At 39.8% G+C, this 209,915-nt stretch overlaps 2 protein-coding genes across 9 annotated transcripts; both read left to right on the forward strand.

Moving 5' to 3' along the window:
- The first annotated feature begins 226 nt into the window (after positions 1 to 226).
- On the forward strand, positions 227 to 131,310 carry cep112 (centrosomal protein 112). 8 transcript variants are annotated; one of them, XM_058408572.1, is made up of 27 exons: positions 227 to 307; positions 711 to 816; positions 1,896 to 2,086; positions 3,036 to 3,184; positions 14,442 to 14,526; positions 15,634 to 15,705; positions 23,329 to 23,376; positions 23,482 to 23,556; positions 43,499 to 43,585; positions 49,122 to 49,221; positions 49,433 to 49,551; positions 51,415 to 51,558; positions 55,542 to 55,696; positions 56,291 to 56,420; positions 57,909 to 58,001; positions 58,235 to 58,294; positions 60,350 to 60,429; positions 70,536 to 70,671; positions 75,242 to 75,349; positions 80,401 to 80,583; positions 88,131 to 88,361; positions 102,394 to 102,456; positions 106,542 to 106,691; positions 119,886 to 119,975; positions 126,242 to 126,343; positions 128,891 to 128,955; positions 130,995 to 131,308. In XM_058408572.1, exons 2-27 carry the CDS (start codon positions 714 to 716, stop codon positions 130,996 to 130,998), a joined length of 2,823 nt encoding a protein of 940 aa, XP_058264555.1. In that variant the 5' UTR covers positions 227 to 307; positions 711 to 713; the 3' UTR covers positions 130,999 to 131,308. The 8 variants fall into 8 exon arrangements, with proteins under 8 accessions (XP_058264555.1, XP_058264565.1, XP_058264572.1 ...); XM_058408582.1 differs by lacking the exon at positions 227 to 307 and adding an exon at positions 315 to 417; XM_058408589.1 differs by lacking the exon at positions 227 to 307 and adding an exon at positions 415 to 553.
- Positions 131,311 to 145,287: 13,977 nt separating this feature from the next.
- On the forward strand, positions 145,288 to 159,559 carry axin2 (axin 2 (conductin, axil)). Its single transcript, XM_058408642.1, has 11 exons — positions 145,288 to 145,541; positions 146,896 to 147,785; positions 149,930 to 150,070; positions 152,305 to 152,407; positions 153,725 to 153,865; positions 154,131 to 154,558; positions 154,681 to 154,848; positions 154,934 to 155,146; positions 155,246 to 155,341; positions 155,757 to 155,915; positions 158,062 to 159,559. The coding sequence occupies exons 2-11, from the start codon at positions 146,989 to 146,991 to the stop codon at positions 158,186 to 158,188; spliced, it is 2,373 nt and encodes a 790-aa protein (XP_058264625.1). The 5' UTR covers positions 145,288 to 145,541; positions 146,896 to 146,988; the 3' UTR covers positions 158,189 to 159,559.
- The last annotated feature ends 50,356 nt before the right edge of the window (positions 159,560 to 209,915 follow it).

Genomic DNA, 209,915 nt, shown 5'->3' on the forward strand with positions numbered 1-209,915 from the left:
GGTATAAGAAATAATAAGGCAATGTGGGGAATTATTCTAAACACCAGAGAGTGTGATTATGAATAATATAATATAATATAATATAATATAATATAATATAATATAATATAATATAATATAATATAATATAATATAATATAATATAATATAGAATTATATAATTTTAATTTTAATATTTATGACTTTTGTTTGTTCCAGTGTTCTCCTGGCGGCCATTTTGTTGCGCGGTTACTGCGTGTGACTTCACACCGAGTTTGAACCGTTTGGCAGCTCTGATTTATAAACAACTTGTTGCTCTTTCATCTTGGTGAGAACTGATCCGCATGGTTTCTGTTTTGTTTTCAGCTCTAACATGGATGCAGAGTTCCAGACACACTCCGTGATCTCTGTGTACTTGTGTTAATAGTATATTATAGGGTAATGTATCCATATAGACTGCAGTGTTTTTACAGAAGCCGCTGGTTGGTAACGGGTGCAGAGTCAAGCGACTGGCTTCAGTTTAAATAGTTTAGATAGTAAAACTAGTTAGTTGTAACTTGGAAGAGAGAAACCAGTTTAGTAACCGATCTTACTTATTCCTGACTTTTGTTTAAAAAAAAAAAATCCATGCATTATCAGCTCTCGGATCATTTCCCTTTTAGTGCTCGTGCAAACTGTGTTTTCATACGTTTTCTTTATAAGGATGTTTTTCCTCCTGATTTTCTTTGCAGGACATGATGAGTAGTGAGGAGGACTCTCTGGAGAAACTGGACTCTGAATTTGACCACTACTTAGTTGACATGAAACCCTTCGTGCTCAGGCTTCCAGACAAATCAGGTCAGTTTCACAGCTGAACTGGAACCAGCTGTGTGTGTGTGTGTGTGTGTGTGTGTGTGTGTGTGAGAGTGTGAGATCTCCTAGGCCAAGACATTTCTATATCCACAATAACACATGCTAACACTGAGTGAGTGGGAGAAAACACCTTGACACCTTAGAAAGGATGGACAGACCGGTTTGAGCCGTCCGGGCAGATAGAGTAAATCATATAATCGCTCTTTACATCCACGGTGAGCAGAAAAGCATCTCAGATTCCACTCCTTTCAGCCAAGGAGAAGAATCTGAGACTAATCACCCGAACTGAAGATTGGGAGGAAAAAAAAAAAATTCACCTGGTCTTTTTTTCTAATCTTCATCTGTCCAGTTTGGGTGATTCAGTGCTTATGATAGTCTCAGATTCTTCTCCTTGGCTGAAAGGAGTGGGATCTGTTGTAGCTCATCCACCTCATCTCACCTTGGTTTGTTCACCGTTCTTTATAAATGTTAGAGACTGTTACATGTATTACAAAAATTCCAGTAGATCAGCAGTTTATGGTACATGTACATCAGGAAAAATTATTATTGAACTGTTAGTTCCAGTGAAGGGAACTCTTAATGCTTCAGCATACCAAGACATTTTGGACAATTTCATTCTGCCTACTTTGTGGGAACAGTTTGGGGATGACCCCTTCCTGTTCCAACATGACTGTACACCAGTGCACAAAGCAAGGTCCATAAAGACATGGATGAGGGAGTTTGGTGTGGAACTTTACTGGCCTGCACAGAGTCCTGACCTCAACCTGATAGAACACCTTTGGGGGTAAATTAGAGTGGAGACTGCGAGTCAGGCCAAAACTGGGACATGAATGACATGACACATGAATGACATGACGTGATCTGAGGGTAAAGTTGACAGTTTGACGATGTTAAAAGCAGACGTGTTTTATCTGTTATATTTCTTTTGAATGTGTGTTTTAGCATTGGGCCACATCACACCACCCCATCCTCCATTCATTTACTGGTTATTTCCATATTGTGTAATTGTGACAACCAAGTTGAATGTTGTTGTGTGATTTCACATGTCACTTCCTCCAAACCAGAGCGTCAGCGATGTGCCCTGTGGATTAAGAAGCTCTGTGATCCTGTTGCGTCCGGCTCGGGCCTGATGGGAAGAAAAAATCGCAACGCGTATGCCAGGCTTCTTCTGCACATGCTCAGAAAAGGAGTTCTTGAAGGACCGTTTACCTACAAGCCTGAAGCAGGAAGCCTCAAAACTTTACCAACATACATGGTAAATTATTTCCTAACAAGAAAGCACTCTTTCATTTTAGTTCAAATTTGTTTGTTTGAATGATTCCTCGTGTCAATCCAGTCCTGTGTGTGATTGCGACATGTAAATTTCCCATTGGGATGGATAAAGTATCTATCTATCTATCTATCTATCTATCTATCTATCTATCTATCTATCTATCTATCTATCTACCTACCTACCTACCTACCTACCTACCTACCTACCTACCTACCTACTCTTAATGCTTCAGCATACCAAGACAATCTGGACAATTCCATGCTCCCAACTTTGGGGGAACAGTTTGGGGATGACCCCTTCCTGTTCCAACATGACTGCGCACCAGTACACAAAGCCAGGTCCATAAAGACATGGATGAGCGAGTTTGGTGTGGAGGAACATGAGAGGAATGGTGTAAACTTTTGACCATTCCTCTAGAAGCGCATTTATGAGGTCAGGCACTGATGCTGGACGAGAAGGTCTGGCTCACAATCTCTGCTCTAATTCATCCCAAAGATGTTATATCAGGTTTAGGACAGAACTCTGTGAAGTTCTTCTACACCAAACTCACTCATCCATGTCTTTATGGACCTTGCTTTGTGCACTGGTGCGCAGTCATGTTGGAACAGGAAGGGACCATCCCCAAACTGTTCCCACAAAGTTGGGAGCATGAAATGTCTTGGTATGCTGAAGCATTAAGAGTTCTCTTCACTGAAATTAAGGGGCCAAGCCCAACCCCTGAAAAACAACACCTGAATTCAATGATGTGGAGGGGTGTCCCAAAACTTTCAGCAATATAGTGTATGTTGTTTTATGTAGCACCATGGTCCTGGAGAAACGTTGTATATGGTTGAAATGACAATAAAAGCTTCTTGACTTGAGTATTTCATCTGTGTAATTTGTTAGCGTTAAAAGCTTAAGTACTGATAAGAAATTTTGTTTCCCTCACCAGTCGGTGTACTACGACGAGCCGTTGGCATCCAGGTCTCAGGCACAGAGTGCCGCCCTGCTGCCAGACTGGGTTTCTGGTGAACTGGATCGTGATGACGCCTGGCCCCTCATGCTGAAGGACTCCTCTCCACCTCATCCAAACTCCAACAGGTATAGCTTTATTAACTACTCACAGCCTTGACTTCATTTAACCCTGGTGTGTTGCATACACTATACTTTGAATTTGGCCAAAAATGGCAAAATTGGAATAAGGTTGTAAATAACCTTATTGTGTGGAGCTGGACTTTCCAAAAAACACTCGGCCACCAATTTTTGATCTGCTACGATGTGATTTACTATATACAGATAAATCATTACTCATGGAGGCCAAAAATATTTTAGTTAGACTTCATTGTTATCACACCATTGAGGCTGAGAGTAATGCAAGTACAGTGTAAGAAGTTTAATAATCAAGGTAGACTGTTCCAAAACATCAGGCAATCGGTAAACAGTCCGTAGAGAAGAATACGAAAACCAGGAAGCAGAAACAAGTTAAGGGAAAAAAGGAGTGTCATGACAAACAGGTGTGTGTGTGAATAAATCTCAGGAGATGAGGAATCTACCGTATCATGATGTTGCTCCGTATCAGCCGTGTTTGTATGAAGCTGTGTGTTGTGGGTTGTTTAGTTCGACCTGATGATTGTGTAAAGCTTAAGGTTATGAATGCAGAAGCAGCACATTTTGCACTGTGTATTCTTAATCCACTGCAGCTAATCATACGAGAAACATCAGGCTGTGGGTGAAATTAACGGCTCTCGATTGTTTCATTTGATTGATTGCTCGAATTGGAAAGGTTCTATTTATGCTTCTGTTCTCAGTGACACTTTTTGTATTATAGTACTCAGCAAGAAACAGTGTAACTGCAATGAACCAATGAATGAATAAAAGGGAAGAGATTTAAATATAAGGTATTAACTAGAAATAAAATGCCAGTTATGACTTTTGATGTGTGTAATTGTATGCTGTAAAATATAAAATATTGCCGTATTCAGTACCAAAGCTGATTTTGTAGGTTCCCGAAACATAAAAGTGCAGGGATTCAGATCCCTAGTTATTTTTTTTTTCCATTTTTTAACTTTAAATATTTTCAAGGCATGGTGGCTTAGTGGGTACTGTGTTTGCACATTGTTGATGTCTTTTTTATTTTTTTCTGCTGGGTACTCCGATTTTTGTTCGCCAGTCCAAAGATATTTATATACGCTTGTAGGCTGATTGGCATTTCTAAATGGTCTGTAGTGTGCGATTGTGTGTGTGTTTGTATCATGCGATGGGCTGGCACCCTGTCCAGGATGTCCCCTGCCTTGTGCCCTGAGTCCACAGGGATAGTCTCCCTGCAACACTATGTAGGATAAACACTATCCAGCAACTTAATCACAATGCTGTGTGATAAAAGCACGCTGCAAACTAGTACACTTTAACCAATCTAAACGCTGATTTCCTATTCGGTGTCTAATTTTTATACCATCTCCCCAATATGCTTCCAATCCCCCTGTTTTGTTGAGATTTATTTATGTTTTGTTTTATTAAAAATAAACTTTTTTGGTTGTTTTTTCCCCCTGAATAAAGCCACTCGTATAAAATCATTGTAAAGTAGTAATTTTTTGTAATCTCTATTACATTTCTGCCTTATTCAAACCGTTTATCGATTGGCATCCTCTCCACATACCAAAGCTTTCATTCAGCAGTCTAAACTCATACGCAGCTGGATACTGCCCCAAGGAGGCAAAACTGCGTAACTGCAGCCTCTTCAGCCATGAAGCTGAAACTCCATCCAGGCAAAATGACATGCTCTTTGAACTCCAAAAATCCTATTAAATCAGCTGTTATGGCTGGCATGGAGCTGAAACTAACACAGCACACAGACCACTCAGCAAAATGGATGAGAGTATCGTCTCGTCTTTTGTGGCCTTAAAAAAAAAAAAAAAAAAAACAACTTTTGAAGCTTTCTCTCTGCCTGATCCTCTGGAGCCCTTTTTCTGCACACCACATCAAAAGGATGAGGAATATTTAGGCAAAGCGAGTCTAAACACTCATGACTGGTGGTTTCAGTTATTGCGTACGTCTTACCGAATAGTGTTTTCATGTTCTGCGCTTTAGCACATGCCGTGTCTAGATTTGACTTTGCATCAGTTTTGTGGTCGGTTGCCACAAAGCTTTAATACCATTCCTTGATGAAAGCCTTTCCTTAAACCTTCTTTTCATCCAAATTAGAGCTGTTCATAAGAAAGACGGAAAGCTACATGTAAACAGGGCTACAGACCACAGAGCTGTTGAGAATTTTGTTATAATCAAGAACATGGCTGCATATAGCTGCTATAACTTAGGGCTTAGGGACGTTCTTATAATTAAATGTAACAAATTATAAAAAGGATGGAATTTCATTGTTTTTAATTAAATAAATTGAATCATTGTCAAATTGTTGTGGTATAAAGGGACTGAATTATATTGCATGTGCTGTTAGAATCTAATAGAATATCAGGACCAAGGTGATGGGAATGATGGATTATTTTCCTATAATTGCATGCTGTGTCATGCTTTATTTCTTATTATTTGGTAGACAGAATGTCAGTGAGATACCTTCTCTAAAATTTCATAATAATCTTTCTACTGTAGTGCTGTTGGGAACTTCAGCCTTGGAAGGGTCAGTACGTGAATGCTACAGACATTCATCACCAAAAAAATTAGTGATTAATGAGTAGTATTAATGGTAGAGTCAAGTTAAACAGGACTTACCTACAAGAGAGTGGCAAATATAAATACATGCAATAATGAAAAGAAAGTCAGCTCAGATAACCGCACAGGATTAAACAACATGCTCACAGACCTGTTCTCATTTCATAGATGTATTCATAAATTACTTGTGCCCAAATCCAGTATATCCTTATACTGTAATTTAATAAATACTTAACATAAATCACTTTCATCTATAATGTCCTTTGTAGTTGAATCCATTTCAAGTGCTTCAGAATAAAATTTGCTTCCCAAATTCTACAAGTGGCACATGGTGCAAAGATCTCACTGTATAAATAAAATGAAATAAAATGTAAAACAGAATAGACTGTCACAATTTTAGGTTTAAAATATTTACATTCATAAAACCTCATTGAGCAGCGTTTATCCATAAATTCTGTGACGACTTGACGAGAACAAAAGACTTTTATTTATCTTGCCATGCGTTTAAGAGTGGGTCAGGTATTGGATTATAATGCAGACCTCAAGTGATCTTAATGATGCAATATTAAGATCATTAGACCCTTCATAGATGTTGAAAAGTCCCATGAAATCCATCAAAATGTATTATTATTATTATTATTATTATTATTATTATTATTATTATATTAATGCTTTTTCATTAAAAGATTGTGTGTGATTTTTTGCATACAGTTTTATACAGAAAGACGAACATATATCTGTTTTTTGTGATAAGAACCTGAAATTTCAGATGGCACAACCAGTTAAAGTCAAAGTTAAGTCACATATACATTACTGCAAAGTAAAATTCTTTCCTCGCATATACCATCCTTGGAGGGTTAGGGGTCAGAGCACAGGGTCAGCCATGATGCAGTGCCCTGGAGCAGAGGGTGTTGGGGGGGCCTTGCTCAAGGGCCTAACAGTGGCAGCTTGTTGGTGCTCTTCCAATCAACAGCCCAGAGCCTTAACCCTGCCACCTCCTTGAGAAAACGTGTATTTAAACAAAGAAATGAAAAGTGTGTTATTAGGTAACAAATTGTGAAGAATTTGACCTTGTGTATGAAATTTTATAAAATAAAGACAAAAATTTTTTTAATAGTAATAATAAAGAATTTGTAGTGTCTTGTGCAATGCAGACACAAGTGATGAAATCTAATATTTTTCATTAACATGTGATTGCACCACCTGCCATTTTCAACAGCTTAATTGTCACTGACCCATATATAAATTATTACAGAAATATGTCACTCTCCTATTTGCTCCTAATATCTTTAAAACAGGCTAGACTGATTTAGCCAAAAAAAGATTCACTACATGTAAAAAATGGTGGGTTTTTTTTTTGTGATGTCATCATCTGCCCGACTCTTTCTGATAGGAGGAGTCACGTTCTCAGCATTAAAAAGCTTGACCTTCCTACACAGCATTTGATCTGTTCCTTTTGAAGTAAGGGCTCTTAATCAGAGGAGAGAGAACCAAATATAGGGAGTGAGTTTTTGCATTTTTTTTGCCTAGCTGCACTTTGAAAGTGTGGACTTGTTGGGGGAGGGATTGAAGTCCAGGGTCTGATTTGGGTATGCTCATTAAAGGCGTTTAGATCACAGCCCGAGTCCTTGTGGAGCAGCTCTTTCATGTGTCCCTCTCGTTTAGATTAGATGAAAAGGGCCGAGCATGTCAGCTCTCTTGTGATGTGGCCGCATTTGATCGCTATCGGTGAGATGGAGATGAGGAAACACTTGCGTTTTCTTTTTTGTTTGCTTTTTTTTTAGTATGTATTTGTTTCTTAGGTGATGGGCGTGGCACTTGGTATTTCTTTTTTAAGCTAACTATTAGTTTTAGTTGCTGTAAAATATGAAATAGCTGTAACAAACTATCTACAGCACTACAGGTATAAACTATTTTAGTCAACCTGACATATAGACATTATCTGAAACCTGGCAACCTGAAAGAAGCCAGCTTGGGACATGTACAGTATATATACTCTAGAATGTGCGTCATTATGATACAAATACCAAATACACTTACTGAGTGCTCTATAAGGGAACGCCTATACACTTACACTCATTCATGCATCGTGATCAGCAGCTTGGAGTAATGTTCACATCAACCATCAGAATGGGGATAATAATGTGATCTCAGTGATTTTGACTGTGGCTTAATTGTTAGTGACAGATGAGCATGTTTGAGTATTTCTGTAACTGCTGATCTCCTGGGATTCTCACACACTTTAGAGGTCTTTAGAGGTTTGTCAGAAAAGAAAAACCGTCCAGTGAGCAGCAGGTCTGTGGACTGAAGTACATTATTGATGAGAGAAGTCCATAGCGAATGACCAGACTGGTTTGAGATGACCAAGAAGCTCCGGTAACTCAGATAACCACTCTGTACAGTTGTGGTGAGCAGAAACGTAGAAAGCAGAAAATCTTAACATGAACAGGACAGTGAGTTCACAGCTACTGGATCCAAATCCAACAAAAGCGCTTTGTGATGTGGTAGAGCAGCGTGAAAGTGCACCCGAAAAATCTGCAGGAATTGCACGGTGCAGTCATTTCAACATAAACCAGAACGCCAAAGAAGTGTTTCCAACATCTTGTGCAATCCTTAACATGAACATTGAAGCTGTTTTGAAAGCAACAGGAGGCCCTACCGTGTATTTGTTAAAAGCACTATACAAAAATAAAGCAGGTAGCATTGCTGCCATGCAACTTCAGGGTATGAATCTAAACTCAGGTGAGTGTCAGAGAGTTCTGCATGCTCTCCCTGTCTCCATCTGTGTTTTTTTGGGGTTCTCCGGCTTCCTCCAGAAAACTTGCTGATTGGTGGATGGGCTAAAATAAATTAGCCCCATGATCCTGGGATTGCTCTGGATCCACTTTGACCCTGATCGGCATAAAGCAGTTGCTGTAGGTGAATGTGAATTGATAATAAATGTCATTTTTTTAAAAAACCAGCAGTCAACTGGCTAAAATTGATTGTTTAAAAAGATATGACCTGAGACAACTAAGGTTAGTATATAGAGAGACAACCACAAAAATGCTTTCAACTCAGAGAGCTGTTTGGGGAAAACAAATATTGAAAAGGGCCGTTAAAGATTCTCAGAAAGTAAAGAATCTCAGGATGTATCATGTATGAAGAATTCATATCAGTGCATTTAAACACACACATCTTAAGATTACAGAAACCACCTTGCTCCCTGATATTCTGAGTAATGTTATCAGTAAATGACCTCAATTTCTATGTAGACAGTTTGTTCCATGGCCACCAGGCGGCGCTCCGTAATAACCTACATGTCCAAGGCTGTAAAATGGTCATGGGAAACGCTCCACCCGCAGTTAGCTGGAGGGTTAGGTCAGCCAGCCTGCCTTGGCAAAACCTCCACATTCATTTCAACCTCCTAATATGTCATGTTGCTTATGGACCATGTGCATGGCTTCTATGACATGCTGTGGTGTTTGGCGGAAAATCAGGGAGCCTGAGAAAAGAGAAAGGGAGTAAGAGAGAAGAGAACCAGGATGAAGAGCTAGCTGCCTGTTGCCTCAGCATGGCTATATAATAGGACTTTCTAAACATCGTTCTCAAAGTCAAATTTTACATTGTGTAAAACCTTAAGTTATCACACTCCTGCTCTCTGATCAGTTGTGTTATAATGTATATCATCCTTTTGTAAGATTTTCACTTTGGACACATGAAGTGTAACTCTCAAATTTTGAAACACTTTAAATGTCAACAAAATAAATGTTAAATGTTTCTTGTTATACTGGCATTTCCTGACCCAGACAAACTGATTAATTAATATGTAACCTAATTGTGACAGGCTTCAATGCCTTACACAGGGGATTTATAGGACAACAAACTCCACATGAATAGATTCAATATAAAAATAAGTGTAAACCTCACTGTGATGAAGTTATAGAGTCTTTGATATGGTTGAAACTGGTACTGAGATGAGTCTCCAGCATCAGTGCTGTCATGCTGCATTCACATTTACGACTCGCAGCGACTAGAGTGACCGGAGATCATTCGTTTTCAGTGACAGCTGGCCAGTGATGTGACAAAGCTGAGTGAAGTTTCACTTTATGCAAATATGGACTTGGTGCAGTAACTGCCAGTAGAGCGCTTGGGGTTCTGTGGCAGAGAGCTCACACTGCTTCTCCTTCATCTTGTAGGTTAGGACACATGTACATTATACCCAATGATAAACGCTATTGCTTTGACAACCAGTTGTATGACGGCTGACTGGCAGCATGCAGCAATAAAATCACTGTATGTGTGAACGTTGTGTAGTGTGTAATTTTGTTCAGGAGGTTTATTGTTATTGCTTTAGTGGTTATAGCACAAGTAATAACAGCTGAATTTTTATGCAGACGTTCCACAACGTTGAATGAAACGTATGACATATTGTTCTTTAATGAGTTAAAAAATTGTGAGCAAATTGCTGTAGAGTAAGGGGAGTAAAACATTTCAGTGTGTTCTGTTATTTTTGTGGTTTAATGGGTCAGACAATATATTGTTCAGGGCTTGCTCTCATCAGCACTCAGTGTGTTGTATAATTAAAGCTTTTTTTTTTTCTTTTTTTTTTTTACAATTTACAATGAAAACATTTGCAGTCATAACTAGAAGTATGAAAAAAGCAAGTTAAAGCAAGTGGTAAATAAATAAATAAATAAATAAAAGAAATCAGAATGCTCCACTAAATCCCAGTCGACCGAGAATGCTGTGCCTGATTAGTTTACATGTCGACTTAGAGGATAAAGCTTTACCTTTAACCCTCTTTCATTTTGGCCATCTGGGCCTGCATAAAGCACATGAAAACCCTTAACCAGACGCTAACCATTGGCAGCATTAAGAGACTTCAGATGCGTTCCAGGCTCTGGCTAAAGCATAGAGTGTCCGTGCTGGCCTTGCCTCCAGGTGTCAGACTTTTGAAGTGAGAGGGTGGAGGACTTAAATGCCCTGGGGAGCAAGAGCGGGGGTTGTGCATGGCTCCTCTCTGAGGGCTTGGAGACGTGGCCTGGGCCCAATCTCAACACCTGGAGGTCAGGAGGCTTTAATCAGTGGCACCTTGCCACTCCAGCGCAGACCCAAGCCCCTCTCAATGCTTTGATCTGATTCAATTATCTCTGTCCACCTGTTAACGGCTGGCCGCCAATCACAACGGCCTGCCCTCATCTGCTGCCTCAAAAGAGAGAGTGTGTATGTGTGTGTGTGTGTGTGTGTGTGTGCATATGGACAGCTCTCTAGAGATTAAACAGGGCTGTCTTTATTGACCTGTCATTCTATGTAAACAGCTGTAAGGTTGTCTTTACTCCTTTTGTGCGCGTTTGATGTGCTCTTAATTTTAATTCATGCTGCTCTTTTGGCTCTCCTTTTTATCTGCAGGCAAAAGATTACGTATGTAAATAAAACTAGACGTAATAATTATCATTTTATGTATCATGTGGATACAATAACGTTCTAGTAAATAAATCCTGAAATGTTGTCTTCTGGTTTTAATGCTGTAATACAGTTCTGCTGAATAAAAAGACATTAAAAGAAGAAGATTAGACAAGAACACATTGTCTATGTTTTATTAATGATAAAATTAATAGGAGAACATTTTCAGCAATCGCAAGCATATGCTGTATTGGTATTAACCCCTAAAAGCAAAAGCACAAGAGGTTATTTATGTTGTTCACCTTTTTCCATCAGTGATCACAATCATGTTCATGTGAAATCCAACATGGTGTAGAGCATAAACTTGCCATATCAAGTTAGCAGTCTACACATGTTGGCATAAAGTTTTGAAAGACTAAAGTGCTGCTGCATCGCTGTCTTTAGCTAGAACTGCCATCACTATCTGTGAATAGTGAGAATGGCATTGTGGATAATGTAGGAAACCAGTAACCAGTGAAAATGTCAATGTTGATTAAACACTCCTAAAGAGCACATGTTTAATTATGAAGATGAATATGCAGGTCATTCAAGGTGCATTGTCTTTGAGGAATGTATCATCAGCTCAGGAGTACACTCGTGTTGTCCTTGCTAACCAACAAACCTGCAGCAACCGTGTCGCTTTTTGGCGTAACTGTAACAGAACAGTGAACTGGTCAGAAGTAAATCCACAGTGAAATATGTGGACATGTTAACGTGTGTATCTGCTGACCAGTGTCCCAAGCAGTCAGCTGCAGGAGAGAGCAGGATGTGGCTCATGATTCTTTTATTGTTAGCAGTGCAGAAACACTTTGATGTGAATCTCAGCTGCTTCTGTGTGCGTCACTAAACTGGAAGGCTGGTTAACTCGGGAAGCATCAAAGTAAATAGAGCGTGGTGTGTGGCATCTGTATGCAAAATACACAGATGGATTTACAATAGCTGCGAGCCTGTTGCCTTGAAGGGTGGTGAGGAGAGATACATGTCAATGCACTGCAATATGTGATATCGAACTATTACATTTATCAACTTTTTTGTTCTGATCCAATACCAATGTAGGGACAGTATAATATTAATCCAGTATGCCTTCACAGTAGCTATGCTGTTTTTCTTTTGTCATGTGAATAATCTGAATTATAAATCGGTTACTCTGAATTTTTTGAGTATTTGTAATTTTCCTAATTGAGTGTTAATTTCTACATCCATGTGTTTTCATATCAATATAAAGTATATCACAGGTACCAAAAAAAAGCTCACTCTCAACTAGTTTTATTAATATGATCAGAACACTGTACCATTATATTTGTTCTATAACAGTGGCTTAATTACATGATAAGCAATAACACCACTAAGATTTAATATATTAGTACAGTATGTATAGTAAGTATAGAAACTTCATTATTTATTTCTGTAGTATTTGCCATAGTACATGCTGTATATATACTTATATAGCCAAAGGCATAATCTCTGCTCTTCTGGGAAGGCTTTCCACTAGATTTTAAAGCATGGCTGTGGGTGACTCTGATGTCTGGGGTGCAGTTCATCCCAAATGTGTTCACTGTTGCATTTTTTATACAGACTTAAGTGTTGCTAAATAACTCTGTGTGAATGTGAATATGAATGTATTACTACAAAATTGTTAAAATAATTATAGACAACAGAACTGAGGTGGACATATCACTGGCTTGGATGGCCAGATCTAGCAGGTTTTGTATCCAGGTGTGTTCATTGTGTATCTGTGTTCATTCTTGTTGCTGCCTGACTCCATTGACTAGAATACTCGACTTGACTATTAGACGAACTACACAATAAACTGTTCATATTTTTTAAATTTTCACAAACATTTCTGTTTATTTTGTTATGGTTTTACACCAATCAGGTATAACATTTTGAGCACTGACAGTGAAGTGAATATCACTGATTATCTCCTCATCATGGCACCTGTTAGTGGGTGGGATATATTAGGCAGCAAGTGAACATTTTGTCCTCAAAGTTGATGTGTTAGAAGCAGGAAAAATGGGCAAGTGTAAGGATTTGAGCGAATTTGATGAAATTGTGATGGCTAGATGAGTGGATCGGAGCATCTCCAAAACTGCAGCTGGATATGTGTTCCTGGTCTGCAGTGGTCAGTATCTATCAAAAGTGGTCCAAGGAAGGAACAGTGGTGAAACAGACAGGGTCATGGGCGGCCAAGGCTCATTGATGCACATGGAGAGTGAAGGCTGGCCCGTGTGATCCGATCCATCAGACGAGCTACTGTTGCTCAGATTGCTGAAGAAGTTAATGCTGGTTCTGATAGAAAGGTGTCAGAATACACAGTGCATGATGGGTCAGGGTTGTTTCGGCAGCAAAATGGGGACCAACACAATATTAGGCGGGTGGTTATAATGTTATGCCTAATCGGTGTATTCTTCATGTGTTCTAGTTTTCCCTAGGTAGGTCTGTTAACATCATGGATTTTAAGCAATATTTTTTGAATCGAACTCTTGCTAGTGTCATGGTAGCAAATGTGAATATGAATATATTTTTACAGTACTGTTATACTTATTAAAGACGACAGAACTGAGGTGAACGAATCACAAGCCTGGGTGCCCAGGTCTACCAGATTGTATTACCAGAACTACATTTCCCATCAGCCCCTGCATGTGACGCATCCTAATCACTTGTACCTGTGCCTCATTTTCTAAATTACTCTGTTTCAATGTCTTATTGTCAAGCATTTGTTGTTGTTGTTGTCAATGGTTTTGTGTCTTGCCATGGTTACGGTAGCCCTGCTCGTTTACATGCTTGGCCTTGTATTTTCTGTTCTTGAATTCACAGATTTTGTTGCTGTTTTGCACTTCATACATTAAAAAGCTGCGCTTGCAACCGTCACCTCACCTGGATCCTGACAGCTTGAACAACACACAGTCATGGTTAACAGCCAGACTAAAAAAAATCTCTTATATATGATGTGAGGACAGGACACCAAATCTCATCGCCAGTCACTTGCTGTCTTTTTGTTGACAGCACAGTGTGCGGCATTATAAACTTTCCGTATATATTTTTTAGCATTTCTGTTTGTGTGGTGAAAGTTAGAATATACTCGCTCTTTTTCATTGTGTTAGCTACCATTTTTTGTTAGCTACCATTACCATTTTTGTGTTAGCTACCAATTTTTGTTAGCCTAGTTTCTGATAAACCAGAAAAAAGTCAGTCAACATCACAAATGTTCATGGAATAAAATGGCTCAGAAAATGATAGAAAATAAAATGTTACTTTGTCTTGTTTGCAGAAGGAGAAATCTGTTCAGTCACAAGTCTCCAACCAGACCTTTATCGTCCAGTCCAGTCAAGCCCAATGCCAAAGAAGACAAGAGGGTGAGCAGCTTTTTTAATGATTCTGATTCAGCTCATAACATTTCCATGTACAGCTAAACTCTCGTTTCTTAAAAACGATTATCTTCAGTGGTAATTTAAGTCTATAAGTAGGGAATCCCAGATACTATTTTTGGTAGAGTTTTAGATACACTGATACTGAAATGAGTACTTAGTATTTAGCTCTGTTTATGTTGGATTCTGCTAGAGTTTTTTTGTTTGAAGATCTTATAGGCTCCCAAGTGGCGTAACAGAAGAATGTTCACCCTACCGTCTAGACACTGTGGAAGTGTGTGGATGCATGTGTGTATAGGGAAAGGGTGGGGTCGAGTCATGTGACCCAGTGGAGGCACTGCATGGAAAGGGGAAAGGCAGAAATATTGCGGGGTAGCCAAACATCTGGAGGGCAGGACGCCAGCACCTATATCCCCCTCTCAGTATCTCTTATACTTTTTTTCCAACACACACACACACACTTTCTTTGTCCTTCCTCCTCACTCCCATCTCTCTTCCAAAATGAAGAAAATATCATCTGACTAGGTCTCTGTTTATCTCTGTTCCTATAAAGAGTGCGATAAATTGATCTCCGTTCATCATGAAAAATGTTGTGGAACTGTAACACTTTGAGACCTGTCAAGAATTTAATAAGGAATATAACATGACAGGGTATGCCATTATAGGAAATGAATCCATGACAACAGTGACAAGGCCAGTGACAGAAATGGATAATATTCCTATAACAACATATTTTACTCCTCTTATACCACAGCAGTTTGCCAGTCATTGCAATTCTTTCTGACCTGGTTCTTTTTCACCATTAATATTCAGGTTTAATGTTGTGGAATGTTCGCAAGGCAGCCTGCCATGTTACTGAGAAACTGTAAATTAGATAATGATGGATTTAAGGAGATAATGATAAAATTGTATCTATTCCTTTTATTTATAATAATTAATATTGTTTATTTAAGAAGGGTTTCATACAGAATATATAATCATTACTTTTAATCTCAATAAAGGTTGTGTGTGTGTGTGTGTGTGTGTAAGTGTTAGATTTGGGAAAGTATAAATCGTTAATCTCAGTCTCCTTGTTTCTCCTCTTCTACCGTTCAGGATGAGCGAATAAGAAGACCCTCCTCTGATGACAGTGACTTAGAAGCCCGTCTCAACAGCTGGAACCTTGGGGTAACATGATATATACATGCACTCAACAAAAAATCGAATTAATAATTGCTCAATCGAACAACTGCTTATGATCTGATTCAGTTACCATATAGTCTATAATCTAATTTTGTGTTATTGTATATGATTAGATATTATCTAATCTTATTATTCAGTAAATATACTGCCTAGATATCTGTGAGTTTAGTAACGTTAATATATTTGCAAGTAAAAAGTGTTGAGTTGTCGCATGCAGGAGTACCATGATTGTCGTCTTAATTACTCCCTAAGTAAAAAGAGGATTTAAGAATGAACACTCTGATATCAACCGCAGGGGGGGTGGGTCTGTAATATCAGAGAGTTTAAAACACCCAAGCTCTGCCCACTGCTCTCCTTATCTCCTCTCATTGGTCAATAAGCTCTTTTTTCCTACCTGAACTTCCTGAGTGTGCTGTTACTTTCTGTCATGTTAAATTGAGAAAGTTTATGTGAAATGAACTCTATCAGTATGTCTATACTTAACAATATGCATTCAAGATACAACCAGAAATTTATTTTTTATTTTTTTTATGTTTATTTTAGGCTGATTTAATTTTTTTTTTGTTTGTTTTGTTTCTTGCTTCTTTTAGACAAAAAAAGTGACTTTTTTTAATGATTTTTGGCTGAACATGAAAAACAGGAATACATTCTGACAAGTAAAAAAAAAAAGATTAATAAGCCTATAATTACATGGCATAATGACATATGAGACTTTAGACATCATTTTAATGTATATCGTAGTTAGTAACTGATTTTAAAATTCTGTTCGCTCTCCTGTGCCAGTCAGCGTATACATATTCCAACAGCTGATCTTTCGGCTGCTTCCTATGTGCATGAGGGGTCGCCACAGCGATCCAAGGATTTATGCCGGATGCCCTTCCTGACGCAACCCTCCCATTTTTATCCGGACGTGGGAATGGCACTGCATCCAGGGCCGGGGTTTGGGCACTGGCTGGGAATTGAACCCGTACATATTCCAACAGAATGGTCTAAAAAAGTTTAGATGCACACTTTACATTACACCTCAAATTAATCAAACTAACAGCTTTTTCTTTTTTTCCCTTTAAAACCCTGTTCATACACACATTTCAGTTTCTCAGTTCTGTGACAGTACTACATGTTCTTCTCCGTTATACCACAGTGCTGTCGAATGCTCACATCTGGCTGGTCAGACGTTGTGCATTATCTTTGTAGAACAGCACCTTATTAATATTAATGCACTTGTTCTGATATTATTGTTTCTATAGTAAGAGCTCATACACAGGGATGTGTACAGCAGACATTCCATGTAACCTGAGAAATGGATTTTAAAACGTGTTGTTTATTAAAGTTCGTTTGATGCGAGACATTTATATAACGTTTATGGGAGGAGTCTCAAGTGTAAGCATTTGTAACAGTCACAGTGCTTTGTAAAGTTTATCAGCACAGGAAAGTCTTCAAGACAGAGGGGTTTTGAGAGAGATAGAGAGAGAGAGAAAGAAAGACAGACAGAAAGAAAAGAGTGACGCTGGTAAGGAAATGACCATTTATCACAGCTATAACATGACTGAGACCAGGTTCTATTTTGTCTATTGGATATTGCACAACATTAAATCTAACTAAACTATTAAAATGTGTGACGATTCACAAATTTAATAAATGAAACATATAATTATTGCCGTACTGCTGTGCTATTAGCAGAATTACACTGTGTGGCTATATGAAAATAATGCACACGTTTGGGGTTGCGGAACTCCGTTAGCGCATCACAATAAATCTGCCACCGATTGGTTTTGTTATTTTCTTATCACCACATGGTCTGTCATGTTATTCCTTACGTAGCAATTTGTGCCATAGTTTTGATTTGGGAGATCCCTGCCATTCTGCTGAACAAGATTTTACTACCAGAATGGCAGATACTGTAAGCAGTACTGAACAGGCAAGAGTTATACAATATTCGGTGTAAGATCGTGAGTGTGATATTACATTTATACAACAGTTCGATAAATAAGAAATTAATATTGAGTGATTGACATTTTGCAAGCAGTATGGCCAAATGTTCTGTTTATTTTTACTCCTCTAGCTGAATTAGATGTCACTTTTACTTTATAGCACATCTGCTTGCTGGCCAGCTATCTCACATTGATTTGTAAATTCCCATTATAAGTGCTTTGGGAAAAATCAGCATCCCTTCTTCTTTTCCAACCTTTTCTGAGGAGCTTTCCTATTGAATGCCGAAACTTTTATTCCTAGAAAGTATTGTTTGTGCGAAGATGTCACTAACACTATTGTAATAAATGATAGGTAAGAAAGAAGGAAGTGGAATTTTCTGTCACGTACACAGATGAGTGGAGTGATGCACATAGTGAAATATCCCATTGTGGTTCTAGGAAACATTGGCATCCTTGGAACACCACTCGAGCAATCAAATTAGTGGACCAGGACTAGCTGTTGTGTAAAAAATAATCGATATAAGCACAGGTGGGGTGCACAAAACAATACCAATCTCTTTTCAGCCTTTCCTTTTCTTTCTCTCTGTCTCTGCAGATCTTCTTTCCCTTTTTGTTCATTAATTTTTATTTTTTCGTGTTTGGTATTCACCTCCTGTATTCTAGAATGCTCCCTGGTTTGTTGCTATGAAAGATTGAGTGCATTATATTCACACACTGAATGTGTTTTGAAGGAAGCTGGCCTTCAGTGGGTTTGATGTGATGCTGATTGGTTAAGACATCAGCTTTCAGAGTTTGGCAGATCAAAGTGTGAAGCTTTGCAGGACTTTGCAGGACTTTTCTCTTAGTAGCCTTTGTGTTCGCTTTCTTTCTCTCTCGCAGCCTCTGTGAAAGCGTCTGACGCAATTCCATCAGCATGCCAAACTCAAAACATTCCTTACACAAAACATTGCTCCTTTTAAGTTCACGCTGGGCTTCTGTGACCCTGAAAGCACAAAGAAAATATGAAGGAATGTTGCTTACTTTATCTTATCAGAGCGATGGGCAGAGAGGAGTGCAGCTGGCACTCACAGGCCCATGCCAGAAAAATCACCATCCACCTGCAGCTCAGTCTTAATAAAATTCACCTATTTGCTTTATAGGATTTTGTCTAAAGTTTAAAGAGAGGGCAGAGCCGAGTTATTATTTTTGAAGACGTGCATGCATTAATATTCAAGATTTATACCACTGTAATTGCTGAGATTTTTAATCATGGCTTTCAATAGTACAATAACTTATCTTTACGTGTCTCTATCGATTTGTGGATGGAATATATGTCATATGTCATATAATGTTTTATATGCAACAGCTACCTAGCTTCTTAAAGTTGTTTAATACAAGGATAATTTGCTGTACAGGACAAAAATGTCCTCTCCTGTATGTCATGATTTATGTTACATGGTCAGATTTTGACATTGTAGGGCTGTAGGATTAGAGTCAGAGAAGTTTCCTGTATTGACTTGAACTTGTCTTGGACAAATTCAAGTTCATCATTTGTACTTGAAATCCCTTAAGACTCAGCCTTGACTTGATCTCAGCTAGTCTTGGTCTTGTTTCACCTTGACAAAAAACATACACTGAGCTGCAGCTCTGCAAGCAGAAAACCCTTATTGATGCTAAAGGTCAGAGGAGAATTCCCAGACTGTTTCAAGCTGACAGGAAGGCTATGGTTTCACAAATAAGCAATCTTTACACCTTTGGTGAGCGGAAAAGCATCACAGATCACCCAAATGTGACGGATGGATTGGTTTCAACACCAGGTTCCACTCCTGTTCCTGTAAGTCAGAAATGGGAATCTGATGCTACAGTGGACACAGGCTTACGCAAACTGGACAGGTGAAGACTGTCCATTCAACAACTGAAATGAACTGGGTGCTTCCACTCATAATCATGCCACAGCCGCTGAGTCACTGAGATCTCAGTTTCCCATTCTGATGTTTAATGATGACCTTGACCTGTATCTTGCATGAGTTTATGCTTTGCACTGTTTTCCAAAATTCAGCCATAGCAACATCTGATGGATTTTTCCAATCCTACATGGTTTAATGAAAATATTGGCTAAAATTAGATGTGCTGTGTTTGTTTTGGGCAGGGTCAAGGATTAGGAAAATATGAATGGATTTACAGATGTATAGTATTTTATCAAGGAGAGATGAGAGTTTTTTTATGCTGGTGTACACAATTGTGAGCTATATTGACTTTACAACTGAATTGCTGTTGCCAACTGTCTTACATCTGTATAGTTAAGCATACATTGTGCACGGCAAAACTGGTTGGGCTGACAAGCCTGGGCAATTTTTTAATCCCACTTTTTTTTAATCATCCCAGCGATGCATTTAACCCTGGAGTGTGGAGTGCTCCAGCATTTAGTTTGGAGGTGTGTCCTAACATAATAAATTCCATGTCCTTTCCACCCCCCGCCCCCCCTCTTTTTTTCTCAGCTGCCACATTATTTGTATTCTTTGTTTGATTTATAGAGACATTGAAAAGGCTTGCTATGTGCTTTAAGGTCAGACCTGTGTGAGTCTGTCAGATCCCACTGGAACCACTATGCTAGAAAATTCTGTTTGATCATTTGTCTGTTCAGATCTTAAATAATAATATACATTCCTGATAGTAAGCATTTTGTTTTCCAATGGTTTTCTTTACTTCTATTGTAGCAGTTGTGTACAATTTGTTCACATCCGCTTATAAGTGAATAATTTATTATGCACTGTGATTAGCTTGTATGTCCAAATGTCACTGATTCAGGTGAGTTGAGGTGAAATGACCCAGCAGGCAAACCACAAACATTTGAAGGGCTGCATTGATAAAGATACTAGATCTATAGCAGTATAATAATGGGCTCATTTACTCATACTGATAGAACATCCTAAACATAAAAACTCAGCACAAGTAATGGTACACCGCAGCAAGTTAATTAAGTTTCATTTCCATAGTACTTTTAACAATGGAGTTTGTCTCAAAGCAGCGTTACAGAAATCCTGATACCGATTTAAACTGATCTCTAATGAGCAAGCCAGAGGCGACCATGACAAGGAGAAATTTCCAGATATGACATGCGGAAGAGCCTTTGAGAGGTACCAGGGTGACACCAGATAGGAAGAATAGAAATCATTTCTCTTATATTGGGCTTTTCACACTGAGCTTGGTTATGGTTGTTCTAAACCCTGCTTTTAACCCCGGGTAGAAGAATATTTCACACTTGTAATTTAGAAGCAGGGTGAGCACTGCTTTTTGCCTGAGGTAATGCAACCCTACTCTAAAGCAATGCACCGTCTAGTACTGTACTGTCTAGTATCGCTAGACAAGGCTAGAAAGACCAGTTTTTTGCATTAATACAGTCTATGCCAAATAATTGAGTACTTATATCCCTGGGAAGTTTTACGTTGCTTAGGTCTTTATCTTGATAAGTGATGAAGCAGACAAAGAGTCATTGGCTTATGTAGTGGTTATCAGTTTTGGTGGTCTCTTGTTGCATAAGACACATATGTCTGCTAGGGAACTGTGCATTAGATATTAGATCTATAGGCTAAGTGTTTTATAATTTTTTTTTTTTTTTTGTACAGCACTATGCTGTATTTTTCTCAGTTTAGTCACAGTTTCCACATCTCCATTCATATTCCTGATTCTAGAAATATTGTCGCACATCAGTTCAAGCTGTTAAGCGTAATAAGTATAGTTTCTTACAACAGCTTAATAAGTATAGTTTCTTACAACAGCAGGTTTGCGTGTGCAGTGTAGTTGGAGGTGCAAGGTTCATATTTCTGCATTCTTCTAATACGTTACAGTTTCCATAGTAACAGTTTACACAGGGACTTGTATGGCGGACGCACCACAATATGCCTGATCATTGGTAAGGTGAACTCTTCTGTGAGGAGACGTTTATTTTACATTTGTGGAAGGAGTCTCCAGTGTTTGTGCGTTTTGAAGAAGTGAAGCTAAACAGACGTTTACACATACAGTGACTCGCAACAAAGCTTGAGCCTTAGTAGCAGTTGGTGACTAGATGTGCACGTGTCCAGCAACGTGACAAAGGTGAGACTTGTTTAACTTTATGCAAATATGGAGTGACTTGGTGCAGTGACTACAAATAAGAGGGAAGAAAGAAGAGTAGGGAAGAGTGGTTAAAGTGTTGGACTACTGATCAGAAGGTTGTGATTTTGAATCCCAGGACCACCAAGCTGCCAATGCTGGGTTTCTGAGCTGGGTTTCTGGGTTTTCTGGGTTGTCAAGGCTCTTAACCTTCAATTGCTTAGCTGTATAAAATGAAATGAATTAAGTTGCTCTGTATAAGGGCATCTTCCAAATGCAGATAGACTGCTTTGCCTTCGACATCTAGTATGATATGATGCATGTATGCACTAGTGAATGATCTATGTAAACACTCTCCTTCCAAAATGTTTCATTTTAGTGGCAAGAAAATAAAATTTGATTGCTAGTTGCACCACCCATTGATAAATGTTATAACTACGGCAATCAGTTGTAGGAACGCTGCTTAGCAACTCCATATTACATGAACTGGTGACTTGCGTGCGAACGTAGCATGGGATAGTCTTCAGGACAGATTGCTTTTGGCTTTATGGTTGCTTGATAACATGACAAGCCAAGGTTTTTTGGTTTATAGCTGTTTATAGCTGCTAAATGATAACAGGAAAAGGAAGTTGTTACCGGCGCCTCGCAACACCTCATCATATTCCTGCCTTGATCAGTTATGCAAACAGCTCTTGGTAAAAGACTCTTGTGTTTGGAGCCAGTGCATGCAGACAGTTTAGTCTGCCTCTCTCTCTTCCTCTCTTCCTCTCACTGTCTTTCATATTTGTGTGCAGGGAAAGATTTACAAGGTGGCCTGAAATACACAACTTGCAAATGTGTGTATTTCCGTGTGAAATGCGCATACTGGACGAAGGCTTTATACAAATCTCCCGTAAACTGATACGAATTAGTGTTTAACAGTGTGGGTGGTTTGTCAGCACCCCTGTCAGGTGGATACTCATCCAGTGTTGAATGTGTTGTTGTGTGGGCACACTAATTGAGATGGTCTGGACTGCGCAGCTTGTGAGCATGAGAGTTTCAGATTTTCTATGATTTTAAGACTCCTCCTTTTTTCTTCTTCTTTTTTTTTTTAAAGATTAGGAGGAATCTTTTGAAGTCTTCTTTTCACCCCTACCTTTATGTCCATGCCATTCCAGACAGCTTACTTTCGTTCTCTCTATCTGTCTGTCTCCTCCATGAGCAACGTTTGGCCGACTTTCAAAAGTCATCCAACCTCCTTCAGCCCTAGTCGTGTTCCTCACAGTGTAATCAAAGCACCCAGATGCTGTGATTCTGTTTGTGTGTGTTTATGTGGGCACTGTTGACAAAAGCCAAAACTAAGAGGGGGAAAAAATACAGTCCAAAAAAGAAACGGAAATGGTTTGAAAGCACACAATGCCTTGAAATGACCCTTGGTATTCTTCTGCATAAACACATGGAGTTTAGGGAAGAGAGTGTGTTTAAGTGGCGTCCTTTGAAGTCGGCCTACTTTGTTTATGATAGATAAATGGCGGTCGGAGCGGGAGGGGATGTGTGGAGGGAGCAGAAGCACCTTGCCAAAAAAGGAGGAGAGTTAAGGCCTTGTTGCATTGTTTTATTTTTGCAGATTGAAAACCCCAGGTATTTGCGCGAGAACCCTATTCCCCTGTCTCCGGTAAGTGCCAAGGCTTCTTAGTGGAGGGGGGAGGTGGAGAAGGGCAGGAAGTTGCTTTGATGATTTCCAATCTGCTCATCTCATCTCTCTCTCTTTCTTTAATAGATTTACCCAAAATCAAGCCTAAGAAAAAGTAGCGCCCTTACCGATGAGCATCCCGTTTACAAACCAGATAAGGAGGTAGGCACCAAGCTTTCATTCCTAAATTCCATAAATGTGTTGTCAAGCTCCAGAGGGAATCTCAGCTCCATTTACATTCCACTGAATTCTGTCACTGGGTGTGTTTACATGCACACTAATCCTGTGATCTGAGCCCAGATCATTTTCCGTCACTTGACAAATCTAAGATAACAAGCTGGATGTGCTAGTCATAATATAACTTGAAATGGGATAATTCTTTCTCTTAATCAATGAATCAGAGAACTGTCGTCTGTGCTTCTGTGTCAGTTGGAAAGGATTTGACAAGTAATGTAGCCATTGCTAATGACAATTTCCTAATGTGCAAAGCCTTGGGGAAGATATTGAAAGAGGTTTTTTTCCATATGCAAATGAACCAAAATCTGTTTGAGGACTTGCAATAACAAAGGAACAGTACAATTAAATAAAGACTTGTGTTGTGCCCTTGTTTTACACACCACACTCAGGATATTAGAGATATTACGTCAAGGCAGCAAAATCATAATTACTGGGGCAAGTTTGACCAACAGCATTGAAGAAAAGCAAAATCTGGCATATCGCCAACAAGCAAACTCAGTAATCCAAAAGTGAAAAATGAGCTCAGATTTCAGCATTGAGCCTAAATTTCATCATAGAGCATTTATTTATCTGCTGTCTTTCATTTTCTTCATTTGCACATCATTCATTTGTAGATCAGAATAGCATAACCTTGAACATTTGGTTCAATTAAACGTTATGTGTATAGCACTTTCAACATTGTCATAAAGCAGTTTTACAGAAATATATTCATTCAGGATATACTTGTCAGTGTATCTGTAATGATCAAGCCAGAGGCAAATATTGCAAAGAAAGAAACTCAGAGATACAGAAACCTTAAAAAACCTCCATGAGGGAGAAACCTTAAGAGGAAGCAGACTCAAAAGGGAACTCTTCCTTATCTCTGTGACACCTGAGAGTGTGATTGTAGATCATTCCCTTCTATAACTGTGTACTGTATGGCCAGTGCACTTAGTTTTAACCTGAAGTCTATATTTTTGAAGTTATCAACTGTTCACTAATGGAGTGCAAAACTGCTCATGGAAATTGCAGTCCAAAAGCTAGCATAGCCCTGAGCCATTGTAGCCTTATAATATATATTGTATACAACCATATAAACTCCCAAATTAAGATATATCAGTAAAGTAACTCGAGAGCAGACTCTTTAGCAGCCAGGAACTTATCTGTGATTCCAACTAACTAACAATGGACTAGATTAAAATGGATGTAAAGGTATATAGCTCATTACTTTAGTTGAACTTGTTGCCTGATTTATATTAGAGAATCTACCACCATACTGCTGGGAAATTTAATTGAATAGCTTACTCATAGTGATGATCATATTAAGAAATCTGATTATTGACTGAATCGTGTATATGTGAAGTTTTCCCATTATCAGATTATCAGGAATCAGATGTTTTACTACATGTATGCACATTTCCTGCTTCCACGGAATGTTCTACTTCAAGCCTGTCAAGGTTTGACAGCTGTTATGTTTCCCCAGCACTTAACTAAATGCATGATGATAGTCGATCCTTTTCCACACACCATGTGACAAGACCGAGTGCTTAAAAGAAGTTTGGCTGAATGTTCTCTTCGGGTTCTGCTTGTTTTTGAGACGCTGATCCCAAACGGCCTTTTAACAACCCTGTAAAAAAAAAATAAAAAGACAGTGTTATGATGACGCTACCTTACTTATATTTGCTTAAGCTGAAAAACCTATAGAGGCAACTTCTCTTTGATGTCAGGTCTCACTCGGGTACTGATAAATATAAACCCCACCCTACCCCCTGTCCCTGTCTTACGGGAAAAACAACCAAATATCAGAATGTACTGTCCTGTAAATCTATCTACAATTCCTGTTTAGAATAAATGATTTTGTGTATTGGAGATATGTGGATATGTTACTTCGTGGTTCAAAACAATAGTTGACTAGTCACCCATTTTGAAACAACCATTTTGGCACTCACTATTTTTATTTATACAGTTTGTGAAAGTACATAAATTGGTGCAATTGTGTAAAACAATAAATCTGTATCATTTTAAACAATTTTAATGATTCCTTAATTCTTAAAATTCACTTGGGGGAATCATTGATTCTGATACCGAGAGCATGCTGAACAGAAATCTCTTCTAGCTTAATGATGGATGGAGGTTACAAAGCCTACAACAGTGTAGGCAGCGTATAAGTATCCTCAAAACAAAACATGTGGATTAGTTTTTATTGAGCTAGCTGATAGTTTAACTCTGAACTGGTTGTGTGGGACTGGACAGCGATATGCAACCGTGGCTCTGAAAGTGCTCTTTCACCCTGCGTTGGTCACAATGGAGTTCACTTTACTGTATCACAAAAATGTTATTTAGATTTGATTTTGGACAACAGAAATAACTGGGGGAATAAATATTTATATCAAAAAAGGTTTTTTTTTTTTTTTTCCCAGAATAGTGCTGTGGAGATTACTGTAGAATTGGCTTCATTTAACAAAGAATATCTAGCCTTCTTATCTTGACCATCTGCCTGCATCTCTTTACTAGCCGCCTCACTGCTTTTTTTTGTTGTTGTTGTTGTTGCTTTTTTCCCACCAACTGTAAAACTACAGCACTGATAACTAATACAGTTTTGACTAATACAGTTTTTGTGATTACAGAAATGAACGCAAAATTAAGCAAACTCGGTAATATTTATTGGAGCTTGCAATTTTTCCACAGATTTGGGCTAAAACGTTGTGTGATGCCATCACACATGAGCACATGAACATGAGTACAGTTATTATAGAAAGTAATTACATATGTGTCTTCAGTGGCGGTAGTTTTAAAGAAGAATCCTGTGCTTGCAATTTCACCAATTGAAGTAGTTTTTTGGGAAACTCTGCAATTATTGTTGGCCTCAAAAATCAGAAAAAACACTCCTAAGGGACTGACTAGGCTGTGTAATTCCTACTGAAGCCTGGGCTTAAAGTGCAGTAATCTTAACTGCCCTGATTGACTGAAAAATTTGTCATCCAAAGTGTCTTTGGGCTATTCATACAATACATGCTAGCATGTACATCTCCATTCTTCTGTTCTTCAAAGCCCGTAAAACTGCACGCTCAAATTAGGAATGTGGCGCCTAGCACTAGCAAGTGCACATCCAGGAGTGGAAAGACAGAAGAAAAGCATCCTAGTAATTCTAGAAAGGTGAGTGAAAAGCTTCTCAGAAGCCACCAGGCTTTCATGAGGGGAAATGGTGCATGACTGGGCTTTTACTGTCTATGATTGAAATGGCAGCAGTGTATTGGGGTGAGAAGGAGGAGAGGGTAAAGTTATAGCGCTGCACACTGTTTCCTGCACTCATCTCTAGTCCCTCTCCTGCCAAAAGACCCCTCTAAAGACAGATTTATTCTGCTCCCCCTCCTGATTTCGTTCCAACATTTTTTCTCTCTTCAAGAAGGGAAAAAAAAAAAGCCCAGTTGGCTGAATCTTTCATTTTTTTCTCTTTGTCTCTCACATTCTCTCTCTCACTATAGCATTCTCTCTCAAGCACACCCACTATCTCACATTCTTTCTTTCTCACAACTTCTTTTTCTCTGACAGGGTTTAAAATGGGACAGGGACACACTGACTCCAGATAGAGCTAATACCTGTTGATTAAGGTTTTGTCTGTTATGATGAGATTTAAAATGTGTACGTCAGTAAACCACTTTATTAGGAACACATTTTCCGCAGGTCATTTCAACAATTATCAAATCAGCCAATGTTGTGGCAGCAGGTCAAGGGTTTGAGTTAAACATCAAATGTGATCTCTGTGATTTTTGACTGTGGCATGCTTGTTGATGCAAGATGGGCCTGGTTTGAGTAGTTCCGAAACTGCTGATCTCTCTGGATTTCCACATGAGTTTAGACAGAATGGTGCAAAAAAACAGAAACATCCTGTATGTGGAGGGTCTGTAGGCTGAAACACCTTGTTCTTGAGAGAGATCAGAGGAGAATGAACAGACTGCTCTGAGCTACAACAGCAGAAGGCCACATCAGGTTCCACTCCTTTCATCAGGAATCTCAGGCTGTCGTGAGTCACAGACTCACCCGAACTCGATAGCTGAAGACTGGGAAAAAGACCAGATGATTTTGTTTCTAATCTTCAGCTGTCCGGCTTGGGTTGCTTCAGATTCTTGTTCTTGGTTGACAAGAATAAAACCTGATGTGGTCTTCTGCTGTTGTAGCTCAACCACCTCGATGTTTGATATGCTGAGATGCTTTTCTGTTCACCATGGTTGTACAGAGCGATTATATGAATCTCTATATTATTCTTGACAGTTTGAACAAGTCTGGCCATTCTCCTCTTATCTCTATTGTAAACAAGGCTCATCAAAACACAGAACTGTCGCTCACTCAATGTATTTCACACCATTCTTTGTAAACTCTAGAGACTGTTGTGTAAACATTCCAGGAGATCAGCAGCTTCTAATATACTCAAACCTGTAGAGATCACAATTTTCCCATTTTTCTGAGATGAACATTAACTGAAGCTCCTGACCAGTATCTGCATGACTGTATGCCTTATGCTGCTGCCACATGATTGGAACTGCTTAAATGTTCCTTAGAAAGTGGATTGTGAGTATGTGGATATACGGGATATGCGAAGAAAGAATTTCACTGTGCTGTAATGTATATGTGACAAATAAAGGCTGTTTCATTTCATTTCATTTATATCTAAGTATATTTGATTAATAAAGTTAGTCTGTTACTGCATTATGCATTCAGATAGACAGCTAACTTGTATAAAAATTCTGATTTAAAGCACAAGGGTCAATAAACATCAAATATCAGGTGGCTATGGCCTATATGTAACAGTATGAATTATATATGTATATGTATATAACAATATGGGAAACTATACAGTTAAAGTTTGCTTGTGTCATGAACAATATTAAAACATAAAACAGGAATAACTGCATGTATTTCCTAATCAAATGTTCAGTATAGAAAATCTTGCTTCATGGAATAATGTTTCCCCCTTTTCTTATTCTTTCAACTAAAATTTCTGGCTTGCATGTAAACAGAACTGTTATATGGATTTGTACAACTTAATAGCTTTTTAACTAAGAGCATTTGTTTTTGTGCTTGGTTTAAAGCTGTATTGCTCACACCAGGCTATGTAGTTAGTGATCTTGCAACCTTGGCATGACTAAAGCTTAAAAACTGTCCAATCCTTAGTTAAATGTAAGTTGCCTTTCTAGACTCTACAATATTTACACATAAAGTAGTTTGTCAACTTCTCGAACCGTGGATTATTTACCAGATGTATGTAAGAGTTAACATGAGGGACGCAGTAAAGTCAGACTCTCAGGCAGCCTTGCAGCATGTGGATATGGTTACTGAACAAAATCTCTCTGCTGTCACGGATGGTGATGTTGTAAACAGTTTTGCGTGCATATTCTATTCTTCTATACATTTGGATTGTGGTTGTTTTTAGACACTTTCTGCTTAAGAAAATGACAATTAAGGACTTATTTTTAAGTGTGATTGTGCTAGTCAGTGAAAATAGGTATACACTACAAGATTCAAATGCAATTCAACTCTGTATTATCCTATTATATAACTATTACTGTACATGGCTTTATCTGCGCTCACCAGTGTGCAGTAGTTTATGTTTATTTAATTGAGGAAGCCAGCTTTTAAGAAGATCCTGTGATTAATGAATAATTGTGAAGCTCTAGCCTGCTAGGCAGCTGTGAGGAATAAGAAATGACGGGTTACGTTGCTGTAAGAAAGTAATAAACAACGGAGTGGTGGAGAGCTGTTACAACCCCAAAGTGGTATTTTTCAATAACAGCCTGATCCAAAGTGTTTTATCACTCTTATACCACAGCAATTACATTTTTTTTGTGTATATTCACTTTTAATGTTGTGGAACATTTGTGAATCATTACTTCCTGTTGTCAGTTACATTATAACTGCTATAGGCAATCGTTTTCTTACCAGCTTGTCTTTGTTTTTAGATTAAAAAGCACAGATTGCCACAATTTTCTGAGAAAGTCCTCCGTTATCTCCATGGTAGAAGACCTAAAGTTGCAGGTTTCACTCTGACACCTTTAATTTACCAAGTTAAATAAACATCTTACAAAAAAACTCAACACGTCTAAGATTACTGCAGTTTTTAAATCCATTTATGTGAAGCTTTTGTCATTCAAGTCCCATGTGTAAATGTTCTCTCGTGGGTTTGACTGCTGTGTTTGAGCTGTTTCCAAAGCCCTGGACTGCTGCCTGCACTGTGTGTGTCTGTCCAGCAGTGGGAGCCACTGAGCCACTTGTACACTTGTGTATGTGTAGACAGCCGTCTCCATCACTCACTTGGCAGCTTTTCATATCCAGCCTTTCTAAGACCCCCTCAGGCCACAGCACTGAAACATGAAAGCAGAAACACTGGCAGCAAACAGGCTGTGGCTTCAGGAATATATCTACTGTCTTCCTTAATAGAGTTAGCTAATGCATGTGCTTTATAAATAGGCTAAAAAGGCTTCATCCCTTAGTCATTCTGTTTGTACACACTAAACTGGAGCTTCTTATTAGTTAGCATTGCCCACCAGCAACTGCATGACAAATGTAATATTGAAGAAAAACTTCATGGAAAGCGTTCAATAAATAACAAGCACACTCTGGTAGTTTGGTTTGGTAAAAACCAGTGGTTTCATTTCGAATGTTCAACTTTTAGGGTAAGCAAGACTGCGAACTAGCAAAACTAAGATTAAGCATCCGTGAAATTTTACTTTGCTTATTAGGTGATATGTTTTGGCATTAGAAGAAGCCGCCTTTCAGTCATGTATACATTACAGTACAGTAAAAATGTCTTTCTTCACATATCCCAGCTTGCCAGCTGAGGTCAGAGCACAGGGTAATCCATGATACAACACCCCTGACGCAGATAGGGAAATGGGCCGTGATCAGCAACTCAGAGCCTTAACCATTGAACCACCACAAATTCAGACTTGTTGCTACACTTCTGATGGGATCAAATTATCTCCCAGTCAAAAAGTTATGATTCAGCAGGGATGTCTGAATTAAAGCGTTATGGAAAAACTACACTAATTTCAGTCTATACTGTATGATTAAAATAAATTTCATTTCTGACCACATCTCTTTACTCACACATTTGCTGCCAAATCACAGTATCATTGTGTTTTTATATTTTAATCCACAGCAATTCAGACTTTCTTGTAATACTTTTAATTTACTTTTTAGATAAGGATTGATGGCTAGTTCTTTTCCCACTTAATAGAATGTATAGAAATAGGTCGTGTCCCATATTTACACACCTACGATATTATGAAGCCAGCAAAGCACTCTCTGATGAACATTTCCAGCCAATTCTAATACACTGACTCTAAAGCTTTTGTAGCCGTTTGCATGGCAAATAGGACAAGACCACCATGAAAATTTTGTCTATGATCCTGACAGATTTTAAGGACCTAAAAATTATATGATCGTGACTTAAACAGACAGTAGTAGTTTTGGTTAAACCATCAATTTCTCAAGCAATATTAGACAGGTAATCTACAGAAAGGGCAGAAGAAATATCTTCTAAAACATATATCTAAAACACTTTCTACTTTTATACAAGTTATGCTTCAGAACGCACAAATGAGATGAGATGAACTCTCATGAACTATAAGACAAAAGAAACCATCCCAAGAATTCCACTTCCATTCAGAAGAACATAACTGCATCATGTTAATGAGCTGTGGACATACCAAACACCCGCCCCCCCTTTTTAAAAAAAATAATTATCTTTCTTTCACCATTTCCACCAGTACATCACTAGCTAATGTTTATATTACTTAGTTACTTGCAATGAAACTTATATAGTTTGTGCAAAAAATAAAAAAGCTAAATTATATATACAATTTTATAATAAAAAACAATGTGATTACCAGTTTGTCTCAGATCTGTTTTGCTGAAGAATATTGGTGCTTCGCTCCTTCCTTTTCTTATATTCGTGTCACTGTGCAAGTAGAGTTGAGTAGCATCAGCCATATTCCTGAACTTAGGCATGTCAACTATTTACAGAAAAAATAAAGATGACAAGCACTGTTGCAGGAAAACAATCAATGATAGGGAGGCAGCCAAGCTCAAAGTGCAGTTAGTATTATTATTAGATTACACCAATCAGGCATAACATTATGAGCACTTACAGGTGAAGTGAATAAGACTGATTATCTCCTCATCATGGCGCCTGTTAGCGGGTGGGATATATTAGGCAGCAAGTGAACATTTTGTCCTCAAAGTTGATGTGTTAGAAGCAGGAAAAATGGGCAAGTGTAAGGATTTGAGCGAGTTTGACAAGGGACAAATTGTGATGGTTAGACGACTAGATCAGAGCATCTCCAAAACTGCAGCTCTTGTGGGGTATTCCCGGTCTGCAGTGGTCAGTATCTATCAAAAGTGCTCCAAGGAAGGAACAGTGGTGAACCGGCAACAGGGTCATGGGCGGCCAAGGCTCATTGATGCATGTGGGGAGGGAAGGCTGGCCCGATCCAACAGACGAGCTACTGTTGCTCAGATGAAGGTTCTTATAGAAAGGTGTCAGAATACACAGTGCACGATGGTTCAGGGCTGTTTTGGCAGCAAAAGGGGGACCAACACAATATTGGGCAGGTGGTCATAATGTTATGTTTGGTTGGTGTATTTTCCTAATCCAACACCCCCCCCTTTTTAAATAACAATTCTTATAATGCACACACAGTACATTTCATTCATTTATAGCAACTGTAAACAGTGTTCCTTCATCAGTTTCTGTTTTTTTTCTATTTCTTGAAGGCAATTAGACAAAAAAGGCAGTTTATTATACAGATTATACAGATTATATGTTATACAGAAAAGGCCATCTGTCCTGAAGACTTTCCTGTATCAGAAAACTTAAAGGAACATCTGAACTCCTGAATGCTCCAAAGTGCTGACACTGGAGATTCCAAAATTGATAATTTCACCTCCTTGAACATGTTAATATGAACCTGATCATGCAGCCAAACAGCTGTCAGAGCCATACTGTAACAAAGTAATCACCAGAGCCAGAAAATAATTATCTTCTGACCAATCGTATTAGAGAATTCCACTGAACTCGGGTATAATAAATATTAATGAACACCAGAGCTCTTCTTCTAAATACTGTGGTGCGCTGAGAATAGCTTGTGACTTAAAGGACTGGGAAATTCACATTATTTTCAGAGTAAATATATATGGGATGTGTTTTACGCCTGAACGTAATATCAGCTTTAAAAAATGTGAATAATGATTGCTAATTTGCTGATATGAAACCTGGCCGTCTATGATTTTTGGATCGAGTCTGTGTTTTCATGGACCTTCTATGTGGATCATATGTCTAACTGTTTGATTTGCACTGAAACATACCATTGAGCTGCAGGACAATAAGCTTCTGGCTAAAGGCACTTCTGCACATTCATGGTGTAATTTATTTTAGCACATCAGTACAAACGTAACAGAAAGATTTCTTCTGTTTTATTTATATTATTTTTTAGTGTATAGCTGATGAGTGAAACATCAGCTTTTGGAAATGGAAATTATTTGAAATATTGAAATTATATATATATATATATATATATATATATATATATATATATATATATATATATATATATATATATACACTATATTGCCAAAAGTATTTGCTCACCCATCCAAATAATCAGAATCAGGTGTTCTAATCACTTCCATGGCCACAGGTGTATAAAATCAAGCACCTAGGCATGCAGACTGTTTTTACAAACATTTGTGAAAGAATGGGTCGCTCTCAGGAGCTCAGTGAATTCCAGCGTGGAACTGTGATAGGATGCCACCTGTGCAACAAATCCAGTCGTGAAATTTCCTCGCTCCTAAATATTCCACAGTCAACTGTCAGCTGTATTATAAGAACGTGGAAGTGTTTGGGAACGACAGCAACTCAGCCACGAAGTGGTAGGCCACGTAAACTGACGGAGCGGGGTCAGCGGATGCTGAGGCGCATAGTGCGAAGAGGTCACCAACTTTCTGCAGAGTCAATCGCTACAGACCTCCAAACTTCATGTGGCCTTCAGATTAGCTCAAGAACAGTGCGCAGAGAGCTTCATGGAATGGGTTTCCATGGCCGAGCAGCTGCATCCAAGCCATACATCACCAAGTGCAATGCAAAGCGTCGGATGCAGTGGTGTAAAGCATGCCGCCACTGGACTCTAGAGCAGTGGAGACGCGTTCTCTGGAGTGACGAATCGCGCTTCTCCATCTGGCAATCTGATGGACGAGTCTGGGTTTGGCGGTTGCCAGGAGAACGGTACTTGTCTGACTGCATTGTGCCAAGTGTAAAGTTTGGTGGAGGGGGATTATGGTGTGGGGTTGTTTTTCAGGAGCTGGGCTTGGCCCCTTAGTTCCAGTGAAAGGAACTCTGAATGCTTCAGCATACCAAGACATTTTGGACAATTCCATGCTCCCAACTTTGTGGGAACAGTTTGGAGCTGGCCCCTTCCTCTTCCAACATGACTGTGCACCAGTGCACAAAGCAAGGTCCATAAAGACATGGATGACAGAGTCTGGTGTGGAGGAACTTGACTTGCCTGCACAGAGTCCTGACCTCAACCCGATAGAACACCTTTGGGATGAATTAGAGTGGAGACTGAGAGCCAGGCCTTCTAGTCCTACATCAGTGTGTGACCTCACAAATGCGCTTCTGGAAGAATGGTCAAAAATTCCCATAAACACACTCCTAAACCTTGTGGACAGCCTTCCCAGAAGAGTTGAAGCTGTTATAGCTGCAAAGGGTGGACCGACGTCATATTGAACCCTATGGATTAGGAATGGGATGTCACTTAAGTTCATATGCGAGTCAAGGCAGGTGAGCGAATACTTTTGGCAATATAGTGTATATACACACACTGAACAGGCATAACATTATGACCACCTGCCTAATATTGTGTTGGTCCCCCTTTTGCTGCCAAAACAGCCCTGACCTGTCATGCACTGTATATTCTGATACCTGTCTATCCAAACCAGCATTAACTTCTTCAGCAACAGTATGTTGGATCGGTTCACACGGGCCAGCCTTCGCTCCCCATGTGTGTCATTGAACCTTGGCCACCCACGACTCTATCGCTGGTTCACCACTATTACTTCCTTTGACCACTTTTGATAGATACTGACCCCTGCAGACCAGGAACACCCCACACGAACTGCAGTTTTGGAGATGCTGTGATCCAGTCGTGTAGCAATCACAATTTGGCCCTTGTCAAACTCAATCAAATCCTTACACTTGCCCATTTTTCCTGCTTCTAACACATCAACTTTGAGGACAAAATGTCAAAATGACAAAATCTTGTTTCGCGCTGCTCATACTTTACCTGGGGTTAACAGTTTATTCTGGCTTCATCATAATCTGATGTTTCACACAAACCCTATCTTAATTTTCTTATTTGCATATTTGCTGCATCAACAGGCATGATTGGATAAATACAGCATGCAGCTGCTTGTCTCACACTTTCAGGTCAATTAGATTATTAGGCTTAATGTGTGGTTGAATTGAGAACGTGGTCTAAAATTGAAAAATAATAAAAAGGACAAAATAAATGTCCCCATATGAATGATTAGATGTTTTACATTGTAGAACTGTTTTTTTTTTTAATTCATTTAATCCATTTTTAATTAACCTTGTCCATCCTGTCTCTGTTTCTCTAAAGATCATTAAGTTTAAAATGTGTTATTGTTAATATTGTCATACTCTCTACTGCTGTTTATTTCTCATTAAGACTTCCTGTCTGCTCAGGAGATCAGATTTTTCAGTTGTTCACAGACATATTACACAATCTGCCCTGTGTTCGCCGTGGTGTGTAAGGGGAACGTAATTAGAGTTCTTTTTACTCAAGCCTGTCATGAATGGTGGAGATTTGCATACATTTTAAAAATACCAGAAGTCAAAAGTTTTGGCACAGCGAAAGTCTTTAACAAGTCTCCTTCAAGCCCTGAAGTGGTTGTGGAAAGTCATGAGCACCAGCATGCATGGTTTAAGGCACTTTGGAATGCTTAAGGGATGAGTGTGTGTGTGCATTTTTTTAATCTTTAAGCTAAAACTCACACTGACCTCAGAACTGACTCTGTGGTATTGCTTAAGAACAGATGCATTGTCTTTAATGAGGAAGCTGCTTATACTTGCCCTAAATTGCACTTTAACACTTCAGCTTGTAGAAATTAGATGATGGCAGCCGTGGCATGTCGAGAAGTGTTTTAATAGTTCTAGTATTAAGGTGCAGAAGGAATGCTGCATGCATTTGATAAGATTCATTGTGCATCATGTTCTGTTTACACATCGCTCATGTAACTGCCAAGACGCATCAGATGCTCTGTTCCACTGTTTATTCGTGTATTTCCACACAGCGGAGATGTCACATTCTGACTAGCACACGGTAAACCCAATCAGATGCTTTTTTTTCTTTTTTTTTTTTAACCATATAGTGTTTATCCAAACATAGACCTGTTACTAAGGATTTTTCTCTTCAAGCCGAATTGGAGTTTGAGACGTCAAGCTGAAAGTGTGCGTGTTTTGCAAATGCTCTCCCTGAGGAAATGCGTGAAAACACTCGGGGTTGGGGGGGGGGGGGAGCGAACAGCTGCTCGATGCTTTTCTGTCTTTTTCTCGCTCTCATCTTTCCTTCCTCCATCAAACTGCCTTCATCTCTCCTCCACCCCCAACCCATTCCGTCTCTCCTCTAAAAAAGTTGCGGCGTCTCGCCGAACGCGACCGAGGAGACGAGCAGTTGTCGCACGCCTCAACGACTGTAGGAAAAAGAGTTTTTCAATCCGCCATTGATGTAGTTTGACAAACTTTGCTTGAAAGGTGTCTTTTTGGAGGCGTTACAAACAACAACAACAACAAACAGCGGCGCACCGCCCACGTTAGCGTCTGCGCCAGCAGGAACTGTTTGAACGCTCGACTTCAGTCAGGAGCAATCTTCTCCACTGACGAGTCTCCTGTGGTCTCTCTGGTCGCACAAGATAAAAGACACAAGCAGAAATCAGAAAACATGCAAGGTTGCCTTCCAAGGCTTCTCGAAAGTAGGGCAGATTAAGGTGGCTAAGTGCAGGTTTCGCTAGAGCAGGTTCTCGTGAGAACCATGCAGCCTTTTTTTTTTTTTTCCTGCTCATCATCCTCTTAATCTCATATCATGGATGGTGTGTGTGTGTTTGAAGCCATGAGTGATTTAAGCTGTTAATGTGAATGTTATCTGGGTGTGTTTTGTGCCCGTGGCTGATGCATCTTTCTCACATGCAGTATGTAGTCAGGTTGAATCGCACACTAGTGTGTTTCCTCCTCACTGTAGATTGTTTGGGCTGGTGTGCACACAGCAGTCAGTGTAACACAGTGTAAATGAATTAAAAAGAGCAATCAGAAATGGAAAGTGGACTACTAAGTGTGAACGTGGCATCAGGAGGCTTTCAGATATGGAGTGTTTCCATCACTCAGTATGATGCAGTATGATGTGTGCTAGATATCTGGACCAAAGGAAAATGTTTGATAGACTAGTTATTCATACACAACTGACTGCGGTTATGTAAAAATAATCCATGCCGTGGTGCGAAGAGGAATGCCTTTACCACCTTGACGTGGACTAACAGTACAGGCTGGAGGGTGTTATGATTACACCACATCAAATACCCGATGAATACAATGTTGAGTTTAGTAATGAATAATGTAGTGTGTGTTTTAATAGTTTATAGTTAAGTTTTTATGTTGTACGTGTTCCTGTTTTCACTTACTTTATAGCCCTGATCAGTCAGCACCATCTGCTTTTCTCTCTCATTCTCTCTCGAAATCTCTAATTCTCTCTCTTTCTCTCTGTCACTCACTCACCCCCCCCCCTCTCTCTGTCTCACACCTCACACACTCCCTCTCCATCTCTCTCTCTCTCTCTCTCTCTCTCTCTCTTAAAAACATCAAAAAACAAAACAAAAAACACATCTTGTCACGTTACCTAAAAATTGGAAAGCGTATTCTCCTGAAAGCATTGTGAGTCTTACAACGCTCCTTCCTTAAATGTTAAATAAATGTCTCCAGACAAAACACTTCATCACATCAGCATAACATTAAAAGTCTCTGTGTATGATCTATTACTATACAAAAATAATGTTTCGAATGTATTACATGTGCATGTTAATATAAAGGTAAAAATTACGGATGAAGCTACTGTCTGAGCCGTGCTGTGATACAAAAACCCCACACACATTCTGAACAATCAGATTGGTTTTGTGTGTGTAATGTAACTGTGTTGTGGTATAATTAAAATAATTACATAATGTTCTTTCTCTTCCTCGATTGTCATTGGCCAAAAGGTGTTGATTTCCTGTGTATTATGTTGAAATATCTTAGAGATCATCACTGGATAATCCTGAACTCGGAATTCTCAAGGCTTTCAAGAGCACACTTGATTTTCAGTGCCAATTGGAAGCCACTAAATTATAAATACATCATTTATTTAAATTCAACTTTAGCCTATAAGGCACATGAAGGATACGTCTAATACACGTCTCATTTTCTCAAGTTATTCGGACAACAGGACAGATGACCTGTACAGAAATTCTTGTGTAAACAGGGTGTGTTTTTGTTGTAGTTCTAATTTTACTGTATTTAGTTATATTAAAGATGCATTAGGTAAGATCAGGTATCCAGTGTTTCCATCAACCATTGGTAACTAGATGTGGGCATGTCAAAAGTGAGAAAAGTTTACATTTTTGCAAATATGGGGCAACAACCAGTACAGCAACTACCAGTCGATGTGAAGACAGTAATGCAGCACACCTAGCATTCCACATCTGACAATAAATCAGCTTTCCTGCTGCTAAAATAAAACATTCTGTAGCGATATTTTGTATTTGTATGTACATTTTATCAGTGAATATATGCATCATATCATATATGAGATGAAGGCGAAGCATTGTGTGCTCTTTGACACAGATCACACGCACTCTACAATGTTTACTTCCATTGATAGTCGCTCCATATTTGCATAAATTTGATAATATTTATCAATATTCATAATATAATAAGGCATAAAAACGCCTACATTTAATCATCAATGGATGCTGTTACTCATGTCCCTGGAAGTCGACAGATCTTGATGAAAATGAATGCTGCCCCGTCGCTTTGTCACTAATGCACCTTTAAATGTAAATAATAAATAAGTAAATAAATATAGTAAATTAAAAAGAAAAAATGTTGGCAAATCACTGTGGAATAAGAGGATTTAGAGCAGTTATTGAAAAATAATCTACTTTGGAATTTTGTGGCATAACACCATAATTCTGTGGTTTACTTTTCTGTAACAGCACACCCTGTTTTGTTATTTTATCTGTTTATTTTTTTAATCACACTAGTGCAAATTTACAGTGATATCAGTCACAGAGTGGGTGAAAACCTTTCATCAATATTTATACTTTACACTTATTTTTAGATAAAGTAAACGCCAAAGAGAAATACAAAGGAGACCCTTAATGATCCTTAACGGTTTTGGAATTCCTTTGTGTCCTTTCATTGGATATCAGTGCCCTCTGCGCTGATCTGTGGTGTAAAAGGACAGTGGCAGATTACAGTGTAAGGTGACCTGGCACATTAGCAGCAAGCCCAAACGTCACTTAACACTCCCTGCCCTGTAATCGCTGTAATCTCTGCTATCATGGTGCCATATGTTTACTCCTCAGTGAACGCTCAGACCTTCACTGCCCTCTCAGCTGAGGAGGGATTTCCTGTTAGACAGTTGAAAAGGTGTGTGTGGATGGGTGAGAGTGTGTTATGAGTAACTAATAAGGTCAACTATCTTAATTAAATCATAATAGGGCATTATAACGAATAAATGACTATAATTATTTTGTAAAAGTAGCTTCACTCGTTCAGCAGCCCTCTCAGATAGCAGAACAATGTGAGCTTGTGATTGCAAAGGTGAAGATATTTGTGTGTCAGATGTTAATTGAACTTAATTAAATGACTCCCCATTATCAACCATTCGAGTACACTGTTTTGGATCGGACATGCTTTCTTTGCAAGGAAGATGATTATGTTTACTTTACCAGGCATAAACTAGGAGGAAAACGAAAGTAAGACTGTCTTTACCACAGTTCATATGCTGAGTATGCTCTATATTTTAGAATACAGAAACATTTTCATTCAACACTAGTGTTAAATGAATAAAAAGTCTTTCAGCATCGACAGATACTTTTGAAATTCTTGCTTGCTGATTGCTTGTTCAACCCTTATATGTAGCAGAGTATCTTTCTTCAATATGCTTATAGCCAGGTATTGTGTGAAAATCTACATTATAGTCTTCCAAGTATTTAAAGTAATAAGATCACTATACTCATACTGAGTATAGTCTCCCATTGCTCTTAAAACTGCCTCAGTACTTCTTAAAAGATGCAGGAAATGATGTTTCTGGGTTCCCTTTGGGCCTGATAATACCATTCATCACACTATTAACACCACCTCCACCAACCTGGATTGTTGACACAAGGCAGGTTCATGGATTTATGCTACTGGTGCCAAATTCTGATCCTACCATCTGTGAGCATCAGCAGAAATCAACATGCATCAGGCCAGGCTATGTTTTTTCCAGTCACCAGCTGTTTGGTTGGGTGAGTCTATGGCCACTGCAGCCTCAGCTTTCTGTTGTGCATTCTGGGATGCTTTTCTTCTTATCACAACTGTACCAAGTGGATATCTGAGTTACTGTAGCCTTTCTGTCAGCTCGAACCAGTCTGGCCATTTCTTGTTTGCTTCTATCATTTAACAATCATAGGATGCTTTTTCTTTATTGTAGACTCTAGAGACTATTGTGTCTGAAAATCCAAGGAGATCAGCAATTATCGATCACTATCTGATTACCAACAGCTAAGCCACATTCAAAATCACTGAGATCACATTGTTATCCCCAATTCTGATGGTTGATGTGAACATTACTCCAAGCTGTTGGCCTGTATCTTCATGATGTTATACAATACACTGCTGCCACATGATTGGCTGGTTACATAACTGCATGAAATGTATGTGGTTTACGTAGTCTAAGTGCATGTAGTTAATTAGATGTTTCTGTTCCCAATCACAATCTCGTCTATTACATATAACTGTTGTCTAACCATAGATGAGAATTACGGTGTAAATGCTGTAAACGCAACACAGCAAACTGAAAGCAAGTGAAAAGGATGATGTGTGAAGGAAAATCTGAATCTGCAAAATATCAACCTAAAATCCTGAATTAAGGCACATTCTGAGACACCTACACACTGAGACACATAATCATAATGTACTTTTAAAATGACAGCATGAGACATTTTCTGATTTTGGTTCCATAGTGTGTTTATGCTTCCATTGCACAGTTCACAGACCAGCAGTCGCGGCCTTGCTGCCTTCGTTGTCTCATAACTCAGTGACTCAAAAGGCATCGTTTCGGTATCAACAAAGGTATCAGTAAGGAAACGTATAAGGCTGTGTCATTGTGTTGCCAAGGAGGGGATAACCCTAAAATACAGTCGGAGAATAGAACAGATGTTCTGTATTAATGCTCCAGGGTCAGAATAATTGCAATTAGTTTATGTATATTTCTTCCTCTTTGCCAGGCTCATGCCATTTTACACACTGGCCTCTGCTCCCAAAATGCAGAACAGGATTATGGGATATACACAGCTCTTAAAAACTGGCTAGATGAAGGGATCTCTGATAAGAAGTCCTTCCTGTGCCTGAACACTCCCTAATTTCAGACACAGCCATTATCAACAAACACCCTAGAGCACCTTTGTAATACTTCCATATTGTGGTCTGTATTTGGTCTGCGTGGAATTTTTTCATGCAGCACGCTGATTAGTCTCCATTATGGTAAAAAATTTATATTGTTCACACGAATTGTTTGTCCTCAGCACTAATTATGTCGGTTACTTTAGAGCACACACCATTTGTTGTCAAAGAACAATGCAAGCTTTCATCTGTAAGTCTTGTCTGTTTTCGCCGATGCCATTCTGTGCCCTAGGGAAGATCTGATAAGGTAGTGGCTGTCCGATGAATGATCGGAGTCCCTTCAGCCTGGGGCAAGGGAGGCGCTTTTCAAAAGTGCCGCGCTTGCCAGATCAAACATGCCACATCAGGAATGCCTGGCGGCCGTGTTGTTGAGAGACGCGGCAGAAGGACGTACAAAGTGTGCGCCTCTGTGAGGGAGTGAGAAACAGCCCCACCCAGTTATGGTTAGCTAGAACCTGAATTAATGTGTATATTTATAAAAGTACAAGAGAGAGCACACGCCTCTGCACACAGACCTCTGTATGGGTTTGCCAACCTGAAAGACCTGAGCGAAGCTGTGTTGCAACTCGTCTCAGAAAGCCGTTGAACTTTTGATCCCAGAAATATTGAGCTGAATTACAAGGCCTGGCTGAGAGGAATTTAATCACTGCTGTCTTATGCACTTCTTCCCTCCCGCTCTGTTATTGACATCAGCGCCACAAACAGAACTAGCAGGCCGCTTTGCTTCCAAGTTGAAGCACGAAGAGTTTGGGCTTTAAACTGAAGTGAATTGAAATGCTAATGAACATTGATTTCTCACTTTGTGGCACTTCCACAGAGGTGGCTCGTTTTTTTCATCTACCTTTTCCTCGTCTGAGCAGAAGTGGTTCGAGCTTGGTGAACAGATGGTCTCCATTCTTTTGTTTGTTCTCTTAATAGCTTTTTGTGCCATGAAGCAACATTGTGACTGATTTGCACACTGACTTTGTTGAGATGACTTTCGCTGGAATAAATCCAAAATGAATGAGTATTTTTTTTTATTGAAACTTTGGGGTTACAAGCGAGTTACAAAACTTTAGCAGATATTTTAAGTTTGAGTTCCATAATATGAATAAGTAAATATTCAGGTAAACGGTTTTCATTTTCTCCAGGTTGTATGTCACTTGTCAAATAAAATCATTTTCCAGTGTAAAAGTGAACCAAATCTACTTACCGTCTTATGACAGGAGTGAGTTAAACAGTATTGTGCCTGAATCTTAAGTAAAATTGTGTAGTCAAAATTTTACTTGAATAAAAAATTTAACAAATGTTTATTGTTGCATTCAATTTGTAGGACAATCACCTGGAAACATTTCGCTTTCTACTCCATTCCTTCTAACTTACAGGGTAGGGACGGTCAGAAACACCTGGGTGCCGCTATGGAGTATTACATACACACACACACACACACACACGCTGAAATAACCCAAGAATGTCATGCAGTATTCTCATGAAATAAGGATGGCACACAGCAATCATTCCATCATTCCATCATTTTTTTTTTTTTGACACTTGAGTGGAAAAGCAGCACATCAGGCACAGACACTGTAGGACAAAATGGGGTTTATGAAAAGTAACCACAGGGATCTGTCATTTTTTTCAGCCTTTAGCAAAGTTATATTTAATATGGTAGTCTTAGATTTGTTAGCAATATTTAACGGGTCACTGGTTTTCCTCCAAACCTCAATCACTCAACAAATGAATGTGCTTATAAATAATAACACAGTCTGCTCTGTAAGTGGAAAGTTAGGAATAAAACAGCTCCAGTAAATGCAGTATAATGTTGTACATATTTACATAATGAGCTGAATAATAAGATATGTGAATTATGTTCATATAATTAATCTGTGCTGAGACAGACAGGGGAATAACTTTTTACGGTCACAGGCTGAGATGAAGTTTTGAGACCCTGTGCTATAGAGTACATATAAGGATGCTGCATGATGACCAGATCTCCTCTTTAAAGCACTTGATTACTAGAACTGTCAAATGAATCAAAATCTCTTTTATGTTGTTATCAATCTCAACAGTGTCAGCGGGAGAGTTTTATCAACTCTATAAATGGACTTAGATCCTGATCTTTTTTTTTTTCCTTCTCAGACTGAAATGAGGATCAAAGTTCTAGAGGCCAAATACCAAGAGGAGAAGCTGAAGCTCCAGCAGAGACATGATGCTGATGTTCAGAAGGTTTTTCACTATTAACTCTATTCCTTCATTCACTCTACTTTCCTCACACCTCTGGGTTGGTTTAACCACGTGACTAGAAAGTCTGTAAGTTCTCAGCCCTGGCTTCATTTTTTTTCGCCACCGCCCTGAGCATACCGTCACGGTTGAACAGCACCTTAAATACAAAACCTGTCCATGGCCAGTCCAATATAAGCAATGCACCAGAACTGTCTTAAAGGCTTATCTGATTGAAAGCATGAGTTTATTTGCATAACCACCTGGTGATGGAGCAGGGTGTAATTTTTTAATTGTCTTCTTTATGAATCATGCTGGTTTGTCTGTCACTGAGTAAACGATGAGGGAGTGAAGGCTGTGTGTGCTGAAAATGAGACGTACAACATGGGTGAAAGGTAATACCCCATGTAAAATTCCATGTCATTTTCTCTTAAAGATTCTACCAGTCAACAATCAGGTGTAATAATCCTACCCTGGAATTTAAAAAAATTTTCTCATAATTTATAAATAAGTAAATAAGTGGTTGGTTTATTCCTCTTATTCCTCAGCAATTTGCCAAGCATTGCAAGACAGATATCCCATACATTTTATCTGTTTTTAGGGGATAATGTATACAAAACAAGATTTTTGATTCACCATAGTAACAATGATACATGTTTTTTCTAAATTAATATAAACCTGTGATTTGAGTTTCAGCTAGCACTATTGTCAGAGCTGCGATTTCAGAAAAATTATTCGATTCCATCTGACCATTCAGACCAAGAATTCTTTGTCAAGAATATTTGTCTGAATAGGAAAAAGACAGGTGACTTTGGGCATCTCTCCCCTCACTCTCTCAGCCTGCTGAAAAGGTAGAATACAGGAGACGTTGATATTGCTTGAAATTTGTTCATGTAAATCCGTGATGGTGGCATTGTTGAGTAAACTGCTGTTAATAGAACATTTGAGTTAATCAGGAACATTTGAGTTAACAAGGAATTTGGTACCAGCTGTTGGTGACCCTCAAAAGTACAGACAAATAACTACACTGTACATTTAGTTTAGAGTCAACGCTATACAAAAAAAAATAAATAAATAAGGAGCACACTATACAGAGTATGTGACATCAGAAATGCATGTTAAGAGTGAAAGTGCAAAATAGTTTAAATAGCGTTAGTGTGCATTACATATGACTGCTGTTTGTGCAATACACAATATATATAGTACAGGGTGTGTGAATGGTGCAAGCAGCAATAGAGTGTGTAACATATGCAAATGAAGTCATGAGAGACTGCTTTTACAGAACAGTATATGTAGATGTAAAGTGGAGTGCTGGTGCTTTTAAACAGCAAGTTGCATATTATCAAGGTCAGCTTATAGCCATATTAAAATCATTGATTATTATTTTACAAAAGTTCACAGGCTATTTACAGAAAATATGCTCTTAATAATACCTTCACAACTTATCAGATGGTTGGTACACCACCCTACAGGCATTGACTGACGTAAAGGCAGAGGTTGTGAAAACAGTTGTCAAAAGCACGGTCAGATGATAAACAAATCTCTTGTGCTTCCGTAGTACAGAAGAAAACTCGTCCAGTGAAGCATTGACTGCAGAATTAACTTAATAACCACCATCCGTAATTAAAATGGTTAATTATAATAATTGGGTAATGACAATAACTGTATTTTATTTAAAGAGAAGCAGGCGAGGACTGCATACTGAAACCGCCTCAACAACGATTATCATTAACTCTCATACGTTGAAGGATGACAACTAACTACCTAACTTTGATGGTGTAACTGCTGCAAAAGTTAATCTTCAGCAAGTTCATCTTATTTATTGCTGAAAACAACAAAGCGAAAACATGAGCTCAGTGTCTCATACTGACAATGCGGACCATATGCCAGTAAGTGTTTATCTGTTTCAAAGTCCATATACCCCTCATAAACAGAAGAAGTCACAGACAGCTTGGCGTCTCCTCACACACACACAAAAAAAGATGCCCTAAAAGCCTGAAATGGCCCTGCCTAAAAGCAGCACATCACCCAAAACAGACGCGGGCTCTCGTCTCTCTCCTCTCGCCGTCAGGACTTTCCCATGTGCAGCTGAAATGCTCTCTCTTAAGGAGGCGATTAGAAAATTACATGTGTCCCTAAATGTTCCATGAACTTCTCTTTACCCTTCTCTCCCTCTGCCATTCTGTCTCCTCCAGAGGCTTTCATCTCTCAGGATGACAAGCTTAGCAGCAGAGAGTGCACTTCTGAGGACTAAAACAGGCCAAATAATCCACTGATGGCCACTGTGACTTTTTCCCCCTCCTCCTAGGGTGAAAATAATAACTTTTAGGGGATGCTTTTTTCCTGTTTAAATCACAAGTCAGTGTTTCAAGGACAGCACGTCTCACTGAAATGTACCCAGTTCGCTTTTTTGTCATACTCTTTCGTCCACTCTCTCTCTCTGTCCTCAGCTAACACCCTCCTTTATTAGTCTACATGAGAGTGAAAAGGGCTGTGAAGGCTGGACCCTAGAAAGCACATTTCAAATTAGAAGCTCCATTGCATTTCCCCCTTATTACTGGAAAAAAATCCCTTTGAAGACTGGTATGGTGTGATTTTTCCCTCCTTTGTGTAAAATCCTCAATAGCTCTCCATGGACACTGAGCACTAATTAGTCTCATGGTTCCTTATATTAAAATGATAATTAATAAAGATGTCAGTTGTCCTCGCGTTCCCTTCCTCGCTTAGCCGTACGACACAGAGAGGAGACGCTTTAGATCTGCATGTGTGTCTCCTTCATCAAAGCCCTTTGGGGAGGATGTCAATATTTGCTCAGGTGCATCTTTTCGCTACAAATGGCACACAAACATGCAGACAACATCAACATCGAGAGCTCCGTCTTATCCTTGCCAGTGGGTGTCTCTTGTTCACTCACCCCTCACTCTGGCAGCCTGCTGGGCTTCGATTACTGCCCACTCCTTCTTGCTTAAAAGCACGCTCAGCACGGCTGGGACTCCTCGACCCCTTGTGCATCCTGCAGGGAGCCACGCATCAGAAGAACAAATGGCCAAATCAAAATTAACAAATGGACCCCCCCCTATCGTATACCACCGCAGATGAAAGAAAATATCTTTGCTTGGAATTTTTTTCTGCATTGCTAACCCTAAACACTCGGGGCTTGTGCTAATCTCACATCCACTGTGGACCAGACTAGATTGTTTCAATAACACTTTCTTTTTCAGTACAATAACTATCAAGAAATAGATAAATAAGTAATTGATTAATATATTATGTAAGTATGTCTGGTGCCTATTATGCCAGTTGGATATTCAAGTCTATTAGAAAAAAATGTTACTATATAACTACTAGGTTTGTGTAGTTGTTCAGAAATTCCAGAGTAAATAAGTATCTCTTGCAACAAACATAAACATTTTCAGGACATGCACATCTCAGAAACTACACTGACCTAATAGTTCCTCATGAGCTCTTGGTTGCTGTTGTAGAAAGGACATTATTACATTTACATTATTTATCGTCCAGTGTCAACCAAATGAGGATATGTTCCCTTCTGAACCTGGTTCCTCTCAAGGTTTCTTCCTGATATCATCTCAGGGAGATTTTCCTTGCCACTGCCGCCACAGGCTTGCTCATTAGGGATAAAATAGTTTAATTTAAACTTAAATTTTTTTTCCTTTCTCTTTTTCTATAATTTTGTGACGCTGCTTTGAGACAATGTCCATTGTTAAAAGCGCTATACAAATAAATTGAATTTAATTAAATTAAATCTCTATGAAGAGGTTGAGGAAATGTCAGAAAATTCACAGACCAGGCTGGAAGTGCTGCCATTTCTTTTCAATTTCTTCTCCTTTTTCCCTTTCCTTTCCTTTCCTTTTTCATTTTCCTTGCTTGGATTATTTATATAGTTAGCGATAGCGTTCATGTTTAATTAGCAAATAAATAAATAAATACACATTCAAGTTTAGCCCATGCCTTTTTTTCTGTGGGAAAAAAATGTAATCTCTCTAATCTCTCTAATCTCTCTAATCATGGCATGGTTGTTGTTTTGAGTATTTCAAAGACTGGCCTGAGCTGACAGAAAGTGTATAGTGACTCAGATAATCACTGTTTACAACTGTGGTGAGCAGAAAAGTATTTCAGAACACACCAGACCTTGAGGTGGATGGACTACAACCTTGGACCTAACCTTCGACTGTCCAGTGTGGATGATTCTGGGCCAATGCCAGGATATCAGCAGTTTCTTATGCCCTCAAATCTGCCCATCTGCCACCAGTAACCATGACCCAGTCGATGATGACACAGCCATAGACATCACACCTTTTTCTTCATTCTGATGTTTAATGTGAACCTGAATCCCTTGACCTGTATCTGCATGATTGTCTGCTTAGATAATTACATAAATGTGCAGGTGTTTCTAATAATGTGGGTGGTGAGTGTGTATATAAGCATGACATCACTCTCAGCCTTTTAAACTTTCCGGTAATTATATTATTAGGGAGCGAAGCACCTGAGTTGTTTTCTTCCACTCCTTTGGGTAATGTTGAGTTTAAGCAGCTACTATGATGTTAATTTCCATATTTCCATATCGGATTTTCTCCCATTTTGAGTTTTAATGAAAATAAATGAAACAAAAATCAACAAGTTTGGTCAAATCATCACAACATTTGGAAAACCGCATCATTAGTCAAAACCCAAACACAAACTGTTTACTGCTATAAGTACTATTACCTATTTATTATCTACTCTGTTCAGCTGCACATGCATGCTGCATCTTAACGTCTTTATACCTGATATTTTTCACATTAGTTACTCTGCATGGTTCCTTACATGCTGAAATATGCTATTTGCTTATCATCAAATTATACATTAAGTATAATTATGTATTATTTTCTGCTGCAGCGCAGAAGTCAGTATGCACTTTACAATCTATTATCAAAGTATGTAACAATAATTACTTTAATAAATACCACCCACCTACCAATTATACACAACATGCTCACCAGTGAGTGAAATTGACCATCCACAAAGTTTAGCTTTCTCTGAAATGTGCAACATTAATCTTTGTACATAGATTAAGTGCATGTCAGAGTTTCACTAGAAAACAATACAGCTGTAATGTGCAGTATGAATATGATTGTGTGTAGTCACTTGAGAGCTTCCCCAGAGAAAATACTCGAAGACTCAGAAGTCCTTTTGTACTGATTTTGGCTTCTGATAAAGTTAAAGATAATGAATGTACAGAGAATTGCCAGGATGAAGAGACTCATTCTCTCTCCTTCTGCCCCAAACACACGCAAGTGCAGACTCAGACATCAGAAATGAATCATTTGAGAAACTATGGGACAAAGCTTCCAAGCTAAACATTTGTTGTAGAGTATTTGCCCTTGACAGATGATGATGATAATTATTTAACGATAATTCAGTCGAAGTAACTACAGGTCACCGCTGAAGAAAAATCCAATTTAAAAAAAGCATGAAACAAACCAATAACAGAATTTAAAGCTAGTAGTATTTGAAGCCACTCAGAGGTTAAATTATTTTCTAGATTTTACACCGTAAGAATGGAGAGATTGAGGAGTTGAAGAACTTGCACCGGTCCAAGCTGAAAGAAGCAGAGGAGACTGTGAGAGCACTGGAGAAAAAAGGTGAGAGGTGATACACACACGTGTACATTACTCATTCTTTTTCTCAAGAAGCGATAGTGAAAATAGCTGTGGAGTGTTAGCCCATCAGTTTAAAAAGAAGTAAGAATGTGTGTGAAAGAGTGTAGACAGAGCTTTGCCCTGCAGCCAGGTCTACTTTTTTTTATTTTGTTTCTCTCTTTCTGTTTCTCTCTGCTTCTTCTCTACCCCACAGTTCAAAGCTTGCTGCGTGAGTCCCAGGTCATCCGCCAGAGCAAAGACAAGCAGATCGCAGAGTTGAAGAAAATGTTGGATCAAAGTGCTGACTCTCAGAAAAACGAATGGGAGAAGAAGGTACGGCTGGGCTGAAATGTCTTCGATTTACACCGAAGCCTGTGGAGGAGCTTCTTTTTTTTTTTTTCCTTTTCCCTCATCGGCTTTACAGAGCTCAAGGCCTTCTCTTTAAGTTTCAGGTCGAAGAGAAGACATCCTCTGAGTTACTGTGTATTTACTGTGGAGGAAAAAACATTCTGTATGTTTTCCAGCTTCTCTTCTAGTGCTTGATGTTTGTGCACAAGTTTGTGATTGAAGTCTTTCTTCCTTTGGGCTTCTTTACTGTTCTGTTCAGTGGATGTACAGCTCATCCTGACCATTTGCAGGACAGCTGCAAAGTACACAGTTTGTCATTTCTACCACAAAATCGTGCAGCAGGTGGTGGGTTTAACATAACAGATTGCAATTTCCAAAACCACACAACACCACATCCACTTGTAACCTGTGGAAACCAACCAGGCAAAACAGGCTGAACTCTCTAGGTGGGAGCAATGGTCTATTCTGTCTCCTCCTGTCATTTACTCCAGTAGACATGCTGCTTGTCTGGCTTTATAAACACTTTTTAACACTCCCGTGGTTGGTAGTTGTTGTCTGATCGAGGAGAGCTGAGGTTGGTTGTGAAGAATTGGCACTTGACCATATTAAGTATGAATATACGTATTAATAAATAAATAAATCAACATATCAAATGAAAACATTTGTTAAGCAAAGGTTTGTCTGCCAGGGTTCTATTAACAAAAAATAATAGCCAGACATAAACCTCAGGCTGCTGATTTGATGTGAAAATTTAGTAAATATTTAACATTGAACAATTTTATTTTTATTTTTTTCAAATGATTCTATTGAAACAGTAACACTTGCACCAGCAGTCAAAATGTCATGGTAGCTCCTAAAGGCCACTGAGCTACATTTCCCATCAGCCCCAGCACATCAAATATCCCAAATATCATTTACACCTGATTAGCACCATTATATAAGATGCTGTTATATAATTAATAGAATTATTTGTCAGGCGTTTGTTGTTGTAAAGTGCCACAGTATCACCCATAGTCTTTGTTTTTTTCTATAGTTCTGTCCATAGTCTTCGCTTGTATCCATCTTGGCCTCTCAACAGAACTTTCCAGGATTTTGTTTGTGCTAGCAGACACCACCACTAGGCTTATGTGATGTGCACAATTGTAATTAAACTATTTAACTGTCCAGGACCGATAACCATAAATAAATAAAGGCAAATGAGCACCACTCCACCGTTTGTGTTTTAAGGAGAGTAGGAGAGGATGTATTATAATAATATTACCAGCTGTGCATTCAGGAACTGCATGTCAGCAGCAGCAATCACTAAAACTCAGCTGGATGGTGGCGTTTGGGGTGATTCTCTTAGCTAAATGGATCATACTTTGAGAGATTCTACATAATCTCCCATAAATGAATTCAAAATGCTTCCCATGTATCTTGACAGGAAGTGAGGGCTTCCCACAAGTCTAGTCAAGAATTCGTATGTTGATTGGCTCCAGTTTTTATTGGGGAGAAAACGCTTGGTCTTTTGCCATGTGTTTAAATGATATAGATTGCAGACTTCCTCTTCAAACTGCCTCTGCCTGAACCTTGCCATGTCTGCTAGTGTAATATAAAAATAATCACCAGTGGACAGTGTTTAAGGTTGATTTGTTGTATATATGCCACAAATGAACCACTACTGAAGATCGCTATTCTTTACTGTCTTGTAGAGAAGTGTCACTAGTTGTAACGTTAAGATGCTTAAAACCCCGGCAAGATGGCTAAGCAAATTGAAAAGAGGTTCACCTAGCAAAGGAACTAATGAGCTGTAGGATGCTGTGTGGTTTATGGACTTTGTCTAATCAGAATGTTTCTCTTCACTGAAAGCTGCACACCGTGATGGCTCAGATGGAGCAGGAGAAGTTTGAGCTGCAGAAGAAGCACACAGACAACATCCAGGAGCTGCTGGAGGACACCAACCAGCGTCTGGCTAAGATGGAGGCGGAGTATGGCACCCAGGCACGAGCCACTGTGAGTGACCTTTACCCACAGCACTGCGCATGTAGATTTAGGTCACTTTCACATTGGCATTTAGTCGGAAGGAGATGAGTTTGCATTAAAAATTAGTAATGTGAAAGTGCAAGCATGAACCCATTGACTTCCTGTAGGAGGTAGTTAGAATTCGGTTTTACTGGAATTGTGTTGCGATTCCCAGGAATGTTTTCTTTTTCAGGAAGTAAAGTAACCAGCACATGTCTTTTTGTTGATGACGACATCTTTAGTTTCTACAATATGCATTTACTATGAAATGCCATTTACAAGCTTCAAATGCGCATTGGGGCAAGTGCCGTTTACTGTGCTGCACATAATAGCGCCAAAATAAATAATTAGAAAAATATGATGAATCGTGTTGTGTTCTCCATGCATGTTTGTGATGATGTAAGATGAACGCAAATGCACCAGGGTTCAATGGAATCAAGTTAACCACTGCTTTGTGGTCACTGAAAACAATCACACTATGATTCAGACCACAGCAAACGTGCCCAGTGTGAAAACCAGCATAGATTATGTAGTTAAATTGTTCTACTTTTTTTCTTGCAGCTGTATTTCCTCACTTCTCACCTTGTTAATGTCTCTCGTGTACAAAAGTTTTCTGGAACAAAGAGCGTGTTGTATTTTAGTGATAAACAGAGGCATCGGTGGCCAGAGAAGAAAGGGAAGTCGGCTTTGAGTTATACTTTAATGAGATTTTGCACGTTCCGGATTCGACGTCCGTCGTACAGGTCAGGCCGCGGTCTGTCAGCGGGGTCGAATTTTAAGAGGCTTCAAAAAGCACGCCGTGCCCCGCAGAGCAAAGACTTCTCTTTAATAATTAAACTTAGCGGCTTTCCAACCATGAAAGAGTTCTCTGTCATTGGAAATTAGGTTCACCTATTCTGTTGGTTTAGGCTGCCCTTCTCAAACACACACACACACACACACGTCTCGCATGTCCTCATGTTGTGGTGGTGGTGTCGATTTTGTCAGGTGAGCTGAGTGAGCATGTGCTGTCCCCCGGTTCTATTTGATGTCTCAATGCGACCGGCTTTAAAAGACATTGTTTGTCTTATCTTCTTTCATCATTCCTTCCAGCAACCCTTCAAAGCAATGCAACATATTTCATATACGTGTCCACAAACGTGACTGATCGTGACTGATGAAAATGTTGCACTAAATGTATTTTCTTTAGGAATAGCAGGAAAGGAAGTGGGATGGGGATTAAGGAAGGGGGCATGGCCGGATTTACATAACACACATGATGACATATTATTATATCCATATTATTATATATATATCTATCTATCGGAAGCTGGGTACAACTCAGTTGTAAGTAGTAAGGTTTTTTTATGGGATTAATTACCTTTAAATAAGGTTCAGTTACTATTTAATAATGCCTTTCCTAAGATGGAGATGTTGGAGATGCCTTCTCTTTCTTGGAGAACCTGTAGCAGTTTTAAACACTTGTTACACTCAGTAAAGCTTTTACTGGCAGCCTGGAAGTATATGAAATGGGTTTGTTTAGGTGTAATTCAACAGTGTTACAGACTATGCCATGATATATAAAGTATAAAAATATAATATAAATGATAGATAAAGTATAAAGGTCATCACAGCACCAAGTGCCACAACAGAAACATGTTTGCCCTGCAGTCAAGAGATTGTGATCAAATCTCCACAGGAGTCAAGGAAGAAAAAATTGACTCTCTGGGATGGAAGGAAAGCATGCTCTCTCTCTCTCTCCCATTGATCACAGCAGCACTAGCCAATCCCAGGCATCTGTGAGCTCATGTATGCGGAAGAGGGTAGGAAATGTGGAAATTCACCTCTCTCAGAGGAAGCACAAGTTAGCCACAAGTTTACCAGTTGGAAGGTGTCATATAATGGGGAAAGCTGACTGGTGGGCGGAAATTGGCAGGATGACAAATTGGGGAGAAATTCAGGGGAAATATTCATTATTTGTAATGAAATTTGGTCTAAATTGTTCATTCCTATTCATTCTGCTGTGAGGCATCTTTATTGTACTGATTATTTATTTATTTAAACGAGTAGGTTTGATATAGCTATTCCTCCTTAGTTAACTACTGTCTGTGCTCGCACTTCTAGCCTGTAGCTGGATTTCTTATTCATTCCTCATCTCTCAGCATCAACCCTTCCAAAATCGGAATTCTTATAGGGAACATTTATATTAAAAACATCTGCTTTTCTCTCTCTCTCTCTCTTTTCAGGATGAAGGGCAGGCTCTAAATATTCACAAAATCATACAAAATGCACAACAGGCAGGCCACAGAGTATAGACCCTCCTCAAAACAAGCTGATCACAAGTCCTCATGCTGCTCCTGGCATTCACATAAAAGCTGCTCTGGAATAGAAAAACATGTACGCACAAAATGTAAGCAAGGCTCGAACAAAAAAAAAAAAAAACAAACCCCACAATCAAAAAATGAAAAGAAAAAAACCTTATGCATAACCTTATGATTAAAAAGAGTGTGTGTGACCAAAATGAACATGTCATGCCATACACTCATCTGAGTATTGTGTGTGAAGCAACCCACTGTCTGTTTTAGAGTGTGTTAATCCTCCGTTATCTTCGTGTTTGATAGAAGGAATAAATATATGCCACCCCCCTTCACACACGCTCTCGTCTTCCATCTGATCTGCTAGGCATTTCCTCATCTTTCATCTCTTCATTGACTGCTATATATGTATAGTTACTTCTTGTTACATCATTATTATTTATCATCATTTTAGCATTTCCAAGTTTTGCCAAGGATATTTGACAGTCAAAGGTTGGAATGGCAGTCTGCACGGTTCACTGAGACAGATATGTATATTAATTCCAGGCCTCCAGTCAGTTTTTTTTTCCTTTCTTTCTTTCTTTCTTTCTTTTTTCTTTCTCTCATATTCCTGAGGGTCAGACTTCGAACTTCCCAATAAATCACTAGTCACATGCGTCATGATTGAAACTTGTCGCTCTTTAGATCATGCCACGTTTCACGCCGGCAGCTAACAAAGGCTCATTTTTCCATTTCTTCGAAGTTGCCCTTGTCTGCGAAGCCACTCCTTTCAGCGCGGGCAACTTTCATCAGCATAGGCTGCGTATCTTAAATCAATATGCTGTCATCACCTACATCAACCTGCATTCCAGCTGCCATGTTGGGGACAGTGGCTTCCATTAAGGATGAGACCAGTAGAGAGTGTGTGTGTGTGTGTGTGTGTGTGTGTGTGTGTGAAAAGTTTCATTCCTTGATGTCTGGTTTTACTTGAGCCTCCACATGTGCAATCCAGGCAACATTTCGTATAAACCATGTCAGTATGATGCAAATCATGAGAAAATAAAGTGTTCATAGTGATGCCTGATCTCCTGTATGACTGGAGAAAGTTTTTGTTTGTTCTTGTTTTAAAGAAAATAGGGTTCTGTCCTGGATCTCCTCAATCTGTGCTCAATGAGTGTTTTTGCACCTGGAGAGCAAACTGACGGAGAACAGCAACACGTGAAGCCCTTATCAGACATGAAAACTTAATCATCTTAAAGGAAAAAAGGAATAACTTGAACATTTTATCTTTTATTTTGTTAACAATCTGTCTTATCGTCTCCCCTCTTCGACCACCCCCCCCATCCCCCCCCCCCATCAGTGATCTGATCATTTTATTAATATCCACATAGACCTCACGTTGATTGAATTTGAATGTTGGATCCAAAATCCAATTGAATTCACTTTTATTTGTTTAGCACTTTTAACAAAGGACATTTGTTGTATTCTTGTATAATTCGTAAATGACCCAGTGTTGCCTTTGTTTAAAATGTATTTTTATGATTCATTGATCATTTCTATGAAAGTCTTGCATGAGTGTAAACACCTTATACATGAAATATATCATTTCAATTCTGATGTTGTTGCTGTCAGTTTGTGCATAGGACAAGGTGAATAACGACTTTTATTATTCACTATGTGTCTGTGTGTGTGTTGGTGTAGGAGCAGACGGTGCGGGATCTGGAGGCCCGGGTGAAGCAGCTCTCAGTGGAGGTAGAGAACGGCAACTTGCTCAGGCAAAAGGTCACGCAGGAGAAAGCCGAGCTGGAGATCCACATTGCAGCCATCAGCGCTGAGCTCCAAGAGGCCAACTGCAGGTACAAACCTACACACACACACACACACAGAATATGTGTCCCTAGTCATCTGTGTTACCTAAATTTGGATACCGATCACAATTTGGCTCTGGTCAAAGTTGATCTAATACTGGGAACACCCCCACCTGCTGTATTGGAGATTCTCTGGGTCAGAGCATCTCAAATACAGCAGGTGGGGGTGTTCCCAGTATGCAGTGGTTAGTACTAACCAATAGTGCTCCAAGGAAGGACTACCGGTGAACCGGGTACAGGATCATGAGTGCTCATTCATGCAAGTGGGGAGTGAAGGCAAGACCATATATTCTCACCCCACAAAAGAGCTACTGTTTTGGTGGCACCTACACAATATTAGGCAGGTGCATTTAATGTTATGGCTGATTGATGTAACGTATTTAACATAAGGATAAATTTTAAGCATAAACAGTAACTTAACTTTAAACTTTATAATTTTTTGTATGTTTGTATCATTCTGAAAATCTGCTTTGAAACAATATCCACTGTTAAAAGTGCTATATAAATAAATTGAATTGAATTGAACATTGTGCATTCTGCTTGAATACTCAAAATATATGTGTGTGTGTGTGTGTTTTTTAGGAATATGACTCTGCAGAGGGAGAAGGATCTACAGAGTGAGGAGCATGAGGATGCAGTACAAAAGCTCCAGGCCAAACATGATGCAGACCTCAACCACTTTCAGCAGGAGCATGCACTGTCTGCCGCCAAGGTCTGACAAACACTTCACTTCACTCCCTCGCTGATTCACATTTTACACAGAGTTAAGACCAGTCAGGTTCTATGGTCGTTTTGACACGTGCAGCGTTTAGTCCTGGTTTAAACAGGTGAATGTTGTGCAGGGGCTGTTTGTGCAGGTGAATACATAGCACTCGCACTCGGGTGTGGACTAAAAACAGCTCTGTGATCATCTGAGCCAGGTGGTCCAGGTAAACTCTAGTGTGGTTTGAGCTGATTAAGGAGGAGATTAGATTCTGAATTGATTAAACATGCCATAGTGTTATGGACTGTGGTCAGTGTTTTTTTGTCATGGATTCAATGTGTAACACAGCACAGTTTAGTGGGTGAAATGTTTGGATTAAAAGGCAAAATTGGAAAAGCCATTATTATTATTATTATTATTATTATTATTAATAATAATAATAATAATAATAATAATAATATCATTATTTTATCAGTGTTTTTAATGCAGTGTGAACACCATTGAACAATACCATTATGGCCTTTAAAACCCTTGGCTCCCATTTTTCCAAGTTCACCATTTTTCATTTGTACCTGCCCACAAACTTTTCTAACAAATTTATTAAGTTGTACTTCCAAAAAATCTAAACAAACTGACCAGGCAGTTATTAAAGACAGCTGCACATCACATTATTGACTTTTTTCCGAAAGTTCTTACTTGCACTGAGATGAAAATAAAAACACTTCCTGCCTCGTGTTGATGCACTCCTATATTCTCAATCTATAAACTTTTTTTTATTTCACCTGAAGTGCTTTCCTACACATAAAAGAAAAAAACACTGAATGGTGTGAATGGCTGTAGCACAAACCGATCCTGGAACAACATCGAGAAGTAAAATGTAAAAGTGGATTCTGTACACAGAAGGTTTTGAAGTAATGATTTATGTAATCATTTATTTAACACCAACTCTCCATGTTGTTGTTGTTGTTGTTCTTTCGGTTGCTCCCTGTTCGGGGTCGCCACAGCGGATCATTTGGTCCACATGTTTCAATTTGGCACAGGTTTTACGCCGGATGCCCTTCCTGACGCAACCCTCCCATTTAATCCGGGCTTGGGACCGGCACTGAGAGTTAACTCTTCAGTGGCTGGATTAGCATCCTGCCCAGGAATCGAACCCGGGCCGTGCCAATGAGAGCACGGCATCCTGCCGCTGGACCACCAGGAGGCTTCAACACCACCTCTCCATGCTTGATGAAATGACATCTCTTGTTGCTGTATTTCTGACCAATGAATGAAAAAAGTTTCCTTAAAATAAGTGTGAAACCAAACAAAATCTGTTTTGTTCTGATTAAATACTTTGCAGCTCTTTTCTTTTATTCTGGTACTGAATATTATTATTATTAGTGGTGATGTTACAATCTACAAATATCTACAAAGCATTGACTGGGTCTGAAAGTTTAATACCTCAATAGAGGAAAGAATATGAATTGTCTGATTTAAATGTGGACTTGCTGTCAGGCGACTGAGGTGATCGAGGATCTGGAACAGATGGTGGCACGGCTCAAGCAGCAGCTGCGAGACAGCGAGCACCAAAGGCAAAAGCAGCTCAGGGTAAATGCTCACAACTTTATTATTGTCCATCAATTCTTATAAAATCAAGCCGAAACAAGGAGCTGATATGATCTACCTTTTATTTTCCTCAAATGCTTCTTGCTTTTTTTTTTTTTATGAGATATCAAATTTAATATCACATGTATGCATTTAACATTATCCTGTGTGGGGAAAAAAAAATTGTGTTAATGTTCTTTGATTCATGTGTTATGATTTTTTTTTTAATTGACCAGGAGCTAGAAAATAAGCTGCAGCATGAGATAATGGACCTGCAGCACACCAGTGACAAAAAGGTGATTTTTTTTTTTTTTTGTCTTTTAACAACTGGACAGAACTCCTTTCTGCTGGTATTAAATGTAGTGTTTTATATTGTTTTTCCACTGGATAGTGTTACAGACTCTTCTGTTATTGCACCTACAGTAGGTCAGGCTAAAATTGCAAGCCTACTAGTGAAGACTCATCAGTAATGACTTTTTTTATGAAAGCTGTCCTCATGCTCTACACACATGAATCCAAGAGCATTTTGACTGAATGCGTGTCGTGATAAGTTGTCTTGGCCTAAATCGGCCAACATTTAGAAAGATTGCAAGTTCCTCAGATATGACAGAGGTTGCATTTTGCTTTAATTTCGGCAATCACCAAATCCTAGAGGGACTGCGGAGGTGGTGGAATGAACTTTCCTTTAGATGTCCAGACAGCTGAGTCACTGGCAGACTTCAGACGACTTCTAAAGACCTACCTCTTCCTGAAATACTTAAACTAGCACTTTGATTAAAAAAATTTTTATGTGTGCTGTAAGCTTTTCTTATATTACCTCGCAAAAGAGTTCTTAGATTGATAGTATTTTTAATCCACAGCCTAGTAAACCACTATCACGATGTATTTATTGATAGAGACTTCAAAGCTCTTCAGTAAGTCGCTCTGCATAATAACGTCTGCCAAATGCCATAAATGTAAATGGTTACTGTTATTGCCCAAGTACTCTGAAAGCTAAGCTGGGAGATAGGGAAGGAGTTAAAAAAAATAGTTCAGGCCATTTATTGGTCAAACATAAACAGTCTCTCTCAGCATGTCTCTTCTCTAGAGATACAGCGTTTCTGACATTCTGCTCGAGTCTCTTTGTCTGTTCCCGAGTCAGTGTTCTGTGATATTTAGGAAGCAATGTCGAGTTTCATTAAACGTTTCTGACCTGTAAGAAAAAAATCCACCATATTACACATCTTTTACAGCTCTGTATACCAAATCAGATGTTGTCATACATGCAATAATACACACCCTTAAACTTTAGCCTTAGAAAACATCCTTAAGGGATGCACTCTATTACAAAATGAGTCTTTCTGGAGTTCCACTGAAGATTAAAATATTAACTCACTTGTGTTTGGAGTTGTACTCTGACATTAAAACAACTTTTCGCACTTGAAATGGTGGCGGTCTGTCCTTGTATCACACGTGAGAGATTATTAAAGCCTGATTAGTGTTTTTATTTTATGTCTCAGTATGTTGAGATGACAACATATGTTGTCAGTATTTTGAGATGCCGTCTTGAGATGACAACATGTAGTAAGCAGGAGAATTATGTATATAGCACCTTTACACTGGATTTCCTTTTGTTTCATCAAATTTGTTTACATCAAATGTGTTTTTTTTATTCTGGATGGATTGTATCATAAAGGCATACTAATCCATACGACTAGTTAAAACTGTTTAATGTAGTTATAGGCATGTTGTACTATTACATTTTAAACAAATATATACAGTAGGTTTTCTCTTTTTTTTACTATTTGTCCTCTAGACACTGATGGGGGGGGGGTGAAACTGAGTAAACTTCAGTATTTACAGAGCCAGGTTTTAAGGATCTATGGCTGATTATTGAGTACTGATTATCGTATGTTTAGAGTAACCTGTCGTAAATGGCAAGCATGACTGGATAATCTTCGGTTGTGTCCGGCCCCACTTTGAACATTTAACAGGCCCCCTTCAAAGCGTCATTTCTGTCATAAAAAAGTCCAAAATGAAAAGAAAGGAAGTCATCGTAATGAATTGGGCCATCACGATCAAGCGGCTATCACATTCTAAAGAGAGGCCACAACACCTGGACCACAGCCTAGCTTCAAAGTCTCAGCCAGGGTCATAAAGGCTGATGGTGAGGTGCACATCTGGATAGCCGGAGCGCTATACACCTGCAGGCACTCAGGCAGGGCTGAGCAGGACTTGACCTCTGATCTCCGGGAGATAGAGGAAGTGGAGGGCTGTGTAAAAGACAGAGCTGTAGCTGTATTGAGGTAAATTATGAGAGCTGATTGGATAAGGTGATTGATTGACGCCTGCACTGTCTCGTCCCGCCACAGGTGCAGTCTCTGCAGGCCGAGCTGGAGAAGGAACGTACTGAAGCCAGAAAAAAGAGCATGAAGCTGGAGGAAGCACTCAGGTGAGTGATACAAAGTGAAAATGCTGAACCGAAAAAGAAAAAGGGAGCTGGTTTTCTTTGACACATTTTGGAATTTATTTTAAGCCGGTGCTTGAGATATCAGGTCCAGATGTTCATAATAATCCATATTAAACTAATTGCAGTTACGTCTACAATGTCAAAGTTAATTGTTGCCATTAAAGTGGACCTTCGGTTAAGTAATTTGTAATATCTGGAAGCACTATTGAGGTAGAGCTACGTTACCATATATTGCAGTATGACCGAATTTGCAGTTAGCTAATCTAAATGAGGTTTCATATGCTGTCACTCTGTAATGGGAAAGGCCATCTCCTGACCCTGGCGTGTGGTCAGCCTATTCCATAACACAGGAATGCAGTTGCAGATGTAACAGCACACAGGCTTCCTGAGAAAATATCTCCAAACTTATTCACCAGAATATACGCCAACATTTTTTTTTTTTTTTTTACACAAGCTCTGCGTGTGTTTTACCCTTAGTAATGCAGGCAAGCTTATCACTTGAGCAAATGTGCAAAGCCCACATCCTACCCCAGAATCTCACAGCCCAGTTTTAAACAGTGACATAAGGCTTAGTTAATTGCCACCTATGAGCTCACTGTTTATTATTTGTGTGTTTGTTTGACCCCTGACTGTGGTATATCACACCTGACTGGCAGCAATGCGCTGCTCCTATTCAGGCCTACGTCATTAACCCCTAATGCCTTTCTAGTGACAACATCCAGATTAAGTTTCCCATGAACATGTGGTGTCTTTCTGTGAATTTGACAAGCTCGTGTTCAGTGGCATGTTTTCTGTTGTTAAGACTGTACTATAACGAATGATACCACATTATTCAGCTATATATTTAGATTCAGGGAATGTGATCAACTGAAAAAAGTGCTAGGAATTGAACAGTGAGTTGTGCTCCATTAAGCCCAGAGATCTCACGCTGCATGAGGTTCAGCCACCTGTCAGCTGACTTTCATAATGCATCCATGTCCCAGAACTGACCAAGCAATACAATGTTGTGTAGGATCTAACTGTAATGTATGCTGTCATATATGCACAGTGGTAGGTTTGTAAGGGTGTGTGTATTTTTCCTCATCATTCTCAGTCAGTCAGCAGTGCTGTGGAATTTTTCATTTCTTTTTTACTTAGCTGTCAGTTAGTTAGTCTGTTGGTTTTTATCGATGTGCTTGTTCTAATACGTGATCATAATGATAAAGCTGTACAGTTCAAGACAGAAAGTTAGCATTGTATACTTACATTGTAAAATTTTGCACGGTGTGACTGGGGTGGGGGGTGGGGTGGGGGGTATTGAGCCTAATTGATAAAGAAATCCAATGTTATTTCTGTTTGTTTGTTTGTTTATAATAAATATTCTAGCATTAACATGTTGCTAGTAGTAAAGCTTTTCTATTCTATGTAATTTTATTCAACATAGAAATCTAGAAAAATAGAAATTCAGGATATGATGTATACATTTTTCCTGCTGTTTACCAAGTCTACAAAGAGTGCAATTCTGAATCACAAATAAATTACGGTGAATAATTCAGCGGACACCAGGACAGAACAATGCAGAAGCCTGTTTTGTCTGGGTGCTAATTAAGCCATCGTCAGGCTAACGAGCGGCCAGGTTCTCTGCTCCACTACCTGGCTCTGACCAGCTTTAAAGTCGGTCCAGCACTTCAAAGCATCAGCGAAACACGTTCATCAAATGTGCATTGCCTGATAGCGAAGATGTGAGGACGAGCAGAGAAATTGAAATAGAACGAGCCCCACAGAGTGCCGTCTGCTTGCCACCTTCAACAGCAGGCCTGGCGTGTTGGAGCACATGTGTGCATATGTGCACTTTGCATGTCAAAGGAGTGCTATCCAGCTGTGCAGACGATGCAGTTATTTGTGTGCTTCAATCGATAGTGCAGTGGTATTTGTACGGGATCATCTATAGAGACAAATATACTAGTGTCTAGCGCACCTTCTGTGCTACACAAATATTCGATTACTAAATGTAATTTGTTAAAAATTATAACTTGTATTGTTTATTGTTTAGAAATGATCTAAATTTGTTCCACTGTCTTCCTGGATTTTGGTTGTTTGTTGTTTTTTCTAAATCATCTTTTCAAAATTCTTTTAATCGTCCCCTCTTCCCATGCAAATGCGATTTGGTGTGTCGGTTTGACTTGTGTGTTACCATAGCAACGGCACACTGAAGTACAAAGCTTGAATATAAAAACAAAGTTTCCATCTTTCATCCTCGTGAGTCTCTGATCATCAGAGGGAATGAGCATAGCAGCAAAAATGTTGTGTGCAAAGCAGAGTGACGACTGGCTTTGAATACTGAAACTAGATCTAGCTGCACATGATATTCCTATTAAAAACACACACTGAAATTGAGTGTTAACTTCTTTTTTTTAAGCTCTGGCTTTATTGTAGAAATCTGTGTGGCTGCAGTTATGAGAGAGACCCCTCCATCTCTGTTTTCCATCTTGTCAGAACCTCTGTCTTTAATTGTAACCATCTCAGATCTTTATGTTCACTGCCCTGTTCACCCGATGAGACCCAGGCCACTCAAAGCTACTTCCCCGTAATTCTTATGGATCGAGGCACGTTTTGCGCTTCTGCTTTGCTTTCATCACTTTTCAAAGAGTTCTGAAATGAACTAGAAGACTTTGGACCTGTGCTTGTTTAAGTTGACCTTTAGCACAGGTAAAGGGCAAGTGGAGCCTTGATCTGGCAACAGATGCTGGAGTAAATCTCCATCAGGACAACATGCTTGGCCCCAGTGTTTTGTCTGCAGATGTGAAATTTGCTCAGCTCGTAGGCTTATGGCCCTGGTAATGGGGGTAGGGCAAGGGCAGGAAGTCAAAATCTCAGAGGCCAGCATCAAACAACCTAATCACTCCAGTCCTGCTGGATTTCTCTGGGGGACTGGTCCTGAAATGCTGCTCCTTTCTTGCTTTTTTCCCCTAAGCCAGTCTTTGATTTCCTGGGTGAGACCTGACAAGTCCATTTATGTTGTAAAGTCTCTCTGATGACCAGAACATTTTGGATGGAAAAAACCTTCATGATTCTGATTAATACGCTGAACTTGTTTGGGTTTACTTCTTCTTTGAGTTTCCTTCTTTATCTCAGATATTTCCTGTGTGTTGCAATCCACAGTAAGGTAGAGGTGGCTTCTCAGCTTCAGATGTGCTGCATTTCCATTAAAAGCAGACTCCGGCTTAAGACCCGAGGCCTCATCTTTCCAGCTCATCCATCCATCCATCCATCTGTCCATCTAGCATTGCAGTGGAAGTACAAAGGTTTTTTTTTTATGTCTACTCTAGCCTTCTTTTTTTGATGTAGGGAGATGGTCAGAGTGTGGAAATCAATAAACCCAATGTGCGTTTGAAGCCACCTTATCTCAGTGCACATTCTTCAGCAAAGACTTTAGGTACAGATGGAACTAAAATGAATGTGGGACAAATGGAGGTCTGGCTTGATACGCAGACAGACGAAACTCTGTATGAGCTGTTGATACACACAGTAGCATGTGTTGTAAGATAAGTTTGCTTCGATTTTTTTTGATAGGCATTATTAATAAGGGTTGAAGAATGGGAGCCTTTGTCTTCTCTCCTCTTGAAGTTCCTATATTTTAAACACTGCTGTATTTTTTAATGCCATAGCCATTCGTAGCTGGTAGCCAGTGGACCAAAATTAACGATGCCTTTATTTGTCACATGTACATTACAATACAGTTTCTTTTCTTCACATATCCCAGCTTAGGTTTTTGGAGTCAGAGCACAGGGTCGGCTATGATGCACAGAGGGTTTAAGGGCCTTGCTCAAGCTTCCAACAGTGGCATTTTGGTGGTGGCGGGGATTGAACCCCCAACCTTCAAGCCCCAACTTCCAGTCGACATGCCAGAGCCTTAACCATCTGAACCACCACTGCCTTGTCAATACTGGCTGGTTGGTAGTGGTGGCATACTCATTTCCCCGACAATCACAGTGACCCTAGCCTATTGTGGGTGTCTCAGAGCTCATGTATGTGAAAGAGGGTAGAAATCTCATTCATCAGAGAGAGGAACTTCATATCTAGCTTCATGTCTCACCCAGCCTGGATATTTTTTGTGGTATGATAGGAGTGAGCTGGCTAGTGGTTGAGAATTGGCAGGTGAAGAAATGGATGAGGAGACTTGAAGAAATATGCTGTGATCTGTACTCTTCTTTTTTTTTTTTATTTTTTTTTTTTTTATTTTTATTTTTTTTTTTTAGGACAATTCAAACACGTTCCTTTGCATGTTATCATCAGTCATAAATGCCACTGATTTTCCCACAGGTATATAACTAAGCCTCATAAATGCAATTCTTTCTTGTATAACATAACTGTTGGCTGAATGTCACATCATTAATGTACCTTTACCTCTCCCTCATCTGTTTTCCCTTTGGTTGAATAACTTCTACTTCATTTCAACTTTGCATTGTTTATGAATTACGACCCGAATACATGTGTGGCTAATACAAGCCCGATGGTCCATACCATCTCCATAAATGGGTAATGAAACCAAAGTGTGCTGAAGGTTCAACTGGGGGGAAAAAAGCAGAGAATTTATCTCAACCCTGCTAGGAGAGAGCAGAGAGGCATGACCTGCTGCAGATCAGTGGAAAAGCAGACAGCTGTTTCTTGCTACAGACTGTGTGTCTCAAAAGAGCACCTCATACACAAATGCAGTCACGTTTTCTACCGTGTCCTGAGTATTTTATTATAACCTGAATTAAACTATACTCTCTGTTATATCACAGAGAGAAGCATGTGTTGTATTCTGGCGTATACAAACCGTATACTTTAACATCAGCCCCTCACTTTTTATTGAAGTTTTATGGTGTGAATCATTGCACAGTCAGCGGAATGACATCAGTCAAGACTTATTTTAGTGGTAAAATAATGTCTTACTGACACTGACAAAAAAAAAAAGTATTTTTTGGCTTGTAGAATTTTTACTTTTTAGTGCCACTGATCTTGAATGATCATCTTCATGAGCAATACAAAGGTACAATCTACTCTTGATGTTGATGCCACTTCATTCGTTCAGCTTCAGTAACCACAGTGTCACTGGGAATGCTGGAAATGCTACGAATGAGGTAGGAAATCACACTGGGCACCATGCACACATACATTCATTCACACCAAAGGCAATTAACTAAAGGCAATCCACCATATTTTTGAGAGTCCTATTTCTCATTTTCTTTTTTCAGTTCACAACATGGAGGCATGAGGAGAAAGAAAAGTAATAGCATTCTATTAAGTAGTACAGAGTAATCCCTTAGCTCATGTACTCTGGGATTTGGTCCCTCTCTACACACAGTGTAATATTAATGGTAGAATTGCGCATCAGCTGCCAAAGACACACTGCATGGTCTTTTCTTCCGCACTGGCCTGATTTTGTCTTTCAGATCCCAGCGCATTAAATCTTCAACAAACACCCTTGTGATCATCACAGACAGCTTCCATTTACCATATTTAGCTTCATTACTGTCTCTCTCTCTCTCTGTCTCTCTGTGCCTCTCTTTTTTTTTTCGTCCCGACTCTCTGTCGAACCTCAGACAGAATATTTGACCACAGTCGTGTGGTGTTAAGTCTCCGTTCTTCTCAACTGTGGCCGCTGTTATTTTTGAACGATTGCATATTTGCATGTCAGTCAAGGAGCCTGGGAGCTTGATGACTGCCTCTAACTGCAGCATTACTCACTCTCTTGGGAGAGAGGGATGGTGGAGAGGGTGGAGGGAAAGAAGAGAAAAGAGCGCTACTCTTTTAGGACGCTGAATATTTCAACTTTTCATTTTCTCGTCTCATTTCATGAGCTGCCTCTTTATTCTGGGCTTTGATCTGTTTCTGATTCGTTAGCATTCCACTCGAGCAAAATTCATGGCGTGCCTGGTCTGAGGCTTTTGGACTTGTGGAAAGGAGAAACCCACATGGGATGCATATGGCCATGTTTGTAGGTGTACTGAATTTATGGTGTCCATTACCTCAAGCACATGTACTTTGAAAGATCAGTCATAATTCTTTAAATGACTCTGATAACAATGACAATGAGATATATAGCGATAGACTTGTTTATTCCCTGATTCTTAACAACCATGTTTCCTGCCATTGATCAGAATGCCTGTTATGTATTTGCATTTGCCCTTTAAAAATGATGATTAGTACAGTGATGCTTTCGCTCCCAGATGTAGAAGCAACAGCATAAACAAGTTTGAGGGGAAAACTGAAACATCCCACCTCCGTTTCCATTTTTGGTCTTTCTTTCCCTTTTACAATGTGATCTATAACTACAGCCAACTTCTTTCTCAATCATTTGAGAAATTTGTCCTTCTTTGTTTATTTGTTCTATGTTTGATATCATTATGTCTTCATGGCTCATAGCCTCCTAAAAGCATTCCGTAGCCATAGACGTAAGGAATGTTCTAGAGTAGCGTTGCTTCTGGTGTTTTTACTCCTCGTACTTAACCAGTTCATCCTAGTCCATTCATCTTTAGTAATCACTTATCCCTATCAGGGTCATGGGCGATCTGGAGCCTATCCTGGGAACACTGGGTGGGAGGTGGGAATTTACCCAGGGTAAAATCCCAGCTAGTCCATCCCTGTGCACCATGCTTAAACATTCTCACTCTTTTTTACGCTAAGCCACCTACTGGCATGTATTTGGGAGGTGGGAAGAACCCGGAGAACCTGAAGATGAGGTGGCAGCACTACTTGCTGCTCTGCCATGCCGTCCTCAACCTAGTTCATGCTGAAGCGTTGAATAATGTGAGAAGGAATAACCCAAAATGTGTAGGATGGTGGTTCTCCAGGACCAAGAAACATTGTGCCTGAGGATCTAATCGAATGATATACTTTTGCACGATTATATTATTTCCTAACATTTGTTCGCTCTGTTGTTTCAGCCTCACCCGGGTAAGAATTTCTATCTGTGTGCTGTGTTGTCATGCATTTCAAGACATCTGTGTGGGTTGACAAGGCCACCGGGCTTTGCTATGCTTGCCACACACATAACCCATCCACACCCCCCACACACACTTCCGCCAAGAGTGCAAGTGACCAGGTCCATGTAGGAAATTGAAAGCCAGCTCTATGAAAATGAATGAGAGCCCGAGATCCACTGCTGTGTTTTCGAAGGCTCTCTAGTCATTTTCTCCCGCGGCAGGAGATGAGTTTCCTCTTCGGTTGCGCTCTGTTCTCCACAAGGGAGGCGTCTTGCGGTTTCAGACGGCTGGAAAACGGACCCTCCTGTCTGGCCTGTGGCTGGACGGAAGCTCCGTCACCCTTGCCTTAAGTCCTTCCCTTCTCACTCCTCCGCCCTCCACCGTTCCCCCTTGAGAAACCTTTTAAGAGCACGGGATGAGAAGGATTTCCTCTGGTCCAACGGCACGTCTTTAATTTGAGCCTCCTCTCCTGCCACTTCTCTGACCAAAAAAACCCCATCCAAGAGCCGAGGCCGAGCTGGCATTCCCCTTTCCCGCCCTCTGTTTCTTTATTCGTTCACCACCGTCCCTTGCTCTGCCCTCTCATCTCGCTCTCGCACTATGATGGATGGTGACAGACTGTCTGCTCCTCACTTCGCATCACATGCTGAAAAAAAACACACACAGTGCAAGTGGTGAAGGCAAAAAGTATCCTTATGATGCATTTCTGATCAAGAGACAACAGAAAGTTTGTCACATATTATGGATTATAGGATACGATTACGATATAAATAACACTTTAAGTCTGATTATAGGCCGTAATTTGTGTTAACATGTATTTATCCTGACCAGAGATTATCACCTTGTTGTATTTGAGGATGAGAATGCATATAATCAGTCCAGAGTTGTATCCGTCTCCTTATTTTTCCTTCTCACTCGGCCACCTCGTCTGTCTTTGCTCTGAGAGTCTCGGCGAACTATTTTCGTGGCTTTGTCCTTTTTTTCCGCATCTTTGCTTCACTTTAATCTCTGTTTCTCCAAAGCAGCCTGCTCCACATCAGAGATCCAGAGAAGGTCCTTTTGTGTCTGTGTCTGCCCTGTAGGTATTCATGTTGCAAGGCAGATTAATAATTACAGACTTACCGAATACACAACATTGCAGAGGGTGAAAAAAAAAGACCATTTCTGGACCGTTTGATGTCAAACATGAGAGGGACCAAAATTACACTGGGGGGAAAAGAAGAAGGCAGCTTTGGTGTGCATTTTCTCTCTCTTTGTTGACATTGTTTCCTGTTATTATTATGTCTGGCGTTATGGGGATGCGTAATAAAAAGAACGACAGTTACTAAAGCAGGACAGCTCCCACATTAGACATGCAGTAGGTGGTTGTTTGTCATTTAGCTTGACAGTGCTTGATGTGAAACACTTGTTTCCTTCTTTACTTTGGAAAATCTTCTGTGGAAGACTTTTTTTTTGTCCTTTTTTTTTTTTTTTTTTTTTAAATGTCCCGAATTGGTTGTTGGAGCACTTTTGACTGACTACGCAACCACAAGGTTTTTATGAATTGTTTCTGTGGAATGAGGACTATATTAAATGTTCTTTGAATCCCTTCATGTACACTGGTTTCTGTATGAAAAAAAACAAGCAAAAATAAGTTGTTGTTTTTTCTTTTCTTTTTAATTCCAACACATTCCACTGTAACGTCAAACAGCCAGACAAGTCTACCACATGTCGTAATATGTTGTGCCTTGCCATTGTTGTTGTTGACTCTACAGGATGTGGAGGTTAAAGGGTTTCATCACATGTTTGGTCTCACAGACTCCATCAAATCATCCTGTCATTTAAAAGTAATTACCACCGTAATTATGCTTACTTGCTAGAAAAAGAACAAGGAGCCTTTGGCACTGATGATGCGGTGCCTTGCGTAAGTTTCCCCCCTAAACCTGTTGCAGTTTGAAAAGGCCTTGTAAATAACACGCATCTAAATAGCTCATAATATTGAACTGGGGGAATATGTTGCAAATTTCTTTTCCAGGGGAAAATAAAGAAACACTTGGATTGAATAACTATTTACCCCTGTTGCTTTGAAACCCCTAAATCTGTTCTGCTTGCCATCAGATACCACACAATTATCTGAATGCCGTCTAGAGTGTCATGCGTGTCTTCTCAATATAAATGCACCTGTTTCTGGAAGACCCCAGAGTTTGTTAAAGATCATGGCAGCATCACAAAGACCAAGGAGCAGGTCCGGGACACTAAGTGAGTGGTTAATTTAGGGTTTGATTATGAAAAATGTTCCAAATTTTTGTACATCCTGTGCCGCTCCATTAAATACGCTATTTACAAATGGAATGAATAAGGCACAAGTTCGGCTACGCCTAGATGAGGCCAAAAGCCAGAGCCTGAATAAGGAGGTCATTAGTCAGAGAAGCAACCATGAGTCACTTCAATATTACAGGCTCTATTATGAGAATTAATGACATGTAATCCTAATTAAATCCATTTCAGTTCGCAAAGCGACAAAACGCAGAGAGGTTCAAGGGGCAGATACTTATGCTAGGCACGGTACACACAGCAGCTCTGAGAAGAGCTTGACAGGCGCTTTGCAGCTGTCAGTCTCATTCCGGGCTGAGCATTGTCTTGACTCTGACAGCTCTTTTTGCCTGCTGTCTCTCAGCATTATTGTCAGGATGCGGTGGAGAAACTGTTTGTTTTGTTAGCTTTGGTTCAGCTGCTCCTGTGGTTCTAAACACCTCCATGATCACTGAAGTTCTCTGTTCTCACTTACAAAAAGGCAGTGAGAACAGCGGTGAGTGACTGAGCGGCCAGGTGATGATAAGTAGGCGATACACAATGCATCTTTGTGCTCCCATCTTTGTCCATGTGGTTTTTCCATATTGTATGTCCCAGTTGTGTTTTGGGGAGGAGTACTGGGCACACTCCTAGTTCACCCAGAGGGAAAAAATATCAATATTCACAGGTGTATTTAGACGTGACACTGCTTTTTCTGACCAGTTGTGGAATCATTTGTATTGAGTATGTGTGTACTATAATATAACACTCTATACTATAATTATATTGATAATAATAGAATTTTATATGTGTATATTCACTGCATATGTGTGTGTGTGTGTGTGTCTGTGTATGCACTCTTTCCAGGGAGAAAGAGGATCACATTTGCCACCTTAGAGAGTCGCAGAGACAGCAGGTCCAGCAGGCAGAGAGCGCTTTAGAGAGCTTTAAGAAGCAGGTGGAGCTCAGCTCTGAAAAAGCCTATGCTGATATGAAGCAGCAGGTGAGCTCACACATTAATAATGCTCCAGCATTATGCCTTTGTTTTCAGCATTCTCACAGACACAGAGCTATACGCTTCTACGCGTGTTAGATGATGAAAGTGATCTTTGTATTTGTTTTAAGTTGTACAAGAAAGATAATACACTTATGCAACGTTTGCCTCTGCAGTTAGATTAATGGTTAGTTCAACAGTTTAATTGTTAGATAGCTTGCCAGCTAATATTAACCATCTTATTTAGCCAGGTAGCTGAAGAATTTGGAGCTATTCTGGGGATGTTTTGTTAGATATTAAGGAACGAAACATTCAAAGCCAGGCAAATTTGTCAAAAATGTACAACAACCTATTATATATAAGGAGAACTAGCTGCTAACACTGTTACCTTAGCTTTAACTGTTCAGACATGAGCAAAAAACTGCTAATTTCAAGTTGAAGAAAGTTGAGGAAATTCAAGTTGCCACAGCAGCCCAACTAGGAGGAGTAACATCACTGCAAATAATAATAATAATGTACTAAATATAAAATCTAAAAAAAAGTTCAATGTAAATGTTATCATTTGCTTGAGATGTCACTTAATATATGTGCAATATCCTTGCTATTTATATACAGTGTGTACATACTGTACACGTGCAGTGTCTGTAGAATGACAAATAACTGTTGAGTGTTTGTTTTTTATAGAGTTTTCATCTTTATTTATATAACAACTGGAATACTAGTTCACATCTAATAATTTATCGAAGCCCTCTCAGATTTTTTTTATTGTAGAGTATATTAACACTTTTCTTTAGTGATATAATTTCATTCCTCTTTCCCTAATTAATATGCTAATATACACTAATAGTCTCATTTTCATTGTTTTCTAATTCTATTAGTATTATTTTATAATAATAATAATAATAATGAAAGCAACATGATACAAGAAAGTGAAGAAACTTCGAACAAATCCAAAGTGTTTTAAAGGTTATTCCTAACACTATTTCTGATGAAGTTTGGCACACCTCTGGCATCTTCTCAGGCAGCCCCTTAAATCCAGAGGTGGACAAAGTACACTACTTCCTTGCTTGAGTGAAAGTACAGATACTACTGGTCAAACATTACTCCATTACATGTAAAAGTTATAAAGACAGATTTTTAAGTAAAAGTGCAGAAGTACTTGTTTTTAAAAGTACTTAAGTATAAAAAACGTCAACACGTCGTTTTATTATTGTTGCATTGTTGTATGCAATACTTACAGTACCTTTTGCAGCAACCTAGTGAATATACTGACCAGTTTGTAGTATTTGTGGAATTAAGAGCTTTTAGAATGTTACAAAACCTATAGAAATTAAACAACTGAATTGACAAAAAAGACAGGTATAATCATTTTTATTTTTTTTATTTAACAATCCTACCACCCCCAACAAAGAAGTACACATCTATGTGTATCCATTCTTGCACATTTGAATCAAGTGTTCTGTAAATGCAGACTGATTAGAAACAAAATCCAACCTGCTTTAAAACCCAGCTACACAACTGTATCTGTATACAGCTTTAACAAAGAGCGAAACAGAAAGACTTATTTGCCATCAAAACAAAAATTTCAAACCATTAGTTGTGGGCACTATTAGAGTGTGCATCGTTCTGCACTTTGAATTTCTACCAGAAGTAGTGGACCATCCAGGAATTTTTGGAGTTATCTTTTCGGCATACTACGATTTGGGGCATACTAATTCTATTTTCGAATACTATTTAGGATGGATAGTATGAGAATTTGGATGCAGAATATGTTTTTGCGTGGTAACTAACATCATTACCAATGCGCTGGTGGTGTATATGCAAAGCTGGGGCAATTAGGCAAACAAATACATAAAAAAAAACAAAAAAAAAACATTGGCCTTACCATACATGGCACAGGAAATATCCATTTCAAGCTTTTACCAGAAATTTAAAAGTGTACATACCTCAATTTGCTTCTGCAGGTTGGATGGAGATTTTTTGTAGGCTGTGATGTGGTTTGATTTCGGTAAACAAAGCAAACATTTAAAACGAAAAGAATCTTTACTCTTTTGGAACACTGGAACATACTGTCTAAGTATGGCCATGGATTCGCGCATGGTCTTATGGTCTGTCTTCGTCCATTTTGTCACCAATTGGTCAGAGTTCAAAGAACGACGGAAAACCACTGAACTTCACGACACGTGACGCTACAAGAGTGAAAAAAAATCATCCTCTGATTAACGTAACTACTTTCTACTCAATGACCTAGACAGAAATGTAGTGGAGTAAAAAGTACAATATTTGTCTTTCAAATGTAATGAAGTTAAAGTGACAAGTTTCCAGAAAAAAATAATACTCAAGTAAAGTACAGATACTCAAAAAGTGCAGTACTCAAGTGAATGTACTTCGTTACTGTCCACCTCTACTTAAAACTGCTTCATCTGTTTTGTTTCGTTTTTCCTTAAAGCTTCTAAATTTCTCAGTGGAAACTTGTTCATTTTAGAATTACAGTGCGTAGGATCTCCTGTGAGTTTTCTTTACAGTCTTGTAAGTGTAATGCAGTCAGACAGCGCTGTCTCAGAGCTGTTGGGTCAGAATTTGTGGGTAATCTGTACTGATGCATTATACGGCAGCTCAGATATGTCAAACATCATCAAACCCCAACCTCAGGCCTGAAAGAAGTTTGAGCAAATGGTGTCAGACAGCCAGTAAGGTGAAAGAATGTGAGAGTGCATGAGAGTAGTATATACAGGTCCCTCCAAAATTATTGGAATTCATTCTTACTTTCTTTCTTCTACTTTTCTCTCTCCTCCTGCTCCCTATTTATACTGAAGACAATAGGGTTTCATAGTTAAAAGATGAATGTAAACATGTATTTAGAGCATGGCGAGTGTGCCATGGTGAACATGGCAAGTTAAAGTCGGTATTGGAACAAAAAGCCTCAAAGTAAATGACACTTAATATTTGTTCCCCTGTCTCTCTCTGACACACGCTGGCATCACCAGACTTCTGCATTCTTCTTTTGTGATGCTTTTCCTGGCAAGAGGGACTGTATGTTATAAAAATATTATTCTATAAGAGGAAAAAGGATTCTGTTGTGGGTTTTATCTAATTTTATCTAGTTCAAAACAAACCTTTGTGATAGGCTGGGCAGCAAAATATAGCGCAGTTCAACAAAATTCTCATATATGAGATAACACATGAGAACATGGAAAATATATATAAATATATATATATAATTTGCACTCTACACCCAGTACCTTTTAACTGTAATTCAATAAATAAACAAACCAACAAACAAACCTATCAGTGCAGACATTTTACAATTATTTTTTATGTTTTGTGATAGATAAATAAATAGTGACAAATGCTCTGGTTCACAGACTTCTGTGTCTCCCCAGTGCTCACTTTGAGAACTATGGCTGTTTATCTTTTGGAGTTAGTAGGCAGCTAGTTGAGGAACACTAGGGTTACTAGTTCTTTCTGTAGGATATGAATATACAATTCATTAGTGTGTTCAAAAATGTAACTACTAGTACATAATAGTAGGTATGTGCTTTATGACACAAGTTAAATTTACTGACACTGCTGCGAAAAACCGATGGTGCATGCAAGTGTTTGATCGCACATTTAATTAGGCCACAACAGTCTGCAGGCCTTGTCACTGAGCTGCCACTGCTCACATCCTGCTCCCAGATGTTGTGACAGAGTACTACCGAGGCGCCCTTTTTCAACCTCCTCCTGCCACAGCTGCCACGTCCCTAGAGTGATAGTGCTTGGGGCTCCTCGAATTGTCACAACAGGCCGTATTTTTATATCAGGCTTTCACGTTACGAAACAGCTCCAAATTGATCTGTTTTCCAAGGACTGGAAAAAGCGACTCTGATGTTGTGCTGTGGAATTGTAAACACATTCTGGGTTCTGTAGCAATCAGAGTCCCAGTAAAAAGCATCTGTCTTGCATGTGTTCTGCACAAAACCAAATATCTAGTCAATTAAACAGCAACCGTAAAGTCAGAGACAGAAGATTTGGGGGTCAGACGTCTCAAAGTTTAGTGGCAGGCGGTGTGAGACAGAGGACAGCGTACCTCTAACTTTGCTACCAGTGATGCTTTCATAATTGTTATAAATCATCTTAAGATACCTAAAAGACACATGCGAAAAAATTGTAAAATTGCATCTCGGATCATATTTAGGCTTTGGGTTTTATTTATATGAATGACTAAGAAATTTGTTCAAACCCTAAATGCAAAATAAAGGCGCTGAGTAGATTTTCAGCTCAAACTTTCACTGATTTTGAATTTTTTATTATATATTTTTTGAATTGCCTACCTTTTGTAGGCCTATGTTTCACCGCTGCAGTATGAGGAAGCGAGATCCCTAAACTGTGATCATCAGTAACATTTTTATTCCATCCATACAGATACAGTATTATCAGAAATATTTCATTTTTTATTATTATTTTTAAGTCATCTTAAAGACATCTTGTTAATGTCATGTAGGCTTTGGTCTCAATTAGGACAGCTGACATATCACACTGTCATGTTAGATCAGTACTGCCATGTCCATCATTTGCCTGTTTTGTTTCTTGGTTCCAGATGGAAAAGGTAGACGCTGATCTGACTCGTTCTAAGTCACTGAGAGAGAAGCAAACAAAGGAGTTTGGCCACCAGCTAGAGGAGCTCCAGCAGAAATACGAGCAACAGGTTAGTCCTGGGAGAGAATGAGTTGAAAGTAGATGAGTTCCTGTAATCTTTGTTGTTTATACCTCCAGAGAAAAGAAAGTAAAAACCATTGGACTTATCTCGCAACCTGAAAACGTCAGCATTTTATAGATTACTTTCTCTGAAAGCCCATTGTGAGGAAGAACAGTGCTGTGTGGCCTTTTGACACTGGAGAAGATGCCATGTTATGTCTTTGATGCTCTGTTGCTGATTTTCAACTAGAAAGTTAAAAGTAAAGTAATCATTAAAATGCTGGCTACAGTTCATGTCAGTCAGAGTGCCCTTATTAACAGTACAAGACTTTCAGGTGTAAGTTCGATGTACGATTTTTTTATTTCCCTATCATACAGTTGAGGTCATAAGTTTACATATACGTTTTTAGAGAGGGCTGAGTTCTGCCCTGAATAAGTCGTTTTGCATAACAGATGCTTACACAAAATCCACAGAAGACAATAGTAACTGAATTTACACAAAATGTTTACTTCATTCTTAATACCGTGTGCTGTTATCTGGATGATTTTATGTTTTGTGAGGTGTTCATGTGTCCCTTGTTTGTCCTGAGCAGTTAAACTGGCAATTGTTCTTCTGAAAAATCCTCCAGTTCCTGCACATTCTTTGCATTTCCGGCATCGTCTGCATATTTGACATCTTTCCAGTAGCGACTATATGATGCTAAGATCCATCTTTTTACACTGAGGGACAAGTACACAACTATTACGAAAATATTCACTGATTCTCAAGAAGACAAAACAATACATTAAGAGTCGGGGGGGTGTAAAGTTATGGGCAGGATGATCAGTGTATATGGTTATTGAATTTTTCTTCTTCTGTGGAAATATGTAAATATCTTCTAAAGGGCAGTGCTAAATGAAAATAAGCTCTTTAAATAAAAGTTGACACCCCCCTGATTCGTAATGTATCATGTTGTCTTCCTTAGCATCGCTCATGTTTGAGTCTCTCAATTGTCCTGAGACACTCACTGTATACTTCAATACACCCTGAATTCCCGAATTCAAGTCTCATTTTCTTTCCAGTAAACCTACTTTCATATGATGATAAATTTGCTCTTACAATAATACCCCTCTAATTAAAAGTATGTTTGTAAGGCATATGCAACCTTTAATATGTCATTTAATGTCATGCCATGAAAAACAGAAGGAACAGTGGAACAGAAGGAGATTCGGTGCTGGATAATTCATCCAGCATTTCATTACAGATTTATCTGTGCATCTGAAATACTGTAGCTACGCAGAGTCACATACTGCATCTAAACGTTACTCAGGAAAATCAGCATACACTCCAGTAGACGATATGATCAAAATTGACTGTTTCTAAGAACTAATTTCCACATTTCCATATAGAAAATGCCTTGGAGCTTGCAGAAGTGAGGAAATTAGTTTTATTTAGATCAAAGTTTAAGAGTATGCACCTGATTATACAAACAAATCAAATGATTTATGAAGAATGATGTCTCCTTGGTCTGTTAGTCTTGCTGTCTGGATGCTTATCATGTCCTTATGTCAAAACATATATATACATATACACATATATACATTCTATAGTGACTAAAATTAAAATGTGAAAACCTTTAGATGAAAATCTACCTAGTGTGAAACGTGTTAGTGTTGCATATGTATATTTACGTTTGTTAATTTAGCAGATGGTTTTATCTAAAGCGACGTACAAATGAGGGAATACAAGCAAAGTGATGTATCAAGCAGAGGATGATAGAAGAGGTGGTACTATACAAGATATTTAACTGAGTGCTAGAGGAGCAATGTGCAAAGGTTTTCTAGTGTAAGTGCAGATTATTATTATTATTATTAATAATGGTGGTGTTATTTATTTATTTATTGAGTGGGAATTTTGAAGTTTGAAGAATTTTCATGGTTTAGTTGAGTGTTAATGGAAAAGCTGGATCTTTAGCAATTTAAAAAAAAAATGATGCTGGTGGATTCTGCTGTCCAGACTGTGGTCAATAGGTCATTCCACCATTGAGGGACGGTCAGTATATGTAGCTAATTCCAGCTTTGTCCCTCAGTACGTATCATGTGTGATAAATAAAGAAAAGCTTTTAAAACAGACACTACCTCCCTCTACGCCTCTTCTAATACACCATCCACTTTGCCATTTCTTCAAGAGTAACTGTCTCACATGCCGTGTCAATTACTTGAAATCGTTTTGAATCGTTTTGAGACGCTTTGCATCCGTGATATGCTGATAGAAAACAAAACGAACTTTGTAATGAATGTCGTCTGTGTGGGAGAGGAGGTTGTGAAGGTAGCATGCTCTTCAGTAATCACTCAGGCAATGCAATCTGAGTGGAGTTGTTTGTTTATTTGTGTGAAGCAGTGAGAAAAAAGATGTTAGAGCTGGAATGATGTAATGCTAGATGTTTTCTAGCATCTCCCTAGGTGGAAAAAAACAAGAAGGAGGAGAAACTGCTTCTGTAACTCATTAATTTGAAGCATCTTGTCACACGCTCTGCATCACGTTTATTATTCACCTTTTTATTTAGCAGGAGAAAGCCTTTGAAAACTGAACTAGATATGTAATGATGTAATGTTAGATATTTTCCAGGTGGAAAAAGAACGAGACAATCTATATTGTGTTAATGTGAAGCAGATTGTCAAGGGCTCTTTTTTTATTTAACAAGTAAAATGTGTTTAGAGTCATATTTGTTTCATTATATTTTCCAAAATATAATGTATTTTGTTGTCCTTAAAGACAGGCCAGTAGTATTGTTTTCATTTACTGGAATTTATTTATCTCAAAAACCTCAAGGGTTGATCAAGCATATTGTTTTTATTATTATAAAACATTAACAGTTATTCAGTGGAGTGAATCTGCTGACCCTTTTAAAGCCAACATGTGGGTGAGATGACAGAGCTCCCTAGAGATGTATTCTTAGTAAAAAAGCCATCTCTGAAAATATTCACTGGGTCATTCCTACCTTAAATGATAGCTGGGTGAAGCTGGTGTTTAGCTCTGCTGTAAGGTCAGGTTGAACCATTCATGTGGATACAAAAGGGACATTCCCAAACTTCCCTGTGGCATGCCTCAATGAGACTTTAAAACCAGCGGAGAAGTATAGAAGTGTCATTCCTTCATGACCTCCACCCTGCTGCAAAGTCACAGCCAGACCCTGAGAGGATGAAGCGGAGTTTCCATTCTGTCATAACTCTCAGTGACTAGTCCAATCTTTAGATATTTACTCGTTAGATCTCAAGCCATGGCACAAACATATACTTCATCCCAAAAGCTCATTAGCACACAAGCAGGGAAACACAAGCAGGGCTCACATTCTCTGTCTCACACACATTTCTGCATTTTGAAGCACAGAATAGACCTGGCCCTGAATGTCCTCCTTCTGCATGCCAAACCCCTGCTGAGAGCAGCCAGACTCTTCTCTTCTCCCAGTCCATGATCTTCCCCAGGGAGTCTCCTCGGCTGGGCCGCTGCCGCATTACCTCAGTGCTAATCACGTCTATCCTGCTGACAGCAGCCATTCAGTGCAGCCGCTTTAAGAGCTTGGCACTCGGCGGACTCCTCGCTGTGACGTTTACAATAAGGCGTCTGTGGTTTTCCCGACCCGTCTATTTCCGCTGTACGCTTTCTATTCGTCCTACGGTTAACATACTTCATGGCGGATCTCAATTTCATGACGATGTCTATTGGAATCGTCGCAAGAAAGCATTCTTGCACAGCTGGCATGTCATCGATACTCATTGATACTCTGACATCGAATTTAGAACACGCGACAGAAGACCACGCGGAACAGGATTTCAAGCTTGCTGCTTGATGCGTTATCTGATATACCTGCCTCATGGGGACAGAAGAGATGTTATGCACGGTATTATTGCCAAGAAAGAAGAAAACAAGAATCTGACCTGGTGATGCATCCTCCGGCCTTTACTCATTCCTTCGCCCAAGGCTTGTAGCACTGAGTCAGTGTGAAGTGTGTGTGTGTTTATCCATTGCTTTCTAACACTGAATAATATAATCCAGAAACTGACAAAAGCGAAAGTTTTTTTTTTTCTGTTGCTGAAATTGAAAAGCTGATGCCATGGGGCTGCATTGAGCGATTTCTTTGTGGCCTTCTCTCCGTCTTGCTGGGGGGAAACTCTGGCTCTTTGAGGCAGCCCCATTCATCACCTGCTCTCAATAGCAGCGCCGCAGTCTCCAGCTAGTGAGCAGGCCAGGTAGGGTGCCGGGATGCACAATGTGCTGGGGATTAGCATCAAAGCTGGGGGGACTGGGTCCTTCCCGTGCCGTCGGGGAGACAGGGCAGGACCGGCCAAGGTCATCGTACAGCCCCAATACCCCCACTGCTACCACCACCACCCTCCCCCAATTGATGAGGGGAGTAGGATTGGAGCCTGGGAACCTAAATCGGCGGCTTCTCAACAACCAGCACCGACTCACCACACAGCAGGTGGAGAACAGCGAGATAATGCAGCGGTCACTTTTGTGTCTTTTTTTTCCCTACACTGTTGGCAATCTCGCACTTTGAGGATTTGGACACTTTTCCTCGCCGTGAATGTTTCTAAACCAAATTTTTATGCTTGACATTAATCAGCTTTTGACACAGAGAAACCTCAAAGCTTTGGCCAGACAACCGGGGGTAAGTGGACACTATAGTCGGAACATACAGACAGAATGCATTTCTACACAGCTAGTTATAAATTAACAAGCTTTTAAAATATTTTTTAATTGTTGTTTTCCTGCATTTATGCATGCGTGTAGCTTATCATGATTCTAGAACTCTGGGGTTGGTTGCATGGGGCTCACATATGGCTTCTGAAACACTTCCAGACAAGTCTCTTTATAAGAAGTAGCAGCAGAAGAGGGTGGAGATAGCAGGACCTGTGAGGTAACAGTGATGCAAAAATTCGTCCCTGGTTCATGACATAGCGAAGCTAACACCAATTTTTCTCTCCCCCCCACACACTTTTTTTTCTGAGAGATGCGCAAGTTGTCATGACGACAGGGATGTACTGCTGATGAAGTCTCGCTCCTTGTTGTCCAATCAGATTATGGAGCTGAAACTGCAGCACGAGCAGGAGAGGACACACCTACTTCAGCAACACAATACTGAGAAGGACAGCCTGGTCCAGGATCATCAGCGGGAGATTGCTAGTCTGGAGAAGCAGGCGCGGTCCGCCATGGCCCAGCACCAAACACAGACCCAGGAATGGAGAAAGCGGGATGCACAGGTATGTGGTCTCTGCTTTTTCCCATATCAACATGTTCTCCATGTTTGGTTTGCTATTAACTATGCCATTTTCCTCCTTACTTTCGCTAGCTTTTTTTTCTGCTTCGCTAGCTAAGTATTCGCTTTCTCTTTTAAGAATCTTATACATAATTTTATAGAAAGTTAAGTGTCTGAAGGAGATTTTTAAAAATGCATTTTGAAATTTAGCATGACGCTTTTACCGCAAAAAACTTCAGCGCCATAAACGGTTTGAATAACTATTTGCAATGAAATTGGGCGGAAATGAAATATCATACAGAATCCACATGTTCCACAGCGTGTACAGTGTCCAGAGCGGGACTTAAAGAAAAAAATTTAAAAGAGCCCCAGGATCTGAAACCACAGGTTGCCATAAAAAAAGTGGGCAAACCTTTCAGTGCAATATAGCGCAGGCCTTTTGTTTTCCACCCTGGGTTGCATTTTCCATTCTTTTATTTCATCTGTTTGAGCTGGGTTGGCATGAGCTGGTGCATTGCAAACCACTGTGCACTGGCTGGGCGCATTCGCTGTTTCTCGCGCTGCTCTGCAGGTAGCCATCATCTCCACATAAGCAGAGGCTTATATTCTCATTATATCTCCCAGTACTATTTAGCATATATTAATGACAGTCTTGGAAAGGCTGTTAGAAACCTCTATTTTGTTTATCAGCGGGTTTCTCATGGTTACTCCGCCAAAGCCCGTTCTCCACTCCAGCCTGGCTAGCGCGGAGCCTCTGTGGGAAACCATTTGACAGCCGAACCCCCAGCTGGGGATGTATTCGGCTCTTCAAACCCAGAGATGAAATATAAATTGTCAGCATGGCTAAAGGACGTTTATTAGCTCCTTACAGGAGAGACGTCCAGCAGAGAAGCTTCTGTACAGCGTTCAGCAGACTGGATGAGAAAAGCTTGGGAAACGCTTCTAGATGAAACATTGCGCATTTCAGTGCCATTTCGGTCAAAGGCTAAGCCATGTAAAACCAGATTTTGTGATAAATGTCATGTTCATTGTCTGTACTGGACTGTTCCTGTTTTACCCGAGTTTTAAAAGAAAAGGGAACCTTCTTCTGATCAAATTAAAGTGTGTCAAACATAATGCACTTCTGTAGATAAAATACATTTTCATACATAGTCTTCTGTCTATGCAGCATCTCTATTCGCCCAACAAACATTTCTGTATTAGTGCTTCATCTTTAAATTGAGAACATTGACGAAACAAGAGCTTTTGTTTTCCGTCATAAACAAATGGCTTTTTTTTTATCCTTTTCCATGTTTCCACACGTAGCATAAAGCCATTCAGCCAGCACCTTATCAGTCATGTTGTTACCGAGTCGACTGTGGTGGTGTGGACAGGCCGCACAGGACGTGGATCCAGGGGAAGGAAATTGTCTGCTACAGCAAGAAGCTGCCAGTGGCTCAGATCCTCCATCACTCCCAGCCCACAGAATGCGCTGAGCAATTTGTCGGAGCTCAGGGGAGTAGGCTTTTGCGGTTTGGCTGAACCTGTCCCTCCATGCGATGATGTTATTTAGGTGAGATGTTTGAACCTCGACACCCTTCACCCTTCACAGTTATCCCCTCTCCGGTCTGGGTGTTGAGAAGCAAGCAGGGTTTCATTTTTCTTCCTGACGCTGTGACTTCCTCACCATCGACAAGCCTCTTTATCCTGACAGATTTACATTTTCTGTTTGAAGTGCCTTTTCCAGTTTTTGAGAGACCTAATAGATAATGGCAAACCCAAGCACAAAAATTTCAATCTTCTTACTATTTAAGTGCCAGAGTTTTCCTTCTTTTATGCTAGCAGAACAAAATTTGACATGAAAGGGATGCTGGTGGGTTTGAAAACTTTTCTCTATGTCCTGTTGCATTTCAACTGGTGTCCATCAAGCTTACTCAAGCTGCTAGATGAAGATACATTTTTCAGCTATTGCTGACAGGAAACTGGCTGCCTCAAAGCTGTCTGAGTGAGATAAGATGGCCTTCGTGACTACTTTTCTCTTCTCAAGAAGGCATATTTTCCTCTAAGAGTGTCTGAGAGATGGAATCCAGGCAAGAAGAGAAAAGATGGTGCTGACGATGGCTCCCACCAGCTACTTTATTGAGATGAGATGTTAAATTGGTGTCTGGCTGATCTCAGTATGAACATGATCAATGGCTAGATTGAAAAATATTGACTCAACAGCGTGAAAAAAAAATCCCCTTTTCACAGCTGCAACAGAAGTCGAGACCTAGCTTTCTTCCTGGAATCTTTCAAATTTGGAAAGCTGACAAAGAGAGCTCCTTCACATGCACTGAAGATGAGTCAGTCACACTCATCTCTTGATGTGGTCAGTACAGTTTGGATGTAAAAGGAAGTTCAGAAGAATAAATTATTCAGGAGCAGAGCTTTGTTGTTGAGTTTATGCCTAAGCTTGCCAACGTCCAGCAACAGTTACCTGGCCTAGATCTCTATGCTACTGAGATCTTAGAAAATTCACAACCTCATACAACAATATCATACAGCCATCAAAACAAGCCAGAGTAAAAAAAAAAAAAAAAGACAGTTCCATGCTAATACTGCGCTGAAGGATTTATTGATCTGTGTCTTGGTTTGCAGGCTTTGTTTAGATCGCTGAGGGAATGAGCTTATATCCTTGTCCTTGGGCTGAAGCTGGAGTATTCAGTTTCCTCTCAACCTGGAATTTCTGCTTTGGCACCCTCCAGGCTCCTAGTTTCCTCAGTCTTTTTGAAGATGAAAGGGGCGAGGCCGAGAGTCAGTTGGCAGCCCATCCAGGACAGTTCCCAATAAATAGTGTTGCCTGCAGCAAATACTGTGAGCTAATACACAACTGGCTCCAAAGAAGGTGTTTCCTTTACATGCATGTTTATGGCACACTGATATGAGGAATCTCTGTGCTTTATAATGATTATTTCATGAAGTGGAAATATTTCAATCACGTCTTATCATTTGCCTGATAGGTCATTTCGTGTCATGTTCTTTCGTATTTTTTTTTTCCTAGAGAATATTCTAGATTTGTCTAGCACATTTGCTCTAGGCATCTGCACCTTTCTTGGAAAAGAGACTTTAATTTGTATGAACAACAGATGTTGTTTTCGCTTACTATATTTCCTGTGTTTCACTCAGAATCATTTTTATAGCTTTTTTTTTTTTTTTTTTTTTTTTTTTTTTTTTTGGCCAGTCTGTCAATTTCCCACTTTTTCATCCTTGAGAAATTATTTCTACCATGGAGTTCAAACAGCATGGGGGAGAATCTGATCCTTGAAATATTGCACTGGGGACCACTCTCTGCAACCATGATTGGCAAATTAATGACACTGACAAATTTTCAAGAACTTCATTCCCAAAGAAGAGATTAAGCCAGAGTACATGACGGCGAGTGTGACGGAGGGAATCGGGCATGGTTTATTTTGATGTGTGAGAAAAAACAAACTCGTTAAGTAGGTTTGCTCGACATTAGATGAATAGCTTATATCCAGAGCCATGGATTAATATGTCATTCTTGCCACTTCCATCATACAAAAAAATAAATAAATAAATAACCCAACTCATTCAAGGAGAGCTTGGGAGAATATTCTAAGAGTCATACAGGATTGCACTACCATTTCTGAGATTCAGATTTACTGTTATTTATTAATATAGCTTTACTGCCTACAGGATAACAGAAATAGTTTTAGATTTTTAATATTAAATGTGATTATCCCTTCAAAGCCATGACCTGGCTGATTATTTCAATTATTGATCTGATCTTTAATTATTCAATTATTGATCATATAAGATTCAGCAACTGCAAGTATGAATTATTTGATAACTGCAGTAAAAATGAATGTGGTTCAGAGAGAGAGAGAAAGAGGGTGGAGTGTAAAGAGGGGGGAGCACTGTGGAATTCTTGAATCTGATTGTTCAGATGTGATGGTTAATTTTCTTTAACAGCTTGGCTCTGAAAGTAGTTTGGATCCAAGACAAAGAACAAATTTATATTAATGTACTCGTTCTAATACATTAGCATTTCGTCTAGTAACAACTAATTCACAGGGACTTGTATAGTGGATGCTCCATATGGTGAAGCTTGGAGACGTTTATTTAATATTTATGGAAAGAGACTCCTGTGTCAGCATATTGTACCTGAGGTACAGCTGTTCCTTTAGGTTTTCTGCCATAGGAATGTCTTCAGGAGAGTTTGTATTTTGGTGACAGACTGCTTTTTTGTTTAATGCGAACTTTAAGAGAGTGGAGAAAAACAGCATAAATAACAACAGGAACTACATTTGTTTTGTGGACATTCCACAACATTATATGGACAAAAACTATGGAGGTTTAAGTGCCAAATACATCTGATAGCTGTACCAGTGATATTTTGCTTACTTGTTTCCTGTTTGTTGCCTATTAAAAGTAAGCCTGATCATCCATGTTTATTCCTGGGCAATTATATTCCATGTGCAATTAGGAAATGGTGCCTGAAAATCAAGCATGTCTTCGCAGCCTTTTATCAGCTCTGGAAAACAGAAAACATTACTGGTTTCCTGCCTCGCCGACTTCCCTGGCTTCTTTCCCCAAGTCTGCCTTGTTCTGATCTTTGTACATGTTTAACCTGAGAGAGTTCTGGGTCCTTGGCACTCACTGTCCCTCTTTCCCTTTGATGAAAAGAGGGTTTAATTCCAGACCAGACATCACTTGCATCAGCCTGGCTTGGGAAACATGAAATGCAGCACATGGACCTGCTTGTTGAAAACATGCAAATGTGGCTCGGACTAATATTGAAGCGAAATGTCTTTACCCAGAGGGTAGCTGTGCTGGAAATAGATTTGAGAATCAGGCTGGACGACTATCCAAAGTTGGAAAAATTCTCTGTTATCTGGGAATACTGCTGTTCAGTGTCTCTCCTGTAGATGAGCAAGTCTCCTGTATATTTGTGCACTATACAACTAATAGAGAAATTTAGGTGCATGCTTTATAAAACAAAAAAAAGCTCTTTATTTTGAATCCAGCATAAACTGGAATACAATGCTGAACATTACCTCTATTTATCCTGCAATGGATGATTAGAAAGCTCCTTGTTACACAATATGTTGGATACTTGACCATCACACCTGTGTGTCCTTGTTAAATAAACATGGGTATTAATATTTAGTTAGTCCCTTCTTTGCAGCTATAATAATCCCCACTCTCCTGGAAAGGCTTTCCATTAGATGATGGATATGGGATTTTGTGCTCATTCAGCCACAAGAGCATCAGTGAGGTCACGCACTGATGTAGGGCGAGAAGGACTGGTGCACAGTCAGCTCCACTTCATCCTGAAGGTGCTCTGTGGGTTTAAGGTTAGGGCTCTGTGCAAGACACTGGAATTCTTCCATTTCAACCTTGGCAAACTGTCTGGTTATGGACCTTGATCTGTGCACAGATATCTTGCCATGCTGGAACAGCCTTTTGGGCAAGAGAAATCTTAATGCTACAATATACAAAGACATTCTAGACGATTGTGTGCTTCCAAATTTGGGCCAACAGCTTGAAAAAGGGCCACATATGTGTGTGATGGTTAGATGTCCAAATACATTTGGCCATATAGTGTACTTGGTGATAAATGGTTACTGATTTATGAAACCCAAGAACAGTGCAAATATTGATTTTAAATTTAGTTCTGAGGGTTAATTCTATGTTGCAGAGCAGGCAAAGGAGGTTTGCTAATTGCTCTAAGCTATAGTAGCATCCCGCTGTCACATCATTTAAACAAACATTTCTACAAGCGCGTCATGTGCTTATTCTGAGAACACAGCACTATTCTGAGTGAAGGCCCCACCTTGGGGTAATTACAGGACACTTCAGTTTTACAAGGTGCTGGCTTTCTGTACTATAATACACACCAAAGCAGTCACTTCCTTAATACTTTGAATGTTTGAGTTTGCACAAATAGACCAGACATTGCTCAAGTAGCAACTGGCCATCTGTATCTCCTTTTTAAATTAAGCTGTAAAAACAAGAGACAGATACCCCTAGAAAGGTCCGAACTCTGTTCATCACAGCTTTATCTGCACTTTTGATATCTGACCAGTCCTCCTGGTTGGAAGCAATCAAAAGGAAACTGTTTATAGGAGCCTTGAAGCGACAGTCTGACTTCTCAGACGAGGCTAAAAACGTGCACCCAGAGCATGGCATGGGGCTGACGAGATGTGACACCATGTGTAAGTTGTAAAACGCACCAGCAGTTTAGCTGAAGAGCCCAAAAATGCTGGTCAGCATTTAGCTCCTTGATTTAAAAGCACTGATCTGCCAACACTCATTTTTACATGCATGGTAGTATACATACTCATATTTCTTTAACTGTACTTTCAGCTAACTTATCTAAAGTATTCACACACTATCCTGCACCTTGTGCTAGCTTCTGGAGCAAGCCTTATATTTTATTTGTCGGGTGATATTATTTTTCCAAGCATCAAAAGAAGCACAGTAAAAGCCTATAAGCCTATCCCTTACCAGACTAAAGAAAGAATTCAAGATTAAAGGGTCTTCCCAGCTGAGATCTAATAGCTCTGTGCCACTAGTAGTAGTATGTAGGCAAAGTGTTGCCACTTCTGCTGCAGTCACCTGGGACACAAGCACCACCCCAACATCTGTGTGTGTTTATTTTTCTCAGTTTAAATGAATTTTTTTCACGGCCCGCCTTTGAAGTGGCAATGATCCCACCCCACTCCTGAACATGTTCGCAATCTTCCGGCAGGCGATAATGGTTCTCCTCCCTGGAATGCCTAACAGCAAGTGGAGTGAAGCCAAGGAGCTGCCAACCTCTTGTCTTGGTAGTGCTGCGCAAACATCGCAGCTCACAACCTGAGATGGGGTTCATTTACAGCATTTTGGGGAATTAATGTAGCATTGAAATTGGCATACCTCTCAGAACAGGCTTTTGTGCCTGAGCATTTTCCATTGTGTTAAGCAACTTAAAAAATGTCAAAAGTGATGTCAAAGCAAGCAAGGTCAAGTCCAGTGGCGTGAACCATCAAACAGACCCCACTGTTTGATTCTCTAATAGGGGTTTCCATTCTCTAATAGGGGACTTAATGCCTTTGCTTGCTCTGCTTCCTTTTTTAGGCATCTGCACCCTTTATTTTCCTATACGTGGCAAAGCAGTTAGTCCCTGTGTTTTTTCAGCTTCCTGAAACGAGAAATGACAGCAGTGCCTGATCTCACCCCCACCCCCTACTATGAGTAACTGACCTTTGATTTGCGCTAATTTCGCTCATTAAATCAACCACTGACCTTTGTGGAATGCCCGCTTTTGATGTTGAACCCTTGAGGCTGTGAGATCTGAGGGGGTGGTTTCTGTTTTCTTCTTCATGGCCAGCCCAAGCACAAGTGTTCCACTAGTTTTGCACTTTACATTTCCCACTCTCTGGGACAAATTGAGATACTGCGCCGCCTGTGCAACTAAAAATGGAGGGTGCTGATGCACATCAGTGAAATGTAATAAATCATTTATTCATACTTTTATTTGGTGCTCTTTGTTATTTGATAATTTAATGACCTTATGTATGATTCCAGACCATCAGTGAGCTGGAGTCCCAGGTGCACTCTTTGAGGGAGGAGCTGCTTGCGGCTCACACTCAGAGGAAGCAGCAGCTGTCTGAGTTGGGCCTACTATGTGAGGAGGAGCGCCAACGTGCCGTCCAGGAACAGGAGGTGGCGTTAAGTCGTGTCCGGGCTGAGATGGAGCGTGTCCGGCAGGATCTGGAGAGAACCCACACTGCAGAGAGAGAACTTGCTCAGGAGAAGGTGGGTGAACCTCTGAGCAAGGGTAGTATGGTGCATCATGTTGCTTTTTTCTGGGCTCACTGGTTTCTCTTACTATCCAAAACCATAGTAGCAGCTGATTGGCTACTCTAAATTGCCGCTAGGTATGAGTGACTTGACTGTGTTTGGTGCACAGCAAAGGCCTGGCATTCCATCCTGGGTGTATTCCTGCCTTGCAACCAATATTTCAAAGATAGGAAACATGAGCTATAGATGTCAGCCATGTTGCCTGCAGCTTGAGATATAGTCAGTTAAGCACTTTTTGTCATGATTAATTGCATAAACTTGATTTAGCACCAAGGCCTCAATTGAGTTCCAGGCAAATTCACCATCTGTGTCAACACCAAGCAAAGACATAATACACAATTATCCCAATTATCATCGTCAAACTGCAGGATGTTTTGGGATGTCAGCCTAAAAGATTATGTAGTTGCTTCCTTCTGGAACTATAGCTCTGTCACAGGATGTTCATACGTGTCAGATGAGAAGTTAGCACATTTCCGGCCCTCAAAACAAGTGCGTTGTTCTCTGGCCCGTTTCACTGTGTGCAATCCTCACTGGTAAGAAAGAGACCTGAGGCTTTGGCAGGATTCCACTGCAGGAGGTGAAGGAGGCAGAGTTTGGCAGCATCTGTATCCTTGTGGTCTCCGATGGATTAACTTTGTCACTCTCTCCACCACCCCAGAGTAAAACCTATCAAGTCTGTCAGCAAAGGAAGTGACTCAGAGCAAAATGGTCTCTTCTTCTTCTTCTTCTTCTTCTCCTCTCCTCCTGTATGCCCTTGAGTAAACAGTAAACAGATGAACCAGTATGCTAGCCAAGCTTCTCACCTGGTGTCTGGATCAGACGCTTGTACAGTCATGTGTACACACACACACACACACACACACACTAACACTACCTGGACAACTTTGTAGTTTAGCAATTCAAGCACTCTGGCTAGCATTTCATTATAAATGCATTACCCCCCCTTTGCTCTGGTTCTATCTATGGAGAGCAGGCGGACTTTGAGTGACTTTGCTGGAATTCCTCGGGTCCTCACCCCTGCTACTTCATATTTACAGAGCTCTTGATCCTTTGTAACAGAAACCAGGGATGGGAAGCTCTTTTAATATGGCACAGGCTGGTTAGGAACTGGCCGAAAGTGTGCTGTTGATCAGGAGTAAATTCCTGATTAGGCCCATCAAGGCGATTCATTTTCATTAGATCCATGCAGTCCCCTCTCAGACCATCTGTGGCATATTACCGTGCTGTTCAGCCTCCTCCATAAATCCTGGGCCTCCATTTCAGAACCATATGCTAGTATGGCTCTCATACTGATCCCAGTCCGACTCACTTTTTCCGCTCCACCACCACTTAAAAATTGTTTATGAACAATAAGTCATCCGATCCATCCTCCTCACATCTGAGACACACCTGCAGATGTGGCAGTCATGTACAGACACCAGAGTTTCTGTGAGTCATTAGGATAAAAGGCTTGATTTTTGCTGCATAGTTAATATAAATTAAGCGTAAATGCCAAAAAAAATTCCTGCATATTATTCAATTGCTTTTATTCCACAGCCGGAAGGTGCTGGTCAGAAGATGTTGACTCATTTTCATTTTCTAAAAGCATGACTCAAACAGTTGTATGACTGCAAGACAAGTCTTAAGTTTATATTATTTGCCGGTACATTATTGTTTCTACAGTAGCAGCTCATCATGGACTTGAATGACAGACACTCCACAAAATCTAAATTTCACAGTAAATAGATGAAAATTTTTTATTGAACAGTGAAACTTTAATGTGGTTGAAGCTTCTGTAAGGAGACATTTATTTACCAGTTTATGGAAAGAATCTGCAGGTTCCTAGTTTCTAGCATTATTTTTGCCATTTTAACTTCAGCGGAGAGATGGAAGATGTATAACGTAAAAGCCAGAGTAAAATCTGGACTTGTCTCATGGACGTTCCACAATAGTAAAGTAAGTACTAGTGGTTAAAAGGCACAACTTGTCATTCACTAATACATAAAAATTGTTGCTTATTGTTGGCAAATCATTGTCGTATATTTGGCTGAATGTGTGTTGTGATGACTGCACATGGCGAGTGCAATGCTTGATTTTGCGTTTATTTCTGTGATCACAAAATCCTGAGGTACTGTCATACTTAACTACGTCTGAACAATTGAGCATGTTCTAAATATTCTTGGCTCAAGCGGTTTCTTAAATGATGTACGTCTTCGGTGGCGTTTAAGGTCTTATTGACTTGACCAGACTACCAGATCAATCAGATTTCTCTTAAAGTGTTAAAGCTACGCTCTAAGCTGCCTTGGAACAACAATATATTCTATAATATATACAGATCCATCATAGTGATATGTCTGTAACACTGAGACCACACAACTCCATTGATAAGTGCAGCTTTTTTGGCTGAAGTTTGAAATGAGGAAAGAAATTTGTAAGTATTGAGTAATACAGTGTAAGCTCAGGTGGCAGGTAGTGTGCATTGTAGTCTATGAGTGTAGTAGTACTGCAAGACCAGGCGTGAACTCTAAAGAGAATATACCTCTACAGAGAGCAGTGAGAGGTTTGGTGTAAGGGTGACTGAGAATGTCGTCAACAACTAACTCCGGTTTTTGTTTATTTTATAATTTACCATCTACAAAATTGCTGCATTTGGCGTACTTTAAAAGTGAAAGTTTGGAGAATTACATCATGTTTGTTCTTGATGTACATTTAGAGGAAAAACATGGATTCATCTTTTCTTAGCAACAACCTGGCCAACTATCTGTGGAGTGATGTTGATTAACCTCCTCAGAACAGCACACACTACAGTCTATATTACAGATGGCCAAAGGTTTGTGGACACTCAACCATCTTTCTGGATATCCCGTTTCAGATGTCTGTTCCTCTTTTGTGGTTATAATAAGCTCCACTCTCCTTCTACTAGATTTTAGAGAGTAACTGTGGGGATTGTTTGCTCAATCAGTCACAAGAGCATCAATGAGATCAGACAATGATGTCAGGTGAGACGGCATGGTGTGAAATCTTCATTTAAGTTCATCGCAAAGGTGTTTAGCTGACTTGAGCTCAGGATTGTTGGTCAGGCCTGTGTGTTGTAAATCCAACCAAACTTTTTCCTCCTTATTTTACGGAAGAAAATCTCCTGCATAACTGGAATGATGTAATTAAGAAACAGTTCACATGCCAGGCTTAGATATCACTTCTTGGTTCAGTGTCAAAGTTTCCAGCTTTTCTGTATTTTAAGTTAGTTTTAAGAAGTTGTTTCAAGCCCTCATCCTTATAATCTCCTTGCAATTTGTAAGCTGAAATTTCTTATTCTTCTGATGGCGGCAGTAACGCTGTCCTCCGCAGTCGCCGGGTCCTGAAATGGGCAGCCGAAGTTTGAGCGCGTCTCACAGATCCCCAAGAAAAAAGCAGCCGAAATCCATTAAATCCATGAATGGATTTTCATCAAAAGATGCTGCCTTTTTGAGGGGAAGCTTGTGGAATAAAATAATGAGAAGCAGAATATCAGAAGAGATAAGGTTGTGTGTTAGATTGTTCCAGCGTTAGAGGCTAGGTGAAAATAAAGAAGGCGAGAAGAAAGACAACGACTTTATTTCTGCTGTTAGCAATGATTGAGGTTTACCTGCTGCTCTGTGCAGTGTGTGTGTGTGTGTGTGTGTGTGTGTGTCTGTGTAGTGTGTGTGTGTGTGTGTGTGTGTATGTATACCCAATCTCCATTTGCCTCAGAGAGCCTTGGCAGCCTTGTTCCTATAGATAAACCTGTCTGTTTTCAGCAAAGCACACAACTCGCAGCTGTCCCCTCAGACGCAACTCCTGCAAACTTAAGTATTAATATTTATTTTAGAGACTAGTTCTATTTTATTTTTATTTTATATTTCATTGAGCTTTTTTATTTTATTTTTTATTGGGGTTTTTATTATTTTGTTGAGGTTTCTGAGTTTCTTGTTTTTTTCCCCCTTTCTCTCTTTCGGTTGCTCACAGAAATTGAGCCTTGAGCGAGAGATCAGATGGCACGATGATCAGACCATGACATGTGGCTTCTGGGTTTTAAACATCTGAATGAGGTCTCTGAAGGATCGGGGGTGAAAAGGCAGGAGCTGAAACTCGAGTTTGTGTGAACGTTGTTGTGGAAAAAGTTGGCAGGACGTTAGGCAGTGGATTGCTCACAAAGGCTGTTCCTTCACTGAAGGAAGTTCTAAAACAGATAGTCGGTTATGGCTGATGTGTCATTATCCATTATTTACACTTTGACCCATACTATGTGTAGTATGACACCTGCTGACTAATACACTTTAATAACACTTTCAACAAGATCACTTTAAACTCATTTTCCTCTCATGTCAAAGGCAGAGACAGCACATAGTTTACAGTACAGTTTATACTGCAGCATGTGGGCATCAGTATGGAGTGGGCTTGTTGGGGGGAGAGGGAAAAAAAAAGCAAGCGATGGCGTAGCTAATGAATCACTGTTGAAAGAGCTGCTTTTCCAGTGGACTTGCCTTACCTGTAGGGCTCTATTCATCTTCCCACACGCCCTCATTGCCAGTCAACTCCCACTTGTTCACACCAGCAGACTGAAGAGTGAGAGAGAGACAGTTAAGATGCGGGTAACTGTCGCATTACCCTCTGTGGCTCTGCAGTAAGACATCTCTTTGATCTGCCGACATTTCCGTGACCGCAGTTTATTCTATTAAGTCAGGGCATCTGAATGGGCCTTGACACATCGTGGCTTGAAAGATTAAAACGTTTTGTTTATGTAGATGATATTTACAATGAAAATACTGCAGTATTATAAAGACGAGCTAGCAGAAAGGGATATATGCTAGGAGTTGGTTTGAAAGTCTGCACACTCAGTTAAAGTTTGCTTAAAGTTTCCCGGAGAGAGAGAATAACAGCACTCTGCCTCTTCGTGTAAAGACTGATGAGCTGGTACACAGATGACGGGTCACTCCTGCATGCAGATCATTACAAGCTTCTTTTTCTTCTTCAGATCAAAGACTCTAAGTGGATTTTATATCCAGGAACTTAAATGATTTTGATGAAAACTTTTTTTCTTTTTTCCAAATTCATTATTCAAAACTTTTGTTGCCACATGCACACCCATACACAGAATGACATTATTTCAGTATATTTAAATGTACATGTTCTTATAAACTTTTATTCTAAATGGAAAAACCGTATCATTTTCTCAGTTTGCATGCATTCATTGATTTGTGTGTGTGTTTGTTTGGTCAGTTAAAACTGATTTTTGTTCCCCACTTTATCTTGAAGGGTACCAACACTTTTGTATTGCTGTGTTTCCAAGCATGGTGATGAATTCTGACTATTCTGACTATGACTGCTGATTTAAAATTGCATGCACACTTAAAAACAAAAAAAAGGATACACAGATGAGCAGATTTTATGCTCTTTTTGCTTGTCCAAGCAGACGGACACGATGAGTGGTTTTTCCCCAAAAATACAATTTCAGAGCAGTATAACTCATGTAGTAAAAGACAGGCTGTTTTTGCAGCAGATAGGTGACGTGGCACAATGTGCTGCAGGCTCTGAACTCGATGTGACTAGCTCTTATATACCCCATGACTATTTTGCCCCACAGCCCAAGCCCCCAGGGACCCCACCCCAGCCCTCATATGGAAAGCACACATCCACTCTTTGCTCTTCAAAGCGAGCCCCCGCCTCTGTCTATACCGAGGCTAGGGTAATCGGACAATCCCTGGTGGCAAGGTCCAAACATCAGAGGACGAACCTGTGCTGCATGCTGGGAATTACTCCAATCTGCCAGCCATATGAGCTCCCTCTGTGCCTTCTGTTAGATAAATAGGCTCAAGTAGGATTATTACCTTTTTTTTTGCTTTCTGGCCTTTTTCTTTCTTTCTTTTTTTTTTATCATCTAGCTGTCTTTCATTACATAGCGAAAGTTCTCCTTGCGAGATCGCCATGGTAACAAGGTGTGCAGTGCGAGATGGGTGCGGTTATCTCAGCTGACAGAGAAAAAGGCAAGAAAAGAAAGAGGGTGCTGGAACTGGGTGCCAATGCCTTGAAAAGTGAGCTGGGAACTGCCGCCGAGGCGGAAGAGAAAGTGGCAGAGTGTATAGCACACACTAGCTCAGGAGGCAAAAAAGCGGCCTATATCCTCATTAGCTGCAAGGTATAGAAACACTTGAGAACTTCACTTCAAGTGAGCTCACGAAATAGCTCTCCCTGCATGACTGCTTTTCGCACTCTTTGAAGTTTCTGCCCATACCAAGAGTACCAGCAATGTCATGTGACCTGCCTTTCAAACATCTTCGTGTCAACACAAAGATTGGCATTTCGGAGGTTCAGTTCTTGGCCACACAGCAATTACACAGATTCTCACGTGGGTGATTTGTCAACAACTAGGGCGGAAGCAGAAGCTGTCATTTTTTTGTCATCTTTTTCTTTGATGTTACATTCTTATCACAACATTAAGGAAGGAACGAAACAGGCGTGAGCATGCTGTTCAACCGAGCGAGCAAAATACTCCTTGGAGATTCTTCTGTGGTGGGCAATTGACTGACAAAGCACCCGACACCCCAGACTCCTTCCAAAAGGGAAAGTGTTAAGATGTTGTGCTACTGATCGGAAGGTCATGGGTTTGAATCCCTCCACTGCTACCGCTGGACCCTTGAGCAAGAAAATGAAACCCTCAACTGTATAAATATTACATAGCATGTAATGCTACTAAACATGTAATGTAACTAAACATCTCCATAAAGAAACCTTCTACATATTAATTATGTTTTTCATATTGAATAACACATTTTTTGTTTATTGTTAGCTTCAGACTGTCTGTTTGTCAGTTGTTACTATAGAATATAGAAATATGGCACAATCGTTTAATTCTCTGAACTTTCTGAATTGTTTTTTTCTCTCCAGCTTTTTCCGCCTCACAGTTTTTGCCCCATAGATTTGTTCAAGGTGTTGTTCTCGAATCCCAAACAATCCATCTTTTTTTCAAGACATTGTGCAGCCACTTCTTAAAGATCGTATTTATGCAGGAAAGGGAAAAAAAAGGACACGTCTTTCCAAGGCACGTTCGCTTCTCTCTCTTTTTTTTTTCCCCCGAATCTGCCATGAAAAAGCAAAGGAGGTTGTAAATGCAGCTTTACTACACCCACATCACGCACCTGTTGTTGCGAATGTGGCATCTGAACAAGGTTTTTGATTCAGCTGTGACAGCAGGGATTAGATTGAAGCAGCTCTTCACACACACTTGCCACCCTCGGAGAGAAATGCTGTAAAACATGCTCTCCTTTAAACAGATCTACATCACTGAGCAGCGCTTCTCCCTCGGCAGAGCTGTCAGCTGTCATTCCAGCCGAAGTTTGGATGCCATACTTTTTTCTTTTTTTTTTAATTCATGTTTGTTTATTTGTTTGTTGCAGAGTGTTACCAGTATTTTTCTCCATGTCAGTTTTATCATCAGGTTGATGGGCAGGTGGGGCTTTGAGAGAGTTTGACTTTGTTTGTTGTTTTCCTCCACTTGATGCTTCCCCCCCTGAAGCCCCCCTAACACACACGCACACACCACCAACACTACCACTCGCACATCATCTACACACACACACACACGCCCATACACACACAAACTTTATTAATTTCTGTCAATTTGTTACTCTGCCATATGGAGATGCACCAAATCCCATTATTTTTGGTCATGGATTATATTGGGCATAACAGTGGGGGAGAAAATGATCAAAGACATGCCGTTATCACCTCTTAGTTGCAGATTGAGGCAGGGAAATGGGGCTTAATAGCAGAAAATCAGATTTAGACCAGCCAGGCATGTGGATGGATGTGATGATTCTGGTGTTCGTTTTTTTGTGTGGAGATGAAAGTTGATGCTGCAAGTGTGCCAGTTCTTTTCTCCTTATTTATGGCTTCCAGTGCATATGTGACACAGAGATATTGCCATAGACTGGCAGCTGATGTTTAAGGTATATATGGAACATCTGTGCAAGCCACAGTGGGTGTCTTCATGTACCACCTGCACACAACTTTGACCAGAACTGCTTAGTCCAAATGGGACAGCAGCTGAAGTGCCAAATGTACATTTTCTTTATTGATAAAGTGCTAGAAATGTGTATAACAAGCCATGAACATATGAAGTGAGCTCTAATCACAAAGCCAGATGGTAATCACCCCCTGACAGAAAAGGTTCTTTTGGCAGACAAGCACTGTTCGCCCTTCATCTCTTATTGATTGTCTAATCTTAGCTTTGTTGTGCCAACCCCGCCTCTGCCCTGTAGGTCATCAAACGGGATGCTCTTCTGATCATCCTGGCTCCTTATGGTCAAAAAAAGCAAACGCTTTGGCCTAAAGACTTGAGCAGATGTCTTTTCTAAGAAGAGGCTTCTAAGACTTTGAGGCACAGAGCTTCATGTGATAGTGGCAACTCAAGCAGGCTTTTGTGACCTGAAATAAGCAGATTGACCTGAAATAACCATGTTGTGGCTATTGAGAGTCCATCAGAGCAAAGTTGGCCGTGCTCTCTGGATACGAGCGCTGCCAGTAATCTCTCCCTGGACAAGTCAGAGCACTGGTATGATAATGCATGTGGAAGGGAGCAGTTTCTTCCCAAGCACTTTTCAGACAGTGCTTAATCCCAGGTTATCGTCGTTCTAAATCCCACATTTAACCCTGGGTAGAGGAACACTTTATACTTCAGAAGCAGTATTAGCACCACTTTCTCCCGGGAGTTATGAAACTCAGCTCTGAAGCCCTGCATTGTGGTGACAAACACATACAGTATGAAACAATTTGGTGTTAGTGTGTTGCACCTAGATGCTCAGCACACATCTGGTCAACTATATGACAAACCTTTAAAACGGGCCAAAAGAGATTAGAAAGCTGCGAAAACAGCAGACCTGTCCTTTTTTGCCTTCACTCATGTGAAAGTGCTAGACAAGCCGTTATTTAAAGTGGTCACATCCAATTATGTTTGCTGTCACCGCAAGTATGCAAATATGAACATTAAACCATTCATTCATTCATTCATTCATTCGTCCATCTTTAATGAATTCTCTACTCTCATCAAGATCACTATGGGTTATCTGGCTATTCTGTTCATAGCTTTATTTATAATTCATTATAAAACATCTCAGGTGGATACAAACCAAAATAAAAACTGCAGAATTGGGCAGAATTCCTTCAGTCCTCATCTATACTATTATATGTGAATAGTGTTGAGAGAACAAGTGACACCATGCTATGCTTGCTATACGGCCAGGTGTATGTGGACACCTGACCATCACACCCATATGATTACTGTACCAGAGGTGAAAGCACTGAAACTTTTCCAAACATTCCATCATGACTATGCCTCTGCACACAAAGTGAGATCTATAAAGACATGGTTTGCCATGGCTGGTGTTGAAGACTGGTCCTGACCCTATAACCCTATAACCCCATTGTACACCTTTGGGCCAAATTGGAATGCTACCTGCACCCCAGCCCTCTTTGTGCCACATCAGTTACTGACCTCACTAATTCCCTTGTAGCTAAATGAGCCCATTCCCAAACCCTTCCCAGAAGATTGGAGGTTATTATAACAGCAGACGGGGGACTAATTCTAAAAGGCGATGTTTTGCATGCACATGGATGTAATTGTCATGCACACACATTTTTCTGGCCATATTGTCTATACCGATTAAGCATAACCAGTCTATGTGCTGCAGTCGCTCGTTTATCTGTGAGGCTATACAAATATTTGAAAATTCATCACGAGCGGCTTCTTCAATAAGCCGGTTTATTGGCTTTCCAGGAAAGCACATAGGGAAAGAAAAAAGTACACACCTTTTTAAGTAAACCAGCTTCCTTCTAAAAACAGCCTTTTGCTTGGACTTGTTTCTTTCTTTCTTTTTTCTTTGAACATCCTGAATTATTTTTGCTATTTTTTCATGTTTGAACATGCCATCTTTTCCCCACCACAAGAATCTGACTAAATAAAAAGAAAAAAAAGGCTCAATAAAACCAAACGCAGTTTGAGGCTGGATGCACAAGAATGACCAAAGCGTTTAATGTCATCTTTACAGAATGAGACTCTGTCTCTTTAAAAAAAAAAAAAAAAAAAAACTTACATTCCTGGAGAGAAAAACCTCTGCTAATGTAAACACACATGCATACACACATACATACATTTACACTCATGTACACATACGCATACATGCAAACACAAGTGCACATATGCAGAATATACACACACACACATAAGGAAACCACGCTGGAGACTATTTTATTTTATCTCTGTGAGCCCAGCATCTAGGCAGTGGACGACTTTGGTCCAGCTCAGGCTTGTTAATTAGGTTTCACTACACAGTTTCTAGTCCTGCCATTATATACACTGCCTGCGTTGTTCTGCAGACTTCTAAAGCCGTTCTGCCGGCATTATTAAGTGATTGCTTCTTCTGATAGCACTTCAGAGACACCTTGAACAGGGCACAGGTATTCAACCACAGAAACATACACACACACAGTATTGAGGCTATATCAGCATGCTGAGAGCCTCTTTCCTTTCTTCTGTAAGGGCTTGGTTTATTATTAATTGTGTTCTCCGTTGGCTGTATTTCTATAGTCACGTGCATATTACCTTAAACCAAACTCACACTAGGAATTTGCTTTTTGCGTCTCTCATGATCAGACAAGCCTTTTATTTTGGTGCAGTTTAACAATTTGGACATGACTTAAGCAGAGTTTTAGCATTACTGATTTGAAACTAAAGTAGCAGTAAGATCGGATAACCACGGATGAAATTCTTTCAACAAATGATCATTTCCAGGTGAACTTAGACCTGTGAATCCACAAGCCTCTGTCTTCTGAGCCAGTAGAAAAGAAGTGTGGTCTCTTTAGGATCAGTAATTAAATAGAGGAGCCACTTAAGTAGCAGTCACCCTAGACTTTTGCTTCTCTTTTGCACATCTGGAAATAAATATTAGCTCCTTCATTCACCAACATTCTCTGTCTCTCTCTCTCTGCCTGCTGGCATTTTCTTGTCACCTCACCTAGTGATGAGAGAGAAAGTTTCTCAAGGAAGTGCAGTTTACCTTGCACCTTGATTAATTTACGCCTTCTAAGTTAAGTCCTGTCTATAACCAAGCTTTAGAGTGGATTTTTTTTCGGCATTCTACTTGTTTGCTTGTTGCTATAGGTAGCTAGTTAGGTCACTAGCCATAATCATTGATGATAAATCCAAGTAAATGTTGAATAATACTCAACTCTACCTCTCGACAATCTGTGTTACTGTGATGCCTAAATATAGTGAAGTCAGAAAGCTAAGCAATGCCTAAATATGGCCAGGTTATAGCCAGGTTAGAAAGAACACACGTCACAAGTGAATGAAGTGTATTTTTGTCATCTGAGGGAGTTTTTGCTTGCCTCTGTGTCCTATTACTTGCTCATTATGGCTCTAAACTTGGAATATTTTTTATTTATTTTTATCATCAAGCTGCTTTGTGTTAATGTTTGTTGTCAAATAAAATTGAATGGAATTGACATCTCGGCTAAATCAGATGCGAGATCACTAAGGAAAGGCCACAAAAAGTGAGGCGTCTTGCTGCTAGCCACTGATTGCAGCTAACTGAGCGAAACTTTCACTGTCAAAAAGCTAGTAAACTTATTTGCTTTTACATCATATCACCACAGTAAGATGTCGTGGAAGTGATCATAATGCCATTTCTTTCTTTCTTTTTTTTCTTTTCTTTTTTTTTCCCACACATTTTACCTAGCAGTGTGCTTAATGAAGCGGCAGGCAAGACTGCAGTCGCTATAGCAACGCAAGGAAGGAGCTGACAGGCTTCAAAGGAAGTCCAGCCTGTGTTTTTTTTTATGGCTGGTGTCGTCCCCCACATTCCCTCCCAGTTGTCTCTGTTCATGCTTTGTTTTCACTCTCATCAGGTAGAAAAGCCACATGGGACATATGGATAGTGACTAAAAAAGAAAAAGGAAGATGAAGAGAGGGAAAGATGATGCTAGAGCAGGTTTTCTGTACTAGGTTCTGTTGAGTGAGTGAGTGTGTGTGTGTGTTTAAGTTGTGGTTCAGGTGTTGATGCCTGCTTCAGGCTCTATCTGTCTTGTCAGGGGTTCAGCAGCTATCCGGAAAGCAACTCTGACAGCAGGGCATCACTGCTGACACTCAACTGCACACACACAGCACACACCCTCCTGGGCCTGTAAATACATGACATGTCTCTCTTACACACACACACACACACACACTGTGAGGAAAGATGTTGATGCTGTTCCTAAAGCCAAGTGAGAAAATGAGTATGACATGAAAACTTCTAAATGTGTGTCAAGTTAGTGTGATGATGCTGGTGGATAAGTAAACTGAAGAAAAAAGAAAGAAAACGGAAATTTATGCAGTTTATCTTGAGCCACACTAATAATCTTGGCCATTTTGAGCCGAATTGCTCCTCCAGATAATTGTAAATTTCTAGGCTATTCTTAAATGATCCTTTTCCTAAATTATCATGTGGTGTGTGAAATCCAATCTGAACTTATCAGTCTGTAGTAGCCACCTCAAAGAGCAAAGTATAATGGAAAAGGAAATGATTTCATTTTATTTGGTTAATTTGAATGATCCCTTTAGGTTACCCTTCTAGTTTGAATGGTTGACTTCTTTTAATTTTATACTCTGTCAGTTTTTGAATTTTAAGTTTGAAAATTCTATCTCTGAATTTCTAGTTTATGTTCAGATTTGTTCAGTGCTTAGGGTTGTTGCCTCACAGCTTCAGCGTCGCCATTTCCACCCTGATCTCACATTACCGTCTGTCTGGAGTTTCACATGATTCCCCCATGTCCATGTTCAGATGGACCAGACATGGATTGGTGACACAGATCATCCATAACATTAAAACCACTGAACGGTGAGGTAAATGGCATGTGTCAAGGGGTGCGATATATTAGGCAGCAAGTGAACAGTCAGTGATGTGTTGGAAGAAGGAAAAATGGTCAAGTGTAAGGCTCTGGATGATCGGGTGTACTTGTGTATCGCTTACCTGGGGTTGAGATGACACCAGGATGCACTGTGAGAAGAAGGCAAGCCGGTGGAGCCAGTGTGATGCTCTCTGCAATTTTCTGCTGGGAAACCTTGGGTCCTGGCATTCATGTGGATGTTACTTTCACACATCCCATCTACCTAAACACTGATGCAGTCCAAGCACACCTCTTCATGGCAGCAATATTCCCTAATGGCAGCAGCCTCTTTCAGCAGGATAACATGCCCTGCCACACTGCAGGTGTTGACTTGGTCTCCAAATTCCCCAGATCTCAATCTGTTTGAGCATCTGTGGGATGTGCTGGACAAACAAGTCCAATCCATGGAGGCCTCACCTCACAACTTACTTAAATGACTTAAAGGATCTGCTGCTATGACGTCTTGGTGCCAGATGCCACAGCACACCTTCATATGTCTTGCAGTGTCCATGCCTTGCTGATTCAGAGCAGTTTTGGTGGCATATGGGTGACCTACACTAGTAGACATGTTGTTTTAATGTTATAGCTGATCAGTGTAAATTGTCCCTAGATGGGAATGAGTGTGTGATTGTGTGTTTGTTACCCTGTAATGGACTGTAAGGAACAAGCACCCGAGCCAATAAACCCTGACCAGCAAGAACTACTTCTAACGAGGAGTAAATCAGATTTGCCCATATAAAAGTCTATTTGGGCGAAGTTATCTGGTGAAAGGATTTGCACGCCGGTTACATCATAATTTGTACATAGAGCTTCCACGGCTTTTCATGTTGTTTTTATATTTTTGTTTTTACAACTAATTCTGTAGATTTTATCCTCTCTGTGAAGTGATGAATAGTTAGCTGAGGATCAAAGACTTCCTGGTTCTGGCTAAGATGGTCAGTTCTCAGCATGCTAAAGACAGGAAGATGCCTGCCAGCCACAGAGGTCACAGCAATGAGTGTGTGCTCACTTCCTCCCAGCTGATTAAGTTTCTCTCTCTCTCTCTCTCTCTCTCTCACTATCATTTCAGGCAAACAGCAGGTTGAAGCAGATTGAAAAGGAATACACCCAGAAGCTTGCTAAGTCTGCACAGGTAAACACCCTCTTTCCGGCCTAAATATTGTTTAAAGGGGTAAACAAATGTTCAAGGTTTTCCCCTTTGTTCCTTGTGTTATATATAATATAAAGTAATCAGCAGAAATATGTGAATACACTTCCATGCATATCTCCTATACTTCTGTTTTTCTCTCCTCCATTTCTGTTTGTCTGCTGTATTGATGTCTTTTTATCTTAAGTTCTCTTAGGATTTCTATATAAATCACAGAGATCTTTATGATGTACACATGGTTCCATACATGTTCTATATGCAGCCTCATTTTCATGCAAACAAAAGACTACACGCTTCCTGGAAGCACAAAACATTTTTTCCTACATGGTCTAATGGAAACATGTGAGTAAAATACATTATAGCACAGTGAGAGGAAACAAGCGTGCGGATGGTTTTGGTTTTTGTTGTATAATACACTTCCAGCTCATAAATTCACTACTTTCGAAATTGATTCAAAAGTATTCAGACACCACAGATTATGCAAATTAGTGCTTTATTTTTTCTCCAGAAAGAAGTAATCAGGCTTTTACAGCACCGTGGTTCAGTTTTGGCCTATTCCACTACAGCAAATCGTTTTCATTTCACCAAGGTTACCAGGCTCCATCTGATGGACTCACACTTTCAAAATCATCCATAAATTTTCAACGGAATTCTAGTATTGGCCGGATGTTTAGATGCTGGATGTTGGCTTACTGAAACATCCGTCTTCGCCCAATATTCAGTTTTTTGGCTGATGAGATTCAGTTCTCCTCTAACATGTACATCTCCCCGTACATTCAGGATTCCTTCTTGGGTATGTCTTGACTTATGTTCCATAGTACCATATGCAGTATAGCAGCATCATATTATAATGTTCCCATCTCCATACCGGCTATTCATGACGAGCTAAATTATTGTTAAAGAAATTCTGAAAAATTGTTATTGTTAACTCTTTTTGTTATGTATTTTGTTCCAGAAAATTTTGTAGTATCAGAGACAACTGCAGTGCAGTTCATTCTTAATTGTTTTTTGTGTAATCTGTGTCCAGGAACAACTGGAACTTGTTGTGTGACCTCTTCCCAAGCAGTGGCAGCTTCCTTTCTAATGACACCTAGTGTAATTTGCCAGAGAACAGGAAGTATATTCATTAACAATAAAAAGTACCTCACTGCTTATTTCTCCTCACTGTCTTTTCAACGGAAATGGATAGATAGATCTAAAATCCCTGAGATACACCTGTAATAAAGATTGATGAATTAATTACCCCACCACACTATGATCTAGTCCAATCCGAATAGGGCTGATTATAATATCTAACGTAAAAGAAAGACTATGTTCATTTTTATTGTTTTTTTGCCTATCACTAGAACCATGTGTACGCTGATCTTTGTTTTTGCTTTCTGTTCCTACATGCTATCGTGTGCGTTACTGGAACCTTCACCCTCGCCAGCCATGTGGTTAACATTAGATTTAATCTGTTCAGACTGAGAGCAGTTAAAGAAACTCAGCCTGGGTTCTCCTCTCCGCCCATGAATCAAACTGTGGGTTCTATGCTGAAGCTCAGTCTTCACGCTCTTTATTCCACTCATCCTTCTCTCAGTGGGTGAGACTGCACGGTCTAACACACACTGGCTGAACTCATGCGAATTGTTTATGTTCCAATGAGGGGGGGGGGTAATTTCTTCCCATTGCAAGGCTGCAAACTCCAATGGCATTTTTATCTGACATAATTGCCCCCTCATTACCTAACTCCCAACCCTTTCTTGTTGTATTTTTGTCCCCTCCTTCTCTTCTTTCACTATATTCAAGAACCCCACCACCCCACCCCAAAACACACAGGGTTCAAAGTAAGGTTGACGAGCAGATGTGTGAAATCGGCTGACTATTAAGTTACACAACGGCCCGACAACAACAACAAAAAAAAAAGCGTGCAAGTGTGTACGAGTCAGGGTTTGCGGACACTTGCCCATCTTTTGTTTAATGCTATGTTTCTGTAGAGAGAACACAAGTCATTAAACCCTTCCTTTCCAACTACCCCCTTCGTGATTTTTTTTTTTTTTTTAAAGCTTAAAATTGTCATAAGCTGAACAAACATGTCTCTTCCCCCTCTGCTGCACCTTTGTGGGAAAGCAGAGGCTTTGGTTAAAGTCTGATTAAATGCACCTCCTGCACTCTAAACATCAGATAGGATTTAGCATAGCTGTTATTATCATCTGATGTTTAACACACCCTGATCTGTTTTGCCTTGAATCTCACTGTGGGAAGCGAAGCCTCGATGCACTCTGTTTTTTTTTAGTGTATGTGTATTTGTGTGGCCTTTGAACCACTAACCAGCATTCCACTAGTAACATTTGCCCCCTTATCAAGAATTAGCTTTCCTTTTTGCCCAGGGCAGTGCAGTTTGCATGTGTAATGACCCAATTAAACATGCACCAGGCTATACATTAGTGTCAAGGGCAGCATAGCTTGTGCTGAGAACAGTCTTAACATTTCACAATGTGTCTTGCTGCCAAATCCTACACATGCAATGAAGATTCATTTTCAAACCCACATTTGACCCTCATGTGATTTGCAGCATTCCAGCTAATGATTAGCATTTAGATGAGGCGAAGAAAAGATGCAGTCTAAGCAAAACTGCATATGTAGGCCACCTGCTCTGTGTGAGCTCTAATGGAGTAACTGGACCTAACAGTCAGTTATGATGGGAAGAGATTTCTGCTTTTATATTATTCAGGTGCATCTGTGCTGTGGTTCGAATGATAAGCATCTGAGATGAAATTTAGAAAAGGCACTTCACACACCAGTGTCTGTTGATTGCATTTACTGGTGTCTAACAGGATCTTTATTTCGTTCCACCTACTCACTTAAGTTCTGGTTAGCCAGCATTAAAATGCACAGTCATCAAGCTGTGGAGTGGCAACCCAACTCATTCAGCTGCAGCAGGAAGTGTGCTTGCTCCCAGCCTAAACAGTGGCTGTGAAATTACAGAAGGCGAGCCGAGGCAATTACACTAGAAAGGGCCTAAATATCAGAGGAAAGCTACAGGAATAACAAGAAAGCAGGGATGAGTGTGCGCCTCCAGGCTGAAGAATAGATGCGGGAATCTATATGGCAAAATAATTATTACCGAGAGAACTGATGTTACCATAATAATGTACCGTTTGTTGCTTTCATGTGGTCCACCCACTGACAAAATAAGCCTAATCTCCCGCTCTGTGGCTGCTCTAAAGTGTTCACTCCCTACTCCCACACAATGAATAGATTTCAAGCAAATTATTCCTGCTGAAAGTTTGCACACGATAAACAATTATCAGTCTAGCCCAAAGCAGCTGCCTCTGGCTCACATTTGCCTTTTTTCAACTTCCAGTCTAAATAAAATCTTCATTTGACTGGAGCATCACAGATAAACAGTTTCACTCCTTTAAACATTTACCCATGCCACAAGTTAAAAAAAATTGAGGCATTTTTTCTGTCTTTTTCAGCCTCCCTTCCACTCCTTTTATTCAAACACCTGTCTTGATTGACGTGTACAGATTAGTGGTAAATCCAAGCAGTTTTATTAAGCTGATTTTTTAAATGTAAGTCTATATGATTTGGATTTTATAGATTTCACTTTTAATTGGGAAACATCTGGAAAGAATGTTCAGTTCTACTTGTTTACCCTGATTAACCCAATAAGCAGTTAATATATGACATGACTGATTAAGTTCGTGCCAACCACAAATATAATAAAAACACTCAAACTTCGACTCTATTTGAATCCACATAGAGCTAGAAGAGGGACAACATTACATACAATAATGTAACCATAAAAATTCCACAGTGCATTTCAAAAAAATAGCCAACTAGGAGGAATAAATAACATGCCAAATTAAAATATATGCTGTGTGCGATTTACAAAGTGGTGCTCCTACCACACTCCTGTGAAATCTAATTAATTTAATAGCCTCACTGCTAGCAATGTTACTAAAAGAAATTCCAGCTGTTTACTGACACATCTAGATCTAAAGTTTTCTTATTAGCAGATTCTTGACGTGCATGTAAACATGCTGTGTGTCATTGTGTGTTGTCGTTTGTGTGTGCTTCTCTAGACAATGGCAGAGCTCCAAACAACATTGTTCTCCATTAAAGAAGAGAGCAAACAAACCCAGCAGGCTCTAGAGCACCAGCTACAGGAAGCACGTACACACTGGGATGAGGAGAGAAGACAGCTTAGCCGAGATGCTGACCGTGTCAACAAGGTGAAGACACACAGCACACACACACACACACAGATATAAATTCAAAGCTTAGTGGATCTGCGTGAAGTGTCTTATGAGTGATCAGCTATTTTGGCAAGGTTAGTCAATCAGTAAGGTGGTCTAGTTGCTTGCTTGGCATCCCTCTGGAGTTTTCTGAGATATAATCACTTGTATGTCCCTAATGTGACAGAGTGGAGTGGCTCACTTCCTGCTGACCTCTGCATTGAAGTCATTGTCATGGAGGTAAAGCACAGCAGATGGCTGACTTTCAAAATCTCACTCGCACAACACTGCTTTAATCATTTGCGATGATTGTACGGTGGATATATCGGTATGCATACAACACACACACTCACACACCAGACTCGGTCACTACACAAGCTTTGACTCAAAATAAACACCAGCAAATTCATCCATTTCCTGATAAGTTTGCTATACAAAATTGGCACACTGTGATATCCATCTTCTGACCCATTAGACACTGCTCTATCTATGACCATGCTGTTCTGCACTTTCCTGTGCCTGAGACTGGTCTATAACTGATGACGCCACTTGAAATCATTTATCCAGAAAGTTTACCATGACAGCAAATCTTTATGCTGTTATCAAACACAACATGCATGGTCGGCTTGCTAGCAGGGGCGGTTTGACTGTAATCTCGGCACAGTCTGTTTGAATAGCTGTCAGTTAACCTGCTTAGTTCTGCTGTTTCGTAAGTTGCGTCAACACAGTCGTTCACACAGTGCTTATTTACCAGTATTTGAAGAGCTGTAATTTGTGATTCATGTTATAAACGTGACGTTTTTTCAGAACATTTAGGATGGCCATAACCCAGTTGAACCACATATCTTGCCAGCAGCAACCATAACTAACAAAAGACCATTATTTAATGGTGTCCAGGATGATAGACGTGTTAATTTCGAGCTTTGTGCAAAGTGCAGTAAATAGACAAGATAGCGCATGTAACATCCTGGTCCACCTTCAATAGGCAGAAAACAGGAATGGCATTAGAATAAACTAATAAATGTGTCCCACTGTCTACATTCCAATCGTTTTTTTTTAGGTATGTCTAGATAGAATTGCCTGTGGCTCATTTAAAGTAGGTAAAGGGGTGTTTTCACTACCACCCTCCGCTTCTCTCGTTAGGAAAAAAAGGTGTTTTCTGGGACCTTGTAGCTAATCCAGACATCTGCAAGCATAACCTGACTGCCTCAGTTCTTCCTCAGCCTGAGATATTTGTTCAGTTACCATCCGAATACACTCAAGTGTTTGTTTTGAGTGCACGAACCACTCAGAGGCCTCATTATTCAAGCCCATGAGTTAACTACTCAGTTAATGGGGCACAAATTAATAGCTGACTTGCTGATTAAATTTCACATTGAGAGAGAGAGAGAGAGAGAGATTGAGTAAGAATAGAAGGGAGATCGGAAAACATATATGACAATCCTAGACAGTCAGAGAAACCATTGCAGGCTGACATTATTTCCAGACTGCTCACTTCAAAGGCAGATTATGAAAGCCAAAGGCCTGAAACAAAAAAAAAAATGAAAGGGGTGGAAAAACATGAACATCAAAGTCTAGTGTATTTGAGCGCAATAATCCTTAAATGTTTGTTGTGAGCACTGCAACTCATATCAGATGTCCCTTTCTCTCCTTGGTGTTTAACCTAAATCTCCAGAAAGGAGGCTCTTCTCCTTTCTTTAATTGTTTGCATTTCTCAAAGCTCCTTAAGACACAAAATGGCACCATGTGATTGCTACACTTCACACTCCACAGGCTTTAGCACGGAACTATGTTATTTGCATCACCGTGGTCACAAACAAAAAGCTCCGTGCTGCTACGAAAGCACAGAGGACAACAGTTGGAGATGACAGGACACCTGGGGTTTATTGTAAATACAGACCCAAGTTGGGAGACTGACCGTCACTGGCAAGTGCTAATAGTTTAGACATGCTATGACAAATCTAAAAGCTCTGCAAATGTTAGTGTGAAGTTTTTTTTTATAAATGCAGCACAGCTAATGTGTAATCACACACTTGTTGTCCTGGCCACCTGTAGACAAAGTGCAGACATAAATGTAAGAACCTAAAAAAAAGGGGGTAGGTCAAGTTTGTGAATGGTTAGAGACCATGGAGTTGAATATATCATGAAGCTTTGATAGGCTTTGCACCCATATAACGTTCTCTTGATATGGCATGGCTGCAAGCAGATACATCATTGCATTAATCAGTGGTTTGGGTTCTGCAGGGAAGTGGGAAGTACGTACAAAAACAAGCTGCACCTCCTTCAGTCTAGAAAAGCTTTTTCAATCTTTGAGTAGTTTAAAATGTAACTTAATGTTTCGATGCTTTGACAAAGAGTCTCTTCAGTACCTGTTTAGTAAGTCAGATTTACTCAAGGATTTGGTTCCCCTCAACCTGTTTGACACAGTCCTCAATGTAAGGCAAAGGGAAAGTGGTAGCATTCACCTCAAATTACTCTACCAGATCATAAGCTATCGTCAGCTTTGCTCCCAAGGCACCCAACTAGGGAAAGATAGCTCTGCACGCTTGTTTGTGAGCAGAGATTGGACTTCGAGAACCTTCATCACCGAGACGATAAAAGCTGTGTCTAATTGGTGCGGCTTCATCCACATCAATAACACCTTCTCTCAGGCAAGAATGTATGTCTGAGAATAGAGATAGTAAAACTATTATCAGTTTGAGTAGTAACTTGCCGGTCAAAAGAAATCCCATTTTTCATATTGAGAACATTTGTTTTTTCTTAACCACATGTTAACTCCTGTCATGAGTGTTTCTCATTGCAAAATGACATAAAACACAAAGCATCAGTCCCTGAAATGCAAGCTCACCCACAAACACACTGCAGTGCGATTAGTGTTGATGCACTAGGACACACTATCATTTTGCCTAGTGTACCCCTGGGCTAGACATCTATCATCCCTTTGTTATGAGCCTGAACAGGTGGCTAGAAGAAGAATGGGTCCTGGGAAGTGAGTTAACCCCAGACATTGGTTTTAGAGAGTCTGGGTTTGTTTTTGTCTCAGTTGGATTAACAATGACTGACTACTTTGAAAGCGTACCGCTGGTAGCTGATTATATGCTAAAGGTCCAGTTACCTAAAATTCCTCACTTATCTAAACAGTATGGATTAACAACTAACACCACTACATTGCAAATACAGTTACCTCTTAATGCTTTACCTTTTTCCTTTATTGATTTATGCCTTTAAACTTCTATCGACCATTTTAGCCAGCACCTTGGAACGCAACCCAGGAGTCTAGACATTTTAACCAATCCCGCCAAGAGTTATTTTTGAATGTGCCTGCCTGCTATATTTTCTTAGTTGGGTCTGTTTTCCAAAATAAAAGCAAATTATAAATTTATTCAAATCATCTTGCCTCTGAAAATAATGAAAAGTTCTTAATGAATGAATGAATGCAGTGCATGGGTTGGGTCTGTAACACAAGCATCCTGTTAAAATATTGATGAATTCACTTCTTCTTAATTCTGCATGCTTCATTTCTGACTGCCTGTATTAAAGGCACATCATTACCTCAATAATCAGACAAGACCTCAGAAATGAAATCAAAAACATACAGTTCATTACATTCTAGTACTGTCGGTAGTTATGGTCTCTGAGGAGCCACTTTCTGTTAAATCTTTTACCTAAATACATGTTAATTGGACAATCTAAAACAGTGGATTTGCCACAGAAGCTGCAATAAGTCTTGAATAGCAAACAGCTGCTTGGTACGGTGAAACACTTAGCTGGGTCAACACCTTGACCAGTTGATATCATAGGCCTAGAGGAAATTTGTTACTGGTTAATACACCTCCAGTTTCACCACTTTTGAGACAATGACTAATACATAAAGACTACTTAAAACATAAAGAGTTAAAGCAGTCAATATGACACTATGCTGAACAGGAATGGTTTCTAAAACACAGGTAAGTATCAAAGCATGTACCAATTATGTAGGCCAATTATGAACAGATGGACAAGCATACAAAACAAATTCCTCAGAAGTCCAATCCCACTATACTGTAAATACATGCCAACAAAACTAGGTAAACACTTGCAAAATATTCATGGAACCCAAATTATACCCATGCAGCCAAGCCCAAAGGCAACCAATGATTAACTGTATAACAATGAAAATATTAAGTTTGCATTAGTCATTGTTACAGTCTCACTCCGTGACTAACAAAAGCAAGACAAATGACAAGTAGAGATGACAAAACAAATAAAATTAGTAACTTGAGAACAAAGCATGACTAGAGAACAATAGAAACAATGTGTGAGGCTTGAACACATCAGTAGCGTGTTCATGTACTGGTGTGTCATGCTGGTGTGTCCAACCCTCTGCTCTGCTCCAGTAAGCAGAAAACTCAACTCAAACTCATTTTCACTGTGGAGTGAAAAGGTGTGGACTGGTTGACTACAATCGCCTTTTTTGAAAAACAATTCATGCGTGGTCTTAGCAGGGAACCTCAAAGGGTTTATGCAAATATGGCAGCAGTTGCCATGCAGGATTTTTGCAACAGGCATCACAACTGTACATTGAGTGGGAAATCCAGAAGCCTGGCCTGATCCTCCAACTGTTAAGCCTTTCGGTTCGTTACTTTCTAACAACTGAGGATGTGCCAGCGTTCTCACGATGCAAGATCTCATGACATGTCTCTGTCACATGAGCCCTATCTTTTGCCTCTTATTATGGAACCAGTCTTGCTGAACCAGTCTTACTAATAAATTTCTTGTGCACACTCTACCTCTCTTTTGAAAGAGCAGAACCTAGAATACGTCCAAATCTCATTCTCTATTTTTTTTAACAGCTTGATTGACATCAGTATGTGTTACTTGCTCTAAGTTGACTATGACTGAGATTAAAGATGAGTGAGTGATCGAGCAACCAGTTCAGTTTCAGAACCAAACTAAGCCACACACACAGCACCCAGCTGGCAATTCCAGTCCTCCTGCTGTGAGCCACACTTCTCTAAGCTCTGCTTGTTTGACCTGAGAGAATAAGTTATATAATATATAATTATATAATAATTATATAATATATAGTTATATAATTATATAATAAACCGGTGACACTGATCCATTATTGACTTGTTTTCCCACAAACCAATTTATTTTTTTTTACCTTAATTTGTTTGTCATCACTTTTAGCATGTACTCCTGGGAGTTCCTTTTAGACCAACCTGTAAAGTCGAAACACATAGCTATAATTTGCCCTTCTACTGTCGCAAATGAAAATAAAGTCTCACGTCACATTCATAGCCAACATAATCAAAATTCTAGCTTGTAATGCTTTTTTGTTTTTGTTTTAATGTCTGAGTTGGGCCAGTCACACCTAGCTGCTACAGCGTCAGTGATGGTGGTATTAATGATAGCATTCCTGTAGGGAAGGACTATGCACAATGATCATTAGCAGATTCTTTAGTCTGCTTGATAGACTTAACATCGTTTTAACCCACTACCCTGTGAATTTATTGATTATTATAGAAGTTTTTTATTAAGAAGATGAAGAATTTCATACGCTAGAAAGATTGTCATTTGGCAATTTGATAAAGCTTGGCATTTGATGAATATTTTCACGCTCTACAAATTACTTGGTAATAACTTTCAATTAAATGGTGAAGCAGCAAAGGTCTCTAACTTTAAGAAAAACCCAAAGAACCCACGTGTGCATTAAGACACACTCATAGTCACACACTCCCTAATGAACACCATTGATATAATGAAATATTATGTAAAAGGGTTTTGGTGTTGTTAACATCTGTCTTTATGTGTAGCTACATTTTCTGTTAAATGTGGATTTAAATTAAGAGTGAAAGTCCTTAAAACACGTAATGGATTTTGGCATTTACGTTCGATTTTCGTTTGGTATTTACGATTAAATAGCCATGGCGATATCTTACTTTTGATAAGCTCATGCCTGCTTTTTATTGCAAGCCCAACTTTTTATTGCAATTGTAACTCAGAATCTGAAGAAGAGAATCATCTGTTGAATGTCAGATGTTGTGAATCGTGAAAGATACGATTAGGTAAGAGAAGGTTTCTTACCCACGCAGTTTTATGAGTTCAATGAGTTCAGGTTATTCAGCAAGGTGTGCAAACACAAGCTAGCATGTTGAATTCCAAAAGCTTTTACATTTTTTTACAAGGTGAATGATTCAAATCTGTGTTTCTTAAATATAATAACAGCATCCATTTAAAAATGGTACTTGAAGCGTGCCTTTTAAGGGAAAACATCAGTTCAGTATTATTAACAATGGACTTTGTCAAATGGGAGCTTCACAGAAATGTATAAATGAATTAAATCATTAGAAATATTAACTGATTTAATAAGTAACGCTTGCATTGGACACAAATTACTGTGAATTGAAACTGACTTTATAATTTCAAATATTTTGCTGTTGTTTGTAACAACAAAATTTCTTTTTTGGCTTGCCAACTAAATAAAGAAATAAATGATTATAACCATTTTCTACAATACAGGACTAATAACAGTGAAAAATGAAACTTTTAAATATTATGAAAAATACCATCAGCTTTCAGACAACTGTGTAGAAATGGAATTTACCTCACTGTCTATTATTAAACGATTTATTCATTTCTGATTGCTGATACACAGTTGAAATATTCTGCAGCAGTTACAGCTATTTGAAAAAATCTTTTATGGTATCAAATAAAAAGTCCACGAAAAAGGGGTACTTGGCTTTAAAGAGACATGAAAGGTGTACTGTAGCCAGAACCCACTGGCCAAAAAAAAAAAGACACTGATTTACAACATTGGAACAATGAATCGGTAGCAGGAGGAATATCAGTGTGGAGCAACAACAATTGGAAATTGGACAGTTTGGAAGGGAAGGAGTTGATATGCACTCTTACTCAGAAGGAAAGTATGGGTCAGATACAAAAAAAAAAGATTCTCCGAAACCTAAATTCTACACTGTCCATTATATAAAGGAAATAGCAATCCTGGAATTTGTCATATCCTGGCAAATGATCTTATGATGGAGTGATCTTCCGGAGAAAAATGCTGTTTAAATGACACAAAATTTGGTCATTGCAGATACACTGCCCTAAATAATGTCTCTGGGTTTTGTGCTATTCAAACTTCCAGTCTTTAACCAGCACTGTACTGGAATGAGCTCCCTTATATTTGCCTGGATGTGAGAATACACATCCTCTGCTTTCTTTTATACAGCATCTCATCTCCATGTGCTGGGTACGTTTTTTTTAATCCTCTTTTACTTCCACACACACACACACACACACACACACACCTCCCTCTTTATCTCACATGCTGATGTGCTTCTCCTCGGTGCACTGTAAACTATGACTCACTAGGAGTCTCAGTAATCCGACGGGTCCCACATGTCTGCTCAGGCAGATGGTAGCTGATGGGGTTTGGGTCACATTCAGCTTCCTTTAGGCAGTAGTAGAGTGGAGCTGTGGGAAGACAGACTCTGGTTCAAGCATGCCTGAGCTGAAAATGCGTCCTGACATGCACTGTAGCTCTGACTCACAGATTTGAGAAAAGAAAAGGCTGCCTGCCCCCCAACTCAAGTCTTCGCAAGAGAGCAGAGAGAGAGATGTAGTGTAATTGCTACTGTGAATGATGTACTGTGGTAAATGCAGCACTGCTCAGCCAGTGGAGTAAGCAACACACACACACACACAGACTCAAGTTAGTAGAGGATACATGATAGGAACCAGCTTTATACTAAAGATTTAACAGATGCTGTTAGAACAGCATGATAAATGCTAATAGAACAAAAATTGTGATTATTTATCCAGCTTGTTTAACCATATGAACATTAGTCAATTAGCTAATCTCACCTCTCTAGTATCATGACCGATCGTGTCTAATTCTCTGGACTCGGTTCAATCGAGTCCATTCTGTGAAATGATTCATTCTGATTCATTCACTGATTTGTTCGAAAGTGCACCCATCTGACGCAGACAACATACAGCTTGAGCAGTGTAACAACAGTGAATAATCATGCCATCTTGTGCTGTTATATAATGAACTCTTTATATTCAGTGTTAGAGAGAATAATTACTGTTCACATGCAGCCACATCCAAACACACGGTACTGGTGCATGCATTGAAAAGGTTGAAATCTCTTAGCCTGAAGAGTTCACTGACACTCACTGTTCACATTAAAAAAAACTTTCTTTTTTTTTGCCTCTCCTGAATGGTGATGAATGCTTCACTTGGTTAGGGGAAGACGTTTGTGCTGTGATTATGTTGAAATGTTTAATAAACCTCCAGTAATGTAAGCGTTTTTCTTTTGTTTGCAATGTTGATATGATAAATCAGATATATGAAACTGAGACTTGTATCAAACGATACACTGGAATTTGCTGTATCCTTAAACTTGTCTATGTTTGAATTATTGTTCTGTCCCAATTTATGTAAAGCAGTGGCTTCTATAATGTTCCCTAACCATTTGTGAATTAAGCATAGTCTTGGAGTGACTTCAAATTTGTTGAAAATTGTTCAAAGGATTAAGCGATCAAGTCACACACACACAAGAGGAAGTAAAAGCCTTGGCAGCTCTTTACACGAGAGGTATAAATTTATACCCCAAACCAACAAATACATCTCCCTTTTAATTTGCTTGATGTAAACACACAGTTCATACAGACAGGCAGGTGGATCAATCCCAGAATGCAGTCTGACACCGATTCCCAATGCCATAGTTTTCTTGTAAACCTCAAAAACAGACCCCAGCGAATAACAGTCATGTTCTCCACAATGATGCAAGTCTGCCATGTGTGTTGTGGGGGTGTGGGAAAGAGATAATTGTAGAGTGACGAGTGTTTAAGGCAATTCCCAGTAAAGAATAACGATGCCTGAATTTCACAGGAAGCAGCACAAGATAACATTCCAGCATCCTGCTTTAGAAAAGATTTAGAATTTGTCACTCTGTTCCTCAGTTTTTCTAGGACAATAGCACACTGTGCAGCCTGTTTCATTCATTTCTGCCGCCGCTTAGCGCTCGGATCAACCACCACACCTTCCCAATTTTTTTTCCTTTTCTAACTAATTCAAAGATTTTCCCTTTACTTTCAACTGGGCTGTATGTTACATGTTGGCTCACAGTGAAGCCCGAAATAAGTTTCCTCCAGACTACCAACCCCCCCCCTTTTTTTTTTGGTGCAGAGCTTTACAGCATCAGGTCTACTTTAATTATATCACGCTATACATGGTCGCTTTTTTCCCCTCTCTCACCACAAACTGTCTTTTGTGTTTTGAGTCTGTTCAAGGATTTCTAAAGGACGTGCTGGCATGCACAGGCCTTGGCGGGAGAAGCTGGGGAGAGGAGGGGGGGTATTGAACTGTTATTGTTTGAAAGGCAAGGCATGTAAGCGGCCTTCACAGCACCGGAGCCACCGCAGAGAACAAAACAAAGAGAGAGCAAGGAGGGAAGGAAGAAAGAAAGCTTTAAAGACACACAAACCCAATCCCTCCTTTATATCCAGCTGTGCTAAGGGAGAAATGAAGCAAACCTTTAAATCTCTTCCAGCACCCTCCACCTCTTTTGCTGTTCCTTTCTCTTTCTTTCGCGCTCTTGGAGTCCTCTTATCCCCATCCTTTGTCATTTCGCAAATGCAAACATCAGAGATTGCAGCTGTCTCTAGAGACGTACAGCTGTTGTCGCAGTAGCTGCGTGGAATCGCAGTAAACTGGCTTTGCGTTCGGTGTTTCGATTGACGGCTACTTTCATCAAGTGGCCTATGACTTTATATTTGTAATAGCTTGACACGGGTGGCACTGCAGTACGTCAGATGGACAAGTACACTCATCCACTCGCAGTAATGTGTGTATGTAAGGGCAAAGGTTTTGTTTCTAAAGTTGCGGTTGTGGGAAGGGGCAGTGTCGAGTCTACTTAAGATGAACTTTTAACAACCAACCCATCCCATACCCCTGGATTTTCAGTTTCACTGGTGTGTGGTGTGTGTGTTTTCCAAGTTTGGAAGTAGCCTTACTCGATGTCATTAAAGGATCTCGTTGACTTGTTGTCAAGGATCTATAGGACTTTTTTTTGTAGAGAAGCCATTCTGCAAGCAGAAATTCCACATGAGGCAAAATCCAGTGCTAAAAAACATGCAGTACAGTTTAAAAAGGCCCTGAGAGTATTTCCCCTCTCTCTTTCTCTCTCTCTCTCTCTCTCTCTCTCTCTCTTTTCCCCCCTTTACCCAAGGGAAACATACTTGCCTTATCTTTACAGAAGGACCACCCAGGGAAGGCTACTTGAATCTCACCTTTTTGTGTGTGTTGGTGTGTGTAAGCATTGTGTGTGTAAGGGGGGTGAGGGTTGTCTGAAGCCTTTTAAATCGCTTGCATCTTAGCATTCCTGCAGGTCTGTACAGGTGTACTACATTTTTATATATATATATATATATATATATATATATATATATATATATATATATATATATATATATATATATATATATATATATGTGTGTGTGTGTGTGTGTTACACTAATCTTCAGAGAATAAACAGTTGTTAAAGAAACCAACCTTTTGGAGAACAGGTAAGAATAAAGCATAACCACAACGTGTCTCTCTCCCTCTCTCTCTCTCTCGCTCTCTCGCTCTCTCGCTCTCTCTCTCTCTCTCTCTCTCTCTCTTTTCTGTCTTGTTTTTTTCTTTTTTCTCTCTACTGTATACACCCTAACCCCACCCCCTCCAGGAAAATGAACCTTCCCCATTTACTGCTTGTTGAGATCGATCCCACACTGGCAGGATGATAAAAAGCATATCGCCTTGGCCATCTGGACCCTGTTTGGAGAGGTTCTCCATAGCAAATTCCCTGTTCACACCGAAAGGAACAACAGCTGTATGGCTGCAGCACCTTTCCCCGGCCCATCAGGAAAGTTTGGGAAACGAGGAAAAAGAAAACAGTAGAGATGATGTATCCAAGACCACCAAGCAGACACGTGATTGTATTAGAGGTTAATAAAATGGAGGGCTAGTCAGAGCAGGCCATAGCCCAACAAGACCTGATAAAACATGAGTCTGAAACAAGCAAAGACCACTAATCCTCTTTAAAAGCAGCTGTCAGTCTTGTTGATGTCTTTCGACGCTTTATGAAGAACCTCCTATGGCTCTGAATAATAACCACAAAGCAACTGAACGACCTACACATACTGTACCCCAACATGAATCATTTAAACAGTGTGTTTCTGCAGACTGAGAATGACATTCCTCTTTAAGATAAGGAAAGAGCCATTCTTCCGTCCTCTCTCAAGCTTGAACTGGCGCACTTCATCAGTCCAGAGAAAACCACATGAAAGCATTGCTACTGATGACTGCCAGCAGGTTTCCAGGAAGCAGCACGACACCAGCACTGTATCACACGTCTGGAACTTGCCATCACTGAGGCATGCTACCCTGCTGGGAGCAGTGGGCTGTTTATTGTAATAAAGGAGACACTGGTAGAAATTTGCCAGCCACAAGGGTTTCTAAGTAGCAACCCACGGTCATTACAGTGTGAATACCTTCATTCAGCACATCGACTGTGCATGTCCAGCGTTCAGCATGATTTCTCCATCTGTGTATTAATAATTGACATAATCTCGCATAGCTTTCATTTTTGATTTTTACACAAATATTCTTGGTCTTGTAGATTACTAAATACAGCCCATTAGTTTGATACGGTCACCACAACAACAACAGCAGTGGATTTTAAAGAAAAATCCAGTTCGTTAAGGTAGTGAATAGAGTTGGTTATGACACAGTGCACTGGATTCAATAGACATGGAAACCTGCACCACAACTGACTTAGAAGTTTTAAGATGAAGTTAAAGATTAGGTGGATACAATAGTAGTTATTCCTGAATGGGTGTGAGAAAGGACGCTGAGGTACTAACAGTTTAAAACGCTGTTACACTGTAACTTCTAACCCAATGCAAAAATATTCTAGTCAGTTGACTTTTTTCTGTATAGAGCTTTTAATAATGGACATTGCCACAAAGCAGCTCTACAGCAATATATAAATTCAGGAGATAGATTGTAAATGTATACATTTATCCCTATTGAATAAGCCAGAGGTGAAAAACTCCCTGAGATGATATGAGGAAGAAACCTTGAGAGGAAGCAGTCTCAAAAGAGAACTCTTCCTCATACATAAATAATTTCCCTTCTTTACCTGTGTAGTATATGATCAAAACTTCATTGTAGTTTTATCATGAAGTGTTGAAGCTGATCGAGACATGAGTGCAAAACTGTTCGAGTTTTATTTATTTAATGATTACTTAACTCAAAACCATTTTGTCAAACATCTGTGTTATATTAAAGACAAGGCAGTTGTATGGGATGTATTAAAATGTTCACTTGTAGTAATCTTAATAAGAAATAAAAGGACAGAAGACTAACATGAAGAGGAACATTTTAAGCTGTGTTTTGAGGAAAAACAGAAAAATCAGGATTCCAGTATTTGGGGAGCTGCAATCTTTTTCCCAGCACTGAGACATGTGACATCATGGGTTTAAAAGAAAGCACATTTGTGGATGGATTTCTTCCAGTTTATATATATATTATAATAATATATATAAAAGTTTTTCTCATCTTGTTAACACTATACATCAGACACTTAATTGTCTCGGCATGAATTGAAAAACAGACTCAACACACACCTCCAGCACTTTAAAAGATTTATAATCCATTCCTTTTCCAAACACCTGCCCTATCACACTGTGGATATCTAGCATGCAGCATGAGAGGAAAGTCCTCTCTGCATAGACACACATGTTCCTGCCTCTGTTTTTTGTGAGGCAGAATCCAATGTGTGCTGGAAACATCTGGTTTAACGTGCCAGGCAGGAACCACGCTGTGTCTTTCTGTTGCTATTGATTGTAGGCGTTGAGCTGGAGAGGAATCCTTGATCTGTTCTGCTGTTACATGGTGTCAACATTAGAAAATGAGTCATTTTTCTTAAACTGCATTTCAGATTTTTTTTTTTTTTTGCTGAGATGATGTGTACTTTTCTCTAGAAAACCTTATTTTCCACTGCTAGTTTGTATCACATTTGCTGTTTTACTTTTAACCAGATTTAAACTTTATTGAGAGGTGATGCAGATAATGATTGATATTGCTCTTGACTTCAGTCACATCTGTGCTTCTGTCTCTTTGTCTTCTCCCACTTTGTCCATCCCTTTCTGCAGGCTCTACAGGAGCGGGTGGAGAGCTTACAGAGGCAACTACGCGCTGCAGAGAAGAAACTCATGAGCCGCGAGCTGGAGACCCAGGAACAGGTGCGTTTTATAAGCCACAGGGACTCCCAAAGCACAGCACTCCCAAACACACCTCCACAACTCAGTCACACAGGACCTGATGAGGGACTTGCTCAAAGCCACTGATAGGCGCCAACGTACATTCCTTACATTACTGAAGAACCAGCTTCAAGAGACGGCACCCCAAGGCAAAAATGCCTGCTCTAGCGTCAGAGGAACGCCCGGCTTAATAACAGGGCCACTTTGACCTTGACACACAGCAGGAGAAGAATAAATTAGACTAATTGTTAGATTAGGAGATCTGTTGATATTGTTGAGGCAAACCTCTTTTTTTTTTGCCGTGGCTGCAGCAAGCACGCCTTGTTGTCTCAGACACTTCTTATGCCTTTACAGAGAACAGCGGAGCATCTGCTGAACAAGAATCTGGCTCACACTTCACAGCAGCTGCAGAGAATTGGCATCTTCCTTGCTCCATAGAGCACCAAAAATTCCTTTTATCTAAGGGAACACTAATAGATCACTGACTTTTTCTGGATGAGTTATAGCAAGCATAGTCCAGACACCAGATAATTAGGGTCATCACTCAAATTGGCTAGAATGCCTATAGCATCTGCATGTTGTGTGAAGGGTGAGACCTTTAGCATTAACAGAACCCTTGAGCTGGAACCAGTTCCCTCTAATTGTCTTCTGATATTCTTGGGTTTTCTCGCATACATCCAGAACGAGAGAGGCTCCCCTCTTCATCGAATGAACTCTCCAGCCTTCCTTAGAGAAGGAAAAGCCTGCAAAGCACATCTACTCCCACCTCATAAACCTGCATACCAGTCTACATCCCTCCCCAGGTCATCCTGCACACACTGCGTGTGCGTGCGCCTGCGTGTGTATTCAGTCACGTAAATATGTGTGGAAAGAGAGGCAGGAGAAGAGGCCTACTCTCTATTTTCCATGCTGATATTGTCCCAGTTTATCTTCCAAGACATGTCTTTGTAATACTATCCACAGCATAAAAAAAGCCCACTTTCTGCCAAGACTTCAAACAGATGTTCTTCTAGCGAGTCTCTTCCAGGCCCTTTCGTGCCTGCTTGGCATACAATGTCCGCAACAACCTCATACAGTGCTGTGCAGACTAGCATGCCACACTGGATAAAAAGATTAGGCTTGAAAAGTGTTTGATAAAGCATGGGTGCAAGGTGACACAGTACTCCTCTACAATATCTCCTCTTAAAGAGAACGGGAGTGTAAACCTCTTAATGGGTTGGGTTTAGCATTCCATTCAAAAAAGTAAAAAGAAATAAATATAAAGGCTGATTTAGAAATATGATTTATAATTTGATCTTAAATTCATCTTTATTGTTTGGTATATGTGTTTGACATTTTGGTTCTGTTATATTTATGCTAGGGACTAACTGAATACGAGTACATTATTTGGATTGAACAGATAATGCATCCTAAACTAATACGAACACAGACAGGAGGCAGAAAGACTGTTCTGGGTTTTTTGTTGGTTTGTTTGTTTGTTTCTTGCCAGAAATCTTTAGACTAGGTGCGCGCATCGAAACTGGGATCCTGCAGGATGAAAGGTGTGAAGCATGAAAGGACAGCTTGTGGAAAGCTTGTGGGCTCGTGGGTTGTCAGGTTTCAGCAAAATCCCCCACTCAATAAACACACGAGAAGACTTGAAAACGATCCCAAAATTTTCAGGCATAAGAAATGCATCTTTCTTCTTTTTCTGAGTCTCTGCCTGGGTAACATGTTAACCGTGGTGCACTCTCATTTCTGATTTGCAGAATGTGCAATACACGGACATTATACATTTAACCTGGCCACTCTTCTAGACAGACAAATTTGTTAACATGATTCGAAGAGGAGTTTTTTTTTGTTTTGTTTTTTTCCCCTGTCAGTGGTTTGCTCCAGGAGCCTGGTCCATATGCTGCCTTAGTGAGCTCTGAAATAAAACCAATTCCAAAAATCAATTCTTTTCAGAAAACCATATAGTATTATAATGAAATGCTTCATGAAGGACCCCATTTAGCCTCAGCATTCTTCATTTAGGCAGCACTGCATTCCAGCGATTACAACAAACCCAAAAAGTAAAGGAAATGGGATAAAATGTTTTTCGATGGAAAGTGTTGTTGAGTATAAAGAACTGTTTCTTAACTTGGGAAAGACAGAGTTTGCTTGCTTAGTCACAGAAGATTTCTGAGAAAAGTTCCACGGGGGTATGTGGTTCAGGATTAAATAAAGTTAAATAAAGGGTTGTTTTTTCAGCATTCGGGGCCGAGTAGCGGAAAAAAACAGACCACACCCACTTCCAGTTTAAATCCAAAAAACATAAACAGCATATTTTGAGCAATAAACAAATATAGATACAGATAATGCTATTGTGCTACACCACCAGTCTATTTCATCTTGTTACAAAATAAATGTCTGTCTTAATCGTAAATTCGACATATGTAATCTGTAAAAGTCACCCCACTAAGACTGGTGTTTTATTTTAAAGTAAAGCCGGCTTGGTTTGCCCTCAGTACCTTTGGCAAAACTTTCTCTTTGTAACATAGCGTCTCACCTGAGATCAGTGGGACTTGTCAGAGAAGATTGCAAGAGCTCCACTGAGTGGATGCAGTCACTTTCCATTACCGGCCCATTCCAAAGCTGAACCTGGTGTTGGAGCTGCTTTCCATATGACCAACACTTCATAAGCCACATACCTGCCTCATAAGTGTCATGAAGCACCTCATCTAATTTCTCATTTCTCCATATAGTACTCTTTGTGAAAAAAAGCTAATTGTGCTCATAGCAAAGCTGTGCTATTTGAAAGAAACAATCAAGCAAACAACCACTTCCCCACTGAACTCCTACTTCCAGTTGTGACTGGTGCAGGTTTTGATATAACCTCCTTGCATCTGATATGATGCCTTTATGTCATTTCTCAAAGTTTTTTTTTTTTTTTTTTCCTCAAACACACTCACGCTACATAAAACAGCCCCAAAGCCAGCACCCGACACAGACTCCCTCACTTCATTAACATACATCAAGCTCTTGACGACCTGACAAACTTTATTTGAATGTTCCGATGGCTGAGGTCTTGTTCCTTTCAGTTGGCAGCTGTCAAAACCCCTGGTTTTCGCCACACTGTGCCAAACAAAGTCAAATGGAATGCTATATATAGATGAAATGGTGTCATTTTAACAGTCAGCTCTTTGGTAGTAGATTTTTCTTTTTTCTTTATATTCAAATGAGAGCAAAAAAAATGAAACAAAAAAAAAACAGAGAGACACTTCAAATGATGGATTACACTGTTGGTAAACTGTGGTGTATTGTGCCTGTTTAATTTGTGCCATCAGCAAGCACAAAAGCCTTAAGAGCAGTTTGATCAGCCGCTGTCCTCAATGTGACCCTCGCCATACTTCCACCCCCGTCCCTGGTGTTTGTCAGGAGCTGTCATTGCCTCCCATTCACTGAAACAGAGAAAGGCCTCTATGCATGCAGGATAGTTATCTCTGAGGATAGGGAGCTCACTGAAAGCCTTGTCAGTGGCATTCCATACTAAGTTCACCATCAATGTCTGGCCCTCCCATTGATTTACATTATTCAAAGAGCCCAACTTTTGAAGTCTCTTGGTCTTGAGGTCAAGCCTGCTCTGGATTCTTCCGCTTGGTGCAGTTGCAGTTATTATGGGCTTAAAAGGTTTTTTTTGTTTTTTGTTTTTCCCCCGAACCATCATGCATGATTCAGGTCATTAACAACAGAAAAGAAAAATCTCACAAAGCAGATTTGGTTTAAAGAGTTTTGGTCTTAATCAAAGATTAGATTATAGCACCTATGGTCTGGTCTTCCTCTACTCCTCGTGTAAGTTCTTATTTTTAGCAATCTAGGTATGGAAATCTTTCTTTAACCCTGTGACTTGTTTCTTTGTAGGGCTTGAGAACCATAACACTGCATTGTTATAGAGGAGTCTGATCTAATGTTTTCATGATGCAGTGTTTATATCAATCAGCTGATGCAAATTTTTTGTTGTTTAGTTGTAACACTCTTTAGTGAGAGCTTCATAAAAAGAAGAATTCAAAGGGATAATATTAGAAAAGACACAAAGGTATGGCGAAAAATATGGTCTACTAAGATCCAGGGGACCACATCCACGATTCCTAATTGAGTTACAGTTGAATACAAATTGAAGAACTCAATACAATTTTTGCATGTACTTTGTGCAGTTATTTTTTTTTTTTATTATTAAATGCATTAGATTTATTCTCAGGTGTCTGTTGTCTAGCCCTGATAATAACTGATAAATCGGGCTTTCTGTAAGTACAAAGAGTTGTGTAGGAGACACTTTAACAAGGTAGAGTACAAGTATTCTTTTCCTGATTATCGGGTAATGTGTAGTAGATTAGGCCACATTCCTTTCACCAGCACTCCCACTTCCATCCTCATCATATCCAGTGTTGTGACATTAGCAAAATACACAACACTATCCTGAAAGCAAAGTGTAAAAGCGTATAAATACATTTTTATACGAATTTTAAAACGTCTATTTCCAGATATGTATGCAGTTACCTAATTATATCTAAACAACATGGCATACTCGTGTGAGTTGATGCTGTATAACACCACATTCCAAAGCCCTATACAGAACGTATTTAATAGTCGGTCCTTTGCTACACAAGATCTCGGTTGTCATGGAATCTTCTGCCTCTTGATGCTCATGTCTCCTGCCATAATTCTTGCATCTGTGCGCAAACTTCGACTCGCTCTACTGGAGCGGCACAGGGCCGGTAACACACCGAGGCAGTCTCGTCCACCTGTGGCTCTCGCTGCACACAGCTGCTGAGGAGGAAGTTACTTCATTCTCCGCTATAGCTTCTGACAAGTCCCTGGCCAGACAGCCTGAGCTAATAGAACTGTCCACAATGGGCCCGCAGCCAGACACACTGTGCAGTTCCACTGCTCTTTTCCTTGAGAGTCATCCAGCAGAAGTGCTCTCTTACCATACTGTTCTCTCACTCCTGATGCCTCTGCCTCCCACACTCAGAGGCAAACAATCACGGAATGTCGACTCTGATTATCCACAGGTCTGCCAGTACAGCATGCAAGTTCTCATCTGCTGTGGGATGTGCAGGACAAGTTGTACTGGAGTCCAGAACATATATTTTTGGGGGGGTTAAGGTAATGTTAGGGGTAATTTGATGCCATGGTATGGAAACGGTTCTTGGGAGAAGAACCCTAAGTAATGCATTTATGTAGGCTTGATTTCCTCCGCTGTAAAGTTTTGGCATTGTGCAACCGTCTGAGACTGGGCCCACTTTGCGTGGTTCTTTTCCATTTGTACGAAACTGGTTCTGTGTGGTTCGCTTTGCTTTCTTGATTATCTTACGTGTTTTTTGTCACAACTCTGAAATGAGGAGGATGGAAGCAGGAGTGCTGGCTATGTGCAAAAGACTTCATCTACTGTTGAACACATTGACCTGTTACCAAGAAAAGACTGTTTGTACTCTACTTCTTTGAAGTGTCTCCCAATCCATTCGTTGGTGTGCTGAAAGATTAATTACAGAAATCTAGAACTCAGTTCACTCACACAGATGTTTTCCTCCCTTACATACTAAAGGCATTTTCACGGTAACATTTCACAAGCAGCTTTTAACAAGAATGCATGCATTCACACTGGCCATTAAATTTTCCTTACAAGGAAATAATGTATAACATCTATGGATTTGATTCAATTTACATTTCAGACGAGCAAGGCACCAGGATTCTGTCCCTGCTTACACAGTGTCCTTATGCTGCTGATAACCAGCTGCTAAATGCATGCCAATTATCTAACCAAGAATTTCTTTCTTCACTGAACAACTTTCGCTGCATTTTTGAATCGTTTCAATTTCCAGTCATATTAATTGTGTCTGGATTTTTTTCCTGTTGCTGCTTGTTTGAAATCAGCCTCAAGAGATATTTGTTACTTTTTAACGTCAGCTTCTGTTCTGTACCTGTACTGATCATCCCGATTATATTGTCCAAGATGGTTAGAATAATTTCCACATCAACTCCTTACAACACAATGCATCTTGTCCTTCTGTGATTATTTGTTAGTGATGTTTGAAAACCTTCTTAACCAAACCTGTAAAGCCTAGTTTAAAGATCAGAATTGTTTAAGTCATATACAGGCTGCCCTTTCATCTGAGGGGTTAGCTGGTTGAACCTTTTTTTTTTAATCACAGTGCACTGCAGCCTAGCAGCAGGGGTGCTGTTATGGAGCTTATGGACATCTAACACTTTCTCTCCATCAATCTCAATAGATCACACGCATCCGCCAGGAGTATGAGTTAAAGATTAAAGGCCTAATGCCTGCTGAGCTCAGACAGGAGCTGGAGGACACCATCACCTCTCTCAAGTCACAGGCAAGCAGCAGACACACACACACACACATGCACACACATGCACACATCTCTTCAATCCGTCACTCTTCCATCCTCTTTTAAAGCTCTTTAATGTGTTATGGTTTAAAATGTCTCTAATGAAAAACGTGCTTGTTTTCCAAATAAATGGCCAAAGTTTGCCTAAAAGAAGTTTCCCTCTTTAGTTCAATACAGTCTGTATTTTCTGTCCAACTTGAAATCTTCTGAGCTCTCCTTGGTGCTTTTAAGTCACTTTGTCCTTTTAATTAACACACTTAAATATAATCACATTTGTTTCATTTGTCTGACATCATAGTTTCGTCCTCCTCTCTCGGCCACAGCTGCTCGCTCTCAGCTGTTTCTTTACAGAAAGGCAAAACCCTGCAGCTTTGAACTGGAGTGTCTCTTGTTTATTTGATTCCTCAGAGGACGAGTGTTGGGGGGAAGCTAACAAGTAGTGCGAGTTCTTCCGTAGACATGGATCTAATTTGGCCATGGGGCTTTGAAGTGCCAGGCCTGATTCATCTTCCCTCATGCGCAATTATACCCAGCAACCACATTAATACTGGCTTCAAGGGCTCCGGCCAAATGCTTATTACTTACACCGGACCTCGTTCTGCTTGCATCTGTGTTGAGGGGGAAAAAGCCCTCTCTTTTTTTCACTGGCAGGGGTTGAGGCCCGTATAAAAAAAACACTAAATGCGTCCAACTGGAATTTTCACTTTCCATTCTGATCGTGTTCTGTGATCAGTTTATGTTTAGCTCCCAGCACTGCTCAGATATGTCAAGCATGGCTTGTGATGTGTTCAGCTCTCTAAAACCAAGTGGAATCCGGGCCCCCCAGTGGGTCTGTGAAGTAGTCACCACTGTGGGGATGTCTACAAACCAGGGAAGATGCTAAAGAAACTTTTTTTTTTTTTTTTTTTTTTTTTAATAATTCAGATAATTAGATGAAGTCACTTGCACAGAACTACACTGGGTAAAGTCTTTAAACAACTTTTTTTCTATACAGTTGTTGTCCCTTAAAGTTAAACAATACTCTTGCGCTGTGGCATAGGTAATTCCTATAGGTAATGAGCGAGCATGGAGCACGTCATTATCCAGTCCAGCTCAGCTAGATTCAGAGTCAGATCAGTGATGTATTTCACCTCTCAGAGGCTGATCCAGACCTGTTTTCAGATGCTCCTCAAATAGTGTAATATGATGCATGTTTTATTATTTTTGCAAATGTATTGCACCGATTTGTTTACTTTCATCTAAACATTACTTAATAAAGCTTTAAAGCTGGAAAATTCATTTTCAGCTTGTGTATGGATGTCAACTGAAGGGCATTGGTGGCTCAGTGGTAGGTTTCTCACCTACCAATGCAGAAGACCTGGGTTCATTTCCCAGCCAGTGCCCAAACCCCAGCCACTGCCGGTCCCAAGCCTGGATAAAAATGGGAGGGTTGCATCAGGAAGGGCATCCGGCGTAAAACCTGTGCCAAGTTGTTGTGCGGACCAGTTGGTCAGCTGTGGCGACCCCTCACGCCCAAAGGAGCAGCCGAAAGATCAACAACATGGATGTCAACTGAAGTGCATTCAGACACATTCTTTGCTAAAGGTTTATTATTGAGTATAAATGGAATTAGTGTCCAATGGAATAGATGACATAAGGTTTGAATTGCTGGTCGGCTAGTAAATATTTGTAGCATGCAACACCTTTGACTCATCACTTAAACAGAATGGGTTTAATCCACACCTCAATAACTTAAAAACAAGTAGCTAACTTGTGTCTAATGCCAGTTTTAATTAAAAAATCTGTTCTGAGAAATATGGCAAAATAAATCCCACATTTAAATGAAGTGCTTAATATTTAAATACTGTTTTACCCATAAAAGGAATCTATACTAAAAGTTTCAGTAAAACTCTTGTCTCTCTGGGGAAAAAAAGTTTCCAAACCCTGTCGCAAAAATTTTAATCCCTTATCAAACAAAAAAAAAAAGGAGTGTGTACATGCATAGCTGCTGTAACTCTAGACCCCGTTTGATGTCTCCTGTGGAGCGTGTTCATCTCAGGCACGACCTGGGCAGAATAATCCCCAGCACTCGTTTAAAGTTCAGGCAAAGTTAAGAGGAGAATTGCACTTTAAAGGTCAGGTTCATGAGAAAACGGACTCCTGAGAGAGCATGCCGCGCTGTCAAAGAGAGCTGATATACTGCAGTATCGTGTGTGCTCACTTCTAGCTGATGTACAGACTGAGATATGTTTATAGAAGGAAGGAAATTAGTTTCTCAGTAGTCGCTGTTCATTCGGCTTTCCGAAAGCAAAGGCAGTCGTTATCTCATCGACAAGGGCATGAGCAAAGACGAGAAAAATCAGCAGGAATTTTACTTTAATTTGAGGCAATTTAAACAAACAAACAAATAAATAAATACACAATACTTTGAAAATAGTATGAATTAGCATGACCGGTCCTGCAGAGGTATGTGTCTACATTTTTTTAAGACATTTGAGACAGTATTAAGTTATTGTGTGTGTGTGTATGTGTGTGTGTGTGTTTTGGCTGCAGGTCAGTTTCCTCCAGAAGAAAGCATGTGTTTTACAGGAGGACTTGGATGCCTGCCGCAGCAGGAGGTGAGAGATCCACTTTACTGCTGTTACACACACACACACACACCAATACTCAATATTTATTCTCATTTACACACTGATATCTGACAATGAAACACATTTTCATGTTGCTTTAAACAAGCAGCCCCAGCAGTGTATATTCATGTAATTACGTGTTTAATCATCCACATTTTAGCTACTCTGGTCACTGTGATGTAATCACAGACAGGTCATCCATTGAAACATGCTGTCATATGGAATGCTTATTTGAGAGCAGATGTTACAGATTTGACAAATTTTAGTTCTTTGATTCCTGTGCATCGATGTAAGCTCTGTGTTTGACTCTTGGCAAAACAGCAGAAACTTATGGGCTGTTAGCGGTGTCCTCTGGCTAGCATGTTCATTTCTGCTCAACATGTGATTGTACACTTACTGTAGTGGTAATCAGCCCATTATAACACTAATGGCACATCATGTAGTGCATTCTCGTTTTAATCAAGGCAGCTTTTTATGCCAGATTTGCACAGAAAGGCTCTTCGCTACAGGTCACTGTCCACTACATGTAACTGTTCACCTTAAAAACAAAACATATTTAATTACGCACAAAGTTAACATATCTACTAATAATATCACCATGTGATAAGTAAAAAAAAATAAATAAATAAATAAATGGACAAAAAAGCATGTAAAATAAACAAAGTAAAAAATGATATGTGTAAATAGACAAGACAAGGGTTAAAAACTAAATGATAAATAAAAGAGATTTTTGATGTCAATGAGACTTCCCAGTAAAATAAAGCTACATAAGTAAATAAAGACCCTGATGTCAGGTAAGGAGGTTTGGGGTGCAGTCAGCATTCGAGTTCATCACAAGCGTGTTTACTGGGGTTGAGGTCAGGGATCTATGCACAATATTCAAGTTCTTCTACACCAGCCTTGGCAAATCATGCCTTCATGGACCTTACTTTGTGCAGAGGGGCATTGTCGAGAACTTCTTGGCAGCTTTTAGGGGAGAAAACAGATATGGGAATGATGGCCAGATGTCCAAAAACTTTTGGCCATGAAATCTAGGAATAACCAATATAGTCTTTCTTATGAAGAAAAGCTATATATTTTAAATGTGCATATGATTACATTGACACTTAAACCCAAAAGTGGGTGTGGCTAATCTGGAAGGGCCCCCCCCATAAGTAAAAAGTTTGGCTCTGACATCACTTCCACTGATCTCTCCACTGAAGCTCAATGCATGCTACATCATTTTAAAACTCACTTCATGAGAAGAAAAGCACTGGATTTTGGTCCTACTCTTGAATAAATGAGTTGTTTTTGTCTGTATCAACACTGCATTGTGCTATAGTATGAAGATTATGATAGAAGTGACCTTAAAAAGTATTGTTCAGTTTAACTCTAGAATACCTTGAGACACCTTTCACACACACACACACACACACACACACAAGACACACGTCACACACATGCCTTGTTCAGGGCCCCCAGGAGCCCAGGTGTAAAAAGGTCATTTTGATTCACAGAAAGAAAGAAAAAAGCATTTGGGAGCTGCTGATTGATTCACACTTCCTTGTTTTTTCTTTAATTATCATTCTTTCTTTGTTTGAAGAGGGATCTTGACTATTCAAATATTGGCCTACTTGAACAGAGCACGCAAAGGGAGAGACAGAAAGAGATGTGTAGGAAAGGCAGGACATAGATGTGATCAGAGAACAAATGAAGTCAATGATTCCCTGACCGTTAAAATGTACGAGGCAGCACCTTTGTGTCTCTAGTGGAGCAAATCCCCCTGCTGTGTTAAGTGCTCGTGTTGAGTGCCATCTGTCAAGAGGAATGTACACCACTCCAACTTTTTGTGTCAACTTCCTCCCTGTACCCACCTGACCTGCCACTCACAGCCTTAAACAACCATGTGATGCTTTCTGTCTCTCTCTCCCTCCTTTCTCTCTCCCTGTCTCTCTCTCTCTCTCTCTCTCTCTCTCTCTCTGTCTCTCTCTTTCCATCTCTCTCTCTCTCTCTTCATGTCTCTCTCTCTCTCTCTCTCTCTCTCTCAGGTAATGAAGGACATGCAGTATTCACCATTGAGGATTTCACCCCCCAAACATCCTCACACAACATTCGTGTTTTGGACCATAACTCGCTTTCATGTTTTCCGTGTCATGTTTGAATTTTCTTTTTAAAATGTATTTATGCACTGAGCCATCGTATTTATTTCCATTTTTGAAAACAAATGAGTTCTGCTTAATGTAGCATGCTGTTTATTCATCCCAACAAATGCTGCATGCTGTTTGTTTGACCATGTTTACTTGATTTAAGAACGCAAAAAAAAGTGTCACATTCAAATTTGTTTTTTTTTATTAAATACAATTTTTTTCTATTGAATCCTCCGTTTCTCGTCTTTCTCTCATCCGCTTCTTTCATGTTCAGTTCAAAAACCTCAAATTACTTTTCTGCCATGCTTGTTTATGACATTCAAATTTGACTTTTTTTCTTTTTTCAATGCTATCAGTAATAGTAAACTCAGTGTTGCCATCAGTGCTGTTTTGATCTGCCCTAAGCTAACCATCAATCATTTCTTGGTCCTTTGCCATTTACCTTGTGGAATAAGAATGCAGGTGCAAGAGGCATGCAGCTAAGCTTGCAGATAATAATAATATGAAGAAAAAGGAGGAGGAGGAGAAGAAGAGGGCAGCATGGTGATGCTCTGGTTAGCATTGCTCTCTCACAACTCCAGGATCCTTGGGTAATCCGCCTGTGTGGAAAGTTCTCCATGTGTTCTTCAACAGCATGCTAGTAGGTGGACTGACCACTCCTAGCTGTTAATGTGTGTTCATGCATTTGACTGGTTTCCTATCCAGGTTGTATTTTTGTCTCACTCCCACTATTCCCAGGATAGGTTCTGGATCCACCACGACCCTGACCAGGATAAAGAGGTCACTGAAGATGAATGATAACTGTAATAGTTTCATTTTATATAGATGTTTTTCTCACGGTCACAAATTCTTTTAGGAACTGGGATCCTTGGACAACAAAGAACTCAGCAACAAATGCTTCTTGGCTCCAAAACAAACATTCTGGGATAGTGGTTGTTGCATCCTGCTGATCATTAAGCTCCTTGTCTCTAGTGAATAGTTGCATATCTCTCTAGCTAGTGTTCTGTCCATGTTTATCCAAAGCCCTATTAAGAATTTCAGTCAAGTTTTCATGTCACATATGTAGTTATATACAGTATACAACTTGTGCCCAGCTTGCTTCCACTTAGACTGTGCAGATAAATAATAAAATGAATATTGATGCAGAATAGGAACGAATAGAAATAAGAAGGTAATGATTTTTCTGTAGAATCCAACAGATAGATTTTTCTTTTCGTAAATGACTGTTAAGCTAATGAGATCATTTGGTGACACTACTTAAGGGCTGAATGACACGTGTATGAGCACATGACAACTGACATAAAGCAACACCGGGAATGACATTTTGATGACATATACATTGCTGTGTTAGGACACTTTTTTTTATTTTGAAGTTTGATTTGAGTTCTCTGAACCTAAATTTATGGAGTGAAGGTTTAATGTTGGACACTTTAAATCATCAAGGTTCTCACAGTTCTGCCATCCAGATGTCCAATAATCCACAAAGTCTAATGTATGTCCCAATTGAGCCTCATTGCCTTTCTTTATTCCTGTCGTTCTTCCTCTCTCTCTCTATCCCTCCCTGTCTCTCTCTCTCTCTCTCTCTCCCTCCCCATCTTTCTCTCTTTCGCTGTCTTTCTTTATTTCTTTATCCATGTCTCTCTCTCTCATGTTAATGTAAAAAGAAATTCAGGTTAGTTCAATGGATAAAAACAGACTAATGGAAGTCTTGACATATTTATGTCAGTAGACAGGAAGGGCTTGTGTAGGTTTTTTATGTAGCCCTGATGAAGGACACTGGGCAACAAATTCAGATTTGAACTGTGAAAGTTTCTGAGCAAATTCATGCTTCACCCAAATGCTTTCTTGAATTTGAGTGTTTGTTCTTATGTCTGAAGCAGGGCAAGGTAGCGTTGCTGCCTCACAACTCCAGAGTTCCCGGTTTTAATCTTGAGCTCGGGTTACTTTCTGTATGCAGACTCCACTGCGTCTGTGCTGAGACTATCAGCTCTACACATGTGCCCATATCTCTGCGCATACATCTAAGCTTAATGTGACAGTTATTAATGGTGTCAAATAGCCTTATTACTCTGGATTGTGCTGCTGGTTTATATCAGCTGACCTGGCGCGTGTTGATCAAAGATTCACTTTGGCAGAAGTGTGCCCTTTGATCCTTTGAGTGTATGCAAGGTGGTGCGCTAAACAAAGGTCTGTTGAAATGCACCATTGTGTGTGTGTGTGTGTTCACGTACACATTGTGCATGCATGTGCACACATTCACGCCCCCACTCCTGCTACATTTTTGTCAGAATCCAGGTCTTTTTTGAACTTTTGTGGGGTTTTTTCCTTTAAAATCTACATACCTTGATTTTTCAACCAAAAGGCTCTGCAGGTAAACACCACCTCCTACTCTGTCAGTTAATGACAGTTAATGAGCTAATTTCAGCATGAAACCATTTTTCTCCTAATATGTTCATAGCCCGCTTTGGCAGAAAGTTCCCCATAGTTGGAATTCCTTTTTTAATGACAAAACCACTCAGGATAAGCAAATAATCAGTCTACATTACGAACCACGTCGACTAGAGAATATAGTAATATTGTTTATAGGTTATGAACCGTTTTTCCCATCACCGTTGGAATGATTGCATGGGGTATTTTCAAGTGCAATTAGAATGCGACCAAATCATAAACTTAATTCCGATTCTGGTGGTCACTATGATTATACGTACGATTTTCCCTCGACTACATCTTGCCGTGGTATATAATTTCATCAGTTTGTTTCTTTAAACATTCTGCTTTGTGCACATTCAACCTTGTAGGCTGTGGTGTTCTTAGAGCTTGAATAACCGTCCGATTCGTCCGCTCGTCTTGTAGCTCTGATGGTATTGCAGTGTGCCGTGACTGCTTGGTTAACCAGTGGCTCCACTGGAAAACCAGAAGGTTGACCAAAGCATTCTCAGCTCCATTAAAATTGCCCTCCTTTTGTTTTATGAATATCCCCCTTTTCAAATGGGTAGGTGGTTAACATGGTAATCATTGGTTTTTGGTGTAAATGAGTAGGGAAGTCTCAATACCCTTTAAAAACACACACATGGGCACACGCTACTATTATGTCCAGGCAGACGTATGGGGTTCCTATTCATCAAATATTACAGTAACAGTAGGATCAGGCCTCTGTGTCTACAGAAATTATACAGCTCACTCATGAGCTTTGATATACGTGAACTCGGATTTTTTTTCCCCCTCCACTTACAAGAAGACGTTATTTAGAGTCCACTTTTGTGCTTACCCATTCCAGTTTCCTTTGTCTATGATCTGAGCTAGCGTTTGCACATGTAACATTACCCCGGCAGATATTTATTTGATGTGCAGATTTCACAGTCAGAGTGTCAAGCTGAGACCTGAGTGCAGAGGAGTTTAGTCTCTTGCTGGAGAGAAAAGCCTTGGAGGGACTATTATGATTGGAACCATTGCACAAAGGGCAGACAGCTTTTGCTTGCACAGAGTGTGTCTCCTTGCCTGCTGACTCGCATTATATCGAGTACAAGTCGGTGTCTTTAGTTTAAATGGAATAACGGCTGTTTTTAAAAGAAATAAAAAGCAATCAAACTGTGACAAAATTTATGAGTTAGCCATAGAAGCCAAAGAGTCAATTCACTGAAGGGGAAAGAGTTTCATTTTAATGATGCTTGGTGCACACCTGGATTAAAAAGCTCATCCATTGACCTCAGGGAAGGTGCAAGGAGCAATTCTGGATCGACATTCTTTTACTTGATGGAAATATCGAATGGAAACAACTACCTCTTACAGTCAACATGGCAGAGTGTTCCCACAATGCAACACTGCGTATTGTCAAGTCCCAAACCCTGTAGAGGAAGATGGAGTTAGTAGCAGAAGTAGTTTGGATGAGTGGATCCTTTCCTCTACACCTTTCTTTCTGTTTTATTCAGCCAGTCTTCACCTCCAACAAAGCATACTCATACTCTCTGTGACTCCACCACCCACATAGACATGAACCGAAAACTGGTTCTTGTTCCACCTTATCAATTTTTGTCAATCTTGCCACTGTTTTGGGCGGATCAAAGGTTTTCCCACACCTTCTTGTAGGAGCATTAGTATTATCTGTTACTCAGGATGGATTACAGCCAGTAAAATATCCCTGTCTGTCATTATCCATGTTTACACTGTTTTGTCTTGCAGTCTTTGTACAAGATTTCTTCGGTTGTGAGTTGAGATCAGCAGAATGCATCATGGCTAGTTGAGTGCCACTGAAACCAACGGCAGCCAGTGACAAGAATGTCAGAATTTAATTTCTTTTTTTTAATTTTAGAATACTTCAAAGCTGTCACTCATGCTAATGGACGGAAAAACGTCTTTATTACTTCAGACAAACTTTGAAGATGAGACATTCCATGTTGTTCTTTTCCCTAGGTGCAAAACTCCTCTTCTTTAGCTTTTAAACCATGTTTACTCGAGGCATACCATTTCTACTGATTGATGACGTGAATAGACCACATGGGAGGAAAGTTGGCACTCAGTGGTTAAGAGGTTGGAAAGTGGTTGCAAGGTTGTGAGTTCTAATCCCAGGACTACCAAGATGCCCTTTAACTCTCAACTGCTCAGTTGAATAAAAAAAATGTGGTAAAATCTAAGTCACCCTGGATAAGGATCTCCGCCAAATGCCTTTAATGTAGTCGTTTTCTTTAATATTAAGTCAATCATTAGAGGATCTTCATCATGGTGAAGCTCAGTCTGTTATACAAAATTTAAAAGATTTTTTTTTTCTTAAGATGATAGCACAATGATGTGATTAGCAGGTAAGTGTAGTATTCGTGAGCTTGGTCCATTGATGGTGCTGACAGACAGATGAGCGTGAGAACATTAGCTGAGAATTTCCGTCAGAGCTATAACAAACATCATGGTGATAATTTCTATACTTCCTGTTCTACTATGCCTGGGTTGTTGATCAACATACATTTTTCAGGAAAGGTCACAAAGGAAGGACAATACAGCTAAGCATTCAGACGAGTGAGATCAGATGGCAAGTGTTATATTGTAAATATTTTTCATAGGTTCAGATGCCCTTCACACCCTTGTTTTTGTGGCTTGGCTGTCATTGGGATCTGTGCACAGCGGAGGGTTTCCCGGTAAGGGGTGTGTTTTCTCTATGAACAGCCGCTTGTGTTAAGTGTGTATATGCCACAGCCACAGCTACAAGAAATGGCTAGTAGATCAAAGATTGTTGTTATCCACAAAGGAAGCTTTGCTAAGACTCAACTGCAGAACACAGCTTGGATCTCCATTGTGTGTCTCTTAGGACCTTCTGTGGATCCTGCAGCAGCATAGCTGATGTTTTTGGGTTGAACCCTGGATGAAACCATTTTTGTGTGTCTTTTGTGTGTGTGTGCGTGTGTGTGTCAAAGTGTGTTAAACCATCGAATTAATGTTACAGACTATTTTCCTTGGAATTCCGTTTTATTTATGTGACACTTTTAACAAGAGAGATTGTTACAAGGATGCTTTACAGGAATCTTGATTCAGATTTAGATCCCTAATGAACGAATCAAAGACGAAAGAAAACTTCCTGAGACTACATGAAGATCTTGTGAGGAACCAGATTTAAAATGGCACCTTTTTTATATTAGGATACAGTCAACCAATAGGCATATCTGCCACTCAGGTACTGCACTGCTATTAAGGAGCTCATCATAACCACATGGGTATGTATATCCTGTTGACCTTCAGGAGAAGGGATGCTTAGGATTTTTTTAAATAGCAGAATTTGTACAAAAACCACCAACAAAAACAATACAAGTATTTTTATTTTTAATAAATAGTGCTCATTTAAGTGTTTAGTGAAGAAGCAGGTTTGAGAGTTTGTTTGAAGATGTCCAGTCTCTCGGTCACTGCTTCAGTCTTGTATTTGTTTATAATGCATACTTTTTCAACAGCACAAAAATCCCAGAACTTTAGGTTCCCGAAAACTTTCACTGTAGATTTTTCAGTGCTATCCATTCCATTACATGACTTCTCATCATTGGTCTAAACCAATGATTTTTACTGTTTGGTTGTACACAGTATTACAAATTTTGTGACACCATACACACACGTGAATAAATAAACACAGGAACAAAATAGTCAGGTCAACATTCAGCACAATCCATGATGGATTTTACTGTTTATATTTAAGCAGATTATAAAACTAGACCTCAAAATCCTTTAATTTTATCAGGGTGCAAGATTTTCGTCTGGTTATTAGTCATTTATTTGTAATTAATCAGACAGACTCCAGATCCACTGTAACCCTTAGCAGGATAACATGGTTACTGAAGATGAATGATTGACTGAATGAATGAATTTCTAAACAGTTATTCAAACAAAGGAACAGTGTTAAGCCGTGCAACTCTTCATTTTAATATTTATCTTTATTTAGTAACTATTATGAATTACTCAGTAACTAAAAGGGTACGGTGACAAACAAAGGGTAGAGTGAGTAATGTAAGTCTAGACACGCTGTCAGCTCCTGAGTCTAACTGATTAATCTCAGCACTCCTTCATGGTTGATAATGGCTTTGTGCCACAGAATGAAAATGTAGTCACTTTTACTGCCATCACTGTGAAAGCTCTGGTTGTCTCTCAGGTTGCTGGGAAATGAACCAAAACCCAAAATTCCACTGGTTCCTGTTTTGGTCAGTTCATGTTCAAGTTGAATGTGTATTGAGGACTGAAGCTGTGTTCAGAGATGCAGAGATTTTCTATTTATATTTTTTTATAAAGTTACAAGTAGGCATTCCTACTACTGGTTACTATATTAATCGGAGTGTGGCACTGACACCAAATCAATTGTATATATGCAATCATATAAGATGAAGGAGAAGAAGTGTGTGCTCTTTGCCACAGATTACGTGCGCTCTACTAACTTCAATCCCACTGGTAGTCACTGCATCAAAGTCGCTCCATCTTTGCCTAAATTCAAACTTTTCTTAACTTTGTAGTGTGGCTGGACACGTACACATCTAGTCACCAACAGCTGGTGTAGCTCATGTGACTTCCACAGAAGTCGCCGACTCTCGTTGAAAACAAATGATCTCCGGTCACTTTGCCACTGTGAGTCTCTGAATGTAGCATTCAAGGTGTCTGGAGCAGTTTAACAATTGTATGAAAACTGGGTAAAAGTGTTGTAAAGTTCTGCTGATTTCGTTTATATACGATTAAATGAAATGTTGGCCAGAGCAATGAAAGTCTGGTTTATGCAGTGTATGAATGCGCTCTCACTGTCATGCCCTCCTCTTGGGTGACCCTTGCATCTTGTGGTCACAAAAACAAATTACAAGGGCATTTGGGTCACATATTCTTGTGGATAGTGCAGCACAGGATGGATACATGGCATGTCCGATAGAATATTGCCTGTTGTTTATAGAGTGCACAGTCACAGCTCATATCAGTGTAGTGACACCCTGACAACAGCTCATCTCCTGCCTGATGCCCCTATTTTGAAATCTGTGCTTACTACAATGACAAGGTACTAATGGAAATATCCATTTATATCCTAACTGTGGTCAAGTTCATGTTGTTTCTAAGCACGTCTTCTAGACTGTTCTCACAACAACTGAGTTTTAATCAATTGTTGATTTCCTGTTTACTTCCTTGCTCACCTTATATAAACAAATCTGTCATTTAACCTTTGCAAAGTCTTGCCATTCTCTTGAGTCAGCGGTATCCGCAAAGGGCCGATGTGGGTGCAGGTTTTCCTTCCAGTCAAGCAGAAGCTACACCTGATTCCATCTGTTTAATCAGTTGATCTTGGCTTTCAGTAGACTCAGGTGTGGGTGCTTCTTGGTTAGTTGGAAAACCACACCAGCCCTTTGTGGATAAGATTGGACACCCCTGACTTGAGTTGTGTAAATTCTGAGCCTTGTTTTCCCTAAGACTTTGTTCTATGTTCTGATTATTTTGTTAATCTGTGTTTGAATACTCTGTGTATTGACCTTTTAGCTTTTGTAGCCTTTGTGCTGTTGTTTAACCATCACCTGCCTGACTGCTGGGAATTTGGATAGTTGCAGTAAACTCAGCTCAGAAATGCACTACAAAGTTTTGACAATTATCTAGTCACTTAACAATGAAGATTAATGTATATTTTCCTCCTCAAAACTGTGTAGTTATCTACAGATATATCAGTATTGTGATTGATCTAAAGCAAATACTAGTATACTCAGTATGCCTTATTTAAAAGTAAAAAAGGTACTGCTTTGTTTACTGTTAATGCTTTGAGCGGCCGTGTTGATTTGGCATCACTTACTGCACTAAAGGTTGAAGAGACCTTACATTTAAAGTAGGAGTTATGTAATGGATTTTTTTTTCTAGTGTGAGGGGTAAGGTGTGTAGTTTAAGAGGGCGATTTTTCTTAAAATTGGTATAAAAGATTGAAATCAACCTTGAAGCCAACAAAATACATTGTAGCTTGATTTTTAACTTAATGTAAAGACTTATGAGTGTGGAATGGTTCTTAAAGCTGTGCATAATGCTTTGTTTGTTGGCCCAAAGAGTTGACTTGACTTTTCCAGTCCAGTAGTCCAGTGTGTTTCTGTCTCACTCTCTCACCCTCTGTGTCTCTCCCCCTCAGTATGTGTGTTTGGATATATGTGGGCTTTGGGGTTTCCCCAAATTTCCCTCCCATATAAAACTTTCCACACATTTTTTGATTTAGCAACATCAAAGCAGCTGTAGCCACTGGTGCCTGTCCACTCTAATAATCATTTTGTTGCCCGGGGTCAGATCTGTCCACTCCAAGCCCATCTTCACAACGCCTGTGATCTAGCAGCACTTCCCAGCCCTCTACCATCACCAGAGATAAAGAACGAAAGTTGTTAATGCATATGGTTTGGTTTTATGACTAAAAAGGGATTAGTGCAGATATCAGACTTTGTGTCTATGTGCTGTTTTAGTGTAAAATCATGCATGAAGAAATTCTGAGTAACCAAGCTGAATATCTGTAGACTGGGAAAAGCTGGAATCAAACATAGGTCCCAGCAAAGTTGCAAAAATATTGCCAGTGATTTTTGGATTTGTTCTTCTGCTGTGTCTCCTGCACAGGCTTTTTTAAACAATGATCACTAAACCAGCCCTAACAGTTAATCCATTGTTCTTTCATCAATTGAAAGGTTATAGTAATATGTCTACTTCAAAGCCTGCTAAAAGTTCATATGTTTAATTCTATCTTCTCAGGCAGCCCACATGCCAACTGATTTTTTTTCGATCACATTTATTTCCTCTCCCTTCCATTCAGGGCAGCTTTGTCACCCTAGGCTTCTTTAATGATACAGTCCTGGAATGATTGTTTATTTGCCTAAGCTATCACTTCCTCTAAAAGCCTTGCCCTTGGTGGGTACATACCATGCAAATTATAAACAGAAACTTCTGTTATCGGTTTCTTTTTGCCTTTTGCCTCATTTTCATTCCTCCGCTTTTTCCTTTTCCCCCTTTCACTGTCTCACTCTCTCTCTCTCTCGGTCTGTCTCACTTTCTGCAGTGGTAAAAATGGACAATCTCACTCCCCTCCTCATGGACCTCTGTGATAATTGCCATAAGCCGCCCACTTGGTTTCTTTTTCCATTGTCCTCCCTAAAGTCTTTGGTCTGGCTTGAGATAAAGGGACAATCACTTCAAAGCAAACTGCTAAGAGTTTAACCCCTGAGCTGAAAGAAGCAGCAGACAATACAGTAATTGAGTAGAGTTACTGATCATTGGCTTGGTGTGGAGAGAGAAGCAGACACCCTCGAACATACTTAATTTTATTGGTGTTTGGGACCACAGCCTGCTAGTGCTTCTGAGTGCGAGGGTCCTTGGGTTAAGGACTAAATGTTGACTTGCTGAATGAAGTTCTAAAAAGGAGGGAGGGTAATGGTTTTTCAGAATTTTAAAAACATGTTCTTACCACTTGTGTATACATATATGGTGTATACTTGTGTATGAGCCTCATACCAACTTTGTCCTATTAACATGGTCATAACTGTAAGTTTCTGGAATTCACAAAAACTTGTAAGAAAGGGCACAGAAAGGGATGAAGTTAGGATTTGGAAATAATTTTATTGGCCAAGTAATGTACCCTATTAAGATGCTACTGGAAACACTGGAAAAATTGGGGGGTGGGGGGGGGGGTGACTGCCAGTGCTGTCAGCAGGGTGTGTGAAATCTAGCTCTGACAGTTCCTCAGCCACAGCTATGACACCCAAGTTCATAACTGGTCTCAAATAGAGATGTGTATGTGCCTGATTTTATAAGCACACTCACAAAGTTATTGTTTTTGTTTGTACCTGCCCGCAGTATTTTCTATTAAGTTTAGAAGGTTCAGTTTCCCAAAATATTAACAAACAAATTTAAACCAGCTTGACTCATACCAGGAGGTTACTAAGGACTACACACCTCTAGTCTCAACCAGATAACCTCCAATCCTTCTACCGAGCGTTTGTTTGTATTTGTATCTGTACTTGATATGTCCAGTATATTTTTTATACTGCACTATACATGGATCAGGCATAACATTAGATCAACTTGCTTAATAGTGTGTAGGTCCTACTTGTGCACCAATACAGCTCTAACCCTCTAAAGGGCTCCCCTGACCCTTAAGACCTCTGAAAGTGTGCTGTGGTATCTGGCACCAAGACATTAGCAACAGATCCTTTAAGTCCTATAAATTGTGAGGTGAGGCCTCTATGGATTAAACTTTACACCCCTTGTTCCCATAGTGCATCATGGTACTATCTCTTCCCCAGGTAAGTGAAGCACACACATCCAGCCATCCACATAGAGGTACGTGGTGGACAGGAGTCAGGAAGCACACATATGCAGCATACTGCAATGCACTGTGTGTTCTGACATCTTTCTATCATAGTCAGCATTAACTTTTCAGCGGTTTGTGCTACAGTAGCTCTTCAGTGGCATCAGACCAGATCATCAGTGAGGCTTGGTGTCCATGACTCACTGTTGCCAGTTCACTGGTTGTTCTTTCTTGGTAGGTACTAACCACTGCATAACCAGGAACTAACCAGAAACCTTCTGTTTTGGAGATGCCTTGCCACAGATTTTTAAACTTGCCTGTTTTTTTCTGTTTTATCAGCTTTGAGAACTGACTGTTACCTTGCTGCCTAATATATCACACCACATGATCTGCACTATAATATAATAATAGTATAATGAGGTAATCAATATTATTCATTTCACCTTTCAGTGGTTTTAATGTTATGGCTGATATCTGTATATTTGTGTGCATTTTAACAAAACCATGTCATTAACATTTCTGCAAATGACATAAAATCAGCTTGATCTTGTGAGTGAAGTCAAAAATCTGCATGTGGATTACTAAGTGAAGCAGAGCTCAGAGTGATTGTCTATATGCATGAGCAATTGGATTGTAAATGGTCCATCCAGGACTATTAATCCCTTTGGCATGGCTTCCTGCTGGTAATAGAATTGAGGTAGAGTTTAGGGTTTTGTATGTGTATTCAGTTAACTTTAGACTACAGAGCTGTGGTGTTGTGTGTGTGATTGCTCAAGACGATTAGGAGAAAAGTGTGCTATGGAGGTTTTATCTGTTTTGGAATTGGTTAAGATACCACGATTTTGTGCAGAAAGCGTAAATACCATCACAACAGAATATATAGAACGCAGCTTCTTCACCACACTGTGGTAAATTCTTATCACTTTGTACCAATTCATCCATTTTATGATATCCTATTTGTTAATGTTCAACATCAAAGGAACAATTGAGGCCTTTGAAGTATGATGAGGGTGAGATCATTGGGACATCTTCCCTCTGGATTTGGAAATGCAGGACAAGCTTTTCTGGTAGTTTCACTTTTTCAGAGATAAGACCCAGACATGCTGGCATGGTAGAACAGTTTGTTGTTTATTTATTTATTTGCTGTGTACTGGGTTTTCTTAAAAAAAATGCTTTTAGGGCAAATCCAGACTGTGCAGAAGAAATTTATTGGTGAGTTTTGCAATCTTGAAACATCAGTGAAAAAGCTAACGTTGAAGTAAGAACAAATGGAGACCTTTCTTAAATAGAATTAAAAGAAAACCTTAAATGCACCTCATTGTTTTTTTTTTGTATAAAAGCCAAAAACGGATACCTGACCTTCACACCCATGTGCTTGCTGAACATCCCATGCCAGATTTACACCCCAAACTCCCACATAAACCCCACCACTCTTGGGAAGGCTTTCCAATAGATTTTGAAGGGTGGCTGTGAGGATTTGTCAACTTCCAGAGCATTACTGAGGTCAGGCACCTATGTCAGACGAGCAGTTAGCATTCCAGTTCATCCCAGAGGTGTTCATTGGGGTTGAGGTCAGGGCTCTGTGCCAAAAGTTTGGGGAAGACCCACATTTGGGAGTGTCTATCTGGTGTCCAAAAAGTGTATTTATTCAGTGACTTGGATTATATTGAATTCGATTTTTGCTTATATCTTTTGTAAAGATCATAATGTAGAATTCTACTCTAGTTCTCAGTTACATAACTTCAAAAATAATTTCTTCTATTCAAATGACATACTCTATATATTCTAATTAGCTCATTTAATTCAAAATTCAAGGAGTAATAAGGTTTGTTGACTGCTTTTTCCTTACTCAAAATGTCAAAAGACATTTTTTTGTTTTTTATTTGTGCCAGCTTAACGCTGTTGTGCATTTGAAATGTTGTTATTGAAAATTCATTTTAGCTAACAAGATAACTAACTAAGCATTCCAGGTTAAATTTCTATTTTATTAGCTGAAGTTACGCTAAATCTTTCACCTTGTACTTAGTACCTGTGACATTATTATAATTACAAATAGTACTGAGGAGATGACTATAACTGGCAAACCACACACTACCCCACTAAACAATATGTGGGTTGTTACTATTTACAGAAATGAGGTTCTTACTGTTTTGATATACTATTTAGTATGTTGTATGTGGTTTGGGATGTGCCTTGAATAGTTTGAATGTGTATTGACACGCCACTCACAACCATAAGAATTTTTATAGGGTGCAGATGCATTACTGGTTTCAGCAATATATTAGTAGTAGGTTTTACTCGTGGAATATGCAAGGTTTTTTTCCCCAATCAATCAAAATAGACACATAAATCTACTATCATATTTTAATTATATGACCTGCTAACCATCTAGCACTCAGCAGTGTGTTACACAGTATTATGCAAAATTGGTAGGAGCTTTAGCAAGCCCAATCAATTTCATTCAGTTTCTTGTAACAAAAGACAACTAACCCATACCACATTCATGAAACTTACCTCCTATGTGATTATTAAGTGTCAGAAACCTAGATGTTAATTGTGTTTAATAAACAAATGGGCTAGGTTTTATTATGTTTTCCAAGCAAAAAGGTTTAATTTCAAACTCAGATGCAAACTGTAATACTGTCATGTAAAGTTGAAACTAAGTTTGCCACACAAAAGGATTTTTAAAAAGTCTTATAATTTTAAATCTTATAAAATGTATTCATTTGATAATTTTTATATAATTCTAAATACAGATTCCTATAGGTTTCCTCATTATTTACTGAACCATTTGAACCATAAATAATAATAATAATATTCATCATCATCATCATCATAATGATAATAAAAATCTAAATATTAATAACAATCAAAATACTACTACTACTAATAGTAATAATAATAATAATAATAACAACAACATTTTGTACACGTTTATAAAGTAAAGCCATATTATGTCTTGTTTGGTCATTTATTTATTTAGCATTTGGCTAAAAAGTTTGAGAAGCCCTGCTTTAACCGAGCGGAGAAGCACGTATTTCCATTCTGCGGTGTATTTCGGCAGGGAAAGGGTTAAAGTAAACTTGTGAGCTTTGAAAGTGGATGTAGCAACAGAAGGATCGCAGGGATGTAACGCTATTGGGGCGGCAGATCACTTACTTCTGACGTTCCAAAGCCTCGGGGAGTTGGCGCAAGATCGCTTGGCTTTGATAAGGTCCTTGCAACTTGGTAGTAACTTTTGTTTTTCTAAAAGTCTCTAAGAGCCAATTAAATGCTACGTTAAAATTTGTCTACCGACATTCGTGTCTTTAGTAGGGTTTCTGTTTCGAATGTGTGCATTTTCGCTGTTGTTCTAAGGCGTGTACTTTTTTCCCCCCTTTCCAACAGGCGCATTTCTTTCTATGTACCTTTCGGGACCAGGCTGTCGGCTTCTTACTTTGATGTCCGCACTTAAACCCCGAGCCCAGTACATATTGGAATAGCCTACAGGAGATGTGCTGTGCGGCATGGCTGCGTGAAAGACTTGAGGAAAAACGCGGGGGGAACCGCTTTTAAATTTTCTTTCTGTGACTATAACAAAAGAACAGATCGGAAAACGAGAGGAACGACGCCGTGTTGGATATTGTGGACTATTTTTTGACTCGTGGAAAAACGCTGGAGTTTTGGGGGGGAACAGAACTCATGGGTCGATGGTAAGTTTCATGTTCTCCTTGCTTTGGCCCCACAGGGCCGCTTTTGATGTGCTCTTCACTCGCTTTGAAGTAACGTGGCTGTGTCCAATCGAGTGCTTTTTGCTTCATAGAAAGCTGAAAGACGCATTTCTTCTTTCTAGACGTTATGTTATGTTGTTTTAACCCACTTTAGCGAGTCTTTTGACTGCTTTTTTGCAGAGTGTTCATTATCCCGGTCAAAGGAACTTTGTGTGTGGAATTCCTCCCCCTGAGATCGTAGACTTTTCCTGCGGACTTTACGGAGGGGGGGGGGTTGAGGCTGAATGGGGCGTTTACTTTATTTTCGTTATTAATGTATTTATTTATCGTTCGAAAGGTTTCTTTATTTTTGCTCGAATTGCACGAAAAGCAGGCGGGAAGTAAAAGTGCCAAGACTTGAACGCTAACTCTGATCGGTGAGTAAACTCTACTAGTCTGTGTGGTCGATCGCGTGCTCGTGTAATTCACTCGGATTAACTTTATGCTCGGTGTGTTTCCCACTGGATTTCTTATTTCATGTTTGCTCACATGAAGACGTATTAAACTCGGTTTCATGTCTATTCTGTGGGATTTCTGATTGTTGGCTTTAAAACCGTCGCCGCTTGTCGGAAACGCAGCATTACACCGGATCAGTTTGCGGTGTTGCTCCGTGAGAACTCGTTACTGATGGTTACTGATGGCACGCCGGTCTCTCAAGGGACATCTCCGTTGGCTTTCATACTGTAAATAACTACAAAGTGTGATTACTAAAAAAAAAAAAAAGTTATTAGAGTCGTCGTTTCTTCAACTAACGTAGCATGCCTTGGAGATATGCTTTTATTTATGTAAATATTTAAAGTGTGTTATGGATTAGATCAAGGCCGGCTTGGAGATCGCGTGTTTGATCAGTCTGAGAAATCTTCATTAATGCATATTGCCGACTGGAGAAGGTCAAAAAGTTTGCGTTTGGGATCAGTTTTTGGTTGTAATTTGCTTGAATCAAGGCTTAAAATCATAGCTGATGCGATGTGAAGATCTCTCTCTCACACACACAGACAGTTCAGTTATATAGGTTAGGTTCTGCGTGTTCTGAGCGCGCTTTAGCTTCTGCGCTGTGTTTACAGTAACTGTAATGTGGAAGTTTATTAGAGGATGATTATACCAAAATTAGCACGAATAACAAAAAAGAGTCGATTTCAAAGTGGTGGTAAAATAAGAATTGTGAGAATGGCTGTATAGACGCCTGAGAAGCTTTGCCCCCTCCTGAAAAGCCTGTGAGTGTGTGAGCGCGCGCTCCCTTTGAAGTTTTGGGGCGGATCTGCTTTTGATTAGATCAATACTTTGTGTGTGTTTTCAGAGAGAAGCCGGACAGAGGTGCTCCCCCGCTAACTTCAAGCGAGAGTTCGAGGGAGATTAGAGCCGAGCTCAGGCAGCCAGAAGCCGTGCAGCCATGAACGGGGCGCTTTCGGAGCCCGTGGCCACGAGCTTCCGAGAAGATGCTCCCCGTCCGCCCGTGCCGGGCCAAGAGGGCGAAGCCAAGTGCCGCAAACTGCCAAGCAAAATGACCGCGCTGAGAGTCAAGGAGACAGCGAAATCGACGCGTAGGGACGAAGAAGGCCTGGGCGAGCCAGAGGGCAGCGCTTCACCGGACTCGCCGCTCGCGCGCTGGACCAAGTCTTTGCACTCGCTGCTAGGCGACCAGGACGGCGCGCGCCTTTTCCGTGTTTTCCTGGAGCGCGAGCGGTGTGCCGATGCGCTCGACTTTTGGTTTGCGTGTAACGGCTTCCGTCAAATGGACCTAAAGGACGGCAAGACGCTGCGCGTGGCCAAGGCCATTTACAAGCGCTACGTGGAAGCCGATGGCGTCGTCGGCAGGCGCCTTAAGCCGGCCACCAAGACTTTTATTCGGGACAACGTGAAGCGACAGCAGATCGACTCGGCCATGTTCGACCAGGCGCAGACTGAGATCCAGACCAGCATGGAGGAGAACGCGTACCAGACGTTCTTGCAGTCCGACATATACCTCGAGTACGTGCGCAGTGGAGGTGAAAACCCCACGCACTCCAGCCCCGGTGCGCTCGGGAGTCTAAAACTCGTCTGTGGCTACTTGCCCACTCTAAACGAAGAGGAGGAATGGAGTTGTAATGACTTTAAAGCCAAAGCGCTGGCAGTGGTCGGACTATCGGCTAAAGCGCTGCGGTCTGCTCCTTCTCTGAGGACTGTAGACGTGCTGGAGAAAAACTACAGGTGAGACCATGCCAAACTTCTAGTCTTCTGAAAGTTTTTTTTTTTTTCTTTTCAATCCCTTCAGTAAGTGCTATGGCCTTTTCATTCAGCGAAAGCAGTGCGTAAAAAATGTTGTTAGCCTTGTATTCTCTTATTGTTCTGTTACTTTTAAGAGGTTTATACTCATATTGCTTTCATTAGTATCAGCTTTTCCAACGAGCTGAAACGCGCGCGCGCGCACACACACTCGGCCCTCTGCTGGCGCGTGCTCGCTTCCTGTGCTTTGAAATCGCTCCGCTGATGGATGGAGCTTCAGAGCAAATCCGCCTCCGGACATCAAAGAGCTGGAGCCGATTGTGTCGTTCTTCCAAAAAACGAAACGATATTTGGAAACCTAACAGCGCAAATGCTTTGTTAATACTAAGAATGTGGGCTTAAGTAATAAGCACAGCAACCTATTAAACTCTTAATTGAAAGTTTGGAATCAGCTTTGTCTGTTAGTATACTGTAATGTAAGAGTTGTTTCTTGTGCGTTACGATCAACATTAACATTTAGCACAAGTGGCGCTAATTAGCACGAAGTCTCTGTGTAAAGTCTGGACTGGTTTAGCATTGTAAATGAGCAAAGGCGTCGAGGTGCGGTGCCAGACTAATGTTTATCCGCTAATAGCCCTGCTAGGAGGGGAATCCGGAGTACGTCTTCATCTCATCTCAATCTCTTTAAGCCCCTTTGGAGATGTTGGTCACGTAGATAAGCTCCAGGCGCTTTACAATACTGATAAGACAAGGTTACATTAAAAAACAAACACATCATCCAGGCTACAGTTTTTAAGCCTTTATTTAGATGGTCTTTGAACTGCTTTCTCTCTCTGCATCTGGGCTGTTTTCATCTAAGCCATGTGGAACTCATTTCTCACTTCCTCTCTTATTCTCTCTCTCTCTCTCCCTCTCTCCATCGCCCCTCAAATTCAAGTTATTTGTGGAAAAAAACAAGCCACAGCAACTTGCTTGCCGAGCCAGTTGCCATCATCATCTCTGTTTCTGATTTTTCATCCTCTATTCAATGATTTCACTTCCTTCTCCACTTTTATCTCATTCCTCCGCCAAAGACAGGGGAAAAAAATCCCACGGAAGGAGCCTGAGCATACTTTCTAAGCGGAAAAGAAGATGAGAAAGGGAGGGGGGGTTCCTCATGAAAGAATGGATGAATGAGAGGGTGAGGCAGGGAGGGGAAATGCGAGCCCAGCTGTGCTAAATACCTGACTCTTTGCGAGAGCCTCCAAAGGTCAGGTCTGACTTGGGGCCTCTGTCCGCAGTCATGCTGTTTAACTCCTCGCAGCCCTCCTGCCAGTAGGCATTCTCATAAAGGAGGCCCTCCTTCCCCCTTCTTCACTTCCTCCTTTCTTTCCACTCTCTTATGGTCTCTTATGGACTCACTATGAGTTCTTAGATCTGTCTCATGCACTCTTTCTGTTTGTCTCTCCCTTGAGTTTTGCGCTTTCCCTCCATCTCTCTATCACTGTCTCCCTGTCCATTTTTTTGCTTTTCTTCTCAGAGTTAGCACAGGCTCTCTTCCTGTCCTCCTTCAGCGCAACAAGAATGTGTCACAGCAGGATAGAGGAATGGAGAGGGTGAGAGAGAGAGGGAGGGAAAGAGGGAGGGACTAGGTGGGTATTTGGAAGAAGTATACCACAATGTTGGAAGGAGATGAGAAAGAAATGACAAGAGGAAGAATACTGTTTGAGAAAAAAAGATAGATGGAGATTCTTCTGAGGCAGTAGTTCCAAGTGGTTGACCGCCATGAAAGACCCAAAGATCATATTTCAGAGGATACACATACCATGTAGCTTATAAACCTGTATTACTTATTACAACCCAGCACAGTGTTCTTGCACAAGGATTTGGTGTGGAGGTCGCATGAAAGGCAGAGAAAACCCTACTGAGTTGACCTCATGCCCCCAAACCCTGTTGCCTTTTTTCATATAGCCTCCACGCAGAGGCATGACTTGTTGGGAAGTGTTTTTTGTATATATATATATATATATATAAGGTCGAACCCAAAGACATCCAACCTCTAAAAAATAGACTATTCTAGAAGGTTAGAATGGTATCACACTGTGCTCTTGGAACAGTGACATATTAACGTGCCCTTTGTGTCTGTCCAGGTCGTATAGGCGCTGCGATCCTGCCAACCCATACCATGTGGCCTCCGGCTGCAGCTTCGCCCCCACCACTAGTGCCAACGACAGCGAGATCTCCAGCGACGCCATGACAGACGACTCTATGTCAATGACTGACAGCAGTGTGTAAGTCCCACATTGTGTCTTTGTAAATAGTCGCAAGCAAACAGTGCACAACATAGTAAACAAGACCAGACATTGTGTATGATGTTTGCTTTGGGTTTGTATATGCACAGTGAATATTGCTGTGTGACAGAATAAGAACATGGCCTGTCTGTTTTATTTTGGTGATATATTGTTTGAAGCTGGTAAAGAAGAGATAATGCTCCGCTTGGCACTTGGCTCTTTATATGTTTATTAATAGGAATGTGCGGAGTCTCCGATGCGTTGGTGTACTGCAACACAGGGATTCGGGCTCTGGTGTTTCTGCTTTGGAAAAGACTCCATTGCACCAGGTCTTTGGGAAATACAGCATGCTCTATTTTGAACGCTAAATAATACCAATGTCTGCAAACTCGGCCACAGGAAACAGCTCTTTTATTTTTTCCTCCCCCTCTTCCGACTGTTTTGAGTTCATCAGGGGTTTTCTTGGTCCTCAGAAAGACCTCACTTGTTGTGCTTTGCTAAGACCTAGTGGCCACCATTATTTCTTGTCCACGCCCATCCCTATTGTCTCCTGGCTTGAAAGAGGAGCGGAGAACTGGCCATGTGGACCGTAAGACGCTCATTGAGACGAGTTGGCAGTAAATGAAAGCGAGGTGGGCTTGCATGGCATGGGTTTCTTTATTGGCCCTGGCACGGAGGCAACTAGATGAGGTGCTAGCTATTTCTGGAGCGCGAGAGCATGTCACCTGGGATCCACTGAGTTTAGGGCAACCTCCACTACTCTTTCAGCCCTAAACTCCAATCCTAAACCCCCTCATCCATACACACTCGAAGCTCGAAGCACCCCACCCCCCACGTGTGTTAGCAGTGGAGCCAATTGTGCGCGCGCATAGTTAAGTGCAGGGAGTGAGGAATAAAGTGCATGGTGGATGAAAGGCTTAAGCGAATCGCTTTCAGCCCATTGTTAAGGAAGGCGAGCTTAGGGGGATAAGAGGGTGGCTGGCTGCTTTGAAAATTACTTGCCCAAGTGAATAGGCGATCCCCATAAAGCTAGGCCAATGAAAGAGGCCAGCTTCTGTTCCCCTGATGCCTCAAAGAGCCGGCCAATGCACAGCTTGTGGGAGTGTGTATGTGTGAATGTGAGCAGGCCAGGCTGATTAAACTTGGAAGATTAATATTTTGGCAGAGGTCATGGTGCTAGCTTGCTTGCTCTTCTTTATATGCTAAGGTGTGGAATATTTAAACTATTGTTGGGAGTTAACAACTGATCTCTTCCGACTTTAATTTGACTTCTCATTATTGCTTTAATGCAGCATTGAGTTGCGTTACATACGTCGAAAGACTTCAAAACCCCGATTCACACCATCGGGTCTCAATAAACTTCAAAACCTGTCGATGAAAACCGGAAATGTTTGTTCACTTGATAATTTAAACCTGACAATAAGCTATATCTTTTCTTCTTTCATCCATATTCATCTTTCCCCTCAATCTTGCTCACCAATAGCTATTGTGCTCTTTCCTTCTCTTCCCTATTTAACTTTTTATCACTGCGGGTTAGGCAAGCAGGCGGGGAAAATGCAGACGTCTATTTGTTTGGGGACCGTTTTGATTGCAATAGTTCATTTTTTATTTTAGTTAAAAGGCACAGCAAATCTGAATCTCATTTCTAGATAAAGAGGGAGCGAGGTAGCATGGGAAGAATGTGTGTGTGTGTGGGGGGGTTGCTTATATCTTATTTATGGATTTGCTTGGACACTAGGGAATGCTTCTGCGCCGACTTCAAACATTACCTTATCTTACAAACCAGCCTTTTGATGTTGCCGAGATCAGAGGCTGACTGCAGCGCCGCTTGCCAAATGAAGATTGGAGCTCTGGCTTTGTGCGCATGACTGTGAGCTTTCAAAGCCACGCTGGAGACAGCATTCAGGGCTAGGTCAGATGCTTCCAAGTGGGCAAGAAAAAAGCCCAAGCAAAGGAAAGTGTCCAAGCTTTAAAAATCACCCTGAAAAAGACATCCAAGTTTTATGAAAGAGAAAAGTCAGTGTTTGGAGAGAGGAGCATTTATCAGGGATGCTGTGAAGACATCTGTGACATATGTTGCTTTTCGTTGTTAGTTAAGCTTGAGCTTCAGCTTATGGAAGCCCCACATTCCTTCACTGAACCCTTTCCAGCTAGCCTTGCACAATATGTCTTACTCACCTTGTAAGTAAATACGGTGTGTGTAATTTGTTCTCTCTCCTTCTGTCTCCTGGCAGTGATGGGATTCCGCCGTACAAACTGGGCAGCAAGAAGCAGCTTCAGAGAGAAATGCATCGCAACATGAGAATGAATGGCCAGGTCTCACTACCTGCCTTTCCTGTAAGTTCCTTCTTCTGTATAACTAACAGACACAGAAACCCCTTAATATCACCTCTTCCCTTAGAACAGTACAACAGCTGATTAAAAACAAATCTTCAGGACCCCTTTGTGTACTAGTTTCAGGAATTGGCCTCAACTTTTTTCTTTTTTTCTTTTTTTTGAAGCAGTCGAGTAGCAGGTTGATGTAAATAAGCCATTTCTAAATGTGTCTGTTTTATCCCGGGGCACCAAAATCTACTCCCTTGCTTTGATCACTAGATGAATGGAACCAGTTTGGAGAAAAGTGACAGCATCCAGCAGCACTACCCCCCTCTTTTCCCTCCATGGGGTGTATGAGACAGAGGATGCTCCTGGTGTTGTGTTGTCTTGGTGCTGGCTGAACAGCTTTGAGAAGTGCCTTGTCTTATGAGCAAAGACAGTTTGACCAGTTAGAACCAACTTGAAAGTTCTATATGAGTGTATATGCATGTGGGTTCCCCATGCATAATACACAAGGAGACTCTATGTCTTTGTGGTCCGCGTCTTTTCCATTCCTCATCCCCTATTTCTTGAAGATTACCCTCTGGTTTGGGCATGATAGGCCCATGGACTTACCAACAGGTCTCCTCAGAGTAATTAGAGGAACAAAAAATAAGACCACACCATGAAAGAGAACACAAAAATAACCATAATAAATTAACAGATATGTGGGAACATGTCCACATATACACCCACCTGAACACATAATGTGGCTACTGTAGCTCAGAAGTGCCCAGCATGTGGTGGGCAAATAAATTACCTCTGCTTCTCTGATCTCCCTCTGTTTGAATCCGCAATCTCCCCCTACTGCCTCCACTCATCTCCTCATCTTCCTTTCCCTTCTTTTAATCCTCTGCTTTTTCTGTTTTTCCTCTCTCTCTCTCTCTCCCTCTCTCTCTCTCTCTCTCTCTCTCTCTCTCTCCCTCCCCATCTCCCTCCTCTCCTGTTGATATGTGACTTTTATTCCTGGATGTAAAGCCACTGTCGCTCCCAGCCCTGGTGTGCGTTTGATATTTGCCAAAGCTTCTTTGAAGTGGCTTGGTGGCACTACAGAGAGAGCAAGCTGAGGCTCCTCAGAGTGTGACCAACTGCTCACACCAGCGGTGAAGGGCACAGTGTGTTTATGGAAAAGGCACTCAGGTAGAGGGCAGCTGTGTGAATTAAGCCCCACTCTTTGTTAGTTGTAGTTTAATACATGTTATTAGTGAAACCACATTCAAATGCAGTGTTGCCAAAAGCAATTACAAGGTTGTAACTACACAAATAATACAATAACGGCTGTATTTTTATCACGTGCAGAGGCCACGGCGGCCACCAAAGGACATGACCCCGGTGGAGCCAGCGGCATTCGCCGCTCAGCTCATTGCCAGACTTGAAAGACTGAAGAGAGAACAAGAGACTATGAGCTCACTGGAAGAGAGACTGCAGCAGATCCAGGAGGTGAGTGTGAACTGCCATCTTGCCTCCCATTCCAATGTGTGTCTGATTTTGATATACAGCTTCCACGATATGTTTTGTTATACATGTGAAAGTTTACAGCCATCCTGGTGGTTTCAATGTTGATTACATATTATGTACTTTAGTCACTTAAGTTGAGTTGCCCTTGGGTAGAAATATATCTTTGCTTGTTGAAACATATTTGCACCCAGTTGTGGGTTGTTCAAGGGACATCAGAGTTTATTTGTTGTATGATGTCTTCATGCAGGAGGAAGAGCGTGAGGAGTCTGAGCTGTCTTCTTCCTCACAGCGGCGCTCAAGCGAGGACGACCCGCAGGCCATCCTAGATGATCACCTTTCACGCGTTCTCAGGACACCTGGTTGTCAATCACCCGGAGTGGCACGCCACTCACCCCGCTCTCGCTCTCCTGAACCCCGGCCTATGAACAGGCCTGTGGGTAGCACCGTGCCTATGCCTGCCTACCCATCTGGGCGAACGTTTGTCTCTAAGCACGTCCATCACCACTACATCCATCACCACTCAGTGCCCAAGAGCAAGGAACAGATTGAGGCTGAGGCAGCACGGCGGGTGCAGGGCATTTGTCCTGCCGTACCCGAATGCTGCCCTTCACCATACACACGCAACCGCAACCTGGGCACTGAGCACGGAAATGGCGTTGGAGAGGGGAATCAAGGGTGAGTTGTGATTTGGTGATCTTCTTTGTTACTCAGTATAAGACTAATAGCTGAAGTGACATTATTCCTATGTCTATGGCGGTTGTATCTAAATATCTTCTTTCTCCTCTGCTCCCCTCCAGATGTCCGAATGCTTTATCCAAGCGTCTCTGTAGGTCAGGTGAGGAGGTGACCAGTGAGAGTGTAGATAGTGCCACCCTACAGCTGCCCGCTGACAGTGCCGACCGCTCACAGAACGTGTGGCAGTGGATCCTGGAGAGCGATCGCCAGGCCAGGCACAGGCCACACAGGTAAGCATGCCACCCTCAAGCCATTTGACCCAACCATGCTTATCTTTACTGTTAATAACCATTTAATTATACATTATTTCCACAGCACTCAGAGCACGCGGAAACTCTATGGCTCCGAGTCAGCACGCACCCACACTTGGGGCGGTGCAGGCATTTCTGGGCACCTCCGCACGCACCAGCCTGCTCATCCATTTATCCAGGACCCAGCCATGCCCCCTCTACCTCCACCCAACACCCTGGCACAGCTGGAGGAAGCGTGTCGACGTCTGGAAGAGGTTTCCAAACCCCCCAAACAGAGGTAAGGACCTCTCTTGCAAACATGCAGCTTGTTTGGTATTCACAATTGTAGGTGTGATTATGGATGTACCATATCCTGATTATCATTTTCTGCTACCAGGCATTCAACACCAGGCCTTCAAAGAGACAAGAGCCATGCAGTGCCTGTCCAGACTGGAGCTGCCTCTCTCCAGAACCAGGCTCTTCAAGCAGAGCAGTAAGTATTCTGGACATGTGTCTGGACTGACCATTCCTCTCTACTGTACAGTTCACGCCATGCAGATACCATATACCGTGCTCTTTTTTTAATTTGCTCAAGCTTCCTGTGTTCACAAATTTGCAAGGTTAAAGTTCATCTAGTTAAACACCCAACAAGTGAAATGGTTAATTTTATTGGTGTTTGATGTGAGCAGTGCTTCAATCTTTATTTTAGACATAATATGAGATTAGAATTTATGTCTCTTATTGTGGAAAATGTAAAGATTTAGACCAGTCCCTTGTACTAAAATTAAGCAGCAAAACATCCTTATTATCCTCAACCTCAAAAGTTTTTCTCAGCTATGGCAGGGTGATTCATATAGCGAATGTTTGCGCACTCTCTCACATTTCTTCTCCTCCGTCTTTCCCCACAGCCCAAAAGAGCCAAAGAAGCCTCCTGGCAGCCATGCCAATGAAACTGTGGTCACATACTTCTTCTGTGGTGAGGAGATCCCCTACCGGCGCATGATGAAGACACACAGCCTCACCCTAGGCCACTTCAAAGAGCAGCTCCGCAAGAAAGGCAACTACAGGTACACACTTGCTCCTACTCCCAGGTCTTGGTGACTCTGTGCAGTTGGTGAATTGGAGCCGCCCTCTAGTAGACAGGCCCATGGAGCCATGTGTTTCCTTTGTACGTAATTGAAGGTAGCAGAGAAGAACGGCGCCCTTGAAAGGTTTCAGGAGCTTGAATTGGTTCGTGCTCAAGCTAGATACTCAAAGAATAGTCTCTACTGTTGTGTGTAAGAGAATGTTTACTGCTGCCTGTTTACTGGAGGTAGGTGGTAGGAAGGGAGAGAGAGAGAGAGCGAGAGAGAGATGGGGGTTGCAGTGGGTGTACAGAAAAGGAAAGAGGGAATTTTAACTGGAGCCATTTGGTCACATCTGGTATTGATTTCTTCGTAAGGCACACTTAATAAGCACGTCTTTGAAGCCCAGGTCTTTCATTTCATGCACTAAGACTCGCGTAAATTCTTCAGCGATTGTATCAAGCTACATTGCTCTCATGCACTGTATGTGTGTATATGTGTTTACATAAGCTATCGTTTTTTTAATTTTTCATTTACATCAAAGGACAAATTGGTTTTTGTCCTGTTATATTTAACTGTCAAATGACTGCCACTTCAATCAGCCCACTCAGACCTGAGCATTTCCTGCAAGAGGCATATATGAGCTTAATTATAGTTTTTTATCAGCTGAGTCACCAGGTATCATACACAGTCCTCTTCCTGAACTAAAGCTCTCCTACCTTGCACATTCTTTGTAATATTTTTTTTCAAGGCCAAGCGAATTCAAAGCTGATGGTTTTAATAGCAGAAAATGTGTGGAGCTGGGACATGGCAGCATTTCAACAAAGAACAGTACTTGCCAGCACTGCCAGACGATATTGGTGCCAGATGTTGCTCAGAGAAGAATCTTGCCACATAAAATGTGTTCCAATGGAAAGACTTCTCTCTTGCACTCTTTTCCCCACTTCTTCCTCTTCTTTTTTTCAAGCATGTAAGGGCCGCTCTTCTTGCACTTTCCGAGTTGAACACTGCACAAAGATGATAGGAAAAATAAAGATGCCACAGGCCTCTTGTTTAGAGAAACCTTCCTGTATGGCAAACACATCCTAGTTTCTTTTTTATTAGTAGCCATAGCTTCTGCCAACTGTTTGCTGGAAGTTGCACACCCCCAACCCCATCCTCTAGATGTTTTATGTGCGTTGTTTTTATGACTTGGTGGAGTCCGCTCATAAAATGAAAAGTTAGCTCTTGGAATTCAAGTGCACACTACAGCACACGTTTTTTTTAGTGAACGGGGGCATTTTCCATTACAGAGCTAATTATTTGGAACAGCCACCCTTGCTCCACTCCTCTCTTTCTCCCCTGCTTCTTTTTGAAAGGGAATGGAGGGGTGGGGTCGAGCCTGGAGCATGTGACCTCACAGGGATGATAATGATCCCCCAACTTCAGGTCACAACACTGTCAACCTGAGAGCCATCTTCTCTATTAACCCTGGCCAGGTCACTGGCCGAGAAAGAGGAGAAAGCAAGCGCCTGTGTGTGTATGCACGTGGGTGTGTGTGTATGCACGTGTGTGTGCGCGCGTGGTGACATGCAGACTTGCCGGCACCCAAAATATCAACCTTTGTGAAAGAAGCCCTTCATTTGACAGCGGCCCCAATTAGACACCAGTAGACAGAAGAACACTGGCGACAAGCAAAAGAGAAGAGGGACGTCAGGATTTAAGCCGCCCTCTAATTTAGAGCAAAGCCCCCTTTTTGGCCCAAAGTGGGCCCACACAACAATGCAAGACCCAAGACTAGAGTCATTGCTCATTGGGGGGGGGGTATTTTAATTACCCTTCAGGGCCTTTTAAGCCATACTTCTCCCTGGAAAGATCAGAAGCATCTTTCTTGCCTTGAGTAACATCTGAAAGTGGAAGGTATGGGGCTTCTTTTTGACCTCTGTATGTCGATGATCTACCGATGGCTGCTTGCCTCAAGCCTCTCGTCAGTAGCTCATTTCCAAAGCTCCCTGCTGACTCGGGCAAATAATTACAAACGAACTCGAGACCTGAGGCGAGGGGGTAGGGTGCGGGCCACCCCCCTGAAAAAATGATTTAAAAACAGATGTTTAAAGCGGGTTTCGATTATACAGCACTAACCCTCAACGTTCCTCTTTTCTCTACACAGGTACTACTTCAAGAAAGCCAGCGACGAGTTTGAGTGCGGAGCCGTGTTTGAGGAAGTATGGGACGACGGCACCATCCTTCCCATGTATGAGGGCAAAATCCTGGGAAAAGTGGAACGAACAGACTAATTTGCCACTCAAGGCCAACAAGCGAAGAAATGAACTTCTACACATAGACCTGTATTTTCAAAGATAAAGAAATTTTAATATATCCACAAAAACTCGTTTTGTTTTGTTTTGGCTCATCAAGCTATTGAAGGAATACTAGCCAATGAAGTATACGAACTGGTGGAGGACTCCAAAAGCAGCCTGGGAGATCAGGCACCTTAACTCTCAATTGGAATGGTCAAGAGACACTATGAGTATACCACTGTCTGAAGATGCGGGTGACTGTATGTGGTTTTTAAATATATACTTATATATATATATGAGGGATCGCTACAGAGCCAGTGTATCCCGCACCATGGACTGCTGACCAAGGATTAGTTGTGTTAATTGCAGGTGTTTGCTTAAGTGTGTGTGCGTGTGTGTGTGCGTGCGTGCGTGTGTGTGTATACAGAGGTATGTGCACGTTATATTGTGCTTTTGTAACAACAAATGAATATTAATATTTATTAAACTGTCATTTCCCTCCTGCCCCATGTCCAGCTTAATGGACAAGCTGCTTAGATGAATTGGGAGACTTTTTTCCAATGTAACACATGCATGGTCATAATGCTAGAGTCCCCCTTTATAAATAAATGCTAGGAGTCTCTGATGCTGTCCAATGAGGAGATGACTTCCGTGCTGGGACCACCCAGTTTTCTCAACCCCTCTCTGGCGTTGATGTTTGCTCTGTTCCTCATGCGTCCAGGGCCCTGTCCCATTTTACATCATAGTGCCTTTGATTTATTGAGCCTAGGAATTGCACAGGATCAAACCAGCTTGGCAAGGAGCCTTGAAGGAGCATTAATGTATATAAAAAAAACAAACAAACACACACATCCTGATATTATTATACAGCAATGCTGATGTCTTAATCCCACTGAACAAAATCTGTGGCCTTCTTCATTTCAGTACCATTTAAACAGAAACAAGCAGAATGTTGAGAAGTTAGGTGTACCCAGTTTGGAAGTTCTCTCCAAAGTGGCGAGAGTATACTGAGTTACAGAGAACTACAGAGCTCCTGGACAGGGTGTAGTTGTGCACTGGCATCAGCAAAGGAGTATAGACTAATGTCAGTGTTTTAGACTGCAGTACCTGTGCCTACATGGATACCATGCCGTGTTCTGCCCTGCTTCAGGGTGTAATATTCCCTTGCTTTTCTAAAGGGGTTTATGTTGCAAAGATTTTTTTTAATGCTTTGGATATCTTGTTATCTATTCTGTTATTTTTTTCTTGTTCCACATAAATGTAAATTATGCATATATAGAGCATCATTTTAAAGATGACTTGGTACTTTAATTATTGTAATTATGAAGAGATGTAGCCTTTATTAAATGTTTATATTTTTCAAATGAATTCTCCTTGTGGGTTGCCTTTTTTCCTTGTCATGCAGATTTACTGTGTGTGTGTGTGTGTGTGTGTGTGTCTGTGGCTGTGTTCTTGCAGTTAATATTGCACTTTTAAAAACAAGAAGCAGTCCAAAAATGGCACTGTGGTTCTAGATCTAGTCAAACCTGACACTATTACAAAATATTCCATCAATATTTCATTATTCAACTTTAGAGACCTGGCCTGGACATAGTACTCGTAGTAGTCTGTAAAAGCAGCTGCTTATCACCATTCAATAAAACACCACTGTTGTGTCCAACATTAGAAAAGTGTTTGGATTAACAGCGTGAAGAAATGCTGTAAAGGTAGAATTCTTTTTAAATTATATATATTTGAATTGTTTATCATTTTACGAAATGTGTGAAAATTCCCCTTGGCTTTATTTTGTAGGATCAGAGTCAGGTGTATGATTAACTAATTATACCAAGCAGGTGCTAATGATCATCAATATCATATGTAGGTTGAAACACATTCATTAAGTGGAACAGAAACAGCTGTATAGGAGCTTAAATCTGGGTGAGGAACAGCAAACAAGCAAAGATTTCAAAGCAAACGGGTTTCAAGATGGGCTGTTTAAGCTATTTTTAATAAGCACAAAGAAACGGGCAATGTTGTAGATCGTAGGTGCAGTGGTCGGCATCAGATGTCCAGCAGGGCCATCAGAAAAGAACTGGTGGAAACCAGTGGGACCCAGGTACACCCACCTACTGCCAGTGAAAAGTGGTCTTCATGGAAGAATTGCGGCCAAACTATGCACAAAAACAGGAACTGGGATGCAGAAAAATGGTGACACTCTGACCAGGCATAACATTATGACCACGTGCCTAATATTGTGTTGGTCCCCCTTTTGCTGCCAAAACACCCCTGACCCGTCATGCACTGTATATTGTGCTTTCTATCTGATAGAACCAGTATTAACTTCTTCAGAAATTTGAGCAACAGTAGCTCATCTGATGGATTGGATCACACGGGCCAGCCTTCGCTCCCCACATGCATCTGCAGTTTTGGAGATGCTCTGATCCAGTCGTCTAGCCATCACAATTTAGCCCTTGTCAAACTCGCTCAAATCCTTACACTTGCCCATTTTTCCTGCTTCTAACATCAACTTTGAGGACAAAATGTTCACTTTCTGCCTAATATATCCCACCCACTAACAGGTGCCATGATGAGGAGATCATCAGTCTTAATCACTTCACCTGTCACTGATTGTAATGATATGCCTGATCAGTGTAGGTGATCTGGACTGATACGTCAAAATGTGAAATATCTGGCTGTAGCAGGAGGCAGGTTGTCTGCCAAAGGGCTGGAGAGCGGTACAATAATGAGTGTCTGCAGGCAAGAGTGAAGCATGTTGGAGGTTCCTTGCCAGTTTGGGGTTTCATTTCTGCAAATGGAGTTGGAGATTTGGTCAGGATTAATGATGTCCTCAATGCTGAGTAAAACAGGCAGGTACTTATCCACCACCATGGGAGGCATCCGATTGGCTTCAAATTTATTCTGCAGCAGGACAACAACCCCAAACATGCAGCTAATGTTAGTAAGAACTATCGTCAGTGTAGAGAAGAACAAGGACTCCTGGAAGTTATGGTTTTGGCCCTCATAGAGATAGACATTATCAAGTCTGTTGAGGATTACATGAAGAGACACAAGGATTTGAGGCAGCCTACATCCACGAAAGATCTGTGGTTAGTTCTCCAAGAGCGGTCCCACTTCTGGAACAGCCTACCTGCCAAGTTCCTTCATAAACTGTGTGCATGTGTACCTAGAGGAACTGCAGGCAAAGGCTGCTCACACTAAATATTGGTTTGATTTGGATTTCTCTTCTGTTCATTTACTTTCCATTATGTAAACTGATAAAAATAAACGATTAACACTTCCCTTTGAAAAGTGGAAAAAAGATAATCCTCCAGTTTCTCAGATGTATATCAATACAGGGAGACCATCATAAAGTGCTTTTCCTGATCGGCGAGTAATCGTGTTCATTAAAGTATATAAAGGTTTCTAACCCAGCGGAGACATTGTTCACAGCTCACTCACTTCACCTCACAGCCTGGACTTCCAAGCTGATCTGAGACCTTAATTTCAATATTTAACTATACACCTGACAACCCACAACCACCACCATCACCATCACCACCACCACCACCACCATGAGAAACTCCTAAATCATAACTCTTTCCCAGAAAAAGGCCCTCATGTTTCCTTGAGCTCAACTTCAACCCTTTAAACATTCCACAGAAGGTGGGAAACTTCAGCTCTCCAGTGTTTTTGTTGCCCGTTTGGCAGGACGAGACTACACATACACATAGTAACTTGTGGGAAAGGCTTTAGATCACTGTTTTGAGGATGTACTTGAGAGACAAGGGAGAGAGGTTCAGTGGTGCTGTGCTTGCCTTCTGTGGCCTCATCATCCTAGCAGATCTACATACTGTTCAAGAAGCAGGACACAAGCACAGAGCCTCTTGTAGCTACTTTTAGTTTAAATGTGGCCATGGATTGAGATGATTTGTGGTTTAACAAACATTCTGGCAACCCTCATTTCTCCATGATCTTCCCTCTTAATGGTCCTGTTTGATTTAAACCATAGATTGAAGCTGACATTGCCTGAAAATTCAAATAGAACTAGCAATTAGTTCTAGATAGCCACCAGGGTGGCCAATGATATTTTGCCACCCCCTAGTTCCGCCCCTAGGACCTCTTCCTAGGGATAATTGGGAAGATTGAATTCATCCCTTGAAACACAGAAACAAGGCAAAGTGTTGGGTTTAATGAATCATTTTAAACCCTGGTGAGAATTCTCTGACATAATTGTTCCCATTATCAGCTTTTTAATTAGCTGCCTTCTAGAAAATTAATAAATGCAGCAATAATTTGGCCACCAGAGCCCCGTTTTGTCTGCTTGTATGTATTAGTATGTGAGAGATAGAGAATGTGGTGGGAGTCGTAAAGCGTTCTCCCAGGTTGCATAATGCTCTGCCAAGCTTTGCTTAAATGGAATGCCAGGCTCAACTCCGGCATCCTGTAGTCAGTGTGAAGCAAGCCTGACCTGCCTCTCATCATGTTCCTTCTAATTGGCTTCTCATTCCAGCATTGTTCAATTTTTACAGCTTCCCGTGCTTTGATGGTTTAACCATTAGTCAAAAAGATTGATAGATAGATTTACTTTATTGGTCTCCCAAGCTATTCTCATCAAATCTGTAACCCATCCAATTAAAAGTCCCCAAATAAATGATCTTCAATTCCCAATGAGCTTCTATATGGTTATATTTGTAGCAAATCTTTTCCAAACAACCTTCACTCCATAATCAATATTGATAATGTTGTTATTCACCTTTAATTTCTAACCCCTTACCTTCGGGGGATCCATAGCTTAATATAACAGCTAATGACTGAGTTAAATCAGAAGCATTAAACATGAAACCAAATGGTCTAGCTAGTAGAGTGCCTCTTATTGCTCTACAAGAAACATAAAATAATCTTTGCATGAAACTGATGGAGCTTCAACTGTTCCATTTTCCCCACTTTGTATGAGATTGGAAGTTGGTATTAAGCAACGCTTTAGCTGGCATAAACAGTGAGCAGTTGTGAGTGAGTGAGGAAGAGCGAGTGCTAAAGCGACTCTGATCTCTGATTCCCACTTCAACTATTGTACCACAAGCTTTTGTTGCTCCAAGGAGAGCACAGCTCCAGACTGGTTCAACCACACAATGGATCCCTGTTGACAGATCTGTTTGGCAGGTAAAGAAAAGGAGAAAAAATGCAACCAAAGCTTGGAATGAAAAGTAGGAACAGGCAAAAATGAGATTGGTGTGGGTGAAAGGAAGGAGAAGGAAGCAACGGATAAATCAGGACAGCATAAAGGGAAGGAGAAGGAAGCAAAGGATAAATATGAGCAGGGGTAAAAGGTAGAGAAGAAGCAGGATGATTGGGGATTGCCATGAGACACATCATAATGCTCCCGTAATGCTTACGTTGAACAGGCACTAATCGTATCTTAAGGTAAAGCACTGCATGGAGGAGACAGAAAAAGAGAGAGAGGTGATAAAAACAGAGGCGGGAGAAATCTGGTGAGGGCACAAACATTCTAAAAACAGAAGGGAAGAGAAAGCTTGGGGTGTGGCAATGGTGGCAGATCCCAACGCCAGGTTATGATTACAGCTAAAGAAGCACTCAGTGCCTCAGGGCTGGGCTGAATCCCAGCCTGGCTATGTGTGGAATGATAGTTTGTTTTTTTTTTAAAGATGTTTGTGTTGCATGTGTACATTCAATTTCCTTGATGTGACAGCTCATGATGGCTCGGAACAATTCAAAACAGCAAAGGTGTCAGGGCTTAGTTTGTGTAGTGTGCAGAGGAGAGTATCATGTCTTTGCTTGCTGCTGTGCTCAAGTCCAGGCCCTCATTAAGTCGGATGCCACGTTTTGTTTGAAGAGCTGGATAAGGTTTAACGCCAAAAAATGAGCCTTTTATGTGGGATTACTTCTGAATCTCCTTCAAAAACTGCCCCTGTCCCTTTCTTCTCATCCTTGTTTACTGCTGCTCACTGATGTGTTTGGGGTTTTTGCATTTTGTTCTTGAACATATGCTGGTCTATATAACCAAAACACAATAAGCCGCCTTTAGTTTCTTACCTATCTAGGTCTAAGCCTCCTGTATAATCTCCCTCCAAAAGGTGGATTCTGGTTTAAAGCTCTTGTCTTGTCTATGTTGCATAAACTCTAACATGGCTTCTAATTATGTTGTATCACATCACTCCAGTGGAGATGTCTGTACATTCATATTACAGCTAAAAAATAAATAATGAAATGAAAGTGTAATTGTAATAAATATCTAAAAGAGTAGTACCTACTTTATTTCTTCATCCAATCTACACAGCATGTTCATTACAAGTGGAATGCAATGTGCTCTAAATATCTGCATGTCTATAAATGAATTTAAACCCGTAGTGGGCATGACCTAAACTGGGACATTTTTGTTCGTTTGTTGTTGTTTTTAATTAAATATGAACCGTACTACTATCCCCCAAACACTGACAAATACCCAGAGGTAGAAATGGCAGCACTGTCAGCATGTTGTGTGAATTCTGGCTCTCACAGCATCACTAGCTTTAATTAGAGATGTGTGGAACACACGCACACACTTATTTTGTTTGTTTACCTAGAGCAGTATTTTCTAATGAATTTAGTTCTTTCTAGTTCCCAAAAATACAACCAAACTTATAGCATCATTTATTCCATCAAAATCCAGACCAGGCAGTTACTAAGGATGAATGAATGAATGGTAATGTTTATGAATGTCTATTTGTTTTTTCCACAAGCTTCTTATTTAACCACAGGCCACTGGACTGACATGAATGTAAAAAACCTCCCACTTTAGTTGATTTTTTTGGTTACATTCTGCACCTTTAAAACCTTTGTGGCAAGGTTTCTTTAGAAAGAAACATGAATAGTGCACCTTCTATTCACATTGGTATTTGCATAGAACACATTATCTGTTCATAGACATTATGAATAGATAGCATTTCTTGTGCTTTTTTTAATTAAAAGTTCAATCTGAATCTAATTCATCGCTTCATCAGTGCTAGCCTTTTTGGCACTTATTTAATCTATCTATATTAATAAAAATAATAATTTATCACGATCTTTTTTGCATATTATTTTTATTGAAGCTGGGCAGTTTGTGGAGTTAAGTGTATGTATGTTTGTAATTAAAGATAAGTGTTTTGACCTTGTGGAGATTAATAAAGCACAGAAGTTTTCGAGCTTGAATTAAATAAATAAAAAACCTTTACTCTTTCACTTCCTACTACATATTTCAAAAGGAATAAATCTCATTCCTCCACAAAACCTGAGACAACAGCAGCCACACAGATATGCCTATTTAAATGCTCTAACACTAGCTGGAAATGAAGTGTGACACAATCTTTGTTTAGCAGTTGTGGCACCTTAACTCTAAGCACCTGTTTGTGACACTTGTCACTTTGCTGATCAAAGGCACAGCTAAACAACAGTATAAACAGGAAATAAATCCATGATGGCGGAACATAGACTTGATGGGATATGACACCAGTCTGGCTTTGAAGAATGCCGTGCTTGCTCTCAGTCTTTCCCTCACTCTGCCGGGGCCCCACTACTTACTTCTCAAACCCCGCAATTTGAGTGCAAACATGCATGATTGTGCATAGTTGTCCACCGCACCCTAGATTCTGCAGACTACAGCATGGAGTGTGTGGTCAGCCAGGCCTGGTCTGGGTAGTGGCCAGACGCCACCAGAATGGCGAGTGCAAACCTCTCATGTCACCCATTCTCTTCCATTCTTCTCACACTATTTAAAGATTCCTTAATTAAGCCAGAAACTGTATTATCTCTGGATAGTGTTACAAGCCAAAGCACTTGCTTATTTTGGTTTCCTCATTTACAAATCTGCACATTTTACATTTCACTGAAAAACTAATTATCGCTGAAGAGTAGTCAATTATTTAAGACTTGCTATTTTACAGATATAAATTAAGGGGCAGATCAAGCTCATACGCAGGGTAAGTTCAAAACCAGAAATATCACAATAACACACAGAGCAGATTACGCAAACACAACCATGACTGCAATCAGGTATAGCGAAGCGAAACTGCCAGCACTGGATTTTGTTGCAGCTAAATACTGTCGCCCAGTGATGATGTCATCTAAGGACAGAAGTGGCAACACAAGGCTGATGGAGCAGCAGCTGAAACAGGATAGAAAGCCTCGGACTGGAGTTGACCAACCTGGACAGACTGAACAATTCCAAACAGAAAAGGTGTCAGGTCTTAGTTTGTGTATTGTGCAGAGGATCGTATCATGTCTTTGCTTGCTGCTGTGCTCAAGTCCTGGCCATCATGTCAGATGCCATGTTTTGTTTGAAGAGCTGGACAAGGTTTAATGCCATAAATTAGCCTTTTAGATGGGATTAATTCTGAATCTCCTTCAGAAACTGCCCCTGTCCCTTTCTTCTCATCCTTGTTTACTGCTGCTCACTGATATGTTTTGGATTTTTGCATTTTGTTCTTGAGCATATGCTGGTCTATATAACCAAAACACAATAAGCCTTCTTTAGTTTCTGAACTGTCTAGGTCTAGGCCTACTTTATAATCTCCCTCCAGAAGGTGGATTCTGGTTTGAAGCTCTTGTCTTGTCTATGTTGCATAACATGGTTTCCATTTATGTTATCACTGGCCTACAGACCACGTTCTACTTCCAGATTGCAGGACTTGCTTGGTTTCATAAAAAGCTGGTTAGTTTCAGTGAGTCAAAGGGGGACTGGCAATTTGGAGACCACTACAATGAGGCACCCTTGACGACATACAAGGGACAATACAAGGGACCACCAGCTGGAATGCTTCTAGCAAGCCATCAATGGAACTTCCTCATTAACTGGTGTCACTCAGCTGATGCATCAGGACCAAGCTTATAGAGATTGTCCATCAAAGACTCAGGAAACATTCAAACGATTCTACCTAGATGATCACCCAACTATTTCTGCTGTGACCAGGTTAACAGGAAACACAGGGAGATACAGGGAGGACAGCAACATCAGGATCAGACACAACTTCATGTAAGCAAAAGTCTTTTTACCAACAGTATCAATTCCCTGAATGAAAGAAACACAATGGATTGGCAGAGTTCAACAAACAGCCACCTTATCAAGACCTTTTCGTTCCAAATCAACAGTGTTTGATTTAGGATACTCATCTGTGCTGGGCAGCTGGCTTTTAGAACAGATTACATCTTTCTGAAAGTCTGTTTGCTTAAGTTTTGTTGACTGGCTATTATGGTGTTACTAAAAGAATTCTGTGGATAGTAAGCTTTAGTGTAAGTCAAGGGTGATAGCCTCATGACATCATTTTTTTACTTTGTGTCTCTGGAAATAATGTACATGGGGATCTGGGGTCAGGTAAGGACAGAAGAACCGTATTGTATGAGTTATCAGCCATTTCCTATCAGCAGTGTCTTCAATGTGAATTAGAGGCTCAGTAAGATTAGGGATCTGCAGCAACAAACTGCAGCCTTCCAGCTGTAAACCATTGCATCCTGGCAAGGCATACAGTAAAGAAGGAACATGCAAATGGGATTTTAAATTGCTTACATCTTCCTTCTGATCAGGACAACAGATTTTCAAATCCTGTGGGCAGAAGTAACACTGGGCAGAACACCAGACAAAGACAGGCAAGTACTGAAATCTTCACTGGATGCTGGGAGTTATAGCAGAATGTGCACACCAGGCCCAAGTGACTCCTTGTAGATATTTGTTTAAGGTTCCCAACATGAACAAGATTAACAATGTTGTGTAGATATGTTAAAGTATCATGTGGTCACTCACTACTTTTTGATTTCTCTTAGAACTAATAAGCTTTCTGACCATTTCTTTTGCTCTCATTTGGCCTTATTAATCAATCTTTTCATCAACTATTTTACAGCATTTGGCAGACACCTTTATCCAGAGCAAATTACATTTCTCTCATTTATACAACTGAGCAGTTGAGGATTAAGGGCCTTGCTCAAGGGCCCAGTAGTAGCAGCTTGGTGGTCCAGGGATTTGAACTCACAACCATTCAATCAGTAGTCCAGTGCCTTAATCACATCCAATTTGTGTGTAAATATTTGTATAATCCTAGTTGAACTAAATTTTTCCACTAAACTTGTTTTGTTAAATTTTTTCTTTCTATTCATGTCATTTTGTTGTGTGGCTTACCTGTTATGTGCAAAGCATGTTCCTGACACAGCTAATTTGCATGTTGTCACGAATCACTCACAGAGTCAGATGCTGTTGCAGGTAATGTGTGATCTTTAATAACAAACACAGGCAGACAATCAAAATCAGCAGGCAGAATCAAAACACTAGACAGCACAGGTCAAGCGATCAGCAAACAACTCAGAGAAGGCAAGCAGTCAATATGAAAACAGAAACAATGGTCAGGCCATGAAATCAGCACAATAACAAAAGGCTTGGTAATGTCAGAAAACTAGCATGAACCGAGCAAATACTTCACAGTGATTTAACTGAATAAAAGTCCTGTTAAACAGTTCATGAGTGTGTGTGTGTGTGTTTGTGTGTGTGTGTGTGTGTGTGTGTGTGTGTGGGGCTGATTGAGCACAGGTGTGTTCAATCAGTAACTGGATGAATGAGAGCAGGGAAGTGTGTGTGTGTGTGTGTGTGTGTGTGTGTGTGTGTGTTGAGGGGAGTGTAGTCTATGGCGGCCATGTTTGTAGTGACACCAACATGACATGACAAAATGTAATAATATGTACATGCTAATAATATGCCTAATGTTTATAATATGTAAAGGGTGAAATCCTAAAAATGTTTAAAAATATAGGCTATAGTGTTAATATGCTAAGCGCTGTTGCTGCTATTGGTTCTAGGGTTCTGCTACTTGGTTGTAATGAACAGTTAAGGGTGTAAATGGTAACAGGCTATATTACAGTGTTAATATATAAAAACCTTGCCTATTCACGTTGCTAGGATGTTGCTAGGTGGCAGTTATGGTGTCCCATGTGGCTGCATTGGTGTTTCCAGGAGGTTTTAATATGATCCCACTTGGTTGTAAGGTTGTAGCTAGTTGGTTGCTAAGGAAACTCAGCTGGTTGCTAGGGTATCTATCATGGTCTAGCTGATTGTTTATTCCAGGTGTTTGCTATGTTGTTGTTAGCAGGTTGCTTTGATAAACTCCAAAAAGAAGAAGAACTGAATGTTGGGTTTTTTAAACAAACATAATAAGCTGGCTCTAAATGTTCCAATATCTGAGGCATTTGTTTGTGGCATATGTGCAGACAGGCTGGACCGTCCTCCATGTATGCATTGCCGTTCCTTATGTCATAATTTAATGATTAGTTTTATTTGTTCTAATTTATGGTTTTGTGTTGGCTCGCCTTCTTTATTTTTCATATTCTTTATGTAATGGCAGTAATATAAAATGACCGGGTTTCACAAATATTTTTTGATGGGATTCTTTGTCCCTGACCTAGCGGACTAGCATGAGGTTGTGTTTTTGTTAGAGACTACAATAACATGCTCTGATAAGGGCGTCCACTAAATGCTGTAAGCATTATAAAAATAAGCAGGACGGGATATTCTATATATAACAGCACAGTTCCCTACAGATTATGTCATTTAAAATTGATAAGTCATGGTTTAAGTCTAAATTTACATACACTTCTGAGCACGAGGAGAATATCAATATTTCTTCTAAAAAATATTTTTTAAATACTAAATTTCTTGTGTAAACACTCGTACAAGCGATTTACAAATAAATCAGTTCGTTGCTTGTAAATGAAGACCATTGTTTTATAAGCTTTTCACAGGCCCCCTGTTTTTGCTTCTTTTTTCAATTCTTCTGTTGTTCTTGTTCTCCTTCTTCTGTGTGAGGGTAGGTATGCAGGGTTGAAGGGTTGGGGGCTGAGTGCAGGGAGAGCATACAGTCCATGTGCCGTTTTTATGGCTAACCACATGTGTTTCTGGATCTCTGGGCCTCCACATTTCCCATGGAAAGCCAGTTGGGGGTAGCGTTGGCTCGGGCGGGGTGGAGGGCCTCTGGAAGGGGAGGAAAAGATGGGGTGGTGAGGGAAAGAGAGACAAACATATGGTTCTTGTTTGGAGGACTGAGATGGAGCAGTTATGTTTTGTTCCCTGCAACGTGCAACGGAAATCTAAACATCCTCCTGGTGATTAAACAGTATGGCTGCAGAGATGCCCTAGCAAGAGAAACAACAAAATGCACACTTGCATGATGGCTACATTGACAGAGCATATCAACAAACGTTCAGAAGATCAGAGAAGTTCAAAGAGAAAGAGTCACACTGCTTTCCTGTCTATGTGGAAACAATCAGTGATTGTAAGTATTGTAAATATTTCTCAAATACTCTGGGAAAATGGTCATAAATGATGCAGTTCGGAACACACCAAAGCAGGGATTCTCAATCTTTTTGCAGCCTGGCTATTTAGATATTCATTGGACCCAAAGAGATTTTTAATGATAAAATTTCAACTCAGAGGACACCTTGGGTAGACCAACAATCTACCTAATTTTAAAAATACTGAGGTTTTCAAAAAAATTGAGTTCAAGGGACCAGCAAAAGAGTTAACTAACTATATTAACTCAATAATAAATATAGTAACTTTGTGATATCCACTACTGTAACAACAACAACAAAGGCTTAGGCTTCATGGACACCTAGGGGTTCTCCAGACCAGATTTCCAGAACCAAACTCCAAAATATTATGTGCAGTGCAGAGATCCAGCAAGAACAACACACAATATACAGTACAACAAACTAACCATCACAAATAAGAACATGTGTTTATTGTGGGAGTGGGTGATTGGATACGAGTTGCCCCTTCCCTTCAAACATTCCCTGCACATGATGTCATGCACCTCTGTGGAAAGCAATGCTCAGTGGTTTGAACAGCGTCAACCAGCCATTCCCCTTGTCCCAGGAACCAGACCCACTGCTGAGACAAGTCGGCTTGGACAGAGATCAGACGATCACACTCAGCTTACATGCGGCACTCGGCCACACACTAGTCTTTAAAGACAGAACACGGAGGTACATAAAGAGAGAGTGAGAAAGAGAGCACTTGAAAGCATTTGAAAGTTCAAAATCTGGGCAGTGGTAATGGATTATATGATAAGGGTAGATGGAAAGAGGATCAGAGAGATGGGAAGGTACAGAAAAGTGTGTGTGTGTGAGAGAGAGAGAGAGAGAGAGAGAGGGAGGGAGAGAGAGAGAGCGAGCATTGGAGTGAAAATCAGTGTTCTGGTTGGTAAAGGATAGTTGTAAGCAGAAGATAGGGGGAGGAGAAGACTACAAAAAAAGAAAAAGAAAAGAAAGTGAACCTCTGTGCTTAACTCTTACCAGGGTGGAGGCTGGTCTAAACAAACTAGAAGATTAGGCCACTGTTTGAACTGTGAAATCTTCCCAGCAAAACGAACCCTTCTTGTTTGAAAGAAGGAGGGGTTAAATGACTAAAACTGACAGGAAAATTGTACATATGATTTTTAAACACTTCTAGGATCATTTCTAGGTTCATTTTTGTGTCAGTTTTCTAATGGTCTGATGTTTCGGTTTTTTAATTTTATCTTGTCTGAGCTTCTGCTGTCCCTGTAGATAACAGCTAGCAATCAGGAGTCAGTTCTGGAGTCAGGACTCTCTCTAAAGCAGAATTCAACTCTCAAATTTCAGATCAGTAAATCAGAGATGAGCCTTAACTAAGACGCTTAACCAAAGGGTTCAGAGATAAAATACTTTGAATCAACAGGCTTTGTCATTAACATGAAGCTTCTTCAGAAGCCTAAGCAGTGAGTAAATAAAAATGTCTTTCATTTAAATTTAAAGTGGAGCTTCACTATCATGTGACGTCATGAGCAGCATTGATTTTTAAATAATAAAATCCAAAAATGCTGTCATTTCTATTATCAACTGGTTTAAAGAAAACAACCGGGAATTGGTTAATATCTTTAGCTTTATCTTTAATATCTTTTGGTTTATGCTGTTAAGATTATGGTAATAATTCATGTTCCTTCAGGAGATATGTCTTTTTGTTGTTATTTTAATCATTTATATTCTGTTAACTCAACAGCAAAAATGGAATGCACACTTGATGTGAGATGCTTTAAGCTTGGAAGCCTGGCTGTGGTGTCCCTGGAGCTTATTTGAGGTTAAGGTCTTGCTCAAGGACTTGTCAGCAGTTTCAGGGAAAAGAGAAACTTGAACCAGCTGCTCTATAGGACTAAACCAATCTTAGTTTTATCTCAGGAATCAAACCCACATTACACTGTCTGTTGAGGAATGTTTTTACAGCCACATACTGACCAAATATTTCACTATTAACTTATCACATGGACATAACCATGAACTTAACCAGTGGGCAGGGTTGATGTAATGCATTTATATGAGAATTAAGTGGTGAATCTTTACTTTAGGTAAGAACCTAAAGTTAATTTTATTTAAGACAAGTTATCAGCTGTTTATGATTGGACACAATGAGCTTGAATATTTTATAGAAGCCTCAGAAAAATATTAGAAAAATATGCATGCCAAGGCCCAGTGAACAGGATCATCAAGCCAAGTTAACTCTCCTCCATAGCTTTTGAAGCTTCAGCTACATTTGAATGCTTGTTTGGCTCCGAAGGAAGATGTCAAAGAGAGGAATCTTAACTATGTGGTTTAGCCTCTGCCTTGAAGATGTTAAAATTTGTGTTTAAAAAAAAAAGAATTCAAAGCAGCCTGCACACAAAGAGAAAGAAGCTTGAAATGTCGGTCCTCTGGTGTTAAAAGAAACCCCCTAGATGAGAGATGTAAGGGGCTGACTTTGGTGTCACTTCAAAGCCTTCCTTTTGAGGCACACAGGCTAATCGCAAGATATGAAGATGGCTGTGCCTGCGTGACCCTGACCAGCTGGAGAGTCAGGGTGAAAGAGAGAAAGAGCAAGAGAGAAAGGAAGAGATCTGAGGTATTCTCTCAGATATGCTTGAGAAAGAAGGAGAGATCTGAGGTATTCTCTCACTCTATCTCAGCTCTTCTCTCTTGTTATGCTTGAAAGGGTGACCCCCCATGCTCCTTTAAATTTATGCTACAGGAGCTGCCAAAGATTTTCCACTCATACTGAACGTGGCACTTTCAATCCAGGCATTAGTATTGCCATTAACTCTAGAACAAGTTAACCCCCTTGACTAGCAGTTGATTTCCTTCTAAACCACTCATGGGTTGGCTGTCTTTATGTGAAGTCTGCAATGCTAGGATCTTTACATTGATTCAAGCTCCATTTTGATGAGGAAGAAACACATGCAAATTAGACGTTTGGCAGGACTTTCATTTGACATTGGCTTTCAGGCCACCCTTTAGTATGAGTGTCTTTAAGCAGTCTTCAGGCCCATATACAGTGTTTTCTGTCATCTTACTGGCACAAGCCTCTGCTTCTTTTCATCTAAGTCCATCCTCTGCATGTGTACTGTAACACTGGTAGTGTGGCTGCAAGCTCATTTTTCTCATTATTCTATCAGTGGTGACAGAACAAGAAATAAAATATGACGAAAGTAGGTGGGTGACTTTTCTTCTCTGGCTTTATCAGAACTTCAGAACCATCTTTGTGGGAAGACTCCCCTTCCACCTCCCCCATTCTATCCTAATTGTCCAGCTGTGTTTCTTTCTGCTCCTCCTGGGCCTTCTGGTCTTATCTGGGGGAGCTTACAGGCCATAAAGAGAGAGCAGTCTCCTTCCTGTGCTTTAAAGTCTGACAGGCAGGATGCTGGCTTGGTCCGGCTCTGTTTGTTTCTCTCTCTCTCTCTCTCCCTCTCTCTCTCTTTGAGATCACGAGATGGCACAGGAAAGAGTGATACAGAGAATGATGGGAACAACAGCAATGGATACCGGAAAATCCACTGGGCCTTTCATCAGTGGTGTGTATTAATTACTGTCAACTCACAGTCACATTTTGGTCATAAAAACATGGAACGTTCGTATCCGTTCCCAAGGACCTGAAAAGTTCAAAAGTTCATCACCTATGCTATGTACTGTATGCATTATTCCTATCTCATGCAGGGAAAAAAAACATCACAGGAATGATCACATAAAAAATGGATTTACAATGATGTGTCTATTATTTACTGCCCTTACAATCAACATTTGTTTATTATTTTCCATTTTCCAGAAACCCCTATCTTGTCATCTAAAAATTGTGGAAATTTAACAGCGGGCATTCCAGACAACCCATCCAACTATTGCACCTTGTCTTTGAAGCACTTCAAAGGTATAACATTTAAAGGTAAACAAGAAAGGAGGAGGAGGGAAAGGGCCTTGATATAAGGAAATGACGCATAAACAAGAATATGCACTTCTTTGTTTGATTTCGGCTGAGGTTGATAAGCTTCCAAAGATCTGATCTGATACAGCACCTCTCGAAGGCCGGTTTGAGGCAGTCTGGTTCTAGAGGTTGTGGTTGAGATCTGAGCTGTGTTGCAAGAGATAAAATCCCACAGTGGTATGATGCAGCCAGACCAGCTATTCCCCACCTTCTATTCAATACTATTGTCATATTTTCTGTATAATGTAGCATGTCCTTCTTTCTAAGCATCTGAAATCTGACGAATCTGTAGCTTTGATGTATTTGTCTCAAGCCACAAAGACAATAGCTCACTGCATGTGAAAGAGATAAACCACATCAGGATGTGCTGTTAAAGGAAAATAATCACTGATGGAAAAAGTACTGTTGCTATCCTAAACTTATTATTATTCATTTTTAATAATAGCATGGCCCAAATAGGTTTTTTTTTCTTTGAAGCACAGTGATTTTTAATTGATTAAATAACAAATATAACCGTTTATAGTTACATGAAATGTTGTGGAATGTGTGCAAGAGGTCGTGTCACTGTCATTCTAACAGCTATTAAAAAAAACAGCTGGGCTATAGAAACATTAATTACTACAGAAACAACAATGCATTAAAAAGAGAGCATGCATATAAACATTAATAAATATTTTTTTAATATAAACATTGCAGTCAGAACAAAGTTAACACCCATCACTTCAGACCAGCAAGGCTGTGTCACAGAATAAATATAAAGCATGATCTGATGAAACTGCTGCATCTCTGCTGATATGGAGCAAACACATAGCTAATTGTAAAGGCAGCATCTCTGTCATGATGAAGTTTTAACGAGCCTGAGACACGCATTGTTTAGCAGATGGCATGTGTTTCCCAAAGCAGAGCGAGTGAGATCACATGTGAGCAGTAAACGTCGGTTGGGTAGCTGAACCATATTTACGCCTATCCTGTCCTTCACAGGAGACTGTGTTAAAGATCCATGTCAACACAACACATGTTTGTCAGTTGTGTATTTGACCTGAATTGTTTAAAGTTGAATAATTGTATCAGCAAATGGTGTACCAACCATCCATGGAGTATTTATGCCTTGTGCCCAGTCTTCCTGAAATAGGTTACCGGATCCTGACCAGAAGTAAACACTTGTTGCATACATATATATATGAACATATGAGTTCAAATCCCAGGACCACCAAGCTGTCAGTGCTGGGCCCTTGAGCAAGGCCCTTAACCTGCAATTGCTCAGTTGTATAAATTATATAAAATGTAAATTTGCTCTGGATAAGGGTGCCAAATGATTGCTGTATGAATGTAAAATATTACTACAGATTCCAGGAACCAACTGGAATGTGAAGTTTGTTTTGTTTCCTGAACATATGGGGATGGATGGCTCTGAGTGGACCATATCTTTTGTGTTATATTTTAGCTAATGACAGCAAAAGGAGAAAATAACAAACTTTCATTAAGTTTAAGAAACTTCAGGAAGAATATCTTGGGAATACTGGATGCAGGGACACACATATTCACACAATTATTTACACGTACAGTAAGAGCAATTTAGTATCTGATTCTATCTACTATTCATCTACTTAGTACAGTTTAAATAAAAGCTTATTTTTACTTGAGCATTACTGTGAGTTGAAAGGAAAACAGTGGTTAGATGATGAGTCAAGCGTTGCATGATTTTCACCCTTATTTGTTTCTGCATAAGTTTAAGAAATGCTTAAAAACACTAATAGTTGTTTTTTTCTGCATATATATATTATTCTGATTAAATACAGTAATTAATATATAAACAAATTAATATAAAGTGACAGTAAAAAAAAAGAAACCTTGTGATGCTATATATTTTATTTATTTAAATATATATATATATATATATATATATATATATATATATATATATGTCTTATCTTATGGACCTATTCACACATGGCATAAGAATGATAATTTTGTGGATCTGATCTGAAAAAAAAAAAACCATTAAAGGAATTAAAAGTATGTTTGATTGGCTGATCCAGAATCCCACAGCCCTTTTAAAATAGTGTATTATAATGTTTTCAGTTCTCTTTCCATGGAACCGTGTCTCGTTGAGCATATTCACAGTGCCAGGGAAAACAAACTAGATGTCTGAGCCTCCTGCTGCACTGCACGGTGTGTTAGATTGGCTCTGCGTGTAGCACTCACATTTGTTTTAGCTCAGTATGCTCTGGCACCCTCTTTCACGTCAGCCATTGTTGTTCATCCTTTGTGTTGCGGCAGCTGCTTTCATGCTCGGTCTGTTGAGAAAGACGAGATATTCATCTGCTTCTTTAGATGCAGCTCCAGGTCAAGGGTCATGGCCAGCACTCCCTCTGAAGTCACTCTTTTTATGTACTTTATGTTCATTAACTATAAACACCATCCTTCCAATTAGTTTATGATGATGAATGGTACTAGTTTTACGAGTAGTGTTGGCTAAAGTGCCCTCTCCTGTGGTGTGTTCTTTAATTGTTTGAGGTTTGAAGGGAATGCACAAGGGTAACAAGCTGAGCCCAGCTCTCATTACTCCCCATCTGCCCATCTGCAAACGAGATGAAAAGAGATCCTGTGGACGGGCTAGTGCCAAGTGGCAACTGCGCGAGCCGAAAGGGGGTCTCGCTAATTTCCAGTGACAGGTCACTTTGCGCACTCAAAGGGAGCCGTTTTGTTTGGCTTTCCTGTAGGCGAGAGGGTAATGGGCGCACGGGGGGCCAGAGGCATCCTGTGCCAGTGTCGCTCACAGCTGCTGATTAAATATGATAATGTGCCCCATCATGCTTTGATGTCCAACAATGCCTGGGAAGGATGGCGTGACAGTGGAATTCTTTATACGGTGTGTGAGGAGGCACCAGGCAGGAGTGCTGTGACAATCCGAATCAATCATAGAGCAGACGCAGTCTGTCGTGTAGGTGGCTCTGGTGTATGGAGTAAGAATAGCTAACCATTGCCATCAAACCCAGTTCACATACAAGTATTTCTCATTTGAAACAAAATCCATAAATGTTCATTTTTAAATTATGCCTTTGTCGGTACATGGAACCGTTTGCGATTTTTATTCATTTTTAGACTTTTAAGATGTCCTGCCAAAAGTTTCATATTTATTTAAGAATGCTGGCGTTAATGTAAACGGTGAAAATAGAAAGCACACTTCATAGGTGTAAATTACTGAATAGGTTATCTGAATAGAAGAGAGTCTGGAAAAATGGAAATGGAGAGAGAGAAAGAGAGAGAAAGAGAGAGAGAGAGAGAGAGAGAGAGAGAGAGAGAGATTCATATTCATATCATAGCACTTCTTAGATGAAAATGACCAGACAATAACTTCAAAAAAGTAAAGAGATTTTTAAAAAATGTTTATTAGGGGCAGCATCAAGATCACAGCTACCAATGCCATCTCACAGCTCCAGCATCCCTGGTTCAATACAAATCTTAGATTACCACCCATTAGGAGTTTCTCATATTCTCTTTCTGTGTTCCCGGGAAAGGCTTCTTGAATCCACTATGACCTTGATCAGGATAAAGTGTTTACTCGAGAGGAATGATTAGATTGATTGAACTTAACATTAATGTGATCTTTTCCCACATGAAACAACTTTTTTCGAGCCAGAAGAACCTTAGCGTTATTAAGTGAACTGCAGATGAATTAATACATCCTGTGTATGTTGATGAATGTGTGTTATGGCTTGCATTGTTTTGTTTATAGTGCTTGGAGTGTGAAGGAAAAGCCAGATCTGGGTAAAGTCATTTTCCACTGGAGTCATCTTTCCAAGGTTTGTGAACTCTGCCAGTTGTTGTATTTTTCCCTTGGATGGAACAAAATGACATTCAAAGTAGCAACAAAGCGAAGTTTAATCCCCAGAAGGACATGTGAGTGAAATGAAACTCTATTTGTCAAGTAAGCAAGTGGTTCTTCAAGGCTGAAAACACACGCACACACATGGATCTGTGCCATCAATGTTTCATGTTTTTGGACCAAGCAAAGTCAAAAAATGAGTGGTGCTCTTTTTAAAATTAGGTTTAAATACATAAATACATATGAAAACAGCTGATTTTTCATTTTACAACGAGAAAAGGACCTGTTGATTTTCAACTGTGGAGAAGAAATATAACAAAATCATTATATAGATTCATACATCAGGTCTCATACAAACAATGGTTTCTCCACATTACTCTATCTACTGGAATAATATCTACTGTATCTACTATGTCACAGCCTGAGAAATGCTTGGAAAGTTTCTACAGTGCACTAGACAGGGTGGTGGAATAGCCTGAAACAGTCAAAGCTTGGCCAAACTTGCTGAGAGAACGCTTCGGTGCGGCTTTTCATCATGTTCTGTGTGGTTTTTTGGATCTCCACGTCCCTGCGGCTGCCGGAATAATGGGCCCCCATCCTCTTAACTTCGACATCGCTGTGTGTGTTTGCCGCAAGCTGTCTAGCGAGCTCTGTCAGGACAGGCTGACAGCAGTGTGTGAGCGTGTGTGTGTGTGCACCAGCCGAGGTTGAGGCGTCACAGAGCCAGGTGTCAGTGTAAAGCATCACCGATGCCCATCAGTGACAACCAACACTGCAATGTAGTTGTGGAAGGATGCTGTTGGGTGGTGAACAACCTTGTTCTCTTCTCATCTCAGGGGAAAATTGCCTCCCCACAGCAAGCTGGGACTGTGAAGTGTGTGCTTGTGTGTATGGGGGGGTAAGTTCAAGAAGAGGTATCCTGATCTGTTTGTGATTGTTTGAGACAGAATCTATATGTGTGTGTGTATATATATACACTGTATATATATGCACGTGTGTGTGTGTGTGTGTGTGTGTATCTGTTGGTGTGAAATGAAGTGGTAGAAACACAAAAATGCAGGGGTGAATCCTGCATCTCTCTCACTACGTTCTTCATGAACTCTGTTACTTGTATAATGAACACAGTGGCTCCATGTCAGCTATCGTAGTAACAGATATGTAAAGCAGCTGTGCTGAATATAAAGTGGGAGGCAGAGACCTTAGGAGCTTTTTGGAAAAGAAAGCTTGGGTTTGAAGGCACAGTGCTATGTATTTATTTAACAATAACAAGAACACTGTCAATATCTGTAGAGCACAATATGCAGGGTCAAATTGACATGTGCTTAAGTCACACAGATAAAAAACAAGATTTCCTCTGCCCCTCTATTAGACCCATATTAGACCTGTCTCCCCTGCTGTGTATCTGTCGCTCCTTATGTATCTCATGTATGTATCAACAAACTCAGTAAAAGTCCTGTGTAGTAGATAGTGATGCAACCCACAACTAAGCAAGTACTATTCGTATGGCACACAGTTTCTGTACAGATGTCTGTTAGGTAATGTTGCCAGAGGAGTAATTCTGATCAGTTTGAACAGGATAAGTATTAGAGGAAGTAGTAGAGGATGGTAAACATACCTTCCTTATGCACCCTATTTTAATACAGACTGATTGTTTTGGCCTGGCACTGGATCATTTGTAGAGTGCAGTGTATATCCTATTCTGTTCAATTAAATTCAATTAAATTCAGTTCAATTCCGTGAAATAACAACTTGCTTAACATCCATCATAAATGGAATATTAGCACATTCATGAATGAATATTTATAATAAATATTCATGTGTGCCAAACTGTGCATGATGGGCATGCACACATGCTGTGATGTCAGAGTTATCAAAAACATACATGTTTCTCATTCATGTGAAAATTTGATAAACATTTCTCCATGTTTAAAGGGCATCTCTGGACAGATGTCTGTTACGTAATGTTGCAGAAATCAAACGGACAAAAAGAAAAACCTTACAAAACACTGGCTACATAAGTGTACACACCCTTGTATAATGGAACATGTGGCTGTGCTCATAATGAACAAATCACATTCATGTTTAAAAGTAATTAGCATACATCTGTCATCAATGAAGTGATTCTGATTAACCCCAAATAAAGATCAGCTGTCTCTTGAGGATTTTCTTGTGGTTTCATCTGACTGCTGAAGGGATCTCATTGTTGAAAGGAATCAATAAGGAGAGGGTAGAAAAAAATATCCATAATATTAGATTTACTATGGAACATCTTGGAGTACATCAATAAGAGGAGAACATTATGGACAACAGTAACATTGCCAAGAACTTTTAACACAGGCATTTATCACGTGTCACAAAGCAGCTTTACAGATATCCAGATATAGATTTAGATTTCAGATTCATCCCTGTTAAGCAATCCAGAGGCAACAGTAGCAAGAAAAGACTCTTTGAGCTGACATGAGGAACAAACCTTGAGAGAAACCAGACTCAAAAGGGAACCTCTCCTCTTCTGGGTGACATTAGTGGTATTAGTGTGAGTATAAATCATTACTCTTCTATATGTTTATATTATACTGTCAAGCAGTGCTAAGTGTGTTGGAAAGACGTTCAGTATAAATGTTTGGGTCATTGTTGATTTTAGTAGAGTTTATAGAGAGTTGTAGTGAGAACATCCACAATCGTTTTATCTGTGTGTTACTATCTACAGCAAACTCGTGGCAACTCAGTGTGGGGCCTCAGCAGCAGTGAGTGATTCTCAACTCAAGGAGGCTCCAAGCAAATGTAGAGTGTCAGGCAGGGTCAGGCAGGACCGGGAGGCAGACATCTCATCAGGCAACTGGAGTAACATTTTTAAAATGTGTAGCTTGACCCAAAAGACCTACAGAAAAATTCAAGTAGCTGCTGAAATATCTTGCATATTCTGCTTACTCCCTGCATGTGACAAGACATTTTGCACTCTCTTGTATTCTTCACATTTGTGGGCTGTGAGGAAGCATGCCACGCAAATCCAAGCCTGATTAAATCACCCCAATTCAGTTGGAAAAATATACCAAGATGGAACTGTGCATAATATACTGTATGTTTGGCCTAAAAGCAAGACAGCTTACTACCCAAAGAACACCGTACTCATGGTGAAGCATGGTGGTGGCAGCATCATAGTATGCTGCTACTTCTTTTCAGCTAGGAGGGAATCATGGACAGCTCCAAATACTAATCTATTTTGCCAAAAAAACCTGCAGGCCACATGCAAATTAGACAGCTTAAGTGAGCAAAGGAATGGCTTTAGAGGAATTAACATTTTGGAATGGCCCAGTCAGATCTAAATCCTATAAAAAAACCCCGTGGAATCACGTGAAGTAAGCAGGGTACAGGAGATCCCCTGGCAATCTGACAGCGCTGGAACACGTTTGCAAACAATGAGTGGAATATGATATACTACACTGGTAAAATCTTCGCCAAAAACACAGTGAAATATTACAAGCAAAAGGTGATTTTAAAAAAGTATTAGGTAAGGGGTGTGCACACTTATGCAACCAGGTTGTTTTTCTTTTTTGCTTATACCACAATAAGGAAAAAAATCTGACATTATTTAATTTGCTTTAATTAAAGCCTGCAATTCCAAACGTTCCTTGCATATCAGTCCATAATGTTCAATTTTAGTGTCCAAGCTTTCTTCTATTCTGTATATGCATTTTTGTTTGAATTTTGATTTTTTTTTTTCTTCCAGTTCATGCCTGTGAGGTTAATTGCTGTTTACAGATGTTTAAAGGTCTTCATGTCACTTCTTTATGAATAAAGGAAGTCAGGAATGTTTTCCCGACATACACAAGGTGTATATGTATGGCTTGTGATCGTTACAATTATTTGCTACACATTGCTTGGAGGCGTCAGACATACTCCCTGACACTCAACACTATAATTGCTCTCCTCTGTCTCCAGACCTGTTTATCCAGGTGATATGGGTGTCATTCGTGGATCATTCACTACATTCTCCTCCCTCAGGGCAGAACTAAGACACACTCTTCAGCTCAATATGTCTGTTTTAGTAATGCGGTTCCTGATTTTGGATTTCTTGAAAGACATATTCCTGATTTTTAGAAATTGTCTTCAATTCTCTCTCTCTCTCTCTCTCTCTAAAACAAAAGTTAGGAAATGGTATGTGGTCATGTATGTTTTTTAAGAGAAAGAGTATCAGTTTTCCCATGGTGACCCTACCAGCAGCACAGGGTCAACCAGCTGCATTCTAAGACCAACTCTGGCCATCAACCACTAACTGACCCCAGCCCACACACACAATACCAAAACACCACATTCGTCTAATCAAAATTCTAGGATATTACTATGCAAGTATCTATTGGCATAATGTTGCTGAACATGCTTTGCATTCTAAACTCCAAACAGACAGACTCTATTATTAAGAAGTCGAAACAAAATAAAAGGAGAGCAGCTAATTAGGTTAAAATATTCCACATTGAGCCCAGAAAAGTTAGTTAAAAAGTCATGCTTAAAAAAATATAAGGGGTAACAAAACAAGAACAAGAGATTTTTTAGAAGCTATAGGTGTTTGCTACCTTATGTAAATATTTCTTAATCTAGATTTTATCATATTGGCAGATCATTTTGCTTCTTTCTAGAAATAAAAAATATAAGTAATAAATTATATAATAAATTTTGTTGTCCACACAGTTTGAGGTTGCCACAGCGGATCATCAGATCTACATGTCTGATTTTGATGCAGTTTTACACCGGATGACCTTCCTGACACAATCCTCCTGAGTTTTATCCGGGTTGGGACTGGCACTAAGAGTTAACCCCATCGTGGCTGGGTTGGGTTTCTGCACAGGAATCAAGTCCATGCCCTTGCTGTTGGATCACCAGGGACAAATTATATAAATGAATAATAAACTATATATAAATAATATAAATAAATGTAAATAATTAGAAGCAAACTATCTGCCAGTCTAACAAAGAGAGAAATAAATGCTTGATATAAATGTTTAGGAATAGGTTTAATAATCATATGTAACTCCGCCTTTGGCCCTTTACCTGACATTACAAGGGATGACTGGGTCCTCTTACCCGGTTTTCAAACCTACAGTCTATGACCAAAGGTCAACAGTATGTTCCCCTAATAAATTAATTGTAAACTACTAAAGTGTATTCTTTGTTATGAGCATTTGAACTCTCAACTATATTTCACTGGTTGATTATAATATGTGCTTTAGTATCTACAATACACCTGCATTGCTAGTCTAGTGGTTACCTTCGAATCATTGATTCTATATGAATTACTACACTCCATGCAACACTTAAAACATTTATATTGTGCCAGTCAATGAAAAGAAAATACACAGTACCATTCAAATTGATGAACACAAATACAATTATGCATGCCCAAAACCAAACATACCTGCAAGTCTTTTTTTGTTTGTTTACACACTACACTACTTATAGGGCCCTTCAATGAAATTAAACTAAGCAGGCACCAAAGTCTTTAGAAACCACTAATGAATAAATATGTTGCAGGCCTGAGACAAAGCTTGTGAGCGGTGAGGCCTTTAACTAAAATGTTCGCTTCACACAAATCGCACAATAAAAAAAAATGGAACAAACAACTCACGTTAGATCGATGAACTCGCAACGTATCATTCAATGTTTATGGTCTATGTACTGCAAACATACGTAACACTCCTCGGTGCAGCAGCTCCTGTAGCACCTCGATCCACCTGGCATTTAGCTAGCAACAAAATGTCCTCCTGTAATGATCCGAAATGTTTGAATGCAAAACCCTGTTACAAGTCCACTGCAGATTACTTTGTGGCTAACTCTGTTTACAGTTCCATGCACCACAACTTAAACTAGTCTGCTCCGTAAGTCCTCACATTACTGTCCTCATGCACATGAATCTCAGTTATCTCTGGGACAACAAAGAAAACATGCATTAGACATTACATGTAACACTTTCCGTGTTACTCTATACAGAAGTGGTCCTTTCGGTCTTCAGAGAAAGGAAAAGCAGAAGTGGGAGGAAAAAAAGGACGTTCACCTTGTGCATGGGGTCTTACATTCAGTTATTAATCTTTCACCCCATTCCTTACTGGTCGATATCAGTCAAAGTTGGTTTCACACATGCTCATCAATATTTATACATGTACATTTTTATATTACATCATTCTTTTAACTTACAGGTAAAACATAGGATCAGTAACCAAACCCACCCAAAATGCACAATACACATAGCATTAATTGGAAGATAATAGGGTAAGGACACACCCCTAGGAAATTAAATGTGTATATCTCCCACCGGGTTACATTTATATGATTTATTATAATTGTATAATTGGAAATAACACATAAATTAACTTTATGCAAGATGTTTTACTTGCTAATATGTTTCACTTGCTAATATTTTTGAAGTCTATAATGTAGTGTACTACACATCTTATTAGGAAGATGGGCAGATTAGGATGCTGAGTCTGAACTTTACCCAATGACAGCAAGGTCATTTTGTTTAGAGCTCATGGGATGCTATGCTAGCAAGGTATGCAAAACACACATTACAGATATCTGACAGTGTGTGTAAGTATATGTAAGAACATTTAATGTAAATATATATGTTTATAAGGCTAGTTGGTGGTTTCTAAAATGCAAATTTTATTTATAATTCATTGTTCCTAATCAAATCAGCTTGCTAGTTGCTGATAGGTTTGGCTACAAGCTCCTTAGCTGACTATAAATAAACACTTGATGTTAGTTCAATGTTAAAGTGTTCTTTTGTAGAACAGTACTCATTAATTACATATTACAAGCATGAAAATTCATTAATTCATTAATAACTATTGTACTGATGGTGTAGTATTGTTTAACAAAACTAAGAAATGAGCAGCTGACTTACTTAAACCAAAACATTTAACTAAATATAATTAAGCGGTCTAGCTAGTTGCAGTAGACACTTACATGACAATGTGGACCTTACTAAAAAAAATCTGATCTTGAGTTATGGTCCTGCTGGTACCAAGTGTTTGAGATTTTATGGAGGAATTAGTTAATATTTGCTTCATGCATTCCAAGAAAGTACAAATAATGATCCATTTCTTCATGTTTCATTTTTTTGACAAATAAAAGGCATAAATGCCTGGAAAAGAGAAAAAGAGAAAGCAGACAGGTCTTGTAATGTGTTTGCTAGCCTATAGACTAGCTGGAATTAGGGCTCTAAGGAGATGTTTTTACAGTGAATAGAAATTGAACTGTTTACACTAGACAGTTCACCCAGACATCTTTTAACTGTGCTCCTAAGTATAGAGCTCAAACCCAAACATACCTGCTACATTTTTTTTGTACTCTTTGTACTCCAGCCCACCGTTACTGAGCTCAGAGGACAATTCTAGGCTCCACCTCTCTTCTGAAGCATGCGTGTGCATTACCCAAAGAGCAGCCGCATCCCTGAGTTGAATAAGCATCTCATTGTTGGGTGCAGGTGTGTGCTTGTGCCAGTGGCCTTGAGTACAGGATAAGGGAACAATATGCTGTGTAAGGGGACACCCTGAGTCAGCACATGGAGGTGAGGGAGGCAGATGGGATGAGATTACACAGGTTAGGACCTGCTGAAGATGGGGGAAGAGGGGGGCCATTCAGGAGAAGGTTTCTTTATGTAAAGCATGTATGCCAAGATAAAGCATGTGTACAGTATGCTAGGAATAAAACATGATGGGGCGTGCTGTTTTAGAAAATAATGGAGGGCCATTACCATCCTGAAGTTGACTGTCTACAATCCTGAACAACCACCTACAATTACACCACAGCAATTTCACAATGATTACAATTTTGTTAAGGATAAGACGCATCATACACATCTGCAAAACAAGTTTGTTTCTGTTATTACTTATATCAGTTACAGACAGGCCTAAAAGTATTTAGACAGTGATATTTTTCGCTCTATTCACCACGATAATGGATATGAGAAATCCTGATATGATCTGTAGTCACTCAGCTGTAATTCAAAAGGGGGTTAACAAAAGTATTGCATTAACTGTTTGGGAATTACAGCCATTTTTACATACACTGATCGGGAATAACATTATGACCACCTGCCTAATATTGTGTTGATCCCCCTTTTGCTGCCAAAACAGCCCTGACCCATCATGCACTGTGCATTCTGACACCTTTCTCTCAGAACCAGCATTAACTTCTTCAGCAATTTGAGCAACAGTAGCTCGTCTGTTGGATCGGATCACACGGGCCAGCCTTCGCTCCCCACATGCATCAATGCTGCCCATGACCCTGTCACCGGTTCATTACTGTTCCTTTCTTGGACCACTTTTGATAGATACTGACCACTGCAGACCGGGAACATCCCACAAGAGCTGCAGTTTTGGAGATGCTCTGATCCAGTCGTCTAGTCATCACAATTCTGCCCTTGTCAAACTCGCTCAAATCCTTACACTTGCCCATTTTTCCTGCTTCTAACACATCAACTTTGAGGACAAAATGTTCACTTGCTGCCTAATATATCCCACCCACTAACAGGTGCCATGATGAGGAGATAACCAGTGTTATTCACTTCATCTGTCAGTGCTCAAAATGTTATACCTGATCGGTGCTTCATTTATACAGGCTCAAAAGCAACTGGACAAACTATTATAAGTCCTTGGCAGTCAATGGCTTCTTCTGAAATCCATGCACAGGTCTTTAGTGTAGCCAACAGTTGCTATTTGTTTGTGGGTCTTTCTGCCTTCAGTCTGGGCTTCAGTAAGTGAAAAACACACTCAGTTGGGACTGATGACATGAAAAAGACTGATTCAGCCATTTAAGATCATTCCATTTGTTTGCCTTAAAAAGCTCTTGGGTTGTTTTCACTGTATGTTTTGAGTCATTATTTTCAGGGGGGTTTTTTTGCAGAATTTGACTGAATTTTACTGAATACTTCAGAATTCAACCTGCTACTTCTCTTAGCAATCACATTATTAATAAACAGCAGTGAGCCAGTTCCACTGACAGCCATACATGCTCATGATATAACACTGCCTCCACCATGTTTGACAGATGATGCTGTTTGCTTTGGATCATAAGCCCTTCCTTTTCTTTTCCATACACTTCTCTTTCCATCATTCAGCTATAAGTTCATCTCACTTTTATCTGTGCAAAGAATCTTGTTCCAGAACTAGACAGGATTTTTAAAAAATTTTTGTTCTAAGGTATAATCTGGCCTGTCTGACTTGGCGAGATGTTGTGAAGTGATTTTTCTTTACCAGGGAAAGAATTCTGTGATCATTCACTAGTTGTCTGCTGTGGTCCTCCAGGCTTTTTGTTGTTGCTGAACTCATCAGTGAATTCCTTTTTTTAAAGAATGTACCAAATTGTCCACTCCTGTGTCTGCTATTTCTCTAATAGGTCTTTTTTATTTTTTTCAGCTTAATGATGGCCTCAATTACTTGTATAAACTCCTCTTTGGGCAGTTATTGAGAGTTACTTAATTTGTAATGAAATTACTCCACGCTGGCTATGAAATTGTTTATCAGACAATTATCCAATTACTTTTGAGCCTTAAGGGACCATGCAAAAAATGGGTGTAATTCCTGAACAGTGAAATCTCGAATTAAGGGGTTTAACAAAACTCTCTTCATTACAGCATTTACCAGGTGCCCTTATATTTATATCATTTATACAGCTGATGGTTAAGGGCTTTGCTCAAGGGCCCAGCAGTGGCAGCTTGGTGGTCATGGGATTCAAACTCACAACCTTCTTATCATCAGTCCAAAGCCTTAACTACTGAGCTGCCACTTCCCTTCTCTTACCTTTATTTCAACCACTGTGGCAGTGAACAGAGACAGTAGTGTGAAATCTTTGTCAGTATACAGATATTTATGTACCTGACTGTATAAAATCATCCTGGGCAGCTTATATCTTGATGTTAATCATACGAAAAAAGCACTCTCATGTTAGCCAGAAACCAGAAAGAATTTCAAAGAGTAGGTAAATGAAATCACATCGTTATCTTTCTGTTACAAAGATTGAAACTGGCAACTGCTAAATCTCTTCTCAGAAAACCTACCACACTAGCGATTACACACAGTTTTAATTTGCCAGACAAGCACCTCTATAGGTTGTTACTATAGAACCAATAACATACATGAATGAGTGCATTAATATGAACCTTTCTGCCAGAAACACTGCATGAGCCATGCAATTATAGAAAATGAATCACCTTCTAACCATTGAGATATGCGCGTTCAACATTGCTGTGGTGTAAGTGGATGTATCCATGTAACCTAAAATGTGACAGGAATTTATAACATCAATTTTAAATCAATACTGAGAATAGCTAACCCAAAAAATCTGTTATTTGCCATTAGACAATTCATGAGTAACACTACAGACAGTGACACATTGTTTTCGAAGCAGTTTAATGCACAGTGCAATTACCTTATTAGTGTCTATAACCCGGATGTCATGATTGATGACTTTCCACATCACAGCAATCAGTAGATAATCTACAAAAATCAATCTTGATTTGCCTTGCATATATTTCAGCAATTGAGGTTGCTGGGATGCGTATTCCAAATAATCCACCATCTGTGTTTTTCACCAACCATTTAGATGTTTGCTGAGTGGAAACAGGAAAACAGGATGCTGGGTGTGTTTGATGGCAGTCTGACTGCTACATTATGGTATTTCATGATTATATTGAGGTTTTTCTTGTAAGGCTGTGTCATTTCTGTCTTCCGGTGGCAGCGTCTGTCAGACAAAATAGAGCTCCTGGCGGCCATGACGTCAGGGTTAAATAGGATATTTTGCATGGAATCTCCCTTGATGTTGGCACATGGCACAGACTGAAAGCAAGTGAATAAAAGTGTCTGCAGGGGGGTACAGATGCATCTTCAGAGTAGCCAGAGCTTCAAAGAAACATCAGGAGTCATGGAATCACATCTATACTGTTCTGAAGTCCAGTAAAGGGCCAGTCATGATTACTTCCATACAGACTTCTGAAAAATACAAAAAAAACACTATTTTCCAAAACAAGCCTAAGATCAGAACGATGGGAAAAACCCACCCACATGTGCAGGACTCAGAATTTGTGCAAACAACAAAGAAGTTTAGATGCATCTGAGATTTGTTCTGGGAAACATCAGGAGATAAGATGATGAAGAGTAATCATTATAATTGCTTGGAAAGAAGGTTGACCTGAAGCACAGGGGACAAACTTTTCACAAGTTGTACTTATCAGGGGATTTTTTTTGAGTTCTGGGAATGTAATCGATTTATTTATTTAGCTAATTAGGCAACATTAGCACTTAGTGACATGTTCAAGGAAATTCTTGCATAACATGATAGAAGAGCCTTGGCCATTCAACACAGTTTCTAAATTCGAACAGTTCTTGTTTTCCTAAGGCTCCACTTTGAATTTTTTTCTGAATAGTAACTCTCTGTTGTACACAGAACAAGAAGAACTCTTTAAGGTGATAAATGGAATAGTTTACGAGTGTATATGGAAAGGTAACGAATAAAACTTGAGCAATTTGCCAACACTGACCATTTTTGTTATTAAAGAATGACCTTCTTTTACACATGGTTTTTAATCCATTTAGTTCCTTTTCAATGTCCTAGCAAAATATGCTGCTTTCGTTGGGAGTTAAATTAATAGATAAATGTAAAATCTGGAACGTTATGATTTATGAAAACCTGCTCAGTAAAATCAGTCTCTCAGGCAACATGTAAGAGACTTATTATCAGGACGTGTAACATTTGGGTCAAAGTAGGAAAAAGGGCTGAGAATCGCTGCTTTAGGCACGCTGGATATTGATCCAGTCTAGAATTTCATACTTGGAATTCAGCAATATGTGGTTGCAAGTGACCATCAAAACAACAAAAAAAAAGGCTCATCTTTGAGCTAATTAGCTTATTAGTAGTGTATAATAATGTAGTTAAAAATGCGTGGATACACTGACACTGTTATAGGATTTCGCTCCAGTATGATTCTCCTACTTGTGAAATTCTGTGATCTGGATGTATTTCACAATTAATGATCACAGAAAATAGACTGCAAACGACACACTAGCAAAATATTAAGAGCTTGAATTGTACCATCTTCCTACAATAAACTAACCCAAAACATCTTAAACATAAAACTCACCATGAGGGCCAGCAACCATGTTGGAAAAATGTGTACACAGTACTTGCTCTGAAAAAAAAAACATAGTGTTGATGCATCGCTATATGTAGTGTTTTAAAATGAAACCACACTCATTATGCAGAACAGCTTGTTTTTTGGCATCAGTAGCTGACTTTTTTCTAATTATTTATACATTTCTGAACATGCAGGGCCCTTTGAGAGACCAGTTACATCGGCATACCATACATTCCTCCTCTATACATTTATGTCATCAGTTGTTTATTGGAAACCAAACTTTGCCTTCCTTTCTTTGATTTGTTGGTGCGTCTCTTCCTGTAAAAAGAAAAACTCCCCACATTCCCTGCAGGTGTCTCTAGGCAACCGAGTGGGCTAAGCGAGAAAGAAGGCTGCAATGGAACGCTAGCTAAAGCTATTCCAGGAATGCAGATATGAGCTGCACACACAATAAAATGAATGGAAAGCAGAGCTAACTGAGGAGGAGCCGTGAGTGAAAGAAATACTAGAGCTTCTTAACAGCCTGGGCTTCCTTCCTTCCTTTATTTATTTATTTATCTATCTATCTATCTATCTATCTATCTATCTATCTATCTATCTATCTATCTATCTATCTATCTATCTATCTATCTATCTATCTATCTATCTATCTATCTATCTGTCTATCTATCTATCTATCTATCTATCTATCTATCTTAAAGTCCTAACTTTTAATGTAGGTAGACTGCACATTGGTGTTGTATGTGGGACAAAAAAACAGCCTGTCGGTGTGTGACGTGCTTCTGGTGCCTTTCATGAAAGGACTGAGTAGCAAAGTCACTCAGTATCAAAATATGCTCGCTGACCACTTTAATAGGAATATCTGTCCCCCTGCACATTCATGAAGTTATCCATCCAGTCATTTGGCAGCAGTGGAAAGCATCAATTCACGATTTGGGCACAGCAAACAGGAACATGCTCACTGAAAATGAGCACTTGAAAATTAGACAAACAACTAGCTGGTCTTTTTTGAGACTTCACATACCCAGTTCCTGTGAGCTTGTGCCCACTGTAGCTTCAGATTCCTGTTTTTGGCTGACCACCGTGGAAAGCGATGCGGTGTGCTGTTATAAACTGTCCAGATGACGTAAAATATATAGAACCGGAATGTATGGTATGCCGAAGTAAATAGTCTCTCAGAGGGTCCTTCATGTTCAGAAACATATACATAATTAGGAAAAAATCAGTGTGTTGTGTCTTCTGAGAAGCTGTTCTGTTCACCACAGTTATAAATAGTGGTTATTTGAGTAATCATAGCCTTCCTGTCAGACTGAACCAGTCTGACCATTCTCCTCAGACCTCTCTCATCAGCACGGCCTTTCTGGAGCAGAGCTGCAGCGGCACTGGATGTTTTTTTTGTTTTGTTTTGTTTTGTTTTTCAGACTGCTCTGTGTAAAGTCTAGAGATTGTTGTGTGTACAAATCTCAAGAAATCAGCAGTTTCTAAAATACTCAATCCAGCTCATCTGGCACCAACAACCATGCCATGGTCAAAGTCACTGAGTTCAAAATTTTTCCTCATTTTCAAGTTTGATGTGAACATTAAGTAAAGCTCTTGAGTTGCTGCTGCCATATGATTGGCTGACCAGAAAACTGGGCAAATAAAGGGGACTGAAAGCGTATGTCTTCAGTTTACACTGAAGACATTTCATGGAAAAATGCTAACAGCTTATGAAATCCAGTTGGGACAACATTAATTAAGCATTAATTCATTTGATTAATTATTAGCAGCATTTTATTTTTTCCCCCAAAGTAATAGTACAATATACATTTCTTTTACACCAAGTAAATCCGGTTTCAGACTCAAAGCACTGTGTAACATTAGGTAGCGGCTGACACTTTCCTGCACATCTTCCCTTTGATGAAACATAAGAGATCTCAAAGGCTGAGCAGACTCTTATTTAAGTTATTGAAGGGGGCTCCAAAAAGGGAAAGTTCTCCAAAGTCACTGGAAAGCCAGCTCTTTAGGTAAGGGAGGAGGGAGGGTAATGTTTATGCATTAGATTTCAAAGGCTTCTTTCCAGCAAGAAAATCTAGATTTAAAGATGTTCTTCTGCCAGAGGGATCTGGGGGATTCTTTTTTCCTCTTCTTCTTTTTTTCCACTATTACTGTTTTTCCCCTGCACGATTAAGCCGTTGAGTGACATGGCTTCAGTTGACACAGTTTCCTCAAAGGGAAGGCAATGATTAAGCAAGATATGCATGCCTTCATCATTCTTGTCAGAACATCAATGAAGTTTTGTGCTGCAAAAAGCTCACAGAAGGCATATTAACTTCACCTATTCATACAGAATCCAGGTTTGTTGTCACTGGACAAACCTGGACATGGTTGTTGACATGATGAGCACGCAGAATATCCATCGCTCCTTTTTCAGGCTAACTGACACTTTTTGATGGAAAAAACGGAGGATATATTACTGTACTTGGAGTTTCCTCTTGAAAAGCTTTCTGAAACTCTTCAATGGATCGTGTTGAGTATAGCATCCAATCCAAAAATAAGCAGCTAGTCTCTCTCTCTCTCTCTCTCTCTCTCACACACACACACACTTACTTATCTTACTGTCCTTGTGAAGGCCTTCCTCTGACATTAATTATTAATGCAGCTAATTAATGCTATGCCTACACCTTCATCTAACCCTATAATTAACCTCACTAACCAAAAAAATACCTTTCGCTGTTTTAGTTTTAAAGAAAAGCTGCAGTTTTCCTTAGAAAATTTTCATCTGTTCCCCACCAAGATATAAAAACATGCAAACACACACACACATACACACAGAGTTTCTTCTGTTCCTTATCTCCCTGGGACATGTTTCATAACCACACTGTGCAATGCCATCTCCTCCAGCTCCCTCTTTCTCAGGTGTTACTGAATTGGCTGAGGAAGACCTGACGGAGATAGAGAATTTCACCGAGAAAAAACTTAACTTTAACTTTAAGGCGAGCGAGAGAGCAAGAGATAGAGAGGGCACACAGAAGTGTCTCTTCCTGAAGCGGCGGGAGTTTTTGTAGCTTTGAACTCGCCCCTCTTTAGAAGCCTGATGGAGATTTGAAGAGCTCTGTTGAAAGAGACCTACACATTTTAGATGTTTAATTTGTTTCAGTTGTTTTGTTCTTTTTTGTTTCTTTCTTTTTGCCACCACTTTTAAAGCTTTTATTTTCACACCAAATTAAACACAAAGTGTATTTTTAACACTTTTTAACATGCCTCTAATTTAAATGATGTTTCTGCACTTTCATGTGATCAATATATTCACATATCTCATTTCACTGTAAGAAATAAGAAGCTCTGATTCATTTCTTTCCCTTAAACACTCAATTGCACTTGCTAAATGACAGCATGAAGTATGTAGGACAAAGCTGAGATAATTATACATATGCATTATTGGAGAGACAAGAAGCTGTGTGCTTTATTTGCCACTGTGTTTACTTCAGCTCATTCTGTAAATATATAAATGTCATGGCCTCAGCCTTTTGTACGCCATAACATTGAGAAAGTGGTCAGAGTGGTCTGTTGTTGGCTCCGGGCTGATGAATGGTCTGTTACACAATGTTTAGTCCATGTATATACTTAGCAGAAAAAGAAATGTCCTTTTATTTTCTGCTTTTATTTCCAGCAAATGGAACATGTGTAAATATTTGTAAGAATCTAAAAAGATCCTGAGAGATTTACTAAAAAAGTTTTCACAGACAAACAGAAAAAGCGACCAACAGAAATATGAAAATGATTCATCCTGAATTATTATTGGAATATATAGTTTTTGTTTTGTGTAGAAATTTATTCAAAGAACACGTGGGATAATAATTACAATATAACGTGCAAGTCACCACTGAGAGGATGATAACGATAATTAGGATGATGAAGAGGATGAGAGAACTATGAGAACACAAAGTGTCTATTGTCCACGAGAACGCACTGAGAGTTGACCTCTCCCTTGACCTGTCCGTGAGTCTCCTTTCTGGGGTCAGGTGGGAGGACTGATCTGGCACCTACATGTCTAGGAGTCCATTGTCCCTCTCGTTCCGCCATAGTTGTCCTGAGTCTCTCTCTTACCAACGTTTTAAGCACTAGGACAGCCTTCCTGGTCTGGTGAGTAAACAGTGGGTGTCTGTGTGATCTGCCTCCACTTGAAAGCCCTGCTGTCGCCGTCTACGATTTATGTATTTATGTAAGGAGCAGAAGAGTCTCTCAAAAGGACCTCTGGAAGACAGAACTACTTTAGGATGAGTGGAGGTTGGTATGGGGGCTTGAGGTTGTGGATGATATCTGTCATATCACTCATGTCAATTCTTAAGAATGTTGTGTGAGATCAGATCTGTGTGTGTGTAGATGACAGATGTTATATTTATGAGATCGGATCACTAGCCAGATGCTTGACGCACATGGGGTGCTTAAGCACACTGACAAAACTCAAGGGTAAATACAATGATGGTGTGGCCCACGTCATACCCCTTTCTTACTACGTCTACTTGGGGACAGGCAGCGAAGCCACCTAAAAAAAAAAGGAAAAAAGACAACAATTGAGGTTAGCAAATGCTTTCATCATACTTTCATTAGGACATGCCCATTTACCATAAATCATTAATGCCACTCTGTGCTTTGAAGTGAGCATTCTGGATAAGCAGAGCGAGGGAAAGAGTCCTGAAACTGGAGAGCATAATAGTTGGATTAGGTCGGCCCTTCATGTCTGCGCGGCACTCAATTGAACTTCTTAAGATGTAACATCTTAGTCGTGTAGTACTTTTTGAAGTCCATTTGAAATCATAATCCTTCTTTAATCAAATCTTGCACAATTACTGGCACAGAAGATTCGCCTTTACTGCCTGCTTTTGGCACCTTTGATGTTTCTTTTTGCATTTTTTTGTCCATGTAAAGAGACTATGCTGATGTCCTGTAGCCGAAATACACACAATGGCGGTGTTTCATTGTCATATTTTTATTTACATTTACACCATATGGCTGGTTTCCTTATCCGGAGGGATGTCCAGAAGGACTTTTCCAAGATTATTAAAGAATTAGTAGTAGTTATTGTAAATTTATTGTAAATTTCCCTTTGGGATGGATAAAGTATCTATCTATCTATCTATCTATCTATCTATCTATCTATCTATCTATCTATCTATCTATCTATCTATCTATCTATCTATCTATCTATCTATCTATCTATCTATCTATCTATCTATCTTTATACTGATCCAGAAACTGATTTCAAGTGTCATTTCAATTAATAATGACTTCAGCAACATCAGATACATTTCAGTTCAGCAAAATCAGTTCAACAAAACCTATTTTGTAACCAGATAAAAAGCATTATATAAATAATTCTGTACTGTATATATAGACGTAATACAATGCATTCTGCCACATTGAATCTTTTATGTTTTAGTATGTAACTTTTGCCTGAAAACATGAATATTGTGTACCTTTATAAATAATTTAAGCTACCTTATGGACCACTATTTTACCTTTAAAGCTCTGAAATAATCCCGCTTCTACATGTCTAGGAAAAATATACATTTTAAAGGTACACAAGGTCCTGTGATTTTGTACTTTTATTTCTGAGAGTGTAATATAATTATACCTTGAGCTATTATTTCATATTTGAAGCAATAAATATAGTTAAAAAATTGACTTTTGAGCAATATTGTAAATTCAATGAAGTAAGAGACTGCTCTGCTAAAATAAAAGTAAAGCCAGTGATGAAAGTTAGCTCAGGATAGTTGCTTGGAAACTCAAAATTCAAACCGAATGCTAGTGCATTATTAACAGGCAAGTAAATGATTGGCTGGATGTTGGTGGTCCACATCATTTTTTTTTATATATTTACAGATCTGAGGGCCACATAGACTGGTAGTTTTCCAGATGCTCGTCTGTACAATGTGAACAACATCACAACAACCTCATTTGCCAGTATGGAAGACATCAGTCATACAGTCATGGACGAGTATATGAGGTATTTGATTGTAAGGCAGCACCCCCTCTTGGTGATAATTTATTAAATGTCCACACTCTCCCCAAGGAATAAGTAGATTTGGTGTAAGATCCTCTTCATGCAGGTTTCCTTAAGTTATGATTAAATAACATAATATCTTCCCAATCAGCAAAGAGTGTATGGGGAATGTCATTGAGATGTAAAGGCACAGCTTGCACAGCTGTTAGCTAGCAGTGTGTGTGTGTGTGTGTGTGTGTGTGCGCGTGTGTGCAAGTCGGAGTGTCTATAGATGCAAGGAGAACCAAATATTATGAAATGTGTTTTCATTTAAACGTGTTTACATTTTTCCTGAATTCACATTTTGGATTGTCAGACATGATTAATCGGCAAATAAAGATGCATTCTTTTCTTGATTGGTTGTATGTTGGTCAATATCATTTTTACACACCCTGAAGGGCCACAGAGTCTCCAGATGCTTATCTCAACAATGTCTTAAGAACATCACAGAAACTTTTGCAAATTGGGAAGATAAACAACGTTGCTCTTTTTTGACCGTCCACTTTTACCAGCCATTCTTGAGTATAATGTTTGGTCTAAACTCATCAGTGTCATAAGGCATCCGAAGAGGTGACAAAGAAAATTCTGGTGACTCAATAATGCTGTGGCATTTTGCTGCCACTTGGGTTCACGTCTCTCTTTACAGGGAAGGGTTACAGCAAATAAATGCAAAGTTATTCCTCCTGATCACTTTTATCCTGAGTATGAAAATGATATAATTCAGTCACCAGTTCTCAACCCAGCTGAACTCCATGGAAAAAAAAACACCAATTAAGGAGTATCGTTTGGAAGAAGAGTTTTTATCCCTCCAGTACAGTTTCAGATACTTAAAAATAGACAATGTATTGAAGATGAATTGAAGCTGTTCTGGCAGCTCGATGTGGCCCAACTCCTTCCTAAGGCACTTTATATAGATATTTCTTTTACTTTGACATCCTGAAGTTTGAAGTTTGCTAAAGAAAAGCTCAGCAAGACTGTATGTTAGTCAATGTGTCCGGATAATACTGTTATAGTTTATTACATAGTTTGTTTGACTCCAAAAGAGCAAAATTGTCTATGCTGATATTTATAGTATTATTAGGTATTATTTATTAGCTATATAATTGTATATATAATTGTATTATTAATTATAATTTGTAAATTTCCCTTTGGGATGGATAAAGTATCTATCTATGTATCTATCTATCTATCTATCTATCTATCTATCTATCTATCTATCTATCTATCTATCTATCTATCTATCTATCTATCTATCTATCTATCTGCCAAGCTCATGCAGATGGAGGTGGATAAATCTTTCATATAACTCTTTCAGAGTGTGTTACACTGCCCCATGATGCAGCATGAGCAGTTCTAAAAATTTGCAGGCTTCACGTGTCTCAGTGGACATACATGATATCCTTCACCCTTCAGATTGGAAGCTGTTGTATGATAGTGGAGAGTGAGTGGGAATTGCCCAAAATCTGGAGACAATCAGGAGGATATGGGGCAGTGATCACTGAGGGTGACCACCTTCCTAAATGTTTCAAAATGATTTGTTGGTGCTTTCACTCCCAAAAAGGTTTTGTCCTGATGTAAAACCTGTGCACTGAAGACCTGCTAGTTAGAAGTCTGACAGCCGAGACAGGGGCCACTCCACTGAACACGGTTTGCTGAGCACAGCTTTGATCTGTGAGGGAGACCTGATCTGAGAGGGGCTTCGCTCTGTCCTTGGCAGCACTAAAATGTTCCCAGAGCCGCCTGTATCAATTTCTCCCCGCTCTCTTGGGACCAAGCTTGTGCTGAACATTCTCCATTTCCAAAAGAGTGTCAGTGCACTGAATGTGTAATGCTGTATATGTATGAGCTTGAGGTTTCAAAAATGCACTAACATCATGATTAAGGTTACGTGAATACTTTCATGAATAGTGACAGTCCAAGGTTTTGGAAAATTAGTGAATAAATTGTGATAACCTGTTCTAAATAGAGAAAGGTTCACAGGGCATCTGGTTTAGACTAGAGGTGTGCAACACAACCAAAAACTTTCAGGTGGTCAGATATAAAGCCTATGGGACAAACAAATAGCATATGTAACTGCTTGGTCCAGGTCACAGTCTTTTAATTTGTTAAGTTTGTCTAGGCCTATATTTTGTGAAATACAGTCAACTAAATTCAAGGGGAAAAATTTGCCTGAGCAGGAAAGACACCTTTAAGGAAAAAAAACCTTCTAGTTTAGGCCACACCCAGTTAGGGTTAAAATTTGGAAACAGATACAGGCATACTACATGTAAAAACGGTACTAAACCAATTGCATGTATGTCCTTATCTCTATATTGAAGATCTCTATCATAGATAACTTTCTCTGTCCCTCTCTCTTTTTCTCTCTCTCCTTCCTGCAGCTCCTCCCTCACTTCTGTTTTCTGTTGTCAGAAATGAAGTGTCTTCACACCTGCTGTCCTGCTGCTGCTTTGATCCCTTCAGCAGGGAAATTCCTTCAACGGATGAAAGAGCACACCTATAGGAGAGAGAGAGAGAGAGAGAGTTGTCTATGACAGACAGGTTAGTGCCACTTCCTCTCCTATGCAGTTGTCTTGGTGTAATAACTATATGTACAGAGAATTTTGGTTCATGCATTTGCTTTGTAACATTTTGCTATTTAGAACAATGTTGTATACTTGTGCATGGATGTTGAGAACCTATAAAAACAGTAGGCGGTGAGAAATGCTGTTCTTTATCCTAGCCATCCTAGTCATTGCAACCTCCTGTCCTACAAAACCTGCCAATAAAGTGCACACAATCATCTTTTATGAGACACTGTGAAGTCTCAAATCTTTCACATCTTTCTTTCTGTTTTGACTCAGTATGTAGTCTAACATCTGTCCTTATTCCTCTCCTCCTTTTCCTTTTCTCTGCTTTGTTGTTTGTCATTATTTCTACTCCCCCTCTCTGACTCCTCACTTCTCCTCTCATACTTTTCTCCCCCTTGCTCTCCACCCTTGTATCCTGATTTGTGATCTTCTCCTCTCTGCCCCGTTCCCCCACCCCACCCCCTGCTTGTTTCGTCTCTCTCATCTCCTGCCCCAGATGCCATATTCCTTTCAGTTTCATGTCGCTTTTATGTCTGTGCCAATTCCATACCATTAAACTGTGTCTGATTGACAGCGAGTCACACATACAACTCACTGTGATACAAAGTGCACTCGCAGTCTTTGTGCATCGCTTGGTGTCAGGAGACACGTCGATAGATCTATCAGTTTTCACTTTACTGAGAGGTTGATAAATAGGATCATTTTGCTCTGTTTTCTGCAAACTTAGGACATTCCTACAGTGCTAAATTCAGAATAGATAGATATATGTGTGGCAGCCTGGGAACACCTTGCACATGGTCAAATTTGGCCATTTTCTGTAAATTATAGGATTTCCTGAACTGAAATATGTTTCTCTTTAGAACGTAACCCACGTGTTAAGTTACACAATCTATAAATCTGGTTACCTGGTAACTGGTAAAAGTGAACAATCTATCACATTTCTAAACTAATAAATCACATGTATACTGTTGATATACAACTAGAAATGAGCTAAGAGGCCAAAAATGAAATTTGTACCTGTTTTGATTGAATGTCTTTGTGGTGTCCCACTCCACAGTGGTGGTTAATGAGTCGTATTAAAACAGAAACTCAGGGCTTTACAGATACATAGTTTTTCATAAGTATTTCTGTTTTTTGGTTGTTGTTGTTTTTTACCTAGCCTCTTAGGGGCAATAAAACAATAGGCTTATTTTTCACATAAATGTTTCTATCTTCAAAACAAACGGTGACCCTTCTGAGCCTGGTTCCTCTCAAGGTTTCTTCCTCATATCATCTCAGGGAGTTTTTCCTTGCCACCATCACCGCAGGCTTGCTCATTAGGGATAAAATAGGGATAAAATATTTTAATAATTTAATTTAATCATTTTAAATTAATTATTATTATTATTATTATTATTATTATTATTATTATTATTATTATTATTATTATTATTATTATTGTTATTAACCTATAAGGCATAACTACCACAAAACTAGGAATATATGTGATTATAGTTAATAGAGTGAGGGAATGCAAATGCAAATCTGCTGGGTCTTGGGGTTTTTAAACATATGTTTTCATGTTGTGTGAATAAGTCCAGAGAGCTTAGTGAGGAGCAAGATGAGGTGAATTTTTTGCACATGCATAGGGTGTAGGAATAATAAACAGATGTGGTCACTGCACATGCACACACACACGTACACGTACACACACGCACACACACACACACACACACACACACTTTCAATCTCTTCTATCAGTAACACACTCATGCACACCTGTACAGGATTAGCTGTGCTTTTGCAGTAGTCACAGCACTGCCATCCCCCTGTTAAATTCTCTCTCTCTCTCTCTCTCCCCCATTTGGATCCTCAGTGCTATAACTTTTCCCACATTTCTCCCTTTCCCCTGTTCTTTCTCTCCCATCTGTCCTGCTCAGACTTTCCTGTTTGACTGATACACACCCGTCCCTCTTCCCGTTCTCATGGCTTTTTCTGGAAATGCTTACATGTGGTTAACAGCCACACATGTGTAAGTGCTATAGTAATGAGATCCAACGTAACATCAATTGTTTCCCATCCATTTCTCTGACAGGGCTTGAAAAAGGAAAGAAGAAATCGAAGTACACGCATTTTAATTTTGAACACGTATGGAAGAAGGACAATATACAGTACATGTTTCATTGGGACACCAGATGCACCAGAGTCACATGGGTCAAATATGATTATTTGGAGTATGATGAGTGTTTATTTGATAGAAATAATTACAACATGATATGTTTCCAATTCCTTTTTTTATATATTATTTTTTATTAATAAAGTGATGAAATGGAAAAAAAAACTATTCATAATAATAAAAAAAAAAAACAGCACACAATTTTCTGTTAATTTCTCAACATCTAGCATCAGTGATGTGGATTAAATGCCACTAACTAACTGCACTGTTCTTTTTTCCCCCATGGAGCTTTTTATCTTCTGGTCTAAAGGAAAGGCTGTAGTCCTGCAGGGGTGCAGGGTTCACCTAAAACCTCCATGCTTTATACTCGCCAAGTAATGAGATGCAGATCCAAACAGTGTTTTAGTTTTCCTCCCCCTTCCCCATGGCCTGCTTTGAGGCTGTTTCACGACCCAAGTTTTAATGAATCACCCGCTCCAGTTGATTGGAAGCTGGACCGGATCACATGATCTACACTTACTGTCAATCAAGGTTCGTTTCAAAGACCCCCTGGTAACTCTTATATCCTCTGTGTTGTGTACACTTGGCCCCTTCGCTTTCATAGCATCTACTGGCCATTGCTGCTCTCTCTGGGAATAATAATTAAAATCAAAAGACATCTGATGCAAAAAATGTCTCATCATGAGCATCAAAACCTAATGAAGTCTTCAGAGGCAGATTCAGCTTTGAAGCGTATTACCTCACGTTGATGCCGAATGTACTTTTAAACATTTGAAATCCCAACCTTTAACATAACGTTTATTCTTTTCTTATATCACGTGATTTATTCCTGAGATATTTGTGGTTTGTCAAAACATTCTGACTCGACACCACATGGAACATGACACATCTGGATCAGAGGAGGAGGGCAAAGAGGGAACTTTCCATACCTCCTCACTTCAGAGCTTATCCGAGAGAACGGAAGGGCAAAAGAAGCCGGAGAGAAGAAAGTGAAAGTGAGTAAGCAAAAAAGAAAGAGGGAGAAAAAGAGAGTTTGTGTGTGTATGGAAGGGGAAGAGAGTTGAATAGCTTCACTGTGCTAGCTTTTTCCTCTAATGTGGAGCAGCCATGCTGAGAACCAAGTCTTTCTCCAGAGACCCAGCAAGGCTGCCTCTCTCTGTACCCTTCTCTCTAAAGCCCTTTGGGGGGTTTGGAGGGAGGGAAAAGGCCTAACCCAGAAAGCCCAGCTCTCACCCCTGTTTGTTCCATGGGAACTCACAATGTGGAATCTAATCCTGCTGTATGGTGGGAGTGCAGCCTTTCAAAGCCAATGTGGGAGCTTTTTCACCCGGTTCATGAACGAGAGCCCCAGCAGGCCCCTGCGGCTCTGGGTTCAATATTCTAAGTCAGTGCGGTAGCTATCAGAAAGGCCTGATATGGAGAGAGCGGTTAATTGTTCCCAAATTTGAAGATGCCTGGATGGTGCAGATTCAACATTAACAAACAAATCTAATGGGAAATGCATTTCAGGTAATAGCAGTATCATATTGTAGAGAATAGCATTCAATGGCAAGAAGCTTTTAGTAAGAGATTCAGTATGTCATCACATGTATTGTTATAGTGATCACATTATTGCTTGTTATAGTGATCCTATTTCTTGATATTCAAACCCATATTTTTAAATACAGCAGAGTATAACAGAGTACAAAAATATTTTAGGTATAACCAATATTAAACACCAACAGAACCCCACCTCATGAACCACCCTCATGTGCTAATTATAGTAAACACCATACACAGAGAATGTGAAAGACAAAACCTTAGGGAGGAAGAGAAAAAAGAAATAAACAGAAACTCTGCAGTGCACAGGGGTATGTCAGTGTCAATTTTCTTGATTGAAATATTTAGGGATTTGTTTCTCTCTCCAGCCACAGTGAAGGTCACAAGAGTAAAACATTTTGCCTTATTGACTCATGCAGTAGAACGTTCTAACATTACGTAGACACACACACACACACACACATCTAAAAGCAATTTGTCATAGCCAATGCTGGCTTGTTTTTGGACACTGGGTAAAGGTGGAGAACCCATGAAGACACTTGGTGACCATGTAAAACTCCACACAGAAAGCGACCTTATCCATATTATTCTTGTGCCAACTACAACTACATTTATACATCAATTCATTTGATTCTTTATAAGATGCAGCTTAATTTCATGCATGTTGTACACTGTTTTTTAACACACTATTATGACTACACACCAAATTGGGCCCACACACACGCAGGCCTGAAATCTGTTCTCTCTGAGCTACTCAGCTGGGCTTTGTGTCCTAAGAGTGTCATTACCACATCAAAAACAATGTTGAATTCCATCCAAACAAAATAGAGCCATTGTTTTGCATGTTCAAACTAGGCTATGTGTAATTATTTTCCCAGTCTAATCTGGTCAATTATAATACAAACGCATGATTGACTCTATAAATAAAAACAAAGTGGAATCATGGGCAATTTTCAGAGTAGAGCAGGTCATATTACTAATGTGAACGTCATGTTTGAATATTTATCAATGCCCCCATGAGTAATTACCTTTGTCTCTCATTCACATTCCTCAGAGAGGGGTGATCGTTGACAGAGGAGCTCACACACAGACAACACACTCTGCATGATATAAATGAGTTGAAATAAACTCATCACCAGCACAAAACATAGGAAATGAAGACAAAGAGAGCTGCATTTTCAGCACACTTCTCATGTTACTTCTGCACCTTGTAAGATTATTGTACAACAACTAAAAAGGTGGCATAAAATAATCTCTCTCTCTCTCTCTCTCTCTCTCTCTCGCTCTATTCATTTTCAATTCAATTTCAAAATACTTTACTGGTATGAATAATAATAATAATAATAATAATAATAATAATAATAATATAAAATTAAAAAGTGTCACTGTCAGGCAAAAGTACAGTAGGGGTTATAAGAGGGGAATTATTTACATATAAAATGTACAAAAGAAAAGAAAAAAAAAAACACAATCAAATAAGTGAAATGTATGTGGATTGTGTGCAACTGTCCAGTTGTCTGGAACTACTGGGACAATTCTCTGCCAGACCAACAGAGGGGGTGCTGGCAGGTATATTGTTATACATTGTTGAGTGTTGTGTGGTTATGTCATGTGTCCTGTCACCTGTTTCCAATACTGTAAGGTTAAAAATAAACAGATTTCCTGCCATTTATTTCAAGTTTATGGAAGGGATCAACAATCACAGCATTTTGTAACAGGTTTTCCATTAACAGAGACACTTTAGGACAAAGGTGGTTTTTTTTTTCTTGCTTGACGAACTGCATTTTTCTCTTCTGAAACTTCGATTGAGAAGGAAAAGAAAGGCTGGATATAACATATGTGATCATAGGAAGTTGTCTTTAAGATGTTCCTCAGAATAGCTTCCACAAATATAACACAAAAAAACATAGTTTGTTGTTTGTTAGTAAATTTTAAAAATGTAATTATTGGCAAATTGCTGTAAAGCAAAGTATCCAACTCACAACAACGTTAACAACTGCAGATAAATTAAACACTAAAACATTGTAAGGAACCAAGCACAGTAATAAACGATAGGAGGGTAACAATCTGCCTTAAAACTCATCTCTCTCTCTCTCTCTCTCTCTCTCTCTCTCTCTCTTTGTTTCTCTTTCTCTCCATCATCCTCTCTTCTGTTCTTAGAGCAAAAGATCAAAAGGTTATGTACAACAAAGCTTGGCCTCATTAGAAAAGTCCTCGACCTCTATAACACACATGTCCACTTTACAGCACTGCCCCTGCTCAGAGTAGTTGGAAAGGAAACACCTGCAAAGACCAAGGCCAGCGAATTGTGCGTCTTTATGCTTTTTTGGTAGCAAATGAAGCAAAGTGTTTCGCCTCCTGATTTTAACACACCACTAGAGGGCTTTGATCTGTCCCCCCAACTAACACACACCCATGTACACAAACCCACACACATACACACCCAACACACTCAGTGGTTCAGTTCAAAGAGGGAGATAGAGGTGGCTCTCTACTTTCAAGTTATTAGATCCCAGAGCCATTTGTACTGATGTAGTTTGACTGAAATGTGCAGTTTATTAACTTCATAAAAGGGACACTATTAGAGCGAAAAAGAAGGCGATTGCTAGTTTCGCCTTTCAGCTTAGCAGCAGGAGACTGAACAGCTTTGATCTCAATCACTGCTAAATGTCTTTTGTGAATCAGCAGGAGCCAGTGTGACCAAGGCCACATCAATTATTAACTCTCTTTCACTCCCTTCCTCCTTCATCTCAAGCAAAAGGACGGATGGTCCTATCTTCATTTTCTTCTAATGGTTCTGGTAAACTCTCTTTAAACATGTCTTCTCCCATTTGCTAGGTGTCATGTACACTCAGTACATGCTAAACTCAAATTGTGACACATCATGATGAATGGACCAGAGGGTTGTATGAATAAAATCTTATTTACATCCCAGTTTGCCATGGATAGAGTATTGCAAAATGATCAGACGAACTCCCTGTTCTTTTAGATCTGCTTTCCAACAAACACATTTAAATCATCATTAAATGACCTGTTTTTTCCCCTTTAATTTTTACACAGCCTTTGTGTGAACATGCAGTACTATAACACTATTAGCTGATGCTATGTGATTAGGGTTCATTGATTACAAATAACTTAAACAATTAAAGTGTAGTCTAAATAAAAAAAGCTAACACACTACATATAAAATTGTACTATTTAATGTTTAAAGTCTGTAGGATTAAATACACTTTCTCTTAAGCCCAAGTCATTATAACTGTGCTTGTCATGTGGTGATTTTGTGTTTGCAGGATTGCAATGTTATACAAGTGTCACCATCACTACTCATTAAAATGTCATTTGTATTACTACACACCTTATATAATGAATTATGACCTGTGAGTAGTTATAAAGCAACTGTAACAACAAATAATTGTCAAATATTTTAAAAAGATGTCATTACTGAGTGCTTCTAGAGACCTATTCCTGTAATTGATTAGTTGTTAGACACTAATACATATACTTTTGTCATGTAATATGGAAATGCTTCGTTCCTGATTAATTTCCACATCATTACCAAAGAATTAGAAGCACAGGTGTACACTATATGATCAAATGTACGTGGACACCCGACCATCACTTCCAGTGCCACCCAGATGAGGATGGGTTCCTGTGTGAGTCTGGTTCTTCTCCTGTGAGTGAGGTTTCTTCCTCATATCAGCTCCAGGAGTTTGTCCTCGCCACCGTAACCTCTGGTTTGCTCATTAGGGATAAAAGTAAAGTAAATTAAAATTGATTTTTTATTCAGAATTTTTATATTCCTGTAAAGCTGCTTTGAGACAATGTCCGATGTTAAAAGTGCTATACAAATAAAAAAAAATTGAATATGCAGGCCTTCCTAAAATGTTGGAAGCACACAGTTGTCTAGAACGTGCTTGTATGCTGTATCTGTGCCTGATCTTACTAATGCTCTTTTGGCTAAATAAACAGATTCTCACAGCCAAGCTCCAAAATCTAGAGCATTTTATACATCTTGGAGAATCTGCAACAGATTCACAGATTATTATTATTATTATTATTATTATTATTATTATTATTATTAATTGTTTTTTTTTTGGTCTAAAAATGGTCTTTTATATGTTATATTAAGTCAAGTTTCTTTACTGACATACTGTCATTGACTACTGTCACAAGCCACAGGACATTCTTCTATCAGTCACTGCACTCCACATGATCATGAAACTCAAGTCACATGGCTGCTTTGCACCTGATTCATGTTTGCATTAATACACACTAGTATTTAAGTCTTGTACAGTCCTTGGTGCCTGGCTTTTGTCTTATGTTGTTGAAACCATTGCACCTGATCCACGTTTCTTTGGCTGCATTGCTTCTATATTTTGTCTTGACTTCTATATTTTGTCTCAGTCTTTGTGCTTCATGTTTACTCAATTACAATGCATGAAATCTGAATCCATTTTTCCATTGTCTGTACCGCTTATCTGATCTATCAACGAGTCACGGGGAATCCATCTCCTATAAATACATAACACATACAAATGATTTCATGTAAACTATCAAGTGTTGTCAAGCCGTCATCGGGCATCAAGGCAGGATACACCCTGGACAGGGTGCCAACCCATCGCAGGGCACACACACACATTCATTCACACACTACGGGCAATTTAGAGACTCCAAGAAGCATGTCTTTGGACTGTGGTAGGAAACCGAAGCACCCGGAGGAAACCCACCAACCATGGGGAGAACATGCCACTAAGCCACCATGCCCCCTGCACTTGAATCCATCTCCTATAAATACCTAACACATACAAATGATTTCATGTAAACTATTAAGTGTTGTCAAAAGTTTTATTTGTTGTAGTTATAAATCTAAACATTTTTTACTGATGTAATAAAATAGACATCAAATAATGATCTGAGATGTTCTTTTAAAAATGCATCAAAAACTTGATAGGAACTTCATAGAAAGTGGCTTTATTATCCTGGCGTGGTTGAACAATAATATGTCTTGTAATATTTTACCATGTTTGTTTTTTTAACACATGATAGACACCGACCAGGTATAACATTATGACCACCTGCCTAATATTATGTTGGTCCCCATTTTGCTGCTAAAACAGCCCTGACCCATCATGCACTGTGTATTCTGACACCTTTCTATCAGAACCAGCATTAACTTCTTCAGCAATCTGAGCAACAGTAGCTTGTCTGTTGGATCAGACCAGGGGGCCAGCCTTCGCTCCCCACATGCATCAGTAAGCCTTGGCCACCCATGACCCTGTCGCTGGTTCACCACTGTTCCTTCCTTGGACCACTTTTGATAGATACTGACCACTGCAGACTGGGAACACCCCACAAGAGCTGCAGTTTTGGAGATGCTCTGATCCAGTCATCTAGCCATCACAATTTGGCCCTTGTCAAACTCGCTCAAATCCTTACACTTGCCCATTTTTCCTGCTTCTAACACATCGACTTTGAGGACAAAATGTTCACTTGCTGCCTAATATATCCCACCCGCTAACAGGTGCCATGATGAGGACATTATCAGTTATCTGTCAGTGGTCATAATGTTATGCTTGATTCAGTGTATAATCATGAGTAAAAAACGTAGACGTGTAAAACAGCGCTTTTTACCATTAATATGTTTTAATATTAATTCTCCACAAGGTGGCAGTGTAGCGCCTGTCTTATTTATTTATATATATATTTTACAGAAAAGCCAGACATTTATCACAGCAATAGCAGCACAGCAGGTTTTTAATACTATCCCTGCTTTCTGCAGAATTTCAGTATTGATCTAATGATGTTGGCCTAGCCAGTAGTCTTATTACTTGGAGGCTTGCCTTAGCAGCAGACTAGACCACAATCAACATGCTGAAGGAGATAAATGACCACCACAAACCTCTTTCACCACTCTGCACTATCCCTTTGTACCACAGACAACCCTCAGCAATAACAGTATTAACAGCTTAGTGTAATCACTGATGGTCAAAACTGATCTGCAGTAAGAATAATCACACAAGCATGCCAGTTTACAAGTAAAGTATTTTACTAACTAGCTAAAATCGAACAGAATGCTAACATAAAAAGGTAACGTTACACAGCTAACAAGGATTGTATTCACATATAGCACTAAAAATAGTGCAAATCAATCTGATTTTTTAGTAGTAAAGTTTTTAATGTTTAATGTTAAGCTCTATATACACACATACTGTATATTTATAAAATATAAAGAAATGACCATATAAATTCTTTTATAAACTTGAGAATTTTATTGATGGTGTGTGTGTGTGTGTGTGTGTGTGTGATATTTAAACACTGACCGAGAAAAATGTGAAAAGTGTTACAGAAATCAAAACTGTTTTATATTTTAAATTTTAAGTATTCCTGATGAAGCACTCTCTGGACTTTTTCACAACCAGCTTCATGAGGATGTACTTCTTAAGTTATCAAATGGAATAAGCATCTAAACTTCTAAATGAAAACTTGTTTGGAGAAATATGGACACATTGACACATGCATTTTAATACATATACATTTACATGCTCTATAATATTTTAAAGTGTTTTTAAAATTACAGATTAAAATAGTTCTTTATTTTGATTCTTTTCTGTACTTTTACTTTCATATTAAGAGGTTTTATTTGTATATGTTAACTTTGGGGGAAAATTTGTCATTTTATAGATGATACATGTTTACTTGAGTAAGGAATTTTTGCACTTCTAACACCTCTGCAAAAAATCCCAGCTGCTGTTGTGAAGCACATATATGCCCTTGAAATATGCACCTGTGGAAAAAAAGGCAAATATAATGTCTTTGTGTGTGTGTGTGTGTTTGTGTGTGTGTGAGAGAGAGAGAGAGAGAGAGAGAGAGAGAGTGAGATTACAGAATGTCTAAACATTATGTTCAGTCAGACATGCCACTGTCCTGTGGTCCCTGTAGTGCTTGCAGCATCAGTGCTAGTTGTAATATTAGTGTCTGAGGCTACAGTAACCACCTGGTGGCAGTGTTGAACAGCTTAGAGCATCGAAGCACTAAATACATCATACTGTAGCTTGTTCATAGGACTTGCTCCCAAATGTCTCCTGTGAAGGTTCACAAATCCCAAAGACTATTAGACCAGTACATGTACATAAGTACTTAGATCAGCATGTGAGACGTTATACTTTATTCTGTGATGTGCGTATGATGGAATAATGACAATATCAGTCAATAATCACAAGTCAGGATTCATTTTGGGCAAGACAAAAAGGAAAA

This window comes from Hemibagrus wyckioides, linkage group LG02 (assembly GCF_019097595.1).
Source record: "Hemibagrus wyckioides isolate EC202008001 linkage group LG02, SWU_Hwy_1.0, whole genome shotgun sequence".
Taxonomy (NCBI): domain Eukaryota; kingdom Metazoa; phylum Chordata; class Actinopteri; order Siluriformes; family Bagridae; genus Hemibagrus; species Hemibagrus wyckioides.

Bases quoted from the DNA above. Each gene is read 5' to 3' on its own strand.
- cep112 (XM_058408572.1), top strand. From the start codon at position 714: ATGATGAGTAGTGAGGAGGACTCTCTGGAGAAACTGGACTCTGAATTT. The intron at 55,697-56,290 runs GTACAAACCTAC...TGTGTTTTTTAG, and splicing joins CTCCAAGAGGCCAACTGCAG to GAATATGACTCTGCAGAGGG. The intron at 102,457-106,541 runs GTAAACACCCTC...GTGCTTCTCTAG, and splicing joins AGCTTGCTAAGTCTGCACAG to ACAATGGCAGAGCTCCAAAC.
- axin2 (XM_058408642.1), top strand. From the start codon at position 146,989: ATGAACGGGGCGCTTTCGGAGCCCGTGGCCACGAGCTTCCGAGAAGAT. The intron at 153,866-154,130 runs GTGAGTGTGAAC...GTCTTCATGCAG, and splicing joins GACTGCAGCAGATCCAGGAG to GAGGAAGAGCGTGAGGAGTC. The intron at 155,147-155,245 runs GTAAGGACCTCT...TTCTGCTACCAG, and splicing joins TCCAAACCCCCCAAACAGAG to GCATTCAACACCAGGCCTTC.